Source organism: Urocitellus parryii, chromosome 11 (genome assembly GCF_045843805.1).
Source record: "Urocitellus parryii isolate mUroPar1 chromosome 11, mUroPar1.hap1, whole genome shotgun sequence".
NCBI classification, from domain to species: domain Eukaryota; kingdom Metazoa; phylum Chordata; class Mammalia; order Rodentia; family Sciuridae; genus Urocitellus; species Urocitellus parryii.
In genome coordinates, this window is record NC_135541.1 from 28,065,643 (window position 1) to 28,351,399 (window position 285,757).

At 44.3% G+C, this 285,757-nt stretch overlaps 2 protein-coding genes across 3 annotated transcripts; both read left to right on the forward strand.

Annotated features, from left to right (window-relative positions):
- Window positions 1-48,220: 48,220 nt before the first annotated feature.
- On the forward strand, window positions 48,221-131,708 carry Ptprf (protein tyrosine phosphatase receptor type F). The gene is made up of 33 exons (XM_026397720.2): window positions 48,221-48,316; window positions 55,027-55,106; window positions 61,890-62,025; window positions 69,257-69,402; window positions 69,585-69,726; window positions 81,767-81,955; window positions 90,623-90,733; window positions 100,300-100,569; window positions 102,163-102,744; window positions 102,967-103,103; window positions 103,553-103,697; window positions 106,898-107,203; window positions 107,836-108,029; window positions 112,598-112,715; window positions 112,794-113,372; window positions 114,062-114,159; window positions 114,347-114,600; window positions 114,684-114,777; window positions 115,354-115,572; window positions 115,922-116,076; window positions 118,545-118,660; window positions 122,178-122,275; window positions 125,273-125,396; window positions 125,563-125,738; window positions 127,030-127,149; window positions 127,403-127,557; window positions 127,637-127,922; window positions 128,013-128,191; window positions 128,427-128,553; window positions 128,781-128,906; window positions 129,171-129,325; window positions 129,424-129,559; window positions 130,054-131,708. The coding sequence occupies exons 3-33, from the start codon at window positions 61,935-61,937 to the stop codon at window positions 130,120-130,122; spliced, it is 5,697 nt and encodes a 1,898-aa protein (XP_026253505.2). The 5' UTR covers window positions 48,221-48,316; window positions 55,027-55,106; window positions 61,890-61,934; the 3' UTR covers window positions 130,123-131,708.
- Window positions 131,709-150,138: 18,430 nt separating this feature from the next.
- Kdm4a (lysine demethylase 4A) lies at window positions 150,139-203,107 on the forward strand. 2 transcript variants are annotated; one of them, XM_077803642.1, is made up of 22 exons: window positions 150,139-150,250; window positions 153,293-153,469; window positions 157,046-157,221; window positions 160,478-160,592; window positions 162,543-162,736; window positions 164,976-165,025; window positions 165,664-165,767; window positions 166,286-166,423; window positions 167,427-167,674; window positions 168,449-168,648; window positions 171,245-171,615; window positions 182,232-182,352; window positions 186,861-187,042; window positions 188,951-189,155; window positions 189,680-189,756; window positions 190,431-190,486; window positions 192,530-192,638; window positions 192,947-193,132; window positions 196,242-196,412; window positions 201,407-201,526; window positions 201,823-201,915; window positions 202,048-203,107. In XM_077803642.1, exons 2-22 carry the CDS (start codon window positions 153,332-153,334, stop codon window positions 202,186-202,188), a joined length of 3,195 nt encoding a protein of 1,064 aa, XP_077659768.1. In that variant the 5' UTR covers window positions 150,139-150,250; window positions 153,293-153,331; the 3' UTR covers window positions 202,189-203,107. The 2 variants fall into 2 exon arrangements, with proteins under 2 accessions (XP_077659768.1, XP_077659769.1); XM_077803643.1 differs by lacking the exon at window positions 150,139-150,250 and adding an exon at window positions 150,502-150,547.
- The last annotated feature ends 82,650 nt before the right edge of the window (window positions 203,108-285,757 follow it).

Consider the following 285,757-nt stretch of genomic DNA (forward strand, 5'->3'; position numbering starts at 1 on the left):
AGATTGAAACACTCTGATTGCCACTCTGTAGCTGTGGCTTACTGTCACAGGGCTTACCTCATCAAGTCAGTCAGTCACCTAGCTGCTTTTTCCCATTATTCCCTTTGAAATCAAAGAACCCAACTCCTTTGCATTATCCTCAACTGTCATCTCCAGTCTATGATGACAATCTCCCTAGAGCTCTTCAAGGATTTCTTAATGCCTTAGTGAGGGATTCCTCCAGGCCTTCCTGTGGGCTATCATTAGGCAGAGATGAGCAGGTTTGCACAGTACAGTGGTTCTCAAAGTGTGGCAATTCTAATACAAGGTGAAATTTGAGAACCACTGCAGCAGAACACGGCTTTTCTAGCTTCAACATGCATGTCAATCACATAAGGATCTTTTTAAATGCAGAATCTGCCTTGGTAAGTCTGGGGCAGGGTCCAAGATTCTGCATTTTCTAACAAGATCTTAGGTAATGCCAGTGCTTCTCATCTGGGATCACAGCTGTCAGAAGCAATGCTATATAGGAAGTTTCTGAAGACTCAGAAAAAGGGGGAAACCATGGATCTATTACATCTGTGGTTCTCAAACTTTAGGATGAATCAAAATCACTTGAAGGGCTTAGGAAACCCCAAATTCCTGGGCCCAACTCCACAAGTTTGAATTGTATAGATCTAAGTTTTCAGGTGATACTGATACTGTTGGTCCAGGGACCATATTGGGAGAATACCTGTCTAATACCCTGCAATCTATTCGTCGACTCATTTTCCCTAGATTCTTGACTATGCACCTTGTCAGGGATTTAGGACTCCTTAAGTCTATCACCCATCTCCTTCTGGAGCCTGAGAGTGATCAGAGCAAAGCAGATAGGATCTGAGGAGCATTAACCTCAGCTTGTGAGCCAACTTCCCTGGGTACAAATATTCTAAGACTCCATATGAAGAGGAGAGAGAGAATTCCATCAGAATAAGAAGTTCAGAGAAGCATGAGGTTCAAAGTTCTCAGCCCCATCTCATCATTTCTGGAGGTATCATGTATCCCCTTCCTATAGCTTAGAGTCCCACTTCTCCCAATAGCCTTGTCTCAGCCTAAGAGATTTGTTGGTGTTAAGCATTTAATTGGTGCTGCAAATTTATAGCCCTAAAATCAGGCCCTGGTCTTGCTTCTTAGCATGGTTATTTTGCAATTACTGGAAAATAAGGGCCTCCTTCAATGCCACCATAGTGTTCTGGTTTTCCATTGTCTTTTTAATTGTATTTTCATAGCTTTTATTTTTTCTTTTCCCCTATATAAACATTTTGGGATGGTAAAAAGAATCCATTTGGTTTTGTTGTTTTATAATCACTGTTGTCGCCATAGCAAGTAAGTTCCAGAGCCACCTGATCTTGTCATGTCTTGCTCTTCACCTGCATTTCATCACATGCTCCCACCGTGGATAATCTGAGCAACAGTGATGTCACTCGTGCCATGGATTGCCCATTTCCTAACTCATTCCCAGCAAGATTATCACTGTGTTCCTCACATTATGAACTTCTGAATTCCAGAATCCCATTTCAAGGGATTATTTCCTGATTCCATCATTACGATATCATTCCAAGTTCAAATAGGAAACAGATGGTACATTGAAATTATTATAATTCAAGAAAGATTTTATGCAGGCACTATTTATGAAGACCTGGACAGATAGAGGGGACCCACATGGGATAAAGTCATGATCCAGAACTAATAACCTCAGAGTTACTGAAAGAATGAAGAATTTAGATGGTTTCTTGAATCCAAAATGAAATTTCTGTACAGTGGGACAATTGGAGAGAAAGAACAACTGTTGGTCAGAGGACACAGCCAGCCCACGTAGAGCTCTAAGGAAGATCTCCCTCTGGGGATCTGCATTGCTGAGCTCAACAAGAAGCCAGAAGCAAGGAACCTATTGGCACAGTCCTTGCAGGCTAGCACCCTTAGCTGCAAGGAGCAAGGGCAGACAGTGAATGTGGAGGGGCAACTGTCGCTCTAAATTTTTTCTGACTCCCTACATTTAAGTCTACCATCTTGCTCTTTGTTTTTCTATTTGTTTTACCTAGTTTTTATTCCTTTATCTCTCTGTCCTTGCCTTCTTTGGAACCAATTATTTTTATGATTTTTTTTTTTTTTTTTTTTTACCCAGGGGTGCTTAACCACTAAGCCACATCCTCAGCCCTTTTTATTTTTTATTTTGAGACAGGGTCTCACTAAGTTGTTTAGGGCCTTGCTAAATTACTGTTGCTGGCTTCAAACTTGTGAGTCTCCTGTCTCAGCCTCCTGAACCTCTGGGATTACAGGTGTGCGCTACCATGCCTGGCTATGATTCTATTTTTTTCTTCCATCATCTTGTCAATTTTACAACCTCTTCTTACTCATTTAGTGATAACAATACACACAGTTACAAATAAAAATACATATGTTTACATATATCACACACACACAGAAGCACACACATTTATATATATACACACACATGTGTATGTATTCACACAGGTATACACGTTTTCTTACTCTCTCAGCTAAGGGGACCTAGAAGAAATGACAGAGAGAGCACATTTAGCACCCAGATCAATGCCTTTCTCCAGTAAAAGAAATCAAATCTCTATAGAGAAATAGATGACTAAAGATGAGTCTGATTATCTTGTAGGGCTATAAAGTAAAGATGTGCTTAGGGCTGGGGTTGTGGCTCAGGGGTAGAGAGCTCGCCTAGCATTTGTGAGGCCCTGGGTTGGATCCTCAGCACCACATGAAAATAAATAAATAAAATTAAGGTATTGTGTTCAACTACAATTAAAATTTTTTTTAAATGTGCTTAAAAAGTGATGAGGATATATCAAAAGGACACAGGAATCAAATGAAAGAGCTCTTAAAGGCTAAGGTTAGAAAAGCTTGAGCAAAAATATAAGAAAGATGGTATTGGATTATAACCCAAATAAAAATAAATATACATGAACCCATCCTGATAGAAATGAATGACTAAACATATTTACAAATGGATTCAGGTGCTATGGTACACGGCGTGGTCTCAACAATGCAGGTGACTGAGACAGGAGGATCACAAGTTTGAGGCCAGCCTCCTCAGGTTAGAGAGACCCTTCCTTATTAATATTTTCCCCATCATCTCCTTGTGCCTAAATAATGAACAAAATAGTAAGTCAGACTCTGATTTGTAGTGTTTGCAAAATTACTCCCATTATGGTGCCTTACAAACTACCAATGTAACATTACTGAACAGGCAGTTTGGAAAGACTGAGCAGTAGCACGCGATTATAAAGTATTCCCACCTGACAATGTAAATAACCTCAAGAGCCCAGATAATACTTAAGAAATTATGAAGTGGTAAGTTTTGAGTATTTATTACCATTGCTTTTAATATATTTGATTTATTTAATTTTAAGGTATCTCTTTTAATTTCCAATGGTGGCTATGTAACAACTGGTTCACAAAATTCCTGAAAATTTAACAAGGGTTTAATTTTTTTTTTCTTTCAGGAGCAAGTAAAAGATGGCTCCATCACAGCACTTTTTGCCTCATTTTGGATTTAGTTAAAAGTTTTCTCTCATTGCATTTTTCCTCTACTAGTTTTGAAACTATACACTTGAATTGTATACTTTTAGTTATTTTGGTAAACATTTTAGCATTCAGATTTAATTTTAAAGAACCTAAAGTCAGCTGAGCACAGTGATACGTGCCTGTAATCAGAGACTCAAGATACTGGGCAGGAGTATTATAAGTTTAAGGCCAGCTTTAGTGACTTAGCTAGGCATAAGCAACTTAGTGAGACCCTGTCTCAAAATAAAAAATAAAGGGGTCGGGGTTGTGGCTCAGTGGTAGAGCACTTGCCTAGCATGCATGAGGCACTGGGTTCGATCTCTGGCACCATATAAAAATAAATAAATAAAATAAAGGTATTGTGTCCATCTCCAACTAAAAAAAATATTTTTTAATTTTTTTAGAGAATTTTAATATTTATTTTCTTTTAGTTTTCGATGGATACAACATCTTTCTTTGTATGTGGTGCTGAGGATCGAACCTGGGCTGCACGCATGCCAGGCGAGCGCGCTACCGCTTGAGCCACATCCCCAGCCCCTAAAAAAATATTTAAAAAAATAAACTAAAAATGGGGCGGACATTGTGGCTCAGTGGTAGAGCGCTTGCCTCGAATGCATGGGTTCCATCCTCAGCACCACATTAAAAAATAAATAAAAATGAAGATATTGTGTCCATCTACAACTAAAAATATATATAGGCTGGGGATGTAGTTCAGTGGTAAAGCACCCCCATCTAAAGTCATATCTAAATCTTCCTCCCAGTCAATTCATGAACCTCAAGATGTTTTAACTTCAATTGCCCTACTTCATCATATATGCTACATTTTTTTAAACTTTTTTTTTTAGTTGTTGATAGACCTTTATCTATTTATTTTATTTATTCATATGTGATGCTGAGAACCAAACCAGGGCCTCACACATACCAGGCAAGTGAGCTACTGCTGAGCCACAGCCCCAGCCTGCTACATTTTTTAATATTTATTTTTAATTGTAGTTGGATGCAATACCTTTATTTTATTTTTATTTTTATTTAATTTTAAGGTATCTCTCGCACATGCTAGGCGAGCGCTCTACCGCCGAGCCGCAACCCCAGCCCCATATATGTCACTTTGTCCTGTGTGTTATATCCATCTCAAAGTTTTTAATATCACAAATTTGACATTAACCAATATTATAGTTTTATTTTTAGATTTATTCATATGTTTTTCCTGTTCTGGGTTCAGAATTTTTTCTTTCATTTAAGATGCTGCTTCTGGGATTGATCTCCTTCTGTCTGATGTACATGCAGTCACGTGCAATAAATGGCTCTCTGGGTTAGCTCTGAATTGTAGCCAATTCCTGTGGTGTAAATATATTCCACTGATGGCTTATTTCAAGCTGTCAATGTAGTACCACTGAATGTAAAGGGGAGAAGAGATGCTCACATTGATGGGCTTCAGGACCCCACTGAATTCACTCTGCTTTCTTTTCTTTTTTCCTTTTCTTTTTCCCTTCCCTCCCCCTCCCCATTATCTTTCTGTTTTTATAATTTTGTTAAAGTATAATTGATAAACAATAAACTATATACAATGGGTATAATTTTATAAGTTCTGATATTATTATTACCACAATCAAGATTAATGAATATATCCATCACCCAAAAAAGTTTCCTTGTTTCCCTTAGTAATCACTTCTTCCCCATCCCTGCTCCCATCTTCTCTTCAGGAAACCACAAGTCTACTTTTCTAAAACCGAAGATTATTTGCATCTTCTAGTATAATTATTATATAATCATTCAGAATATATGATACAGAATGTACTTTTTTAAAATTTGGCTTCCTCCAGCATACTTATTTTGAGGTGCATTCATTTTGTGTGAATCAATAATTCATTGCCTTTTTCTTTTTTAGTTGTAGTTGGACACAACACCTTTATTTTATTTATTTATTTTATGTAGTGCTGAAGATCGAACCCAGGGCCTCGCACGTGCACTCTACCGCTGAACCACAACCCCAGCCCCTCTATTCCTTTTTATTGCTAGATAATATTTACATCACATGACTATACACAATTTATTTATCCAGCACCACCTGTTGATGGACTTTTGAGTTGTTTTCAGTTTTTGTTTGTTTATTTTGTTTCTTTACTATTACAAACTAAACTGCTAGAATCTGCTTCTCTTTTTGGAAGATATCAAGAGGTGGAATGGCTGGATTGTATACTATATTTTCTTAAGAAAATGCCAAATGGTTCTCCCAAGTGATTGTATCACTTTACACTTTCCATCAGCGTGAAAGTTCCAGTTGCTCCACTTTCTCATAAACACTGGATATTGTCAGTCTTCTTTAATTTTAGCCATCCCAGTGGGTGTATAGATGTATCATTGTGGCTTCAATTTGTGTCTCCCTAATGACTACTGAAGATTAATATTTCATACATTTAACCTTTAGCAATTTCTTTACAAAATTAAAACTAAAATATTGTTTTCATTTGCCCAGAAGTGCCTTTACTTTGCCCTCATTTGGGAGCTTGCAACTGAACCACAGCTATTCTTCCCAGCACTGTGTGGATAATATTCTCCCATCTTTTAACTTCCATCTGACTAATGAAATCCAGCTTCAGTCAAATTAGTGTCTCCTTACAATAATCTGTCTTTTCTCTCTTCTCTTGATCTTTGATGATCTGTGAATTTCCTAACATATGTGCAGGATTTTTATTTATCCTGTTTGAGAATTATTTGATTTTTCTTAATCTGATGCTGACCAATGGCATCTTTCTTCTATTTTGGAAAATCTCAGCTATAATTTCTGAGTATTACACAGCTCCTATTCAGAACTTCTATTAGTTTTATGTTAGATCTCATTTGCTTCTCCGTGTTTCTTAACCTTTCATATTTTCACTATCTTTGCCTATTCTGGCCATACTGAGAATTAAACCCATGGCCTTGTGCATATTAGCACTGAGCAATAACCCCAGTCCTTTTTATTTTTTATTTTGAGACAAGGTCTCACTAAGTTGATGAGACTTGAACTTGTCATCCTCCTGCCTCAGCCTCCTGAGTGTCTGGGATCACAGGCATGCACCATCATGTCCTGTCTGTAATTTCCCAGATATATCTTCTCTTTTCACCCTTGTATAAACTATGCTTTAAGCTCTCTATTTTTTCCCATTTAGTTTTAATTTCCAGAAGTTCTACATGGTTTCTTTTCAACTCCACCTAATCCCTCTTGATGTTCTGTTGCTCCTTTGTCAGCTTCTGATGTCTTTTGTAGTACATTAAGCATAGTTAAGTACTTATTTTGTATCCTATGTCTGGTAGTTCTAGTAGCTATCCTACCTACAGGTCTGATTCTGCTGTGTATTGTTTCTGTTGATTTTCACACGCATAGTGCTTACTACCTCCTGTGTTTGAAGACTTTCTCATGGTGTGTGTCAATTCATATTCTTTGGAAATTGATCTGTGGGAATTAAGGCCTGGGTGAAAATGTGTTCCTCCATGGAAAATCTGTGTTTGATTCCACCAGGCAGTTTGGGGCACTGCAAACTCAGAATCACTTTAATTGCATTTTAGGCTTGAAGATTTTTTTTTTTTTTCAAAGCATACAGTTATCAGGCATCAGCTGTCTTCACTCTCTTTTTGTTGGATCTAATTTCTCTAGTTCCCTCAGTTTTCTGGTTTATCTTTAGGAAATCTCAGCTTTGTGGAGGAGGATGGGGTTCCAATCCACTCTCCCTACCCTTTAGGGCTCAAATTTCAACTCCTATCCTCTGTGCTTGTTTGGTCACCAAGGATTGGCAAATGTCACCAGGCAAGCACTAACTTCAGCTGGAATTTTCCTGCAATGGAGCTTTCTCCTTGTTTTTGATCATTTCCCTTCCTTTCCTGACAACATTGCCATGCCTTTAAAAAGAAAGATGCTTTTTGTATTTCATCCAGCATTTTAAGTACTCTATACTGGGAGAGTTTCTCCAGACAGCAATTGCTGGAAATAGACAACAGTTATCCCTTGGTATCTGTGTGGGATTGGCTCTAGGACCACCCCAGGATGCCAAAATCCATGGATGCTCAAATCTCTTATGTAAAATGGCATAGTATTTGCATATAACCTACACATATCCTCCTGTGTACTTTAATGCATCTCTAGATTACTTATAATACCTAATGCAATGTAAATGCTATGCAAATAGTTGCTATACTGTATTATTTAGGGAATAATGATGAGGAAAAAAAAGTCTTCATATGTTCAGGACAGACATATTTTTTCCCAAATATTTTTGATCCAAAGTTAGTTGGATCTACAAATGTGAAACCCACAGTTGTAGAGGGCTAACTGTATTTGTGGTTTTTTTACCCGTATGAACTTTGCTTTCAAATGTGGTATGGGAGGCAGGAGTCTAACAGTCCTGCTACCATGTTTATTTTTCCTTCTTTTGCCTCCGAAGTGATATCTTTAAATCAGCTTTTAAAACAACATCTCGCCCGCCATATTCTTTCTCTCATTGCCAGCTGGATATCTAAAAAGAATTATAAACCTGCTTGGAAATGAAATATCTCAAAGATAAAATTGTAATACTATTGGCCATTTTGGTGGCTCTTGGTTTCTTATTCCTGTGCATTGCTTTATAAATAAATCAACAATCTCTCAAAATCCGTTATAACAAAGTTTTTTTAACAATCTAATGTTAGCATTTGATCAGAAAGAGAAAGGAACTAGATCTTCTGATCTACAAATGATGCAAACAGAGGTCAACAGCATTTTGCATTAAAAAATTCACACTGTTGGAAGAAGAAAGAATTTATAACTTTGGATTCTCAAAACCAAACGTCATCCTGGAAAGGAGCTTAATATCAGTTTAAAGACCAAGTCGACTTTCTATCAGCCAAATTCATATCAAAGGAGAGAAAATAGAACATGTTGCAAAACAATTTACCATGAGTTTTTCATAAATTTTAGTATAAATAGAGTGAATTATACACTGCTCATCCCCATTCACATATAGACAGACAGATATTTAAAAGAAAATATCTGTTACAGTTTTCATAACATAAATTTATATTTTCAATCATGTTAAATTGTTACTTGGGAAGCACAATCCCAAGGAAACAATTTCTGAAGCCCTATAAACACTGATTTTTATTTGATTAGCTCTCAATCAAGCTAAAAATATCAAACAAGGCTTCTAGAATCAAGCTCTTTATTCAAAAGATCATTTCCACTTAGGAGGAAAGATGTGGGGGAAAGTTAAACATATTCTTTAAAGGTGTTTTTTGCTTTAATCAGTGAATGCAACCCAGCTGGGAGGAAAGACCTCCTGGTTCTTCTATTAAGAGAAATTTTATATACAATAAAATACTCAGATTTTAATGAGTGGTGATAAGAACATACATCCTAATCGTCATAATCAAAATATTAAACATTTCCATCACACCAAAAATTCCCTTATGCCCTGTTCCAGACATCTCCCACCCTCACCTCCAGAGGTAACTAACCACTGTCCTCTTTTCTGTCACCACAACTTAGCTTTGTCTACATCAAGCACTGGAAAACTTTTCTGTAAAGGAACAGCTAGTAAATATTTTAGGTTTTTCAGGGTACATATAGTTTCTATCACTCCTCACCCTCATCCTTCTCTTTTACAGCCTTAAAAACAGTAAAATATATTCTTACCTAACTCAAAGCTCTACCAAAAAACAGGCACCAGGACAGATTTGGCCAAAGGACCACGGTCTAGAACCTTCTAAAAATGGAGTTATACAGTAAGTAACCTTTTGCTCTGGGTTGACTTTAACATGCTTTTTAGATTTAACCCATGTTATTGTAAGTATCAGTAATTTGTTCTTTTTATTGATTTTGATTTCATTATTTTTTTCTCTATTTGTTTCTTCAATTCAATGGTTTTTAGTATATTCATAGTGTTGTGCAATCATTACCACAATCAATTTTAGAATCTTTTCATCACTTCTCTAATCCTCCAAAAACCTTACCTTTTAGAAGTCATTCCCTTCTGCCTGCTGCCAACCCTTTCCCAGCCACAGGCAACCATGAGTCTACTTTCTATCAGTATAGCATTATTTATTGAGGACATTTTATATAAATGGAATCCTACAATATGTGGCTTTTGTTTCTGACTTCTTTGACTTACAATGCTTTCAAAATTCATCTACATTGTAGCATTTATCAATATTTCATTCCTTTCTATTGCCTAATAAGATTCCATTGTATTAATAGACCAATTTTTATTTATCCATTGTTCAGTTGATGGACACTGGGTTGTTTCTATTTCTTGGCAATTAATGGATAACGCCACCATGAATATCTGTGTATAAGTTTTTGTGTGAACATGCTTTTATTTTTCTTGGGCACACACATAAGGGTCTAATTACTGGGTCATATGGTAACTCCTGTGTTTAAACTTTTGAAGGACTGCTAGACTGTTTCTGAAGCCACTGTACCATTTGACAACCTACCAGCAATGTGCAAGAGAGTTCCAATTTTCCACATCCTCACCAATCATTGTTATTATCTTCCCTTTTCATTATAACCATCTGGTGATCTAAAATGATACCTTATCCTGCTTTTGATTTGCATTTCCCTGGTGGTGAATGACGTTGAGCATCTTTTCATGTATTTAGTGACATTCATATATCTTCTTTGGACTCTACTAGCTTTTTATGTATACCATTTTTATTATTATTTATGAGCTTTATAGGGATTATGGCATTCATCTTTATCAACATAGTCTATTCTGAATTACTATACTACATATATTTATCTATATTATATATCTATATCAATCTAGAAAGATATAGATATACAATATAGATAGATAGATAGGTATAGATATATAGGTATCTAGATAGATACAGATACATAGATTTATCTTGCTCTTCATTTCCCCCTGTGCAATTACCAGATGTATTTCCACCTAATCATTATTCTCTACCACCTTAAAAACTTCCTTTGGTACTTCTTGTAAGACAGTTTATAGGCAATGGATTTTCTCAGCTTCTGCTTATCTGAAAATGTCTATATTACACTTTCATTTTTAAAATATATTTTTGCTCTGTGGATTTCTAGGTTTACAATCTTTTTCTTTCAGCACTTTAAAGATGCCATTCCATTGTCTTCTGGACTCTGTTGTTTCTAATGAGAAGTGGGCTGACATTCTTATCATTATCCTCTACTTACAATGTATTCTTTTTCTCTGGCTACTTTTAAGATTCATTTCTTTATTTTTAGTTTTCAGCAGTTTAACTCTGATGTGTGTAAATGTGATTATCTTTGTATTTATTCAGGCTGGGACTTTATGAGTTTCTTGGATCTGGAGTTGCTATATATTTTTAATCAAATTTAGAACATTTTTCAGGCAAAACTTCTCTAAATAGAATTCAAATATGCTTTCTGCTTCATTCTATTTATTTTTTCCTGTTAGATTCCAGTTAAGTGGGTGTTACCTCTTGATGTTAACTCACATGTCACTGATGAGCTGTTATCTCTATTCCTTCTCCTCCTCCTTCTTTTTCCCTCACTCTGCTTCAATTTAGATTATTTATATTTGCCTATCTTCAAGTTCCCTAATCTTTTATTTTAATGTATTCAACCTTCTTATTTTAAAATAGTTTTGTCTTTTATTTATTGTGGTACTGGGAATTGGGCCTTGTACATGATGGGAAAGAACTCTACCACTGAGCTACATCCCCAACCCACTTTTTTATTATTTTATTTTTAAGACAGAGTCTTGCTAAATTGCTGGACTAGTTTTGAACTTGTAATCTTCCTACCTCAGTCTCTCCTGAGTCACTGTAACTATAGGTGTGCACCACCACCTACCTAATGTATTTTTTTTTTCATTTTAAATGACACATAGTAATTGTGCATATTTGTGGGGTACAGTGTGACATTTGAATACATGTAGGTAATGTGCAATGATCAGATCAGGGTAGTTGGCATAGCTATCCCCTCAAATATATATCATTTATTTGTTAGAATCATTCAAAATCTTCTCTATATCATTTTTGGAGGTGGCAGGGAATACCAGGGATTGAACTCAAAGGCACTCAACCACTGAGCCACATCCCCAGCCTTATTTTGTATTTTATTTAGAGACAAGGTCTCACTGAGCTGCTTAGTGCTTCACCATTGCTGAGGCTGGCTTTGAACTCATGATCGTCTAGCCTCAGCCTCCCAAGCCACTGGGATAACAGGCGTGCACCACTGCACCCAGCCAACATCATTTTGATATATACACTAGTTGTCAATCACAGTTACTCTACTGTGCTTTAGAACATTAGAAGTTATTCCCTTTATCCAAATGTACCCCTCTACTCATTAACCATTGTTCTCTATTCACCTTCCACCACACCCTTACACTATTCTATTCTCTAATTTCAACCTGCCTATTTTTAATTCAGCTATAATTTATATATCATAAAATTTGCCATTTTAAATTATACAATCCAGTAGTTCAAAGTGTATTTGGAAAGTTCTGAAACCACCATCACTATATAATTCCAGAACAATTTTTTTTTAACCTTAAAAAGAAGCCCTATAGCCATTAGCAGTCACTTTTTATTTCCCCTTTTTCCATTTATGAGCAACTGATCTACTCTCTATCTCTATGGATTTGGACATTTTATACAAATGGAATCATAAAATACTTAACATTGTGTCTGGCTTCTTTTACTTACCATATATTTAACAGTTTATCTGTGTTGTAATATGAATCAATACTTCATTCCTTTTTATGCCTAAATAATATTTCATTATATGGATATATTAATATGTTTATTCATTCATTAGTTGGGAATCATTTGGCTTCTTTCCACCTTTTCTCTATTATGATTATGCTGCTATTAATGTTCATATTGAGTAAATCTTATGAGTGGTCATATAGTGCTATAGTTTGGGTGTGTCCTCTGGAATTCATGTGCTCAAAACTTAATCTCCAAAGTCATAACTTATTGATATTTGGAGGTGGGGCCTTTGGTAGATAATTAAGATTACCTGTTATCAGAGTGCAGCACCCATGATGCATTGGCATTTTTTTTCCCACAGGGCTAGGGGTTGAATCCAGGATCTCTCTTGCATGCGAGGCAAGCGCTTTACCACTGAGCTACATTCCCAGACCATATTAATGGCTTAAGAAGAGAAAGAAGGCACTGAGCTACTCTGCTTGCTCTAACTCACCATGTGATGTTCTCTGCCACGTTATGATGCAGCAAGAAGGCCATCGCCAGATGCAGTGCCATGCTCTTGGACTTCCCAGCTTCCAGAATCATGATTCAAATAAACCTCTATCTTTCATGAAGTACTCAGTCTTAGGCACTTTGTTAAAGCAACAGAAAAGGGACTAAGGCATATGGTAACCTTGTGTTTGATTATTATATAAACTGCCAAACTGTCACAGAAGCTACACCACTGCACATTTGCACCAGTATTGTATAACTGCTACAATCTCTTCATAGCTGCACCAATGTTTGTTATTGTCCTCTTAAATATATTGTTGTAGTCATTCTAGTGGGTATGAAATCATATCTCATTATGGTCTTGACTTACATTTGTCCTAATAACTATTCATGTCAAGTATCTTTTTTAAAAAAAATATTCATTTTTTAGTTTTAGGTGGACAAAATTTCTTTTAAAAAAAATTTTTTTTCGTTGCATTTGGACACAATACCTTTATTTATTTTTACGTGGTGCTGAGGATTGAACCCACCATCTCGAATGTACTAGATGAGCGCTCTTCCCCTGAGCCACAACTCCAGCCCAACAATTTCTTTATTTTACATTTATGTGGTTCTGAGGATCGAACCCAATAACCCACTCATGCTTTACCACTGAGCCACAACCCCAGCCCCCACAAAAAAAAGCATCTTTTAATGTTGGCCATTTATAGAACTTATTTGGAGAAAATTCTGTTCAGGTCTTTTATCTATTTCCAACTTGGTGTATCTATTTTTTATTACTGATTTGTAACAGTTCTTTATATATTGTTTATATATTCTATATGTAAGTCCCTTGTCAAGTGTGTGATGGGCAGATATTTTCTCCTATTCTGTGAGCTATCTTTTCACATTCTTTTTTTTTTAAGAGAGAGAGAGAGAGAGAGAGAGAAGAGAAAGAGAGAGAAAATTTTTTAACACTTATTTTTCAGTTTTCGGTGGACACAACATCTTTATTTATTTTTATGTAGTGCTGAGGATCGAACCCAGCGCCCTGCACATGCCAGGGGAGTGCGTTACTGCTTGAGCCACATCCCCAGCCCTCTTTTCACATTCTTGATGTGTCCTTTTGTGCACAAAACTTTTTCATTTTGATGAAGTACAGTTTAACTATTTTTTCCTTTGGTTGTTTTTGCTTTAGATTTTATATCTAGTAAACTCTTGTCTAATTAAGGTCATGAAAAGTTAGTCCTATTTTTTCTAAGAATTTATAGTTTTAGCTCTTACATTAAAATCTTTGATCTATTTTGAGTTAGTTTTTGTACAAGGTATCTATGAGAAGTCACTATTCATTCTTTTGCATGTAGATAGCCAGTTGTCTCACTATCATTTGTTGAAAAATGATTTACTCATCTGATGGTCTTAATATCCTTGTCGAGAATTAATTGACCATAAACTCTCAATTGTATTGCACTAATACATATGACTATATCCTTATGCCAGTATCACACTGTCTTAATTTTTGTAACTTTGCAGTATATTTTGAAAATAAGAGTCCTCCAACTTGGTTCTTTCCCAAGATTGTTTTGGCTATTCATATCCTTTGAATTTCATATGAATTTTCAAATCATCTTGTAATTTCTTCAAAAGAAGTAGTTGGAATTTTGATAAGCATTATATTGAATCTATAGATCAATTGATTGATCTTAACAATATTAAGTCTCTCAAACAATGAAAACAGGAATTTTTTTTTCATACTCAGGATTGAACCCAGGGTCTTACACATGCTAGGGAAGCTCTTTACCACTGAACTACATGCCCAGCCCCAAAACAGGATATTTTTCTATCTATTTAAATCTTTTAAATTTCTTTTGACAGTGTATTGTGATCTTCAGTATAGAAGTCTTGCACATCTTCATTAAGTTTACATGTATTTTATTCATTTTGATATTATGATAAATAGAATTCTTTCTTAATTTTGTTTTCAGAGTTCATTGCTAATGTATAGAAATAAGTTGATCTTGAATCCTGTCACCTTACTTAATTTTTTATTAATTTTAAGCTTTTTGATTCCTTAGAATTTTCTATTTACCATATTATGCCATTTACAAATATAGTTTACTTTCTTTTTGAACATTTCTTTTACAATTTTGATGCTTATTATTTTTTTCTTTCCTTTTTTTTCCCCACTGTCCAAGGGAGAACCTCTAGTACAATGGTGAATAGAAATGACAAGAATAGGTATACTTATCTTGTTTCTTATCCAAAGCATCCAGTCTTTCCCCATTAAGGATGAAGTTACCTATGGGGTTTCCATAGATGTCCCTTATTATATTGAAGACATTCCCTTCCATTTCTAGTTTGTTGAGTGTTTTAACATGAAAAGGAGTTGGATTTTGTCAAATATTTTTTTGTGCACCTATAGAGATAAGTATATTCTTTTGGGTTCTCACTCTCTTGATATGGTGTATTACATTAATTGATTATCAGATGGAAAACTAAAATTATATTCTTGGTATAAATCCCACATGGCCAAGGTGTATAATTCTTTATGTTCCTAGATTCAGTTTGCTACTATTTTTCTGAGGATTTTTGTATCATATTCATAAGAGACATTGAACTGTAGTTTTGTGATGGCTTTCTCTGGTTTTGATAGCAGGGTAGTACTGGCCTTGTAGAATGAATTAGAAAGTGTTCACTTTTATTCTATTTTTTTAAATCCTTTTTTTTTTAGTTGTAGATGGATACAATACCTTTATTTTATTTATTTATTTTTAATGTGGTGCTGAGGATCGAATTCAGCACCTCACACATGCCAGACGAGTGCTCTACCACTGAGCCACAACCCCAGTCCCACTTTTCTTCTATTTTTTTTTTGGAAGATTTTGTGAAGAACTGTGCTGGGCACAGTGGCGCACACCTGTAATCCCAGCAGTTTAGGAGGCTGAAGGAGGAGGATCATGAGTTCAAAAGCCAGGTACTAAGCAACTCAGTGAGACCCTGTCTCTAAATAAAATACAAAATAGGGCTGGGGATGTGACTCAGTGGTCAAGTGCCCCTGAGTTCAATCCCTGGTACCCCCCACCCCCCCAAAAAAAAAAAAAGAATTGGTATTCATTCTTTTTTAAATGACAGAATTCACCAGTGAAGTCATCTGTATCTGGATTTTTCTTTGTAGATGTTTTTTTGATTTATTTTTGTTGTTGTTGTTGTCTTAGTTGTAGATGGACACAGTACTTTTATTTTATTTATTTATTCTTATGTGGTGTCGAGGATTGAACCCAGGGCCTCACACATGCTAGGCACTGAGCTTCAACTCCTGTCCTGTAGATAGTTTTTTAAAAATTATTCCTGGAGATGGGGTTGTGGCTCAGCAGTAGAGCACTTGCCTAGCAAGTGCGAGGCCTTGGGTTCAATCCTCAGCACCACATAAAAATAAATGAAATAAATAAAGGTATTGTGTCCAACTACAACCAAAAAATAAATATTTTTTTAGAAAATTATTTTTTTACTAGTTCAGTCTCTTTGTTACGCTTTTTGTCTCTATGACCAAAATATCTGATAAGAACAACTTAGAGGAGGAAAGGTTTATTTGGGGCTTATGGTTCCAGAGGTTCAATCGATGTTCAGACAGCTCCATTGCTTTGGGCCCAGGATGTGGCTGAGGAAAACTACTCCACTCATAGTGGCTAGAAGCAGTAAAAGGAAGGGGAAGGGCTTCTGGGAAGAGGATTCCTTACAGGACACACTATCAGTGACTCATGTCCTCCAGCCAAACGCCACCTGCCTTCAATTGCCACCCAGTTAGTTTATTCAAACTAGATGGACTGGTAAGGTTGCAGCTCTCATAATCCAATCATTTCAACTCTGAACATTCCTGCATTAAACAGGAGCTTTTGGGGACTCCTGATACCCGAACCATAACATGGTTATTGAGATTATTTCTTGAGTCAGTTTCAGTAGTTTAAATCCTTCTATGAATTTGTCTATTTCATCTAGATTGTCTAATTTTTTTAGACACAGTATTTGTTGTATTCCCTTATAATCCTTTTTATTGCTGTTAAGTGAGTAGTAATATCCTCACTTTTGTACCTGATTTTAGTAATTTGAATCTTATCCCTTTTTTCTCGGGTTGCCTAGCAAGTTTTGTCAACTTCATTGACCTTTTTAAAGAGCCAACTTTTAATTTTGTTGATTTTTTTCTATTGCTTTTATATCTTGTCTCTTGCTTATTTCTACTTTAACCTATATTATTTTCTTTCTTGTATTGAGTTTGGATTTAATTTCATCTTCTTTTTTATAGGTTTTTAGGTGGAAGTTAGGGTTGTTGATCTTTCTTCTTATTAAATGTATTCCTGTGAATTATCCTCTGAGCATTGTTTGCTTTGCATCTGTAAGTTCTGTTTCCTTTTCTTTCCTCTCAAAGTAATTTCTAATTACCCTTGTAATTTCTTCTTTAACTCATCAGTTTATTGTATTTAAGACTCTGTTGTTTAATATCCACACATTTGTGAATACCCATATTCTTTTTCTTATTGATTTCTAATTCCATTCCATTGTGATCAAAGGACATACATTGTATGGGTTCAATCCTTGTGGATTTACTTCGACTTGTTGTATGGCCTCACATATGGTCTATCCTGAGGAGTTGTTCATGTGCACTTGAGAAAACCATGCTCTTGAGTGGAGTGTTCTATAGATATCTGTTAGGTAATTTGTTTATTGCATTGTTTACTTCTTCTGTTTCTTTCCTGATCTGTATAATTGTCAGTTTTTTGTGTCTGAGTTTGGAGCTATCTTCAAGATCAGTATTTCCTCTGCTGTCTTTGCTGCTTTTCCACTCTAGTTATTGTATTTTTCAACTCCAGAATTTCCATTTGGTTATTTTTATCATTTCTATCTCTTTATTGATATTCTGAATATAATTTATCATTTCTATACCTTCCTTTAGTTCTTTAGAAACATGGCCCTTCAGTGTTTGAGCATATTTAAAATAGATAAGGGGCTGGGAGTGTTTCTCAGTGGTAGAGCACTTGCCTAGCATGTGTGAGGCCCTGCGTTCAATCCCCACTGCTGCAATAATAATAAAAACAGCAGCAACAAAATAAATAAAATACATAGATGCTTTTAGGTCTTTTCCTAGAAAATCCAACACCTGGTTTTCTTCAGAGAGAGTTTCTATTTATTCTTTTCTTTTCCTGTGAAAACATTCTTTTTTTAAATTTTTTTTTTTTAGTTGTGGATGGACACAATGCCTTTATTTATTTATTTATTTGTTTTATGTGGTGCTGAGGACCAAACCCAGCGCCTTGTACCTGCTAGACAAGCGCTGTACCGCTGAGCCACAACCCCAGCCCAAAACATTCTTGTTTCTCATAATTTTTAGCTGAAGAGAGGATTTTTGATACTGGAGGCTTAGCTCAATGGTATAATGTTTGCCTAATGTATGCAAGGTCCTGGGTTTGAGCTCCAGCACCACAAAAAGAAAGAAAAAGGAAAGAAAGAGAAAGAAAATGGAAAAAAGGTGGATTTTAAAAATACTATAATGTGGTAACCTAGAAATCAAATTCTCCTCCTTCTCCAGTGTTTATTGTAATTACTGATTTATTTTTATTTTTTTTTTCCTGTGTGTGTTGTGCTGGGGATTAAACCCAGGGCCTTGTGCATACAAGGCAAGCACTTTACCAACTGAGCTATATCCCCAGCCCTGTAGTTACTGATTGTTGTAGTTGTTTATTTATTTAGTGACATTACCAAACTAATTCTATACAATCTATATTCATTGTATGTATGTGTCCAGTGAAATCTTTATTCGGTTATCTTAGTGGTCAGCAAATGTTTGAACAGAAATTTCCTTAAATAACTAGAAAAAATAAGTCTTTGCTGAAGGTTCTCTGTGTATATTGCAACATACCTTCAGCACTCAGGCAGTTTGTAACTCTTAGTCTTCATTTCCTACTTGCATAGAACCTCAAGGAAAAACACAGGTGAAAGCTTAGCACTTTCTCCACTCTTCCTGAGAATGCACACAGTCCTACACATGTGTGTGGGCTTGTAGAGTTCTAGGAACATAATGGAAATTTTCAAGGTGATTTTTCTTCCCCAGTTTTTTAAAATCCCTTTAAAAAGCTTTTTTGTTGTTGTTGTTCTTATTAGTTATACATAAAAATAGAATTTATTTTGACATATTACACATGTATGGAGTATAACTTGTCATTCTTCTGGTTGTACAAGATATAGAATTACATTGGTCATGTAATAATATATGCACAGAGGAAAGTAATGTCTGTTTTTTTCTACTATTTCTCCCTTCCCTTATTTCCCGTCTAATCCAAAGTACTTCTATTCTTCCCTACTCCCTCCTTATTGTGAGTTAGCATCCCCATATCAGAGAGAATATTCCGCCTTTGGTTTTTTGGGATTGGCTTATTTCACTTAGTATGATGGTCTCCAGTTCCATCCATTTACCAGAAAATTCCATAATTTCATTTATCTTTATAACTGAATAGTATTTCATTGTGTATATATACCACATTTTCTTTATTCATTCATCTATTGAAGAGCACCTAGGCTGGTTTCCATAGTTTAGCTATTGTGAATTGACCTACTATAAACATTGATGTGGCTGTATCACTGTGGTATGCTGATTTTAAGTCCTTTGGGTATAAACCAAGGGGTGGGATAACTGGGTCAAATGGTGGTTCCATTCCAAGTTTTCTGAGGAAATTCCATACTGCTTTTCAGAGTGGTTGTACCAATTTGCAGTCCCACCATCAATGTATGAGCATATCTTTTCCCCCACATCCTTGCTATCATTTATTGTTATTTGAATTCTTGATACTTGCCATTCTGACTGGAGTGAGATGAAATCTCAGTGTCTTCCCCAACCATTGCTTCAAGCAGCCATGAAGTTAAGACATTTGCCTGTGATTGTTTCCAGCAAACATTCCTCCCTCAACTAGGAAGAAAGTTACCTACACAGGGTTAGCTTCAAGCCAACCTTATGATTGGGGACTTCCAGGGAAACACCAGATAGGTCCAATAGACTTGGGAACAAGTCTTTGGAAGAGCTGAGCTTTGTTTTTCTCCCTCAAGTAATCGCAAAGTGCTTTGCAAGAGGGAATACAGGCTAGCATTTTTGAAGGGTGCTTGTGAACAGACAGTGGAGGATGAGACTAGAGCAAGTTAAAATGTTACCAGGATTACTGTTCTTACCAAGGAAGCCTTTGGTTAATTTTCAGAGCTCTTAAAAAGTTGATCCCCACCTCCCACCTTTATTTTTAACCAATTTGGTGGTGGTAGTGGTGTGGTTTTAAGAAATGGTGAAGTCTTGGAGGGTCTTTTGAAGGCTATTTTCAAAATTTACTTTTAACCCTATTTAATAAATGTTTTAATTTCAGTTAGTACCTATTTCAGTTCAAGTATTTCCATTAGCTTTTTTAATATAGCAGCTTTATTCGGATATGCCATACAACCAACTCAGTTAAAATGTACAATTCAATTCACATTCACAGAGTTATGGTATAATCGTAGAGTTGTAGTTCTTTTATAGTTTTTAATATCTCTACTTAAATTAACCATCCCAACACATTATTTTTATCTTTTCCTATGTATTTGATAACATGTATATATAATTTATCTTGTCCGCTAACTCCAATATTGGGTTATAGGAACATTTGTTTCCATTATCTTATTTTTCTTAATTAAGGGTAACATTTTACTGTTTCTTCACATGTCTAACAATTGTATAATGCACTCAGGACACTTGGAACACTGGAGATTCTGGATTCTGTTATCTCCCTTTGACCAGAGTTGAGTTTTGTTCTGGCAGGTAGTTAAATTACTGGTGTATCACCTCCAACTTTATGAAGATTTGGTTTTATGTTTTATTAGAACACATTTACTTTAGTTTTGTCATTACTACTAAGGAGAATCTCTTGGTCCTAACCATGGTTGCTCTAAGAAAGCCTAAGATGTTTACTGATCTTCCCTAACAAAATGAGACTCAAACCCCAAGCGCTGTTCCCCCTGAAGTGGGCAGGTACTAAAGTCTCCTCTCAGTGCTTTCCTGCTCCCAGCTGTTATTTTCCCTTAATCTCTTTGGAGTCTCTTCACTCATAGTTTAGGAGTCAGCCAAGGATTTGAGGGAAATTTGCATATAGATTTAGTGCTCAGCCTTCAGCAACTTCCTCCTTTCTGGTTTTCCTTCCCCACTTTCCTGCAGCTCTGACAGCCCCAAACCCCGTCCTCTGACTCTTCAGGCTGCAGCTTTCTATTTGTTCTCTATCCCCATGTTCCCCAAGAACTAGGAAGTACTCTAAGGAGAAGCCCTAGAAATGTGCATCTCACCCAGCATGGTTCCCTTCTTGTAGGAATTTAATCCCCTTCAAGTTTCTGCCTGCTTTTTTTTTTTTTTTTGTCATTCTCCAGTAGCTTCAAGCCATGTTAAAAAATATTTAAGCCAGAATTTATAATTTTTATATTAAAGATCTCAAGTCTGATAGATGCTACTTTGCTAATACCAAAAGTCAGTATCTTGTTCCAAAATTGTTGTTTTTAATACTAGTTACTAAGATTTATTCATGCATTAGTTTATAGTACAAGTAATAAACACACATGTGTTTTAAAAATTGACAAATGCTATAGAACTATACAAAAGAAAAATTAATCACTTTATTTACTTCATCCACCCCCCTATGATAGTTTGGTATTTATCCTTACACTCATAAACAAATACATATAGCTTTAATATGAGTGGTATGATACATATAATTTGGTAACCTACTCCTTTTTTTCCACCAATATATTTTTAGAATTTTCGTAAGTGTATATGTTTATTCTTTCTTCAGTTTATTCTTTCATTCATACAGTATTTGCTTAGGTCAGGCACAGTTCTAGGTCTTAGGAGTAAATTAACAAACCAAACACATATACACAAACCCACACAAATTGTCTTCATGGAGATTATAGTCTACTGAGGAGAGGAAGAGGTGAATTGGAAATAAACATTGATTAAATAGGAGTGATGTTATGTTTTGTGGAGAAAAATTAAGTGGGAAAGCCAATAGGAAGTGGTAGTCATCTAGGAGGGGAAGGGGTTTTCAATTTTTGAAAGATTGAACAAGGAAGGCCTCACTCAAAGGGTAATATCTGAGCGGACTTGGAAGAAGTGAGGGAATAGGAAAAAAAAGTTTTCCGGTAGTAGGAAGAGCAAAAGCAAAGACTTGGCAGAGCACACAGGTTGTCTGGGGAATAATAAAGAGGTCAAGATGCCTGAAGCAGAGTGAGTTGAGCCGGGTATGGTGGCGTATGCCTGTAATGCCAGTGGCTCAGGAGGCTGAGACAGGAGGATGGCAAGTTCAAAGCCAGCCTCAGCAAAAACAAGGCACTAGGCAACTCAGTGAGACCCTGTCTCTAAATAAAATACAAAACAGAGCTGGGATGTGGCTCCATGGTTGAGTGCTCCTGAGTTCAATCCCCGGTACTTCCCCTGCCCCCCCCCCCAAAAAAAGAGTGAGTGAGAAGACAGTCAGGGGAGACAAGGCCAGATTGCTTAGAGGACCAGATAGCACCCAACTTTGGTGGCCATTGGAGCCATCTACCTTTACGTGTCTTCCCATGGAAGTGGGTTTGTTGGACCTGCTTGAGCCGCAAAGCTTTTCTCCTTTGATTGAAACCCCATGGTGCTCCTGTAGAACCCTGTCCTCCACAAGTCAAAGAATACTTTTTTCAACTCTGGTTTTGACCTTGTTGGCCCAAGTCTTAGTGGAACTGCAAGTCATACATGGTTCCCAAAGCACAATACCCTGCTGGGTCATCTGCCTCAAAGACACTGCTTTGCCTGTGGTTTCTTGAAGAAGAATTGTTCTGATTCCAGACTTCACCTTCCTTCATGGTGACCTCTCCGCTGGGAATTATGGTGTTCTTCCTGACTGCACACCTGCATCAGGTTCAGGCCCCACCTGACTTCCAAAATTAAAGAGGGAGGCTGAGATCACCATCTTGCCCTCTTAGGAGGCCTTGAATCAGTTCACCTTTTTCTCAATGACGAAGCCTCCCCACCAAAGACAAGCAAGAATCCTGCTTTTATGACGCCACAGAAAGCTCCATTTCACCCTTCTTTGAGAGCAAGAATGCCTCACCTAATGTCCACTACTATAAATAATGGATCCCACTGCCATTATCCTTCCCCGAATGGGGAAGACTTGTTTCAAGGTGAAATATTAAGTCCACCTAAGCAAAGAAGAGAGGCAGCTCCTTGGCATTCCCTTACATATGGATGTACTATAATTTAATTGATCATTCCTCGACTTTGGGGTATTCATTTCCCTCCTTTTTATTATTATAAATAATTCTACAGTGAATGTCTTGGCATGGGTACAAGGCATTTCTATAGAATAGATTCTTGAAAGCAGAATTCTTGGGTCAAAAGACATACACATTTAAATTTAAAACATTCCCAAATTGCCTTACAAAAATGCTTTACCAATTTTTATTCCTGGGAGACTATCTGTTTTCCCACTCCATCACCATCACTAACCATTAAGAACCATTTTTCACCTTTGATATTAATATTGTTTCAATTTCTGTGTCTCTGATTACTAGTGAGGTTGAACATATTTTTATGTTTATTGGCCACTTTTATTTTTTCTGTGAGCTGACTATTCATAACTTTTGTTTATTTTTTCTATTGGATAGTTTGTCATTTCCTTATCTTGCGCATGTTGTTTTAAGTTTATTCCTAAGTATTTTGAAGTTGTGGTTGTAAATTGATTACTACAGGCGAATAGAAAAACTATTGATTTTAGTAAGTTGTTCTTATTGCTGGCATCCTTCCTGAACATTTGTCTTGATTTTAATAGTTTTACAGTTGATTATCTTTCTTTCCTAGGGAAACCATCATATCATTTGCAAATAATCGTTTATTGTGATTGCTGATGTATTTGGACATATGTTACTTTTTTTTTCCTATATTTTCTATTGACCAGACTCTCTGGTTTTTTTTTTTTTTTTCACTCCCTGATTTTTGAGACTTGTTGGCATTTCTTTGTTCCTTTTCTTTCTCCCTCTCTTCCCCCTACCCCAGCCTTGGGGATGGTACCCAAGGCTTTCCTTGCACGAGCCAGGGAGCCTGGATCCCTGAGCTATGCCCAGCCCCTCTTTGTTCCTCTAAGGCCTGGAAGGACCTCATTCTGTTTCTATTCTGGTGGTTGTCCTTGAATACTGTGTTAAATATTGAAACAATTTTTTTTCTGTCAATGTCAAGAATCAGGGTTGGGGCTGTAGTTCAGGGACGCTTTGACTAGCATGTGTGAGGCACTGGGTCTGATCCTTAGCACCACATAAAAATAAACAAATAAAATAAAGGCATGCTGCCCATCTACAACTACAAAGTTGTTTTGTTTTGTTTGATTTATAATCTGTATTTTAAGAACAAGTCATTAAAACCTGTATCTTAGTTATCTTATATGTAAATACAAAGGTTTTTTTTAAATGTCAAGAATGAAGTCAGTTCATAACCTCCCCCCAAAATAAGAAAAGATCCTTAATACACTTGAACCCTACTCCACATGTCTCATTTTCCTTGTTCAATTCAAATCACTTGAGATCTTAGCATCAGATTTTTTGAAAATCTCTTTTTCTTACAGTACATCTTTCTTACCTAAGACTCCTTTATTTTCTTTTTTGCTCTATAGAACATTCTGGGTTTTTTTGTCACCTCCTGTGATTTAAAAGGTAGTAATACTGTTTTTAATTTTACTAGTGATCGACTTTTGTATTTACCAAACATTCTTAAACCTCTATTTCTCTTGTAATGAGAGTTAAGAACAATCAATATCTCCTAACTCTCTTACTTCACATCTAATGAAAATTTTAGTGTACCTTTACCTGCCTTGCCCTCTTCTCACTCATTTCTAGCCTTTTAAAATTTACTGTGGGTTTATAAATCCAGCTTGCATTTCAATCATATGCCCCTTTTTAAAGAATAGATTTTTTTTGTTCAATTCTTATGGTATATTTAGTTGGTTTTTAATGCTTGCAACCAGTCTTTTATATAATGTTCCCATTTCCAAATTCTTAATTTGAATTAATCTCTTGAGCAGTTGAAGTACGTCTTCAAGTTGTTTACTTAGGGAGAACACATGGGTGGTACATTTTTTATACCCTTCTCTGTAAATATGGAATATATTTCTGTTGTTTTCTCATGTGAATGACAACTGCTTGGGTACAGAATTCTCATATTGCCATCTTTTTCTCTCAAAACTATAACCATTGCTCCCTACCTCTTGGTGTTTAGACACATCAAGACTAATCCTAAGACCAGCCTAAATTTCCTTCTTTGGAACCCAATTTCATGTGTAAATCCATGTATTATTTTTTCCTTCATCTTAGGAAAATATTTTTTTCATTGCCAGGATATATCCTTACACACAATTCTTTATTAATTTTCTCTGGAACTCATTGATCTCTCTCAACCATTTTTTCAGCTCAGGAAAGAATTTTCTACTTGGTATATGAGCTTGACTTTTATTCATTTGATGTAATGATTATAAATATCTGTTGGCCACTACTCTCCTCTTCATCATCCCTCACCAGGGTAACCACAATAACCTTTGAACTAGTCTCTCTCTGTCACTCAGACCCCCTTCTCTTTTTCCATTCTCTATTTCCATTCATGACTCCTGAGGGCAAGAACCTTGACTGCTTTGTTCACACTTGTGAGCACTGCCTTCCCACTGCTCTTGGTTTATAATCCAAACTCTTTAGCATGACCATTGTAGCCTCAGGCAAGTGTCCCCCACTATAGGTCTCATCTCCCTCTGCCACCCTTCACTTCCTATGATCCAGTCACAATGACCTCCTCTTGGGCCTTCACTTTCTATTCCCTTCTGCTTTGATGACCTGGCCAACTCCTCAGTTCTTTCCATCTCAGCTTAAATGTTGCTTCCTCAAGAAAACACTCCTAATCCCACACTGTTATGTCCTATGTCCTTTTTTTTTTTTTTAGTACTGGAGATTGAACTCAGGGGCACCCGACTACTGAGCCACATCCTCAGTCCTACTTTGTAGGGTCTCACTGAGTTGCTTAGCACCTTGCTTTGGCTGAGGCTGGCTTTGAACTCATGATCCTCCTGCCTCAGCCTCCCCAGCCGCTGGCATTACAGGCATGCAACACTGATACATCAGTGAATAAAAGAGATAAAGTGTCCTGCCCTCGTTGGAGCTTAATTGTACAGATATTCCCTCATAGTGTTCCTTAGAATTTTTATTAAACTAATTGATTGTGGAATTGTTTTTATTCTATCTCTCCCACAAAACAGCTCTGTAAGGAAAGGGATCGAATCCACTTGTTTACTCTTGTAGCTCTAAAAGGTAAGGCAATGCCTGGTAGACAATAGATACTCAATAAATGTTTGATAGATGAATTAATGCTTTTTGTGGAAGTCAGAACTCCTTCTCAACCAGCTACAGGAATAAAAAAAAAGAAAAAGAAAAAGAAGAAGATGGAGAAGAAAAAGAAGTGGGGTGGATTTATCAGCTCACTAACTGGGAAGCCTGTGGGCAGTTCTAACATCATGCACAGCTGGATCCAGAGTCTTATGCGATGCCAACAGGGCTCCCTCTGCTCCCCTCTGAGTGTTGATCTTATTCTTTCCAGCTCTAGATGGATTTCCTCCATGTTGCCAGGGGAGATAGGTACTGACAGTTCCAAATGCACATATTCTCAGCTTAGCAACACCAGGGGGAAAAAAAATCACTTGCTTCTCTCAGCATCTGTATGTAAGCAGGGCCCAGACAATGGGGGAACAGTCCAGCTTAGGTCCCCTGGCCTGATCACTGTGTCCAAGAGATGGGGCATTCTGATTGGTCAAGACATAGATGTTCCAGTTGTCCCTGAGAATCTGAAGGAGTCAGGTGGGGAGAGCACCATAGTTGACCTCTGCATCAGGATGCCTCAGAGTTCAGGAAGAATTCACCAAAGGAACAGCAGGTGCTACCAACAGGAAGAAAGAAACGCACACATGTCTAGACAAATGTTCCACAGTGGATTTTCTTGCATTCTGCACTTTCTGAAATCAGTAGTTTTGCATCTTTTTCCTTTCCAGCCTGGGCCTCTTGCCTCATTCTGAGCAGACTTTTCCTGGAAGTACTATTGCTAAAGGTGGGCAATAGAGGAGTACAGGGTACCTGGCATCTGCTCTACAGGGCAATAGCCCCAGATGACTTTTTCACACTTTGGGAAGCTCTGCTTCATGGTAAGATTCATTGGAGAAGTGCTCTGCAGACACAATTAAATCATTTTGTCCCTGTCATCCCAAAGAGTAGGTTAGTAGGCCTTCCCATCTGATTTTGGGGGTTGAGGAGTGAGCACATAGTCTCAAGTGGGGCTGCCCATGGGCCTGGTTCCCCTGCTGTGTTCCAGGGCCAGGCACAGACTAGAGCTCCTCTGTGTGAGCACAATGCCTTCAGCATGTGTTGCATCAATGTAGAGGTTACAACTCCCAAGGCCACACTATTTTGAGGGTGCTGCACTCTGTTTGCATAATGCAGAGTTAGCATCTAGCTTTAGATCATTATGAACAGCTTTATTCACTAGCAAGAAAGTCCAGTGGGATATTCCTGAGCCAGGCAGGATGCAGGACAGTTCTCCATTGTGTAGGACTGTCTTGAGTACACAGAGCATGTAGCATTTCTAGCACCTGACTAAATGCTAAAGGCACCCCTTCATCAATGGGACAACCAAAAAATTCCTCTATACATTTTCTAAGCACCTTATGAGGGATTGTCTACACATAGCTTCTCATCTTTTGAAGACTTTGAACCTAGATTTATTGCTCCTCATACCCCAAGTTCTTCTGATATCATGAAATTTCCTCCCTGACTTCAAGGATAATCCCTCCAGGAATGTAACAATTACAGGGTACATCAAGGGAAGATTGACCCTGTTTTTTCTTAGGACATTTTCCATAGTTGCTTACCATTTTGGGAAAACCACTGAAAGCAAAGCCCATTGAGCTCAGGCTGACATATCACAGCACCTCCACTTGATTGGTCACTGGGGTGTTCAGTGACTACATTCAAGTTGCAATTGACTTCTACAAAAAGCATTAGTTCATCTATCAAGCATTTATTGTCTATGTGACCCTTTCACTGTCTTCACAACCTAAGCCTTTACATATGGATACACAGATCTATTATCATATACCATTTCCCCTTTATTACTCCCCTATATTATTCTCAGTCCCTTATTTGGACATTTTGACATTTGAACATTTGGGGTATTTAAAACTATGTATGCATAATAGGTAATATTATTTATGCATTTATTTCAGAATAGTAAAGGGTAAGTTATAAAAAAAAACATTTGTCATGAACACGTTGGGTGTGATAGAGTTGAGGACAATACGTTTAAGAGTTTGGCAGATGATCAGAAATGTTTTTCTGCTCAGAACTAACTTATTCTCCCTAATAACGGACCCACAGTAAAGACATATGAGCTACCTTTCACCAGCCTCGTCAGCTGTTGATATTGGGGTCCCAAAAGCAGCTTTAATTTTGACTTCTCTCCTCTTGCCCTCACAAGCATCACACCTAAACATTTCTGCTCCCCAGTCAGCCAACCCTGGAAATGGAGAGCCCTGACAGTGACAGATTCACATGGGCTTTAAGAGGTCCCCTCCTCCCTCAGTAATGGCTTTATACTTGCTGAAGGCGACTGCTTCTCCCAAGATCTCACCAAGTCCTTCCATTTTTTTCTTTCCTTAAAACCCTTACAACTCTGAAGGACTCACACACGCTTCATGAACCTAGGATCAAATTCAAGTCAGGCACGATGTGGTTCCCTAATCACCTTTTCCCCAGACCCATGTCTCCTGAAATATCCCTGTGGCCAGGGGAGGTCTGATTTCAGCGGGGTTTTCACCAGAAGGTGGTCTCCAAAGTAACCAAATCCTCCATCTCAACCCTGCTGGACAAGAGCAGGGTGCCTTCTCTGAGCCCCAGCGCCATTTTTCCATGCTAACCACCTCTATCCTCTCTCAGGCTGCCTGGAGTCACGTTTGTTCTGGAAAACAGAGGTGGTCTTCATTTGGATTCCGAGCACAGGGCCTCCCTCACATCCCCACTTGAACCTTCTCTGGATTTCACCGGCTTATCATTTTGTCTCCAAGTGGGGCGCACTGGTCTGTGCCTGCTCCCCCTCCAACAGCCTTGAGGCCAACTCTCGCATGTCGCTGCCTCCCAAAGAAACCAAACTCTAGCTCCAGAGACAGTCACAGATAAGGAGGATTTTCCTGACGGTTTTGTCAGAGGAGTCATAACGCTCCTCCCAACCTCCTCCTTCCAAGTTCTTCTCCCATTGCAGATGCACATCCCTCCCCTGGACCTTTAGCCTTTCTTCCTCACTCCCTCTTTCTGCGGAGGCTCCAGGTACCTCCCTCATCCTTCCTCTCAAATTGAATGTGTAAAACGTCATCGACACTAGCCAGACGGAGGCCACCAGCAGTTAACCCTGCATTTCCTGGGAGGCCTTGGTTCCTCTCCCCAACCTCTCCTGTTTGAGGAATACTCAAGGTCCTTAGCAAAGAGGAGTGGGAGTGCTATTTGATTGTGTCCTGGAGTCTCCTCCTGGCTCAAGCCCAGCCTGGTTGCAGCTTCATTCCATCCCAGTCCATTTCTGCCTTTGTCTCTGCAGCTCTGTTGAGGGATGTCCTTGTCAGCTCCAGCCTGACTCTCCAGCTACTCTCTCCTGCAGTATCTCTCCTCGGACCCCAGCCTGGCCCTCAGTGACTACCAAAACTTTTGGTAAAGCATGTGTGAGTGCTGTCGAGACAAACTCACAAGTCCTGAGATTTGCCAACAAGCTCAACCTTCTGTGTGGGAAATTCTGGCTTCTCTGCAAGTTCTATCCCCATCCCCAGGAGACAGAGAATGTTGGCCAAGATCTTTTCTCACCTCACAGTCTGCCATAAGATGCCTTCATTGCCATCATCTGTTTGGGGGACAGGAGAAGGTAGAGAGTGTTATGTCACAGGCCCTGGCCTGTTCTGGGTTGTTCCCAAGTCTGTATGACCTTTGCTGGGATCCAGTGGGGTGCCAGGAGTCCCAGCAATCCTAATGGAGAAAACTTGCCACCTCAGAGATAAACCAAGGAATAGTATTTAGCCAGGTCCAGGCTGACCAAGGGCCTTCGGATGAGGACCTTGTCCATTGAGAATTTGACTTGCTTCACCTCCCACTCTCCACATCGGTCCCTCCTCGGATCCCAACCCTGCTTCAGTTTACCTCGCTAAGCTGGAATGCAGGAAGCCCTCCAGGTTCTGGAAGGTCTAACATTGTTCAAGGAAAGCTGACTAAGTTGTTCCTGCACCAACTGGCTGCAGTCATTCCAGATTCTCAAAGTTGTGCCACATACACATGACAGAGTGCCTCCCCACTCCACTGATCTCTGGTTGCCAAGTCAATGTCAAGACTAGGCTACGCCTCGCCTCCTTCCTCTTCTTGTTTCAGAGTTTGGAGTTCCTAGCTCCCAGAGCCACAGAAATAATGGCTTTGGCAACTAGGAGTCTGACTTGGTTTGGTGTTCCAGAAGCAAACACTGCAAAGAAGATTCATATGCAGGAGATTTAAGAAGAGTTCCCAGGAGGAACCAGGAGGGAGAGGGGGACAGGAACCAGGAAGAGAAGGAGGTTAAGAAAGAATGGGCTACCAAGCAATGCTACTCAGAGAGTGACTTTGGCTCAATGTCACGAGGGGACTTTTCACGTGGCCCAGGCTACATATCAGAATTGTTCTAATCAAGGATCAGGGGAGCTGCAGTATTAATGTCCTAAGACCCTTAGTTTCTGCTCCGGCTTCATGAAAATTCCCAGGCACTTATACTCACCAACCATGACCTATAGTGGGTTTCAGGAGTCTGAGTTCAGTATCTGGCAAAGATGGAGTACAGGCAGCTGGAGGTAAAAGCACTGGAGTTGACGGTGTGCAAAATGATTCTGATGTGTATGGGCAGAGCAACAACAGTGGCAGCTCCAGACTCCCTCTGTCTGTCGCGATTTCTTTATGACAGCTCACTCTCTGAGACCTGCCTGAGACATTTCTGGCACATTCTAGCCAGCACTCTAAGTTTTCTCCCCTCCCAGGAGCAGAGTCCCTTGCTAGTCCCATTGTCTGTCCCCCGCATCTGCTCTACCTGCAGGTGAAGCTGGACCCCAAACCAGTCCAAGTGTATCTGCTTCCAACTCCTCTCTCCTCCAGAAAGGAATTTGACATCTTCTGAAATTATCATTCTTTTGAGACTGGGATTTTTTTCATAAAAGGGGAAGCCAAAGCCTTGGACATACCACATGCCCCATCAAGTGGACACTTCTGGCAGAGAGGGGTTTTGCTATCCTCAGCAAAACTATCCTCTAAGCCATCAATAGAATGATTGGTGGGGTTCCCTGTGCTGAAGTTTACCTCTCTGCATCCCCTTTGGGGTAGGGGTGATTTACCTCTCCCTTGACAATAGTCTTTGCTGTCTCCAAACTAAGTGTGGTGGAGAGGGCTTCCCACAGACCCGAGGACGTGTGAGTATCTCACCCCAGACTTTGGTCTTGTTGGGGGCATTTTCTGTTCAGCTTGTCATCAGGGTTGTATTGGTGTCCTCAGGCAAGAGGATCCCTTTCCCAGAGTGCTCCCTTGGGTGCAAGGGTGTTTGGGATGGGCAGTTACTCAGCTGGTGCTTCTGGCTAGGTGTTAAAAGCTGTCAGGCATCCTGGTTGGCCTCTTCACAGGTAGGGTTTCCTTATTGCTAAGCTATCTCCTGCCTCTCTGGGATCACCAAATCCATTTTGAAACCCAAGTTTCTGGTCTACAATCTTGGTTCTGCATCTGGGTAAGCTATAAGGGATCTCTTGGTTGTGTTGACAAGAACTCCAACGCAAATAAGTAAAAAGGGGAATTGACGAGTTCATTAAATGAAAAGTCACAAGATCCATGAGCTTCAGGCTTAGCTGGATCCAGGTGTTTAAATCAAAAGATTGGTAAAAACTACAGTTTGTGAGGCAAATCTGGTCTGCCACCCGTTTTGTAAAGAACTTTTAATTGGAATACAGCCAGGCTTATCTGCTTACGTTTTATCTATGACTGTTTTTACCTATGATCACAGAGCTGAGGAGTTTCAACACAAACCTCAAGTCCCATAAATCTAAAAAACACTTACTGTGGGTTCTTTCTGGAAAATCCTTGCCCCACCTGGGCTCAAACAATACCATCAGGAATCTACCTTTATCTCTTCTTGACTGAAGGTTGCTGTCAGCATCCCTCACTCCTGCCCTCTAAACTAGAACGACACCAGCAAGGGCTGCAGTGGGGTTCCCAGGTGAGAACTGGACTGTGGTCACTGGGAGAAGGAGAAATGGCTTCTGAGCAGGCCAAAACAACAGATGCCTGCTCTACAGGCTCTGGTCTGGTTTTCTGTGCCGTGGACACTGAGCCGTCACGGTGACAAACCATAAGCCACTTGGAGTTTAGCCTTTGGCTTGGTGGCATACTGTGTTGAGACTGTCCCTGTGCGTCTCCAGGTTGTCAAGGCCAGAACAAGATCAATAAGTGACTGTGACTCTAGCCCAACTCTCCAGATAGAGAGGGCACCTTCAGCAGCAGCATCCCCAGGGACCTACAAGAATGAGAGCATCTCCCTGTCACCCCTCTGCCCTTTCGGATCTGGATAGTGCATTCCAAGCACATTGAATAAAGTTCTGTGAAATCCCTCAGGTTGGAGTCCCCCCTTGGGGGAGTGATCCTAGCCTGGACCGTTGAAATTCTGCTAGGAAAATAAAAGGATCCTTAAAATCCCACGATTTCTCAGTGAGAAGATCCAAAACCAGGAAATCCATAACCTGAAAAGGATCCTTCCTGACACACCTCCAACTCAGAGGATGCTTCTTGGTTACTGGTGAGGTACCTGGGCATGGAAAGAAGAGTGCCACCTGGTTCTGCCTATCTGGTTTCAGAAAACAAAGACCAAGGCACTCTATTTCTAAAAGAGTCTCACTCTGAATCATCCCGGGTAGGCTGGTTGGTGAGCAATGCTTTCCATGTAACGCACTGGGCTCAGGTGTCAAGTTTTATTTGGATGTCCTCTGCCATCTTGGGCCAGAAGAACCATGCCCTAATTAGCCCCAGCATCTGTTCCCTCCCCAAGGTCTGAAATCATCATGTGTGAACCTCTATGCTGTGGGGCAGCCTTTTGAAACAATACCAACTGCTTCCACAGTCCATTCATCAGGCACACAGAATCGTGTACAATATCTAATAACTAGGGCAATCTCTAGCATCCCTAGAGTGGGGAGTTCTATGGCTGTAAAAGGAGCTTTGTGCTCTCCCCACCAGAAGGACCTTCTTCCTTCAGCATCAACCACAGCTCCATATCTTCCTGAGCAATCTTTTTTTTTTTTTTCTGATTCATCTGGGGCAGGAAGGTAGATCTGGGTGACATAATTCAAGGTGGTAAGTACAGTTTCTGAGGGTTCCCCAGGCTGTCAGCCAAGTCTCTTTTCCAGACCCTTTTTTTCTATTACTAATGGCCTGTGTTCCCTCTATAAAGATAGTGTCAGTGACCTGAGGAATTGATCTTTATAACATCGCAGCTGCACCATTGGAGCATGTGATAACAATGCTGGAATTACAGGCCACTGGAGTTTCTACCCTGAACATCTCCTAATGCCCAGTTCAGGTATGAGAGGTATAAGAGGCACATCATGTTCATATTCCTTATCTGCACTCTTGATAATCCACATCAGCCTTAACAACTCTAGTTTGTTAAGAGGGCATTGGGCCTCATTGTGAGATAACTTTGATGAGCAAATGTCACAAGTTTATTATCCCCATTGACCATTTGTCCCACCTCAAGACTTTTTGCCTGTATCCCCTATTTAGGAAACTATTCTTTCCTTTGTTCCATGTGGTTTAGGTGGCACTAATTCCCCGCTCAGTCCCCACCCCCAGGGCCCAAAGGTAAGTCTATGATACAGGCCTGAAAATCAGCCTGTTCCCTTTCTCTAGCCAGTCTCCAAGAGGCCAGTGATGAGCACATGACTGGGCTGGGCCATGACCCAAACTTTCCTGGAAGTTTCTGTCAAAACCATCAAGGAAATGCTCATTCTCTGAGAGTACAAGCTGGAGATGCCTGTGGCCATTTCACCATCTACCTGGAAGAATAATTCTACAATAGAAGAGAATAAGGCCGCACTGGGGAAGTAACTCAGTGGCAGAGCACATGCCTAGCATGTGTGAGGCACTGGGTTGGATCCTCAGCACCACATAAAAATAAACAAATAAAATAAAGGCATTCTGTCCATCTACAACTATAAAAAAAATTGAAAGAAGAAAAAGAAAAGAATGAAGCCAACAAGCACCATGATCCAGAGACTAAGCATAGATGGAGACAAAGACAGGGAGAAACTTAATGACTATTATTGAAGCCCATGGACCCAGCCATTTCTGTATACCTACATTTTTAGGAAATTAAATATTATAAGTCCTGAGTCTATCATTTTACCAATGTTTATAACTATAGTTGAAGCCAGGTGCAGTGGCACATGCTTGCAATCCCAGTTACTGGGGCAGGTGAAGCAAGATGATCACAAGTCTGAGGCCAGTCTGGGCAACTTAGCAAGAATTTGCCTCAAAAATAAAAAGAGTTGGGAATGTAGCTCAGTGTTAGAGAACCCTTGGATTCAGCCCCCAGTACTTAAAAAAAAAAAAAGGAAGAAAACTGAAAACTATAGTTGAAATCAGAGATTTCAATAGCAATAATTATGGAAACTTGAGAGTGAGAAGCTGTTGACTGAGTGCTTTCGAGAGAATGCAAAGCCTCAGACTGGACATAATTATTTCTGTGTGGCAGAGGTTAGGAATAAGCTGAAAGATACAAGGAGATAGAGATAGTGTGTGTGTGTGTGTGTGTGTGTGTGTGTGTTTGTGTGAGAGAGAGAGAGAGAGAGAGAGAGAGAGAGAGAGAGAGAGAGAGAGAGAGAATTAGCCATATGGAGTTAAGATCTTTTTTCAAGTCACATTTATTCTTATATCATGTCATCGTGATATTGAGTAGTTTGTATGCAAGAAGCTCTCCTATAATATTCTACTCTAACTAACTACAATGTTTTATTGTTTTATAACCCTTAACCTTAAGACTATGATGCCTGTTTATTGTAGAAAATTGTATTTACTCACTGTAAGTTTGTTATAGGAAATTGAACTTTCCATCAACCTTGTAATATTTAACCCACTGAAAATGACTGCAGGGCTCTTGCTTTATTTAAAGCAGTATAAGAGTGGTACAGTTTCTTGGCATTAGGAAAAAGTATTGGTAAGTTTTTTCCCCTTACATAAGTTATGCAAGAAAAACAAATGCCGATTATAACAGACCCCTATTAAAAACACAATGTGGAATTTTAACTTTCTCTTCTACACTCTGAACTTTTCAGTTGCATAAACCAATACATGGTTCCCTTTCTTCCAAGTATCATGGAAAGAGCCCTGGTTAATATACCTACCAAGGGGGTGTGGTGAGGGAGGCAAAGTCCAGGTGAGTCTGCAAGGCCAGCAAAAGAGCACAGATCCCTGATGTTGTAAATACCTACACTGTTTCAGGGACTGTGGCCAACCCCAACACTTTAGAGATCTTTGAACACTGGCTCTGAGCTAACACCAACTTCTAGAGCTCTAGGTTGCCCCGTGGCCCACTGGTTAGAGTGAGACTAAATGGATCAGAGTCAATGAAAACCTTAGCCTGGGTTCACCTCCTAGAAGCTGGGTGAGATCCCACTTCTACCTGGAGTCATTCTCCTAGTTCCTGAAGGTATAGCTGGAATCCACAGCACCAGCAGCTCTGGATCTCCACACCAGATCACTGACCGAAGAGGATTCAGAACTTTTCTAGGACCTAGTATGAGTTCCTGGATTTACCCTTGCTATCCAAACAAAATAAAACCTATCTTACATCCTTGGGATAATTACAGATGTTAGTAAAACCACTAATTTGGAATATACAGAATTAGTGATTCCTATCACCTACCAACTAATTCTTCAGTGTGGCCATAGCCAAAGGACAGGGTGGGTCATCATATGCCTCTTTAGTGAGGACCATTTATAGCTCTTGCCCCAGGTTTGGTCAGATCCACTATGCCACACAGGTGCTCCACTAGATACCTCCACTTTGAGGTTGTCTGTAGCTCTCTGGTTGGACCATCCATTCTCAACAATTCCACTCCCAGTAACTCAAGGGCCAAGTATAGCTACAGCCACAACCACATCCGGCTTCTCATTTCCTCTCGTGCCAGATGTTCTTTTGCTCCTCAGTGAATTCCTTACCACACCTCAGATGCCACAATGGAGCATGTCGGCAGTTGTCTCAGTTCACTGATGTGATGGCATTGGGTCAGAGCCAACACCGGTCTTGGTCAACATTTCTGGGCAATTTCACTCCAAGACTATACTCCAACCATGGAAGGAAGGAAAAGGTTTACTATAAACAACTCTACTACTAAGCAGAAAAAATGTACCCCTAAAGCAAAGAAAAATGTAGAGTGGTTGTTGACTTCCCACTTGAGTTTTAATGCTAATCTCTATGGAGAGTACCCTGAGAACTGTTTTCAACAGGGCCTCAGCCTGAGCAGTACCTCAGTAAGCAAGTACCTGTTCATGAAGCTTCCCACTACACCCCAAATGACCACTCTCTCAAGATCAGCAGGAACACCCTCTTCTTTCAACCCACTAGCTCTCTTTCCTGGCTTTAGCTGCCTGTCCCCTTCCCCTCAGCTGCTGGAGCCTGCCTCAACCTCTTGGACTCTCGAATAAGCTATAGAGGTTGTTCAACTCCATCTGGTTTCACTTCAGACAGGCGGGGTGGGGGTGGGGCTGAGGGCCACTTGTTAGTAGAGTATCAACAGGGCTTTTCCTACTACCAATGTCCATCTCCTCTTGACACATGCCCATGTGTTAATACACAGAAAGTGCTGTCATCTCTGGTCAGGAGCCCTATGGCCACCTGACCCTTATTCCATGCTTTAGAAGGTCAGATATGGGATGGAGGGGCACTACACCATCCCAGTAGTCATGTCCACCTCAGAGACCTTTCCGCAAATTCCCCTTGACTCGGTGAGATGCTCTTTCAAATTCCATCACATCTCGGGCCTGATCCATCTTCATTTCTTTATGCCATAAATCTGCAAGCTTGGCAGTCCTAGTGAGGTTATACTCTGGAGTTTGAAGAGAATGATTTATTCCGAGATGCAGCTAGGTACCACTCCTCAGGTAAAAATAACTCTAGACAAGGCCCAGCCTTTAACCCACACATGACTGGGTCCCCTTGAGCCATTGCTTCTGCTATCTTGAGCTGGACTTGAAGTCCTTCCCTATGCACCTTGAAATCTTCCCACTACCAACCCAACTCCCAAAGCCACTGAAAATCGCTTGGAAGTTTCTAAGAGAAGGTTACATGGTCCTCACACAGCAGAATCCCCTGAGAATCCCTTCCAAAATGCATGTTCCCTCAGCACTCCCCTTCCCACCCCGCAGGTGGTGGTCACACTCTTCCGGTTCCCACCACCCACTCCCCAGTCTCCCTCTCTGCACTGGCTCCACAGCTGCTCTCTGCCAAGCTGGCTCAGGCCCTCCTCTGTTTTGTATATCAAAATCCTGCCAGACAGAATACACCACTCAGCAGCAGAGAAGCCAGCCAAAGGGCGATTTGCACAACAAAAGCCCAGTCATTAGCTAAACAGCTAAACTAACCAAATATTGTTCCTGGAGGTGTCTCCCACAACTCCACATGCAAAAGTTGGAAAAAGCCAAAATGTATCTATGCATATAATCTTGCCCCTTCCTTTTTGCTTTGTTCTGTTGGTACCGGGGATGGAACCCAAGGCCTCATATATGTTAAGCAAGTGCTTTACCATTGAGCTACATCCCCAGCTCTTTTTACTTTTTTAAAATTTTGAGACTGAGTTTTGCTAAGTTCCTGAGGCTGGCTTTCAATTTGTGATCCTCTTGCCTCAGTCTCCTGAGTTTCTAGGATTGCAGGCATGAACCGTTGTGCTCACTCTCCATTATTTCTAATAAAATGTCTCCTCCTTCCCCTAACCCAAGTTTCTACTCTTGTTCTCAGTGTGCAAAGTTATGAAAGTAGTTTAAAAAGCTCTGCCTTGCCCAAGGTTGAGACCACATCACTCTTTCACCAACATTTGGAACACCAAACTTTTTTACTTGTTTTCAGAAACTAGTCTCTAACCAATGCTGACCATAGAACTTTCTGCAATAATGGAAATGTTCTCTAAATGCTTTGTCCAATATGGTAGCCACCAGTCCACGTGGCTCTTGAGCACTTGGAATGTAACTAGGATAACCAAGGAATTACATTTCTATTTTTTTTCTTTTTCTGTGGTGCTGGGGATCAAACATAGGGCATAACACGTGCTAGGCAAGTGTTCTACCACAGAGCTACAGAACCTAGCCACTAAAACAAACATACATTGTCCTCTCACTAGGAAAATTTTCTCTCAAGTCTCAGAACCTGAAAAAGTTATGCTGCTTCTAAACAACTAATTAGTTTAGTTCTGTTCTATTTGTTGAGGACACCTATGAATCTTAAAATCCGTCATGTTTCCTTTTTCCCTTTGACTGCAGGAAGCTTGGGCATATTCAGAACCCCCCCCTCTATCATGTGTATCTTTGTAGAATTTTGTTCTGTTTTGTTTTTTATGTGGTGCTGGGGAAACCACATGCTAAAACCACAAGCTAAGCACATGTTTTACTACTGAACTACATCCCCAGCTCCCACGACTACTTTTGGATATTGATACCACCTTCAGTTCCATTTATCTTTTACCCTTTTTCTATTGCCTTTTTTTTTTTTGGCAAGTGTATATTTCTGTGGTTTTTGATAAGTTTGTATAGTTATGCAATAATCATCACGATTTAATTTAAAACATTTCCATCACCCCCCAAAAATGTGCTCATTTCCAATCACTTGCCATTCTCCCAGTCAACTGCTCATCTACTCTTTCTCTGCAGATTTCCTTTTTCAGGAGATTTTATAAATGAAATCATATATGTTATTTGAGTCACCTCCTTCCATGAGCATAATGTTTTTCAGGTTCATCTGTAGCACCAATCAGAACTTCATTCCTTTGTCTTGCCTAAGAGTGTTCTACCCTATTGTACATTACATTTTGTTTATCTCTTCACCAAATACCAAGCACTTGCGTTGTTTCTACTTTTGTGCTATTATGAATAATCCTGCTATGAACATTCTCATATTAATCCTTTTATGGACATATTTTCATTTCTCTTGAGCAAATACCTAGAAAAGAAATTGCAAGGTCACATAGTAAGTTTATGTTAAGAATCTGACAAACCATTTTCCAAAGTGCTTCACCATTTCACATCTCCAATAAGCAATGTATATATGAAGATTCTAGCTTTAGGTCTGTGGGTGTAGCTCAGAGGTAGAGAGCACTTGCCTAGCATGCATGAGGCCCTGGGTTTCATGGAAAAATAAAATTCTATCTCTGAAGGTTCTAATTTCTCCACGTTCTCAACAACTCTTGTTATTGCCTGTCATATTGATTTTAGCCATTCCAATGCATTCAAAGTGGTGTCTAGTTTTGTTTTTGGTACTGGGGATTGAACCCAGTGGCGCTTAACCACTGAGCTACATCCCCAGCCTTTTAAAACATATTTTATTTAAAAACAGGGTCTTGCTGAGTTGCTGAGGCTGGCTTTGAACTCGAATCATCCTGCTTCAGCCTCCTGAGCTGCTGGGATTACAGGCATGCACCACCACCACCACCCCCCTCCAGCTAGTTTTGGTTTTGAATTGGATTTTTCAATTACTAACAGTGTTGACCATCTTTTCATGTGCTTGTCGACCATTTGTATATCTTATTTGGTGAAATGCCTATTCAATTATTTTGCCCATTTTTAAATTTGGTTATTTGCATTGTTATTGAATTTATAAGAGTTTTTTTTATATGTTCTGGACACAGCTTCTTTTGTAAGGTACATGACTTGACTTACAAATATTTTCTTCCAGCCTGTGGCTTTTCATTTTAACATTTTTTTAGTTTTTTTTTTTTTAAGTTGGACCTTATTTTATTTATTTTTATGTGGTGCCGAGGATCAAACCCAGTGCCCCACACATGCCAGGCAAGCGTACTACCACTGTGCTACAACCCTATCCAAGTTTTTATTCTCTGTGAAGTCAAATTTATCATTTTTTCTTTTATTACTTGTGCTTTTGTATCATATCTAAGAAGTTTTTGCCAAATCCAAAGTCATATAAATTTTCTTCTAAGAGTTTTACGGTTTTAGCTCTTACACTTATATCTAACTCCAAGTTAATTTTTGCATACGGCAAAAAATAAGAGACCCACATTCATATTTTTCAAAGTGAATATCAATTGTTCACAGCAATTTGTTGTAAACAGTACCCTTTTCTCACTGAATTGCTTTGGTACCTTTGTCAAAAATCAATTGACCATAAAGGTAAGGGTTTATTCCTGGACTTTCAATTCTGTTCCATTGATTTGTATGACTCTCCTTATGACCACAGTCTTGATTATTGTCCTTGTTTTCATTTTTTTTTCTATATCTCCGTACACTTATCTTTAATTTATTTAACTGGGAGAATATTTCATCCACAAATTGATATTAGCCCTTGGCAAGAATATAATTGAGGCTTCCTAAAATCAAACCATCAAGACCTCTCTTGTGAAAATCATTGCAAAGCCATTAAAGGGACTACAACTATATTTGTATTCAGACAAACCCCAAAGGGGATCAAGAAAGAAACAGACATCTACCCTTGCCACAATAATCGGATTTACTGATTCTCAGAGAACAGGGAAGACACATTGCTAATTAGGAGGCAGTTAAGGACTTATTTCCTTTCTCATTATGGCTTTAAAAATGTACTAGACCTAAGAAGTAATGTCTGTCTTTAAGCTATGGATATGAAAGTATTTTATTTTAGCAGGTGTGACTTTTTTTTTTCCTGGTACTGGGGATTAAACCCAGAGGCACCTTACCACTGAACTACATTTCCAGCCTTTTTATTTTTTATTTTAAGACAAGGTCTCTCAGTAAGTCGCCCAGGCTGTCTTTGAACTGCAATCATCCTGCCTCATCCTTCTGCGTTGCTGGGATGACAGATGTGCGTCGTCACACCTGGCTAGCAGGTTTGATGTTTAAAGAAATGAGTAGGAATATTGTATATTGGAAAGAAAGCCCTACTTAACCTTCACCCTTCTTGAAGGAAGGGGTGTGGAATGCCAGGACTCTTCCCCATAAGACTGATGATCTTTGAGAGGAGATATATGGACATATTTTCATTTCTCTTCAGCAAATACCTAGAAAAGAAATTGCAAGGTCACATAGTAAGTTTATAATTGCTCCAATGAAAGCAATTACTGACCAGCTTGATGAAGCTTGTAGGTGTGACTCCAGAAGACTCATCCAGACTTGGAGAAGAGAATAGGGGATAGGAAGTGCTCCAGGGATATAGGCCACATCCTGATGGAGAAGGAAAGGGTTTTCTTTCTTTCTTTCAATTTTTTTTTCTTAGTTTTGGATGGACAAAATACCTTTATTTTATTTATTTATTTTTATGTGGCTTCTATTTTCAAGAACCTACACTGTGCCAGGCTCTGAGTCCATGTCATTCTTACAATCCTGCAAAATAACGATTATCTCCTTTTACAGAAGAGGAAACTAAGGCAAAAGGAAGTAATTTGCCCAAGACTGCACAGATAATAAGTGCCATGGGTATTATTCAGAACCAGGTCCATTTTTCTCCCAATACTGGGCCATCCCCTATAGCCTGCTCTGACTCCAGGTGTTGGGTGGTGTGGGCAGCATGTTGGAACCCTGGACAACCTGGAGGTGTCCATGATATGCACCCAGGAATACTGAATATTAGAAAGAAAGCCCTACTTAACCTTCACCCATCTTGAAGGAAGGGATGTTTTCTCCACTTCTCCATCTCACTGCTTGCATTGCCTGGAACTCCCTGAGCTTCACCCCCACTTCCCAGAGTCCCCAGAGCCATAAACAATCTCAAGGTATTGTTTGCTGCCTCCAAAGGAAGCTGACCCTCTATGGCCTGACTCTTACCAAGTGGGTGTTGCCTCTTACACGTGTATCTGGAGTTCCTGCCTCCCCCCAAGCCAGGTGCTTGCTCTGTGCATGTGCTTAATTCACAGATTCATTGCTTCCAAAAAGATCAGTAGAGTCACTTGGTTGTTTGAGCAGAGGTATGGGAAGGCAGACAGGAGGGCTCATTCTGAGTTGGGTTTTTGCCAAACAGATATGATTAAAAAAAAAAAAGTGAGAAGGCAAAGGGACTTAGGATAGTAACAAGAATGTTATTAAAGTGAATTAAAGTGTTGAGCCTTGGGGGCTGGGGCTATAGCTCAGTGGTAGAGCATTTGCCCAGCATGTATGAGGCACTGGGTTTAATCCTCAGCACCAAATACAAATAAATAAATGTCCATCTACAAATATATATATATATATATATATATATATATGTATATTTTTTTTTTTTTGAGCCTTGGGGCTGGGAGTATAACTGGTGGAGCATTTGCCTGGCATGTATGAGTCCCAGTTCAAGCCCCAGCACTGGAAAAAAAAAAATGTGTTGAGGCTTTCTACTTAAGTTGGCCATGGAGGAAAGTGAAGGAAGGAGAGAGAGCTGATGCTTTAGGAGAGGTCCCCAACAGAGAGGGCTGATAAGAGAACAGTTCTCAGGGGGTAGAGTGTACAAAGTGCAGCAGGAGAGATGCAGCTGGGGATGAGGATGAGGCTCCGTGTGCAACAGTAAGAAAGAGGGGCTCAGGTGCCTGTAGGAGATGGTCATTGCGATGAGGAGGTCAAGAAGCTGGTCTGTCTTCATGGGCATTGCAGGCCGATGGCAGGAAGTAGCCAAGGCCACTGGGAAGTGCATTAGGCTGAACACAGAGGCACAGCAATTGGATTTGGCAAAATGGAGGTAAACAATCATTATGTCAAGAGCAATTTAGTGGAGTGTTGGTCCAAAAGCTGGAATGTAGGGGGCTGAGGAGTGAGCAAGAGACGGACAAATGAAGGCATCATGCAGGAACAGCTTTGGGGGTTGTTGGGAAGGAGAACAGAGAAGTGCTCAAGTCTCTCCCACTCTGGAGGGCGTGTGGGCTCCAGGGAGGGAATTTTTGTTTAGGGTAGGAGAGGCTTGAGCATGACTGTGAACAGATGGGAATGATGTAGCAAAGAGGATGCAGTGGATGGGGGATAGGTGCAAAGTCCTGGATGACCCAGAGCATCCTCAGCACAGGGGCATCAGCCTCTGCTAGATGGTGTGGTCCATCCTCCTTGCAACCAGGATGGAGCCAGGGAGGAAGGAGCAGGTGTGGGTGGCTTTGCAGATTTGGTAGTGAGGATATAAGGGAATCCTGCTGTGGAGGCTTCTGTTTTCTCAGAGAAACCCAAGGTGGGTGAGGTCATCATCGGCAAGTTAGCAAATTCTTTTGAGAAACTAGCTTCAACCCTCCTGTCCCCCCCACCCCGCCCCATAGTGATTCATCAGGAGGGAATAAAAGGCTTTAGCCAGACTTTTGTGTTCCAAGGCCTTGGCCTTTTTGCTTCCGCCCCATAGCTAGGAAGGTAAATTGTCTGTGTGGTCTGGTGTGTTTGAGCTCTTTCTGACAGCTGAAGGAGGACATCTCTGGGTTCTAAGGAGTTGACTGTCTAGATGGAGAAGGGGGACAAGTGAACAGCCAGGAAAATGGCTGTGTGTGGATCAAAAGTGCCAAGGGATAAGGGCTATGACTTTGGGGGTCTATGGAAGAGGCTCCCTTAAAAAAGCCTGAGATGAGCCCAGTACAGTGGCACACACCTGTAATCCCAGCGACTGGGGAGACTGAGGCAGGAGGATCACAAATTCTACTGGAGAGCAAGTGAGTGAGAGAGAGAGCATGCGCCTGGGATGGAGAGGGTAGAGGGTCCCTTTTCCAATGAACAGGCTGGACAAGGGAGGTCCATCTCGGGGACAAGTGATAGAAACCCCATGGCAGGGATGACTGATGTCTACAAAAGCAGCAGTGACTTGAACAATACTTGTCCCTCCTTCCAGCAAGGAACCCACAGTCTATAGGAAGAGGAGACAATCACGGATACATACAGTGGTGCTCCCAGGGTTTAGAGCCAGGGTGGGTAAGTTCCTAGCTCAAAGCAGGGGTTAAAGATGGCTTGTCTGCAAGGTCATGGAACACAGAGTGACCCTCCTTGAGGCTATGAAAACCCCTCAAGCTCTTAGAGTTTTTGAGGGAGGGGAAGGGGGAGCTGTGAGTGATGTGGAAATCTTGCTGATCTGATGGGTGGGGAATCAAGCTGAAATTAATTTGATTTAGGCCAACTAAAGACGGTCAGGAAATGTACTGACGTCATGAGTTTGAGAAGAGTGTCCAGTGGGCCCAGACCCTGGACAAAGGGTGAACAGCGAGTGGGAACTGACATCTGGCTCCCCCCTCACCCTGCACCCTGCGGCTGGAACACAGCAGACACAGAGCTACCACATGGCACAGCTTGGCCTTCACAGATGAGCACAAGGACATCCCTCCCCGCCAGGCCCATGAGCAGGGCAGCAGGGCAGCCCCACATGGACCCTGTGAGCAGAGTCTGGCAATCTGGACGGAGCACTGGCTCCACTGCTTCATGAGCTATCAAGCTTTCCTAGGCTTAGCCACCCGAGGTTCTCATGTGGCCTCAGGGCCTGAGTCTCTGGTCTCGGTCCCTTGAGTTTGTCTAGTTCCACATCGAGTACAGGCTGAGATCTGAGCAGGAAACTCAGAAGCGTTCTTCTGCCCTGCTTTTACATACACCTTGCCACATGGGGACTGAAAGATAGGTCAGCAGGGGGCTAGGGAACAATGGCTTGAGATTCTGAGAACCCCTGTGGGGCTCAAAGCAAGAGTTGGTTAGAACAGCAGTGAGTGGGGCTGCCCACTCAAGCCACAGGATTGCAGGGGTCCCACCCACCTACCTGCCAAGTGCTGTGCTCACTTGGGCCAGTAGCGTTGGGCAGAGTGACAGGGTTGTCAGAGCTTCAGACCTAGGGAGGCCCAGGCTAGCAAGCACATGGATCAGAAGATCAAACCCCTCTTCCAGGCCTAAAAAAGACGGAGTGTGGATGCTCTCTAAGGCTTAGTCACAGTGCTCTTTCCTCATCTTGATGGTTCCTTGAGCACAGAAGGGGGGAATCTATCTTTTCATTCCCTTAACAAATATGTATCATGCACCTATTTCGTGTCAAGCCCCTGTCCTGGCTGCTGGGATATGGCAGCGATGAGGCCGACTTGTCCCTCCTGCCAGCAAGGAACCCACAGTCTATAGGAAGAGGAGACAGTCACAGATACATACGGTGATGCTTCCCAGGGTTTAGAGCTGTGTTGGGAAAGTCCCTAACCCAACCCAGGGGTTAAAGATGGCTTCCTGAAGGAGGAAGTAATGGTTCTAAACAGTTAGAGTTGGTCCCAAGGTACCAAAACCCATTCGAAGTAGAATAAGTTTCAAGAAGCATCATTGTATAATTATGTTCAAGAGAGTTTCTGACCGGTTTAGTTTTGCATGAACTCAAATACAAAAGTCAGAAACTCTATCTTGGGGCTGAGGTTGTGGCTTAGTGGCAGAGCACTTGCCTAGCATGTGTGAGGCACTGGGTTCAATTCTCAGCACCGCATATAAATAAGTGAATAAAACAAAGGTTCATCAACATCTAAAAAAAATTAAAAAAAAAAAAAGAAACTCTATCTCTGTTTACATGTGTACCTCTTGGAGCCACATGGTCTATCGTCTTTCTATTTCTCAAAGTTTGCAAGACTGTTGACTGACTGGATAGGGTTACTTGAGAGAAGGTTTCTTTCTAGCCTGATGACTGAGTGACTGCCCTTGCCTGAGATGAAGGGGAGTAGAACCTGGGGAGGGAGACACGTAAATTCTGTTACCTGACAGACATCCAGGCAGTGGTATTGAGAAAGCTTTTGTTATATGGATCTGGAACCCAAAAGAGAGGCCCACCTGGAGGTAGAGATTTGGGAGTCATCAGTGGGTAGTTATAGTGGTTGAGGTCCAGGAAAAGGAGGCTGAGTGGGAGAAGGAGAGGCATAGGATACAGCAGCAGTGCAGAAAAGGAGATGGTAATGGAATTGGAGAAAGGAATCAGTGAGGAGAGTGTGGGCCAGTGAAGCCAGGGAGAAGTCAGCCATGAACAAGCATAATTATCTGAAATGTACACTTTTTTAAAACTGGGTGGTGGGGTGACAGAACCCTCAAAGTTCTGAAAACACGCCAAAAAAAGCATAAATATGAATAAAAGTTGCAACAGTTCCCCCACAGCACACCAAAATTATCAGTGGGTGAAAAACCACAGTCTGGGAGTATTCATTTTTGACCTGTTTGTCATCTGGGCCAAATTGTTTGCCCAGAATTACTGGAGCCGGTCCCATCCCCTTCTCACACACCAGGGGGCGCACAAACACTGTTTCTGAATCCAAGACCAGGACAAAAGCAGCCAGTGAATTTAGGTAAAAATTAAAACTTATTCCTCAGCCCAGACCCCTAAATACTTATTTTGCATATTAACACTGGAATCCCAGAATCCAGATGCCTCAAAAATCTATAAACTTTGTCTTATTTTTAATCTGATTCCAAACTCACAGGGGTATCAGAGAGATCCTACAGAAGATCAGAAACCTCACAGAGGGTTTCACCTGACTCCAGAGTGGAGGTATCTCCCCCAGCCTTCCTGGTGAAGCTTAACTGGTGCAGGGTTGGGGTTAGTGGGGGACAGGAAAGAGATGCTGTGGCTTTGTCTAACTCAAGTATGAACTCACAGACTGGGATAGAGGTCTGAAGGCAGGGGCTTCGGTGCCAAGGCTGGCTCTTGGTTTGAAGTTTACAAAGTCCCTATGTGCATTAGGACTTGGACTAATCTTCAATTAGGTTACTTGTATAGCCCAGAAATTTACGGGTTAGCATTAGAGTTTGGAATGAGGAATCAGAAACTTCCACCAATGTCTATATCATCTTTTAGGGTATTATTGTCTTAAATACAGAGACCAATTTCCAGTTAGATTTTTTTTTTTTTTTTTTGGAAATATCTGGGATGTTGGCCAGCCTCCAGTTAGTGCTCACATCACATCAGAGAAGAGAGGGTGAATGTGGGGATAAAAGGTCATGTGTAGTTTCCTTTCTTGGTTTCCAAGACTATTATGGGAAGAGGGTAAGGTTAGGGTTCTAAACGTTTGCAAAAATGGGTAAGGTGTGAGGTCAAATCTCAATTTGGGAATTGAAATTAAGAATCCCAATTTAGAAAGTATGTTGGTGAGTTGGGGTTGTGGCTCAGTGGTAGAGTGCTTACCTAGCATGTGTGAGCACTGGGTTCAATCCTCAGCACCACATAAAAAACAAATAAATAAAATAAACATTAAAAAAAAGAATGCTTAGAAAAAAGAAAAAAAGTATATTGGTGTTAACCTAGGAGTGGAATAGAGTTTCATTTAAGTCTTGGGGTTCAGAAAAGAGTATTGGGGTCTAGAGCAAGGTAGCTATGGGACGTTAGTGTTCTTTTGGGGACAGCAGGCTCAGTGTTGGTACTGGAGTCCATTTAGGTCCAGGGTTGGTACCAGCATCACTTTTAAGTTTAGGGCAAGTAATAAATTTAAAGTAATAAGAAATAAAGGAATTCAGAGTCAGACTCAGTATTTGAGAGTCCCCTACAGTGGTGCATACCTATAATCCCAGCTACTTCAGGAGGCTGAGACAGGAGGATAGGAAGTTTCTTGGGCAGCTTGGGCAATTTATTGAGAACCCCTCTCAATAAATACATAGGGGAGGGGAAGTACCTCAGTTGTGGTATGCTCCTGTGTTCAATCCCAGTCACCCCCCCCATTGATATTTGGGGTCAATACAGTATGGGGGCTCAGACCATATCTGTGCCAATTTTAGGGCAGATTTAGGAGTCTGGACTCAATAATGGGTTTTAAGGGTGGGTCTGAGTTCAGTATTATGTTCAGATCTGGGAAGAAATGGGGTGCCAGAGTAGTATTAGGTTCATATTAGGATTTGATAGCCAGTAGAAGCATCTGGATTTAGTATCTGAGTTTTGGCTTGTTCATGCTCATTTGGGGGGTTTTGGGGGGTTCAGGTTCAATATTGGTGTTGGGTCGATTTAGACTTGGGGTTGGGTTGTGGCCTCGCCCGGGCCTACACCGCTCCTCCGCGGCTCTTCGAGCTGGAGTGCACGAGGGGAGGGGCGGTGCCGGGAGCGCGCACGGCAGGGGCGCGGGCGCGGGCGCGAGCAGGGGCGCGCGACTGGAGCTGGCGCGGGAGCGGCGGGAGCGGCGGGAGCGGTGGTGTTGGCGGCGGCGGCAGAGGCGGCGGCTCCGGCTCCAGCTCCGGCTCCGGCTCGGGCTCCGGCTCCAGCTCAGGCGGCGGTGGCGGGAGTAGAACCAGGTGGTGGCGGCGGCGGCAGCAGCAGAGGAGCGGGAGCGGCGGCCTCAGCGGCTTGGGGGGGACATGCGGACCGACGGCCCCTGGATAGGCGGTGAGTGACCCCCGGGGGCCCCCCTCCAGTCCCCTCCGCGCCCATTCCTTGCCCACTAACCCACCCTCCCTCCACGTCCACCCAGCGGAGCTGGAGGCAGTCCCGGGGGGCTGGGGGGCGCCGCTGAGGCCGGGCCGCGCCCCCACCTGCCGCGCCCGCAGTCTCGGCTAAGCCCCCCCAAGCCTGGCGGCTCCTCCCCGCGTTTACCCCGCGGCAGACGCGCCCCCCACCGCGGCTGCTGGCGAGCTCTCCGCCCTCCCCCTCCCTCCCGCCGCACCTGAGCCGCAGCCCGCGCCCCCCCCCCCCCCCGGTGCAAAGTTTCCCTTTTGCGTTTGGCTCCCCCTCCTTGGTCCCGCCTGGTCCCCCACCCTCCAGCGCGGACGCGCTCCGGGGGCGGCCCTCAGCCTCCCACCAGCCCCAGCTCCGGGCGGGTCCAGGCCGCGCCCCCGCCCCCGCCGCACCGGCGCCCCCTCCCAGTCGGCGGGGGATCCGCAGCCAACGCGTCCGAGTCTCGCTTGCCGCCCCGGCGCACGTGCGGTCCCGGGATGCGCCGGGCGCGAGTTTGAAGCTCCCACCCCCCTTGGTCGCGAGCGCGGGCTGGGGAGGGGCCGCAGCTGGTGGTACCCACCCCCACCCCATGCACCGCCCCGGAGGCCCTGAGCGACCTGTCCCGTGAGGACGTGTCCACTCGGACCTGCTCCGAAAGTTCACTCAGTCGCCGCCCCGCGTCCTGTCCCGTCCCGGTGTGCCTGGTCCCCAGTCGCTGTGTCCACCGTCCTAGTCTCAGTTACTGTGTCACTGCCTCTCAGTCTCACCCCCTGCAGTCCCAGGGTCTCCAGCCATCTCCCTTCTCCCTTCCTGGGTCTCTCCCTTTGCGGGTGTCCGTTCTCTTTCCCGGTTCTCTCTGCCTGGGTCTCTGTTCTCCCTCGCTGTGTCTTCCTCTTCTTTCCCCTGGATCTGCCTTTCACTCTGGGTCTCCCTGTTCTCTCTGCCCGGGTCTTCCTGTTCTTTTTCTGTTCTCTCTGCCATGGTCTCCCTGTTCCCTCTGCCGGGATCCCTGTGTTCTCTCTCTCTGGGCCTCTTTCTCTCTGCCAGGGTCTGTCCGTACCCCCCCCTTCTCACCCCGCCTCCCTCCCCGGGTCTCTGCCTGATGTCTCTCACTGGTCTCTTGGTGTCTCTGTACCCCTCTGCTAGACCCTCCCCCACTTCTCTGGAATGCTGCCCCTCTGGTTCTTCCACCCCTGGGAGGGGGAGGGGCAAGCCCTTCTCCCCATTTCAATCCCCCCAGCGCTGGGCCCCTGAGTTGGAGCTGGTGGGGGCTGGGACCAGTACCTGCCTGAGCTGTGAAATGTGAAGGAGGCTGCAGGTGCTAGGGGATTCTCTGGGTTCCCTCTTGGGGACAACAGGACAGGATGGTAGAGACTGGATTGCTGAATGATGGTGACAAAAGCTCCACTTTGGCTTCTGAAGGGAAAAGGGTAGGATCCTTGAGTGACCTGGTGCTGGATCTGGCATGAGAATACAGGCAAGTGCAGGGGTGGGAGGCCTGGAAAAGAATGTGGGTGGTGGTTCTAGTTGGAGGGATCTGGACAGGGATCCTTTGGGAGGCATTAGGAATCTGATGGGATACGGAGGAGAGTTCTGATAGAATTCTAAGGAAATTTCATGTTTGGCTTTTTATTAACTTTTGCTTTAGAGAGTGTGAAAATCCTTGTTTTTAACTGAATATATGAATGAGTGTAGGGTTCCAAAAAGGAGCAGGTATAACTCCCTTATAAGCCCCTACATTCTCTGCCTGGGCTTAGACCACACACCCCAGGCGATTCTCCATCCAACCTCTGCTTCCACTCTTAGCCCTGCCCCCACCCTCATGCACACTTCACATTCACTTGCCTTCTTGCCCTCACTCTTGCAGGCTTGGGCCCTCATGCCAGCCAGTGCTCAGAATTCTGCTGTGCTTGCATACTCAGTCCACCTGTACCTGTGTACACAGTGTTGTGCCTTTTAGTACATGCACTTTTTGCACATTTTTGCTTGTTCATTTTCCACCTCATATGAAATGTCTTTATAGTTTTATATCCTTTTCCAATTTATCTTCCTTTTCCTTCTTTTAAAAAGGAAATCGTTTTAATGTAATTCCTTATTCCTTTCCTTCCTTTGTAGCTTCTGGCCCCCCTCCTTCTCTCTAGCCTTGTGTACACTGATGGCTGGTGCTTCCAAAGGGAGGAGGAGGGTGGATATGGGTGCTGGTGAAGCAGACTACAGCAAGGGTAAACTAGTTAAAAGTCTTTTCTTGGAATTTGCATTGATGTGCAGCAAAATGCTGACCCTGGTGATTTGTGAGCCTTCCAGTCTTATTCCCAACAGTCCCAACTGTGGGAGTCCAGTTTTGAGAGTACCCAAGGAGAGGTGGGACCCAGACCTCTTGCACTAGAGGTTGTGACACATACTACATCCCTTCCACCTTCCAGCTTGAGACCTGTTTCTCAGTTTAAAACCCCTCTAAAATGGAACAGCTTATCCAGCCCAAACTGGTCCCCATCCATGGGTGCTGCAGGAAGCCAAGGGAACTGTGTGTCATTGTGTCATCAGCAGTGGCAATCACTTTCTGGGAATGCAAAAGCATTTCAGTAACCTGTTATTGATTGCAGACCATGTGCCAGGCATTGGACTAGGAAATTTCAGCAAGGTTGTCTTGCTTCCTGCGGGACTAACAGCTGTGTAGGAAAGACAGCCTGCCCCTTAGGAGCCTCTGAGGTTGAGGCATCTGCTCACCTACAGCAACTGCAATTCTGAGCAGAGGTTAGAAGGTTGGCGGAATTCAGCATGAGGTGGGGAAGAGGTCAGAGTGAGTTGTGACCCAGAGGAGACAGGGAAGAGGCAATCTGAATTGGGTTTAAAGGGATGAATAGGAGTTTGCCAGTTGAAGAAGGGAGAAGGGGAACCTCTAGGTAGGAGGAAAAAAAAACTATGAATTAAGACCAAGAGATGTCACTTGTGGGTTATTCAGAGATACAACTGATCACAGAGGGTCTTGAATGCCCTGTGAGCTATGTGTGACTTTATTCTGAAAATAGAGGGAAGACACCAAAGGTTTAAAGCTTAGGTGGGCAGTGTAGAACATGCTGTGTCAGATTAATTTTTCTGAAAGATGTTGCTGTGACCACAGAAAGTGGATGGGAGACAGGATGCCCAATGAGAAAGATGTTGTAGTAAGGTCAATGAGACAGTGGCCTGGATAGGGTGGTAGCATGGGGCTTCATTTGTCAGAAAAGAATGATTTATGGGTGTGGGGGTGAAGGAAAGGAGGGAGTCCAGGTTCCGGGGAGTAGCTGGGTGGGGCTTTTCTGAAGGCTCTGGAACTTCTGAACCTCCGAGCTAGGAACCTGAGGAGGAAAGGCTGATTCCAGGGATGGATGACGAGCTCAGGGTTGGAATGTTGCCTTGGGTACTTGGGGTTCATTGGAGGTGGGGAGACTCAAACGGGGGTTGAGTATGAGAGTACAGTTTGGGAGAATAATCTGGGCCAGTGGAGGAGAACCAAGAGTGACATGAGAGTATGAGGAGGCATGCTCAGCAAGCAAAGACAGCCACAAACAGTGGCTTAGTGCTCTGACTTTGGTTTTGAACTGCTGGAGTTTGATGTGACCTTGAGCAAGTTGCTTAACGTCTTTGACCCAGTTTCCTCATTTGTCAAATGGGTATAATAAGATTCCATGCCTCATAGGGTTGATGGGAAGATTAAAGTTAATATGCATCAAGTGCTTAAAACAAGGCCTGGCATCTAGTGAGTAGAGGTGCGCAGTGATAGCAGTTGTTATTGTGGTACAGACCCCCTTCCCATCAGCATCAGCCAGGCTTGCCATGAAAAACATGCACTGCAAAGGTTAGGGCACCTGCCCACCTAACAACTTCCCTTCTGAACTGGGATCAGCAAGGGGGTTGCCCATGTCTCTCGTCTTCATTACCATTGATGTGTTTCTCAAGTGTGTCTGACCTTCAGGTGGGCAGCTGTGAGAAGGCTAAAGGTGCAGCCCTGCAGAAAAGATCTCACATTGGGGTGGGTGGGTGGCAGGGAATTCTGAGAAGAGGCAGCCTCTGGATGTTTAGTTCCCCATTTCCTCCCACCTTTCCTGGGCATCTCCTGATGTTCTTTCTTCCTCACTTTGCCTCCAAGATCCAGATGCGCCAGATCTCTGTATTCTCAACCTCTGAGTCTGAGAACTCTGCTTTTAGCTTCTTGGCTGTGTTTTAGCTGCTGTTTCTGGGGACTTTCCTGGTGCAGCCCCAGGGGCTGCCTGGGGTCTGCTCCAAGCAACATCTTTGTTCTAGATTTCAACGTGCTCCTGGTCCCCCTGCTGGGCCAGGTCTCATGCCTCACAAATGGCTGAGTTGGTGCCCAGGGCCATCTTACCTGATTTTGGTCATGGCTACCAGTTAAACCCTAGCTCTGGGTGCCAGCATGTGTGATCCTAACTTGGGTCCTGTAGAAATTAGGCCCCTTTGTAGTAGCTTTCTAGTTGGCCTTCTAGTCCATATAGGCGCTCTTCTGAATGTGCTTGTCCTTATTTCAGGGTTCTGACCCAGTGTGGGTCTAAAGCTTTTCTGGGAGCTGCTGTTGGTGATTATGAGGTGCAAATTGATTGCCCATTTAGGTTGTTTCAGAGCTGTTTGATCTTAGGTTGATGTTTCAAGATACTGGGTTGTCTAGAGTCCTTCCCTGGTGCTATTCTGTGTACCTGAGGGGTTTTACAAGGTCAGGATCCTGTATACATTTAGTCTGTTCTGAGACTCACCTCCTGGCCATTTGGGGTGCATGCCTCTTTCCTCCACGCAGGGCCTTTCTCAGTCTCTAAGCCCAAATCCCAGTGTTCCTGATGTGGCAGAGGGTGTGGCAGCAGTCTTGGGTAGCTTGGGAGACTTCCATGTTCTCTGCCTTGGACACTGCCCCTCTGCCCAGGTTTCCTGAGAAATGGCAAAGCCAACAAGTTCACATCAGGCATCATGAGGCCTGGCAGGCATCTCCAGACAAACGGGCCTTTGAGTTTGGGACATGGAAGCTGGTTTGTCTGGCTAGACCCGCCTGGCAGCCTGTGTGCTGGGAACAGCAGCCACTGGAAATGTGGAGAAATACAATGGGCTGGGGGAGGGCAGCATGAGGGCATCCAGGAGTGCAGGGCCATTGGTCTTTGGAGGCTGGGTTGGTGAGGCCTGTTTTGAGTCAGTCAGGATGGCCTTTGGCCAAAGAAGACTCCCCTGTTTTGCCAGAGGTGGGGACAATTTCCATGTGAGGAGGTCCTTGGGTGGGTAGTGAGGGTTAGTCTGGAGTTAGGAGGTTGTCCCTGGCCCCCATGACCACTGTGTTTCCTGTATATTCATTTTGGGAGGAGCCGAGGTGGATGGCAGGGTTGTGTGAGTAGAGGTGTGAGGCTGAGAAGCCTGCTACAAGGTGCAGCCTGTGTGGAGTGCATACCTAAGGAACCCAATAGCTGAACTGTGGTGAGGTGGCAATGAGAAGATGTGGGCGTGACCCACCCCTGCCCATCCCCAGGATGGTGCCCATGCTGGTGAGAGCTCAGTAATGGTTCTAGAAGGAAGAGGCTGGGCTCTGTTGCTGTGTGTGTGCCAGCGGAGGAGGCATCCAGGGGCACACCTTCATTTTAAAAATTATAGAGAAGCAGAAAGTCAAAAATAAATATTGCTCCTGAAGCTTCTTTGAAGACTGGCATGTAAGCTGGGGTGTGTTCCTCCAGGCTGGGCTATTTTCTCTGAACTCATTCATGCAATCATCTACTCATTCAACATGTGTTGACTAAGCACCTACTATGTGCCAGGCTCCCTGCTGCATGCTGGGGATGTGGAGCCAAGCCAGGCACCATGGCTCATGCTCTTACAGAGCTTAGGATATTGACTCAGTAATTGTATAAGTAGTTAAATAATCATATTTGTGGTCATTGTTCCAAGGCAAAGCCTAGGCACATAGTCTAGGACATCATGGAAGGCTTCTCTGAGGAGGTACCATTGGATTTATTTACTTATTTATTTATTTTTAGAGAGAGGTGAGAGAGAGAGAGAGAGAATTTTTTAATATTTATTTTTTAGTTCTCGGCGGACACAACATCTTTGTTTGAATGTGGTGCTGAGGATCGAACCCGGGCCGCACACATGCCAGGCGAGCGCGCTACTGCTTGAGCCACATCCCCATTCCTGGTATCATTGGATTTAAAACCCAAGGGGTAACTGGCCAGAAGAACCATGGGTGGCTCACTTCAGGCAGTGGCATGTAGCTGGGCAAGCCTGTGAGACAGGAAAAAATATGGTATATTTGAGGATCAGAAGAGAAAGTTTGTGGCTAGCTGGTGGGAGGTGAGCACTGGTAGGTGAGACTGCAGAAGTCAGCCGGTGACTATGCAGCCCTAGGATCATGTTGAAGAATTTGGACACAATTCTGTCAAGGCCAGGGACTTATCTGTGTCGCTTACAGACATGTAGAAGAATGCCTGGCACATAGTAGATGCTCAGGGAGTATCAAGTGAACGAGAGACAGTGAAGTGAAAAGATGAGCACTTTTTACTACATGGGATGGTCCTACACCAGTGGTTCTGTAACCTACTCTTCCCCCTGCATAAAAAAGCAAATTTTGAATGTCTGTGTCAATACATGCTCTGCTGTGATGAAATTCTTGATGTTTTCTTATCCTTTCTGTCCAGGAAGGTGCGGAGGCCCCTGTGCCCTGCCCTCAGTGCTGATTGTCCAGCAAGAGTGACTGGTGTGAGCAAGCAAAGACCTGGTGAGTGTACCCTAAGATGGGTCCAGAAGCAGGGGTACAGAGGGGTCCTGTGGGCCAATTTAGCAGCTTGGAATTTGATGCAAGGCCATGGAAAGATGTTCAGAGAGACATAATGTGATCCATTGTGCATGTGTCTGAGAAATATGGAGACCTGGACCAGGAAGAAGGGATTTGTATGTTCTTTAGGTAGACAGGACATGATGAAGTACTGAATGTGGGGCATGAGGGAGGGGAGGTGTCAAGGAGCTTCTGGCTAGAGTAGATGATGGAGGTGGGTGGAGAATGATATATAACTCATCACCTGCTGTAGGTGTGAAATAGACTTCTGGGTATCGTCCTGGGACTTAACACTAGTATCTATCTGCTGCTTTGTTCACCGTGTTTCTGTAGAGAAGACTGTCTGTCACCTGGAGGTTGTATCCGAAGGAGCAGGGCACCCAGTGTAAGATCTGGGGCATGTCTCTCCTTGTGTCTTTCTTTCATTCTACTTCTTTCATTCTGTGAGAAACAGAGAGGGTGGGCTGGAGTTGTAGGGAATGAGGTTGGACAGTTAGTCTGGAGTCAGATGATGGGCCTTGGATATCAGGCTAAAGACTAGACTTTTTCTGGAGGGTGGCATGGAGGCATTGAAAGTTCTTAAGCAGAGATGCAATATCCATACATTCATCTATCTATTTGACAACCCATTCATTCATTCATTCATGGAACAATGAGTGCCTGCCAGAAGATAAAGCATAAAACAAAGTACACATGATGGACATCATCAAATTTGCATTTATGTGAGCTAAAAGGTAGCATTGGTTTGTGTGTTGATTGGGTTGGAAAGGAGTGACCAGAGGCCAGAGGCTTGAAGCCCACTGAAGAGGTGGGAGGTAATTGGGATAGAGCAGGGCAGATTCAGACTTATTGGCAAGTTGAATATGTAGGTTGAAGAAAAGGAGCATTTGGGAAGGACTCACTGGCCTGGGTGACCAGGTAGATGAAAGTGTTGCTGTGATATTGGGGGCCTTGGAGGAGGAAGAGGATTGAGGGAGGGTGAGTTCTGGTTGACTCTCCTGAACCCAGGGCTTGGTGGGCTAGTTCACCCTCCAACAGTTCTCTGAAGGCAGAGCCTATGCCTCTTGATCATGACCCTGCCCAACAAACAGTTCTAGATGGATGGCTGAACAAAAAGGGCATGGAAGAGATGGGTCTGGCCCAGGTAGGGGAAGAAATGAGCACTTCTTGGGTATACTTGCTTGGTGAGATGGGCATGGTCAAATGGGGAGAGTAGAAATAGGGGTACTGTACCTGCCCATCCTTAAATGATGAGATCTGCCTAGAAAATCCAACCTGACTGAAAGCACAGTGTCACCAGAAGAAGTATTTGAAAGGGGAGCCATCTGTCCTTTAGAGAGGACACTTGCTGGTGGCATATCTGGGAAAAGAGGAGATGGGTGAGCTGGAGGGCTTGAATTTTAGAGGTCTTAGCTCTTTTGGTAGTAAGGAAAGCTGATTTGAGATCCTGGGGCCCAAGAATCAGCTAATACAAGAGTTAAGCCAGGTTAGGGCTGCCTTGGGTCTACAGCTTGGTGGGGGATATTCTTAGGGAACTGGGTTCTGAGACAGGGGCCAGTCAGGCCCTAGGCTGAATCAGCAAAGGAGTTTGCCATCCATATCAGGATTTCTCAACCCTCAGCATTGTTGACATTTTGAACCAAATAATTCTTAGTTGTGGGGCTAGCCTGCCATTGTAGGATGTCTAGCAGCACACTGGTTTTTTCCTGTTAAATGCAAGTAACATACCACATACCCCCACTCTGAGTGTGTTTTTTTTTTTTTTTTTTTTTTTTTTTTAATGCAGGGATTGAACCCAAGGGCACTTAACCTCTGAGTCACATCCCCAGCCCTTTTAAAAAAAATATTTCATCTAGAGACAGGGGCTCACTGAGTTGTTGAGGGCCTTGCTGAGTTGCTGGGGCTGGCTTTGAACTCTTAATCCTCCTGCTTCAATCTCCCTGTTAGGATTATAGGCGTGAGCCACGGTGCCCAGCCCACCCTTAGTCTTCTTTTTTTTTTTTTTTTAATATTTTTTTTAGTTGTAGATGGACACAATATCTTTATTTTATTTATTTTTATGTGATGCTGAGGATTGAACCCAGTTCCTCACACGTGCAAGGCAAGTACTCTACCAAATAAGCCACAACCCCATCACCCCCACACCCTTAGTCTTGACAATAAAAATATCTCCAGACATTGCCTAATGTCTTGTGGGGCCAGAGTCACCCTGGATTGAGAACCACTGGTCTAGACTTCTTGGTGTATTCACTATGTTTACAAACCTGGAAAACCGGGGGGATCAGTTGGGGAGAATGTACAATGATGGTTCACTTGAGCTGAGTTCTGGAGGGTGAGTGAGTGGCTAGGGCAGAAGGGCGTCTTTTCCAATAAAGAACAGTAAGCACAGAGGCCTGGAGGCAGCAGAGTTGGTGAGCATTAATCCAGGGGTTCCCCAGAGGAAAGGAGCAGTAACTGTAGGAAGGTGCCTCTGTTGGACCCCTTTGCCACCTCAGAGATTCAGCTCCTCCTCCTAATCACTCCCTTCACTCCCCAGAGTAGCTGAGGGCTGCAGGAGACAAGCTGAGGGCCTCAAGAAGACAGGAGTCTTCAGTGAAGCCAGGGGAGCCCCAGTTCTAACAGGGCAGGGACTGTTCCTGGCTATACTCAAAGACTCTGGCCACCATTGACTATAGGAGTGAAGGCAGTCCTGGCCTCCACCTGCTGTTCACCTCCTTCCGTGGGGCAGGGGTCGGGTCATGACTAAGGCAGAGATTTATTCCTGTCATAATCCAGTGGTTGGTTTGGTAAGAGTTGGAAACATGTTGGTTTTCCTTTCCCAAGTGTAACAGGCCTGTTTCCGCCTCCGTGGCCACTGCTGCAGTGCCACGCGGTGAACTGTCCAGGACATGACAAAAGGGCTCGGTTAGCTGCCCGTCACTGGTTAGAAGATGAACGGCTCCCAGCTCTCCCTGCCCAATGAGTATGCCTCATTGCCCACGTGCTGGCCTCTCCCCTTGGCTGGCCACTGTGTGAGGCCCTGGATACCCCTTCTTTGCCCCAGCTTCCTGGAACCCAGGGTCCCGGCCTGGGAAGGAGGGGTGGGAGAGGACTTACGAACAGGTGGTATTTGGAGACTAATTAATATTTGTGAATAATAACACGTGCCCAAGGGAAGCAAATCAATCTGTATGTGCATATTCATGAGGGGGCCTCAGGAATGATCCCAGCTGTTCTCCAGCCAGGAACCCCTCCATCTTGGCATCACATGGTCCCTCAGGCCCCCTCAGGGGCTGGCAGGGTGGGATGTTAGGGTGGACCACATGGAAGTGACATGGCCTCTGTGTAACATGCATTTTCCGTGACGTTTGTCTGAGTCTGTGGTTTGGCATAGTATCTCCTTCCTCCTTTTCCCTCAGAGCTGCAATTCCCAGGTTCTTTGGTTTCATAAACCAGTATAGTTTCCAAAAGTACTTGAGGGCCAGACAACCAAATTGGTTAGCAATTTTTTATTTTGCTAAGTAAGGACATTACAAAAAAAAAAAAAACAACAATTGCTATCTGCTATCCCCATCATTTCATATAAGAAAGGACATTTTAGCACCAAGGACAAAATTTGAGAATAAAGGACAGTTCTTCCTAAGAAAGGGCAGTTGGCAGCTTTACACTGATGTAGCAAAGAAAAAAGATATATTAAAACCATTCTGAATGTAGAAAAATTGCATCCAATTATATTCTATAATATCACAGGGCATGTAATTGTTTTCCTGCCCAAGTATGTCAGTGTGGTAGAACTGATGGTCCACAGTGCAGTTCACAGATGAGCTTGAGTGCCCAAGGGTTTGGGCCTCGTTTTTATCTGAGTCGTTGAAAGCTGTGCTGGTGAAGTAGACACCCTGCTCTGAGCACATGAGGTTCTCGATGACCCAGCAAAGCTACCAGCAGTCCTGCCTACCCACTCTCCCACCTTCTCCCTGCAGGTAACCCTGAGACTGGTGTAGAGGCAGAGTCAAGCCCAAGGCCAGGCCTGGGGGTGTAGGGCTGCTCTGCTCTGATGAAGGAGGTCCTAGAGCTGGGAGCAGCCTGAGTTGCTTCACACTGGGTTCAGGCTCTCGGTCAGAGTCTGGGGGCAGAAGCAGTTTGCTCATGCTGGGAACTGCTGACCGGGAGGCCTTAGTTCTGACAACTCTGAGAATGTGTACATGTTTTGTGTGTCCCTTGGGTCTCGCCATCTCTCTGGGTGTTCATGGACCCCTGGGAGAAGCTCTCTGGGGAGGAAACATCTTTGATTTCAATTTCCCCACCTTTGCCAATTCCACTTTGGGGATTTGAACAAAGTGTTCTGAGCACCCAGTTTAGATACACAGAGGGTCTCTGAGACCCCAAGTGAGGGCCACTTGTCTTTTCACATTGGGGATGGAGCTACCAGAGGCTCAGGTTCTCTAACACCCATGGCCTGACTCTCACCCAAGATTATACCACATCAGTGTCTGTTCTGTGAATAGTACTCCATGATGGCTGCACTGGTGGAGCCTCATGCCCCTCTAATATAGGTGCTAGGGGATGACCCACCACCATGGTGTCTTTAACAGGGAGTCACACCCCTGCAATGCCCGTATCTGGCAGTTACATCTTAACGTGTCTGTACTCTCTGCATGTACCCACATGATGTCTCTACCAGATGGCTACTTCCATGATGTCTGCATCTGGGAATACAGTGCTGTGAGTGCTCCACTAAGGCAGCTCCAGCTAGCTACAGGGGATTAAACTTTTCTGATCATTGTACTAGGGAGTTGCATCCCATGATAACTGATGTGCGTTAGTACCTTGTAGTGTGTGTCATGTTCAGCTTCATATTTGTACCAGGGAGATGCCCCAGTACTTGTGTTGGAAGTTATGTTATGTTCCTTTGGTGTCTCCTGGGGGGTTCCATGCCTGGAATGCTTGTGCCTGGGAGTTAGCCTCTGACTTTTGCATTGTCACACCCCATGATGACTATCCTAGACCCCTCTACACCTGCCCTTTGGTGTGATAACCTGTTAAGTTGTAAATCCATGATATCTGTACCATAACCAGGGGTTGGCCTGTGCCCCATGTTGACCTGGCTGGGCAGTTTACCACCTGATGTCTTCTGGGAATTTGGATTCTATTTGGCTATACCATGGCATCACAGTGCTGTGATGACCACGCCCAGCCAGGACCTTGGTGAGGTGTTACCTCCATCCCAACACAGTTCTGCAGGGCATCATAGTGGTTTCAGCCACCTGGGCTCTGTGATCTCTGAAAACAGGGCTGGACACTCATGATGCCCCCTTCAACTTTATTGCTTTTGCTGCTTAGTTTCTATCTCAGAGTTTTGGTGAGATTCTGGGTCAGGGCTCATCTCTCCCCTTCCTTCCCCTTTGTGTTATCCCCTGCTTTCACAGTCTCACCGGCTTTGTTAAGTACCTGCCTTCTGACCTTTTGACTGTCCCAGTTGAGAGAAGGGCTCAAGTTCTAGGAAGAGTTCAAGTTCTTTGAGCCCTGTCCTTCCTGTTCACTTGTCACCTTGCCAGTTTTATTACCATTGTAAGTCACAGGCATGGGTCTGATCATGACCCCCCCACCAGAGTCCATGGGTGCCACTATGAGTTCCCAAGATGTGTTCACTGCCACTCACTCCCCCATTATACCCTGTTGGATTTTCAGAGCATTAATGAGGGACTGACCACATACCAGCCCCTGCCCAGGGCGAGGTGTGAGCAGAACCAGGGGCACTGCTACACATTTCCAGGCAGGGGATGTGGGAGAGAGACCCTTGGGACCTCTCAACCAGGGCTGAGGAATGAAAGCAGGGTGTCTTCCAAGATGGTATGACCACAAGGAAGCCTTTACACAGGTTCCTACAGAGTGGGGAGGGCACCCAGGCAGGGAGCTGGTGAGCAAAGCCCTGGGGGCAGTCAGCGGCCCAACACAGTCCCTCAGCCTCCCCACTCTCATCTGCTTTGAGCTTCTGGGGCAAAAGAAGAGGAGGCATGGGGGTTAGATTATAGGGTCTCACACACCCATTCCTGGCCACTAAAGCTGCCCTGTGATTTCTCTTTGGGGTGGGAAGGTGCCATGGGAATTAGGTAGGATGAGGGTGGCCAGGCGGGGCAGCTGCAGCTTGTGAAGAGCAGTCCTGGCGAGCCCTGGCAGGTTGTGGCTTTGGCTAAGAGCCTCTGGTACCTGGAGCCATCTGCTGCTAACAAGTCTGTGTTCTGGAGCCTGTGCCCAGCATGTGGGTGTCCGGCCTCTTGCCTCTGCCTCCCTCCCTGCTGGGGAGAGGATAGACAACAGGATATCCCCAGGCCTGTGGGTCTGCCTAGCTCTTCACCACTCCCTCTTGTACTGCCTTGTCTTTGTCCAGTCTGTGTGCCTACCAGTATGTCTTTCTGATCTCTTTTCCCTGTCCCCTTATTGGGTTGAGTTGGAAGTTCAAAATCCCTGTACATCCTCCAGTCTCAGGATCTCCTCTTCCTCCTACTTGGGTTTAGAAAATGCCCTAATAGCCTTCTGCACTCCCTCTACAGCATGACTGGTGGGTTATCCTTGTCAGCACTGGGGTTTCAGGAAGGAGCCTGGGTGATCATTGCCCAGTCCGAGGTAGGTCTGTGAACTAGGCTTTGGTGGGCAGTGAGGATGAGTAGGGACCAGGAGGCAGCATGGGTAGACAGTAGGGACATTGATGAATACCAGCTAAGTGGCTTTGCTTTTCTTTTCATATAGGTGGATTCTTCTGGATCGCAGCTGGCTGTGGAGCTAGAGCCCTGGATGGCCCTTGAGCCAACCCCAGGGAGGACGATGGTGCCCCTTGTACCCGCGCTGGTGATGCTTGGTTTGGTGGCAGGTGCCCATGGCGACAGTAAGTCTGACCCCTCAAGATTCATATCTCCAGGGTGAAAGGTGACGTACCTCCTAGCAGGTCTCTGGAATGAGACAGGACCAGCTTCTAGGAGAACAGGATGGCCAGATACCTCTCTAGACCCTCTGTCCTAGAGAGAGACCCCTGCTTGGAGAACCTCTAAGATGTACCTGGCTCCTGCTGCTTCCTGGGAGCACCCTGTAGAGTGCCCATGTATCCCCTAGGCACCATGGGGTGGGGCGTGTCTAAGCGTGATTCTGTTTTATGGGGCCAGGGTGAGACATGTCCTGGATTCATGTGGTCTTTTTGTGATGTGCTCAGGCATGCGCTATGTCCACCACAGCAGATATGTGTAGAAGGTGCAGTATGAGCCATGTCTGGGATCAGTGTAGAAGGTGGGGACAGCCAGGGAGTGTGAATGGATGTGTGAATGGGATGCCAAGTGTCTCTTCAGGTCCCAGGGAGGACTTAGAAGCCAGAGCCACCCAAAGTTTTTCCCCTGGGCTAGGCCCTCAGGATCCAAATGTGGAAGTGCTGAGCTCCTCCTCCCCTTTGTACTAGGGACCTTCCAGGCAAAGGGCATCTCTCTCCCCCAAGCCCCTCAGCCCTGGAAACTGGGGGAGGATTTGCTACTTGGCCAGCAGGAAGCTGAGCTCCACCATCCTTCTGTGTGTGTGTGTGTCTGTGTGTGTGTCTGTGTGTCTGTGGGGGGTTGGGGGGGGAATTTGTCCCTTATTACCCAGGTCCAGCTCTGAACTTTGGTCCCTTTCTTGCTGCTGCCCTTCCCCCTGCCTGGCACTACAGACTGGCCGCAGCCCGCCCCGTCACCATGGTTACCACTGCTTGGTTACTGGTGGGAGGCGGAGCACAGGGCAAGCTTATCCAATCTGCAGGCTGGGGGGAGGGGCGAGGTCGGAGCCAAGGTCCCTGGGGAAAGAGGCCGCTCCCAGCCTGTCCTGAGCCCAGAGGCAGTCCAGGGCCAAATCATGGGTCAGCGGGCCATAGGGTTCCCCCACCAGCTCCAAGTCTTTGGTCACAGATCTTGCCCCTTGTCTCACCAGGGCTCTTTCTCCTAATGGCTCATTAATTATTCAGTAACTGATCCTGGAGGGGGGTGACACTGGAGCACCCCGTCCTTTGTCCTCAGAGGCAGGGCCCTAGGTGGAAGCTAGAAGGGAAAGAGGAAGGGGCAGGCATTCTTCCTGAGAGGTGAGGGTAAGGGGTAACAGGAGTTCTGAGTTGCTGGCCAGGAAAGGGCTGGGCAAGGAGAGAAGGGTTAAGGTCTAGACCGGAAGAAGTCAAGTGGGAAATCAGCTGGCAGTGGAGGCATCTACAGGCTTGGCTGGGACGGGTGGGAAAGAGCTCGAGCCTGCAGGGGCAGGTTGGGGTAGAAGACCTCATCAGGTATGACTCCACTGTTGGCAGGGAAGTGAAGGCTTGTCCAGGTGTGGTCAGCAGCCCTTGGACGTTGATGGACTGTGCTTGTTCTCCGACCCCACCCCAGACTCTCACCATCAGAGAGGGCAGGAGGGCAGGGGTCAAGGGGTGGATACCCAGGTGGACTCTAAGAAACAAATGGGTCTTGAGAACAACTGCCTCCCCGCTCTTGCCTCAGACTCAACACGCTCCAGCCTGCACCCCTCACTCCTACTCCCCACCTGCTTCCCATCTTTACTCTCCCTGTGAATGGCATTACCACCCACCCGGTCACCAAGTCGGAAACCTGGGCCTCCTCCCAGCTTCCTCCCTCTCTCATATCCCACATGTAATCCATCACCAAGTTCTTTCTACCTTCTGAATATCTTTGGAATGCATCCACTTCTCTCTCTCCACCGCCTTCATCCAAGCCACCCTCGGCTCTTGCTTGGGCTTCAGCAGGCAACAGCCTCCTGATGATTTTTCTACCTCTGGTCTCTTTCCTAGTAATCATTCTCCATTCCAAAGTCAGTTATGTTGTAAAAGGAGACATGCATCAATCATTCCTCAGTTTAAACTCCTTCGTTCCCCTCCCCAATTGTCTAGGGTCTTAAACTTTTTAAAATAGGCCTCATCCATATCCCTACCATGCTGACTTCTCTCTGTTCCTTACATAGTCTCTGTGTCTGGGCTGGGGATGTGGCTCAAGCGGTAGCGCGCTCGTCTGGCATGCGTGCGGCCCGGGTTCGATCCTCAGCACCACATACCAACAAAGATGTTGTGTCCGCCGAGAACTAAAAAATAAATATTAAAAACTCACTCTCTCTCTCTCTCTCTCTCTCTCTCTCCTCTCTCAAAAAAAATAAAAAATAAAGAGAGAGAGAGAGAGAGAGAGAGAGAGAGAGTTAGTTTTTAATATTTATTTTTTAGTTCTCGGCGGACACAACATCTTTGTTGGTATGTGGTGCTGAGGATCGAACCCGGGCCGCACTCATGCCAGACGAGCGCGCTACCGCTTGAGCCACATCCCCAGCCCCTCACTCTCTCTTTAAAAAAAAAAAAAAAAAAAAACATAGTCTCTGTGTCCAGGCCTGCTTCCTTCCTTCTGCTTCCTCTGCTTGGATCACTTTCTCCCTGACCTTTATCTGACCAGTTACAACTCAGCCTGGAGCCATCACTTCTTTCAGGAACCTGGGTGGAGTGCTGCTTCTCTGTACTCTCCTCTTAGCGCGCAGTAATGGCGATCTGCTTCAGATCTGTCTATCCCACCAGACTGTGAGTCCTGGGAGTTCAGGCCATTGTCCAGCTCTGGTCCTTGCATGTGGAGAGTGGATACGAGAAGGACTAGAGCAGTTCTGAACCCCCAATAGGAATTGGTAGAGGGGCGAATGGAACAGTTTTTCACAGACTTCCAGGAATCTCTTTTCTGGTTCCTTAGCGACCAGAACCCAGAGACCGGGGTATTGAATGTAGGAATCAGCTGAGGAAACTGAAATCCTGCTTTGCCAAGTGGGGAGGGGGTGGTTCAGGTGACAAGATCTGAGTTCTCTTCCTAGGCAGAGTGCCTTGGGGCAGAAGCCTGGGCTGGGGACTGTGATAACCCAGCCTGGGAGTCAGGGTCTGGCCTACTGGCCTGCCTTAAACTGCACACACTCTTGGATCTCTCCCCTTACAGTGGCCAGGCTCGGGCTGAGGTTGAAAGATTTCAACTAGGGGCAAGTAGCCAGACACAGACAGGGCTGCTGCAGAAGGTAGAGCGGGTGCCCCAGAGAATTGACGACCAGAGCAGTGAAGCGCAGAGCGGACAAATGTGTTTCTATAGGCCTCTTAACGAGACAAATGAATGGGGGCCCTGGCCTCGGCGAGGAGAGGAGGGAAGTGGGGTGGAGAAGCAGCTGCCAAGAGTTAGCCTCGAAGCCCGGCATCGATGCTGAGTCAGCTCCAATGGGGATATGGGCATGGGAGGCAGGATCCCCGCTCAGGGCAGCTTCCCCAGCCCAGGACTTGGTGGCTTCTAGGGAGAGGAAGCCTTTGGGGCCAGAAGTAGTCCTGACTGAGAGCAGAAGCCCTTATGTGTGTGCCAGGGGCCAGGATGGGAAGAATCCACAGTCTTGCCCTTGGACAAGACCCACAGTGTCGGGGCACAGGCTTGTGAGCAAACCGTTCACCACAGGCGCAGGTGGGAGCAGTGCTGTTACAGATGATGACTTAAGTATCTTGGGAGAGGTGATGGGAGGCTTCCTGGAAAGGGGTTAGTGGGCATTTGCTCAGAGCAGGTATTGCATAATGAAGTGAAAAGAGGGGTGTGTGGAACAGGTGAGCCCCTGGGCTTCTCTGAGGAGCTCATGGCAGCCAGAGTGAGAACTGCAGACAGCAAGGGACAGAGGCAGGGTCCTCAGGACCAGGTGTGAGTAGGGCCCTAGAATCACTGGAGCTCAGAACAGGATGCCTCATGGCTGGAGGGGCGTGTGATATGCGGGATTTGCAGATACAGATGGGCAAGCAGCTAAGGGTATGTGTCTATTTTGTGATTTCCCCTCCCCCAGAGCCTGCAAAGCTGGAAATGGCAGGGTGCTACACACAGTTCTGCAGTGCCTTCCCCTTTGTGCTTATGGGTGGCCTGTCTAGACTCTGCCCTCTGCAACTTCCAGCAAAATGCTTTCTCTCTCTGGGCCTGTTTTCCTATTGCACAATAGGGATAATCACTCCTACCTGGAAGGGTTAACTGAGGTCACTTAGCATCTAGTAAGTGCTCCCCCTGTTGAAGGCCATGACCTGGGGCTCAAGGAGTGGCTCCTAGAACCAGGAGTGGGCTTCCCCCAGAGGGCATCAGGAGCAGTCACAGGAGCTCATTATGAGTCCTCAGCCCATTAAGTAGTTCAGGGCCTTGGAAATCACCTCTCCAGGAACTCTCCCTGCCCTTGCTGCCCTTTGCTGCTGCTGTGTCTGCCCTCTCCTTCCGCATGCTGTGTGTTTGTGCTCCCCAGGGAAGGCACAAAATAGCAGTCAGTCTCCCAGTGGAGGAACCTTGGAGGTGGCCCAGTTTGGCTATCCCTGGAACTGGACTCCTGCGGCTTCCCTGGGGGCTGTGCCTTCCCCATCCGGGGCCAGTTTCTTTCTTAGGTCACTTTCTTCCACCTTGCACCTAAGCATATCTCTGAGAGCTGCTACTCAAAGAGCTGTGCTGTTCATGACCCTGTGTGGTAGAGGGGAACCACACTCTGATTGGGTGTCAGACTGGGTGGCAGTGGGTAACTGGCAGAAAATCTCTCCTGGTGTGTCCATACAACACCCTGTTGACCCAGTCTCAAAACTTTCAGACCATCACTGAACACTGGGGCAGAGCCTCGTTTTATCTGCCTGCCTGGGGAGCTGACCAGTTACTGCAGTGAGATCCATGGCAGGATGGGAAATCTCACTGTGGGACTCCCAGAGCCTCTGGGAGGGAGAATAGGATGGGACTCCACTAAGGGGCAAGGCACACCAAAGGCAAGGAGGTGCCTGTGGGCTTGGCAGGTCAGGGCAAGCCTGGTTGGTGGGTGGTAAGACAGGAGAGTTCTAGCTGTGTTCTCAGCATAGTGCAGTGCACGGCCTGCCGTAGGTGCTCGAGATACTGTTGAAGACAAAAAGGCTGCAGAGGGTCACGTGAACAAGCGTGGGGAAGGGTGTGAGGAGACAGTGTTGTAGCTGAGAGCTGTGGGCTGACTGTGCTCCCCAAAGGTCCTGTAGGGAACAAAAAGGGCAAGGTCTTAATGGGGCTCTGGGACCGGAGGGTCCTGTGGGTGGGGAGGGGGATTGGCAGGGAGAGTCCTAGACAAAGGGAGGGACCTGCCTGCCAGCCCCAGGGCGGCACTGGGTTGGGGCTGCCCTGCCAGTCTGGCCTTGGCGCCCGGGGAGGGCGCTGGCTCCCCTCCAGCCTCCAAGGGAGGGGAGTAGTTCTGCCTCTTGCATGGCCGCAGGCCTTAGGCACAGTCCAGCCTCCACACAGCTCGAAGGCCTTTCCCTCCTGGCTGCTAGTGACCCTACCTGGCTCACCTCTTCAGTGCCTCAGCTCTTTGTTTGGTGAGGAGGCTCCGCCCCCACAGTCCTAGCCGGCACTGGCCCTTCTGGTTTAGCAGGTTCCACACTTGGTTTCGTTGGAGACACGTTGAGGCAGGAGCTGGGATGGGAGTTCCTCTCCCTTGCCAGAGAGGGCAGGTGTGCGTGAGGGGCCACAGTGTCTCCTCTCCTCTCGAGTTATTCCTTCCTGCCCCATTCTGCGCTCCTGTGTGCCAGGAACTGGGTCAGACAGACACTGGGATAGGGTAGGAAACAGGACAGGCATGGGATCTGCCCAGCCCAGGCTATGTTCCAGGGGAAGCAGCTATTAAACACCAAAAATGTCAAAAAAAATAATAGCCCCATACATAAGCAGTAGTAAACCATGAGCAGAAGTCAGGACCTCACACACGTGCACAAACCGGGCAGTGCTGTGGGGGACAGTGGAGCCTAGGACCAGGGGCTGAGATAATTGGGCACAGCTAGGGCTGTTCTTTGGCTGCCGAACAGAGATTAGAGGAGCTGGGTGCCAAGGAGGGTTGCCAGCTTGAAGCCAGTGGGGTCTCTGGTCAAAGGAAGATGACAGCTGCACCAAGGCAGTGGCAGTGCAGGTGGAGAGCTGTGGGGAGGGGTCAACAAACAGTCCAGTGGAGCCTAAGGGGATCCTAGCCCAGAGAGGACCCATCTGAGAGGAGCAGTGAACAGTGACTGTGTGACCTTGGGCAAGTAACTTGACTTCTCTGAGCCTGTGAACTGGTAATAATGATAAAAGATTTTTAAAAGAAATAAAGTACCTGGTGCAAAGTAAGTGCTTAGTGAAAGACTGGTACTCCCCCAGGGTCCAAGCCTGAGTTCATGAGCACTGAGCAGGTGGTCTTGAAAGGTCATTTCTCATGGCATTAGCCCTTCCTAGAGGTATTCATTGGCCTGATTAATAGGAAATGGATCTGCCTTCAGGATTAACGGGGCATTGCAACATCTTAATAAGCCAGGTTTCTCTGGGCTTGTGATGCTGGGCAGTGGGATTCATAGGGATAGGGGCTGTAGATTGGCCGTGGTGTGTGTGCCTGGGTGACATGGGTGTGGTAGTATGGTGTCTGATCCCCTTCCTTTCTCCCCCTTCCCTGCCTCCTATGGAGGAGGACCTCAGGGAGCTGCCCAGGCTATTGGAAGGCATTACACAAGCCAGTGGGGGTGGGGTGGGGAGGGGCAGGTTTACAGGAAGCATTCACCTGGGAAGACATCCAGAGACACTTAGGAGCTGGAATGTCTGGGCCTTTGGGGCTGCTGGTATGTGAGGGCCAGGATGGGGGAGTCACGGTTCCTGGCCCAGGCCTGGGGTGGATAGAGGTGCCATCATCGAGATGGAGAGCAAGCAGGGTAGGACAGTGTTGGGGAAGGCTGGGGCTCATCCTGAGGACAGCTCTCTGACATGCCTTGTCCCTGAGCTTGGAGATATGAGGGTGGAGACGGAAGCAGGAACCCAGATGCCGGGGTTCAGATCGCCTACCAGCTGTGTCATGTTGGACAAATCCTTTAACCTGTCTGTGCCTCGATTTTCTTTTCTATAAACAGTAATTATAGCACCCACCTCACAGGCTTCAAAGGGTTAATAAGCGTTCAGCTCTCTGAACAGTGCCTGGCACATATTAAGCACTACATAAAGGTTAGGTGTCATTACTCTTTTCTCTTTTTTGCCCTCTTACCCCCCACAACTGCCACCTGCAGTGTTTAAACTATGCCACCCATGATCACTTGCTATCTCCATCTCTTCCAGGCAAACCTATCTTTGTTAAGGTCCCTGAGGACCAGACTGGGCTATCGGGAGGGGTGGCCTCCTTCGTGTGCCAAGCCGCAGGAGAACCCAAGCCTCGCATCACTTGGATGAAGAAGGGGAAGAAAGTTAGCTCCCAGCGCTTCGAGGTGCGTCCTCTGGGGTGAGGTGCAGGCAGGACTCAGCGTCTGTCTACACCTTTCAGTTTGGTCCTACACCTACTCTTCTTAGTCTCCCTCCCTATGGGTCTTCCGGAGGTGTGAGCAAGATCAACCCTGAGCAGGCCTCCATGTCCCCAGCAGGCTGTGACCACTTGTCTGTTCTCTGACAGGTAATTGAGTTTGATGATGGGGCAGGGTCAGTGCTGCGGATCCAGCCATTAAGGGTGCAGCGGGATGAGGCCATCTATGAATGCACCGCCACCAACAGTGTGGGCGAGATCAACACCAGTGCCAAGCTCTCAGTACTTGAAGGTATGTGCTGGGAGGGATGTGGCATGGTGGGTGGGTGGGCTGGGGTGTGAGGAAAGCCAGCCCTCCCTGGCCCTGCCATGCGTCCATGGGCATTTGGCAGAAAGGAGTGCTGGCCACCTTGGGTGGGTGAACAGGCCTGGGTCACTGGCTTAAGCTGGAGCCAACTGTGTGCGTGGTACATTGTATCCTCCTGCTGAACCACGTCAGTGGAGTGGGGTTCTGATTGAGGTGTGGAATTGTAGTTATGGGTTTTGTGGCTATGGCCACAGATGCGATTTTCATTTGGAGCCTGGCTGTACGTGTCAGGTATGTTCCTATTATCCCTGTGAGCAAGGTCCCAGGCTGGGGACTGGGGCTCTGTATGTGCATTTCAGTGTCTTCTCTTACTTGGTGGCTCCTCCATTCATTCACAAACTCCCCAGACTGCCTTGAAGTCCAGAAGCCCGCCCTACTGAGGGCTTCCTTTGAGTTGCTCAGTGTCCAATGAGTTCTGTAGGGACAGCCCAGAGGGCTGACTGGAGTGAGGAAGAGGGACTCTGAGCCGAATCTCAGAGCAAAATTGGGGGAGCAGTTGGCAGCAAGGCCTGTGCCAAGGCCCAGTGGTGAAAGAGAATAGAGCTCTCAGATAACTCTGAGAGGTTGAGGTTCAGATTGGGTTTTGGGGGAGGTTTTTTAAGGGGGACAGGGATCGGAAGCTGGAGAGCACAGGAAGATGGGGGAAAGCCACGAGTCGAGATTGGCGGGAAGATCACACTGGGTCAGGCTAAGAAATGAACACTTTCTTGGGAACATAGGAAGCCACACTGGAGTAGGCAGTGACATGATTAGACCTTAACCACGTGATTTTATCAGTCTGAATATGTCTGTATGTATATTTGCAAAAGACAGCATTGTTTTCTTTTTTAAATGCAATACTTGTTTACTTTTAAAAAATTGAAAACTATAGAATAGTACACAGGAAGAAATAAAAGTCACTCATTATCCTACCTCTGCAATTATTGGTTATTTCCTTGAGGCTCATTTTCTGTATGTGCATATATGTTTTATGTGTATAAATAGAAAAGGGATCATATGCTGCCCAATGATTTGTAAGTTTGTAGACTTCTTTGTTCCTTTTTCATTCATTCTTTCTTTTCTCTTCTTTCTTCTTTTCTTTTTGTTATGGGTTTGAACCCAGGTGTCACACATGCTAAGCAAGTGCTCTGACACTAAACTAAATCCCCAGCCCTTCCTTTAAAAAAATTATAAATACTTTCCTTGTCATTGAGTATTCTTCTGTGTCATTATTTTTAATGACTGTGGTAAGCTGTCACACAGAAGTACCCTAATTTATTTAGTTGTTCTTTTATTGTTAACACATATGTTGTTCCCACCTCTTTTCTTTTATAAATAAGGTGTCATAGATGGGGGCAGGGATAAAGGTGTTCACTCTCCTGATGACTTCCTTATTCCAGGTGAGGTCAAGGGACACATGCATTTTTAAGCTTTTAATATTTCTAGAAGATTTTATCAGTTTATACTCCTGCCAAGCAGGGCATAAGAGGGCCTCTTTTTTTTTTTTTTTTTTTTTTTTCCACATCTTCACCAGCATTGGGAATTACCATTAAAAAAAAAAATCTTTGCCAAGTTAATAGGCAAAAAATAGCATCTCAATTTAATTTGCATTTCTTTGATTACAAGAGCAGTTAAACATCTTTTCACATTGGCCATTTTTACACTGTGGCTTTATGTATTCACACGTGCATCCATTCAGCAAGTTTTGTATATGTGTGTCTTGTGTGAATCAGTGTTTTCTACAGCCCTTCAGTAGGCCCTCCAGCTTAGAGGGACCATACAAGACAATGGACCATCTACTTATTGAGTGACCTTGGACCAGTGACTGTGGCCCTGAGCCTCATTTGCTCTACCTGTAAGCAAGGCTCTAATACCCACTGTCCAGGCAGGTTTGAAGGATTAAATAGAATGTGGTTAAATACTTCCCAGGACTCCAGTGTGAATGGTAACTGCTATTGGGCTGGAAGTCGCAAGTTCTGAGGCCTAGGCACATAGGCTGATGGCATTTGGTTTCTGTGCTTCCTGGCATCATCTGGATGGTGCTGTCCCTAACATTCCTTCCATCCAGAAGTCTTGTGGGGCAGGGGCTCAGAGGACGGGCCCTAGGCCAAGACCACTGATTGCCTAGCCACTCCTGACCTCAGTTTCCCAACTTGTGACCTGGGGTAAGTATTTCAGTACTGCCTCCTCTCTCCCTCCTATTGGAATCTGTCCCATCAGGGAACCATCTGCCCTTCCTTGGCATTTGGGTGGTAGCTAAAAGGCCAGAACTCCTTTCCTGGAGGTTGTGTTCTCAGTCTTTCAGGTTGGAGAGCAGCAGGTCTCCTTGTTGGTATTGAAAGAGAACCATCCCCGGAGCCCCAAGGCTCCAGGTTTTCTACCTCAGGAGCTCTCCTACCTCCACCACTGCCCCGGCAGCTTTATCTTTTATTGAAGGATTCAAGAGGATGAGGGTATCTTGTCAGGACCTGGAGGAGGAGAACTCAAGCTTGCAGTGGGTCTGCTTTAGGAATGGCCTTCCTGGACACTGGTTTCTCTCTCAGGGGTTGGGGTATGTTTCTTTATTCTTATGTGCTGGGAATGGAATCTAGGTTCTTGTACATGCCAATAAGCACACATTTTACCACTGAGCCTACATCCCCAGCCCAGCCCAGGGTTATATTTGTACCTCTGGAACTTGGGAAGTGTCTGAGGAGGCTGGGAGAGTGGGACAACAGGTCCCTACCCTTGGAGCAGGTGGAGCTATGCGACTGAGTAAGCCCCTCCCACTCCTGAAACATAGCACCCGGAAGACAAAATGCTGACCTAGAGTGTTGGTCTGTGTAACCTTGACCAGCTTTGGGCTTGGGAGAAGGGATTGCCAGGAGGTGGGGCCAGAGTGAAGCAGCCCAGACTGACTATCCCCATCCGCCCCTCCTCCTAGGAAAGCCAGGAAAATTGGGGTGCATGCAGGGACTGGATGAAAGGATGACTAGAGTTCTTGGGGTGGGCTTAGCAGGAGAGTCAGGGCCATTCTTGGGAGGCTACCACAAGGTCTAAGGAGGGGTGGGGAGAAGCTGAAGCTGGGGCTGAAGAATAAGGGTTGAGTCCCTGAGCCATGTCATACACTCTGCACATAGCCTGTAAACACAGAGGGTGTGTGCATCTGCTCACCATGAGTCGGGTGCCTAGGGAAAGTGGCTCTGGGCTGCCTGGGACCACATACCATTCAGTGCCCTCTGCCCTTGCCTCAATTCACACCTCACTCCCAGCTCCCCTCACACAGCTCCCTGCTCTGGAGTCACTCCCGCTGGGGGCACCGGCACACCACTCCTGGCCACCTCACCCTGCTTCCAGAGCAGGACTGCCGTTCCTGGTGTGGCTCAGCAAGTCCCAGGCAGCTGTCCTGGGTGGCCAGCCCTCTGCTTCACCACCCCACTGGGACTGGGGTACCGGGTGGGGGGGCCCAGCTCAAGCTGGCTCAGGGTGAGCCTGTCCTGGGCTGTGACGAGTGCAGGGGCCCAGCCGCCCAGCGTTCCTGTCTGAGTGGTAATTGAAGCCATTAGCGCGCCAGCCTCTCCCTCGCCGGGTAATGGCAGGAAAAGCTCTTCTCGCTCCGCACTCTTGAGGCGGCGGCTGAATCACTCCCCCTCCAACCCGCCCGCTGCTGCCACTGAGACAGGGAATCTGACATTTTCCCTCATGAGGGAGGGGGAGTGGTGGGGGAAGGGAAGCAGGCCTTGATTCTGGGCCTTCCCACCTCCAGGAGGTGGGGGATAGTGAGGGTCTTGAGCTTAGTCCGGAGGTCATGTATTCATCCGGACAGCAGGGTCCAGGCCAGACAGAACTGTGGTCAGGAAAGCCTTAAGAGGCGGCCAGGGTGTGGGCCCAGTCCTGGTGGCTAGGTAGGTTCTGGAGGGGTCACAGAGCTCAGGGAGGAGGAGGAAAAGAGGCTGTGGAGCAGGGTGAACTGTTTCTGATTTGTCCTGGGGGCCAGGCTCCAGGGCCCCTAGTGCAGGCAGCAGTGTTGGTCTTGTCATGGATTTGGCAGATAATGTGCTCTGAGTGTGGCGTGGGGGACCTTGTGCTGTGTGTAAAGCAGTGAGGCGTGTGGTCTGGTGTGTACAGCAGGGCTGTGCCCGACAGGCCGTGTACAGGCTGGGATTGTGCAGCAGGCTATGTGTGTGTGCACATGCCTGTATCAGGCAGTGGGGGAGGAGGATGGTGTGTACAGCAGGTGGTGTATACCTTATGGGCGATGTATACAGCAGGCAGTGTGAGTGTATGCACAACAGGCAGCGTGTAGAGTGGAGTGTCTAGCAGATGGTGTGTGCTTCAGGCATTGTTGAGGGGGTGATACATAGCAGGTGGTGTTCACCTTACAAGTTAGGTGGCAGCAAGAGGGCAAGCAGCCTGAGCTGAATGTGTGGGGTCAGTCTGGTGCTGGTGGGAGGTCAGAGGTGCTATGCCTGGCCTCATTGTCTCTGGGATCCCATTGGATTTCCACTTGGATCTGTTGGTCAGCCAGGACAGCTGGACAGAGGTGGATAGAGCCTGGCATGGTTGGGCAGAATGTTTCTCAGCATCTGCAGTGTTGACTAGGCCATGCTGTCTAGCTAGACCAGGGGGGGAGGATGCACCAGAGAGGGACCCTGCTCAGACCTGCCTTTGGGAAGTCTTGGGACCTTCCTGTCTCCTTCCCCTTTCCTCACCAAGCCCAGTTCCCCTCTGCCTCTGCCTACCTGGTCTTGATGTCTCCCACCTGGCCAGGACCATAGCATTTATGCCATGTGGCTCAGAAATGGAGCTGTCTCCATGGAATGCCTGGTGTTTCCTGTCTGGGGGCAGGTTCCGGGAGGGGATGACTGCCAGGCATTGAACCAGTGGCCAGGGTAGAGGCCTGTAAGTGTAGTGCTGGGCCTGTACCTCTGGGTTCTGCTGTGCCTTTTAGCCTGGCAGGCTCTGGGACCTGTGGGGTAATGAAGGGCCTCTTGAGATACCTCATACCCTCAGTCCCTTTGGAAACAATCCCAGTAACAAAGGGCTGATGAGCAATATATGACCCTTTCCTGAGGTGTCCTGGGCTGGGCTGGGTGTTTTCCCAGGGTGTCTTCCTCCCTGCTCTGCCCACTCCCTACCTCAGCCTATCTGTTCCCTTCACCTATGACTTGGCCCAGGCCTGATTGTGAGGGGTGGGGAGTTTGGGTAAAGGGCTGCTACAGCCAGAAGATGGCTTTCCAAGTGGCAAGATATGCCCCCTTTCTGTGGCCTGCATATGTGTGTCTGGCTAACAGGCTAGTTTTGTGGAAGCCAGGCCTGTCGCCCACCAGATTTGCAGCCACAGAAGACAAAAAAGGCTCCAGAACCTGGAACCCAGGGCAGCCTCCGCCCACCCCTGACAGGTGAGGCATGTGCATAACTCAGGTCCAGCAGGTTGTGGCCTCTGTGACCTGTCCTTCGCTCCCGTGACTACAGTGGATTTCAGGACCATGCAGACATGAGGTTCTATAGCCTGTTCCCAGAGGTTCTGGACTCCAGGCCTGGGTTTGGGAGAAAGCACAGGGAGTCCTTAAAGATTAGACCCTGAGTTTCTTGGTCCCTGAAAGTCTACTTTTTTTCTGTCTTCAAGACCTGAGTGGACTCCATTCCGAATGGGTCCTCCTGTGACATGGCGCCCACGGACACAGGACACCTCCCCTGTAGTCACAGGTGCTCCAGGCCTGCCATGTGCAGAGAGGTCTTGTTTACTCCTCTTTTTCCCAGTGTCGTGAAGACAGTGGGGCAACAACTCAGGGAATAGCTCTCCGTGCTGGGGATTTTAAGTGCCCCTGCCTGTACACATACTCGGTCCTTGGGAAGGTGCACTCTCCCCTCTTTGCCAGGGAAGAGAGAATTTTATGAAGGAAAGTGACATGACCAAATTATGCTTCGGAAAGATCCCTATGGGTACTGAGTGGGGTAGAAGGAGACCAACACGTGACACCACTGAAAGGTGGATGCAAGCCATGCAAGAGCTGCCATTGGCTTCAACCTGGGCATGTGTAGGGTCATGTAGGCGTGTGTAAGGTTATGTTCATGTGTAGGATTGTGAGGTTAGGAAGAGTAGTGTCCTGCCTGTGGGGTCAGAAAAGCAGGAGACTCTGGCGCTGGGGCTAGGTGGATGGTGAGACCATTTTCTACAGTTCAGATCAAGGAGGAGGACCAGGTTTGAGGGGTGTGTTGATGAGTCTAGGTAGTAATCTGTTGAGTCAGGTGTGTGCAGGCATCCAGGGGAGTTTGTCAGGGAGGCCTTGTACAGATTGACGCAGCACTCTAGGGGACATTTGGAGAAGGAGACGGCCGAGAAATGGCAAGTCTCAGGAAGCCGGAGCCAAGACAGGAGAAGAAGCCCAGGGAACTGACTCCTCATGTTGGAAGGAGGTTCCTGAGAGATAGGAGGGAAGCCAGGAGTATGTCAGGCCAAAAGAAAAGAATGTGCAAAGGAGGAGGAGAGACTAGCCAAGATGAATGTTGGGAAGTATCTTTTGGATTTTGCTCTGTGAAGTTGTTGACCTTGGCGAGCAGAGGGGGTGGCAGCTAGGCTGCAGGGGCCTGAGAAGTGAGTGGGAGGCTGTCAGTGGTCTGGAGTGACTAGGAGCAGGGCCTGAACTTGGAGGGGGGTAAATGGATGAACAGAATATCCCTGCAGTGGGAATGAGCGGGGGGAACCCTGGAAGGGTCCAGTGTAGGCCAAAGCCTGGAACCTGAGTGTGAGCTGGGTGTATGACCAGGGGATATCCCCTGGGTTCCCTGGGTCTGTGTGGTGGGGAGGCCTCACCAACCAGGTTGAGTAGGGCAATGTGGAACGCCAGGGAAGCCCAAGGGAGGGGGGATTACTGAGAGAGGGAGGCCGTGGCTGCCGACAAGCCCCAAACAGCTCAGATTCAAAACAAAACAGGCTTTTAAGATGCCAAGTTTGATGAAATCTGAGTGCTGGAAGAGGTGGGAGTTTTCTCTTGGAAAAACAGCTGAAAATCGAGACTGAAAGCTGCGAAGGGAGATGGGCTCAGGGCTCCCTGGGCCCCCTTTGCAGCCTGGGAACCTAGGAGTGGGTATGAGAACCTGAAGGTGTGGAGAGGCCTTCTGATTTGCTGGGAGGTGTCTTGGTCCTGCCCCTGTTGAGCCTAGCGGTGCCTCAGGGACAGGACTGAGGTGGCCTTGGCTTCTTCCTTGGGTGCCTGAAGGGCAGGGGGAGCTGGCAGCCCCATCACTCTAGAGGTTCCTTCATTTTTTTCAGGCCTTGCATGTGTCTCCAGGTGCCTATGTTTGCACAGGGCTGTCTCTGGCTCTGCATGTTCCTACATGTGTGTTCCCTGTCTCCGTGAGCACAGCCTCTGGCTCTACTTGTGGGAGTCTGTTTCCACAGGTGCTTGTCACTGCAGAGGCCCCTCCATATGCACATGTAGGTTTCTATTTTTGCACCTGTCTCTTTCTCCATGTGTATCTTTGGGTCCCTGGCTGTGCATGTTTCTAAGGTGATTGTGTGTGCAGAGACAGGGTGAGGCCAGGCTCAACACTCACACACAGGAGTGGGGGTCAGGCTCACAGACGGTGCCACCCCAGGGAGCCTGTGTATGTGTGTGCCTGCCTGCATAGAGACACCATGAGTCTGGGTAAACAGGGTGAGGAGGTCGTGCTGACAGACGGTGCTGCCTGCCCTGGGACCCTGTAAGGCATCTCCATCTGTTAGCTTCCCTGGTGCAGCCCCCTCCCTCTGGTCCAGACTCGCCTTAGGCATCTTAGACTGAGCTGGACAAAGAGACATGTGTGTGCTTTCCAGGGATCCTCAGCAGCCTGCCCCCTCCAAGTCATTACAGCCTGCCTAAACTAATCACCCACCTCTACTCTGTCTTCATCTGTTAGGACCCCAGCACATGCTTCAGCTCCCACCAGACTTTACCCTCCTCTTGGCCTTGACTCAGTCAGTCCTTCCCAACCTGGCCCCTCAAAGCGTTCTGCCTCCTATGTTCAAGGGGTTCCTATTCTTGAATTCTCCCTCTTCCAGGAAGCCACCAAGGTAGCAGATAAGTAGTAGGGTCAGATTGATCAACTCCACCACTTGGGAACTTAGCTAAGCTCCCTCCACCCCCACCCCACCCTATCCTTAAACTCCCCAAAATGCTGCCTCCTCCCATGCACATATGCCCTGTCATCTACCTCTGCCCATGGGGCAACAGGACCTCCCCAAAGAAGGGAACAGGTACCCCTGCTGCATTGGTATCTATAGGCCATCACAGTTGGATGTGGGGCCATTCATGCACACGTGGGCACCCAGCACAGACGCACATGGATGTGTGCAGGTATGTCAGACCCTCAGGGTGTGTGCTCTGCTATAACTATGTATGGAGGCAGAATCTACAAACAGATGTGGAGACTGGGCTCCTGGGTGCCTCTGAAGTGTCCTGAAGTCCTGGTGTGCCTCTCTTTCCAGCCAGGATACCCTCTTGTCAGAGGATGGAGAGCCTAGCCCAAAACAGATGCTGCAGGGTGCTGCATCTTCAGAGGCAGCTGTGGGCCCTCTCACACTGTACCAGTCGCTGCAGCACCTTGTTGGTGGAACCAGAAACCTAAGTGCCTTGAGGGCTCCCTGGGGTTGGGGAGTGGGGTCCCTGGTGGGGACACAGCTAAGCTGGGGCTGAAGGGCGGTGCCCAGTTGGACCTTGGAGACGCTCACCCGCACAGACACGAACACGTGCAGCCCTTTCACAGTGGCACCGCCTCTCTGCTGTCACCATGGTTACAGGATGGCCTGGAGGGGGGAGGGGCCCTCCCATGTCGGCAGCACTGCACTGTCAGGATGGATGCATTTGGAATGGCCTCAGTGTGACCCAAGCGTCCCACTGTTGGAACGTGGGTCTGTGCTGGGGTGTCCACGTGTGGGAGACACCGGGGTTTGCTTTTCAATATATGGAAACACTGCAGCTTGTGTGCAGGGGTCCATGGTGAGTGGAGCCACTGAGCCAGGAGCAGGCTGAAGGAGTGGTACTGGAGAGGTTCTCTCCCCAGGGGTACCCTTCATCTCTCTCCCCCTGCCCTGCTGGTTGAGAACACTGGGGCTGGGGTTCTACCACCTGCTTTCATCCAAGCCCACTTCTGATTTAAATGAATGACCTTGGGCAGGTTTCTAGATCTCTCTAAGCCCAGTTGCTCTTGCACCTCCTAAGGTTTTGGTAAAGATTGTTATTTTGTAAAGCATTTTAATGCATAATCTACGTCGGAGTAAATGCTCCATACATGTAATCTAACCTTTTATCCCTTGTGTCTGGGTCTGTTTTCCCAGTTATCTATGAGTTTGGAGTGACTGTATGGCATCAGCCTGAGGAATTTGTCCTGGTTCTTAACCTGAGTTGTTCAGGCCAGTGTGGACCTAGCTCTAGTGGGTACTTGGGCGGCAGGGGCAGGGGGTTTCAGTGTGCTGGTCTGATGGATGTGTCAGTTAACACCAAGGTAGGATGAGGCATGTGGCAGCCATCAGGAAACACTGCCCTCCTTGGCTATTTGTGCTGGAGACTGGAGTGGAAGAGAAGGAAGAGGCAGCAGCTGGTCACCCTGTAGGGCTGAAGTCCTCCTGTGAGAAGACTTCCTTCTTCTCCCAGAGGTGGCAGAAGAGCAGTCTTCCCAGTGCTGCCTAGAAGTCTAGATGGCACAAGGGACTGGCTTTTGGGTTTCTGCTGTTTTATGGACAGCTCTTCACACTTGCTGGTTTTAGGCTCTGGCAGCAGTGCCTGAGGGATGATCTGAGCCAAGGACGGAGCCATTGAGGGTGTGATAATTGAGGAAAGAAAATTAATTGTCCTTAATTTGGCACAAATCCCAAAGACTTTCCCCGTGTCAGGAATTCAGAGTAGACTCCCAGGACATGGCCTCAGATGTTCATTCTTCTTTCCTTCTCCTTGATCTTTACTTTGCAGGTAGAAATGAAGGCCAGCTAACTCTTGGGTCTGACTGTGGCAGACCCTGGCTACCCCCTACCCCCTCCATTTGCTGAGCAGGTAGGAATGAGGTCTAGGAAAAGCTGACCTGGTGCCCTGGTAGGTAGGATGGCTCTGGCATCCCCCAGTGTCCTCCAGCTGCTGGAGGAGAATGGGGAGGGAACCCTGGGCCTCAGGTCTTGCTTAGACTTACCTGTGAAAACAAGTGATGGAAGGACTAAAGGAAGCTATTCCTTTGCTAGGTGCATCCCACATCCTCCTCATTTCCATTCTACCTTCATTCTTTTGCTACTGTCCTTTCAAAACTCAGAGCTGAAAGTCAGGGCACCGTGGGATCATATTTACAGCCAAGGAGATGCTGGGTTTATATCCGGAATTTATAGGACTGCAAGTGAGGAAGCACAAGCCAACTCTTGGGGAAGGCTGGGGAGGAGAAGCCATCCTGGGAGTCCTCCTGCTCCCCAACCCAAGACCCTTTCTCCTGATGATCCCCAGCCCCTTTGGGATGCCCCTGACATTTGCAGTTCCCCAGAGGTCTGGCAGAAGATAGAGCCATGTCTTACCCTGCCTATTGGGGCTCCTCCAATTTCCTTTCCTCCCTATCCCCCTAATCCTTCCCCTGGGGACTCCCAAGAGTCTCCAGGGAGGGTTGGCTCTTCCAGTTTTTACTTTGTTCCCTTCCGAGGATGTTACATGCTTTTCCCCTGGTATAGGAGCCTGATCTCAGCAAGTGTCCCACTCACCCGTCTTGGGCTGGGCCTGTGGGAGAAAGGTACAGAGTGGTCTCCCTACCACAGAACCCAGCTTCTTGCCAGGAGGTGGACAAACAGCAAATATTCCTTTGCCCCATTGGGTGTGTCTGGCATCCTTGTGGCAGAGAGGCACTGATACACTTGATGGTTGTCCCAATGGGGAGGGCCTCTTGCCAGCTGAGGACAGGAAAGGGTACCACAGGCCCTGTCCTCAGTACCTATCTGCCCCAGAAATTCAGCCCTTGCTAGTTAAAATAATGTCCTCTAGTATGAATGTGGATTGTATCATATACCTCTCTGACACCTTGCATGCATTTCCAGGTGTCCTTTAGGTGGCTTTACAAGGCATATGGGGTGGCCACTTGAACCCCATGGACAGATAAAAGTAGACGCACAGAAAGACTAGAGAATGTACCTAGGTCTTAAAGTTAGTTACAGGTGGAAATGGAAATTCCACTTGGTCTATTCTAGTCCAGGACCTGACCTCCTACCTCCTCATTCTATCAAAGGGTGGGGAACAGGCTGCTGCTATCAATTCCTGTTGGTCCCACAGAAGTTAACTCCTCTGTGCGCTGCCAACTCCTGGAAAGCTGGGAGAAGGGGCAGGGAGTTTTTCCTCCTTCCACCAGTGTTTGATGTCTCCATAGAGCTTTTTTGTCATCATGCTCAGGCATGATCCCCAGGTCTGAACATAGTTCCCAGGGGCCAGACTGAGAGAGAGGGGAGGGGGAGGGAGGAGAGGGAGGTGGCTCAGGGTCAAGGCTGCTATAGAGAAGGGGTCAGGGATGGGACCAGAAGTAGAAGAGGATCAGTGATAGGGCAGGGTGCCCAGGGTCATGGCATTCTGCCGTATGTGGAGCTGAAGGGGATGCAGGTAGAAGAGGAGCACCTTGCATGCTGACTTGGTGCTGTGGGAGCTGCCCCTGCCCCTCTTTTGCAGCCTGGTGTCCATGCAGCACTTTCTGCTACAGCCAGTAGAGCATTGATCTCATTCTTCCCAGGGCCTAGAGAGAGAACTGCTGACAACTTCAGTCTGAGGCATTATTTCTGAGACCTGGAAACTCACCAAAGGGATAGGGGTGGGCCCTGCTGCAGCCCCCAGCCCTGCCAAAAGTGAGTTAGGACCCTGGTTCCTCACATCAGGGTAGGCCTCATGCTTAGAAATCAGAGGTAGGGGAAAGAGGGTTTTGTGTATCCCAGCTAACCTGGGAGTCAGGGGACACAGAGAGGTCCTGGGGGCAGGCAGGGCCAGCTCTAACATGCACATCACTGTCTTGTCTACAGAGGAACAGCTGCCATCTGGGTTCCCCACCATCGACATGGGGCCTCAGCTGAAGGTGGTGGAGAAGGCGCGCACGGCCACCATGCTGTGTGCAGCTGGTGGGAATCCAGACCCTGAGATCTCTTGGTTCAAAGACTTCCTTCCTGTGGACCCTGCCACCAGCAATGGGCGCATCAAACAGCTGCGTTCAGGTGAGCTGAGGGCAGGGATAAAGGGGTCACAAAGACCTTGGGAAAGGCATCTTGCCAGAACCCCACACAGTCTTCCCTTTTGGGCCTAGGTGTCTGGGGCAGACCCTTCGGGCTGAGCAGAGCGCTGCCATTGGGGGAGGCTAGAACTTGTTGCAGAACTGCCTGGTCCAGGGAAGATGACTTGGTGGAGAGATCTTCTTAGCTCTGCCTATATCTTCCTGGGATTGTCAGACTCCAGACTGGACCAGTTCTGCGCCTCCCAACACATGTGACATACTATCATGTGTGGCACACTCTGCGAATGTGTCTGTGGGTATTCATCCTCCACTTTCCCTGTAGCCTTGCCTGAGACACGGCTGGGATGATTCTTCTTTAGACAGCAGGACTTGACTGGGAAAGAGACCAAAGATGTTTGATTCATTAGGTTTCAAAAGGCTGGACCTCAGGGGCCTGGAAACAGGGGGACTTGCTGCCATCCCTTGGCCACCAGGGCCACCTATCTCCTCTGGATTTCTCAGTCGAGCCAAGTTGGAGTCCTGGGAGCAAGGATGCCATTGTGACCAGGCAGGAGGTGTCGCCCCGTTGATCGATCTGCCTACAAGACTCCCGCCAAGAAAATTGATTCAGTTTTTGTGGGAACTGAGCGGGCGGGAAAGGAGGCTCTGAATCAGCTTGGCTGCATTCTGTATCTGCTGCCAGCTCAAGCTGGACCCATAGACCTTACTCCAGAAACCCTACCAGCTGCGGGATGGTGGTTCTTAGGCAGGATGGCCAGGAGTGGCCAGAGCCCCGCCACCTGTCTGCTGTGCTGCCAACCCTTAGAAGAACACGACTGTACCCCTCTGGGGGCCTCTGCTGGCTTTAGAAATGCCCCACCACTCCCAGGGGTGCTAGTCCCTCCCTACCAACTCCCAACAGGCACACATCCTCTTGGTGCCCAGGGAAAGGAGGGAGAGATGAGCCACCCAGTGGGGCAGGATTCTGGCCCTAGCCACGGCCGCCTGAGACAGCCCACGAAGTGTTAGCTCATTTAATTTAATTAAAACTCAACAAGATGGAGGCAGCTGTAGCGCAGTTAATTAAAACAGCCATAATCAAGGCAGGAAACGGTCCGGCGGTGTTTGTGGCCGCTGCCCAGCCCTGCACAGCAGCCGGCATGGCCCAGCTCCTCTGCATTTCCTCTCAGGTCCCCCAGGCAGGCTCCCCAAGCAGCCAGACAGTTCTCCCCACAGACTTGACTCCTCCCCGGAATGGCATTGACTGACTGGCAGCAGTAGTTCTGGGAAGCCCTGCCATCTCAAGCGTTTGTTCATCAAGTATTTATGTGCTACTCGCTGTGTGCCAGGCCTTGTGCCACCCCTTCCCTGCCCGTCATTTCACTGGGTGCTATTCAGACCTCATCTCCTTGTCCTGTCAGCAGTGGCTGACACCCTTTCCTCCACCTTGACCACTTTTTCTCACTTCTCCTGGGCTGTGCCTCTCCTGACCCCTGTCTGAGTCCCCAAGTGCCCCTCCCTTACAGCAGCATCTTTGTCTGCAGGTTCCTCCAACCCAAGAGCCTGGGAATCCAGTCCTTGCCCCATAGACACAGCCTTTCCCCAGACAGGTGAACTCACTACTCCTAGAGCTTCAGATGCTGTCCTTATCTGTAGTTCCTACCTCTGTCTTTCCAGCCCAAATAACTTAACCAGAGCTCTAGGTCACAAAATCTGTTTGCTTCCCTATATCACCCTGACTGGAACAAGTGATGACCCTCTCCCCAGTTAGTTAGGCTCTTCTCCTGTTGACCCTCTCCAGGAGTGGCATCCCCCAATCTGAAATCTGGAGGACACCCAACTCCTACTCCAGTAAAGAACAAAGTTCTCTTGGTTTATCACCCACATGGCTCTCAAATTGGTCCCCTTCTTTCCTTTCACTGCCTTTATCCTATTCTAGGGCACCAAACCCCACTCTCCCTATCTGCAGGCTTTCCTGAGAATCCATCTTCCAGCAGCTGTCAGAGATCTGCTTGTGTTCCTCCTGTGCTCTGACAACCTCAGGGGTGGACCCTGGGCCCATGACCCTTGACCAGGCCTACGTGGTCAAATACGTGCTCCTGGACAAGGCTAGCAGAACCCTTGATCTTCCCCTGCCCCTGTCTCCAGCTTTATCTCATTGGGTCCCAGCTGCACCCTTCCTAGCTCTGTGGCCCCAATTAAATGAACTTTGTCAGTTTTTTCATCTTTGAAAGAAGCTATGTTAAGTAGTGAGACAATGACTATCCGTTTACTGGCTAGCCTTTGGTAAGGGCCCTGTGAATAGAGCTCTCCCTGCCTCCTGCCACTCCCCGACTCATATTGAGCCACACTCTACCCTTGCTCACCTCTTGGCCCTCTGTTCACCTGGTTCTTCCACTTGAAGGCCTCCAACCTTCTTGGCCTCAGCCTACTCATGCAGGATTAATCCTGCTTCATGTTGTTACCATCTGGCCCCAGCTAGGCTAGGCATTCCTTCAGGGAGAACCTGCAAGGGACTAACTCTGTTTAGAGAAATGCCCCCAAGCCCAGCTATAAGTCAGGTCTCTCTGAGCCCTTGGTGAATGAATGATTTTATGAACTTGATCTTTGGTACTTGTCTCTGAAAACTAATATTCAGTCCTTGTTTGGTCATTCCTACTATCTGGAGCTGAGATTTATGGGTCATAGGGTCTAGCTTAAGGCTTAGGACAGAGCTATGTGGTACCCGAGGGGCCTCAGCATCCCATCTTTGCAGGTACAACAGGATCTCTCCCCATCCCTGCCTGACTCTTGCCTGTGACCCTGGACCCCAGTTGCTGCTGTCCTGCCTGTTACCATTTGGAAGGGTGCTGAGGCTATTTCATGCAAATTTTACAGTAACATCCCTTCATGGAGTGGAGTCAGGCCCCTGAGCACTTGGCTATTTACAAGGATCTTGATGGTTTACGCTTCACCAACAGTTTACAAAGTGCTTTCCTGCCCTTTGTTGCAGCTGACTGCTGCAACTCTGTGAAGTAGGACAGGCCGGATTAACATGCCCATTCACAGCTGAGTTAAGGAAGTCACCTGGGGTTACACATGGAGATTGGGACTCAGGTCTGAGAGCTCCCCTGGGAGGTCAACCTGGGGTCTCTGGAGTAGCTGGGGCCTCTGGAGTAGCTGGACTTTACTAGGGCTCTAGATCTGCACAGTCCCATCTTCAGGCCTCAGGCCCCCACTGGCCAGTACCAAGAAGTCCTCCATTTTCTGTTATCTGATCCCCATAGTACATCCAACTAGGATGTGGCCCCTAGAGCATGAGCTAGTCAGGGTGACTGGCAGCACATGCTGCTGAGGTGTGGATGCTGTTCTATAGCCTCTTTCTTTACTGCAGCAATGTGACTCCTGAACACTAAAATCTATGGACCACTGGAACTTGAGACCTGGCGTGGGCCCAGGGAAACAAGGATAAGTTCAGAGCATATGGAAATAGAGTCAAAAGCAGGAAGTGTTAAGCAGGCTGACTTCCAAGTGGGGCTCAAGACCACTACTGTGTTATGAGAGGTACTGTTAGCCCACAAGTTCTGCCAAGCCTGGACAGCACTTTGAGGCTTCCTGTGTTCCCATATGGCCTGAGTGAGTAAGCCTCTGTCCCTGCCATTGTAGAATGACAGTCTTACCATGTCCACAGAACCTGAACGAGACCTATAGCCTCAAGAAGAGATGGCAGCATTTGGCTGCAGGAAGAGGCCTGCTGACCCCAGCAGGAAGAATATCTACTGCCCCTTATTCTGCTAGTTAGCCCTAGTTCTTGACTGGAAGAGCCCTTCTACCTTTCTCTGCTCTGCCTGGCTGGGTCTTCCAGAAAATCACATTGTCATTGTGTGGTCATGGTTTCCCTTTGGCCCTGAGCTCACTGGTGCCTCTTGAGCCTGAGCACACTCCTGGGGTGACTGACTAATGGGTCCCCTTTAGTTCCTTACACCTATCTTGTGAAATGGAAAAGGCAAATTCTCTCAGTTTGGTAGGGAAATTGCAGTTCTGAAAGGTCAGCAGGTTAGGTTTTGGAAGAACTGAAGCCAGGGGATGGGGGGTTCCCAGACCTGGATTGTACACACATCCACCCCAACCTGAGCTCTGGCCCAGACCATAGGAGCATGTCTGTCAGCAGCTGTCAACTTGCAGGATCTCTACTTGTAACTATCAGATGACCTTAGGGAGCTTTGGTTTGTGTGAATTTTATCTATCAATGATTAAAACTAAAAAGATTAAAATATTTACTAATCTATTTTAAAATAAAAACCTATTATATTTTAATATAAATAACATTTTAGGTAAAAAATAATTTTCTAAAACAAAATTTAGTGAGAAGAACCTCATTGTTTTACACTTTAACAAATCTGTTTAATTTGGGGCTTGATGGAAGGCAGCTAGACTCCCATATATGCTCCTGCATTCAGCCTGTTATGCTATCACATATGGCTTGTCCTCTAAAAAACTCTGCTGTATGTTCGTGAGAGAAAGAGGGTGAATATGACAAACTATTTCCTAGTATGATAGAAATAGTTTGAATGTTGTGGACTCCTGAAAGATTCTCCGGGATCCCTGCTCAGTCACGGTGATGATTCTTTCCACTTCTCAGTGCACCCCTCAGACATACCCCTGTCCCAGCAGCTGCCTTTGCCTTCTCCCAGGTTTTGTCTGCAGGAGGCGGTCTTGTCCAGTGGGAAGGCTGTGAGCAGGATGGACTGATCAAATCCTGCCACCTCACTTACAGACTGTGTCCTTGGGCTTTGGGCAAGCTGCTTAATATTTCTCAGCCTCTCTTTTCTCCTGTATGTATAGAGTGGGTTTTCCTCCAGGTGGACATTGTCAGTTTCGGGGAGACCATGAATGGTGTGTGTCTCTCTGCACACTTCCATCCCCCAGAAGCTGGCAGGAAAGGACAGGGTAGATGGAGTTAGTCCTGCTCTACCCCTAAGTTCCCCACTCCTGAATAAGGCAGTGGTTGAACAGGGGGCCTGAGCCTCAGAGGAGGGACCCGTCAAAAGGAACCTGCTTGGATGTCGTAAGAGTCATGGATTTGGAGGGCAAGTGCCTGGTCCTTTTTTTGCTGTCAGTTCCCAGGGTTATGAGGCATTAGGCAAGGAGTGGGCACTGGCCTCTACCTCTCACCAGTCAGGCTAAGGGGTCTTGGCAGTCCTTCCATCTTTAGCAAGGTCGGGTGGACTTCCTAGGGAGACTGCTGTGGGATATGAGTTGATTGCCATTTCCAATGCCAGCTGTGGGCTGGTCTGTTTGTGAGACATGGTCTGGTGCTGACCTGTGGGAACACCCCGACCCCACACCTAACCCTACCTTCTTGCTGCTCAAACTCCCCAGGTTTGGTCTTGGTAAGTCCTGTGTTTGCAAACTTATTTCCCTATGGTATTTGGGTGGAATGCAGAGGGCGGTTGCTGCCTCTTTTCTTTCCTTTCCCCTCCATTTGCCCAACTAGCAGGAGCTGCAGGAACCCTGACAAACCTTCTTGACTCCTGTCACCCCCAGCCCTGCTAACTCCTGCCTCACCTCCTCAGAGCAGTGCCAGTGACCTGGGGAACACGCTTCACCTTCACTCAGCATAGCCCAACCTGGTGCTTGCTCACACATCTGTGTGGGCTGAACTCAGGCCTCAAGTTCTCCATATATTTAAGGCCCTTTCTTGTGTTTTATTTTATCTGATTTGGCTTTGTGTGGCTTTCCTTTCTTTTGTACTAATGCTTCTCTCTGATCTTATTTGCATTCAAATTACCTCGCCAGGTGGTTCACCAATCAGAGGTAAGAATGCTGTCCGTGCATCTCTCCACACCACACCTCCGCCACTGCTGTCACCTCCACTCCATCCCGTCCAGTCCGTCACCTCCCCATCCCCATCCCGACCTCTCCAGCCTCTTCATTTCCAGCTCCAGCCCCACAACACCACCAGCCACCACACACCTCCACTCAGTCATTCCCTCCTGTGGACTCATTCATTGCAAGTCTGAGTTGTGGAGAAAGTAGCGGAGCCCTGCCTTGGATGGCAAGCCCTGCTGCCCACACCTTCCAGGCAGCCCCACAGAAGGGACCCAGCTGTCTCCCACAGTGAAACCCAGCTTGCCCCTAAGGCTGGCCATAAATGGAGATGCTTCCTATAGATTAGAGAGCATAGCTAAACCTTGCCTGTCCCTTTGAACATCTTTTTCTTGGGGAATCTCAATTATTACTTGACTTCCCCTTTAGTGTCTTGGTCCTGTAGTTAAATAAGAATCATCCCTTAAGTTCCTTCAGCCTTGCATTGACTAGAAGAAATATTCATTGCTTAAGACTTGAGATACTGGGATGACAACAGGGAAATAAACAGGCTCAGACATAACTAGGTCCCCTGACCTGTCAGCTTAGAGTCCTGCCAAGCTACATTCATGTAACAGGTCCCTGCAAACTAGTGGTTAGAAAGCAGATTCTGGATTCATTGGATCTAGGTGCAAGTCTAACTCGCCACCTGTGTGATCTTTAAAAAAAATTGACCATCTCTCATTTACTCCTCTTTGAATTAGGGCCAAGGCCACCTACACACAGGTCCATCCAAATTAGAGGAGAGAATGATAATGTGAATGGCATCTTGTAAAACTGTGGCTTTTGTTTTTAATCCTGTTATTTTTCTCCCAACATTCCTCAGTGTTTGTGGGTGTATCTTGGCCTTCAGAGTTCAAGGCCAGGGTACTCAAGGCAGAAGTTCAGGGTAGGAAGGGAAGTTGCCTTATTGCCATCACCTGAGGACAGGACTCACTTCACCTGCATCCCTCCAGATCTCCCTATGCCCCTCAGGTTCTCCCCACACATCCACTCAGCACATTCTGACTCTGTACACTCCCTACTGCTGGGTCTTGGTGTTGGTATCAGATTTGGGGGTTTCCATGTTCAGGTAGTCACAGGGTCTGTGTTGGGGCTCCTGACTAATCTTAGGCTTGCGTTAAAAGGCAGCTTCCCCCTCCCATGGGCTGGAATCCTACCCAGGCAGCACTTCCTGCCCCCAGCCTGTGTTACTAGCCACTCAGTCTCCCTTGAACCCCTGCTAAGCTGACCTTACGGCAGCCCCCACCAGTCAGGGGCCTGGCCCTCACCTGCTTGAATGAACATTTTCTGTAACAGTGTCCATCCATCCCATAAACATGACCTGTTGGGGGTGCATCAGGGCCGTTCTTGCAGGAGATGGTATTTGGCGTGTGCACTAGGCTCTGATACTCCTGATGCCAGTGGGAGGTCTGAATTCAGGACCACAGAAACAGGCCAGTCCTTTGTCCTTCATTGGTGGCACTCCCTCTCCCTCCAACTCCCAGCCCCTTGGTTGTTCATAGTCCCTCTTGCTGCCCAGGGAGTAGATGAAAGAGGGATGCTTGATCATAAAGGGGCTATAGCTTGCACCCACTGTGGTGCTCCCCTTGGGCCTGGGCTGTGAGAACATGGCTTGGAACTCTTCCTGTGGCTCCTATTCAGTCCACTTATGTGGGGCCTAGCAAGTTCTGTTTGTCCTGTGTAGGTGTGATCATCAGTCACTCCAGGTTCTGGGGTGGGGGTGGGGACTATTAGGGTCATTCTGGTTGTTCTGTACAGGAGGTGGTTTTCTGTCAGACTGTGTCCTGTGGGGATTATTAACTATCTGTTGGACTGTCCTGTGTGGGTGTAATTGTCTGTCGGACTGTTCCAGGGAGGGGCATGTTGCTTCTGTGCCCCATGGGTTTTTCTGTCTGGCAATAGCTTGCCCAGAGTATTCTCATAGTTTTTTTAAAGTGTTAGTTACTAGGGCTGGGAGCTGGCCAAGGCAAGTGGTTTCACCCCTATTCTGGCCCTCTACCTTGACTCCCCTACCTGGACCAGCCAGGACTGGCCCGAAGCCCAGTTCCCTCCATCCTCTGGGAAGGTTTTTTTCCAGCTGCGCTCCCTGCCCCCCGCCCCCCACAGTCCTGGCTCCTGTCTGTCCGTCTGTGGCCAGAGCAGCCCCTCAGGGTGCTGGCCAGAGTGGGAGCTGCAGCCTCCATTAGCCTCCTGAATTATGCAGGAGCCATGGTGGGTCGAAGCACTTTAGCAGGACCAGGCTGAGGAAAGGAGCCGGAATGGGTGGGGCCAGCAGCATGGGGTGAAGTGGGAGGGGAGGATGGGGGCCAGAGCAAAGGCTGTTGGACAGCAGGCCCCTCAGGCAAGCCCTTTCCTTCCTGGTGGGCACCAGAGCCTCAGGTTCTTACCTGATGAGGGCATTGCATGCTTAGGAATCCCAGGTGGGCAGGTCTACAAGGCCACTCTTGCACCTGGCTCCAAGTTGCCCGGCAGGCCTTGTGTTCAGAAGCACTAAAGGCTTGATCACTGGTAACAGGCTCCAGGACTGGCAGGAGTGTGATGGGTACCTAGTGGAATTGGGAATAGGGTGCATCCCCTGCTGGAGCAGAGTTTGGCCTGCAGAGTGGGTGGGATTGTGCTCCAAAGCACAATCCTTGGTTGTAGCCTGGAGGTTAACTGGCTTTTCAGGGAGAGTTTCCTGGAAGCAGCACAGGTGCCAAAGGGTGTGGCCCAGGAGAGCTGCAACATCTGGTCGACACAAACCACAGACGCTGTTAAGACCTCATGTTCCAGGTCACACTCAACTTGGCCATGGCTGACCACTCTATTTGTGTTCCTACAGGTGCCTTGCAGATTGAGAGCAGCGAAGAGTCAGACCAAGGCAAGTACGAGTGTGTGGCAACCAACTCAGCAGGCACACGCTACTCGGCCCCTGCGAACCTGTATGTGCGAGGTAAGAACTTGGCAGTGCCTGGCCTCTATCACCATGGAGCTGAGCTGCACCTGCCAGACATGCCGCCTGGAGCCCTTGGTGCAGACACTCAAGGGACTGCCATGGGCCCAGACTCTCCTTTCCTTCTCTTTTAGCAGCAGCGGCAGCGGCAGCAGCTCCCATTGGGTAGGCTCATAGTGTCTGCCACAACTTGCCTTCTTTCCCTGCAGGCCCTTGAGGAAGCGGCCCCTCTTGGGAGCATTTGTATTTCTTGTAGGTCCTTGCTATATGGGCCCAGAGCCCTATGGGAGTCTGGAGCATTCCAAGTGGACTTCTTGGTGTGTGTATTGTGTGTGTACCATGTATCTGCAGGCCAGTGTAATTTGCGTGTGCACACCTGGCCTGGCTTTCCTCCAGTCTGTCCTCCTGCCTACTCTAGCAGGGTGGGCTCTTGGCCCACTCTGGATTTTGAGGCAGTCAGTCTTCAAATGGACCAGGTGAGCCTGACCCTTGGGGTCTTCCTGGAGGAGGCTGCTATTCTGTTTCATCAGCCAGACCCTTTGTGAAGGGGGGCAGACTGAGGCAGCTGTGAGTGCCTGCAGGTACATTGCTTTGGGTGAGCACCTAGTGTGTTTGTGTGTTCCTTATTGGGATTGAGTGAATTGTGTGTTCTTCAAAGTCTAGGTACTTGAAAGAGGGGAGCTGGAGACTTGTTTTGGGGTGTCAGTTCTCTGATATGCTCACAGCCTAGAGGCAACCAAAGCCAACTATCTTTCCCCTTCTTGAGAACACATTGGGTCTTGTGTGACAGGTGCCCTGGAAGGACCCCTAGAAGGCCTTCCTACCCACCACTGTCCCTTACTTAGCCCTCTTACACAGAGGGATGTCACTAGAAGTTAAACTGTCTCTTCTCAGGGGGCTTGTAAAGGAAAGCGAGGCAACATCGCCTCAGTGAGAGCAAGTGCTCAGTGCCATCTTAGAGGCCATCTGACTGCCCCCTTTCCTCTCCCCAGTGCATGGGGCAGGGGTGATGACAGTTGGCCTGTGCTATTCTTCGGGGCCATTTGATCAGACTTTGGTGAATTCAGAGAGGCCAGAGAGAATTAGCCCATCAGCTAACAAGTACTTATTAAGGGTCTGCTATATATCAGGGCAGGGGGTGGTTATGGAAAGGTCACATGCTGCCTGCCCATTTGGTGACCAGTCAAGCTGTGTAAGAGCTGTTTGTGATAGGCAAATTGTGCTCCCAAGACAAGTGAAGATGCTTCATGGGAGTTGGGATGGGAAGTTGCCATCTCCCTGCTCGTTGTTAGGTGTCTCAGCTCAGCAAGGCTCAGTTGAGCTGACCTAGTGCCTGTCTTCAGGATCAGGAGCCCAAGAACCTCTCAAATGGCTGAGAGGAATGGAACCTTCACCCCATGCTGATCCCTCTAAGAGATTAGCAGCTGGAAAGACCCTTCTCAGTGCCCAGTCTCCTCCCACTCCACCATATCATGAATGTGTGTGCTCTCAACTGTGTGCTTTTCCTAAAGACTGTAGTAGGGCTGGGATTTCAGAGGTCCCAGGCCTTAACAAGGAAAGCCCTGTCTGCATGTGGCTATGTGAGGCAGAGGAGAGGCCCAGAAGAGCCACTGTAAACAATAAGCAAGCTGTGCAGTGTGGCCCTGTGGACACATTTTTGGGAATAGAACTGCAGAGGCACTACTAAAGCAGAAGGCTCAAACTGGAGAAGGATGGACTCTTCTTGTCCTTTTAGTTGGGAAGTCACTGTGACTCACTGTCATCCTGGTCTCCACCCTGGAAGTGACACAGTGGTTCTCCTTGGAGGTGGGCTAAGCGGGCAGCTCAGGCCCTCAGTGACTCCTTCTTGGAGCATCCCTGTTTACAGTGCCCCTGCTGTCCACATGTGGTAGGTTCAGGCAGGACCCTGACTGGCTCCTGCCGTGGCCTATACCCCCCACCAGGTGTTCTTAAATTCACCTTCCTGGCTCCATTCTCAAGACTTTTTTTGCCAGGGAATGTGGGGGTTCCTTTAGTTTCAGCTTATTTTTCCAGGGATACTAAAACAGCCAGCCTTGCTTCTGCTGTTCCCCATGCCCCATGGGCCCTAATTAAATATAAGGACAACCCCAAATCCTCTCTTCCCAGGGTCTACCTCATATCAAGGCCCCAGCTAATCAACACCTTCCCTCCTTTGCCAAGCGTAACAGGCCCAGGACAGGTTACACCTTTCTGATAAGTCTTCTGCTTACTTGAAAAGTCTTGCTCCCTAAGACCCTCTCCTCTTGTTCCTGGCAAAGCCCCCTTGCCTTCCACCCCTGCTCCTCTGGGACAAGCCTGTATTGTGTTGGCCCTCAGTTCTATATTCTAAACCCTAGTTGTAAGCAGGCAGCCATGGCAGAACCCCTCTCAGTGCCAGCCTACCTTGGCCTGTGCCCCACCTGTCCCCCAGCACAGTGGCTTCCAGGCTTCTTTCCACTGCAGACTCGTGTTACCCTCCAGAGGGGAAGGCCACCTCTGGGCTTCAACTCTGTCTAGGCATGAGCCTCTGTCCAGGTGGGTATGGACTCTAGCTGCAAGGTTCCTCAACCCCAGCACTGTTGACATTTTGGACTGGATAATTCATGGTTGAGGATAATTCTTGGTACCGTACATAGTTGGATATTTAGTAGCATTCGTGGCCAGCTAAATACCAGTAGTCAAATCAACCCGGATAACCAAAACTCTTGCCAGACATCACCAAGTGTAACCTGAGGAGAATTGCCCCAGTTGAGCCCCCCTGTTCTGGATCAATAGTCTCATGCTGACATTGTCTCCATCAACTCTGACTCTCCGTTCCTCTGCATCCATTGAGCCCTGGGCCTTGTCTCTTCCTCAGACTTGGCTTTAATGTCTGTCTCATATTCCTCCTCTGTTCCCCAAACTCTCAGGGCTCCTACTGCCTCTCTGAGTTCTTGTGGCTGCTACACTGGATGGGACAGGACGTGTAAAGCTCCCAGCATGCCGGCAGGCCTGTAGGAAGCATCTGAGAGCCAGTTGCCCTGCTGCCGTGAGGAGGCACCAGGCAGCGGGGGGGTGGGGGTGAGGGCCTCACACAGTTACATCTGACTTTGTTCACAGTTGGCCACAGTTCCACCCACAGTCTTGCAGGCCCAGGCACGCTGGGTGAACCAGCCTCTTTCTCCGTCACCATCTGACTCCCTCCTTGAGTGACTCATTCTCTCCTTCCATCCACAGTGTCTCTTTCTTCCAGCTCTCAGGCGCACAGCTGCCAGGGCCAGAGTGGGACCCCACCCTCCACAAAGCCTGGCCTACCTACACCACGTCCAACAAACTTCCCATTCTCTGCAGGGACCTGGCTGCTGGGCTGCAGCTGTCTAAAATGGACTGGAGCTGATGCCTCCTGACCTTCCTCCCCACAGGCGCCCAGATGTGCTCCTCACACTGGTGGGGTGCAGCGTGAGGCTTTCTCAAGGCGGCTGGGTTCTAGTGGCTCATATGCCTTGGTGGGTTTGTGGGCTGGGTGGGCCCTGACCCCAGAGCCCAGTTCACCGGGTCTGTCTGAGCCTTGGGGTGTGCGAAGCATGGGGACTGGCCCGTGCTCCATTTCCACCCCTCCTGGTTCTGCCTTTGGTGTCCCTGGCATCTGCCATTGGGCCCCAGCCCTGTCCACCATGTCCTCCATGAGTCCTGAGTCTTTTGTGAGCGGCGTGGTCCGTGTGCACCTGTGTGCACGTGTGTGTGTGCGAGGGGGCACAGGAGTCTTGTCTCGTCTCCGTGCTGTGTGGGCAGATGAAGGTTGGCCTGTTTTTACTCTCTCTGTGTTTCTCCTTGTCTTTTTTTTATTCCCTCCTCATCCTCATCGCACTCTGCCATCAACCCAAACTCTCATCTCTCAGATCAGCGAGAAGGTTGGTCCTTTTCACTTCTTATCCATCTACAGTTCGCCCGTCGACGGGATGTTCCCGTCAGTTGGGACCAGCGGGCTTGGTCAGCTCCCTCAGACTCACTCCAGCTGTGCCTGCCCGCCAGTCGGCTCTGCTTGTCATTGGGTCGGCAGGCAGGCAGGACCAGGGATGGGTGGGTAGGTCCCCGGCCCTGCATGTTTCTGCTGCTTGAGTTCCTGATGCACCATGTGTCTGCATGTTCCCTTAGCGGGCTCCTCTGCTGGAGTGGTAGGGCAGGCATGGCGCATGGCATGAAACTATGCCATCTTTGCACTTGAGCCAGGCCAACTATCTTCCAGGTGGTTGTGGGGGAGCTGTGTTTAGAGGAAGCTGTAAAGGCAGTAGTGTTTGACATGTACTGGGGGTGGTGAGACTTTCTACAACCTCCTCACTTATATACAGGCCACGTTTGCCTGTGCAAAGCCGGAACTACTGGTAGACAGAATGGGCTGTCCCTTGGAGATCTTGCAGCACCAAACAAAAGTCCCATAATGTCTGCCTTGCCCTTGAGGACCCCAAAGCCCTTACCAAGGCTCAGTGAGGTAGACCAGGACTGGCTAGTCTGAAACAGAAGCCAGCACATCTCTGCCTCTGGAACAGGGCAAGTGGCATCATCTTGGCTCACTGAGGAAGTCTCCTTCATTGTTGTCTTTCTTCTCTCCAGCTAGATCGATTTTAAGGTCATGCCTTCCACCCAAGCCTCCCGGCACCCTTGTGTCTGTCTGAGGGTGGAATGTAGTTAGTTCAGCTAATGGTCCTTAGCCCTTGGTACAGGATGTTCAGACCCAAGTTGCTTACACCTAAAGTGACTGAGCAGTCAACTACAACTTAGCAAGGCCATGTGGGAGTCTAGAAATGGCCCCCAAGTTGGCCTCGTGTTGGGAAGGGCCTTCTGCAGACAACCCAAGCTCTTTCCAGAGCAGTTCCTTTGGGGCTCAGTTTCAGCTCCACCCTTTGAGCCAGTGCTGGGCCGGCAGTCATTCACATGTCACGTGGTCTTACAGGGTCGGTGGAGTCTCTCCTGTTCACTAGGCTTTGGGGGTTCAGGGCAGAAACATAGGACAGGCTGAGTGAGCCCCAGAGAGCAGACGTAAGTCACCTGTCCCCCCTGCATCATGCTCTGTGGCTTGAGTTTCCCCCGTGAGGGAGAGGGAGCCAGTCAAGAGGAGGACTGCAGCCTGGGCTCAGATATCAGCCCTAAGCATCCATCCATATGCACTCCCGAGCTCTGGGGCATTTCGGTTACACCATTTCGCTGACCATGCGGATCTGCCAGGGCGTTCAGAAAACAATTGTCGACAGACAGCCCAGCCTGCAGCCACTCTGGCCCCCACACCCCTTCACCCACTCTCTGGGTCCTTTATCCCTTCCCTTCCCCCATCCCACTCCCCACCCTGTGGTCCCACCAAAAATAAGCATAGACACAAATATTTAATGGGAAGGAGAAATGAGTTTCTAAATATTCCGGGGGGATTTGCCGGGCTGGTAATTTGTTTGGTGCTGATAATTGCATCTTACATTTTTCCAGCTTTACTTAAAACTGTGTGCCGGGTGCGCCAGCATTTAATTACTGCTCTGCGGCAGCCACAAGGTTATTTATTAAAGAGTTATTTTATCTTGATACAGTGGATCCTGCCCCTTATCCCCTCCTTAATGTTGTGTTATTTTCATCAGAGAAATTTCCGCGAGTGAATGCAGATTGCGGGGCTGCCTCCCCCTGCGATTAGGCTGTCACTCCACTGAATGCTGATGCCTCTGGGTGCCGCACCGCCCTATTATAGGGGGTTGTCAGTGCAAATAATTAGACTTAAAAGTTACATCTGAAATATAATCCAGAAATGGCAGGGCCCTGTTTTGGAAATTGTCTATAAAATGTCAGCACTAAGGATGCACGGGGAACAGTAATAGACCAGCATTGTTGGAGCCTGAGATTAGACCCTAAGTGCATTTTTCCCAGCTCCAGTTTTTCCTTCCCTGCTGTTGCTTCTGTCAATAGACTGAGTCCAGGGTGAGTCCTGCCTCTTTGGAGGCCTTGTGCTTGTGACAGCAGGAGGAGAATGGTGGGGTTGCTGCAGTGAGGCATCAGCCTCTCCTGGCTGTTGGCACGGGGGTGGCTATCTGGGCAGGTCTAGGACCCAGGGCCCCGTTGCCACTTGGGATACCAGGAGGTTGTCTCTTGCCCCTCTTTTCCCTACCCTTACCTCTGTGGACATGCTGACCTCTCCCAACACATGGGATGAGATGTCTGAGCTCCAGGAAACCCCACTCCAGGATTCCTTGTATGTGACTAGAACCTGGTGCCCCTATGAGAGTGGAGGTGGTACTCCTAGGGGCCTCTTGCTTGGTGCTAGGAATCACCTAAGGGTCACATCCAACCTCACCCTCATCTTGAAGTTTTTCCTATTACCTGCATCCAGGAGGGGGAAAATAAAAACAAAACCATTTGTAGAGTTGTTTCCTTCAGGGAATCAATTTTCTGACAGTGGATGGAGTTGGAGGCTTTTGAAGGAGTGGCCCAGGAGGTTGACACAATGTCCAGGGCCAGTTTACAAGGTCTGCATTTGGCCTGAAGACCTCATCCTCCAGGGACTAATTGGGGGTAAAGTCCATTCAAGTGTCCGGGCTGTTTAGGTTCCCGCCCAAGGTTTATTGGCCAAGGCCCTACTTTCTTTTTTTGGAGCTTTTGGTTTCAGCATCCAAGGACCCAATCTGGCTTCAGGATTCTACCACTGACCAGAGTCGAACTTTCAGCCATGACCTCTCCCCTGGCACAGGCTGTAGAAGCCCCACTCTCATGCCAGCTAGAGGCACCTCTTGCCAGCCTTGGCTAATCCTGAAGCTTCTCCCCATAACCTTCTGGGCGTCTTTTCAGGCCTGCCAGCCAGGGCTCTAAAGGGTGTGAGCTTTTCACAACAAAAACCTACTCTTACTACATATATAGAGGTAGGCATGCCCCTTCAAGTGTTAGTATTATCTATCCTCTTGTGCATAATCAGAACGTGGCAACATGGGATCCTCTCCGAACACTAGTGCTCAAGTAGCTTCTCAAACCTGTTTTCATGCCCCTCAGCAGGAGATGGGACAGATACTGGCCAGGAGGACAGAGACCTGGTCAGCCTTAGCTACTCCTCTGGGCTGGACCCCTCCCTTCCTTGGCAGGCCTGGGCCTGGCCTGCACACAATCCTCCCTGTCTGTGCCTCACCTTCCAGCACCCGCCCCTGGGGCTGGCTCTGGAGCCCAGGGAGTGCCTGCACCCCAGGCTGGCGACAGTTCTGTCTGTCTTCTGGCCTCACCTTGTGCCAGTTGAAGGACATGCTGAAAGGAGACTGTGTGTTGCTGTGAGGCACTTGCCAGCCACGCCCCAGACCCACCTGTTTGCCCTGAGAACTACTGTGTCTGTAACATGGTGTCGTCGTTGTCGTCAGTGTGGACTCCCAGCATTAGAACAGATGACAAAAACCAACTTATACCAAAAGAAGAACATGGAGTCTCTTGTGTTGAAAAACTAAAAAAAAAAAAAAAAAAAAAATGGAGTAGATTTGATGTTGGACAGGGCTGGAGCCAGGTGTTCATGAACAGTTTGGTCAGGCCTTTCTCTTAGCTTTATTCTTGCTGCTGACTTCTTTGTTCTCCAATAAATACTCCTGTGTGTTGAGAAAGGTGATCCTGGCCTCTCCAAGCTTAGCTACCCTTGTAGAGAGAGAGTCTGCTGACAATTTGTACAAATGTCCAAACACTTATTAGGCAGATCTGGGCCATACACTTTGTGTGCCACAGATAGGAGCTGAGATGGCTCACCTGTGGAAAATGAGAGTGGGGCTAGGGGTGGAGCTCAGTGGTAGAGTGCTTGTCTAGCACACGTGAAGCCCTGGGTTTGAATCTCAGCACCCGAAACAGGAATATAATATTGCTGATTCTGGGAGAAGGAAGAACTCTGGATATCTGCAAGACACCCAGAAACTCCACGTGAGCCTGGAGACAGACTCAGCCCATGAACTGATCATCAGGGCCTGCTCAGGGAACCGCTGGTGTTGTGGTTCTGTCTGGAGGACTCCGATTGAGGCATGCTATGGGAGGAGTTGAACCAGGTGCCGAGCAAGATCTTCTTGTCCCCTGGTAGAGGAACATTGAGGAACCATGCAGGAACTTGGCAGGGGAGTGGACAATTCATGCTTTCCTGTCTGTGAAGGGCCAGTTGAGGGCAGGCAGAAAATGACATGGCAGGTGGATCAGTGAAGACTCCACTACAGTTACCCAGAGGGGAGAGAGTAGTGGCTTGGATTTGGTGGTGGCAGTTACCCATGTATTTGGACAGAAATAGATAGATTTGAAAGATATTTTAAGCAGCAGCATTAGCAGGACCTGGTGACTTGCTGAACATCTTGGTTCTGGGTTTCAGTTTTGAACCCTGTGAGGTCAGAGGTGGGATCTGGTGATCTCTGCAGTAGCTTTCAGCTCGGATTCTGTGGTCTGGGGCTGGGTGAGGTGTTCCTGATGTGGTACCCCGGGTCCTCTGCATGCCTGGGATCTCCACAAGGATCCTCAGAGGCCAGCACTCTTAAGTAGTACCCTTGAGTCCCTTAGCCTCACTGCCTGCCTTCTCCAACCCTGTGTGTAAGGGTGCCCATATAGGACACACCCAAGCCTCTGCCCACCAGCTGCACGACCTGTCTGCATGCCAAGCATGCCGTGCATGGCTAAGTCTTGTCTGCCTTCCCTCTCTCTGCATGCTCTGAATGTCTGCCAAGCTTGCGACTTCGGGGGTGGTTCCAGGATGCATCCTGGACTCAGAAGCTCAAAACAGCTTCTGGCCAGGGGAGTCCAAGGCTGGAGGTGGTGGCCAGGCACAGTCACCCTCCCCCTTGAGACCCTTGTTCACTGGCGCAGAGAGCCATCTGTTTGGCGCCTTCATCATGTTACTGCCATCGTCATGCCCATCCTGCCCGCGGACCACGTCCCTGGCCCGCCCCAGCCCCTTGCCCTGGCCTAGCCCTACTGAGAGGCAGCCCTTCTTCTTGGGTCCCAGGCTGTACCTTAAGCACAGCCAAGGCCTGGCAGGTGGTCATTCACTTCCTCTTCTCTTCCTCTTGGGCCACAGCCTGGAGGTGGAGGCAGTGACTACATAGAAGGAGGCCATGTTACTCCCAGACTGACCCTCTGCCCTCCCCCAGCCATGCTCCAAGGACCCTCATCCCAGGGCCTGCATTTCTCTCACTGGTGTCCCAGCCACTCCCCCTGGAGACACATGGGGAGGTGGGTCAGGAGCAAGCAGGGGCAGCCACTGAGGAACAGCCTGAGTCATGGCCCTGGCCAGGTCTGGACCTTGTGCTAAACCTATGTGTGACCCTGGGCAGACAAGACTTTTCTGGGCCTCGGTTTCCCAGGCTGTAAAACAGGAGCTTGGTTGTGAGAGCTCTCATGAGGATATTGTGTTCCAGACGGTCCCTGAGAGCAGGGCTACCTCTAACCCCAATGCACTGTGGGAGATGGCGAGCCAGGGCCCAGTGATGGCACCCCTCCTGTTTCTGAGTGTGGGCTTGGCTCTGACAAGGGGGACTTCCTGGATGAGGGGCCCCTGCCCTTTCATCCACCCTCGTGTCCTGCCTGGCCTGTGAGTGCCTCTCTCCCTCCTCCCGCAGTGCGCCGTGTGGCTCCTCGTTTCTCCATCCCTCCTAGCAGCCAGGAGGTGATGCCAGGTGGCAGTGTGAACCTGACTTGTGTTGCGGTGGGTGCACCCATGCCTTATGTGAAGTGGATGATGGGGGCCGAAGAGCTCACCAAGGAGGATGAGATGCCTGTCGGCCGCAACGTGCTGGAGCTCAGCAATGTTGTGCGCTCTGCCAACTACACCTGTGTGGCCATCTCCTCGCTGGGCATGATTGAAGCCACAGCCCAGGTCACAGTGAAAGGTGAGTGTAATGGATGCTCTGGTGGCTAGTGCCCTGCTTTGTTGCAGAGGACTCTAGGAGACCCTGGTGTCTGTGACAGGTGAGTATGAGCTGGCTTCTGGGGAAACATCCAGGGCTTTAGATGGCATTACCATTTCCTGAGTGCCCTAGCCATGGGGTCTTCTGGGTTCTGGGAAGTAGGAGGGATTTCTGTTATCTATAATCTGAATGAGAATAGCTAGCATGCCTGAGTACCTGGGTGGCAGGATCATGCTAGTAAGCATTTTATTTTGCTTTGTTTTTTAATTGCTCTGAGAGATAGATGCTCTTATTATCCTAGTTTTATAAGTGAGAAAATTGAAGCACAGAGAGGCTATGTCATTTGCCTAGGGTCAAACAGGAGGAGCAGACAGCGCAGGAATGTCAGTTGTGGTGGTCTAAATCTACAGCCCACCTCCATAACCACTACATACCCTGGAATCAAACATTCCCAGCAAGAAGGTTATAGAAATGGTAGCTAAGCAGCAAGGAGTGGGTTCACTCTGCCTGAGGCATTGGGCACAGACACATGTATGTAACATGTATATAACACTTATGTAAGGGATTCCTGCTTGGTCTATTATTTGCTTCTTCTCTGAACCATTCTCTATTCTGTGACTTGTTTTTTTTTTTTTAGTTGTCGATGGACCTTTATTTTATTTGTTTTTATGTGGTACTGAGGATCTAACCCAGTGCCTCACTCATGCAAGGCAAGCACTCTACCTCGGTACCATAACCCCAGCTCTTGTGTGTGTTTTTTAAAGATATAAACCAGTATCTTATTATCCTCCCTCTTTTGGAGTCAGGACACTGTGCATGCTAGGCAAGTGCTTTACCACCAAGCTGTACCCCTAGCTCCATGTCGTTTGCTTTTAAAAAAAGAGAGAGAGCTTTCAGTGGCTTCCATTGCTCTCAGGATATATAGATCAGGATCCTCACTGTGGTCCCCCAGGGCCTATTGGCTGCCAGCTTGTTAGTTCTCTCACTGGAATGTAAGCTCCATGAGAGCAAGGCTGCAGCAGCATGGCATTGTGGCTCCAGGGCAATGCTGGCCCTTGGTGGGTACCATCTATTCGTTGAAAGTGTGGACCTGGGACATATTTAAACTAGGGCATGGGGTCTGTTAGGGCTAGTGGCTCCATCACTCAGGATAATCTCCCCTGCCCTCCTTCTGTCACACATACTTGCCACTGGTGTGTGCAGGTGAGCTCAGAGGCAAAGCTCTGCTACCTGGTCTGGATGCTTTTCATCCACGGGCAACTTCAGAGTCCCCTTGTCACCTCTGGGTCTGTTTGTTAGGTGAATTGGGGGGGCCTATGTGGGACTGCAGTGAGTATGAGTCTCAGGCATGACATGTTACATACTAAATGACCCCAAGCCCTGGGAGCACTAACAGGCCTAGCTATGGTCCCTCACTAGGTGCCCTCAGAGGTCATTGTGAGCTTTTCAGGCCATTATTCAAAGTGGGATATACTCTGGTGTCCATACTAGGTGGTCTTAGATGATGCCCAAGGTTATGATTGGTTCCTGGGGTCACGACCTTAGGCAGCCCTGAGTCATCTGCTTTGTCCCCAGCTTTGCCGAAGCCTCCGATTGATCTTATGGTCACAGAGACAACTGCCACCAGTGTCACCCTGACCTGGGACTCTGGGAACTCAGAGCCTGTATCATACTACGGCATCCAGTACCGTGCCACTGGCACAGAAGGCCCCTTCCAGGAGGTGGATGGTGTAGCCACCACCCGCTACAGCATTGGTGGCCTCAGCCCTTTCTCAGAATATGCCTTTCGTGTGTTGGCGGTGAACAGCATCGGGCGAGGGCCACCGAGTGAGGCCGTGCGGGCACGCACGGGTGAGCAGGCACCCTCCAGTCCTCCGCGTCGCGTGCAGGCCCGCATGCTGAGCGCCAGCACCATGCTGGTGCAGTGGGAGCCACCTGAGGAGCCGAATGGCCTGGTGCGCGGATACCGTGTCTATTATACTCCAGACTCCCGCCGCCCCCTGAGTGCCTGGCACAAGCACAATACTGATGCAGGGCTCCTCACCACTGTGGGCAGCCTGCTGCCTGGCATCACCTACAGCCTGCGTGTGCTCGCCTTTACTGCCGTGGGTGATGGCCCACCCAGCCCCACCATCCAGGTCAAGACGCAACAGGGAGGTAGGTTGGGGTGTCTGCTGACTGGACAGCCCACTGCAGAGGTGGGGTGAGCTGGGACTGTGACAGGCTGTGCGGCTGGGAGTGGGTAAAGGTGCCCTATTCCATAGATATGTGGTCACTTGGGATGCAGGACAAGAGTGTGAGAGTGAAGCTTGCTTTCCTGGGCGCCCCTGCTGTTGGGGGTGTGGCGAGGCTGACAGTGCCTGGGGTGGGGTGTTGCAGTGCCTGCACAGCCCGCGGACTTCCAGGCTGAGGCTGAGTCGGACACCAGGATCCAGCTTTCATGGCTGCTGCCCCCGCAGGAGCGGATCATCAAATATGAGCTGGTATACTGGGCAGCAGAGAATGAAGGCCAGCAGGTGAGCCACAAGGCTGGGAAGGGCACAGGGTGGAGGGGGCTCCTCCTGGTCAGGGAGTCTAATTGGCTCACCCAGGCAAGATTTTTGGGGTTCTGTGGCTCACATGGGCATATCCTCTAGGGTTTCTCCTTGGAGTTTTGATTCACACTGCCTGTGTGGTTCTGTAGGCTTTGCCATCCCTGTGCTTCAAGTCTGCCATTGGATCTCCTAGGCTCTGTGACTCAAGTGACCTTGACACAGCTCAGACGTTTCCTTGGGGTTACGTGGCCCATGTCTGTGAGGCACCGGTGGCATGGGCCAGCCATGCTTTTCTTGTAGGGTCCACGTGACCTGTGTGGAGCCAGTCCTGAAGCCACAGTGTGTCCCTGGGTGCAGGTTGCAGCCTGCGTGGGGAGCAGCATCTGGCCTTGGAGGTCAGAACAGTCAGTGAGTGCTCCCTGCTCTTCCAGCACAAGGTGACCTTCGACCCCACCTCCTCCTACACTTTAGAGGACCTGAAGCCCGACACGCTGTACCGCTTCCAGCTGGCTGCCCGCTCAGATGTGGGTGTGGGCGTCTTCACCCCCATCATAGAGGCCCGCACAGCGCAGTCCAGTAAGTGTCTTCTGAGACTACTGCCTGTCACCTCTTGCTGGGGGCACACAACACACATACCCTTCCCTCTTGATCAGGTGGGTGGTCTACTCTGATGGGTCTAGCACATAACTCTGGTCTGGGCTCTTAAGTCTGGACCCCAAGAATGAGACAGGTAAGTGCCCCTAGTCTGTATACAGGTGGTGGCTGTTCCCCCTGCTCCCTGCCCAGCCTTTTGACCCTCACCTGCCCCTGTACCCCCTCACCCAACCCAGGTAAGTTCTATGTCTGTGACTCACTCCATCCTCCATCCCGCTCACACTGGGTCACACTAGTGACTTGGTGGGCCAGCCATGTCCCAGACTTGTTTTGGTGGCTGTCTTCCCTCCCTATGTCCCCACATCTCATCCACCCCATCCCCTTCCTCATAACCGCACCGTGAGAGTTACCATGAGCTTTATAATACCTCTGAGCCTACTGCACTTGGGGACAGGTCTGCGACAATGTGTTTTAGAGACAGAATGTGCCCCCATGTCTGTGTGTGGGACCACAACATTCACATGACAACTGATTGGCATTATGTTTTACTGTATTCTGCCTGTGTGAGACTCTGACAGTGTGACTGCATGTGAGATACCACCTGACCATCTGGCTGTGCAGCCCCTTTATGCATGTCAGTGTATCCTGGGTGTGGCTCCCTGTGGCTCCGTGGTGACCCTGTGACCATGTCTGAGGGTCTCTGGAGCTCTCTAGATGACAGACTGAGAGAGCATGTGTGTAACTCTGTCTGTGATCACCCAACAAGAATGGGCCACTGTGTCAAGGCTTTCTATTTGATAAAATGGCAGTGGGTGTGACTGGCTGGGCACCATGGGACTTAGTGACCACATGTAATGACCATAAATACGCAGTGTCTGTGAAGTCTTTATGATGTAGGACTGTGCGTAACAACCAGTGATGTCCAGAGGCTGACTGTGACCTTGTGTTCGTGGATTCATACTAGAAGCGTCTAAGTGCTGCTGGGGGCCAGGCCCCATGCATAGTGCAGACAAAGGTGGGAGCCAGCTGGGGAGCAGGAGCAGTGAGCATGGCAGCCAACAGGCTGGGAAATCGGGAGGGCAAATCAAGGGTGAGCAGGAGACCATTGTAGCCAGAGTGGCTGCTAGAGCCATAGCAGTCCAGCCCTAAGGACAGAGGACTGGCTCTGGCTCTGTGAGAATGGACAAGACAGATTGAGATGAAGCAGAAGACCACTTAGGAGGTTTTGCAGTGTTCTAGGCAGAAGGTAAAGGGGCTCAGATGAGGTGGTGTGGCAGATTAGAGAGATCTCTGGGGTGTCAGCTGGCCCGGATTTGATAATGAATAACATGATGGGGGGTTGAGGGAAAGGGAAGCAGAGGTTCATCTTATTACTGATTTGTGAGTCCTACAAGAAGAGTGCCACCACCAGAATAGCAAACGGACAGACCAGGTTTGAAGAGTATGTCTGGTTTCAGACATCCAAGTTCAAGATGCCACATGCTAGCCAAGTTGGGGTACATGGCCGGTCCTGGGATGGAAGAGGACCTGAAAGACGGAAGTGGGAGGAAATCTAGAGAGAAGTGGTTTGGAGGTTACAAGAAAAGGAAGTTTCAAGCGGTAAACCAGAGGCTGCTATGGAGTGGCCAGGAAAAGGAACGCAGGCCTTCCTGCTGGATCTGGTGGTGTGGAAGAGTGGGCCTGGATGAAAGTTGTGGCATTGTGAGGACTGTGTGGGAGGTGAGGAAGTAGGACAGCAAGCTCAGATGCTGTCAGGAAACTCAGCAATGAGGGGGACCGTGGTAGCCAGAGGAGGCTGTGCACTGAGGATGATGTTTTCTTTTAAGATGGGAAAATTTCAAGCATATTTAAATATTATTGGGAGAGAATCAATAGAACAAAATAGGAAGCTTAGTTAAAGAAGGGTAACTGGTGGAGTCTCAGGAGATGGAGAGAAAGTAAGGGCAGACATGGGTGATGGGAGACCATGGCCTCAGTGTGGCGTGAAAGAATAGGTGCAAATGCACATAGGTGGGTGGCTCTGGTAGCAAGAAATGACAGGAGCTGCTTGTGGAAGGCATGGTCACATGCTGGCAGGCAAAGGGGGCTAAAGGTTTGGGGGGTGTGGAGAATGTTGATTGGGTCCCATGGCAAGTAGCAGAGTGAGCCCGTAGAGAACAGACACCAGCAAGCAGCACAGAGGTCCTCAGGGAGACCACTAGGGACAGGCTCCTGGGCAGCAGCCTCCATGGAGAGGTGGCGTTTTTGTTTGTTTTATCTGCTCTGGTGCTGCCTCAGAGAAGGCAAAGAGTTGTCCTCTTACAGCTTGGTGTGGGCCAGGTCGAGATGGAAAGATGAGGAAGTGAGAGAGTTTGGGATATTGGTGAGAGTGGTGAGCTGGTGACCTTGGAGTTGAAGCTGGATAATAAGGGCAGCAAGGATGGCAGTGGATGGATGGTGGTCTGAGGGCTGAAGAGTCATAGTGCTGGGGGCCTGGGGACAGCTAAGCTGGAACAAGAGGTGGGGTCTGCAGGGGAAGATAGAAGTTTTGGAGGTAGGGTCCTTCCCAGCAGTGGCGATGTACAAGGCAGGGCCATAGCCGTGCAGGGGAGAGGAAAGCCCTAGAGATAAGGGGCTCTGGAGCCAGTGAGTCAAGGAGCTGCTAAAGTCACCCAGACACAGGGGTGGTGACAGAACTTGAGATGGAGAGGAAGCCTCTGCATTGGCAGCAGTTTCCTCAGTGGACATACGAGTCTGGAAATGTAACTGGGCATGTCATGGACACATCTGCCTCCTGAACCCCAAGGAACCTGTCGGGTGACAGCACCTCCACTAGGTACTTTTTCTCTAAACCCCAGGGGCTGCTGGCCTTCTGCAAGACCGGAGCTGTATTCTCCGTATTCTGATGCACACTGTGCATGTGTTGTGCAGACAGCATATGTATGGGACAGACGCTGTTAGAACTCCATATGCATGTGTGAGACACTGTGTGAGTGAGACAGGAGAGAGCCCATCATAGTTCAAAGAGAGTCAGGCTGTCCTCTTGACAATGTGGCAGCCTGTCTAGAGGGACCCCCATGATGTCCCTTTCAGCACTTGAAGTAGCCTGTCAGGGTGAGTCTCCCGTCCACTATGACTTGGTCACCATGCCTGTGATTCCCCACCCTCCATCTGCCTGCTTTCCCCCCATTTGTCTTCCCCAGCCCCCTCCGCCCCTCCCCAGAAGGTGACATGTGTGAGCACGGGTTCCACCACGGTCCGGGTAAGTTGGGTCCCACCGCCAGCGAACAGCCGCAACGGCATTATCACGCAGTACTCCGTGGCTTATGAGGCGGTGGACGGCGAGGACCGCGGGCGACATGTGGTGGATGGCATCAGCCGTGAGCATTTCAGCTGGGACCTGGTGGGCCTGGAGAAGTGGACCGAGTACCGGGTGTGGGTGCGGGCACACACAGATGTGGGCCCTGGCCCGGAGAGCAGCCCGGTGCTGGTGCGCACCGACGAGGACGGTAGGTGGTGGTGGCAGGAGGAAGGGCGGGGGAGGGGAGGCACACTGCCTCAGACATCACCCACCAAGCACCCAGGGCCTTTCCTTTTCAAGCCCCTGCAGATTCTTATCTCCTGGTACAAACTTTGTGGCCCACACTGGGGAAATGTAGCTGATGAGACAACCCATGCCTAAGTCCCAGGTTTTGGGCTTTCTCCAGAGCATCTGAAGTCTTTAAAAGACTATGGTAGGAGAAGCAGGCCCACTTAAGATTCAAGAGGTCAAAACTAGGAAAATTGCTGCAAAAGACTCTCAAAGTAGAGTCAGCATAACTCAAGCTTGGCTGGACATTGGCATACCAGGAAGAGTTGGTACAGGTCGTGCTGACTTTGAGATAGCTAAAGGCCTGGTGCCTCACCTCCACCTGTTCCCTCACATCTTCTCTCCTCCCAAATGAGGTATCCCTGCCAGAGGGGTTGGCTCCTCCCTGTGGCAGGGAGTGGATTCTTCACCAGGATAGACGCCCTAAGGAAATGACATTAGGTCTTTTCCTGGGAGAGAGGGGTGCAGAGGCAAGGCCCTGGAGTTTGCTGTGCCCACCTGAGCCAAGATCAGTACAACCAGGTCTGACTTCCTTTTCTACTTGGCCCCCAGTGCCCAGTGGGCCACCAAGGAAGGTGGAGGTGGAGCCGCTGAACTCCACTGCCGTGCATGTCTCCTGGAAGCTGCCTATCCCCAGCAAGCAGCATGGCCAGATTCGAGGCTACCAGGTCACCTATGTGCGTCTAGAGAATGGCGAGCCCCGAGGTCCACCCATCATCCAAGATGTCATGCTGTCTGAGGCCCAGGTGCGCCATTGTGTGGTGGTGGGTGGAAGGGTGAACAGCGACCAGCATACACTGCTTTCCATTTGGAGCCCAGATGTGCTTCCCACCCCTGCCTGTCCTCAGGGGTGCTATGTCTGCCTTTTCTGGTCATGACACCAGAAATATACTGCTGCAGCAGGGGTGAGGGCACTGGCACTGGGAGGTGAGGGCCAGATTCCACCTTCTCTCTCTGTCTTAGGGCTGCCCAGACTGTGCCAACCTCAGTCCTGGTAGGAGTCTCAGTGGTTTAGCCACAGCCCTCACAGTGAGGGGCTCCGTCTCCACAGACCCCAGGCCTTTGTGGTTTGCAGGAAGCAAATGCAGTGTGGTGGTTGGACTGGACCTTGCAGATTCAATTTCCTTCCAGGCGGTGCTGTGCAAGGTATCCACTCTGCCACAACCAGAGGTAGATAGCGGCTTTTGAGGCTGTGTTATTCCTACCCCCTTTGGCCATAGGCCAGTGGCCAATGCCAATCTCTGAATGGCCAAGCTGGGTGTTACTGTGCTCCCGACCCCCATGAGGAAGACCCAGACCCTGATGTTTCTCTCAGGGGCAGGGCCTGCCAGCTAACCTGCCTCACACTAACCTATGTGAGTGTCTGTTCTCTTGCGAGTGATGGTGATTTTTCCGCCCATGAGCTTGGGGTGAGGTCCCTGGGGTATTCTGAGCACTAGTTTGCTATTACGATGAAGAATATACAGCACCAAGAAGCTATGTGAGTAGCCAGAATTACCAAGCAAGTGGGTAGCTGAACTTGAATAAAAAGCCAAGTCTCTGGACTACTGGAAAAAGACTGCAATTGTCCTGAAATAGTGGCACATGCCTGTAATCCCAGCAGCTTGGGAGGCTGAGGCAGGGAGATCCCAAGTTCAAAGCCAGCCTCAGCAACTTGGTGAGGCCCTAAGCTCCTTAGCAAGACCCTGTCTCAAAATTACAAAAATTAAAAGGGCTGGGGATGTGGCCCAGGGATTAATCTCTGGTAGGAAAAACAAAAGAGTTATAACTACTGGTGTGGTCTGCTGTCAAGATGTTTCCATCCAGAATCAGGACCTGGGCCAGTGCTAAGCCAGACCTAGCAGGAGGAGCTTGGAGTCCCTCCCTGTGCAGCTTCTCACCTCTCCCTGGGATTACAGCAGGGATATGAGCATGTACTCCACGCTGTGTGGGTTTCACTGAAGTGTAGGCTCACCCACTACAACCTCCAGTTGGGCTTATCCCTCTGAGGCAAAATTCCTTTCTTCCCTGAGTGTCCTTTCCTCCTCTTAGCATGTCCCATGCTGAGGGACCAAAGGGGTGGAGGGTGGGGTGTGTGTACCCCCTGCATTCCTAGGGCAGGTTAAGGGCTCCTCAGGAAGCCTCAGCAGACACACCCACCTAGAAACATCCCAGGAATGGTCTCCCTCAAGCCCCTCCCATCCTAGAGGGCCACCATCACAGCTGGGGCCAGCACCGCAACTGAAGCCAGTAGGGTTTCAGAGCAGTCATTTAGGGTGCCCCCTTCTGGTCCCAAGCTGTTTGGAAGGGAGCTGGACCAGAAGATCAGGAGCACTATCCTCTTAACCATATGTCCTTGATGGGGAGTACACCCGGGCAAGGGAGATCACTAAAGACAGGTCCTGCCCTTGCCACCCCCTGGGTATGGTCATTTTGCTCCAAGCCAGTAGGAGAGCAGATGGGGCCTGGTCCGCAGCCTGGCCACAGGACCCAGCTGTCCTTTCTGCTTCCCTGTCAAGGACACAGCAGCCTGTTCTTCTCTACCCAGCAGCACCATCTGCTCAGCCCAGGGCCCCCATCAGTACAGAAAGAACCGTTTGATACATATGCCCCTGACCCCTGAGTGTACAGCCAGATCTGTCTCCTGTGTTGATTCTGTGTCAGGCTTGTCACTATTTTGGTTTTTGTTGTTTTTTTGTTTGTTTGTTTCTTCTTCTTCTGGGGATTAAGCCCAGAGCCTTACAAATGCTAGGCTAGTGCTCTACCACTGAACTGCAGTCCCCAGCCCCAGGCTTGTTGCTATTTCTGTTGGTTTCTGACTCCATCTCATTGTCTTCTTTTGTCCCTTTTTCATGGTCTCTGTCCTCACTGCTCTGGTTTTTCCAGCTCAGCCTCTTCCCTCTCCTCTCTCCCTTTCTCCTCCTGCCACTTCTCTGTTCCCTGCCTTGTCTCTGATTCCATTTTATTTGACCCTCTCCTTCCCTTTTCCCTCACTCTGCCTCTAACATGTGAGAACGCCATGTGCAGGCCTGGCCTAGACAGCTCAGGCCTCCCTGCAACAAGGAAATGGGAACAGAGCCCAGCCCCACCCTGCAGAGTGGCCTTAACTGTTAGGAACCTATCAAGCATCTTCCCATACTGTGTTCCAAAGACTTTGCAGTAGAGCTTGCCAGCACAGGAGGAGTGTAGGTCAGCTCTGTGAGGGTGGCCAGGCTGGGGGGCCCCATGGCTTCTATAGCCTGGAGGTACTGTAAATCATCTTCCTGTGCCATGCTTTATTGGCCCGCCTGGGCCCTCCAGAACCATAGACTGTCAAAACAGAGGCCTCAGTACCCCTCCAACCACCTACGTGCACCAACGGACTAAAGGATTTACTAAGAAATCGCAACACTGCCAGCCCTAGAAACTGGCTGGCCTTCCTAGCTCAATGCTCAGGCACCCACAGAAGGGAGCAGGTGTGTCAGGGGCTCTGGTGCCTGTGGGCAGTGCCCAGGCTCTAAGCTGAACACTCATGACCTTCATAATCTTGCTAGCTAATCGGCCCCTTGACCCACCCCAGCCACCATGCATCTCTTATATTCTGGGATGCTCCTTATACTCAGGTGGCTATAATTTGTTGTTCCAACTTTGAGAGTGAAAAGAGGCCTTGATTAATCATACCAAGACACATGTAGACTGGAACTACCAAGCTGTGTGGTCATCCCACTCACCCCTCAGTCTTTTCTCTGTTCTCTGCCTGTGCTCTCAAACCCACTCCACACCCGTAGCCTCTGTTGCAGAGGGTCTCTACCTAGAGTTCTCTGACCCTCAGTTTCAGCTCCTCCACCGCTTCAGGCTGTCTGCCCTCCAGGATTCCCAGCCCTTGTCTGTGTTCAGTGAGGCAGGGACTTGAATCTTTGGATGGGAATTTGTCCTGGGCTGCTACCCCTATGGGCACTTCAGAGGTCCAAGGCCTCTATCTGTCCTCCATGGGCCAGGACCTCTCCAGGCCAGAATCCTTCACCATCCTGTCTCCCTTTTTCTCCCTCTCCCACGGTCAGTGGCGGCCAGAGGAGTCCGAGGACTATGTAAGTAAAGGTGTGCGAGCGTGGGCAAGACTGGGTCAGGCTGGGCTCATGGGACACTCCCCCTCTCCCTTCTCTCCTCCCAGCCTGTGTTGCCAAGATCCACAGGGCACCAACCACATCTGGAGAAAATTGGCGTTTAGACAGGAGCACCAAGCTGAGCAGCGATTGGCGTTTCCTCTAATCCTTACTTCTCGCCTGTCGAGCAGCAATTTGAAGCCAATGTTCATGATCGACCAGGGCCTGGCCCCTGCTCCGGCCAGACAGGGATGGAGTTAAATCCAATCCTGATCGTTAGGCCTTATTGATCCTGAGTGAAAAATCACCTGCTTAGGGCGCAGGCTGGGACAAGAGTCTAGGGAGCTGGGTCGGGCATTGGTGCTGCTGGAGCCCCAGCCCTGGGAGACCCTCCAGCTGGGGCAGGAAGAGGCCTGTGAGGGGCTGTTGGTAGCTGCCATGACTCCACCTGAGGCTCAGAGCTGGAGGGACACCAGGGTTGGTGGTGGCAGCCCTGTTCCCACTGCACGGTGGTCCCCTCTCTTCTTCCCACTCTTCTCCCTGTGTGGCGTGGCTTGGTCCCCCTGTGCTATTTCTCCGCATGTCCAGAAACGATGCCTTTGCTGGAAATGGGTGGGAAGACATGCCCTGGCTGACTTCTTAGGAATCAGTGGGAACATGGGAAGCGAGTCCCCCAGGTGTAGGGGAGCTCCTTGTCTTCTTCCTGTCTTTCCTTACTCCCTCAGGTGTAGGGTGTTGCAGGGAATGGTTGTTCACAGAGTCAGTGGCCCAGGGGTGGTGAGCTGTGATCCTGACTAGTAGGGTGGGGCCCCTCCACCCTGGTGTGTGTGTGTGTGTGTGTGTGTTAATGTCCGCAGGTGTGTGCAGGCAGAGCTGTAGTCTCTGTGCATGTGAGTGCCGGTAGCCATGCAGGTGCTGGGTATGTGTGAGGTTCTGCCCTGTGAGAATGTGTGCAGGGCCCTCTTGAGGTGCCATTTACAGCCCGACAGAGTTGAGGAAACAGCATGGCCCTTTGTTCTTGTCTGAAAGGAAGAATGATCAGTCTGTCCCAGGCCTGTGGCTCCTGGAATGGGTGGGATCCTCTCGGCCCTCATTCTACCTGGCTGCCCTACCTCGGCAGTCCAGCATTTCACAGCCTAACCTCCCAGGACCTCTGGCCCTGTGTGCCTGGGGCCTCCCTGCAGGCTAGGGTCCTGAGGTAGCTGACACAGTCTGACCTCTTCTGATGGGAACGGCCCCTCCTCCTCCCTCAGGAAACCACCATCAGCAGCCTCACCCCAGAGACTACCTACTCCATTACTGTCGCTGCCTACACCACCAAGGGGGATGGTGCCCGAAGCAAGCCCAAAATTGTTACAACAACTGGGGCAGGTGAGTGAGGGGTCAGGGGCAGAGCTGAGGGTGGGCATTGGAGAGGGCAGCACCAGAGTCCAGTGCGTGGTTGTTTAGTCCCAGGCCGACCCACCATGATGGTCAGCACCACAGCCATGAACACGGCGCTACTTCAGTGGCACCCACCCAAGGAGCTGCCTGGTGAGCTGCTGGGCTACCGGTTGCAATACCGCCGGGCCGATGAGGCGCGGCCTAACACCATAGATTTTGGCAAAGATGATCAGCACTTTACAGTCACCGGTCTGCACAAGGGGGCCACCTACATCTTCCGGCTTGCTGCCAAGAACCGGGCCGGCCCAGGCGAGGAGTTCGAGAAGGAGATTACAACCCCTGAGGACGTGCCTAGTGGCTTTCCCCAAAACCTGCGAGTGACAGGACTGACCACGACTACCACAGAATTGGCCTGGGACCCACCAGTGCTAGCAGAGAGGAATGGGCGCATCACCAACTACACTGTGGTGTACCGTGACATCAATAGCCAGCAGGAGCTGCAGAACATCTCTGCTGACACACACCTTACTCTGTCTGGCCTCAAGCCGGACACCACTTACGACATCAAGGTCCGTGCACGTACCAGCAAAGGCGCCGGTCCACTCAGCCCCAGTATCCAGTCCCGGACCATGCCTGTGGAGCAAGGTGTGTGCTGTGGGCATGGCAATGCCTGCCCAAATGTGGCTACGCCTGGGGACCTCTGCTCTCTTGACCCACTGACCTCTGGCAACTGTGATCCACCAGCCTCTGCTGTGTGACCCCTCAATTTCTCATGACTGTGACTACTAATCTCTAGTGAACAGGCACCATGTTTTTGGGTGTGAGACCCCTGACTTCTGCTGTCCTTGACCTACTGACCTGCTGCGTGACCTTTCAATTTCTTGTGACTTTGACCCACTGATCTCTTTGATTCCATCACCATTCTTGGGTGTACAGCCTACTGATCTTTGGTTTATAGCACTAATCTCTAAAACCCACTGACCTCTAGTGAACATGCTCCACCGTGCCCTGGTATGGCCATGTGCTTCTCACAACCATTATCCACTGACACCTGGCCTCTAACTTGGTGTCTGTGAGTTCAAGCTTTTACCCATGCTCTTCTGGAGATTTCTGGCAATTGGTGCTGTAGCATCCGCTACCCTGTTCAGTGCTCACTGTGGAAGAGCTTGGGCTGGGAGTTGAACTGTGCCATTTGAAGCTGGCTGGGAATGGGGGTGCTTGGTTCTCTGAAGCTGTTCCTAAACCCCTATTTCCCAATAATGTCTCATTCTCTGGCTCATTCACCCCACTCCAGATAGCCAGCAAAAGCTGACTTCCTCCTTGTGCCTCCACAGTGTTTGCTAAGAACTTCCGTGTGGCAGCTGCAATGAAGACATCTGTGCTGCTCAGCTGGGAGGTCCCTGACTCCTACAAGTCTGCTGTGCCCTTCAAGGTGGGTAAGGGCCACAATCAGTCAGACCACTCCACACAGGCCTTCTGTGTGCTGTCATTCATTCCAATTCCCAGTCCACATGTGCATGTGTCTGTGAACTGGGTCCTGGTTCACATCCTGTGCCTTGTAGGCGCACGGTAGGAACTTCACTCAGGCACTGCCAAGCTCCCCCTCTCATCTCCTGCAGATTCTGTACAATGGACAAAGTGTGGAGGTGGATGGGCACTCGATGCGGAAGCTGATCGCAGACCTGCAGCCTAACACAGAGTACTCATTTGTGCTGATGAACCGTGGCAGCAGTGCGGGAGGCCTGCAGCACCTGGTGTCCATCCGCACGGCTCCTGATCTCCTGCCACACAAGCCACTGCCTGCTTCTGCCTACATAGAGGATGGCCGCTTTGCCCTCTCTATGCCTCAAGTGGAGGACCCCTCACTGGTCAAGTATGCAGGGGCTGGTGGCAGGAGTAGGGCATGGATGCAGGCTGCTGTTGATGGCTGTACTGATTCCTGCTCTGCCCACGCAGGTGGTTCTACATCGTGGTGGTGCCCATTGACCGTGTGGGTGGAAACATGCTCACACCAAGATGGAACACACCTGAGGAGCTGGAGCTGGATGAGGTGCCTGGGGGAGGGGACTGGCACTAATGATACCCCACGCAGTTTGGCAGTAGCCACCTTGCCCTGAGTGTATCCTAGTGGACTCTTTTGGGTCCCCTACCCCAATTGAAATCACTCTTATGTCTGCCCTGGCTGGCAGCCTGTCTCCTCCCTAGAGAGAGGGACTCTAGGGGAAAGCCTCTGAGAGTATTCAGAGACTCCTGAAAGACTGTGGAGAATGCCTGGGAAGTGTTTGGGGAGAATCCCCTGTGGTGGGTAACAGCGGGGATGTTTCCATAGCTATAGTCTGAGCTCTGTAGACTTTCGAGAATCCTACGTATATGGAGACCATGGAGAGGCTGGAATGAGCCTTAAGCTTGTTTTCCTGGGACACGTGAAGTCTTCTATTCTCTCCTTACAGCTTATTTGGAAACTGTCTCTCTGGTTAGGATAAGATTCCCATAAGGCTTCTCATGGGCTGGCGGGAGGGGTACCATTGTGGTATCTGGCATTATTATGTACCTGCAGTGGCCAGGCCATGGCCCCAGGAACAGCATGCTTAAAGACCCTGTGTGACTCTGTGCTCTGTTTTGCCAGCTTCTGGAAGCTATTGAGCAGGGTGGTGAGGAGCGGCGGCGGCGGCGGCGACAGACAGAACGGTTAAAGCCGTATGTAGCTGCTCAGGTGGATGTGCTCCCCGAGACTTTTACCCTAGGGGACAAGAAGAGCTACCGAGGCTTCTACAACCGACCCCTGTCTCCAGACCTGAGTTACCAGTGCTTCGTGCTTGCCTCCCTGAAGGAACCTGTGGATCAGGTCTGCCTGAGCCAGCTTGGCTCTCAGCACCCAAGACCCCAGACCTGACCTAAGACTAGGCCAGTCTCAAACATGAGGAGACCCCAGGTCTAGGTGGCCCCTGAGACCTAAGATGTGTACTAAGTTTCCCAGGACACTAGGTGGCAAGACCCAAAAGGCCAGACCCGATTTGGCCCAGGAACCCAATCCTGCTGCCCAGCCTTAGGTCAACCTCTTAGGCTTTAGAAAACCAGGCCAGGGCCAGCCCAGTGTAACCCAGCCCCAGCACCTTCTCTGCAGGTTTGATGGGCAGAGGGTGGGTTTGATGGGCTGAGCTCACCGCCTGTGCTGTTCCTCTGCTGCGCCACAGAAGCGCTATGCCTCCAGCCCCTACTCGGATGAGATCGTGGTACAGGTGACACCAGCCCAGCAGCAGGAGGAGCCCGAGATGCTGTGGGTGACAGGCCCCGTCCTGGCAGTCATCCTCATCATACTCATTGTCATCGCCATCCTCCTGTTCAAGAGGTGAGTGCTGCGCTCAGGGACCCTGGGGACAGTGCCTGCCCCTCACCTCAAAGGCCCTTTCTGAGTACAGTGCATTGGAGTAAGTGCAGCCATCCCAACCTGGCCTCTGGCCCCCCAGGCACAGTGGGAAACCAGGATGGGCAGCAGCATCTGTTTGTGTGTGCACCTGCGTCTGCTTGTATGCACCTGTCTGGTGGGGAGCCTCTGTGTGCCTGTCAGCCTGAGTGTGAAGAGGGGCTGAGGATCTCAAGAGAGCTGTTTCGTGTACATCCCTGGGCATCTGTCTGTCTGTCTCTGTCTGAGTGTGAGTGAGTCTGTCTCCTCTTCCAGACACCAAGATTTCCTGGTCCCCTAGTTTCAGCACTTCCTGCCACTCTTCCTACATGGTTTACCAGCCATGCTCTCCTATTTAGGCCCAGAGAGGTCAAGACCGAGGCGCAGGAACACATCCCCACAGATTTTCCCTTAGCAAATATTAACTGAAGGCCCACTGTGCCAAAACTATATTGGTCTCTGTCTTTAACATTCAGTCCTCTCTTCTGGATAGTTGCAGCCACCTGCCCCTGAAGTTTTCCCTTCTGTCTACTTCCAAGTCTCCGAGGTTTTTCCAGAGATTTAACTTCACAATTTTTTTTTGCTGTGCTGGGGATGGAATCCAGGGTCTCAGACATGCTAGGCAATCGCTCTACCACTGAGCTGCACGCACAGAGATTTAATGTTGTCACTCTCCGTTTAAAACCTTTTGGTGGCTTCAAAGATAAAGCCCAGCGTCTTCCATCTAACAGTTGAATACCTGGCTAATCTGGTCCCTGCCTCCACTCTTGACATCATCACACCTAACTAATGCAGTTCCCAGGACAGTGGAGTCTGAGCCCTTCTCCACTCTGCAGCTCTCCCTTCTGCACCCCGCTGCTTCCTCGTCCTTGAAGACTCACTTCAAGGTGCTGGTACCCAGGGGGCCTTCTCTGGCACCCCATCCTTTCCCTACACAGCCATGCCTCTGCTCCAGAATGCTCCATTGGACACATTCTAGGCCTGTGGTACAGTGTGTTGAGCCTCCAATCCTTGGCCCTGGGCAGAGCACATAAGCATGTCTGAGAGCACCTGGCAGAAGGATGTGTGCTGGTCTGTGTGTCTGGCGCATCTCCATGGAGGAGTGCCTGTCTCCTGCCCCATCTCTCCCCTGCCTGGACCAGTGCCCCTTCTGGAGAGCTCACACCTAGGGGTGGGCCTTGAGGAGTACCTCCTATACCCACTCATCCTTCCCACTCCCATTTGGATCATGGTGTCTATGCAAAAGAGAGCCCCCTCCCTGTGAATGTCACATGGGATAAGGATCCCACAGCGTCCCCCGGTCGTGTAAGGGCTGAGTGCTTGGCAGAAACAATGATCATTCCTTTCTTCTGTCCTTGCCTGTCTTTCGGGACCTAGTAAACAAGAAAGGTAGGAGTTGTTCCTTCTCCCTTCACACGCCTCCCTTCTACTTCTTATCCCTGTGTACATGTCAGGCCAGCAGGGAGGGACGGTGTTCTGACCAGAAGCCTCTTGACCTGTTGCTTTAAGCAGCAAACTGTCCAGTCAACACAACAGGCTCCCCGGTTCAGAACGAATCCTCATTGGCATAAGGGGCAGGCCTTGTTGCTGTCTTGCCCTTTCGACTCCATACACTCCACAGAGGATGCTCCTCCCCGCAGGGCACATGCACGATGCAGCTTCATTGCTTCCCCTGAGTCCTCAGAGCTCACCAGAACCTTCCCCAGGCTCCCAGTTCTCGGAGAAGTTACCTCAGTGCTGCAAGAGACTGTCTTGCTCCACTGTGCAGAGCAGCAGGGAACGGTGTCCGGATGCACACACACCGCAGTACACTCGGCAGCTCCCCCAGTACACATGTGCAGACTGCAAGGGGCCCCAGGGTGTTTCTCAGCAGCTGGATCCTATAGTCTGACCCTGTCCTTGTGGATGGGAAAGTGGAAGCCAGTGGGACAGGACTCTACCTGGCTAGATGACACCTTTCCCGTCCCTCCCCTGCTGCTCTGGGCATTTACCCTGATACCTGGAGAGCCAGACAGCTGGGGCCCAGTCCCCTGTGATGTTTGTGTATTTTATATGTCATTTGCATGTTTCTTCCTGGTGGCTTCTGCTGCCTCAGCTGTGGTCATCTTGGGGATAGCAGCCACTGCCCAGCAGTGACCTGCCTTCTGTCCAAAGGAGCCAACAGCCTCTGTGACCCTTTCCTTCCTTGCTGCACTACCTGCTCTGTCTACTCCACACTCCTGCTGTCTCCCTACCCCATCCCTACTCTGTGTTCCTTCATGTTGAGGCTGCTCTGCCCTTGGTTCCTCCATGCTCAGAGGACCGTAGTATGAGGTGGGGCAGTGGGCGGGTAGAACTGTGAACATGGGGCTCCATTGCAGCTGGCTGGCCTTGACCTGGACCTTGACATGGTTGACATCCCTCTGCCTTTTTAGGAAAAGGACCCACTCCCCATCATCAAAGGATGAGCAATCAATTGGGCTGAAGGACTCCCTCCTGGCCCACTCCTCTGACCCTGTGGAGATGCGAAGACTCAACTACCAGACCCCAGGTAGGGCAGCTTCCCCAGGCTGCTTGCCTGCCAGCCTAGATTAAGCAGGCTGCAGGTTTTGTTCCTTAGGTCACTGAAGGACCCCAGTTTTGTTCTCTTTGGACTGAAGTGACAGAAAAGTCCCATATCCAATATCTGGAAAGGTGCTCAGGGCCCAGGATCCTCCTCAGGGCAGCAAAGCTGCTCATCAGTCCCAGTGGGTCTTTGGTCAAGGCCTCTGAATGTGGGCTAAGGAGCTCCCTGGAGCCCACATCCCAGTCACAGGGTGGCCAGTCTCTGCACCCATCCTCTGACCCTCCACACAGAGGGACATGTTAGCAGTGAGCAGTGCCCCATAAGAAACTGGAAGAGAAATGAGGTGTCACACCTGACCTTTCCTACAGGCCAGCTCCAGATCTACTGTACAAGGACAGGGACTGCAGCTCAAGGCTCACTGCCTGCCCTTCCTCCCCAGCCACTCTCATGCTATCTGGCTGATTCTTCTACCTGAAATGTCACTGCTTTTTCTCTGAGCCACACAGCACAGACCTCACCTCTTGGGAGGGTGCCCCACTCATGGCTGGGGATCTCCTCTGCTGGAATTCCCTCAGCCACAACCTTTGAGTTCTGCGGCACCAGATACCATGTCTTGTTCATCCCCCATCCTTGCATTCAGTATACAATGGGTTCTTGTTGAATGCCTGTGAAATGAGCACACAACAACAGAACAAATGAGTGAACTAATGCACACACAGAGGGTTTGTGTATATATGAGCCAGTTATTACTGCATATCAAATTAACCCAGAACTTAGTGGCTTAAAACAACAATAATTATGTATTATCTCTCACAGTTTCTATGAGTCAGGAATTCAGACAGGGCACAGCAGGGGCAGCGTCTGTATTCTAGAATGTTTGGGCCCTCAGCCGGAAGACTTTGAAGGCTGGGAGCTTGAATCATTTAAAGCAGGGGTTGGCAAATTATGGCCCATGGCCAAATTCGGCCCACTACCTGGTCTTATAAATAAAGTTTTCCTGGAATGCAGTCTCACCCATTCATTTCTGGGTCTGTCTGCACTTGAAAGACAGACATCAGTAGATGTAGTAGATATTGGAAGCAAAACCTAAAATATTTGCTGTCTGGCCTCTTAAGGGAAAAGTTTCCTAGCTGTTGGATTGTAAAGATGGCTCATTGAGATGTCAAGTGATTGACAAATCAGCTGTGAGCCTAGCTGGGACTATCAGCTGGACATCCAGGCATGGCCTCTTCATGTGACCTGGGCTTCCTTACAACATGGTGACTGAGTTCAAGGGCATGTGTTCTGACATTGAGCAAGCCAGGCAACCCTAGCAGGCCAGCAAGATTTGATCTGTGAGGAATACAAGTACCAGGACAGTAGTACTGCAGGGCAGAGGACTTGCTTGGCAAGAGGTGCCAAGCCATGAGGGCATTGTTTAGGGGAAAGGGTGGGAGGAGCTCCTTTGAGTGGAGACATTGCACACATGAGCTACTTGAGTGTTTCTCCAATATGGAGTTGACCAACAGGTGAATAGAAGTTCAGGCCAGGGGTCCCCTTGCAGAGGGACTTGGACAGCAGGCTGAGGAACTTGGGACTTCATCTTGAGGGTCCCAGGGAAGCACTAAAGGTTTTTAACAGGGTCAGAATTGTGCTGTAGAAATAGCACTGTGACTGCTATGTGAGAAGGGATTAAAGGGGGAGAAAGTGGAGCAGAGAGACTAGGCTGCTGAGTGGGTAGAAGGCATCAGTGGGGATGGAGGGAAGGGACGGACTCAGGAAGAATGAAGGAGATGAGGGCAGCAGGACTCGGGCTTGAGTGCACATGGGGGATATAAGGATGGCTCTGTGACTGCGGGTAGCAGTGGGCCTGCAGGGTTTGGACTTCTGCTCTAGCCTCAGGGCTGAAACTACCAGTGTGGCAGGTGCTGAGGAGCATGCAGCAGCCAAAGCCCTCAAACAGAAGGCTCTTCCCGGGAGCAGGCAGGAAGGAGAGGGAGCCAGGGAGGGAGGGTGGCACAGTGTCAAGGAGGATGGTTGAAGAGTAGTCAGGAGGAGGGCAGGGGTCACATGAGGAGCAGGTATCTCTCAAGTGCCACAGAGAACTGTGCATGGCAGGAAGGGACCAAGCAATTTATTTAGCAGAGTGGGAGACTCAAGGGAGGACCAATGCCTTGGCAGGTAGGACGTTGGCGGGAGTGTGGCAATCCAGCACTGGGGCAGAAATTTCCACAGATTGAGGAGAAGTGGGGGGGGGGGTGCAGAGAAACTCATTAGAGGCCGCTGCACGTGAAGGAGACATGGGCAGGCACTCGAAAAGACACACTCCTGTTGAGATACACCCTCTACCCCAAAGGCCAAATTTTGATACCTGAAGGAATACGGTTGGTTTGAACTTAATAGTTGGTCATAAAAAGAACCCTGAAAGGCCACCAACCCATGAGGTTTGTGAACACTCACATCTAGAGGTGGGACATCTGTCTGCGTTACTGGGAGACCAGAGGCCTGTGATGGGTTTTATCCCATGGCCCCCTGCTCCTCACTGCTCTGACCTTCCTGCCCCACCCACACTGTGTCTGAGCTCATAGCCATGTGACCAGAAAAGGTTAACAGGTTAACGGGCTCTCTTCTCTCGCCCCATTGTGTTTTTTTCTTTTGGTTTGTTTTCTCTGCAGGTTCCAGTGCCCCCAGTTGCCCGAATATTTCAAGTTAGTTTCCAAAGTTCCCACGCTTCGGGAAACTTTGGCTTTGGTGTCGTTTCCATTTCTCTACTTTTCTCACCCCATCGCCTCCTACCTTCCTTGTTCATTTCTCTCCTTTCCTCTCTTCTCTCCCCTCCTGGGCGTCTCCTCATCTCTCTCCTTCGCCCCCTTCCTCTCTTCCCACCTCGTGACCTCCACTTCTCTTTTCTGCCTTCTTTCTCAGTCTGATAGCTCTCAGGGTGCCTCTCCCTCCTGTATCCTTGTCTCTCTCTCTCCATCTTCCTCCTCATCTCAGTTTCTCTCTGTGTATTCCTTCTGGGTCTCTCTGCCATTGTCTGTACTTCACAAACACTCCATCCACACACTCTGTGTCTGGGACAACAGTGTCACCCAGTCTCTTGTAGTGACCGGCGCCAGTGAGGGGCAGGAGGGCAGTCCCCAGGCAGGTGTGGTGGGAACCCAGCTTCCACCTATCAGCTGCCGCCAACCTGGGCTTCTAATATGAGCCCAGGAGGGAGGAAGCCTCCCGTTCCTCTTAAGCAGACCTGCCAGGCAGAGCCCTGGTGCCCCCACTCAGCACAGTGTCACCTGACATGCTTCCACGTGTTCACAGCATATGTACTTCCCCCTCTGTCCTCTCCACCCTCTGGCCACTGTGTGCTCCTCCATCCCTGTTGCCGCATGTGCTGCCGTCTCCATGCCACCAGTGCCAAGTGCTCCATGGTCCCAGTGTTCACGTGTGCACATACATGCATCAGGGCTGTCTCCACCATCCTGCTCAAGCCTCATGTTAACTGCCTGTGTGTGCCCTGCCTCTCCAGGTATGCGAGACCACCCACCCATCCCCATCACCGATCTGGCAGACAACATTGAACGCCTCAAAGCCAATGATGGCCTCAAGTTCTCCCAGGAGTATGAGGTGAGACATAACCCTGTCCCATGTGGCTGGGCGGGGGCCTACCCCATAACAGCTCCTATCTTGTCCCAGGTCAAAGCAGTGGTTAGGGTTCCAGGTTTTCCTGGTATACAGAGAGGAATGACAGCTGGGAAACTGGCCTCAGGTGCTGAGTCTAGCCAAGGCCCTGCCCAGACCTTCTGGTGGTTACCTAGGAGATGCTTTAGCAATATGCTGGGTGCTCACACACGTACCCTGATGCTAACAGAGGCAGACACAGGGTACAGACCCAGATCAGTAACAAGAGCCACAATAGCTGGCTTTTGTCAAGAGCTTACTGCAGGCCAACATTGGCTGAGCACCAAGCATCATCATCTCACTCCCCGCATAACCTTCTGAGGTGGTACTATATTACTGTCCCCTCAGGTGAGGAAGTGGGCCTCAGAGAGGGAAAGTGACTTGCCCACAGTAAAACAGCTGATGAGTAGTGGAGCTGGGATTCCAACTCAGGCCTACCTGACAGCCTGTGCCTGCACTGCATGACCATTCTACCCACACACTTGATGCCTGGGACAGCAGAGTGCTGAGCCTCCCATGGTGACTGCACCCACGAGGGTTAAGAGAGCTGTCCCCAGGCAGGTGTGGTGGAAGCCCAGCTTTTATCCCGTCAGCTGTCACCCACCTGTGCTCACATGTGCACTCGCAGTGCACAGCTCGCAGATGAAGAGCCAGGGGCTCAGGCCCTGCTCTTCAGACCCTCCTTGTGCTCACCTCACTCTGGCCTGTTGGTGGCTCAGATTTCAGGGTCTGAGGGCTTCTACCTGACTCGCAGCTGGTGGCAGGAGATGACTCTGAATGTTTCTAGGCCGTCCAGCTTGGGAGGGACTTTGTTAAAGAAGGCAATAATAAAGGAGAGGCCCATCTCCTGTAGTAAGCATGGAGAGGTCTTTTCTGCCTTGTCCATCACTCTTTCCCAGCATCTGACATGGACCTCAAAACACTATTGACATATAAGTGTTGGGTGAGTTGGTTCAGCCTAACCTGAGAGTTTGCTCCCCTTTCAGTCAGATGTTCACCCTCAGTTGTGTTTGGGGAAGTGTCCCAGGATACCAAGGTTGCATTTCTAAGGGCCATGAGGCCAGGCAGATTTCCAGCGTGTTAAGCCAGGTTTCCAAAGAGAAAATCAAGCTTGGCAGGCAGACATATGAACACTCCTTCTTCAAAGGAACCATGCTGCCTCTATGGTAGGGCACCCACTGCGGCCTGCTTTCTAGGTGGCCTCACTGCAAGTAACAAGCTCATAATTGGGGCTTGTCTGCTCATTATCTGTCTGTCTGACCAGAAGTGGTCTTCCACCTGGACTCATCTATGCCATGTCCCATCCCTGCCCTTCTTCTGATGAGGATGGGCCTCACTGTGTAAGCTCACAAGACCTCTGATCACAGCAATCCCCCTGCCACCTACTACCTGTTCTGTCCTCTTCTCTGGGTTATCCTGTAAAACCTTCTTCTACCCAGAAGTCCACTCTGGCCACTCAAGGCTGCTTAGGGCTCTCCCTCAGCCAGGATCCCAGAGCTCTCTCATCCTTAACATTCTGTTAGTCTTTTATCACATTTGCAAGCACTAAAGTGTATGCCACTCCCTGTGCTGGGTGCTGGGGATATGGAGACAAATGCTCTTAGGACCCAATCAGTTGGGAAACACGCAGGCAGGTAATTAGCATTGAATGTGTGACCAAATCCATATGTCTTTGTATTAAGTATGACCAACATGCACAGAGAAGGGAGGTTGAAAGCACTGAGGTAGTCCAAGCGTCGGGCTGTGCTTGGAGGTCTCTTGTAGCACTGGCACTGTCCCCTGGAGTGTGTCAAGGCTGGGACCAAAATATGAAAGATGCTGCATGCAATGCAGAGTACTATGGAATGTATTCATCTGTAAAATGAGGCTTATGACAGAACCCATCTCATATAGAATTAGATGAGAAAATACGGAGTACTCACGACAGTGCCAGGCACACCAGAAGCTCCCATTGACAGTTAGCTATTACCATTACTGCTGAGGCAATAGAGAGCATGGAGCCTTTTAAGCAGAAAATTGATATTCAGATCTGCATTTTTGAAATGTCTGAAGGGTCATTAAGAGTGGGTCAGAATGGAGGAAGAGGGAGGGTGATGGCAACAGGTTGGAGAGCTGAGGAGGGGAGGAGCACCAGAATGCTGGTCAATAGGAGGGGCTGTGAGGAGGTTTTCAGGTAGACTTGGCAGGTGCTGGCCTGGGCTTCTGGGATATGGATGATAGTGCCATCCACTAAGGTGGAGTCCCACCAGCAGAGCAGATTTGGCAGGGAAGCTAATGAATGTGGCTTTGAATTAAGACTGAAGGGCCAATGAGTTCCTTGTCCAGGAGGCTGCCAGGTACTCAGGAAAGAGCTCCTGGGCAGCAGCCAGGGTCTTGGACAGCTCCAGCATACAAGTGCAAGAATCCTGCCAGCAGTAGGGGTCATTCAGGAAAGGGGACAGAGTGAGGAGAGGGCCTGGGAGAATCCCTGGAGGAAGCTGTATCCAACCTGCAGATGGGCAAGCACTGGGGAGCAGATGGAGAAGAAACAGCTGAAGAGGCAGAAGAGAGCCAGGCAAGGTGGTGCACAGTGTCCAGGGCACTCAATAGTTTTCAGTCTGGCCAAGGGTGCTGCTATTGCTTCCATCTGTCTGTGCCCATTTCATTCATAGAATGCACAGTCCTCTCCCCTGGCCACCCCAGTGTACTCTACCAAACAAGGAGATCTGGTGCCATGGTTAAAGGACTCCTCGGTGCATCACTTTCCTGATTAGGAGATTTGGCAACTCCGTGGCTGTGGCTAGGGGTGCTGCTCAGCTTTACCAGCAACATTGGTAGAGGGCTAGTGCAGCTTTCAAAGTGAAGACAGGATGTAAGCACAGCTTGGAAGGCAGGGTCTCCTAGCAGGGGGTAAGTGTCCCTCTGCTCACCCCTCACTCCACCTGCTTTTTCTGTCCCCCGCAGTCCATTGACCCTGGACAGCAGTTCACATGGGAGAATTCCAACCTGGAGGTGAACAAGCCCAAAAACCGCTACGCAAATGTCATTGCCTACGACCACTCTCGAGTCATCCTTACCTCCATCGATGGTGAGCCAAGGGCAGAGCCTCCTCCCAGCCCTTGTTCACCTCCCCCTTGCTATCTGGGCTGACTCATGCTATGGAGGCCATCCCTGAGTCTCGAGTGCACTGAGGCATGGTACTCTTGTCTAGGGGCACTTAGTAAATGCTCTGCCATATCCCCTTCCTTCTGTAGGTGTCCCGGGGAGTGACTACATCAATGCCAATTACATCGATGGCTATCGCAAGCAGAACGCCTACATTGCCACACAGGGCCCACTACCTGAGACCATGGGTGATTTCTGGCGGATGGTGTGGGAACAGCGTACAGCCACTGTGGTCATGATGACGCGGCTGGAGGAGAAGTCCCGGGTGAGACTGAAGGGCCCTGCTAGGAGGTGGACAGGAAATAACTCAGCCAGCAGGTGACATCGGACACCTTATTCTGTCCCTGTGGGTAGACGTTCCTCAAGGGATTCCCCAAGCACTGTTGCTTTCCTGGAGTACTGTCATGTTCCCTAGGTATTGGGGTGTTCCTGGGATGTATGTAGCATGTTCCCCAGATGCTAGTGGGTTCCTAGGATATTAATGTGTTTCACCAAATGCTGTCATTTACTGGAATGCTAATATGTTCCCCAGTTGCTGGCTAGTTCCCAGGGTGTTCACATGTTCCCCAGATGCTGGAGTGTTCCTGGGGCATTAACACATCTCCTCAGTTAATTAGTGGAAGGAGCTGCTGTTATCTGCTTTTGCACTGCAAACCATTGAATGGAACATAAAATTTACAGAGCTTGAAAATGGGGCATAAACGTTATGGGTAAATTTGGCAGAAAATGTGCCTGGTGCGATCTGGTCTTGAATAAATAATTTTCAATTATGGCCTTCATTCCACCAGTGAGGGCAAGGGTAGTGACATAGTGTGATGAGGCTTGATGAGGGAGAGAGGAAATGATTTGTGTGTATGTGTGTGCACACGCATGTCTCTGTGTGGGACGGCAGGACACCAGGAATTGAACCCAGGGGCACTTTATCATTATATCCTCAACCTTTAAAAATTTTTTTTAATATTTTTTTAGTTGTAGATGGACACAATACCTTTATTTTATTTGTTTATTTATATATGGTGCCAGGGATCAAACTCAGTGCCTCACGCATGCTAGGCAAGCGCTCCACCACTGAGCCACAATTCCAGCCGTTAATTTATTTTTATTTTTTTATTTTAAGACAGGTTGTGGGCTGGGGATGTGGCTCAAGCGGTAGCGCGCTCGCGTAGCATGCGTGCGGCCCGGGTTCGATCCTCAGCACCACATACCAACAAAGATGTTGTGTCCGCCGAGAACTAAAAAATAAAAAAATATTAAAAATTCTCTCTCTCTCTCTCTCTCTCTCTCCTCACTCTCTCTCTTTAAAAAAAAAAAAGACAGGTTGTTACTAAGTTGCTAAGGCTGTTCTCAAACTTGCAATCCTTCTACATCAGCCTCCTCCCATGTCACTGGGATATGCCACTGTGCCCAGCAGGACAGTGGATTTGAGAATTCAGGGCTGGAGGATCTTTTAACCAATAGGCTGGGCCTTCCTCTCTGCTTCTGCCTGCCTGGGCCTTTGTGTACTCTCTGACATCATCACCTGTGCCCTACTCCCTGCTTTATATTTCCCTCTGCAGGTGAAGTGTGATCAGTACTGGCCAGCTCGTGGCACTGAGACTTACGGCCTCATTCAGGTGACTCTGCTGGACACTGTGGAGCTGGCCACATATACTATGCGCACCTTTGCTCTCCACAAGGTATGACTCTGCCATGGTACTTGTCCATATAAGGACAGAGGCCTGAGTATGGTGGGTTAGAGTTGGGGACCAGTGTAGGTATCAGAGGGTCAAGGACTGGGGTGGGGGTTGTGGGGGGTGATACAAGAACTTCCTCAACTTCTTCAGGGCGCCTTGTATGGTTTCTGAATCTATCCAAGAGTGTTGAGTCTGGCCCTGGGTGTGTGGCAGGCAGACTCCTAGTCACTGCATCTCTCCTGACTTTGCTCCCCAGAGTGGCTCTAGTGAGAAGCGTGAGCTACGTCAGTTCCAGTTTATGGCCTGGCCAGACCATGGGGTTCCCGAGTACCCAACTCCCATCCTAGCCTTCCTGAGACGGGTCAAAGCCTGCAACCCGCTAGATGCAGGGCCTATGGTGGTACACTGCAGGTGAGAGGGTATGGTGCCACCAGAGGGAGTGGGGTGGGAGGCAGGGACCTCCAACCCAAGCTGAGCCCATGTCCTGCAGTGCTGGTGTGGGCCGTACTGGCTGCTTCATCGTTATCGATGCCATGCTGGAACGAATGAAGCATGAAAAGACAGTTGACATCTATGGCCATGTGACATGCATGAGATCGCAGAGAAACTATATGGTGCAGACAGAGGACCAGTATGTGTTCATCCATGAGGCGCTGTTGGAGGCTGCCACATGTGGACACACAGAGGTGCCTGCCCGCAACCTCTACGCCCATATCCAGAAGCTGGGCCAAGTGCCTCCAGGGGAGAGTGTGACTGCCATGGAGCTCGAATTCAAGGTAGGGCTCCAGTGGGCCTGAACTGGGTTATACAGAACCCCCGTGGCTCCCCAAGGACGCCATACCTGATCAGACCCTTCCTGTCAATAGTTGCTGGCCAGCTCCAAGGCCCACACATCTCGCTTCATCAGTGCCAACCTGCCCTGCAACAAGTTCAAGAACCGCCTGGTGAACATCATGCCCTATGAACTGACCCGGGTGTGTCTGCAGCCCATCCGTGGTGTGGAAGGCTCTGACTATATCAATGCCAGCTTCCTGGATGGCTATAGGTCAGCAGGCTTGTCCCTGCCACACCATGCACTTTAGTGCCCAGGCCTGAGCCTGGCTGGTGGGGATGAGGGGAAACATGGTAGGGCCAACCCAGAAGACCAGAGTGGGCCGAGTAAAGCAGGGAGGGCTTCCTAGAGGAGGGGTGCTCTGTGCAGGGCCCCAAGGGACCAGGCAATCTCAGGGGAGACTGGGGGCAGCAGCACCTCCAGCATGTTCAGTGTTATGTCCACCCAGACAGCAGAAGGCCTACATAGCTACACAGGGGCCTCTGGCAGAGAGCACCGAGGACTTCTGGCGCATGCTATGGGAGCACAATTCCACCATCATCGTCATGCTGACCAAACTTCGGGAGATGGGCAGGGTGAGCCCACCCCTTCCCCTAAGGACCCAGCCACCCTTGGGAGAGACACCCCTTTTGTTACTCTCCATGTAACAAGGAGATTTTCATACCCCAACCTCCATCAGCATTAGCCTCAGACCCCACCTTCTCACCACCTGAGGCATCCTGTCCTACAGTCCTCTGAAACCTGGTGCTGCCTTCCTCCTTCCTCCCCACCTGATCATGGGGGCTGGGCCCTGTGTCCACAGGAGAAGTGCCACCAGTACTGGCCAGCAGAGCGTTCTGCTCGCTACCAGTACTTTGTTGTCGACCCGATGGCTGAGTACAACATGCCCCAATACATCCTGCGTGAGTTCAAAGTCACAGATGCTCGGGTGAGTATTGGTTAGAGACTATTATTCACACAAAAGGACCACACTGCCTGAGCAGATGTGGGCAGGGGCTGCCCTCACAGTACCTTAACTACAGGAATCAAAAGAGAGTGTAGGTTTGGGAGTGTGCACCTATCTTCCTGGGTGGCTTCATGGGTAATGACTTCAAGAGTGCATGCCTGTGTTATTGTACTCCCCCAACCTGGCCCAGAGGGACTGTAGCCTAAGACACAAATTTAAACCCTGTACCTTGCCCACCTCTCCCAGGATGGGCAGTCGAGGACAATCCGGCAGTTCCAGTTCACAGACTGGCCAGAGCAGGGTGTTCCCAAGACAGGAGAGGGCTTCATAGACTTCATCGGGCAAGTGCACAAGACCAAGGAGCAGTTTGGGCAGGACGGTCCCATCACAGTACACTGCAGGTGGGGCTGTCCCCATCAGGGCTGGGGGTGGGCCTGAAAGCCTGGCATACCACTGCCAGAGGTGAGCAGAATTTCTGACCTGGCTCTTCTCTGAGTAGTGCCGGTGTGGGCCGCACGGGAGTATTCATCACTCTGAGTATTGTCCTGGAACGCATGCGCTACGAGGGTGTGGTTGACATGTTCCAGACTGTGAAGACCCTGCGCACACAGCGTCCTGCAATGGTGCAGACAGAGGTATGTAGACCAATGTGCAGGGCTAAAGTCTCCCTGACAGCCCTCCCTGCAACCCTAGGCTGTGGCTGCAGTTGGACATACACGGGCACAAGGGTTGGTTCGTGCTACAGATGTGTACCAATGCCTGTTCTGATTAAGGTGCAGGGGAGAAATGAGTGAGATGTGTTCCTTTATTCAGTAGCTCTGAACTCGTAGTGTGTCTCTGGTTAGGGTTGGACACTGCACGGTATAGAAGCAGATAAACATGATTGGAGTGGCAGGTAAAACAGGTAGATACAGGGGCCTGGGAGAGGGAAGGGAGAGAGAACAGCCTTGAGAGGCTCTTTTAGGCCCCTGGATAGTGCCTAGGGCAACTCTCAGGGTATAGCGCCTGCTCTTGGCCAGAAGACACTGATTCCCTAGGCCATGGGCTGCAGCGTGAGTGCCCTCTCAACAGTGTGGTTTGGGATATCCGTTGGCACTGCCTACACTGACCAGTCACTCTGTCCCGGCAGGACCAGTACCAGCTGTGCTACCGTGCGGCCCTGGAGTACCTCGGCAGCTTTGACCACTATGCAACGTAACTACTGCTCCCCTCTCCTCCGCTGTCCCCACTAGGGGGCTATGGAGGGGACCCAGCTCCTCTGAGCCATACCGACCATCGTCCAGCCCTCCTGCACGGATGCTGTTGCCGGCAAAGCACAGTCCACTGGGATCACAGCGTTTAAGGAACATTGCCACACCAATCAGAGTCCAGAACACCCCTGGGCTAGTGGGCGGACCGGCAGGCAGGCTCTCTGTCCACCAGGCCCAACTGGAGCCTGCTTCAAGCTCTCTGTTCAGTTCCGCGTTTCTCATGCTTCTCATGGGGTGGGGATGGGGGCAAAGCCTCCTTTTTATACATTAGGTGGGGTAGACTGAGGGATCCTAGCCTCTTCCCTCTGATTTTTCCTTTTGCAAATCCTTAACTGCAGAATGGGCCATTTTAGGGTTTGGGGCTCATTTTTTTTCCTTTTTGAGTTCACTTTGGACCCTTTTTTTTTTTTTTTGGTCTTATAATGCTGAAGGACAGAACTTGCCTTGCCTTCCTCATGTGGAGCTGGACCACTAGCCTGAGCAAGGCTTGACTATGGACCCGGGAGTGGCACAGGTCAGGCTGCTCCTCCAGCCCTTCAGAGGAGATCCTGTTCCAGCCAAATGCAGGGAAACACAGTTTTGCTTTTTTGCTTTTTGTTTTTTGTTTTCTGGGTTTTTTTTCCTTTTTTTCTTTTCTTCTAGGTTTTGTTTTGTTTTTCTTTTAAGAGTCTTTTTTAGGCCCCACAGACAGTGGTGGGCGGGGAGGCGATAGGAAACACATCCCCAGTCGTCTGTTCCAGTGTGTGTTTAACATTCACAGCCCACAACCACAGACGTGTCTGAGGGAGCCTAGCAAGGCATTCCTCATCACCATCGTGTTTGCAAAGGTTAAAAAGAAACAAACAAAAAAACATTTAAAAAAAAAAAAGGAAGAAGAAGGAATGAAAGAGAAAACCAGAGAGTCATCCCCTGGCCTCTGCTTCAAACCCCCAAGAGGGAAGTGACTCTGTGCATCTGAGGCTACCCAGGGGCTCGCAGAGCCTTGCTGTTGTCCCCAGCATTGCGGTAGGGCTGGCATTTGTAGGCTGTGGAGTCTGGCCACATGGCCAAGCAAATGGCACAGGTCAGGGTCTGTGTCACGCCCCACACACCTCAGGGCCCAGCGGGGGCGTGGCTGGCCCTTCAGGTCCAGGCCAGTGGGCCTGGTAGCACATATCTGTCCTCAGCAGGGGCCAGATGATTTTCCTTCCTGGTTTGCAGCTGTTTTCAAAGCCCCTAAGAATTGCTCTTTTCCACTCCTTCAAGATGCCCTCATAAACCAATGTGGCAAGACTACTGGACTTCTATCAATGGTACTATAATCAAACTTATTATCTCAGCTTGCTGAGGGGCAGGGAGAGGGCCTCTTCCTCTGGGCAGCACTATCTAGATAGGTAAGTGGGGGCGGGGAAGGGTGCATAGCTGTTTTAGCCAAGGGACATGATGCCGAGGTCCCCAGGTCTAGCTAGGCTAAGTCAAGATCAACAATCCAGGGTTGGTAATGTTGGATGAAACATTCATTTTTACCTTGTGGATGCTAGTGCTGTAGAGTTCACTGTTGTACACAGTCTGTTTTCTATTTGTTAAGAAAAACTACAGCATCATTGCATAATTCTTGATGGTAATAAATTTGAATAATCAGATTTCTTACAAACTGGGCTTCCCATCTCACCTCTTTTGGGATCCAAAGAATCTGGACTCTAAGTCAGTAGCATGGGTTCTGGAGATTGCCTGCTCTTGAGAGGACAGTGAGGCTATCCTGAGTATTTGTGACAGGGCTGGCTCCTGTCATGGCTGTCTCTTCAGCCCTGAAAATGGAGCCACCAAGAGTCAGGCCTGAACCACCCTGGAATTGGGAGTACACTCTTCAACTCTCTTCCTCTTGGGATGCTATAGGTTGTCATATTGGGGATACTGGGCTTCCCCTTCTAGAAGCCATATTCCCCCTCTACAATCACCTCCTTCCTTTCTTTCTCCCCTAAAGGGCAGGATGGCCCTATGGCATAAAAACCTGTGACCATGCTGGGTGTGGTGGCACATGCCTATAATCCCAGCAGCTGGGGAGGCTGAGGCAGAAGGGTTGCAAGTTTGAGGCCAATATCAGCAACTTGGCGAGACCCTGTCTCAAAATTTAAAAAAATAAAAAGGACTACAATGTAGCTCAATGTTAAAGCACCCCTGGGTTCAATCCCCAATACAATAATAACAACCACTTTCATGGGTAAACTGGTTAATGAGGACTCTTCTAATTTTTGCAGTGTGGATACTGGATGCCAAAAACTATAAGTTGATGTGGCCCCTAAATACACAGCAACATCTACTGATTGAGCCCTATGGCCTCCCCACTGGTGATCAGACAAGTCCTTCCTGGCTATAAAATTATGGAACTTCTAGGGATTCAGGGATAGAAACCCAGAACAAGTGAGGAAGAGAAATTCCTAAGTCAGCAGTAACACTTAAAAGAGAACATCGTGACGTAGTCCATTGGCCTGTCGCAGAGATGCCGTGAGTATACTAAGGCAGTACCTGACCCAGGGCAAGGCTTCCTGGAGAAAGTGACATTAGCTGGATTCAGGCTGCTTCATAGGGTGAGTAGTGCTTAGATTTAAACGATGGGTAAAACATTCCCAACAGAGGACATAACCTGTGCAAAGGCTCAGAAGCATGGAAGAAATCAAACACCAAACTCAGGAAGTACAATGTGACTGAGGTAGAGACACTGGCCTAGAAAGTGAGCTGGGTGGAGTCGAGGGGTCCTCTAAGGGGACTGCTTTGACTTAAAGGGATGCAGGTCCCCCAGACAAGTGAAGTACCTCTCTAACATCTAAGTTCCTCGCCACATTCTGGTATTGGCAGCTGTCTCCTGGGGGCTGTGAGTGATGGAGGCTTGACACCAGGTCCCTTCTTAGTATCCGTAGCACCTAGTTCAGTGCCTGGCATATTTCTATTCATTCAAGGAAAAGACACCACCATTACATGATTCATTAAATTTGATACATAAAAGTGTGAAAACTTTAGGTTTGGTTCAATGATAGAGTGCTTTACCCAGCATGCATGAAGCCTTGGGTTCAATCCCCAGCACTCCCCCAACACCACCAAAAAAAAAAAAAAAAAAAAAGACATTAAACATCTTCAGGTAAAGGATAAACATGAAATTTTCACTTGAGAGACATCAGTATTCAGAACACCCCAGGCAGGCTCTGGGCTAAGTGCTTTATGGACTGATTGCTAACCCAAGGGTAGAATAGACTCCTCTTTCCCCTTCACAGGTGAGGCAACAGGCTCAAGTGGAGTTACTGTCAAGAGACCACAGCAGAGGAACACCAGAGTTGGGACCATTACCCACTGATACCTGCTCCAGAGACCCTTTTCCATCACCCAGTGTCAGCCCTCCTTCCCCTGCCCTCTTAGACCATCCCTATCTCCAGACCACTCCCCTCACCAGGGCCCCCATCACAGAGTTGGGCATCCCAGCCAGTCAGCTTTCCTATCAGACATCTCTTCCTTACCTTTACATTCAACTCAGGTCAAACTCTGTCATTTGGCCTCCACTTGGCACCTCTTCAACTGTCAATATTTCTCTTCTTTCTGTCTCAAGCCACCCTCTTACCTGGACTGCTGTCATGTCACCTCCCTGGTCTGCCTGCCCACAGTCCTGCCGGGCCAACCCATTCTCAACATAGCAGCTATGGCAATACTTCTCTCAGGGCAGTCATGACCAAGACAATGTCCTGAGGAGAAGAAAATATTTTAATAGAAAGGAAAAATTTGTTTCATCAACTCATTCAACAAATAATAGCTAATGAGCATTTGCCATGTGGCAGTTACCCTCTGGGTACTTGAAACAAATAACATCGGTGAACTGAACAGACTGCTGTTCTTGGGGCATGCATAGTCTAAAATTAGGAAACATGACACATAGGAAAAATAGCAAATAGGAATGGGGATATAGCTCAGTTGGTAGAGGACTTGCCTCACATGCACAAGGCCCTAGGTTCAGTCCCCAGTGCCACAAGAAAAAAAAAGGGTTGGGGATATAGCTCAGTTGGTAGAGTGCTTGCTTCGCATTCACAAGGCCCTGAGTTCAATCACCAGCACCACCAAAAAGAAAGGGGAAAAAAATATTTATATATATGTATTTATAGTTTGTTAAATGGTGATAAGTGCCATGGTATTGGGGAGTGGGGCAGGGTACAATAAGAAGGACCAGGCACGTGGGGTAATAAGGGGAAGCCTCATTGAAAAGATGGGATTTGAGGGGCTGGGGTATAGCTCAGTGGCAGAATGCCTAGCATGCATGAGGCACTAGGTTCGATCCTCAGCACCACATAAAAATAAACAAAGGCATTCTGGACTGCTGTCATGTCACCTCCCTTGTCTGCCTGCCCACAGCCCTGCCCAGGCCAACCCATTCTTAACGTCCTAGCAGCTGTGGCAATACTCCTCTCAAGGCAGTCATGACCAAGACAATGTCCTGAGGAGAAGAAAATATTTTAATAGAAAGGAAAAATTTGTTTCATCAACTCATTCAACAAATAATAGCTAGTGAGCATTAGCATTACAACTACAAAAAAAATTTTTTTAAAGATAGGATATGGGCTGGGCCCAGTGGAGCACATCTATAATCCCAGCAGCTCAGAAAGCTGAGGCAGGAGGATGATGAGTTCAAAGCTAGCCTTAGTAACACACACACACACACATATCCAGACAGAAGGGTCAACTAAAGCAAAGGCACTGGGCAGGAATGTGCCTGATAAAGCTGGTGTGGCTGTGACACTGAGCAAGGGAATGAGTAGCAAGGGAGAGGTTCCAGAGTATAGAAGTCCAGGTGTGAGAGGCCAGATTTTATTATCTTGAAGGCAAAGCTGAGAGGAATAACTGATGGATTGGATGAGAAAAAGGAATCAGGGTTGACCCCACAGTTTAGACCTGAGCAGCTAGAAGGATAAAGTCAGCATTGATTGGTGGGGAGGCTTTACATATGGGTTAGAAAGCTACTCAGTGGTTCCAACCAGAATTTGGTGGAGTTGGTATCACTTTTCCTTTGGTACTAGGGATTGAACCCAGGGATGCTTTACCACTGTGCCATATCCCCAGCCCTTTTTATTTTTTTATTTTGAGACGGTCTCAGTAAGTTGCTTAGGGCCTTGCAAAATTGCTGAGGCTGGCCTTGATCTTGCAATCCTCCTGCCTCAACCTCCCAAGTCACTGGGATTATAGATATGCCCAGCAGGACCAGGTATTACTCTTAGTCTGCCTAACTCTAAGGTTCTCTGCCTAGTGAAAGAGTTTTAAGGACAGGTTTTTTTGTTTTGTTTTCTGAATTCTCTGTAAATAGTTAATATTACTTTAATTTCAAATTAATCAAATTTTTATAATCATACAATTAATATTAACTGCTTTTAAAGCAAGAAATACTTGAATAGAATAAGGGGATAAGTGTTAAAGTCTCCATTCTCTTCCTACCCCCCAACTTCCTGGTGAGAAAAACTATTCACCATTTAGTCCATGCCTTTATGAGCCTTTTCTATGAATATGCAAACATGCACATAACCTTTACATCATTAGAATCATTGTTCATATCTTTCTGCAAATAGCCTTTTCATTTAAATATACCATGACAAGCTGGGGATATAGCTCAATGGTAGAGCACTGGCCTAGCATGCACAAGGTCCTAGATTTGATCCTGACTACAAAAAGAGGGCTGGGGATGTGGCTCAAGCGGTAGCGCGCTCACCTGGCATGCGTGCGGCCCGGGTTCAATCCTCAGCACCACATACAAACAAAGATGTTGTGTCCGCCGAGAAATAAAAAATAAATATTAAAATTTCTCTCTCTCTCTCTCTCTCTCTCTCTCTCTCTCTCTCTCTCTCTCTCTCTCTCTAAAAAAAAAAAGAAAGAAAAGAAAAAAAACACTTTAAATATTCTGTGAGAAGCCCATTGCAGTGGCAGTGGTGCATATTTGTAATCCCAGCTACTTGGGAGGGTGAGTTAGGAAGATTGTTAACTTTGAGGCCATTCTGGGCAACTTAGTGAGAACCTGTCTCAAAATAATAATAAGTTCTGAGGATGGAGCTCAGTGGTAGAGTACCCCTGCATTCAATCCCCAGTACAAAATAAATACATAAATACATAAATACATAAAATAAACAATAAAAAACTAATAAATAAACAAATTAAAAAATCACATATGAAGTTATTATATGTACAGAGTATACTCCTAGGCTGTGGAGTCTGTTTCACTCATCTGCATCTTCAGTCTAAGCCAGAACTGCTAATTTAACTTCTTTGGCTTTGTTTTATTACCTGACACAGCTAGTCTTCATCATTATCTTTTTTTTTTTTTTTGGGGGGGGGCGGGTTTCAGTGGTTCCAGGGATTGGATTTAGGGGCCCTCAGCCACTGAGCCACATCTCCAGCCTATTTTTTGTATTTTATTTAGAGACAGGGTCTCTCAGAGTTACTTAGTGCCTTGCTTTTGCTGAGGCCGACTTTAAACTCACAAGCCTCCTGCCTCAACCTCCCAAGCCACTGGGATCACAGACATGCGCCACTGCACCTGGCTCCCTTCCCTCGATTTTTTTTTTTTTAATTTTTTTTTTTATTTATTGTTTAGTTTTCGGAGGACACAACATCTTTGTTTGTATGTGCTGCTGAGGATCGAACCCGGGCCGCACGCATGCCAGGCGAGCGCGCTACCGCTTGAGCCACATCCCCAGCCCCCTTCCCTCAATTTTGATTGCAGTTTTTTTTTTGGGGGGGGTTTGGTTTGTTTGTTTTTGGTGGTGCTGGTATTCAAACTCAGGCAAACACTCTACACCCCCAGCTCCTTGATTGCAGATTCTTACTGTATCTCAAAAAAGTTGAGTAACATATCTGAAGAATATGTGTTGAAATAAAAGAAGAGCCTTTTGGAGTCTAAAAATGTTTAAATTTTGTGGTCAAAAGTAAACTGCCCTTGCCAAGAATGGTGTTACACACCTGTAATCCCAGCAGCTCAGGAGGCAGAGGCAGGAAGATTACAAATTCCAGGCCAGTCTGGGCTGGAGAGACCCTTTCTCAAAATAACAAGGGCTGAGAATGTGACTTAGTAGTAGACCACGTGCCTGGCAGGCAAAGGCATTGGGTTCAATCCCCAGTTCTGCAAAACGAAAAAAAAAAAAAAAATTAAAGGCAAAAGTTATATATCAGCATTGGTGTAGGGAATTAGGTATTCATATATTACTAGTGGGAAGAAGCAAAACTGATTCTATCTTTTTTGGAAGAAAATTTGCAATTTCTTTTTATGTATGCGAGGGTACTGGTCACTGAACCATATCTCCAGCCCTACATTGTATTCTATTTAGAGACAGGGTCTCACTGAGTTGCTTAGCAACTCGCCATTGCTGAGGCTGGCTTCAAACTCCCAATTCTCCTGTCTCAGCCTTCCAGCTGGGATTACTGGTGTGTGGGCTGAAAATTTGCAATTCTATCAAAAGCCTTAAGGTAGCAGGGCTTGGTGGCAAACACCTGTAATTCCTGTGGCTTGGAAGGCCAAGGCAGGAGGCTTGGGAGTTCAAAGCCAGCCTTAGCCAAAGCAAGACACTAAGCAACTCAGTGAGACCTTGTCTTTAAATAAAATTTAAAATAATAATAATAATAATAAGGCTGGGGATATGGTTGAGTGGTCAAATGCCCCTGAGATCAATCCCCAATACTTACCCGCCCCACAAAAAAGCCTTAGAATATGTTTTTATTATTGACCCAGCAATACACTTTAGGAATTTACATGAGGGAAACAGTTGGACAAATATTTTAAAAATCTATTAGCAAAAATTCACTGCAGTGTCATTCATAATACTGAAAAACTAACAACCTAAATTAGACCTATCCAAACATTTAGTGTCTGTGTTCCCAGGGAGCTCTAAAGTGCAGAATCTCAAACCCCAATCCAGACTTGCCGAACCAGACTTGCAGTCTATGCTTTCTTTCTTTTTTTTTTTTTATTTTTTTATTTTTTATTTTATTTTTTTAAAGAGAGAGAGAGAGAGAGAGAGAGAGAATTTTTAATATTTATTTTTTAGTTCTCGGCGGACACAACATCTTTGTTGGTATGTGGTGCTGAGGATCGAACCTGGGCCGCACGCATGCCAGGCGAGCGCGCTACCGCTGAGCCACATCTCCAGCCCGTCTTTTTTTTTTTTAAAGAGAGAGAGAGAATGAATTTTAATATTTATTTTTTTAGTTTTCGGCGGACACAACATCTTTGTATGTGGTGCTGAGGATCGAACCCCGGGCCGCACGCATGCCAGGCGAACACGCTACCGCTTGAGCCACATCCCCAGCCCCAATCTATGCTTTCTTGTATGAGCTTTAAAATTAGAGGAGCACTGGCAGGGACATACACCAAAAGGTTAGCAGTGATTTTTCCAGGTGGTGATGTTCCCTATTTTAACCATAGTTTTTAGTTCTTTTGTCTCTGAAATATACTTTTTTCATAAATAGTTATCAGAGGTAGGAAACACCTCATTCCACAGTTGCGTTTCTTAGTCTCTCTACCAGAACACCCTTCCTGGAACACCTCATCCAAGTCCTTTAGGGGTCCCTTCTTAGCCCTTTCCTCCCCCACCTTCCACCAGTCTCACATCCAGCTGTGTTGTTGGTCCAGTAACCATAGCACTGTGCTGAAATTATTCTTGCTTCTTCAGCTGTTCAAGTAGGAATATGGGAAAAATACCAAGAAAATCATCCAGGTTGCAGTGGAGAAATGAAATGCAAATTGACATCATAATTATGGTGTGGTTCCTCTTCTGCCTTCTCCACCCGACTGTGATCTTTTTTTTTTTTTTTTTTTTTTTGGTGGAGAGAGTAACAAGGATTAAACCCAAGGACACTCGACCACTGAGCCACACATCCCCAGCCCTATTTTGTGTTTTTGAACTCATGATCCTCCTGCCTCAGCTGCTGGGATTACAAGCATGCACCAACATGCTTGACCCAAAGCAGGGACTCCGAAGTAAAATCTGACCATCATAAACAGTTATGGATGGGGCTCGGTCTCAAAATCTCCACTGCCTGCTCCTCGGTCTTTCCTTTTGCTCCTAGCCAGCTTCCAGAAGGACTTCCCATCCCGCAACCACTTGAACTAAGAAGAGAGGGACTTGCATCACCATACCAATTCTACTTCTTCATGATAAGCTGCTTTTTATTTTTTTTGGGGGGGGGCCTCTCCCAGTCCCCCACACAATGAGTAGGAATGGCTCAAATGGAGATTTAACAAGTCACAGCATGTTTTTTTGTTTTTGTTTTTGTTTTTAAAGAGAGAGAGCATTTTTTAATATTTATTTTTTAGTTTTCGGCGGACACAACATCTTTGTTTGTATGTGGTGCTGAGGATTGAACCCGGGCCACACGCATGCCAGGGGAGCGCACTACCGCTTGAGCCACATCCCCAGCCCAAGTCACAGCATGTTTAAAACAAACAAATAAAAAGATAATGAGTCATTCATTCGGGACCTGAACTGTACTTTAAACTGAGGTACTCCTCAGTCTTCCACAAAGACCTTCTGTCCCAGACCTTTCTTCAGACTTTGCCCTCTACGGCCTCCTCTCTCTGGCACATTTTCAGGGCCTTCTCTGCAGTTCCTCCCACCCCATTTGAGCTTCTATGTAGTCCTAAAGATTTACAATCAACAAACGCATGGTATGTACCTATTACTGCTCTAATACACTAGCATTAATAAGTATATACTACCTTACAGCATTACTAAGCACTTAAATGCAACAAGAATTGTATGTGCATTGTTAAAATTCAATTCCCCTACAAACCCTGTACAGTAGCTTGTATTATTATCTCCTTTTATAAATGAAGACTAAGGTTCAGGGCTGGGGATGTGGCTCAAGCGGTAGCGCGCTCGCCTGGCGTGCGTGCGGCCCGGTTCGATCCTCAGCACCACATACAAACAACGATGTTGTGTCCGCCGAGAACTAAAAAATAAATATTAAAATTCTCTCTCAAAAAAAAAAATTCTCTCTCTCTCTCTCTCTTTCTCTCTCTCATCTCTCTTTAAAAAAATAAAAAAGACTAAGGTTCAGAGAGGCCAACCAACTCACTGTAAGAAGTGACACAGCTAGGAAGAGAACAACCTAGATTTAAATTTAGATTTGTATGACTCCAGAGCCTAACTGCTTAACTACTACATAAACTGCAACCCATCAAGCTTCATTGTTCATTACTTTCACAGATAATATTTCAGGAATATTTACTGAGGACTTATCATGAATCAGGCATTGTACAAGGTGCTGGATTCAATGGTGAAACAACAAAGTCCCTACTCATAGAGTGCTTAATCTGGTGGGAAAACACACTTGGTCCAGGAAATCTTAAACACATATGTAATTACAATTCCCACAGAGACTTTACAGGAAAACTGTAGAGTGTGGTGAGAACAGCACAGGACTGCCTGCAGGACCCAGATTAGGATGGGGAGTCAGAGAGGCTTCTGTGAGAAAGTGGCTTGACTGGTGTAAAGGTCCTGAGGCAGGAGAAAGCATAGCTTTTTTCAAGAACTGTTTTAGAAAAACAGAACAAGGACTGTGGATATAGTTCTGTGGGAGAGCACTTGCCTAGGATAGATCCCTGGCACCTCCCAAAAAGGAAGAAAGAAAACAGAATGAATCAACATGGCTTCAGCCAGAGAGCAAAGGAAAATTGGAGCAGGAGGGGGTGGAGATTGGGCAGGGGCCAAATCACTAAAGGCCTTAGAGGCTAAGACAAGGGACTTGGAATTCCCGGTGAAGGCACAGGAAGCTTTTTAAGTGTTTTCAATGGAGCAGGGAATTCATTAGATTAGTCTTTCAGAGAGAGAGCTCTGGCAGCAACTTTGCGAACTGACTGGGAAAGGCCAGAGCAGACAGCAGCGGGGGGATACTGTTAGAGGAATGTTGTTAGGGGTCCAGGTGGGAGGTGATGGTGGCTTAGAGTGGAACAGTGGTGATGGTGGAGGTAAAATAAGGCTTCAGGACATAGTTCTGAAAGTGAAACTGATAAGATTGGATGTGTTGCCCCAAGGGGCAGTGGTGCATACCTATAATTCCAGCAGCTCAGGAGGCTGAGACAGGAGGATCAAGAGTTCAAAGCCAGCCTCAGCAAAAGTAAGGCGCTAAGCAACTCAGTGAGACGCTGTCTCTAAATAAAATACAAAATATGGCTGCGGATGTGGCTCAGTGCTCTAGTGCCCCTGAGTTCAATCCCCAGTAGGTAACAAAAAGAAAAAGAAAAGAAAAGAAAGAAAGAAGGGGGGCTGGGCTTGTGGCTCAGCGGTGGAGCGCTCACCTAACATGTGCAAGGCACTGGGTTCGATTCTCAGCACCACATAAAAAATAAAATAAAGGTATTGTGTCTGACTACAACTAAAAAAAATTAAAATAAGTAAGTAAATTAATTTTTTAAGAAAAGATTGGATGTAGGCTGCAAGGGAAAAGAATCCAGAAAGACTGGGTGGTTGGATGGACTCTGGTGATTTTACTGAGAATGGGGAACACTGAGGTGGATGAGATTGGGGAAGAACCAAGGAGTTTGTTTTTTTGGAGTTTGAGGTATCTGTAATTGTTCAAGTGGAGAGAGAGAATTGTCTCTGTATTTCCAGGGCCAGTGTAAAATAGGTGCTTATTAAAAGTCTTTAGGGCTGGGGATGTGGCTCAAGCGGTAGCGCGCTCGCCTGGCATGCGTGCGGCCCGGGTTCGATCCTCAGCACCACATACAAACAAAGATGTTGTGTCGGCCGAAAACCAAAAAATAAATATTAAAATTCTCTCTCTCAAAAAAAAAATTTAAAAATCGGGCTGGGGATGTGGCTCAAGCGGTAGCGCGCTCGCCTGGCATTCGTGAGGCCCGGGTATGATCCTCAGCACCACATACAAAGATGTGTCCGCTGATAACTAAAAATAAATAAATAAATGAATAAATAAAAAATAAAAGTCTTTAAATAAAAATGCATGAATGGGTAAATTTGAATCCAATGTTAAATAATGGATAAGAGTTGGCCTTGAGAGGAAGATATTTTAGAGATAAAAAAATAAACAATACAGATAGAACAGCTGGTGGAAGCAAAGGATAAAGGAATGAATGTGATGTAGCAATAGTCCTTAGGGCACCTTGTTGTTTCTGCTCACCAAGGTTTTTTGAGCTCTTGGCTGTAACATTGAGTCATCCTCTGCGAAGCAGGGAGAACACATCAGAGCTAGAAGTGAAATGATATTTTGTTAATGCTTGGAATTCAGAGAATTTGTGGGTATGTGTATGCCTGCCTCTAAGTATTTTTATATTTGCACTTATATTTCATCTTGTCTGAATTGTCTTAATTTACAGAAATTGAACTGGCTGCTGAAGACTCCTCCCCATTGAACCAGGCTGAGCAGATCAGGGTGTATCAGTGAGTTCCTGGGGCTTATTATCACGACTTCCTTTCTGGCAGCTGGAGCCTTCCAAAGCACCTGGGAAGATGTTTACTTCTAGCAGCTAGTGCCACAGTGAGGGTTGGGTGTGACTGACTCCTGAGGGGAAGGTCAAAAGGCATCATTACAATGCAAGCACGTCCTTCCTGTTGCTATTCAGTTCATCCAGTTTATCCTTCACCCTTTTTTTTTTTTTTTTTTGGTAGGAGGGATTGAACACAGAGATGCTTAACCACTGGGCCACTTCCCCATCCCTTTTTTATATTTTTTGAGACAAGTTCTCGCTAAATTGCTTAAGGCCTTGCTAAGTTGCTGAGGCTGGCTTTGAACTCTCAATCCTCCTGTCTCAGCCTCCCAAGTGGCTGGGATCACAGGCATATGACACCATGCCCGGCTTCATTCTTCACTCTTTTATTCAACATATATCCTCAGGTCCACTATTCATTCCAAGTTTTCTGACATCCTTTCACCTTGACTTTCTCAATTATAAAATGGGGACAGCAATAATGTCAATTGCAGAAGTTCATTAAGTGGTTGAAACTAAGTAATGCTGATTCATTCAGGTATTAGAGTTGGGACTGTCCTAAGCGCTAAGGATAGTGGTGAACACAACCCCTGCACTCAGGAAGCCAATGTGCTAATTGGGAGACTTGAACCACAGAATGATAAAGCAAAAACACATTGGTGATCAGGGAGGACTTCAATGAGGAAGCAACCTTACAGCAAGTCCCTGAAGGAGCTGAGGCAGCAAGCCAGTCAGACAGGGGAGAACAGAGAACTGGAGGAGAGAGCTGTGGGAGGAAATACTCAGGGGTGGGAGTAGATGGGGGGATCGTCTGTAGGCTGTTAAAAGGACTTGGCTTCTCTCCAAAATGAGCTGGGAAGTCTTTTGATGGTTTGAAGAAGAGGAGTAACATGATCTGGCTTCTAATATTAAAGAATCATTCTGCTGTGTTGAGGAGACTGCAGAGGGCAAAGGCAGAAGCAGACAATTAGGAGACTATGGCAATTATCCTATTCAGGCTACAGATGGCTGGGACCAGGGTGGAAGCATGGAGGTGGAGGTAAATGCTGAGTTCTGGATAAACTTTGGAGGCAGATTAGAAATATGACCATATTAAGTCAAAGTACAAAAGCACAATTCATAAAATAAATTGACAAATTGAATTTCATCAATTCATAAATTAAAAACTCTCATGCTTCAAAAGACACTATAAAGAAAGTAAAAAGATAAACCACAGAACAAAAATATTTATAAAGCGTATATCTAGTAAAGCACTTGTACCCAGAATTATATAAAGAACTCTTAAAACTGAATAATAATAATTCAAACAACCCAATTAAAGACTGGACAAAAGATTTGAATAGACATTTCCCCAAAGAGGATATATGAATGGCTAATAAGAACATAAAAGATGCTCAACATCATTAGTCATTAGGGAAAGGCAAATTAAGAACACAATGAGATACTACTTCACACCCACTAGAATGGTTATAATCAGAAAGATAGACAATAACAAATGTTGGCAAGTTTGTGGAGAAATGTAAATACTCATATATTAATGGGAATGTAAAATTGTACGGTCACTTTAGAAAACAGTTTGGTAGTTTTTTGTTTGTTTGTTTGTTTTATTTTTTTGGTACCAGGTATTGAACTCAGGGGTACTGAACCACTGAGCCACATCCCCAACCCTATTTTGTATTTTATTTAGAGACAGGGTCTCACTGAGTTGCTTAGAACCTGGCTTTTGCTGAGGCTGGCTTTGAACTCTTGATCCTCCTGTCTCAGCCTCCTGAGCCGCTGGGATTACAAACATGCGCCACTGTGCCTGACAGTTTTTTAAAAAGATAAACATAAATTTACTATACAACCAAGCAATTATTCCACTCTAAGTTATCTATCCAAGAAAAAGGCAAACATAGGTTCACTTGTACATAAATGTTCATACAGCTCCTTTCATAATGGCCAAAAGGTAGAAATAACCCAAACGTCAATCAATACCATAATGGGACATTATTCAACAATAAAAAGGAAGGAAATACTTACGCATGCTACAACATGAATGAATCTTAAAAATATATATATGCTTAGTGAAAGAAGTCAGACACAAAAGACCACATATTGTATGGCTCTATTTACATGAAATATATCCAGAAAAGGCAAATCTACGCAAAAAAGTAAATTAATGGTTGCCTTGGGTTTGGGTAGAAATAGAGGTTGTTTGTAACTAATCCCAAGTGATTTTAACTAGCAAAAGGTGGTGTATCTTATTGATGTGATGGAAGTGTTCCAAAACAGTATTGGAACTGGGTGCAGTAGCTCATCCCTATAATCTCAGTGACCTAGGACACTATGGCAGGAGATGACCTAGGATACTAAGTCTAAAGAATGGAAAGTTTAAGGACAGCATGGGCAACTTAGCAAGACCCTGTCTCAGATTAAAAAATGAAAAGGGCTGGGCACGGTGGCACCCCCCTGTAATCCCAACATTTTGGGAGGCTGAGGCAGGAGGATCGTAAGTTTAAAGCCAGCCTCAGCAAAAGAGAGGCACTAAGCAACTCAGTAAGACCCTGGTCTGGGAATGTGGCTCAGTGGTTGAGTGCCCCTGAGTTCAATCCCTAGTACCCTACCCCCTCAAAAAAAAAAGAAAAAAAGAAAAGGGCTGAGGATGTATGTAATTCAGCGCATCAGGCCCAGAGTTCAATCCCAGTACTGGGGGGAAAATGTCAATGAGAACATACATAACTGTAAATAATTTCTGTGTATATAAAGCATTTAGTACAGCATTTGGAATATAAAAACAACTCAATACCTGCAGTTAACTTTTGTTTGTTTGTTCTTGATTCTGGGGATTAAACACAGGGGATCTTTACCACTGAGTAATATCCCTAGCATCCGCTCTCATTTTTTGTTTTGGTATGAGGGATTGAACCCAGGGGCACTTAACCACTGAGGCACATCCTCTGCCTTTTTTTTTTTTTTTTGGGTATTTTATTTAAAGGCAAGGTCTCACTGAGTTTCTTAGTTGCTGAGGCTGGCTTTGAATTTTCTATCCTCCTGCCTCAGCTTCCTAAGCCATCTGCGCCATGGTGCCCCTTTTCATTTTTTATTTTGAGACAAGGTCTTGCTGAGTTTCTGAGGTCTGGCTAAATTGTTAAGGCAGGCCTTGAATTTGTGATCCTCCGGCTTCAGCATCCTGAGTTGGAGTTGCTGGGATTACCAGTGTGGTGTGAGCCACCATATCCAGCTATAGTTAATTTTTTTTAAATATTTCTTTTTAGTTGTAGTTGGACACAATACCTTTATTTTATTTATTTACATGTGGTGCTGAGGATAGAACCCAAGGCCTCGAATGTGCTAGGTGAACTCTCTACCGCTGAGCCACAACCCTAACCCTATAGTTAACTTTTTAAAAATCTGTTTTTTAATTAATTAATTTCGTGTTTGTGTGTGTGCTGGGGATTGAACCCAGGACCCTGAACATTCTAATGCTAAGCATGTACTCTTATCGCTGAGATACATACACCTCTAGCCCAAATATTTATATATACATATATATATATATACATATATATATATGTATATATATATATATATATATATATATATATATATATATAGAGAGAGAGAGAGAGAGAGAGAGAGAGAGAGAGAGAGAGAGAGAGGGAGGATGGACACAATTCCTTTATTTTACTGATTTATTTTTATGTGGTCTGAGGATTGAACCCAGTGCCTCATGCGTGCGAGGCAGGCACTCTACCACTAAGCTACACCCCAGAGGAAATTTTTTTTTTTTTGAGATGGGTTATTGCTGTGTTATCTAGGCTGGCCTAGAACTCCTAGGCTCAAGTGATTTTCCTGTCTCAGTCTCCTGAGTAGCTAGAATTATGTGTGCATAACCTTGCCAAGGTTCAAGTAAACTCCTTCCTTTTTTTCACTCCTGGTTCTGGGTATTGAGTACAGGGACTTTTTAACCACTGAGCTATATCCCCAGCCCTTTTTATTTTTTATTTTGAGACAGGGCTTCACTAAGTTGCCAAACTGTCCTCAAATTTTCACTCTTCTTGCCTCAGCCTCCAAAGAACCTATAGCTTTTATATATATATATATATTTTTTAGTTGTAGATGGACACAATATATTTATTTATTTATTAAAAATATATTTATTTTATTTATTTATTTTTATGTGGTGTTGAGGATCGAACCCAGCGAATCCAGCGCCTCATACATGTCAGGCTAGTGCTCCACCACTGAGCCCCAGCCCCAGCCGGCACCTTTAATTTTGGTGACTTTGTAGCACCAAACCAAGACTCATCCCTCTCTAGATCTCTTATTGCATAGAAAAATAACTTTGTATTTGTTTAAACCATGGTTGCTAGGGTTTTCTATGTCTGGCAATAAAACGCAATGCTAAATGATACTACCAATGAATAAGACCAAAGTAATTTTTTTTTTTTGGTAGTGGTACTGGGGATTGAACCCAAGGGCATTCTATAACTCTGTAATTGAGCTACACCCCTGGCTCTTTTTATTTTGAGACAAGTGTTGCTAAATCGCTCAGGTTGGCTTCAAACTTTTGATCCTCCTGCCTCTTCCTCCACTTGCTGCATAGTTGTGATTACAGGCACAAAGTGGTATTCTTGAGAGATTTTTGCCTAGTAGAGGAAGGAGGACATGTAAATGATCTGTGTATTTCTTTCTTTTTTTAAAATATTTATTTTTTAGTTTTCGGCGGACACAACATCTTTGTTTGTATGTGGTGCTGAGGATCGAACCCGGGCTGCACACATGCCAGGCGAGCATGCTACCACTTGAGCCACATCCCCAGCCCCAAGCAGAATCTTTTTTTTTTTTTTGGGGGGGGTGGGAGGTTCCAGGGGTTGAACTCAGGGGCACTCAACCACTGAGCCACATCCCTAGCCCTATTTTGTATTTTATTTAGAGACAGGGTCTCTCCGAGTTGCTTAGTGCCTCACTTTTGCTGAGGCTGGCTTTGAATTTTCGATCCTCCTAAATCAGCCTCCCAAGCCACTGGGATTACAGGCATGCGCCACCGCGCCCGGCTTTCTGTGTATTTCTAAAACACTTGCTTTTTCGTTATCTGCACAGGGTGAGGTGACTTTATCATGGAGTCCCTAGTTGCCTACTGGTTTCTGACAGAGGCAATTAATTGGGTAGATGGCTGTCTGGCCTGGATAAGAAACCTAAGACGTAGAACTTATTTGTGGGAAAAGATTTTAGTTCTTTATTGAGCAGGTGGATTTTAGATATCTGTGAGACATTCAGAGAAGGGTCTAGAGATAGCATGGATTTGAGTTCAGGGGAGAGGACTGGGTTGGGGTATAGAATGTAGTGTACACATGTGAGCAAAGCCTAAAAATGAGTATACTGATCTCTTGTTTTAGGCTTTGTGCTAAATTCTTTGTATAATGACCATCATCATTCACCACTGGAGCTAACATGTACTACCTGCCAATTAGACTTTTAACTAATTTTCACTTATTTTCTCATTCATTTATTTGGGGAGGGGGTATGGGGAATTGAACCCAGGATTAGGATTGCTCCATCACTGAGCTACATTCCCAATCCTTTATTTTGCAGGGGTGGGGGATGGTTACTGAAGATTTAACCAATGGGCAATCTACCATTGAACTACATCTCCAGCCCTTTTTATTTTTTTAAGACGGGGTCTCACAAAGTTACTTAGGGCCTCCCTAAATTGCTGACGCTGGCGTTAAATCTTTCATAAAAAAATAAAAAGGTCTGAGAATGTAGCTCAATGGTAAAGTGTGCTGGGTTAAATCCAGGAAGGAAGGAAGGAAGGAAGGAAGGAAGGAAGGGAGGGAGGGAGGGAGGGAGAGAGAGAGAAGAAAGAAAGGAGAAAGAAAGGAAAAAGGAAGGAAGGAAGGGAGAAACAAAGGAAGAAAGGAAGGAAAGAAAAAGGAAGGAAGGAAGAAAGGAAGAAAATGAAAGAAAGAGAGAGGGCTGGGGTTGTGGATCAGATGTAGAGTGCTCTCCTAGCATGCATAAGCCACTGGGTTCGATCCTCAGCAGCACATAAAAATAAAATAGAGGTATTGTGTCCACCTACAACTAAAAAATAAATGTTGAAAGAAATAAAGAATTATTGGTTGTCTACTAATGATCATTTGTTCAATAATCATTTATACTTTTTTTTTTTTTTTTTTTTGCGGTGAGGAGGCAATGGGGATTGAACTCATGGGCACTAGAGCACTGAGCCACATCTCCAGGCTTCTTTTTGTATTCTATTTAGAGACAGGGTCTCACTGAGTTGCTTAGCGCCTCACCATTTCTCAGGCTGGCTTTGAACTCGCGATCCTCCTGCCTTAGCTTTCTGGGCTAAGATTACAGGCATGCGCCACCAAGACCTCGACACCGGCTCCTTTTATTTATTTATTTGCTATTTTTAAACATTTGCTTGTGTTGTTTGGAAGTATGTGCATACTCTAACTCCATACCATTCTCCCTAGAATTTCCTTTTGTCTGACATTCATTCACTCTCATCTTCACAACCATCTGCAAAGTAGTTTTTTTTTTTTTTTTTTGTCTATTTTACTGATATGAAAACCCAGGTTCAAAGGAGAGTCTGGTTTTGAACACAGGTCTAACTCCATAGAGCTTTTCCCAGTGCACCAAAAATTACTCATTCATTGGTAATTTTGTACATTTTTTATACCTCTGTTGTGGGTATTTTCCTTTCATATTTAGCCTATAAGGATATCATGTAATGCCTTCTTCCCCATCACCCTTGACAATCTGGTAACTTCTTAAGGCGACTCTATCCCTCAGGAATTGCTTCTATTGACTTCTAGGAACCCCCTCGCCCTCCAAAAGTGCTTCTAATGATTCCCAGAATCCCCTCTCCACCCCCGGAGGAGCTGCTTCTAATGATCCCCAAATCACCATTCATGGAGGAAATCCTTTTTAATGACCCAGAGGATACCCTCCCTCAGGATCTGTCCTAATGACCCCCAGGACTTCTTCTCCTTCAGGACCGGTCTTGACTCTCCTGTTAGCAAGGGGGTTCGAGGGACATAGGGCTTTGTTTTTAAAACCAAGACAGTCCGGATAAGCCAGGACAAATTGGTCACCTTCTCAGGACTTCTTGACTTTGCAAGCTGTCCCTAAAGGCCCCCTCACCTTTTCACCGTAGGTTGAGGGGCTGCTCACCCCAAGGAAACTTTGACCCACTGTTGCATTAGAAACATCCTATAATACCCTTGTCGCCTTACCCACCTTCCCCATTTCTGGGTACTCGATTCTTTCAACCCTGATTAGTTATGGGGGGGACCTAAAGCCGCCTGTGATTGGCCAGCTCCACAATTCAGCTGAGATGCTCAGTGGCCGCGGTCCCGAGTGGCATGGCGTTTCCTCCTGGCAACAGCCGGAGTCAGCGCTCATAGGCTGAGCAGCTTAATATTCCCGGACTCTGAGGAGCCTACAGCGTGTGCTCATTGGTTGTTTGAAGACTTGTGGCCCCCCCCCTCGGATTGGTTGACTCTGTGGGTGCTGTGCGGCTGCGCAGAAGCCGACTTTTGAGGAGGCGGAGCTTCGTGTTTCGTCCGCTGGCAAAGCGGTAGGATTGGCTAGTGGCGACAGCAGAAAACGAGCCTGAGCCCTGTCGGGGCTTTGGGCTTCAGGTGAGAACCATGGGGTTTTGGATTCCTTTAGTTTTGTTGCTGCTGTTGCCGTGACCGTGATCTCTAGTGGGGGAGGGGCAGTGGGGTGGTTCTTTCTGTGGCGCGTGATCGGCACGTTTTTAGGCCAATAGGAGAGGGAGCTTCTAAAATCAGTCCTGAGATTGGCTCTTTCTAATCTCTTGTGGCCAATAGATATCGGGAGAGGGGGGCGGACCCACTGGCCCTTATTTTCTTCTTCCTGCCGCCCGGCCTCACTAACCTAGGCGGCGGGGCCGGGAGGGGCCGTACCTTTAAGCGGTGAGGTTCGGGGACTTTGCGAACGGGGGTTGTCTTTGGAGGGATACCCACGGGAGGGGGTGCGAGGAGAGGGTGTGGAAGTTCGAAGTTGTTAGCAACCGCAGCCTTCGTGGAGTGGTTAAGTACCAGGCCTAGTGCTTAGCGTTTCGCTTGCATCATCTGAGTTAATCATAGTAACCCTGCAGGGCAGGGCGTTGGGATCCCCATTTTACAGGTGGAGAAACTGAGAACAAGTCAGTCAACTCACACAGCCAAGGTCACTCAGCTAATGGCAGAGATCGGATCTGTAATCATAGTTTTGACTCTGGAGCCAGTGTTCTTGAATCACCAGGCTTTGTTGCTGGATGCGAGGTGTCAGGGACCCGGAGTTTTCCCTAGGGAATAGACTGGGAAAAGGAATCCCTAGGATTAAAGAAAGGGGATGAACAATTGAGGTGCAGATAAGGATTCAGTTATTTAACAGTTACTAAGTGCCCACTCTGTGCAGTGCATTGTTCTGCCTTCCAGACACACAAAGATGAACGGCCAGAGGCAGATGAATTCCCATTATGATCCCTTTAAGCCCCAGGGGAGGAGCGGCAATCCTGTATTCACATGCTTATGTGCTTTTGTATGATTTTCAAAAGTAAAAAAATTGTGGTATTTTTATATATACATATACGTGTGTATTTGTATGTATACGTATGTGTATGTATATGTATGTGTGTATATCTATATATATATGAGAGATTGTGTGTATGTGTGTATATATATTTTACTTATATAAATAAAATAAATAAAGAAAGGAAGGCCCCCAAATTTATTTGAATTAAGCCTAAGGTTCCTCCACACTTGGATCCACATTTGCCAGTGACAGTCCAGATGGAGATTATGATGTAGGCAGCACAAAGTAATGGAAAGTGCACTGGGAATGGACTGTGGGTAAATTTCCTGGTATGTGAAACAGGGATAACAGTATGCCTGCCATGCAGAGTTTATAGGAAATTCATGAAAAGTGCCTGGCCAGAAATGTCTTATTGGGTGGAATGGAAGGAAGCCTTTCAGTTGAAGATAGTAGGGTTCATCTTCTCTCCCACCTTAAAAGTTTTGTTCCATGCCCTCCTCTCAATCTGTTGCTAGCTTGCTGGTAGGTTGGAGGCAGTTTCTTCCTATGTAGTTGAACTGTCATTCCTTTATTTATTTATTTATTTTAAAGAGAGAGAGAGAGAGAGAGAGAGAGAGAGAGAGAGAGAGAGAGAATTTTTTTAATATTTATTTTTTAGTTCTCGGCGGACACAACATCTTTGTTGGTATGTGGTACTGAGGATCAAACCCGGGCTGCATGCATGCCAGGCGAGCGCACTACCGCTTGAGCCACATCCCCAGCCCCTGCCATTCCTTTAGACCCCCGATTGGAGGGCAGAACTATGGGGTCTTGTGAGGAGGTTCAATTTTACTTCTAAATCGGCTCCTTTTGGCTGGTATGTTTTGTCCCTTTTCAGTTGAGGTCTATTGTGTTACTGAGCAGTGGGGATATAACCACTGAGCTGAACTCCTCATCTAAAAACAAAATATGTATTTTGCTTTTTCCAGTTATGAAGTTTGCTCTGTATTGTTAGTTTATTGCCTGCTTAAATGTTGTCCTTTGAGTTTTGTGTGTATAGCAATTGAACTTGTCTCTAGCTTGACTTCATTATGTATTGCTGAAACTGCTTTTTGATTTAGATATGAGACCAACTTTACTATAAGGTTTAAAAATTATAAATGATGCTACTAATACTGTTTAACCCTTAAGATTTGTAATCTTATAGCCAAGTTCACTTTTAGGAATCTAGGATCCTGTTCTAAAGCTGTGCCCTATAAAAGATCCAATAAGTGGCTTTTTAAAATCAGATTGTAGGTGTGGTGGCACACTCCTGTAATCCCAGTTACTCAGGAGACTGAGGCAGGAGAATGAGAATCTAGGTTTAAGGCTAATCTGGACAATTTGGCAGTTTTATCTCAAAAAAAAAAAAGGAAGTCAAAATAAAGGCTGGTGGTGCTAGGGTTGTGGCTTAGCCATAGAGTGATCGCCTAGTTTGTTTGAGGACTATATAAAAAATAAAAGAAAGGTATTATGTCCAACTGCAACAACAATAACAAAAAAAAATAAAGACTGGGGATGTAGCTCAGTGATAGAGTGCTTGTGTACTATATGCAAGGCCCTGTGTTCAATCCCTAGTATTGCAGAAAAAAATCAGATTATATTATATTATGTTTTACTATCTTGAGAAAACAGTAAGGTATAAATAAGGGAGTAACTTGACAACCAACACCCCCCCCCCCCCCAAAAAAAATGTGGGCAGGTCAATTGAATTATGTTGTTAGATTGGACCAAGAACCAAATAATTTCCCTTTTAGTTGTAACAATGTCTCTATTTAAGTGAGATTTGAATATATGCAGTTTTGATACATCAGGTTCTTTTAATTTTTTTCTTTTGTGGTTCTGGGGATTGAACCCAGAGCCTTGTGCATGTGAGGTAAGCACTGTACCATCCAAGCTATATCCATAGCTCCCTTTAGCCTTCGACCCCCTCCCCCTCAGATTCTTTTTAAGCAAAAGCTTTCTATTTGTTCAAGTTCATTTAAATAATTCCTACTTCCAGGTGTGTGGTCTTAAAGATCTTTCAGAATTTCTGCATTATCAGTTAGTATTTTCAGTACTGTCATTCTGAGCATTTAATTTTTACATTTTGAATAATTTTATGCCTTTATAATGTACTTCAGATTCCTGACTGACCAAAGTGACTTCAAAAAGGAGGGAAAATGGCTTCTGAATCTGAAACCCCGAATCCAAGTGCTCGGATAATGACCTTTTATCCAACCATGGAAGAATTCCGGAACTTCAGTCGATACATTGCCTACATTGAATCCCAAGGAGCTCATCGTGCTGGACTAGCTAAGGTAAGGAGTAAGATTGTTCAGTGTACCTTTTGTGACATGGTAGCAGTAAAAGTTTTCCTAAAGGAAGGCCAGGACTGGATCTTACTGAAAGTAAGTAAGTGCCAGGCAGTGACTTCAGTTTAAGCTGTTTCATTTGCAAGTTAATTTCTGTTGTTAACATTTGAAACACCTTTGTTGTTAGGGGGAGGAATTGCTTGGAATCTTCACAAAGGGCAGGTAAAGAGCCAGCATCTGGGGCTGGGGATGTGGCTCAAGCGGTAGCGCGCTTGCCTGGCATGCATGCGGCCGGGTTGGATCCTCAGCACCACATACAAAGATGTTGTGTCCGCCGAAAAATAAAGAATAAATATTTAAAAAAAATTCTCTCTCTCTCTCTCTCAAAAAAAAAAAAAAAATCTAGAGCTATAGATCAAACACCTAAAACTAAGCTGGGCGTGGTAGTACATACGCGTAATCCCAGCAACTAGGGAGGCAGAGGCTGGAGGACTGCCAAATTCAAGGCCAGCCTCCATAACTTAGTAAAGACCCTGCCTCAAAATAAAAAGAGCTGGGGATGTAGCTCAGTGGTAGATACTCCTGCAATCAATCTCCAGTATTATAGGAGGAAAACAAAACAAAACAAACAAAACAACTCCCCCCAAAACCATAGAACACTTAGAAGAAAACACGGGGAAAACTTCATGACATTGAATTTGGCAAAAATGACTTCTTGAATATGACATCAAAAGCACAGTCAAAAAAGAAAAAATAAATTGGATTACATCAAAATTAAAAATTTCTGTGTATCAAGCAATACAATCAACAGTGAAAAGGCAATCTGTGGCATGGGAGAAAATCTTTGTAAATTAAATCTGAGAAAAGGGTAAATATTCAAGAATATATACATAACTCCCAGGATATAACAAAAAAAAAAAAAAAAAAGAGAGAGAGCCAGCGTCTGCTGACCTGGCTTCTCTGCTTCTGTGCTCAAAATGGAGCTGGGTGCTTTAGTGGTTTTTAATATATGACTGTTTATGCTACATTTAATTTCAGTTTCATCCAGAACTCTGATAGTAATTTGGACTTTCATCCAGAGGAGAGAATGTACTTGGCCAGCCAACATGAGTATTCTGTTTCTGGTCTTTGCAATTTGAAATTTTTCTGGTTTGTACTTTTCCCTCTGTGAATTGAATCAGTTATTCTTCCCCAGTCAAATCAGCCTTTTATAAATTTGTCAAAATCAAATTTCTAAGTCTGTGAAGATTATATTTCTAGAAGGATCTTCAAGAAACTGAGAGGGACTCAGTCTCAGGTAGAAATTTTATGCTGTTTGAATTTCCAATTATACATATATGTTACTTTTTCAATATGAAAAAAAGAAAGCAAGGATATTGATTAGAAAGCAGAGGACCAGTCTTAGACCCTGCTGCCTCCATAGAGGCTCAAGATAGCTCCATCTTTACTCTTACATGCAGACATGGCTGTTGTTGGATTTGAATAACGGATAGGAACCACATGACCTGCAGTACAGCTTTCCAGCATATTAACTTTTTTGGTTATACTTTCTTAGATTTCAAAAAATTACCCCAAAATGCTTGTTATTACAAGTTAAGTAATTAAAAAATACATAAAGAAAAGGTTAATCTCATCTGTCTTCTACAGGACCATCTCCTTAAAGCGATTAGTGTTTTTAGTTCCTTCCACATCTTTATCTGCTTACACAAATAAACTCACATACAGTATTGCATTTTTTGTTTTTAAAAGAGAATGGGCAGGGCGAGGTGGCACATGCCGGGCCTGTAATCTCAACAGCTCAGGAGGCTGAGGCAGGAAAATCTCAAGTTCAAAGCCAGCCTCAGCAATGGTGAGGCACTAAGCAACTGAGTGCCCCTGAGTTCAATCCCCAGTTCCCCTCTCAAAAAAAGACCAAAAAAAAAAAAAAAAAAGAATGGGATCATGCCTTACATATTTCTCTGTTGGTTCATTTTTTTTTAATATTTATTTTTTAGTTTTAGGTGGACACAATATCTTTATTTTATTTTTAAGTGGTGTTGAGGACCAAACCCTGTGCCTCGTGCATGCCAGGCGAGTGCGCTACCACTTGAGCCACATCCCCAGCCCCTCATTTTTTTTTAAATATTTATTTTTTAGTTGTAGTTGGACACAATACCTTTCTTTCCTTTTCTTTTCTTTTCTTTTCTTTTCTTTTTCTTTCTTTCTTTCCTTCCTTCCTTCCTTCCTTCCTTCCTTCTTTCTTTCTTTCCACTGAAGATTGAACCCAGGGCTTTGCATGTGCTAGGTGAGTGCTCTACTGCTGAGTCACAATCCCAGTCCCTCTTTTTTGTTTTTTAACAACATATTCCTCACTTATGGATGAGACTTATTTGTCTTTTTTTCTCATTTTTTAAAAAATATTTTTATTTTTTAGTTATAGGTGGATATAGTGTCTTTATTTTGCTTTACATGGTGCTGGGAATCGAACCCAGTGCCTGGCACATGCTAGGTGTGTGCTCTACCTCTGAGCCACGACCCCAGCCCCTCATCTTAATTTATTATTTTTTGGAATAGATAATTCATGGGTGAAAAAAAATGCTAGCAGATAATGTAAATTCTTATGCCGTTTCTTTCTCCATGCTTTTATGTATATCTTCCTGTGTTGTTGTATGCATATTATGGCACACATATATACATATGTTTGCTCATTTTGTCACTTCTTACGTAAAACATAACATGCCATACAGTGTTCCATACCTTAGTTTCTAATTTAACTATTCAAGATTAGCTTGTTTTTTTTTTGTTTTGTTTTGGGGTGGTACTGGACATTGAACCCAGGGACACATTACCTCTGAAGTATTCCCAGCACTCCCCCACCTGCTTTAAAAAATTTTCTCCCTTAAATAGCTGGGACTGTAGGCATGTACCACAGTGTATGGCTTCAAGATTGAATATTTAGGGGCTGGGGATGTGGCTCAAGCGGTAGCGCGCTCGCCTGGCATGCGTGCGGCCCGGGTTCGATCCTCAGCACCACAAACAAACAAAGATGTTGTGTCCGCCAAGAACTAAAAATAAATAAATATTAAAAAAAAAATTAAAAAAAAAAAAAAAGATTGAATATTTAAGAATGTAAGTTTTCTGGGCCTGAGAATGAAGCTCATTGATGAAGTGCTTGCCTAGCATGTGTGAGGCCTTAGGTTTGGGCCCAGAACTGCCAAAAAAGAAAAAAAAAAAAAGACTTTAGGCTTCGTAAATAGACTGCAATCTGGTGTGCAAGAGAAGGAAACTCTATATGAGCATAGAGTTACCCAAATCAAGTAAAAATAATTTTTTTTAAGAGCCCTGAGCTGTTATATTGAGAAAGGACCAATTTTTCAACCTGATAAGACACCTAGTCTGAGAATAAGAGTCATTGCAACTAGGCAGCTAGTTGATGGCAGAGCTGGGTCAGGGTTAGCATGACAGTGTGTCTTCCTGTGTTTGGGTTACTGTTGGTAATTCAGAATCACTGTCCAGTGAAATTGACTGTTTGTGTAGCAGACTAAACACCTGCCAAACTTTTCAGTTTCTTATCTGTCTCCTTTTTTCTTATGTTTCCTGTAGGTTGTTCCTCCAAAAGAGTGGAAGCCACGAGCATCCTATGATGACATTGATGATCTGGTCATCCCTGCACCTATCCAGCAACTGGTAACAGGGCAGTCTGGCCTCTTTACTCAGTACAACATACAGAAGAAAGCCATGACTGTTCGAGAGTTCCGCAAGATTGCCAATAGTGATAAGTGAGTAGAAACACTTTCTCTGTTTTAACATCTAAAACCTATTGTCTCATCCTTATAGTTGTCTCCAAGACTGCTACTGTCATACTGAGGAATAGCTTCCTCAGTTCTAGCTTCTCTCTCCCTTTTTTTGCAGTTTCTGTGGAAGCATTTCCTGTGTTGTAGTCTAAATCTTTCTACATTCTTGCCTAAGGTGGTCCCATTCCCATTGTTTTTCCCATTTGAAGTAGAGTAATTTTTTTGGAGGGGGGGTGCTACCGGGGATTGAGCCATATCCCCAGCCCCATTTTGTATTTTATTTAGAGACAGGGTCTCACTGAGTTGTTTGGCATCTCACCTTTGCTGAGGCTGACTTTGAACTCACAATTCTCCTGGCTCGGCCTCCTGAGCTGGAATTACTGGCATGGCTACCATGCCCAGCTGAAGCAGAATAATTTAAAGATTAAATTTATTTTTTGTGATGCTGAGGATGAAACCCAGTCCTTGAACATGCCAGGCAAGAGCTCTGCTACTGAGCTATAACCCCTACCCTAGAATTATAATAATATTTTGGATGATACTAAATTGCACAGTTGCAAAAGAAAGTTGGAGGTGATTTGAAAGGTTTTTTTTTTTTTTTTTTTTTTGAGAGGTATATTGATGCCACCTTTTATCAAAAAGTGGCTTTAGTCATTTCAGTTCATTGTGGTATCTTCTGTCTTTAGATATGGGCAGGCTCTTCACTACCTGTTAGCTGCTATCTGATTTCTGTTTTGACAGTAACAGAATGTGAATAAATAATTACTAACCTTATTTTCTGTCATGTAACTTTCTTCATCTGCTCATTCTTGTCTGAAAACGTGTTTGTTTAGTCCTATTGTTTTTAGTTGCTTTTCTCTCTGTTTTTAACATTTAGCTGTCATCTTGTGTCATAATCACAGAAAATATACTTTGTGTTTCCCTCAATTGGCTGTGACTATTTCTTAATCCTTCTTCTGGTATCTTCTCACTTTGCTCTCCAACCTTGGATTTCCACAAGAGATTCCTTTTCCTTCCTCTTGCTTTATTTCCTGAGCCTTTCTGATTTACTCATGTCTTAATTTCAGCTTGAGTGACAATTGCCTTTGCTGAGATTAAGCCCAGAGCTAAGTTTTTGTTTTATAGTCCTCACTTCTGGAGGCAGCCTTTCATGTTTTTTTTAAGTCTTCTCTTTCTCTCATAGCAGGTCTTGCTCTTTCTATTTCTATACTTTGCTTTCTTTTCATTTGGCTTGTCAATACCTTTTTTTTTTTTTTTTTTTGGTACTGGGGATTGAACCCAGGGCCTCCTGCATGCAAGGCAAGCTCTCTACTGGCTTGTGGATTCTAATTGAGGTCTTTTTTTTTTTTTTTTTTTTTTTTAAAGAGAGAGTGAGGGGGGGGGGGAGAGAGAGAGAGAGAGAGAGAGAGAATTTTTAATATTTATTTTTTAGTTCTCGGCGGACACAACATCTTTGTTGGTATGTGGTGCTGAGGATCGAACCCGGGCCGCACGCATGCCAGGCGAGCGCGCTACCGCTTGAGCCACATCCCCAGCCCCTAATTGAGGTCTTAACAGTTTTATTGACAAAGCTTAAAACATCTACATTGCCAGCCAGCCTGTTGGCCAATGAGAGAACTTATGTAAAAGCATATTGAAGAAGTATGATAAGCTTTGCAGATGCAAGTCTGTGTCATAGTTGATCCTGATTTTAGCTGTGTTTGTGGGGCCAAACTTAGCCGCTTTCTGTTTCTTATGCAGGGTTCTACCAGTGTCTTTAGCGTCCTATGTCTTCTTGTCAATATATGCTAGGCTTTTTTCTTTCAATATACTTCTTTTCCTTTGCTTTTTTTTTTCTTCAGTACTAGGGATTGAATCTAGAATTTCTTTACCGTTGAAGTACATCCTCAGCCCTTTATATTTTTATTTAGAGATATGGTCTTGATAAATTACCCAGGCGAGTTTGGAACATGTAATCCTCCTGCCTAAAGTTCTTCCGTTGCTGAGATTACAAACATAGATCACTGTGTTCAGCATTTCTTTTCCTTATAAACAACTCTGTTTCTACTCTGCAGTGCTGGGAATTGAACTCAGGGCCTCACTAGCCAAGTGCTCTATTAGCATGCTAGACTGCCAGCCCCTACCCTTATATATGACAAGAAGATTAAAAAATATATATATTTTTAGTTGTAGATGGACACAATACCTTTATTTTATTTATTTTTATGTGGTGCTGAGGATCAAAGGCAGTGTGTTATACATGCTAGGCAAGTACTTTACCACTGAGCCACAACCCCAGCCTTATGAGACAAGATTTTTTACCCCTAATTTCTATTTTTATGTCCAGCCAGCTTTAAGAAAACATCTTACGTAAAAACCTAAATTTATAAAAACAGATCATTAGAAGGCAAAGGAGTTGTTAAACACATGAATTTTCTAAAATGTATTATTCATTAGGTTAACATTGAAATGAAAGGCAGTAAAGTAAGATTTGTTTTCACTCATTCCTTTTATGCCCCATAAAATTTCATTTTGGGCTTCAGGTCTAATCTTTATACAATTATAATATCTTACTAATATTTTTTCCATTTTAGTACATTACTTTTCCCACTTGTTTGTGTTTGTAAGGCTGGTGTATTATTCTTTTTAAATTGCCACTTAATAACTTTTTCATTATTATTATTATTTTTTTACAGTACTGGGAATTGAATCCAGGGCCTCGTGCATGCTAAGCAAGTGCTCTGTCACTGAGCTATATCCCCAGTTCTTTCTATTTTTAATTTTGTGACAAGATCTTGCTAGGTTGCTTATAACCTCCCTCAGTTGCTGAGGCTGGCCTCAAACTTGAGAGCCTCTTGCCTCAGCCTCCCAAGTTGCTGAGATTAATGGGTGTGTGTTCTGTGGTTCTTTATAGTTTTTAAGTCCTTTTTCCTCATTGGCTAAGCTACTTCTGAATCAAGCAGGGTGTAGTTTAAGTAGCCTCTCTTCAGTGGAAGTTATTATGTTGTAAAAAAAGATGGATTCAAGTCACTGCTTTAGTGACCTTCTTTTCCCAGTTTCCTTGGGCCCAGTTCATGGAAGGGATATTGAGGGGAGTTACTGTACATAACCTTGAATGCCAAGATTGTGTCTTGTTCATTTGAAATGTCTTGCTGTTCTGGAAATAGGGAATTCAGGGAATTGTGTCTTACACTGTTCATAATGCCTAATAAATTTAGTGACAGTAAGTGGCTAACAAATTTTTTTTTTTAAACTTTGGAAGGTACTGTACCCCACGCTATAGTGAGTTTGAAGAGCTTGAGCGGAAATACTGGAAAAATCTCACATTCAACCCTCCAATTTATGGCGCAGATGTGAATGGTACTCTCTATGAAAAGGTGAGGCTCCTTGGAAGCCCTTTGTGCAGAATATTTGAAATTTTGTAACATAATACCTTTTTTTTTTTTTCCTGCCCAGCACTTAGTAGGTTTCTAAAAGTGAGTTGGTGAATGGGTGGAAGAACAAATGAATGATGTACCACCAACTGATATGCTGAGTTCCCTTAGTTGTTAGCATTTTTTGCATGTGACTGAACTTTATTTCTCCCACTCTGCATGTGAATTAGATGATGTGGTGTTCTTTTCAAGGGCTGTTAGCATAGTCTGTGGGTGGTAGATGATGAGTTCTTGAAAGGGTGGGATGGTTCAGAGAAAATGAAATGATGGGGGAGGAGCTGTGTGGTTTCTGCAGAAAGAAGATCACTGAAAGGCGTATATATTTAAGAAGAGAAACCTATTTAGATTTTAAAAACCCTTAAACAGGATTCTGTAGCAAAAGCTATTTTAACTAGTTGCATTGGCTTGAAGTATAGTTTTTGGGTTTTTTTTTGCATGAAGAACTGCTTTGGTGCCAGGCACCTTGGTGCATGTCTATAGTCCCAGTGACTTTAGAGGCTGAGTCAGGGGGATCCCAATTTTCAAACAAGAATTGCTTTGATATGGTAGAAGAGGGGCTATTTGAACCTGCCTTTGGATGATTAGAAAAAAAATTAGGTGTTTTAGGTATTATTGCTTAGATTTTAACATTTTTGTAAATTATCAGAAGGAAAATATTTAAAAAGTGAATTATAAGTTTGTTGACAGTAATATTGTGGGGTGATGGGGAGTCAAGCCTGTAGGCATGAATGGCGGATTGATGCCTGCAGATTTTGGGAAGTACAAAAGCAGGGCACAAAAATTGGGAACTTGGTTTTAGGAGGGGGGCTTCTGGCTGAGTACAACTCGGGGAAAGGACAATGTAGACATTTTATGAAGACTCTGCCCAGTGGAAATTGAAGCTAAAAGAAGCATGAGTTACTATAGTTAATTCCCATTTTTCTTTGTTTTTCCCAATTTGACCTAAGTTTCTTTATCTTTTGTTAAAACTCTTCTTCCTGGGATTTAGATCAGGTAACTGTCACCTCCTTAAACATCTTTCCTATATTATATTGCTTAAATCTCTTTGGAGGCATGATGGTGTCAGTTCCAGTAGTAACTGTGAAAGTGAGGGGGGCTGGGATTGTGGCTCAACAGTAGAGTACTTGGCTTGCATGTGCGAGATCCTGGGTTTGAACCTCAGCACCACATAAAAATAAGTAAAATAAAGGTATTGTGTCCAACTACAACTAAAAAGTATATATTAAAAAAAAAAAGTGAGGAATTCAGTTTTGTTGTTTTGTTTTGGTACTGGGGATTGAACCCACAGGCACTTAATGACTGAGCCACATCCCCAGCCCTTTTTGTTTGTTTATTTATTTATTTATTTATTAATATTTATTTTATTTTTTTAGTTTTTGGCAGACACAACATCTTTGTTTGTATGTGGTGCTGAGGATCGAACCCGGGCCGCACACATGCCAGGCGAGCGCGCTACCGCTTGAGCCACATCCCCAGCCCCCCCTTTTTATTTTTATTTTTTATTTTGAGATAAGGTCTCATTAAGATCTCCGGACCTAGCTAAGTTACTGAAGTTAGCTTTGAACTTGCGGTCCTCCTGCCTCAGCCTCCCAATCTGCTGGAATTACAAGTGTGTACCACTACACCCGGGCCCAGTCCTTTTTATTTTTTATTTCGAGATACAGTCTCTCTAAGTTGCCCAGGCTGGCCTCTATTTATAACCCTCCTATCTCAGTCTCCCAAGTCACTAGAATTACACATATACACCCCTGTGACTGGCCTGTGGTTTTGACATTATTTTATGTGTTGATCAGAGATGATAGGCTCTCCTGAAGCCTTCTCTGTGGTTTGTAGATTCATAACTTCATTTTATATTCAAGTATAATTTACTGTGGACTGTCATTTCTTTGACAGCATGTTGATGAGTGGAACATTGGCCGGCTGAAGACCATTCTGGATTTGGTTGAAAAGGAGAGTGGGATCACCATTGAGGGTGTGAACACCCCATACCTGTACTTTGGCATGTGGAAGACTTCCTTTGCCTGGCATACAGAAGACATGGACCTATACAGCATCAATTACCTGCACTTCGGAGAGCCAAAGTCCTGGTAAAGTCAGCCCATAGTTGGTACAGGTTTTCTCACCTTTAATGTACACTGGAAGCCTCTGGACCAGGTTGAAATGTGGATTCTGGTGCTGCAGGCTTGGGGTGGAGATGACATTCTACATTGAGACACATTTTGAGGTGATCAGATACTGTTGGAGCCAGACTATCTGTTGAGAAATGAATCTTTAGGGAACACATGACTCAACACCATCTTAGGAAAGCATAGTTTAATCTGTTACTGAAAGTCATGGAACTGTTCCAGGCAGTCCCACTCTTTATAACTTCTGAATGGGCCTGTGACATTTCTTTGTTTCTGTTTATTTATTTTTTGTGGTACTGGGCATTGAACCCAGGGGTGTTCTACCACTGAGCTATACCACTGAGATATATTCCTAGACTCTTTTTAAAAATTTGGAGACAAGGTTTTGCTGTGTTGTCCAAGCTGAACTCAAACTTGAGATCCTCCTGCTTCAGCCTCCTGAGTAGCTGAGATTATAGGGTACCTCTGTGCCTGACCTTCTGAGAGACAGACTTCAAAACTGGTATTATTCCTTCAGATGATAGAAAGAATTCTTTTTTTTTTTTTTTAAGAGAGAGTGAGAGAAGAGAGAGAATTTTAATATTTATTTTTTAGTTATCGGCGGACACAACATCTTTGTATGTGGTGCTGAGGATCGAACCCGGGCCGCACGCATGCCAGGCGAGCACGCTACCGCTTGAGCCACATCCCCAGCCCACTTTTTTTTTTTTTAAATGGAGTACAGTTACTGTGATATTTAGACACCCTACCAGGTGGAGGAGTAATTAATTATTGGGTAATCAGTATAGCTTTTATGCAGATGAAGGGAAAATGGAATCATCAGCAGATCCCAGACCAAGTTTCTAGGTTTCTAATCCATCTCTACCCTGCTTCCCATTTTTTCTCTAACCTCTTCTAATTAGGCCTTTTAAACTCTCCTGGGAGCATTTTAAAAAACACTGAGATTATGTAATGCCACCTTTTTTTCCTCTTTTAAAAAATTTTATTACATGAATAACATAACTTTTTGTACCATAAATCCTAGTTCATGGTGCATATTCAATAGATTTTTTATTTTTTAAATATCTATCTTTTTTTTGTAGCTGGACATAAAACCTTTATTTTATTTATCTATATGTGGTGCTGAGGATCGAACCCAGGGCCTTACATGTGTTAGGCGAGCACTTTACTGCTGAGCTACAACCCCATCTCCAATAGATGTTTTATTAAGTGGGTGAATATAGAAGAAATAAATTCAGTCACATTCCTGTGTAGGCTCTGCATTCTTCTGCTCCAGGAGTCAAATACTTAGCTTCTCCAGATTTTTTGTAGTGCTTAGCAACTTTAAAAAGTGTTTTTTGTGGGGGCTGGGGATGTGGCTCAAGCGGTAGCACGCTCGCCTGGCATATGTGTGGCCCGGGTTCGATCCTCAGCACCACATACAAAGATGTTGTGTCTGCCGAAAACTAAAAAATAAATATTAAAAAATTCTCTCTCTCAAAAAAAAAAAAAAAGGTTTTTTTTTTTTTTTTTTTTTTTTTTTTGGTGGTGCTGGGGATTAGACCCAGGGATGCTCTATCACTAAGCTATATCCTCAGCCCTTTTTATTTTTATCTTGAGACAGGGTCTCACTAAGTTGCCCAGTCTGGCCTCCAACTTGCAATCCTGCCTCAGTCTCCTGAGTCACTGGGATTACAAGTGTGTGCCATTGCACCTGGTTTATATTGTTAATTTCATTTTTAAAGTTATTTATTTTTTGGGTACTGGGGATTGAACCCAGGGACCCTTTACCACTGAACCCTTTTAATATCCAAGCTCTTTTGATTTTTATTTTGAGACAGGGTTTCACTAAGTTGCTAAATGTCTCTCTAAATTGCTGAGGCTGGCTTTGAACTTGTGATCCTCCTGCTTCAGTCTCCTAAATTGCTAGGATTGTGGGTGTGAGCCACCACTCCCAGCTTGTATTATTATTTTTAGTCAATACATAATTGTACATTTTTTTATGGGCTACAGTGTGCTGCTATTCCAGTCCATGTATGCAATGTGTTAAAATCAGATCAGTGAACTGGCATATTCATCACCTCAAACATTTGTCATTTTTTTGTGCTGGGAAACTTCAGCGTTCTCTCTACTAGCTTCAGTGTGTTTTTCTAGTGGGACAAGCCCTTTGGCTCCTGTTCCTGTCCTTTGCTCCATGTCTGATGCTCTCATATGTTTGCAGGTACTCTGTTCCACCTGAACATGGAAAACGATTGGAGCGCCTCGCCAAAGGTATTGTCTCCTCCCTTCTGTGAGCTGTGTCTAGCTCTCAAATGTTCATTTTCTATGATAAGATCTTGTGTGGCCTTTCAGAGATTTACAGGGAGGGAATGGGCTCAACTGTATCCAAAAAGGTAACCTTTAGTTCTTCCTTTGATGGTCTTTGTCTCAGTTCCTCCAAGCACTGGTTTCTATAACCAGGAAAGTATACAAATCATTTTGATTCTGGTTCTTCTGCCAAAACCCAAACTGTTAAAGTAAAAATCAAGTTATTTCATAGTTTGATCTTTATGTGGATTAGATTTGTACCTCTAGAGAATCTTATTTCAAGAAAGCCAGGGTAGATTATGCTATAGATTTGTTACTTTTGACAAAAGAGTGCAGTCTCAATCTTTCAGTATTGGAGAAAGTTCTAAAAAGTTTCAAAGTGCTGTTAAGAACAGAGGCAGCTTGGGTGTTGTCAGTCACCCAAACAAGTTTGATTACCCATGTAATACTCTATCTGGAGAGGTGCACTGTAGAATCTTAGGAGTCTGCCCAGAGATAGATAGATTTCGTTCAGATGAGATTTACAGGTATGAAGTGACTCCAGGATTATACAGCTAGTGTGGAGTATGGAATAAACTCAGACCCCTTGTGCATTTAAACAGGCTTTTTCCCAGGAAGTGCTCAAAGCTGTGAGGCTTTTCTCCGCCATAAGATGACCCTGATTTCCCCATTAATGCTGAAGAAATATGGCATTCCCTTTGACAAGGTGAGCTGACATTACATACGGAAGTCCTTAGGCTTACATAGAGACAGCCCTTTTTGGTCTTTGTTTCATAGAATTTTATTCTAGTTTGTCACCATCACTTTGATTTAGGGTGGGAGTTTGATCCCAAAGGGGGGACTAGTGGGCCATGGGAGGAGCAGGTCATCTACACAGCACTGAACTTGGAGGAAGTGTTAATTATTGTCATGATATGCATCTAGTATCTTAAGGCTTTTCATTTTATACAAGCCAGAAGACCCCAGTAGTATATGACTTATCTGCGGTTGCTCAGCTAATTGGTGGCTGAACCAGAGCCCAGGAGTCCCATTTTATAGTCTCTGCCATATGTGCCAGCTGCTTTAAGTCTTCTCTCTCTTTTTTTTTTTTTTTTTTAGTTTGAGGTGGACACAATATCTTTATTTTTATGTGGTGTTGAGGATTGAACTCAGCACCCTGTGCATGACAGGTGAGCGCGCTACCGCTTGAGTAACATCCCCAGCCCTAAGTCTTCTCTTCTTTAGGTGACTCAAGAAGCTGGAGAGTTCATGATTACTTTCCCTTATGGTTACCATGCCGGCTTTAATCATGGCTTCAACTGTGCAGAGTCTACCAATTTTGCTACCCGGCGTTGGATTGAGTATGGCAAACAGGCCGTGCTGGTGAGCCCTCTTGATGTCTATTATACTGACTAAAAATATCTGGTTGAGTAAATTGTTGTTAGTGTCAGAATATTTCTTTCTTTCTTTCTTTTTTTTTTTTATATTTTAAATAGTTTTTTAAGTTGTTGATGGACTTTATTCATTTATTTATATGTGGTACTGAGGATTGAACCCAGTGCCTTACACATTTGAGGTAAGTGCTCTACCACTGAGCCACAACCCTAGACCCAGAACATTTCTTTAAAGTGCTGAAATTCAGAAAGACTGGCTGGAAATGTGTAAAAATGACAGCTTTTTGTGTTCATAAAGAATTTTTAAAAATATATTTAGCTTTGGGAAGTAAAAAGTGAGATTTTGCACTTAAGTCCATTTAGAATTAAAACTATACCCCACATTATCAATATTTCTTGCTGTGACCATTCTGAGATTTCTCTTTTGAAAAAGTCTTAGACATTTACTTTTTTTTTTTTTTTTTAAGAGAGAGAATCTTAATATTTATTTTTTAGTTTTCGGCGGACACAACATCTTTGTTTGTATGTGGTGCTGAGGATCAAACCCAGGCTGCATGCATGCCAGGCGAGTGCGCTACCGTTTGAGCCACATCCCCAGCCCTAGGCATTTACTTTTGTTATAGGCAAGCAACAAGGTGTGCCGTGGCTCAGAGTGCTAGGCTTGTTTGTGTAGTCTTGATTTGGATAGATATCCAAAGGCATGTGGCTGTTGACCATCTCAGGACCTAGGTGCAGAGCCACGTCACTGCCCATCCTCTATGCACTCTCATTAGTGCCCAGGTAGACTCACTACTGAGCCAGCACTCTCTGACCTTTTTTTGCTTCCCTTGTGTTTGAAGTTTCTGTAAGGGCAATGTGCCCTTGTCCTGCGAACTAGAATAGTTTGGTTTTAAAATGTCTCATGCTTTTTTCCACATGGAGGGAGGAGATGGGATGTGGAGGTGAGGCAGAAACAGATAAGGTGTGCTTCACCTGCTGGCTACTTGTGACAGTGCTCCTGCAGAAAAGATATGGTGAAGATCTCCATGGATGTGTTTGTGAGGAAGTTCCAGCCAGAAAGATACAAACTTTGGAAAGCTGGGAAGGACAGCACAATTATTGACCATACCGTGCCTACACCAGAAGCAGCAGAATTTCTCAAGGAGAGTGAACTTCCCCCAGGAGCTGGGAATGAGGAGGAATGCCCAGAGGAGGACATGGAAGGAGCTGAAGATGGAGAGGAGGGAGACCTAAAGAGAAGGTAACTGGTAGCCATTTTGACCTGACTGTTGAGGATGGGATTCTGGGCAGCTCTCAAAACCTGTGGAAAGGCTATGACTAAGTGGGGTGTTTGAGCCACAGCTCTTCTTAGTAAAGTTCCAAAACCCTCAGAGCTGGAGCATTCAGCACTTCCTTGTGGCTCTTACCCAGCAATGAAGATAATAAACCTGTAGTTGGCTGGAGCAAGGGGTAGGGCTCCCCTCTGCCAAAAGTTAGTTTTCCTATCAGAGTGTTTTCTGTTTTTTATTCTGTTTTATTTTTGTGATACTGGGGGCTGAACCCATGGGTGCTTTATCACTGAGCTGCATCCCCCAGAATATTTGTTGAAAAGGAGAATGTGATGGTGGGATCAAGACTTTCTGGGGCAGTGGCAGTAGGAAGATAAGTTTGCTGGTGTTGTCAGGATCTGAGCCAGTGCTCTGAGAAGAGTTTTTCCCATTTCATGTGGGAAAGACCAGAGGGACATTTATGGGGTACTTAATAAAGGCTAGGCACTCTGCTGCGGTGCTCCATGTACCTTTTCTCAATCTTCACCCCAAATCTGTGAGGTGGGTTGGGATACTTTCCAGATGATGGACTAAATTCAGAGAGATCAAGTCTTTTGGTTCAGATCACACAAACAAGAGGTGGCCCCCAGTTTTGAACCAGTACTGACAGGCCCTGGGCATTTATTTTGGGTTGTATTTGCACAAGGTTGAATGTATTTGGTAAGTGATTTCATATGTGGACTCTAGAAGGTTTGTTCTCTTTACAGTCTGGCCAAGCACCGTATAGGGACAAAGAGGCACCGGGTTTGTCTTGAATTACCACAGGAAGTAAGTCAGAGTGAGCTCTTCCCCAAGGAGGAACTAAGTTCAGGACAGTATGAAATGACAGAATGTCAGGCCACCCTTGCTCCTGTGAGGCCCACCCACAGCTCTGTGCGGCAAGTTGAGGATAGCCTGCCTTTCCCAGGTGAGTAGAACATGGTGCATTTTTCGTAGCCCTTGTCTGTCCTGTATGCTGTGCATATTGAGTGCAGGATCAGAAATAAAAAAGGAGAGAGTGCAATCTGTGAGAAGATCTGTAGTTGGGGCTGGGGATGTGGCTCAAGCGGTAGCGCGCTCACCTAGCGTGCGTGCGGCCCGGGTTCGATCCTCAGCACCACATACAAACGAAGATGTTGTGTCCGCCGAGAACTAAGAAAAAATAAATAAATACTAAAATTCTCTCTCTCTGTCCCCCTCTCTCTCTCTCACTCTCTCTTTAAAAAAAAAAAAAAAAAAAAAGAGAAGACCTGTAGTTGGACTATGAGAAGTGCTTTAGGGATATGCAGGGTGGAACAGGCATGGAGGGGAAAGGCCTGTTTCCCACCTGATGAGGAGTGAGAGAAACTCAAACATTTGATGAAGGTGACTGATGAAGTAAGATGGGCAGGTATGACAAGGCGCCCAAAGATGCTGGGCAAGCCATGAAGACAGGAAGCAATGCCTTGTCTTGGGAAGCTGGTGGGGTTTTCCTCTAAATAGACTATTAGGAGTGGTCTATTTAGAGGAAGACAGTTATGTGACCAGGAAAAGAGGCTGGAGAAGAGGGATGAGATGATGTAAACATGGACTGCCATTTTATTTTACCTTTTCATTTTTTATTTTTTGGTATTGGGGATTAAACCCAGGGGTGATCAACCACTGAGCCACGTACCTAGTCCTTCCTATTTTTTATTTTGTGCTTAGGGCTTTGCTTAGTGACTGAGGCTCACCTTGAACTTGGAATGCTCTTGCCTCAGCCTTGGAAGTAGCTGGGATTACAGGCATGTGCCACTATACCCTGCTCGTTACTTTTATTTATTTAGTTTGTTTACAGTGCTGGGGATTGAACCCAGGGGTACTCTATCACTAAGCTGTGTACTTAGCTCTTTTATTTTATTTATTTATTTTTTAAAAATATTTATTTTTAGGTGTAGATGGACACAACACAATGTCTTTATTTTTTTATGTGGTGCTGAGGATCGAACCCAGGTCCTGCCTGTGCTCCGCAAGCACTGTCCTGCTGAGCCACCATCCCAGCCCTATTTTTGTTCTTTTATTTTTATTTTTTGGTGGTGCTAGGGATTGAACCCAGGGCCTTATCTGTGCTAGGCAAATATTCTACCAACTGAGCTATATCCCAGCCCCATTTTTTGTGTAGTTTTTGATCCTACTCATTGAAACTGGGACACTTTACTTCTGAGCTAAATCCCCTGTCCTTATTTATTTATTTATTTAAAATATTTATTTATTTATTTAGTTTTCGGCAGACACAACATCTTTCTTTGTATGTGGTGCTGAGGATCGAACCCGGGCCGCACGCATGCCAGGCGAGCGCGCTACCGATTGAGCCACATCCCCAGCCCCTTATTTATTTATTTTTAGGAGTACCAGGGATTGAACTCAGGTACACTTGACCACTGAGCCACATCCCCAGCCCTATTTTGTATTTTATTTAGAGACAAAGTCTTACTGAGTTGTTTAGTGCCTCGCTTTTGCTGAGGCTGGCTTTGAACTTGCTATCCTCCTGCCTCAGCCTCCCGAGCCGCTGGGAGTACAGGTGTGTGCGACTGTGCCTGGCCCAGTCCTTATTTTTTACTTTGAGACAGGGCTTTGTTAAGTTGCTCAAGGGTTTTGCAGTGTTTTTGAGGTTGGTCTCAACCTTGCAATCCTCCTGCCTCAGACTCCTGAGCTGCTGGGATTATAGGTGTGTACCATTATATCCAGCATCTTTTTTTTAATTTTTTAAGGTCTTGCCAAGTTGCCCAGGCTGGTCTCAAATTTAGGATCCCCCTGTCTTAGCCTTGCAAGTAGCTGGGATTAATAGGTATGTGTCATCATGCCTGGCTTATTTTTAAAAATATTTAATTGACATATAGTTGTACGTGTTTATGGGATACAGTGTGGTGATTTAATTTGTGTGTATGTAATGATCAAGTTCAGGGTGCCTCCCATTTTAGAGTTTGTTTACTTGGGGGCTTGAGGGTCCATTTGTATGAGAATGGTGTGGTCAGTAGTGCTTCAGAGCAGTCAGCAGGTGTTCGTGAGGTTAGAATTGTTAGTGAGAGGCTTGTGTCAGTCTTGGTCAGGCTTGAACAAATCTGTTCATGATGCCATGGTGTGTTTGCTGACAGTCAGATAGTCCTGTATACTCAAACCTGAGGCTGGGTTGGCTTCTCTTCAGCAATTCTTCTGGCTGGGGTATCTGGGTCCTCTGCTGAGCTTAGGCTTTCATCTCTTGCAGGACTGTGAGGAAGAGGCACAGCTGCTTGCTGAGTGCTCTCTGTGAAGGCTGTTACCAGCAGTTACAGTTAGGAGGTCTGAAGATAAGTGGTAGTGTCCTCACATGATAAATTAGAGGAAGAAATGGAGGCCTGTGTGGCTGAGGTGTTAGCCCAGATCACACAAGGACCCTGTAATTGACAGCCAGAATTTGAAGCCAGGTCTTACTTCTAGCCCATGCTCCTTGTGTTTTGTCTTTATCTTTATGAAGTTCACATGTTCAGGAGGAACCTGGCTTTTCTAATGTCTTATGTATGTTTCAGATTACTCTGACTCCACTGATGTTAAATTTGAAGAGCTCAAAAACGTCAAGCTAGAAGAGGAGGATGATGAGGAGGAACAAGAGGCAGCTGCTCTGGATCTTTCTGTGAACCCTGCTTCTATGGGAGGACGCCTTATCTTCTCTGGTTCCAAAAAGAAATCATTTTCTAGCCTGGGATCCAGTTCTTCTCGGGATTCTCTTTCTTCTGATTCAGAAACCAGTGAGCCACTCCCCTGTCAAGCTCAAGGGCAAACAGGAGTTCTCACTGTGCATAGCTATGCCAAAGGGGATGGCAGAGTCACCATGGGAGAGCCATGCATCAGGAAGAAAGGCAGTGCCCCCAGAAGTATCAGTGAACGGGAGCTGGCAGAGGTATGTCTCCGGACAGTGGTTTGGGCGTCAGCTACCCTGGAAGACATCCTGTGGAGGGGATGTGGGCCTGTGGGGTGGAGGTGCTGCAGGAGTCCAGGAGAGCAGGAGAAACCCCCTGTCAATGCCTCCAGCATGCATTATTGTGTCAGATAAAAAGCCAGGTGACATGTGACATTCATTCTTTTTTAGCTTGTTCTTTACTGGGAATTAATAATTTTCTACTGTTGATCCAGAGCATTGTATCTTAGCTTCAGTGACTGGCAGATCCTTAGCCCAGTTGAATGTACTCTAGTGTGGGGTGACACTCCTTGCCTTAGAAGCACAGGGTTAGATTGGTAGCCATTATAGCCCAGATGCTTGGGGGTTTGGGATTAGATGGCCCTTTTATTCTAAAATTCAAGGGTATTTTTTCTCAGCCTGATTTTCCTGGGGAGGCCCAGCAAATCATTGATAGGGGATCATTTTAGATATCAGGATACTTTCCCAAAACTGTAAATGTGAACATGTTTGTTCACCCTTCATCCTAGATCACACTGTCAATAGCAGCTTTTTCTTGTCAGTTTTGTGCAAAATGGTTCCCTGCTGAGAGGGATTCAGAGCTGTGTTAGGTGCAACTGGACTCCTGCCACCCAAGTGACCTGTTCTTACTGCATGGCTTCACAGTTTGTGTGGACCAAGCTGCTGCTTGTGTGGAGTGGCACATAGTAGTAGCTCATGCAGAAGGTCCTTGTAATTCCTTGTTCTTGTACCTTTATTTTTTTTTTCTTAGGTGCTTGGTATCAAACCCAGAGCCTTATGTACTTTTAAGTACATATCCTATCGCTGAGCTATACCTCTGGTCCCTTTTTTACTTCTTAAAAATTTATCTCCTAAAAGTGTTTTATTTTGGGTACCATGGTGCATGCCTGTAATCCCAGCTACTTGAGAGGCTGAGGCAGGAGGATCTCAAGTTTGAGGCCAGCCTCAGCAATTTAGGCCCTAAGCAAATTAGCAAGATCCTCTCTTAAAAAAGGGCTGGGGATGTGGCTCAGTGGTAAAGTGCCCCTGGGTTTAAAAACAAAACAAAACAGTTTTATTGAAAAATTTCTAAAGTACACGGAAATAGAATGCCATCATGAGTTCCCATGCTCACTCATCATTCATGTATAATTATTAACATTTGAAGTATTTGTTTTGTATCTGTTTTGAATGAACTAGTAACACTCATTTCGTATCCATATTTTCTTAGTATTGCCTATAGTCCCTTTTTATGGTTATTTTTTCCCCTTGTCTTTAATTTTTATTTATTTTTTGGTACTGGGGATTGAATTCAGGGGTACTCAACCACTGAGCCACATCTCCAGCCCTATTTTGTATTTTATTTAAAGACTAGGTCTCACTGAGTTGCTTAGCACCTCTTTTTTTGATGAGGCTGGCTTTGAACTCTCGATCCTCCTGCCTCAGCCTCCTGAGCTGCTGGGATTACAGATGTGCACTACTCTGCCCAGCTCCCCTTGTCTTTAATTCTCAAATTCTTCTCTTTGAGTTCTCTGAGTCTCAGGGCTGTTTCTGTAGTCTTCCTTTTACCATTTGAATGTTCCACCATCCATCTCATGGTGGTTGCAGGCTAATGAGCGAATAACCACTGTGTTTCCTTCTCATTGCCTCTGGTTGCTGCTCTCACTGCCTCTTATGAGAGCATCTGTGAGAGAGGGATTTTAGCTTTTCCAAGCTGGAGTTCTTAGACTTGTATTGCCATCTGGCCATTCTTGGTCACAAGCCCTCAAGCCTCTATGTTCTTCTGTGGTGCCACAATTCACCCTGTCCTGCTTTTCTAGCATTCTCTGGTTTCCATCGTGATCAGAAAGCAACTAAGAAGTAGCAAAGACTTATTATATACTAAATACTTCATATGCATTGTTTAGTCTATGCTTTACTGTTAAATTAATTTAAAAAAATATTTAATTTTTAGTTGTAGTTGGACACAATACCTTTCTTTCTTTCTTTATTTATTTTCATGTGGTGCTAAGGATCAAACCCAGGGCCTTGCATGTGCTAGGCAAGCACTCTACTGCTAAGCCACAACCCCAGCCCCCTTAATTTAATTTTTTTAGCGTCACATTTTTCTGTATTTTTTTTTTAAAGCATGCAAAGAAGGAATACAAAATACCACGATGTCCATCTCTTTTCCTCCCAAATTTTAAATCAGTTAAGTGATAGAAGAATCAGGCATATGGAGCTTTGTATGTTATCATATTAACAATTAACATGATTGAACAAAATGACTTTTAACCCATGGCCAAATGACCCTTCTACTCATTTAATCTCAATTTGATGGATGATCTACCTAGTCATAGGCAGTCCTGATAACCACAGGCTCCTCCTGGGGAAAAGTATTTTCCAGTCAGCGTCCACATTATAAGAGTAAGACTAGAACACTCTTTTCTGCAAAAGGCAGATCCTGGCTAAGTGGTGGTGCATACTTAACACATTCAAGGCAGTGAGAGAAACCAGGAATCCTTCCACATGGAAATCTGCAGGCAAAGGATGTTTCCAACAAGCCTCTCTTCAGTCCTCTGCTCACAAGCCTTTCTGGTTCCTTTTCCTTTCTGTGTGAACTTCTCAGTTTTAGCCTGATGGCGAAGTCATCCATCTACTCCAGCATGTGCTGGCTGGCTTAAACAACTTAAATTCTCCAAAAATACTGTGACTGCACTGCCTCATTGCTCTCCTTTTTAATCACTTATGGCCTGTCTACTGTGGCCAGGACTGTGCCTTTAAGGAACTCAAGTTCCTCAAGAACTAGAGGAATAGACAGGAGTACATAATTCCAGCACTTAATGATAGGTGATTTAGGATCAGCTGAAGATTTGGCAGCTTAGCCTCTGGTTGGGAGAGGAGCTCAGGATGGCTGTAGAGAAGGAGGCATTTTGCCTGAGCCAAGAGGTTATGAAGAGTATGCCAGGTAGACAGAATGAAATTGAAGCAAGAATCTAGGAGAGGAAGATGTTCTACATGGTGATGATAGCACATTGGGGTCAGAGGTTGACTTTGTCTCAGTCATATAGGATTGTAAAAGACCCTGGATACAATTAGCGGGCACCAAGCACTGGTAATCCCAGCTACTTTGGAGGCTGAGGCAGAAGGATTTCAAGTTCCAGGGCAGTCTCAGTAACTTGACCCTATCTCAAAATGAAAAATAGAAAGAACTAGGAATATAGCTCAGTGGTAAAGTTCCCAAAATAAAAGAAAAAGAAAAAGCCTAAACATGGTGAGAGGCTTGAGGGGGAACGGTGAGCTGGCAGAAGAAGGCCCCTTACTCCGAATCTGAGTTTGGAGACCAAGAGCTTCCATCGTGTGTGTGATTTTATTTATTTATCTATCTATCTATCTATCTATCTATCTATCTATCTATCTATTTATTTATTCATTCATTCATTCATTCATTCATTTTTTTAGTTGTAGTTGGACACAGTACCTTTATTTATTTTTATGTGGTGCTGAGGACCGAACTCAGGGCCTTGCACAGTGAGGCGAGCACTCTACTGCTGAGCCATAACCCTAGCCCCCCATTTTTTTTTAATTGAAAAAAAAAAAGTTATTTTGTTGTACCTCTTTAACCCCAGCCCCAATTTTTTTTTTTTTAAAGAGAGAGAGAAAGAGAGAGAGAGAGAGAGAATTTTTTAATCTTTATTTTTTTTTTTACTTTTCGGCGGACACAACATCTTTGTTTGTATGTGGTGCTGAGGATCGAACCCCGGCCGCACGCATGCCAGGCGAGCGCGCTACCGCTTGAGCCACATCCCCAGCCCCCCCAATTTTTTTTTTAATTGAAAAAAATGTTATTGTATTTTGTTATACCTCTTTAAAATTTATTTTATGTGGTGCTGAGGATTGGACCCAGTGCCTCACACATGCTAGGCAAGAGCTCTATCCCTGAGATACAACTGCAGCCCATATTTTAAAAATTAATATTAATATGATACCAATAATATTAGCATATTATATAATATTATATATTATATGAGTATATTATTATTAATATTAATTTGTTCTAATTATACATGATAGTAGAATGCATTTTGATATATCACATATAAATGGAGTATAACTTCCCATTCTTCTGGTTGTACATGATATAGTTACACAGATCATGTAAACATATGCACATAGTGTAATAATGTCTGATTCATTCTACTATCTCCATATTCTTTTAAATGCAGGCAAAAAATGTAAAGTCAATAATGCAGGGAGCCTGCACATACTACTTATATCTTAATAGTTGTTAGGCTCTCGTCACATTTTCTTTACCCATTGTTTTTATTTGTTGATTTTTTTTTTTTAAACATTTCAATTTTTTTTTTTAAAGAGAGAGTGAGAGTGGAGAGAGAGAGAGAATTTTTAATATTTATTTTTTAGTTCTCGGCGGACACAACATCTTTGTTGGTATGTGGTGCTGAGGATCGAACCCGGGCCGCACGCATGCCAGGCGAGCGCGCTACCGCTTGAGCCACATCCCCAGGCCCGATTTTTTTTTTTTGAAAGCAAAGCCCATATACTATGCCATTTCTTCCCTATTTTAGATGTATTTTTATTTTTAAATCTTTATTTATTTTTGGTATTAGGGATTGAACCCAGAGGTACTTGACCACTCAGCCACATCTTCAGCCCTTCTTATTTTTTATTTTGAGAATTAGGTCTGGGGAACAAGGAGAGAATTTGTCCAGAGCCAGGGGAGAAGTACTCAAGTACTCAAGATGTGACTATGGGTGCCTTGTATTAAAGGGCAGGAACCTGCCAGGCGAGGGAAGTTGAAGGAAATGGGGAAGAGGGGAGTGATTGGATCCTGGTGGGTCTAACAAGATGGGTAGGAATAGGATGCCAGTGCATGTGGAAGGAAAGGAAGGGATGACTGCAGACCGGCTTTTCCTCACCATCCCCACCAACATTGTGATAAAATACACATGACATAAACTTTGCCATTTTAACCATTCTTTAATGTACTGTTCAGTGGCAATAGTATATTTCACATTGTTGTGCGACCTTCACCAGGATGCAGATGTTTTTGAGGTAGAAGGAGGCAGGTTGTCTCCTCAGGTCTCCTGGGATCTGTCATACCCAACCTTTATTGAAAGCCACTATTTCTAGAAATTTCCTTGCTTCCTGAATGGTTCCCTTTCTCCTTTGAAATCCTGTAGTACTTGCTCCTCAAAGTAATTGCCATAGGTTGGTGAAGAAGATAAACTTCTAAAAGCTAGGCTCTATGCCACATTCATCCTCACTTCTGGAGACCATGCTTGACCCATGAGCCCTCTGTAATCATGGAATGAGTGACTATAAAGAAGGTCAAGGTCAGGTTTGTTCTTTTTGGGTGGGGGGCACTAGGGATTGAATCCAGGGTCGCTTAACCACTGAGCTACATCCCCAGCCCTTTTTATTTTTTATTTTGAGACAGGGTCTCGCTAAGTTGCTGAGGTTGGCTTTGAACTTGTGATCTTCCTGCCTCAGCCTCCAGAGCCACTGGGATTACGGGTGTGCGCCACTGCACCCAGCTCAGGTTTGTTTTCCTAAGAAATTGACATCAGGACTGATTGATTAGGTGGAATGGGAGACTTGATAGGTGTGGGGCCTAAAGTCAAATAGCTTTACCCATCCCTAGAGAGGTTTGATTGCATTAAGTCTATACTTGGAAACAGCTCTGTTTTGAGAGTGCCCTTTGTTCTCCCACACAACTTCAGGATCCCCCAAGCTGCTTTTGTTACTGTTTGCTATTCAGTTATGTTAGTTTACATTAAGGGTCTTTTATAAGGCATTCTGGTAAACTGTACTTTTGGTGAAAGTGCCCTGGTTTGCTCATTGCTGAAGTATCAGAATTTCATTTAACTACAGAATGAACCGTAGCAGCATTCAATCTCTAGAAGGTTTAGTTAGTTCAAGCTGCTTTGAAAAAATGAGTTTCTAAAACAAGAACTGGAAAACATTTGCTGCTTCTCTGTACAGAACAAGTCTTTATCATTTACCTTGTCACTTGTGCCTGATGTTAGAAGAAGGAACAGAATTCTAGAGGCTTGAGCTCTCCTGTAGGCAGGGACCTGGAATACTCTACCTGCTGCCCCATCTATCCTCAAAAAGAGGCCTTAAGGGAAGAGTTTATTACCCCTTTTTTGTAGTTGTGTTTCTTCTTACCCAGGCCCACAGCTAGATGGCTGAACTGGAATTTGTACCATCATGTTGTATGCTGAAGGGATTTAGGAAATGGAGCACATTTCAGGAAGTGCAGCCCTGTGAGGAGGTTGTGGATGCCTTGTAGCAGAAGCAATGTTTAATTAGGAGATAAGGAAGTGTGAAAAGATAACCACATTTTTTGGGGGGTGGGTGGTACCGGGGATTGAACTCAGGAGCACTCAGCTGCTGAGCCACATCCCCAGCCCTATTATGTATTTTATTTAGAGACAGGGTCTCACTCAGTTGTTTAGCATCTCACCTTTCCTGCAGCTGATTTTGAACTCGCCATCCTCCTGCCTCAGTGCTGGGATTATAGGCGTGCACCATTGCAATGCCAGACAATTTCCACATATTTGAATAGATTTGTTTGGTCAGCATGATGTCAGTGGAAAGGGACAGTCTCCATACTGTGACATCAGGTCTTTCTCTGACTGGGTTATAAGTTCTTCAAGGTTATAGGTCATGTTTCCTTCCTCTGTGCATTACCAGGGCATCACATGCTGGGATGTAGGAAGCACTTTGGACCAACAGGACAATAAAGACATCTTCTTCCTTTCCCATAGCCACAGTCTGCTTGCTGTTCTTGATCTTGACTCCTATTTTCTCTAATACTTGGATCTGTAAAAGGTTCTCTGTCTATCTTCTACGTTGTATTAGTTTTCTGTTGTTGAGACAAGTTATCATAAATTTTGAAACTGAAAACCACACAAATTTTTTATTTTATAGTTCTTGTATTTAGAAGTCGGCAATGAATCTGTTAAAATGAAAATAATAATAGGGCTGTGTTCCTTCTTCAGAGCTGTAGAAGAACTCATTTCCTTGCTCTTTCCAGCTTCTGTAGACCACCCTCATTCCTTGGCTCATGACTCCTCTTCCATCTTCAAAGGCAGCAACATGTAGCTAAATCTTTCTCACATCATGTCACTAGTTGGCTCCGTTTGCTTTCCTTGCCTGTTATTGGCATCATTGTGATTACATGGGGCCTGCCAGGTAACCCAGGATAATACCCACTTTACAGCCATCTGATTAGCAACCTTAATTCTCCTTTGTTATATAATATTAACAGGGATTGGAATGTAGGCATCCTTTGGGAACATAATTTTTTCTACTATGTATCTTTTTTTTTTTAAGTTTTTTTAAGATGTTGATGTACCTTTACTTTATTCATTTATTTATATGTGGTGCCGAGAATCTTACACATGTGAGACAAGTGCTTTACTACTGAGCCACAACCCAAGCCCCTTTCTACTTAATGTGTCTTTTTTTTTTTTCTCAGCAGACACAACATCTTTGTTTGTATGTGGTGCTGAGGATTGAACCCGGGCCGCACGCATGCCAGGCGAGCGCGCTACCGCTTGAGCCACATCCCTAGCCCCTCTACTATGTGTCTTAACATCTCCCTTTTATAACCTTTTTTTAAAAAAATATTTTGGGTATAAAACCATACTCATATAACCCCTATTGTAAAATTTGGTTTTGGAGAATGTTTCTTTCTCAAACTATGATCTGATTCTGTCTTAAATAGAAATATTCCTTCTTTTGCTCTATAATATGTTCATGTCTTAGTTCCTTATTGTCTGTCTGCTGGAATTAATCTCAAAAATAAGTCCTGACAACTCCCAGTTGCCCAGTTCTTCTGGTGACTCCTTCTTGAAGCTGCCCCTTCTTTAGCTTTCTGAAATTTTTCTTAACCTGTTTGCCTCTGAATCATCTTTTTCTTACCTGTCTGCCTCTTCTCTACATCCCCATAGCCACAGAAGACCTGATCTTCAAACTTCTCTTTTACTGGTAATCTCATCCACTCCAATTTTAATTCTGTATTTTTTGATTTTCTAATTGTTTTGGTTTTAGATAGGGCCTTACTATAATGCCCAGGCTAGTCTTACCTTGTAGGCTCCAGTGGACTGTAAGCAGGTATATGCTGTCTGGCAAAATTTTTATTACTGAACCTGATGGTGAGGATTCCCATATTTACAGCTTTTGCTCTGACCTCTTTTCTCAACCCCGGTCTGACTTTCTTACTGCCTCCTTGAGATTTCAAAATGGGAGAACCATGGATCTATAGCATGTGTCCCACACACAGCATGTTTAATTTGGTTTGTTGTTATCCCCTACTTCTTCCATACACAAGGTCTTAAGCATCTTTTACCTCTCTTACCTTGGTGATCTAAGCTAGAAATCACCACTGTTTCTGGTTCCTTTATTCTCATCCTTTTTCTTTCTAGTCTCTGCCACATGGCAAGTTAAGCCTATTATATAGGCATCTTCAAAGTGGGGAGTGCAAGAAGATTGTTGGGGTATAGGAATAAAATGAACTTTATTTTTATCTTATCCTTTTACAGGATATTTTTATTTTAAAACACATAAGAGCCTGGGCATGATGGCACAGGCCTGTAACTCCAGCTATTCTGGAAGTTGAGGCGGGAGGATTACAAGTGTGAGGCTAGCCTTGGCAAATAAGCAAAGATACTCAGCAAGTTAGCAAGTCCCCTGTCTCCAAATAAAGAATAAAAATAAAAAGAGCTGGGGCTGTAGCTCAGTGGTAAAGTACCCCTGGGTTCAGTCCCCAGTACAAAAGAAATACATACATACGTGTGTGTGTGTGTGTATGTATGTGTGTGTGTGTGTGTGTGTGTGTGTGTGTATATATATATATATATATGTTTTGGAGTGGATGCTCCAAAATTCATTCACATGCAAACACTACCAAAAAATTTTTGGCAAGTATGGGGATTCCAGTTTGTTGTAGCCAAAAAACCTTTTCTTTTTTTGGTACCAGGTATTGAACCCAGGGGCATTTAACCTCTGAGCTACATCCCCAGTTCTTTTTTATTTTTTATTTTGAGACAGGGTCTTGCTAAATTCCTGAAGCTGGCTTTGAATTTGTGATCCTCCTGCCTCAGCCTCCCAAGTTGCTGGGATTACAGGCATGCGCCACTGTGTGTGGCCAAAGAACCTTTCCTTAAGTGAAATCTTACTCATTTGAAAATGTAAATCAAAAGCAAAGCTGTTACGGCCAGAAATGAGGTGGGGCCCAGTTCATTCTGATGGAGGTTCTTGAGGATTATTGCTAAAATACATATTTTTTATTGTTGTTATAATGCTGGGGTTTGAAACTGGGGTCTTATGCATACTAGAGGTACATGCTGTATCACTAAGACACCCCTAGTTTTCTGATGTAGTTTCCTGCCACTTTAGACTGTGTAGTGTAGGTCTAATTGAAAGTTTATGATTGTGTTAGTCTTTGTGGAGATCAGGAGTCACAGTTCCTAAGGTTTTCAGTCTTTCACCTTTTCCTGTATTCTGACATTCTTACTTGCTCATGTGAACTAGGATCACAATACTTTCAGTCCATTTCTCCACACTTCCTTTTTTTCCTGTGTAGATCTTTCTTTGTACAGAATAGGTTCTCAGTGAATATGTGTTGAATGAATGAACAAGTGGACACTGAAACCTATTAATAATATTAACTTCTGGAGGAGCAGGCTCTATTCTGTACCTGGCTGGTGCACAATTTGTTTTGTCTTGGGATCCCAATTGTGGTCCTTAGACTCTGAGGTTCTGTGTAGTTGCACGTAGAGTTCATGAGCTCCAGCATCTTTTCTGAAGTGGCACTGCAGTGCTGCCACTTCTCTTTAGAACTCTAAGGCATTAGTTTTTTTTCACGGTTGCAAAGTGGCCCTCTTCCAGGCTTCATTTCCTTGCTTAATCGGTTTTGCCAACCCTGAATCTCCTAATGTCAGTAGGACCAAATTTTAAGTGTGTTGATTAAAAAGAAACTCTTATGTAGTATTACTGAGTCAATCCTGTACATCTTAAACCTAATTACATCTGCTCTTGCATTCTGTAAATGTAGTGTTAAATCAATCTTCCCATTGTAGCTAAGGCAGAGTTTTAGATGCACTCTGCCCTGGCTGATATTCTCCCCTAGAGAAGAAACTAACAGGAATTAACAGTCTCCATGAGAGCTGAGGGCTCAACAGTTTATAAGGAAAATCTTGTCTGTTTTCCTTGTAATGTTTCAGGTGCCCTCACCCCTTTGAGTGTTCTCCAGACTTTCAACCTGGATGGCCCTGCTACCTGGAAAATTATAACTGGTGCTATACTGACTTCCTAGTCCCAAGAATGGGGCAGCTGGGCTCCTGTGGGGCTCACAGACTTGTCTCATAACAGTCAGCTTAAGCGGGGAGGTGCATGGTTTTTTGACCTGGAGAAGGATTGGTTTTTGGTATATTTGTTTTAGGTTGCTGGGAATTGAATCCAGGGCCATGCACATGCTAGGCAAGTGTTATACCACTGAGTGACATCCCCAGCCCTCCCCCTCACTCTCCAGTTGGTTTTCATTGTAAGTCAAACCTCTGCTGTGTGTCAAGTTGAGGCAAGACTAATTGGATTCCCTTTGGTATGCTCAGGTTGCAGATGAATACATGTTTTCCCTGGAAGAGAATAAGAAGTCAAAGGGTCGCCGACAGCCCTTAAGCAAGCTTCCACGCCATCACCCACTGGTGTTACAGGATTGTGTCAGTGATGATGGTAAGTTTAGTCTCCTCTCTTCACTAGGGAGAAAGAGGCTCATCACATTGGGACTTGCTCTGATAAGATGTCAGAAGGTCATGCTCAGAAACAAGAATGGACCTATGGCTTAAGTGTTTTTCCCAATACTCCATACAGATGATGGGATTTCTTTTTGTATCTAATTTGCTAATTGAATTTCATTATCAGTTTGAGTCCTAGGAGTCCTTTCTTAGGAGATACAAGGCTAATTTTTTTTTTTCAGAATAGCAAATTTTGTCAATGATACCAAGCCCTGTGCTGGATGTGTGGATACAAAGGTAAATAAGATAGGTCTGTTTCCTCCAGATGCTCACAGGGTAGTGGGGCAAACAGATTAAAGAAAGAAGAGGCTCCAATCCAGGCAGAGGAGACTGCATGAGTAATCATGGAGAAGAGAAACAGGAGTGGATATGCAGGGAACTGTTCTTGGCTCAGTGTGGCTCAAGTTCAAGGGTAAAGCTAGGGAGTGACAGGTGGGATAGGAGGAGGCTCCAATCCAGGCAGAGGAGTCCTAATGAGTAATCATGGAGAAGAGAAACAGGAGTGGATATGCAGGGAACTGTTCTTGGCTCAGTGTGGCTCAAGTTCAAGGGTAAAGCTAGGGAGTGACAGGTGGGGTAGGAGGAGCAAAGTAGACATGAGGTCAAGTCATAGACAGCGTTATTGTGAGCCCAGAGTGAGAACCTTTTCTCACAGACATTCTGGAGCTCTTGAAATATTTTAAGCAGAAGAATAGCATGGTCAGATAGACATTAGAAAGACTGTTCCTCGTGATGATAGCTTCTTGAGAATGACTTTGAATGTACCAATTGAGCTTCTCAGATATAAGATCTAAGGATGGCAGTGGGAGGGGTGCACGAAGGAAATATAGAGAAGATCAGGCCAGCTGAATTTGGTGACTGGTATAGAGCTGTGAGGGTACTCAGTAAGGGAGAAAGATGAATTGATGGCCTCCCTGGTTTATAGCTTTGGTTGGGTTTGGAGACCTGCATTCAGTGTCTAGAGGATGTAGACTTGGTCAGCTATAGAGAAAGCACGGAAATAAGTGAGCAGAGGTTGAGAATAGGTGCACAGAGGAAGGAAGGAGGAAGCCTGTGAAGGAGACAGAGAAGAGGATGAGGAGACATATGCAAGGAAAACCAGGAACTGTGGCACTAAAGCTCAGGGAATGAGGACAGTAGTGGAGACTGGTTTCCTATGCTGCTTGGAGCTTAGGACTCAATAGGAAGAGTGCTGAAGAGCCTCAGCACACTTGGGAGAATGGAGTCACTTGACTTGTTGCTTTGACTAGAGCTGGGCCTTTTCCCACCTTGTCCTCTCCATATGATCTGATGTCAGAGCCCCATCTCTGCAGTTTTCCTTGGTACAAAGCCTATGATAAGCTAGGTGGGGAACAGTCAGAATAGTGGCCAGATCTGGAGTTGGGTCTCAAGGTGTCCCCTGAGCTTATGCTCTGGTCCAGTTCCAAGAAGAGTTCCAGCCTACTTTTGTGGTTGTCCACTTCATGCTTTAAAGGAACAGAGACTGTAGAAAACTGAAAAAGCAGAAAAGTTATAGAGGAAAAGAAAATTTCCCATATGCCTATTCTCCAGAGATGAGCACAGTAAATATATAATGTATCATCTTTCTGATTTTTCCATACATACATATATGTCCATGTATGTCTTTTTAAAAATAATCTGATAAACTCCCCCAGGTTTTTGTGATGAAAAATGCTCAAATGTGGTAAGCTGAAGAGATGGAATCATTGCATGCTTTCCATGTGTGTTTTAACGATTCTTAACCAGAACAGTGTCACTTAGTTTTGCCTTATTGCTTTCTTTCTCTCAGTAACTTAGTTTATGTACATATATATACACACCTGTCTTTCACATTCTTTGAAAGTAAGTTGTAATCATCAGATTACTTCATTTTAATATAGCAATAGGCACATTTCCTAAGAAGGATTCTCCCTTAAATACTAGACTGCTGTCATACCTAGGACAGTAGCTCCATAACATTTTCTTATCCTCCAACCAGATCTTTCTTTTCCTGCTCACCCCAATAATGTGTTTTAGGGTTATACATTATACTTGTAAGTTGGCTTTCTTTAGTCTCTTTAGTCTGGTATATCGTTACCCCATTTTTAAAACAATTTAAATTTTTTTGTGTGCTAGGAATTGAACCCAGGGGTGCTTTACCACTGAGCTACATCATTAATTCTTTCTATTTTTTTTTTAAATTTTTTTTAATTTTAATATTTATTTTTTAGTTTTCGGCAGACACAACATCTTTGTTTGTATGTGGTGCTGAGGATCGAACCCAGGCCGCACGCATGCCAGGCGAGCGCGCTACCGCTTGAGCCACATCCCCAGCCCTATTTTTTATTTTAAGACAGGGTCTTGCTAAGTTACTAAGGCTGGCCTTGAACTTGGGATTCTCCTGCCTCAAAACATTTACTTGCTGGAATTACGGACATGCATTGGGATTGAGGCATGCCTGGCCCTTGCCCCACATTTTTAAAAAATATATATTTGTAGTTGAGGCATAACATTTTTAGTGAAATGTTAAGAATTAACTATAAGTCTCTGTGAAGTTACACATATGTGAACTGTTAAAATTTCGATTCTTGCAATTTTCACTTAACACAGCGAACATTTTCCCTCATCATTCAGTATTTACATATGGAATGATTTTGGCCGCTTTTGACTTTGTAAAGTAGAACAGACGTCAGTGTTTTACGTTTTTAGTTATTATTATGAGCCTGTCTGTTTTTATTTCTTTCATCACATCTCAGTCACTCTTTTTTAGGCCAAGGTTATGAGACAAATCTGTGGGCACCATGGCTCCTGACTGGATTCGAACAGTGAGGCTCTGAGGGGTTACTTTTACTTGCCTGTACTGGTCTCCTTTTGCTACAGTGGCCTTCACTGAGTCTCCACACAATGGCAGTTGCCAGATCCCTTCATATTGAACATGACTGTGAGGCAGATTAGAAAATGATTTGTCTTTACTGCCAGAAGATACCTAATACAACTCTTAAAAATATAAATTTAATTCTTAGCTTCCTGAGACACTGGATTCAGTACACAGGCTGTTATTGGCCAGCCTCTGGTCAGACTTAGCATTACATTGTAGGGCTAAGATAAGGATTCACTGTGGACATGTGGCACTGCTCTCTTCTTAGGCAGAGCCAGGAGGAATTGGGGATTTCCTGCTCATAATAGGCAGATACTCACTGACCTTTCCAGGGGAAGCTGGCAAGTCTTCACCAAGGACATCATGTGACAAACTTTAAAGTTTGCCAGTTCCCTTTTATTTTTCCTTCCTTGTTTCCCTTTAATACAACTGAAGGGAAAATTCATGAAGGGAAAGGACTTATGGTGCTGACATTTTAGAGGCAACTAATAGCAGAGGGAAGGAAGATGGAGCCTCACTTTGCTATCCTTGGAGAGGGCAGAGGGTTGAATGTGGCAGCTCTTAAGGGGAGCAGAACAAGCTGAGCTCCTGGGTAAATTAATTATTCTTGCCAGAGAAACGGTACAGGCAAGACCCACTGCTGCGACCAGTGTGGCCAAACTAGCAGGTTCTGGTGAGGGCGATAGGAGATTAGAAAAAATAAAGAGTCACACATGCAGATCTTGAAGGTAAAGCTGGGATCTGGTGGAGCACCGCTCTCTGATGAAGAAACAGGTCTAAAGAATTACACCAGCAATCTTTATTATATATGTCTCATTAATCAGATTAAAGACTGTGCAAACATTATTCTTTGTATTCATGAAAGTTAAAGGAGTTAGCCACAGTATGCAGCTATTTCCTCAGTTACATTCTGCAGTTGTAGTATGCAATGTTGGAAATGCTCAAGAAAGTCCATTGTTTAAAGTTAATTTGTGGCAGATTCAGGAGCAGTGGAACTGGTTATCTTAGCAAGGAAGTTCCTTCATTCCCAGTAGCTGTGTGCCTGAGAGCAAGGTTGAAGCTGATAAGACTAGCAACAGGGTCTCCCTGTGGAGAGCATTACCATAGCAATTGGGCATTCTACACCTTTGCATAGAAACTTTCCCAGTTATCATGCATGCCACAGCCATGAAGTCATCAGGGACAACAGTCTCTGATACTGGTCTCCCAATCACTGTCATCGCTCTCCACAACCCACAACATCATCTAGGTACCAAAGGGGTCTGTTTTTTTTTTTTTTTTTTTAAATTTTGTTTTAATTAGATACACATGACAGTACAATGATCTTGACATATCATACATTTGAATCAGATGGGGTATAATTTCTCATTTTTCTGAGTGTACAGGTTGCAGAATCACATTGGTCATGTATATACATAGAGTAAAGGGGTCTGTTGATAATCATTTTACCCTTGGCCTTTGCAACCCTTAGGAGTCTTTGGTTCAGTCCAAACCAAGGTCTAGGAGTCCTGACTGAGCTTATCTGCTCTTCAGGCCATACCACTTGTGTGCATGGCTGGTGCTGATTTATGTTTCTTTTTCTCTCCTAGAGACCTCTGAACAGCTGTCCCCTGAGGAGGAGGCTGAGGAGACAGAGGCCTGGGCCAAGCCCCTAAGCCAGCTGTGGCAGAACCGACCTCCGAACTTTGAGGCTGAAAAAGAATTCAATGAGACCATGGCCCAGCAGGCCCCTCACTGTGCTGTCTGTATGATCTTTCAAACGTACCATCAGGTAGGACCACTCCACATTCTCTGTGTACCTAGGACCAGTAATCACAGGAAGCTAGATTTAATTGTGGGTACTTTTTGTTTGTCTTAAGAGGGGCTTTTTTTCTCCCCTATTTTCCTCTTTTGCCCCACTCATGTGAAATAGGAATTTGGGGATAGAAGGGGAAAAAAAGTACTGAGTTAAAGAGAAGTGCTCACAAACTGTTGGAATGCAAAGCAACCTAGCACATACATCCCTGTGACCATGTCCTTGCCTGCAGAAAATAGCATGATGTGAGGGCAATGCACAAGTACAAGGATATTTGCCCCTAAATTGTGTAACTCTGATTGCTAATTTATGAATATTAACACCCTACACAAGGGTTACTTCTCTCTCAAGATAGCCTATATTCTTTCTTCCACCTTTGGTATGTAATCCTTGCTTTCCTAAATAAATCTCTGCTTGCTCCTCAATGTCTGACATATGGTGAAATTTTTTTCCATCACGTATGTCATGGACCCCATTGTCCTGAGTTGAAGTCCTGGTCTTTTATACCTTCTCCAGTCCTCCTCTGGTGACACTTTTATTGGTCAGGTTTCACAGGGCAGATGAACCAGCACTGTGGATTTTTACTTGAGAATGCTTTGGAGATGATGTGGCTCAGGCTCCCCTTGAACTTGCACTCATCACAACTGTTTGCAGAGAATTTTGCTTTTTTATCATCCCATCTAAGACTCTTCCTCCCAGATGTTGTGTAGTTGTGGTCAGTCAGGGTACAGGGCTATTATTTATCAAAGCCTGAACTTCAGGTAAAAACCAGATCCTCTGATGTTGTCACCTTTTTTTCTTTCCCATTGTCACAGTTGGTGTTACCAGTGACCAGAAGTAACTAGGGCAGGGCAGAAGCAGAGGGCCTGATTGAAACAAGGGGGTGGGAAAAGCACAGCTGCTGACCTCCTCTGTGCCTGTCCCATGCTGGTGCATTGATGGCTTCACCATCATGAATCCCTCAGGGACTGGCTCTGGAAGGCCAGGAGGCATTAATAGCAGCAGGTGCCATGTGGCCAGCTCAGGCCCAGCTGGAACCTTCACAGGGTGACATGCAGTTGAGCAGTCTTCTTTGGTGGTTAAAGGGGCATTTGCTGTCCTGAGCCTGGCAGGACCCCGGGTTCACTCATGATAAAGAGTGAAACCTCAGACCAGCACATTTTGGACTAGTAACTCTCTACTTTCCATTGACAGAAACCAAAATGAAGAACTATATGTGCCATTGTGTTGGGGGGAAGTGATTGACCTGGTGGTGGTTACTGTGAGTGAATCTACCAATTGTAGCTCTACTAAGAGTTATATAAATGGCATATATTCAGAGGGTGATGTGTTTTGGAGTGAGTTTAACAGTGCCATCCAGCATCAGAGTCAGTATAGCTTGCCAAGGGAAGTATGTGGATGTAATGTTCTTCCTGAAGGGGCCTGAAGCCTGGAATCATAGATGGGACTCCAGCTATGTAACAGCTCAGGTGACCTGCTGACTTAGACCATCAGAGGCAATCTGTGCTGGCCCATTGGGAGCATCTGCGCTGGGTGCTGTCCCTGAGTGGGACCAAAAGGCGCCCTCAGTGGCAGCCTTGTTGCCAATATCTTGGTGCATTTTATTACCACTCAGTTTGGGAAGATTGAAATCCCAGTTGCCTCTTACCTCGCTCCCTCCTCTCAGTTGTCCCCTAGGGGCCTTTGTTTGATGCTGCTGTGAGAAATTGAATTTGAGTCATTAGAGGTAACTTCAATTAGTAGCTCTGGGATAATGGCTGTGCACCCGGGAGCTGTAGCCATAGTCATATCGATAAGAGAGGCAGCTTTCTGCTGATGGAGCAGGTGGGAAGCTGAGAGCATAAGTGCAGCTCACTGTGTTGTACGCTTGTTTTTTCCCCTTAGGTCGAGTTTGGAGGTCTTAGTCAGAACTGTGGAAACACTTCAGAATTAGCCCCCCAGAAACAGAGGACCAAGCCATTGATTCCAGAAATGTGCTTCACCTCAACTGGCTGCAGCACAGACATCAACCTTTCTACTCCTTACCTTGAGGAGGATGGCACCAGCATTCTAGTTTCCTGCAAGAAGTGTAGTGTCCGGGTCCATGCCAGTGAGTGCCTCTTGCCTTCCTTTGCATCCTCTGCCAGGAGCATGTTCCAGTTAATTGGAAGTCCTTGTCACATGTGGCCCTCCCTACCCCCAGTGCAAAGGCTGCTTATGTGTTCTTGGAGAATTTGTTGCCAATCAATGAGTTTGTTTGCACCAGTCAGCAATGTGCTGTCCTCTTGGTTGCACATGTCCAGAGGGGATTAGTTATGCCACTTAATAGGTGTTTGTACCAGTGAATAAAGTGGTTTTTTTTTTTTTTTTTTTTGATGGTGCTGGGGATTGAACCCGGGCTTTGTGCATGTGAGGCAAACACTCTACCAAATGAGCTATATCCCCAGCACATGAATACAATTTTTATGGCCTTGGGCCATACTGTGTATTTGAGCCCAGGGATCTCTGACCAAGAATTCAGGTGTTTTTGTAGCATTTGGTATCTTTGGGAGGTGATCTATGGAAAAAAATTGAAAATCCATATTCTCACTCTGACTTCTGGGTTTAATTTGCTTTTCTCCATGTCCCTATTAGGTTGCTATGGGGTTCCCCCAGCCAAAGCTTCTGAAGAGTGGATGTGTTCTCGGTGTTCAGCCAATGCCCTGGAGGAAGTGAGTACTCCCACACTCTTCCTGTCTTCCCCATGAGATTTGGAATATGTTTGGGGCCGGGCTATTTCATGCTGGACTTTATGTCTACTGCAGTCCATGAAGGGCATGGTAGTGATGTCAGAGAGTATATACTATGTAAACAATTCCTATGACAGAGTAGTTGCTGCCCACTTGTGATAAGGCCTGAATGGATCTGGAAGATGTTTGCTCCTTTAATTGAAAACCAGGTTGAGGCCTTTATGTGGAATATTTATATACAACCCCCTTTAAATAATTCACCTCTGAAGTTAGAGCCTTAGGATGGGGACTTAGGTGATTCATTTTGCAACCATCTCTTCATCATTGCCCCTGGAGTGTGGCACCACCCTGCCCAGGAAGCAGACTAGGCCTTATGGTGCTTCCAGTTTTGCAACTTTGCTCAGAGTTGCTATGAACATTAACAGCAAAGAGGATTATGTTAAGTCAAGTGAATACTAGGTATCTTCTGCTCCACATGGCATCTGTCTTCTACAGGGGAGTCCTGGGTATAAGGTGTATGTTTGAAGCCCTACCTATCATTACACTACTTTCTAAGCCCAAGGTTAGAGTTGCCCACAAAAGGTGGAGGGGAGAGCAGATTGGATGTTAATGACTTGGTGGTGACCAATTTCTTCTTCCCTCTCCCTTCTGGGCAGGATTGCTGTTTATGCTCCTTACGAGGAGGGGCCCTGCAGAGAGCAAATGATGACAGGTAAGTGTTTTGAGCAGTCTCAGAATGCCCAAGCTCAGTGCTGAGGCAGTGTGTAGGGGCACTGTCTACGTAAGCTCTTGCAAGTGACCCATGAGGATTTGGGAAGCACACTCTGAGGAGCTCTTAGAATATCAAGACTAATTTTAACAAAGACGCCAAGGGGAGTTAAGTAGTCTCAGATCTTTTCACTCCTTTCCTCTCTGATGCAGAGATGTAAGTAACATCCTCCTTTTGGAGGAGATAAGAATGTACTTAGGAGAGTATGAAAACCCGGAGAAGTCTGTGCAAGAGCTTTGTGGGCTGGAGGTGTGAACATTTACCTGTTGATATGCAGAGATGGCCATGGCCATAGTCTAGTGAGCACTTTTCAACAGAGAAAACTTTGGTTCAGACTCGTTATTTGGAGAGGGCAAGTGTCCTCAAGAAGGACACTGAGTAGAACTCAGGCAGTCTGCCCACTGTTAAATAGTGGAAAATAATGTGGAAGTTTCTGGGTTTTCCACATTAGGCAACTCATTTTCACAGAGTTGCATTTTTGTCTCTTGTTTACTTGCTCTGAGGTTTTTACCTTGAAGAGCTGGCTTTCTAAGGGGCAGTGTACACAGGTAGGTGGCAGCCAATGGTCGACATCTTGCTTCCAAGTAAAACCCTGTGGGAATGCAGCTCCTGCCTCACAGGATCTCTGTCATGCTGCTTCTGATGCATGGCTGTTCTGCTGCCAGTTCAGTCCTTTAAAGCTACTTGCTCCCATTACTAGAGGAATTTTATTCTTCACAGTTTCAGGATAGGGCTGGTAATGTTCTTCCTTCTTTGAAGTGGAAATGGTTCTACTTGAGCTTTTCACCTTTGCCTTTTTTTTTTTTTGTTACCAGGGATTGAACTCAGGGCCACTAGACCAGTGAGCCACATCTGCAGCCCTATTTCATATTTTATTTAGAGACAGGGTCTCACTGAGTTGCTTAGTGCCTCGCAGTTGCTGAGGCTGGCTTTTAACTCACTATCCTCCTGTCTCAGCCTCCCGAGCTGCTGGGATTATAGGCATCTGCCACCACACATGCCTCACCTTTGCCTTTTAATCCCTTTTATACCTTTTAGATGTACACAGAACAAATCTGTTACTGCTCCCACATAACAGTCCTGCCAGGTTTTTTTTTCTGCTTTTTTTGGTACTAGGGGTTGACCTAGGAATGTTTAACCACTTTCCCTATGTTCAGCCCTTTCTCTCTATTTTTTAAATTTAGAGACAGGGTCTTGCTAGGTTGCTGAGGCTACTTTGAACTTGCGATCCTCCTGCCTCAGCCTCTAAACCACTGGGATTATAGGCACGTGCCACCGCACCTGACCTTGTAGAAGGTTTTCAATGACTTTTTGTGTGTGTGTGTGGTGTTGGAGGTTGAACCCAGGGCATCACACATGCTAGGAAAGTGTGCTGTACCCCTGAGCTAAAATTAAGAGCTTTTGTCATCTTAGTTTTTCTCATCTTGGCACATTCTGGTTTCCCCAAATGCCTATAACTTACTTTAATTTTCTGTGGATGTCCATTGTGTATTCCTCTCAGTGAGGCCTGGGCCAAACCTTAAAGACTGAGTCTTTCATGGATAAAGAGAGCAAGAAGAGAGAGGTTATTTCAGCCCAGGGAAGAGGTTTGGCAGAAGCCTAGGGAAGATTATTGGCAGATTGGTGAATAGTGGAGATGTTTTCAAGAAGCACCTGGGTTCTGTGGTAAAGAGCTCAGTGTAGAGCTCCCTAGTTTATTCTCACTCCTGAAACCCACCACACCCAATTAACTGTGGCTCTGCTTATTTTGCCCCAGACTGAGGGAGTGGTATAAGAAGTATGATCTGGCCTAACCTCGGGTAGGGTGTCCACAGTACTCAGTATGATGGCAGTATGGCTCTAACTTTCTTGAGTCCCTGGAACTGGTTGGTGGGAGTTAGGGGCCACACTGGGTGAGGGAAGAAGCACTGTTGAGAGGCCTACTTTAGAAGGGAAGGCCACAGGACCTTAGATCCAGAGGTGACTGGGGCCTTTGCCTTTTGGCAGATGGGTTCATGTTTCATGTGCTGTGGCGATCCTGGAAGCAAGATTTGTCAATATTGCAGAAAGAAGTCCTGTGGATGTGAGCAAAATCCCCCTGCCCCGCTTCAAACTGGTAAGGAATAAGTGATGGTTTTATAGGCCCCACATAATTACCCTAGTTATAAGTCTCTGGGTGGAGGGCAACAGTACCTTTCTGCTTGGCCCAGTGGCTACCTTTATCCCTTGGTTTTGGTCAGTTTGTGATTCTTGCTTTCTGTTAAATAACTTAACATCATATATGATTAGACATGGGATTAGAGTAGGCTGTGTGTACCTCATGTTTCTGGGAGGAGGGTGGCTCTGTGCATTTGGATGTAGTAACACTAGGGGAAGCTGGACTGTCAATTCCTAGAATCATTGGCTTTCTTCCTTTGGATGCAGAAATGTGTCTTCTGTAAGAAGCGGAGGAAAAGAAATGCTGGCTGCTGTGTGCAGTGTTCTCACGGCCGTTGCCCAACTGCATTCCATGTAAGCTGTGCCCAGGCTGCTGGAGTGATGATGCAGCCGGATGACTGGCCCTTTGTTGTCTTCATTACCTGCTTTCGGCACAAGATTCCCAACTTGGAGGTGAGGAAGGGTGGAGCTCAGAAGTCCTTGATAGTCTTCAGGGCCATTTTCTCTGCATGTTATGTGCATTTATTGGGTTGGCAAGTGTTTCCTCAAGTGTTGTGTTTGATGGAGAGTGCTCCTACAGGAGCCCCTTCTTAATTCATTAAGAAGGGGCTCCTGTAGGTCTCTGCCAAGCTGATTGTGGTTGATTCTTTTGGGTTATCTGCTAACTTGGTTGTCTGTCCACTAGGATAAGCTCTTTGAAGGTCCACCTCTTATTAATCTTGAGAACTGATGGGGAGAGCTCCTGACAGTTCACCATTAACTGCTACGCAGTAGGGATTTCCGTAGTCCTCTAAATGGTGACATGCAGAGAAAGATAAGTGAAAAGTTAGCTAGAGGAGTTATGAAATGGTCTGGGTAGAAGGTGGCATTCAAAGAGGTCTTGAATGTAAGAAGGAATTATGAGCAGGAAGGCATTCAGGGCTTCAGAAATAGAAGAAACAAATTTTGGAAGAATGAACATTCAAGCTGATCTTGGGCCTGTGTTGGGGGATGATACTTGAGAAGTAAGCAGCAAGGAAGATGAAGTCCCTAGGTTGCTACATTTAGGAGTTTGACCTCTCTTCCAGTGCAGGAGAACTTTGAACACTGCAATTTTGAACTATATTTTCTAACAGTCACTCTTGTGGTTTGAGGAGAGAATTCAACGAATCAGAATTTAAGGCAGGGAAACAAGTTAACATAGGAGACAGTGAGGTCTTAAGTAGGACACATAGAGTTTTAAGGTCATGTCTAACCCTGAGATCCTTAACAGGTCCCGTTGACAGGGTTTGTGGACTGCTATGGGGAGAGGGATAGGGGAGAGAGAGGAGAAGAGGAATGGGAAAGGAAAGTGAACATAACTGAATTTAGGAGACAGGAAGGATGCTATTACTAACTTATGATGATGTTACTAACTGCAGTCAGGATTGATATGGAGAAGGACTGGTTTGTCAGGGGAAGGGACAAGGATGAAAAAGACGAAAGGATATGTAGATTTCGAGGTCTCTGAAGTATTCACATTTGAGCAACAGGAAGGCCAGCTAGGTTAAGGATGAGAGGGAAGGTTTGGAGATTATCAGTTTCTGGAAGGATACTTGAACCTAGTTCCTATTGGAAATCAGGCTGTGGATAGTCCCAATGTAAGGAACAGATAGCAAAGCATGAACAAGTGAAAGCAGCCAGCAGAAAGATTAATCGGGCCATATGCTACTGTAGAGAAGGCATGTCTGGTATGGTGGTTCTTGAGTACTCTAATTTGGGAGATCCATGGGACAGTCATATCAGATGCCAGTCTCTAGTGGGGGAAGTCTTTGCCATCAGCAAGTTATGGTTATGGTCTAATGGAATAGGTGACCATGCAGACTTTCAGCATTATGGTGAGTACAGTAATCAGAGATAGAGCATGGGAGAACCAGTCTAGGGGAATGAACTTTTAACTCTGCTTGGGATCCCAGAAAAGTCCTCCATTGACTGGATCCTTTTCTTTCACAAAGGCATTTTAATGAGCATGAGAGGTGGTGAGCGGTATGGGTGGAACCTTGGGGAGATGGGAAAATATGCAATGTGGGAATGAGGCTTTGGAGGAGTAAAAGCCTGATGTAGCATCAATTCCCAGGTCTGGTAGGGAAGTCCGAGTTTGGTCATGAAACAGTAGTACTCCATATGCTTAGGTTGATAGCTGTAGACTGCTGATGCTGAGAGGAAGTTGGGGTACTGTTGAGTATTTATCTTACGATTTAATTCTATTTGGTAAGCTTCTGCTATGTGCTAGGCACTATGTTAGATGCTAGGAAAAGTCCCTGTTCTAGCTGGGCGTGGTAGCGCACGCCTGTAATCCCAGCGGCTCATAAGTTCAAAGCCAGCTTCAGCAACTGTGAGGCACTAAGCAACTCAGTGAGACCTTGTCTCTAAATAAAATACTAAATAGAGCTGGGGATCTGGCTCACTGGTCGAATTCCCGTGAGTTCAATCCCTGGTACCAAAACAAAAAGTCCCTGTCTTCAAGGACTTTTATATATGAAGTATGTATCTTCTAGTTGAAAGATATATAGGAAACTGGTAAGAAACTACACAGGAAATAGCATTTTGGATGGTGAGAAGTATAGTAGACAAAAACCAGGATGAGGTGAGTAGAAGAGTGGATAGTAAGGAGGGCAGCAGTGGGTGGTCCTCAGAATGTGAGGGAGTTATATGCAGACTACTGGGGAATGGCATTTCAGATAGTGGGATCCTTAGGTAAGAGCGTGTATATTCAGAGAACAGGAGAGGGTGACATGGCTAGAGTGGAGTGGGCAGGTGGTGGGGTAGTAGGGGTGGAGGCTTGCTGGACATGAGCCTGCACCTTACTTTGTTATCCTGTTTGCATCAAGGACTAGTTTAGAATGAGAAGGGTAAGGAGAGGGCACCAGAGATGATAGGTCTCTCTCTCTTTTTTCTTTTTTGGTACTGGGGATTGGACTTGGGCACTTGACCACTGAACAACATCCTCAGCCCTGTTTTCAATTTTATTTAGAGACAGGGTCTCACTGAGTTGCTTAGCACCTTGCTGTTGCTGAGGCTGGTTTTGAACTCATAATCCTCCTGTCTCAGCCTCCCATGCCGCTAGGATTACAGGCGTGCACCACCGCATCTGGTGATAGGTCTCTTATAGTGGGGGCAACTTGTTATATGCAGCTGAGGAAATAAAGGAAATCTCAATCTTTGTGCCCTCACCCTGGAGGTATAGCTTAGTGCACAGATCAGTGTGGAGCATTGCCTGGTGCCCAGAGTCTCCAGTCACTGTTGATTTTTCTACCCAAATATGTGGTGTGTGTGCATTAGTAGGTGCTGTTTGGTCAGTTCTAGTTTGGTCAGTTGTGCACTGGGAACTCAGGAGAACCGAATTTGTAGAGGAAAACAGAACCCTGGTTGGGATATGGGTTATCTGGAATGGTCTGTTTCCACACCCATTTCTTCTCCTTTTTTACTTTTCCATTTCCATGATTATATTTCTCTGATAAAGGGGGACAGATTGATGTTGGTATCCATTTGCAATTCCTATCGGCCCCATATGTGAGTTACCCAAGCTTCTTCTTTTTTCTAGCGTGCCAAGGGTGCCTTGCAGAGCATCACTGCAGGCCAGAAGGTCATTAGCAAGCACAAGAATGGGCGCTTCTACCAGTGTGAGGTGGTCAGACTCACCACTGAGACCTTCTATGAAGTCAACTTTGATGATGGCTCCTTCAGTGACAATCTGTATCCTGAGGACATAGTGGTAATGTCTGCAAGCAGCTTCTGGGACGGTTTGAGACTGGGGTCCTTCTAGGTCTGGCTAGCTGACAGGTTGTGGGGTGCCTTTTCTAGCCTGGTTCTGTGGTCCCATCAGTAGGTTCCCAAAAAGAAAGAAGCATTTGTACCGTTCTTTCCTTGCAAGGAAAATTGTGTACTACTAGGGTACTGATTCTAGAAGTTGGTGGGAATCATTGTTTTTTGCAATTCTTTAAAAAGCATGCATATTTTTCAATCTCAACTATCGCTGAAGGCATCTAGTGTGGTAGAAAAGCTCAGGGTTTGGCAAAAAACCAATGTGCTGGGCCGGGGTTGTAGCTCAGCGGTAGAGCGCTTGCCTAGCATGTGTGAGACACGGGTTTGATCCTCAGCACCAAATAAAAAATAATAAAAGGTGTGGTGTCCCATCTACAACTAAAAAAAAAAATTTAAAAAAAACAAAAAACACCGATGTGTTAATATCACCATCATTGCTTAGAAGTTGTGTGACCTCAAGAAATTTTTCCAACCCTGTTTTCTTTCTTTCTTTTTTTTTTTTTGTTTTATTTTGAGACGTGGTCTTATAAGTCCTTACGGCCTCCCTTAGTTGCTGAGGTGGGTCTCGAATTTGCAATCCTCCTACCTTAGCTCCTGAGTTGCTCAGATTACAGGCATGTTCCTCTGTGCCTGGCTCCAACTCTATTTTCTATCATGTTTTTTTAGTATGTGCATACTGTTTTTGGTACTTTACAGGTTACTTTTTGGTAGAGAGCTTTAGGGGTAGGGGCTGGGGTTGTGGCTCAGTGACAGAGCACTTGCTTAGCATGCGTGAGGCACTGGGTTCAATCCCCAGCACCACATAAACAAATTAAATAAACAAAGTAAAGGTATTGTGTCCATCTACAACTAAAAAAAAAATAAAAAGAGAGAGAGCTTTAGAGGTAAGTAGCAATGACTTGAAGTCAGCCCTGGCTTGCTTATGATATAATACCTGAGACATTAGAGGTCCTACCTCCTTGGACCCAATCTTTAGTTTCCTGACATAATATTCAGGACTTAGTCCAGGTTTCTCTTGACCCTACTCTGCCTTTTCATTTCAGTTAGTCTAAGCACAAGTTACAATAGTGTTGCAGCTTTTTCCTTTAACAAATTGGATATTTCCATTGTTTATACTGCATTAACAACTTAATTTGTAAAAGTGAACAAATTACTTATAAGGGTGGTCTAATGTCATTGTAAAGATATTAGTATTCATAGCAGCGTTTTTTAAGTCCTTACAGTATGCCAGGCACTGTGCTAAGTATTTAAGACAAATGTGTTTCCCTTTTCATACCATGTCTGAGAAGTAGGTGTTATTATCTCTAACAATACAGTAATCTCAGAACTCATTTTTCTAAAAGTTATTGAGGACCCCAAAAAGCATATATTTTTGTGGGGTTATCTCTAGTAATATTTACCCTGTTCAATATTAAAACAGATTACTATTCCTTTTTTAATGAAAAATATCTTTTCTAAAACAAAAACCACTAGTGAGAAGAATGCCATTTTTCACCAATTTTGCAAATCTCTTTAATGACACTTCTTTATTCTGTCTGTTCTGTGGTACATTATTTTGGTTAAAGTAGAGGAAGAAAATTCAGCTTCATACAGTTATGTACTTGGAAAGGGGAAGATCATTTGAATAGCTTTCAGATCATATAATTATTCTTCTCTGATATTCCACCAGGGGTAGGGTAGGTAAGAAGGATTGAATCCAGAAGCACTTAATCACTGAGCCACATCCTCAGGCAAACACCCTCCCTCCCTTTTAAATTTTGAGACAAGGTCTTGCTGAGTTGCTTAGGGCCTCGCTAAGATGCTGTGAGGCTGGCTTTGAACTTGCAATCTTCCTGTAACAAGTGGCATTTTTAAAAGGTTAATTGTAGTGTGGGATCTGAAAGCAGATCAGTAAACTTGTACTCTATTACATTAAAATCCATCGGTCTGCCTTGCACTTAGAATGGATCTTTTACCCATGCCTAATTTCATAATCCATATATTGGTCATATAGAAAATACTGGTGTAGTCAGGCATCGTGGTGCACGCCTATAATCCCAGTAGCTCGGTAGGCTGAGGCAGGAGGATCTCGAAGTCAAAGCCAGTCTCAGTAAAAAGCAAGGTGCTAAGCAAATCAGTGAGACCCTGTCTCTAAATCAAATACAAAATAGGGCTGGGGATGTTGCTCAGTGGTCTAGTGCCCCTGAGTTCAATCCCTGGTACTCCCCCTTGCCAAAAAAAAGAAAAAAAAAAAGTGCACTGAGCTATGGAAATCTTCCAAATGTTAAATTTTCTTATAAATATCAAAACATTGGACTTGGGATGTGATGCATTGGTAAAGTACTTGCCTGGCACATATGAGGCCCTGGATTCAGTTACCAGACCCACAAAAAGAAAAAAAAAATCACATTTATTAGTGTCCCTCATCTTGTCAGAAGACTAAATACTGGGATGCTACAAATTGACAGTGGTGATCCCACTTTTTTGAAATTCTAATTTTTACTTGAAAGTTTGAATTTTAATTAATTATTTTTGCTGTGTTGGGAATTGAACATAGGGCTTCATGTATTCAAGGCAGGCACTCTTTCACTGAGGTACAGCTACAGCCCTTTTAATTTTATTGTAGTGTGCTAAATTGCCCAAATTGGTCTCTAATTTGAAATCTTCCTGCCTCTGCTTCCTAAGTAGCTGAGATTATAGGTGTCCATTATATATTTGTTTAATTAATTTATTTATTTTTGATTCTGGGCATTGAACCCAATGCCTCATGCACAATAGGCACTACCACTGAACTTCATCCCTAGCCTGAAAGCTTAAATTTTATTTAATTCCTCTTCCTCAGTTGTTTTCCTTCCCTCCCTCCCTTCCTTCCTTCCTTTCTTTTTTGTCACATTGCCGGGGGTTGAACCCAGAGCCTTGTGCGTGCTAGGCAAGTGTTTTGCCAACCTGAATACAGGCACTCTCTCATTGAGGTACAGCTACAGCCTGAATATAGATGATTTTTTTTTTCCTAGATAATCATCATACTGCCATATGTAGCCTGGTGTGTCTTATGAGACTTACTCATGCATTCAAGATTAAGATTTAACAAAAAGCTGGGTGCAGTGGCACACACCTGTAATCTTAGCGACCAGGAGGCTGAATCAGGAAGATTGCAATTTTGAGGCCAGCCTCAGCAATTTAGCAAGACACTAAGCAACTCAGCAAGACCCTGTCTCAAAATAAAAAAGTAAAAAGGGCTGGGAATATAGCTCAGTGATTAAGTGTCCCTGTGTTTAATCCCCATACCAAAAAAAAAGTGTAATAAAATTGTTATTGTTTCGGGGCTGGGGATGTGGCTCAAGTGATAGTGTGCTCTCCTGGCATGCGTGCCACCCGGGTTCGATCCTCAGCACCACATACAAACAAAGATATTGTGTCCGTTGACAACTAAAAAATAAATATTAAAAAAAATTGTTATTGTTTCATCAAGGACATTGTTATGTGAAATGATACGTTTTCTTTTTTTCTTTAAATTTTGTATGCATAGCAATAACAACTTGTAGTTTGGGGCCCCCTACTTTGATTTATGCACATGGCAAGTGGTTGTACCCATCATTGATTTTACACCATCTCTGCAAATGTCAACAAGGTGCAAAAGACTAGTGGTTTTTTTTAATACTTTTTTTAATAATTAATTTTTTATGTGGTACTGAGGCTCCAACCCAGTTCCTCACATGTGTTAGCCGAGTGCTCTACCACTGAGCCACAACCCCAGCCCAAGACTAGTGTTTTAACATGAAATTAGTCATGATGTCACATGTTCCCTGCACAGGGTTGTGGACCAAGCTTTGAAAACTACTGTTATTGAATTGCATAGATCTTTAGTGGTTTATCAAGAAGTACATGTTGGACTACTTAAAACTTCCACTCAGATATTTGTTTTGGGGTGAAGGCACAATAGTTTCTGCTTAATTCTTAGATTCATATAAAACATGATTATTGATTACCTAATCCATAAATGAATTGGCAATATAATATACAGCCATTTCTACTCAGTTAATGAACTAGCAAGGCAGGACATACAGTCGTATATGTCTAACTCTTGTCATATAATATGATGTTTGTCAGAGCAACTGTAAACATGCACATCCTTTTAGACTCAGTACCCTGCCCCTCTCTGATGTGTACTTTTTAGGCGTTGTCCTGTGGAACTTCTCTGAGGTCTACCAATCATAAATTCATAAACTATTGTGCTTGTACATTGTCCATCCACTGTGTACCAGGTCCCGTGCTAGGATATGGTAATGATTCATTTTAGTGTACACCCTTTTATGAGAAGTAAAAGTTCTAATGTACTTTGCTAATTCTGTGGAAGGTGATCCTTTTTTCTCACCTTGCCTGTATTTTTTTTTTTAAAGAAAGAGTGAGAGAGAGGGAGAGAGAGAGAGAGAGAGAGAGAAAGAGAGAATTTTAATATTTATTTTTTAGTATTTGGCGGACACAACATCTTTGTCTGTATGTGGTGCTGAGGATCGAACCTGGGCCGCATGCATGCCAGGCGAGCGCGCTACTGCTTGAGCCACATCCCCAGCCCCACCTTGCCTGTATTTTAATAACACATTTCTTAAAAACATAGCTGAGTATTGTTCTAGTGTTTGCTTATGACAGAGCCCTGAAGAATCCTTTAAGGGACAATTGAAGGGATGTAAAGAGGACTGTTGATTCTCCTATGCTAATTATAATCTTCTAACTTTATTAAAAAGCTATTATTTCTTGTCATCTGTTGGCAGCAGGGAACAGAGATATGGGGCATACTTTGACTCAGCAAGCTGGTCTTTGTATCTTTCAGTCCAGAGCAAGCTACCTTGCTTGAAGTATCTCAGCCAAGTATTTGTTTTGGTTCATTCTTTCCTAAGTAGGTGTTCATTACTATTGTATTTAAGTGGACCTTCCTTTCATTCTCCTTCCTTCTTCTTTCCTCAGAGCCAGGACTGCCTACAGTTGGGTCCTCCTGCTGAAGGAGAAGTGGTTCAAGTGAGATGGACGGATGGCCAAGTCTATGGAGCTAAATTTGTGGCCTCCCACCCCATCCAGATGTACCAGGTATCCGGGGGTTCTTGCTAGGGAGTTGGGAGTTGGTGGGTATTTGATTACTTCAGTGCTTTCTTTTGGGTGAGAGATGAGTCTATACTCTTGAGAGAATTAGTGGATCCAGTAACAACCTTTTCAGACTTTAGGGGTCTGTCCTGGGTCAGGTCTGCCAGTAGGGTTTCAGACATGGCATTCCTTACTCCAGTGTTGTAACACTTTCCTTTGGCTGCAGGAAATTGCTACTCTGCATGGTAGACCAGGGGAGTCTCAGGGGTATTTTAGCCCAAAGGACTCTGTTTCCTTGGCAGGTGGAGTTTGAGGATGGCTCGCAGCTTGTGGTTAAGAGAGATGATGTATACACGCTGGATGAAGAGCTTCCCAAGAGAGTCAAGTCTAGATTGGTGAGTGTGTTTTCTGTGTACCCTGGGCTCCTGTCTGGGAGGGGAGGGAAGATGGCAGGAGTATGTCCTTTTGTTTTTTTCTTGGGATAGTTGGCCACAAAGTGATTATTTGGCTTGCCTGTCCTACTGTAGTCAGTAGCCTCAGACATGCGCTTCAACGAGATTTTCACGGAGAAAGAGGTTAAGCAGGAAAAGAAACGGCAGCGGGTAATCAACTCGAGGTACCGAGAAGACTACATCGAGCCTGCACTGTACCGGGCCATCATGGAGTAGGCATTTCCAAGGTCCAAGAGGTTCCCAGCCATCAAGGCGAGAGCACTCGGGTTCCACAGCACAGCAGACACTCGGAACTCTGAAGTCTTTAAAAGTGAAGTTGTAAAAAGAAAAGGAATGAAATAACCAACCCCATCACCTTCTCACCCCAGCTGAATTGCATTCCGCTGTAGAGAAATGACAAGCTGTTTTTGGACATGTGGCAGCAGCCGTTGATCTCCCAGCTGAGGGGCTGAGCACTGGAATGCTGTGGCTGCATTAGCCCCCAGTCTGAAAAGGGGTCAGCTGTGCTGGCTGGGCGGGTTCCCCTGTTCCTGGCCTAGGACTTAGCTTCCTGCCAAGCACCTGCACCGACCAGGCAGAGGTGCTGGTGCTTGACCCAACTCTCCTTTTGTATTTATGTGTATATGTGTGTGTGTGTGTGTGTGTGTGTGTGTGTGTGTGTGTGTGTGTGTTTGGGTGTTTGGTCTGGACCAGCTTCTGTCAGCCCCTGGCCTTTACTTTTTTCTTGCCTCTTTAGGGCAAACAAAATGTGAAATTCCGCCCTCAGCTGAGCTGAGTAAGGGCCCCTGTGGGTTGGCTGAAGATGGGTGTAGCCATCTATTCAGGCTTGGAAAGGCCTCAGGAGTGCTGGCAAAGCTGCAGTGTTGAGAGGCTAAGGAGTTGATGCCACCTTTGTCCTCCCTTGAGGAGAATACAAGGGTAACATGGATATGTGCCCGCAATTTTCTAGGCACAGAACCCCTGTGGCACAGTATTACTTGGTGTGGGTAGGGAATACCCCAAAGGGAGGATTTTAATGATGGAAGCAGGCAGAGCCTGGTAGGTGATTCTGTCAACAGAAAATTGCAATCATGCAGGGGCTGGGAGGGTTAGAATGAATTGGGGCCACTGGAGGCTAGGGGCAAGTATAGATATGCCCTTGGTCTTGGGGTGGGAGGGTGCTGATTTGAGGGTGGGGGGTGGGAATAGAGGGCAACACTGAAGGGGTTAAACAGGTTTTTGCTCCTCTTGAATTTGTTTGCCTGGGCCCAGGATTGTAGGGCTTCATACTTAACTCTGTGTATACAAGAATCAAATTTATAAACTTCCCCATTTTTTGTTACATATGAACGCTATAAACCAAATTATTTTGAAAACTGGTGCATCACCTTGTCCTTAGCAATAAAAAGTGTGTTGAGCAGATTGGCTGTGTCTGCCCCAAGGAGCCCAAGTGGCCAAGGGTCAGGCTGGGGTTTATCAAGAGTCATATGCTCTGGAACAGGGCTGTGTATTTAAAGAGTCCATGAGGCAGAGTTTGGAAAGTGGTTCCAGGAGAGGGCTCCCTTCCTTGTTAGGCTCCATATTAAGCCTCATGGTGGGCCATGGGGAGCAGGGACATTTCTGGCTATGAGCACCTCTTTTTGCTTACTCTGCCCTAGAGAGGGCCAAGAGGAGGTAAGGGTGGAAGGACCAGACTACTGAGTCTTCTCAACATAGTTTGATTTCTTATTTCCACCCCATTTGATAAATCCTAAACTGGGCTAAGTCCATGCCAGCATCTGTGTTTCATACATGTTGTGGAACCAATTTGAGTGTTTACATTCTAGGTACTTGGAGAGCAAGTGACTTATACCCAGTAGGGTTCTGAAGTTGCTCTCCAAGCTACCTATAGTTGGTGAAAACTTCCCAGAAGGAATATCCTCTTGCCTTAAGGTTGATGGGGACAAAGGGGAGCCTCAAGGCAGGAAGGGGACAGTAAATAGGTGTCAGACTCTGGTGCAACATAGCTGTCTAGCTGGCCTTCAGAGGTGCTTCCAGTGGCGTGTCCCTGTCCAGGTACAGGAGATAAGAGTCAGCTCAGCTACCCAGTGCTTCGTGTCCCTGGGACTTGGGAGGTGGCTGCTACTTGGTACTGATTGTAGGTGAAGGGAAGAGCAAAAGGTTTCAAAGATGCTTTTCTATACCAACTCCTGGTGTCAAGGCAAGGTTGACCCTTTGCCCTTTACTCAGGGAGTCCCAGAGGATGTGCCAGGAGAGGCTGGCCAGAACCTGGACTTAATGGAATGTTCAGTGGACCCTGGGAGCACACATGTTTGCAGGGGAAAAAACACTAACCTATCTTTCTCCACAGGGTCTAGGCCTCCCCAATGCTCTCTGACCCTGCTGTCCCTAGTCATGCTGAAGGACCTGCAGGCCAAGGTGTCTGATTTAATATCAGTAGAATTCTTAATTAGAAGATTAGAAGCCAACCTTTTTCTTTCCTTCTTTTTTTTTTTTTTACTTTGGTTACTTTGGTTTTTTTTTTTTTTTTTTAATTTACTTTGTCCTTGAGGAACCCAAGTTCAAAGAGGTGATGAACTGGCCTGTTTTGTTTTTTTAAGTGATCCAACCCAGGCCCTTGAGCATGCTAAGTATTTGCCCTACCCCTGATCTACACCTCAACCCTGGCTTGTGCCTTTTTCCTTCACTGGCTAGTTAGTCAGGTCTGAGTTTCAAGCCAGACTGACCCAAATTAAAAGCCAGACCAGTTTCCCCCTGCCGGCTTGCATCCCCTCAAGCCCTTTTTATAAGAAACTGCTTTCCTTTAGTAATGTAGGGTCCTTGGGTCGGTATATAAAAAATGACAGTTCAAGTCCCTTAAGGCCAGAGCTTGGCTAAGGGAAAGAGGACGCAGGATGGGAGAGGGGGACTTCCTGGAGCTGCAGTATAGTGGGTGGGGTAGTCGTGTGTCCCGACTAAACATCTTCTACCAGCTCTTAAGTTAGTAATGTCCGAGGGCAATCTGTACCTCCGTGCCTTCTTACCCCACAGAATTAAGCAGGGCTTAAAGGGTCCAAAGCCTTGGGCCTCAGGAGGGAACTGCTGCTCGCAGCCTGGAGGATGAGATGAGGCATCCTTTGGCGTGAAGTGACCGCGACCACCCTGTACTTTGGGACACACTCCCCAGCAAGGAAATAGGCTCTCAATGGGCTGGGTCTTAGGAGATGTCCGCGAGGAAAGTGTGTCCTCTGGGCCTAGGAGAGGACGAGGCGAGGTCGTCCGCGCTGCACCTGCGGCAAACCCGAGCACTGCATCTTCCACAGTCTGGGTACCCCTGGCTGGCGGGATGGGTGGGGCGCCCGCTGCGAGCTCCGGGCTCCGGTGCCTATTGGGCCGCCCTGTCCTGCGCCCGCCCGCCCTGCGGCGCAGCCCCGCATTGGTCAGCCCGGCGCCCCGCCCGGCTCTCGCGCGCCCATTGGCCATGGATGCCCGACCCCCGGCGAGGGCGCTAAGGCGAAGAGCGGGATTGGTGGTCCAGCCATCCCGGCTTGCGGCCACGCGCTCCGCCCGCCGCTGCGTCCTCACTATGGCGGCGCCCATGGAGCCCACCGTGTCGTGGGCGCCCGCCGGGGTCCCCCGCGGCTGCCGCCGCCGCCTGCGCCGTCGCCTCCGCCTTCCCGCCCCGCGTGGGGTAGGGCGCCGCCTCCCCACTGTCTCCCTCTCCGCTGCGGTAAGGGCCTGCCCTGCGCTCTTCGGGGCGCGACAGCTACTGCAGCTAACGGTCGCCTCCCCGCCCCTCCCCCACGCCCGCGTCCCGGGCCCGGCGCCGAGTCCCAGAGCTCGTGCTGGGGAAGGAGGGATCTGGCACAACCCGGTGGACGCTCGGGCTGAAATCTGGAATCTCCCTTGGGTGGGGCTGCTGGGGCTGAGGGGAAGGCCCGCCTGAAACGGGCCAAGGGGCCTGAGGTCACCTGCGTGAGACCCCGAAACGCTGCGACGCTTAGCGCAGAGGAAGGACACGGTCTTTCTGGCCCAGCTTTAGGAAGAGAAAGAAGTCCAGAGAAAGGGATTCAGCATCTTAAGGGTACTGGCTGTTATTGCTTACTGCTCTACCAGAAGCTAGATCCTCAGAGGCACCGGGGTCAATATGATTGGCAAAGTATGTGTCTTGATTCCTTTCCTTCTGGCACTTTTCCCCATTGTCTTCTCTATGAGCACGTTTGCAAGAGAAAATGTCTTAGGAGAGGAGGTTTGGTTAGGAAAATGTTCCATAAATATGTTGGACTCCTTTTCATCATGGTATCTGTTTTTATGATTCCTTATAAACCTCATTTTTGTTTGACATGTGAAGGAGTGAAATGTTTAAACTGAATCATTGTAATTAACCGAGGGCAGGACCAGTTAAGGCAGCTGTTATTTCCAGAAAGCAAAGAATACTTAAAAACTTTTCTGTGATGTACTTTAAATTATTTGTACTACCGATAGTTGAACTCGACTTATGTTACTGAAAGTAAAATAGTCATGACAACTTAGGCTGTTTCTAAGTCAGACTCATCTTGGAGTTTTGATTACCCAACTGTTTACTGCACCTAGAAGTCAATAGAGGATTAAAAGGAAGCTGGCACAAAAATTTATGACCAAATGGTAGTTTCAAGTAACTTCTTAAGGCAACAGTAACTCAAAGACATTTTGAAATATCAAGTGGAAAATTTCTCAATTTCACAAGTCTGAATGTCTAACTATGGTTTAATAAAAGTAAATTATTATTGATGAAATGACATGCATGTTCTTAGAGAATAACTGACTTGTTCAGTCAATCAATCAAGTGTTTATTAAGTACACGTTTTGTCCAATGCATTGATTGAAGGAAACTCAAAGACAATGAAGATATGAAAGTTGTGAATGGGCCAGTAATGTAGTTGTGGGAATAAAGAACGTAAAGGAAAGTAACTAATGATGTGGTCACTGGAGTTCCAAGACAGCATGCACTATGAGAAGTCAAGAAAACGAAAAGCACATGTGTTTCTCAGGGTTTCACAGGGGAGCTGAGGCTTTAGTTGGGCCACAAATAGCCAGTAGCCTGGATGGAGGAAGAATGAGCTGATGGGAAGCAAGGAAGGTAAAGTTGACCGAATGAACTTGAAATACACAAAGGTGGTCCCAGAGGTTCATTACTGGAAAAAGTGGGAGATGAGGTTGTACGAAAAACAAGTTGATGGCCTCAAACTGAGGAAGTACCTTTGCCCTGGGTGGAGCAAAGGATAAACAAATAGCAGTAGTAAGTACTTCCTTCAAATGAAGTGGGGAGCCAATCTTTAGGAAAGATACACAGTAACACTTTACCTGCCATTGTTTTACACACACTCCTCTTTGCTGGTACTGGAGACTGAACCCAGAGGCACTTGATCACTGAGCTACATGCCAAGCCCTTGTAATTTTTTATTTTGAGACTGGTTCTCACTAAGTTGCTCAGGCTGGCCTCAAACTTGTCATCCTCTTGCCTTAGTCTCCTGAGTAGCTGGGATTATAGCCATGTGCCATTGTACCTATTTTACTTTTCATTGTTACTTTTCTGATTAACTGTAGTTATTTGGAATAATAATTCTCAGCTACCACAGATCTGTACCTCAGGTCCCTTTTTGCCTTGTTTTCTACCCCTGTGTTGCCAGTTCTTGTCGATCCTGCCTCCATAGCATTCTGGCATTTGCTACATTTCCACCCTTACTGTCATCACACTGATTTGAGGCCATCTACATCAATCCCGTGAATTTCCCCAGAACCTCCCTCTCTTGAAAAACCTTCCTTTCCTTCCATCACTTTTCTTTCTTACCATCACTTCCAAGTGTGTCACTTCCCTGGCTAGGATTTTCATTGCCTCTGCCCTGTCTGTTGCGTTAGGCACAGACCAGCCTGGCATGGGCAGTGTGGGCAGATGCATTTGTTGTCATGCCCTTACTTTTATTCTATTTTTCAAGTCAGTGGTTTGCTGTTTATACTCCATGCTTTGCTTATATTGACTTTTTCTATCTTAAATGATGCCCTTAAATCTTTCATTACTGTTTCTACTCATGTTTTAGACCCATTAAATATTGGAACTTCCTTTTTTTTTTTTTTTTTTGTTACTGGGGAGTGAATCCAGGAGTGCTTAACCACTGAACCACATTCCCAGCCCTTTTATGTATTTTATTTAGAGACAGGGTCTCACTGAGTTACTTAGGGCCTTGCTAAGTTGCTGAGGCTAGCTTTGAACTTGTGATCCTCTTGCCTCAAGCTTCCTGAGCCACTGGAATTTCAGGCGTGTTCCACCACGCCTGGCTGGAACTTCCTTTTGAAGTGTTTCTGTACTTGTAGCCCCATGTAATGAGAGTTTTTCTCCTTTAAACCACTTTAACTTTAGTGTTTGCCTTTTTGCCATAATTGCCACTAAGTATTTTCCACCCACAACATAAGACTGAAGCTTTTTCAAGACATGGACTTTCTTCTTTGTTTCTAGCACAGTATTTTTACATAGTAGGTGCTTTGCAAGTATACTTTTATGTTGAAAAATAGCTTTGAAACAGAATGGATGCAAAAAAATCTTTTGTGTAAACAAAATGTTTATCATCAAGTATGGAAATAAAATTACTTATGAAAGAATCCTTACTGAGGGATCTGGTCTGGAGAGCTTGGAATAGGCTTCACTCAGAACAACTTCAAGATTTCAGTGCTTAACAGAACTGCATTGACTTGTCATTCATACTACATGTCTGTCATGAGTACACATTGGAACTCTGCTCCTCATAGCCACTCAGGGATCAGGGCAGATGGAAACTAAGTTGGGCGCTGGCTTTTTTAAGTTTTTGTCCCAGTGTGGGACATGTCACTTTCATTCATATTCCATTGGTCAAAGCATGTCACATGGTATTATGGTTTAAGTCTGGAATGTCCCCTAAAGGTTCAGGTGTTGAAGGCTTGGTCCCCAGTGCAACCGTGTTCCAAGGTAGACTTTGGGAGAGTGAGTGAATCCTGAGGGCTGCAGTGGATTCATTCACTGATAGATTCATAAATTTGGTGGCATAATTGGGAGATGGTAGAAACTGTAGACGGTAGGGCCTAGTTGGAGGGAATGGGTCACTGGGTGCATGCCCTAGGAGGCTATATCTTGTCCCTGGCCCCTTCCTTGCTCACTCCCTGCTTCCCAGCTGCCATGAGCCAAGCAGCTTTCCTCTGCCATGATGTTCTCCCTCACCTCAAGCCCAGAGCAATGGAGCAGGCAACTCTGGACTAAAACTGAGCCAAATAAATCATTCCTCCTTTAAGTTGATTTTTTCGGGTATCTCATCACATTGATGAAAAGCTGACTAACCCACATGACCATGCCTAAAAGTGGGGTAGGCAATTGTAGTCTTAGCATATGCCTGGTAGTCAAAGAGTCAAAAATATTTGGTGAACAGCACTACTGAGTAGCAGATCTTCTGTGGGTATCATGGCCTATTAAAGATTAGTGTTAGAGAGTCATTTGGGTTACTAGAGACAAGCATATCGGCAGTAGCTGGAAATAGTAGCTCTAACAAGACATGGTATAATGGTGAATTCAGAGTCAAAACTTCATTATAAGCACTTACAAATGCTTTTAGAACTGGGTGCAGTGATGCATACCTGTAAACACCTCAGGAGTCTGAGACAGGAGGATCACAGGTTTGAAGCCATCCTCAGCAACTTAACGCGACTGTAACAAGACCCTGTTTTCTTTTTTTTTTTTTTAAATATTTATTTATTTATTTGTTATTGGCAGACACAACATCTTTGTTTGTATGTGGTGCTGGAGGATCGAACCCGGGCCGCACGCATGCCAGGCGAGCGCGCTACCGCTTGAGCCACATCCCCAGCCCCTTCTTTTTTTTTTTAAGAGAGAGGGAGAGAGAGAGAGAATTTTAATATTTTATTTTTTAGTTCTCGGCGGACACAACATCTTTGTTGGTATGTGGTGCTGGGGATCGAACCCAGGCCGCACGCATGCCAGGCGAGCGCGCTACTGCTTGAGCCACATCCCCAGCCCCAAGACCCTGTTTAAAAAAAAAAAAAAAAGTAGGGATGTGGCTCAGTGGTTAAGCACCTTTAGGTTCAACCCTGATACCAATAAAATAAAATAACAAATGTTTTAAGGCCAATGATGTAAGGCAATCTATCTCAGTTATAACAATCATTCATGAACATTACTATCCTAAAGCATTCTTAGTAATGAACACATTCAGAAATGAAAAAGTTAAATTATATTCAAGATAACTAAATTTGAGAAGTTTATAATAATTTGAGGTACATTTTCACTCAGTGGTTAAAATAAAAATGAATCTTAATTTAACCTTATTAGTTTAGTTGGGGCTAACAAACTTGATACTTGGGGAGGAGACTTTACTTTTGACAAAGCATAAAAGCTCAGAGTGCTAATTTTAGCTCTGACTCAAGAGACAAGAGGATCTGGTTTCAGAGTTTGGCTCTGCCACTGAATAGTTTTCTATTTTGTGTATGTGTGTGGTGCTGGGGATTGAACCCAGGGCCTTGTGCATATGAAGCAAGCAGTCTCCCAACTGAGCTATATTCCTAGCCCCTGAGTAGTTCCCTTAAAAAAAAAAATTATTGAGCAATTGTCTTATTCTTGATCCTGAGTTTACTTCTTAGTGAAATGTGCAGGTTAATTATAAGAATTGAATGAGTTCATAAAGTGCTTTGCATAGTACTTGGTTCAAAATGAGCACTCAGGATTATCTGAGCAGCAGCAGAGTTTGGAAAAAACTTAGAGAGGGTCAGGCAAGGAAACCCCAGAGATTGAAGGGTTTCTCCAGATTTTCCAGCCTTTTTTTCCTTCTAGGATAGCATTCTGGACACACCTTTTTTTGTTTTGGAGGGTACTGGGAATTGAACTTGGTAATTCTTTCTACTGAACTACATCTCTAGCCCTTTATGTTATTTTTAAAAAATTTGAGACAGGGTCTGGCTAAGTTGCTGAGGCTGGCCTTGAACTTGTGATCCTCCTGTCTCAGCCTCCAAATTTGTTGGAATTAACCGGCATGTGTCACTGTGCTCAGCCAGACATACCCTTCTTATTTTAACATGTATGTTTTATTTTCATGTGTAAATGTTCCTCTGTCCTACTACCTTGAGCACTCTATTCATTTCTTATGTTTATTGAATATAACTTGTTTGTCAGGCTCTGTGTGCTGTGGTATTGTGGATAGTAAGGTTATGTCCTTGACCTCAAACAGCCTACAGTCTAGCAGGACCAGAGGAAAGTAAACAAATGGTTACAATGCCTCAGTATTCAGTATTCAGGGAGGATTTACTCCAGGACTCCTGGGAAACCAAAATCCAATAATGTTCAAGTCCATTTTATAAAACAGTATATTTGCATACAACTTGTACACATCTTCCTGTATCCTTTAAATCGTCTCTGGATTACTTGTAGTACCTAATACACTCAAGGTGTTACATAAATGGTTGTTTTACAGAATTGTTGAAGGAATGATAAAAAGAAAAGTCTGTACGTGTTCAGTTTTAGATGAATTTGTTTTTCTAATATTTTCCGTCTGTGGTTGGTTGAACTTATAGATATGAAACCTAGAGTAGGCAGGGTTGACTACCTCATAACAAGGGCTGTGGTTGAAGGTCCCATGGAATGTCTCGAAAGGGGCCTGATGTCTCTTTGGGATTATAAGTAGTTTTCCAGAGAAGTGCCTAACTTAAGTCTTGAAGGATCGGTTGTCATTAGCTGGGTGGATGTGGGTTTAAAGTCTTTTCACACAGGGAACAATATGAACCAGGGCCTAGATACACAAGCAACATCCTGAGGCCGCCGTGAGGTAGGGGTGCAGAGTATGTTTGGTGAGTATGTGGGAAATGAGGCAGCACAAGCCGACCAGGATCAGAATGAGAAGGGCTTTGTGAGTTCTGGAATTAAGCCTTTATCCAGAAGGTGATTAGGAGCCACTGAAGGATTTGAAGGTATGAAATGACTTTATCAGCTTTGCCAAAGAAGAAGGATCACTGTGTGGAGAGGAGGCAGTGATGAATATCCTGTTTCCCGGACATGGGAAGTCCTGAGGTTTGTAACCTTAGTACTCTTGCAACACAAGAGTCATGAAATATTTATGTATGAGGACAGATTAGAATGAAGTGAGACTGGAGGGAAGGATACATTCAGGTTGGTGCAGTACGATGAGAGGCATGTCTGTCCTGCCTAGGGATAGGCAAGGGTCACCAGACCAGGATTTCAGTCAGCTTCACTAGTTTCTTCTGTATGATCTTGGGAAGGCCCCAGAACTTTTTCTGTCTTCTTGGTTTTCAAATTTGGAAAATGGGGATAAAAATGCTTTCCTTACAAGGATGTTCTGAGGATTGTAGGGCATAGATGTAAAAAGAAAGGCTTTGTGGTATTTGATACATAAAGGACCTCTTACAATAAAAATAATAGTTTTTGTATTCCTAATGTTTAGTATATCACCTGGCCCATGATCATTAGCTTTAAATCCCACCACCTAAAGAAAAAAACTTGTCAGTTTTGTGGTTTTATTTATGCATTTTAAATGATTGATGATGCTGGTCTGCTGTTAGGTGTAAGGGTATTATTCTGAGATCAAGAAGGGAGAATTAATGTGAATATAATATCAATTTGAAAAGTGTTTAAGAATAAATAAATTAAAAAACAGTGTGTAAATGCCAACAGATTATATGTGGCCATTCATCTGTTCCCACCCTCATTTGGAAGTGATGCAAGTATGTGTGCACACACTTTCTGGCCACTGATGTAACTATTATGTGTTCACACCTCGAGGTGCTAAAATATGTATCCTCTCTTTGATCTGTCCTTCTTGACTACTTTCCTGGGAAATTTTACCACCTGCCACCCGTGTGTGTGTGTGTGTATGTGTGTGTGTGTGTGTGTGTGTGTGTGTCCATGTGAACATGTCTTCTGATAATTTTTTTAAATTTAATTTTTAGTTGTACTTGGATACAATCCCTTTATTTTATTTATTTATTCATATATGTGCTGAGGATCGAACCCAAGACCTCACATGTGCTAGGCGAGTGCTCTACTGCTGAGCCATAACCCCAGCCCCCTGAATTTTTTTTTAAAGATGGTATTTATGGGTTTAATTCAGGTTTGTTCTCTCTTAGGCTCTTCCCTGTCATCCTGGCTCTACATGAGTTTCTTTCTGATATTCTGTTTAAATGCCATCTATTGCCTTGTCATGTCATTATTTTCCCTATGTCCATGCACATTCCCTTTTTCCTGATGTCACTTTTTCTCACAAAATATGGAAAGATTGCCATCTTATATGTGCAATGTTTATATGCTTTTAATACAACTTAAAAATCCATTGAGCCTGATGCATGCCCCCCAGCCACTCAGGAGGTTGAAGCAGGAGGATCACAAGTTTGAGGCCAGCTTGAGAACTTAGCAAGACCCTCCCTCAAAAAATAAGAAAGGGCTGAGGTTGTGGTGCAGTGGTAGAATGCTAGCCTAGCATTTGTGAGGCACTGTGTTTGATCCTCAGCACCATATAAAAATAAATATCTACGACCAAAAAAAAAAAAATTTAAGTGCTTGTTTAAAAAAATAAGAAGGACTGGGAATGTAGTTTAGTGGTAGAGTATCCCTTGTTTCTTTCCCCAGTACAGCAAAACAAAACCAATAGCAACAATAACCTCATTGAAACATTTTGTTTGGAGTATATCAAATAAATTATAAAATTCTGTAAATGACTGTTTTTTTCTTGTGGTTTTTTTTTTTTTTCCTTCTTTCTTTCTTTCTTTTTTACAGTGCTGGGGATTGAATCCAGGGCCTCATGCATGCTAGGCAAGCACGCTACCAATGAGCTACACACATCTCCAGCCCTCTTTAACTAGTTTTTAAAATAGCAGTGTGTCTCAGACTTTTGGCCTCAGGATCTCTTTGAAGTTTAAAAATTATTGAGTACCCCTATAGAACTTTCATCTTTATGAGTTTTGTCTATTCATATTTAGTTTATTAAGTATATTTAATGCATTAGAATTATTTTTTTCCATTCAAAATTATTAAATACTGAAAAAGTTTTAAATCACAAGATTACACAAGCATGTATTCCATTGGCTGTGAGAACAGTCATGTCATCACAGGTCATCATGTGCTGTGTATCCTCTAGAAAACTCTACTGGACCCTTAAGAGAGAATGAGTGTGTCAGGCACAGTGGTGCATGCCTGTAATCCCAGCAGCTGGGGAGACTGAGGTAGGAGGATCACAAGTTCAAAGCCAACCTCAGCAAATTTGTGAGGCCTCAGGTAACTTTTGAGATCCTGTCTCAAAATAATAATAATAAAAAAATCCCTGGGTTCAATGCCCTGCACCAAAAAAGAAAAAGAAAAAGAAAAAAAAGAGGGAGAGAATGAATAGGCAAATAATAACTTAGAATTATTGTGAAAACAGTTTTAACTCATGGATCCCATGAAAGGGTCTTTTGGATCCTGGTGGTTACTTGGACTACACTTTGAGAACTGCTGGTATGTAGATGCTGTTTTAGAGATTTTATGTGACACTTTTATGTATTTTTAGTAACAAAATAACATAAGAATGGAAACATTTACAAACATTTTCTATTTCAAAATGTACTCAACATAGTTATTTCTAAAACAGCTAGTTTCTAGCCTTTGCTATAACATCTCCTTTATCCTGGAAGGGCAGATGTGTGCACTTTTGGGAGATCAGGTAGGTCTCATGCTGCTGGCAGACACTTGCCTTCTCAAGAAGGTCAGCAAGGGGCTGGGGATGTGGCTCAAGCGGTAGCGCGCTCGCCTGGCATGCGTGTGGCCTGGGTTCGATCCTCAGCACCACATACCAATAAAGATGTTGTGTCCGCCAAGAACTAAAAAATAAATATTAAAAAATTCTCCCCCCCTCTCCTCTCTCACTCTCTCTTTAAAAAAAAAAAATTTCAGCAAATTGGGAATATTAGTATTTCTGTAAAAGAAAAATGTACAACCACTCTTTAAGATCTAGAAATCTTAGGAACACTTGGGCTGGATGATAACAGGAGAACTTCTATGATCCAGGTTTCATGGTTTCTCAGTATCTTGTCAAGTGTAGTAGTGGTCCTATTTGAAGGATGCAATTTTTAGACACTTAATCACATCAACGTCGTTTTGTTCTCTTTAGCAAGTGAAGGAGTGTCCTCTGCTGCAAACTTCTGCTCTTCTCATCTTCTGCTCTTCTCACCCACAATTCTGACGCAGGGACTGTGTCAGTGAGGTTAAAGATTAGATAGGTTTATAAGTGGGAGCTCTGGTATTTCTTTCAATACTCTGCTGAATCTCTTGGAGCATATCATGCCTCTTTGGAGGCAGATGGCCAGGGCTACTAAAATGGCCTCATCTGCTCTTGGCACAGTCCTCTTCCATCTGTCTTTTATGTTGCCTTTGAGCAATCTTTCTGAAATACAGATCTCCATTATTTCTTTACTTAATCCCTTATATGTTGTCAGTGGAATAAATTTTAGACTTAGCGAGGCTAAAGCGTTTCCTGCCGTCTGACTGCTCCAGCCTCCCACAGTCAGTTTAGTTTGGGTACTACCCTTCTAAAGCTTTCCTAAACCTCCCAATTAATCTCCACCATCCAATAATGTCTGCACCTCATCTGTCTGTTCCTGCTACTTTACTAGGTGGGTAATAATGACTCTTGCCTATACTAATAAGGTAGCATAGCTTCTAGCATAGTTTCAGCATAGTTCCTTTTTGGTAATGGGGCGTAGTCTTTCTATATATGTCCCTCCCCCAAGATATGGTTAGATAAACCTTATAGAACTTGCTATATAAGCTTAAGATGTAAAGTCTCAAGAAAGAATAGCAATGAAGGGAAGAACTTTTATCTTACATTTTCTAATGTATTATTGTTTTACACATGTAAGAACAGAACACGCCAAGTGCAGTGACACATACCTGTAATCCCAGTGGCTCAGGAGACTGAGGCAGGAGGATCACTGGTTCAAAGCCAGCCTCAGCAAAAAGTGAGGTGCTAAGCAACTCACTGAGACCCAAAATAGGGTATGGCTCAGTGGTTGAGTGCCCCTGAGTTCAATCCCCAGCACTGTAAACAAATAAACAATATAATGATATCCATCATTAAATCTTGATATGCATAGTGCTTCAATTTTTTTTTGAAAGAACATTACATTTTCTTTAAAGGCCTCCTGTATTTTGTGTTTCCCACCCCAGTCTTCTCCCTTCTTCACCAGGACCACTAGCTTTGATTTAAAGTTCCTTTATTCCTCCACATATTTTTATGCATTCACTAAGTGTGTTCACACACGGTACAGAGCAGAGACTTGCAAACTGGCCTGCAAATTTTATTGGACACAGCCATGCTCATTCCTTTACATGTTGGTGGTTGATGCTTTTGAGCTACAATTCATTGTCTCCAGTTTTCTGGGCATATTGCCACCTCCCAAACTCACCTTTAACACCAGTCCCCACCCCTTCATCTTATCTGGCCTGTGCAGAAGAAGGCCATCTTCCAAATACTGCAGTGGAATTTTCTAAAGACCAGTTTCATTCAGCATTTTTAATCTTCCACATAGCAGTCACCTTTCCAAATGGTGGCGGGGGAATATGTCTGGAACCTTGTCCTCTGTATACCAGTAAAGCCAAATCTTAAAACCACTCCTATTCAGAAAGATTTTTTTTTTCCCATAAAACCAAAGATGAACTCCCACATATGCAAAAAGTGCAAATGTGGGCTGGGGATGTAGCTCAGTGGTACAGTGCTTTCCTAGCACGTGCAAAAACCCTGGGTTCAATTTCTAGTGTTACAGAAGAACAAAATAAAACTTTTATTCCTTTGGGTTTTACTCCCCTGACCCTTTCAGGCTTTTCTTTAGCTATTTCTAAAAGGAACATCTGACCAATGGAATATCAGCTTTATTCTTCTGTTTCTTATTTTTAAGACCCTGGTGGGTATTTAATTTCTGTTTTGAAAGTCACTGACTTTCCATGTTGTGGGAGTTTGAGTCCAACCGGGAGAGAGAAACCACAATAACAATTAAAAATTTTTTTTTTCGTAATTGTGGATGGACAGAAAGCCTTTATTTCTTTTTAAAAAATTTTAAGACATTGATGGACTTTTATTCATTATATTTGTATGTGTGCTAAGAATCGAACCCATTAGGCAAGTGCTCTACCACTGAGCCACAACCCCAGCCCGAAAGCCTTTATTTTATTTGTTAATTTTTATGTGGTGCTGAGGATCAATCCCAGTGCCTCATGCATGCCTGGCAAGCACTTTGCCACTGAGCTACAGCCCCAGCCCCACAATGGCAATTTGAACAGTCAAAGTTTAATATGGAAACTATTGGGCTGGGATTCTGGCTCAGGGTAGAGTGCTTGCCTGGCAAGGGCGGGACCCGGATTCGATCCTCAGCACCACATAAAAATAAAGGCATTGTGTTGTGTCCATCTACACCTAAAAAATAAATATTAAAAAAAAGTTTAAAAAAAGAAAACTGTTAACTAAAGGAATTAGAGTAACATGGGATTGACCAGTAAGAAGTAAAGAAATAGCATATGGAAAAATAGAATCAAATAAAAACTACAGTGAGAGGCCACTTCCTGCTTACTAGAATCAAAAAGACATAACAGAGTGTTGGAGCAGGGGGGGAGAAATTAGAATTCTCACACATTGCTAGTGGAAATGTGAAATGGAGCAGCTGTTTTGGAAAAGATGCATTTCCTCAAATAATTAAACAGAGTTACCAATATGACCCAACTCATTCCTAATATCTATACCAATAGTACCATGAGGCATATATCCAAAGAAGTTAAAACATTATGACTGAATGAAAGCTTTTACATAAATGTTCACGGCAGCATTATTCATCCAAAAAGTGGAAAAATGCAAATGCCTATCAACTGATGAGTAGATAAATAAAATATGGTCTGTCTGTACAATGGAATATTATTTGACAATAAAAGCATTGATGTGAGTGTGCTACATGAGGGGCAAGTTTTTCACTAAAGCTCCATTCTGATCCAATGACTGGAATCTGATAGCAATCCTTGCTAGAAGTAAAAAAGGAAAAGAAAAAACATTGATGGAGCTGGTGTTGTTGTTTAGTAGTGGAGTGCTTATCTTAGCATGTGAGATATTGGGTTCCATCCTCAGCACCACATAAAAGTAAATGAACAATAAAAGCATTGTGTCCATCTACAACCAAAAAAAAAAAAAAAAAGCATTGAAGTACTCATACGTGCTACAACATGGCATGAACCTCAGAAATAGTAAGTGTGCTAATTGAAAGGAAAAAAAAAGCCAATAATAAAATCAATAAAAAAAAGAAAAAAAGCCAGTTGTAAATCACACACACACACACACACACACACTTTCTTTCTTTCTTTCTTTTTTTTTTTTTTTAAAGCACTGGGGATTTAACCCAGGGGTATTTTACCACTGAGTTACATCCTCAGCTTTTTTCAATTTTTTCATTTTTTGACAGGGTCTCATTAAGTTGTTGACATTGACCTTGAACTTGTGATCCTCCTGCCTCAGACTCCATAGTTGCTTGGGTTACAGGCGTGCACCACTGCACCTGCTACAAATGACCATATACTGTGTAATTTCATTTATATAAAGTATCCAAAATAAGCCAATCTGTAGAGACTGAAAATAGATTTGGGTTTGGAGAGCAGGATATTTGGCAAGGTGGTAATAACTGAGGGATGTGTAATATCTTTTCTGGATCACTGAAAACATTCTAAAATTGATTGTGGTGACATTTGTACAACTGTGAATATTCTAATAGCCATCAAATTGTATGTTGTGAATTGTGTGGCACATAGGATATTTCAAGTAAAGTTGTTAAAAAGAAAGAGAGCTCAAAAAAAGAAATAGAAATAGCAGATAAAAGAGGCAGGCACCACTCCAGGGCTGAAATAGAGCGACAGATGAAGAGCCCCTTCCTCTACTGCCTGCCCCCCACTTCCACCCTGCCCCAGCCAAGATCCCTGGTGCTGTGGGAAGATAGAGAAGTGATTGATGGTGCCTGGCAGAACTTGCTGGAAATCTGCCTTCTGGGGTGCTAGAGATCACTAGAGCCATTCTCCTATAAAACCTGCCAGAGAAGAGGTGCTCAGGAAGACTGCTGACTGCTGGACACCAGAAAAGCCATGGGGGCCGCAGCAGAGCACACTGGACCCTGGAAACCATCCCTTTCCCTCCTGAGTGTCTTTCTCCCTGCCCTCTCCTAGCAAAGTCTGACATTAGGCCAGCTGGCAAAAGAAAATCTTCTAAAGGATTCATTTTTGCAGGGTAGGCAAGAAGGGGTGCATTTGGATCTGAAAGGCAAAAAATCAATAACTGGCACAGTGGGTAATGATGACCTTAATATACCCTTAGCTTTCTAATTCCTTTTGGGATCTTCAGGTTATTCTTGCACCTTTGCTGTTGTGATTTCAGAGAAGCAAGGAAACTTATCTTTGGGCTAATTTGCCCTAAGCCCAGCTCTCTAATTATCCATTTTTTGCATCTTTTCCTATTTCATTTGTTTGACTTTCTCTTTCAGATACCAGTTATGCTTATGCTTTATCTCTGTGACTTCCATTGGTTTTATTCTGTTCTGGAAATCCTTTTAAATTTTTCTTTTTTATTTTACCCTGCTCATTTTTTTTTTTTTTAAATCAGTCATGGCCTTCAAGATTCTTATTGAATTTTTGTCAGTGTTCACTTTGTTCTCTTCCTTTGAGACTTTCAGTGCTTGGGTGCTAAATTTTACTTTATTTTAACATTGATGTTGTTTTACTATTTTTCCTTGGAGATCTTCCTTAGTTCTTTCCCCTAGTTCTTGTTTTAAAACAAAGCCATTTGTGGTGTGGGACTGGGACTAGGAGAATCTTTGTCAAGGATTTTGTTTTATATGTTTGTTTATTTATTTATTTGTTTGTTTTTCTTGAAGTGCTGGGGATCAAACCCAGGGCCTTAGCCTGCCAGGCCAGCACTCTGCTACTGAATTACACCCTAATCCCGGTTAATAATCTGTATGTGTTCTCTGGTAAACATTGGTGTGTGAGATCTTCCCTGCTTCCTCTCCCCTACTCTTCCTTTACTTTTTTTCTACTTTTATTGCAACCCCTGCCGCACCCCCACCCCAGGGATTGAACTCAGGAGCATTTTACCACTGAGCTACATCCCCAACCTTTTCAATTTTTAATTTTGATAGGGTCTTGCTAAATTCCTGAGATTGGCCTCAAACTTGGGATCATCCTGTCTCAGCCTCTGAAGCTGCAGGGATTACAGGAGTATGCCACCACACTTGACTTATTATTTTGTTATAACCTTTTTTTTTTTTTTTTGGTATTGGAGATTGAACCCAGGGCGTTACACACAGTGCTAGGCAAGTGCTGTACCAGTGAGCCACATGCCTGGCCTTGTATACCTTTTATTATTGTCGTGGTGGTTCTGGGGATTGAACCTAGGGCCTCATGCATGCTAAATATGTCCTGCCCCACTGATTTACACCCTGAGCACTGTCATGGAGAAAGGCAATATAGTATATGACTGAAGCCAGATCATCTGAATTTGAATCCTGGCTCTGCCACTTGCTAACACTATGATCTTGGACAAGATATTTTAACTTCTTTTTGTCTGTTTCTTCACTATAAAGTGGGAATGATAATTTTGTAAGATTGACAAGAAGGCTTAATGAGTTGAATCACGTAAAACTTTTTAGAACTGTGGACAATCTATAGTAAGTGCTATATGAATATTAGCAATATTAATTTTTTATTCTTCACATTGACCTGTAATTAGAAGTGCACAATCCTTCTGAGTCAGATAATCTCATAGAGTTCATGTTAATTAACTGCTTAAGTCTGCTTGGTTATGCATAAAGTCTGACGAGTAAGGGTGCATTCAGCAAAAACATTTTTGAAAAATTGATAAGCTTTTCAGTAACTGGTTTGGGAAGCTGGATAATAAGTAGTGTGCAATAATTTCTAATTAGTTTTCCTCAAAAATATTCACAGGAGACATTCTCTGGAAGTACTTTGTGGATTTGGCTTTTCTTTTTTTGGTAGTGCTGGAGATCAAACCCTGGGCCTCCCACATGTTCAGTGCATGCTCTGCCACTGAGCTATACTACCAGCCTCCTTTGTGGTTTTTTTGCTCTGCATGATTTTATCATAATTGAGTTTATATCCATTATAGCTGACATTTGAAGATCAGCAAAACTCTGGTATTTCAGGCCAACCTAAAAATTGTTTCTAGGTATAGTTGAAAACAACCATATTGTAGGATGTTTTAGGAATGGCAAGAGTTTGGGTGCATGTTGTTTCAGTGAGTCAGATTTTTATACAGTTTTCTTTTTGTGACTACTTAAGATAATCTAGCTTTCAGTAGCTTATGTGCCTTTTTAAAAGTGTACTATAATTCACTGAATCATCAGTTAGTGACCAGATAGTTTTTGAGGAGCTACCATGGGCACAGTGGTAAATAAAACAGACATGTTCCCTGCCTGGATGAGCCACAATATAAATGTTAAACTATCATAAATACTTACCAAATTATAAGTGTGGGACAGAGACATAGAGGTGCTGAGGGAGTAACTGACAAGAAGCCCTAACATAGCATGGAGACATGTTTTGTTATGAAATGAATTAAGCTTTGAATTGAGACTTAAAGGTGAGTAGAAGCTGGGTAGAGGAAGTGGTCTTGTCAAGAGGGCTTCAGCCTGACCTTGGGAGAGCATGGTAAGCTCGAACTAGAGAAAGAAGTTCCTTGTTCCAAACAGGTGAGGTGAAGGTTTTGATAGCACTTTGAAGGTGTTGTTTTTGCTTGAGAGAGTGAAAACTGGAGAAACAGGTTGGTTGGGGGAGGTCAGAGACACCTATGTAACACCTGGATGATCCATTAGAGTGGAAAGTTAATAAATGGACGTGGGTCTCAGTGGGATCTCTAGGCTGAACATGCGGAGTTTGGGATAGTCAACATGATGGTAAATCAAGTCAGGGAGGTGGATGACATCACCTTCAAAATATCTGCCATGGACTGGTGTTGTAGCTCAGTGGTAGGGCACTTGCCTAGTGTGTGAGAGGCACTGGGTTTGCTCATCAGCACCATATAAAAATAATAAATAAAGTAAGTAAAGGTATTGTATCCTTCTGCAACCAAAAAATTTTAAAAAAAGATGTAGTATTGTATCCTTCTGCAACCAAAAAATTATTAAAAAAAAGGTATCTGCAGAATCAGAATGTAAGAAAGTCTAAGATAGTGCCTGAATGTCTCTACATTTTAAATTGCTGTGTATTTCATATATGCACAAATTCTAAACTTAGTATTTATTAATTTTTGGGATGTGAACAATTATATTGTGTCTAGAATTGGGGCATGTAATTAGAAATATATAATTTAATCTTTAAACAGTGTCACTAGTAGGAGGCACTATATATTAAGTACTGGCTATTCACAGATCTAAGTTCTGGTTCTGCTTTTAAATTGTATTCTTATTCTTTGCAGAGGCAGAGATGATGAAATTTTTTCTAAATGCCATGGTAGAGGTAAACCTGGAATGCTTGGGAGCACAAACATCATGGTATAGGGCTGTGATATGAAACTTCCTGAAGATACTCAGACTTGAATATTGTCCTGAAAATGATCAGGTCATGGTGAGCTGAGGAGTGAAGGAGAAGACAGTAGTCAGTCTCCCTTTTCTAGGGCAGGGTCTGAATTTTCTCATTTTGGTATCTTTGATGCTTTGTCAGTGCCTGTCACTTGGTGTTAGTTACATTAGCTTTGGACAGGGGATCTTTCCTTCTCTGAGACGAAATGCACACATGAGGAGATGAGTCCAGATTGTCAGACTCCATCTGCATTCTCAAGGGTTTTTGCCATGAGCATCTGCAGCCCTTTGCCTGCGTGCCTTCTTCTGACTGTGCAAGGAGGCCAAGTGCATTCCTGTGGCCAGAATGCTCTGCCTTCATCTACCATTAGTGTTTTTATTTATTCTGTTTTTTTTTTTTTTTTTTTTTTTGTACTGGGTATTGAACCCAGGGGCACTTAACCACCGAGCCACATCCCCAGCCCTTGTTATTTTTTATTTTGAGACAGGTCTTGCTAAGTTTGCTGAGGCCAGTTTTGAACTCTCGAACCTTCTATCTCAGCCTCCTGAGCTGCTAGGATTATAGCTGTGTGCCATTGTGCCTGGCTGTTCTAGTCTTTTTCTGGCTTCATGGTTGAGTATATGATACTTGGTTCATTTTGTCATTCAATATTAGATTATAGCATTTCCCCATATTATTAAAAATTTTCATAAACAACATTTTAAGTGGCTGCATAAACTCTCAAACTTGGATGCTAAATAAGCATAAATAACACTTAAGTTAAATTTTTTTTAACTTTTCATTTTGAGATAATTTCAGGCTTAAAAAAGAGTTGCAGAAATAGTGTAAGGAATTCCCATATATCCCTTGGCTAGTCTGTGGTGGTGTCTGTACATTTTCCATTGTAAAGTTACTCTTTTCTTTTGTGAAATTAGTGTTTTCTGAGTAGATACTTAAAAACTATATGATATGCCCTTTTTCATAAAATGTTTACCCATTATTTTTAGCATCCTTTTTTTTTTTTTTAAAGAGAGAGGATTTTTTTTTTTTTTTTTGTAGATGGATATAACGCCTTTATTTTTATGTGGTGCTGAGAATTGAACCTGGGTCCCGCCCGTGCTAGGTGAGCACTCTACCGCTGAGCCACAATCCCAGCCTCAATTTTTAGCATCCTTTGATGTTTCTTAGCTGAAAGGGTTAGGGATTAGGGATGTGGCTTAGTGGTAGATCCCTGGTACAAAAACAAACAACCAACTCCTGTCCCTAAAACAAACAAAACCCAATGTCTAGGGTCGAGGATGTAGCTCAGTGGTAGGGTGCTTGGTTAGCATGCCAAGGCCTGGATTCAATTCCTAGTACCACACATCCACCCACACACACATCTAGATACTGGATGTACCTACTACTCTTGTAATATGACTGTTTTTAGGTCTGTTAAATGGATAAGTTAGGGGATATATGTGGGTGAACCCACAAATGTACACACACAGTACCTGTGTCTATATTTATTTTTATATCTTTATGTTTTTGGAAACCATCACTTCACACTGATTAAATGCTAGTGAAAATCAGAAGATTAATTCTCGTTTTTCCCTTTCCATATTTGTAACTTCCATCTCCATTATTGAGAAATCTTACTGCCATTAGTGTCAGTGTATTTACTTATGTGGTCAATCCCAAATTCCTGTTGACTCTCTCCTTGACCCTCACACAAACTTATGCCTTTTCCTGCCCCTTTACCCCAAGCATGTATACCCACTTTACTCAGTTCCTAATGTCTTATGGTTTTTACATTAAATTATCTAGAAAGGAAGGGAGCCCATTCTTTTTTATGGATGTATGATATTCAATTTTTGTGGATATATCATTGTTTATTCAACTCTTGATGAAGGACATTTGAAGGACTTTCAGTCCTATTAAGTTTCAAATGGCTGTGTGCATAAGACTTTTTGTATTTTTGTCAATGTATCTTTGGGATTAGTTGTTGATGAATCTTTATTTATTTATATGTGGTGCTGATAATTGAACCCAGAGCCTCACACATGTTAAGCAAACGTTCTACCACTGAGCCGCAACCCCAGCCCTGGGATAATATTTTAGCCAGGAGATTTATTGGCTTAAAGAGTACGATTTTAAGCATGTGTGATTTTGTTAGTTATTACCAAATCCTTTCCACCATATCAGTGTATACAAATGCCTGTCTCCCCACTCCCCGCAGTCCCACCCCTGGAGTATATTGTCAAACTTTTGTCCTAGCAGTGAATTTGAAATTATGTTTCTTTGGGGATCATGGGATGTTCTGTGTGTGTGTGTGTGTATGTGTGTGTGTGGTGCTGGGGATTGAACCCAGGGCCTTGTGCATAGCTCCACCAACTGAGCTGCCCTCCCAGCCCACATGGGATGTTCTTGTCCTGGAGGTCTTAGCTTCTTCTAAGCTCCTGTTTGCTCCTTTGTATGTCATCTGCTTTTGGAAATCTGTTTCTTCTGGGTGTTTTTTCTGCTGTCTTCATTTGAAGCTCATTTGTCTTAATGGAAAAGACTGAAATAAAATAGGTGATTGGTTCAGGCTTCTCACTGTCACAGTTGTTGAATGAGTGGATGAGTCTGTTGACTCACTGTCACATCTCTCCATACCCTTAGGTTGTGGTCACTGCCTGGCTGTGCCACTTCAGACATCACATCTGCATTTAGGACAGAAATTATGTGGCACTAGCCACATCAGTTCCCTTTTAAAAAGAAAGGAAAGCTTTCCAACAACCACTTGGGTTTTGTAGGCAGCTGGTTACACCTTAAATTTTTAGTTGCTTAGGGGAGTATTAGACAAGATACAGACCTTTTTGCTGCTGGAAATGCAAGTCTCTGGTTTCTATCTCATTTTGAAAACTTTGTACATTTACCTTTATAAATATAAAATTAAAATAAACATATGCATAGATTATAACGAAACACCCTGTCCAGACCCATTTTCCAGAGGTAATTATTGTCAGTATTTTGGTCCATATTCTTTTAGGTATATAATTAATACTTAATTTTTTTTTTTTTTTTAACTGAGGGTAAAACCCAGGGGCTCTCAGCTGCCGGGCGACATCCTCAGCCCTTTTTATTTTGAGACAAAGCCTTGCTGAGTTGCTGAGAGTCTTGATAAATTGCTGAGGCTAACCTGGAACTTATGATCCTCCTGCCTCAGCCTCCCCAGCCTCTGGGATTATAAACATGGGCTACTGCTCATGTTTATATACTTAATGTCGTTGTTGTCCTGTTTGTTGCTAGTGTGAGGCCACATATGTTTATACTGTTCCTGCTTTTCCATTCAGCAGTATGTTCTAGGCATTTTCCCATATGGGTATGTGTAGATATGTCCATTCTTTCTGACTGGTACCTCGCATTCTTCATTTCTTCTGCCATTCCAGATCCATTTTCACCTTCTTCCCTCTCTGAACTGATGGTGGACCTTTGAACTGCATCATCTGGGTTTCTTTGTCCTTTGGTTTCCATTTAGGATCAGTTGATACAAGGCACCAACAGAAGACAAAGGAGTGTGGTAGGAGAGGTTGGGGCACACCACCCTAACTCTACTGCCCCTTGCACCTTGCTGAAGTGCTACACGGCCTGCTCCTCTGTGTCCACTGCCCCCACCAGGTGGCCTCTCTCCCCACCCAGCTCTTGCTGAGCTATCATCCTACTTTGAGGCAGAAGGGCATATCTAACTTCCTGCCCTTGCTGGTCTCTGGATCCGTTCTCACTCCTTGTTGGTTCCTTTAAACCCTCCTCACACAGCTCTCAAACATCCTGTCCTGAAACCTCCTTCAGCTTATTCTTTTGCGTGTGTTGTTTCCATCAACTTCCCACGGGTACCATACCACGGTGGAGACATTTGAGCTGTTTCTGTTATTTGCTGGTATAATCAGCATTGCTAGTGCACGTTCCTGTACACACCCTTAATGCTTTTTGTTGCAGTGTTCCTTGAGGAAAAAGTCACAGAAATAGCAATGCTGTGTCAAGGTATATGAATGCTATAAATTTCAATAGATATTTCTAAGTTGCTCCCCAGAGTCCACCAAATTCACGTTTCCAACCTATGTTCTTTGATATTAAAAAATTATGGAGGTAATACTTGTGAATTATAACAAGTTTAGTTTAGGAGTGTATAAAGGGAAAAGGAAAGTCCTCCCAGTGAAACGCTTCTCATATTCCCATCCCATTCCCTACAGGTAACTGTGCTAATAACATTTAGCTATGTATCCTATTGGGCCTTTGCCCCCTCTTTTTATACTTACATATTTATTAAAGAATAAATTCATATGTATGTACATGTAAACATTCATATATGTAGATAAATGTATACCTCTAGCTGTGAGAACTCATTTCTAGAATCTTCTGTTCCATTATCTTTGTTTTTTTCCCTGTGCCAGTACCTGTCTTGTCTTAATTATTTCAACCTTGAGTTGGTTTTGATATCTGGAAAGGCAAATTCTAATCTGTGATATTGTAAAATATATATTTGGTCTTTATCCGCATTTTCTGGCATACCATTCCTAAACTCTGTGGAATCTCCACAGTGACCTCTTTTTGTATGCTAATGAGTTGGCTCATGGCTGGCAGACCCTACCTGACTGCCACATGTTGGGCTGGAGGTTTGGGACTTACCAGCCCTGCTTCCCACTCTTTCCTAAGGTTAAGTTGGTCATTGTGGCCAGTGGTGAAATCAATCACCTCTGTAATGAGGCCTCCATAAAACCCGAGAGGACAGAGTTTGGAGAGTTTCCAGATGGCTTGACAGGTGAAGGATCCTGGGGTGGCATACCCAAAGAAGACCCAGAAGATCTTGGTCCCTTCTCCCATACCTCACCCTCTGTATTTCTTCATCTGTATCCTTCGTAATATCATTTATCATAAATTGGTGTTCCCCTGAATTTGTGAGCCACTTTAGCAAATTAATTGAACCTAAGGAAGGGGTTGGGGAAACTCAGGTTTGTAGCCAGTGGGTCAGAAGAACAGGTAAAACAACTTGGGGTGTATGGTTGGTTTCTGAAGTGGTGGGAGACAGTTTTAGGGGACTGAGCTTTCAACCTCTGGGATCTTTCAAACAGCACAGTGTGGGAGTGTGAATTGGTGGACTCTGGGGAGCAGTTTTAGCAATAGCTATTGAAATTTACAGAATTCATATACCTTGACACAGCACTTCTATTTCTGGTATCATCTCCAGGTAGACAGTGTCATAACAAAATGGGATTGGAAGATGTCCTCTGCTGCAGTTTTGCTTTCTTGGCCAGAAGAGGACCCCCACCCACACCCCACCCACACCTGGTGTCAAAAACATGTTGCAAAAATGAGTTTGGCTTTTCTCTCCCTGTATGTTCAGCTCATTTTCATTTAAAATTTTCTTGGCTCGTCTTGGGTATGAACTCCTTAGATAATCTTTAGATCTAAGTGTAAAAACAATCATGGATTTTGACTGGAATTAAACTTATAGAGAACTGACATTTCAGGAGAACTGATGTATTTCCAATATTGAATATTCTCACTTAAGAACTTGTTGTCTCTTACTCAGACCTTCTGTATCCTTTGGTGAAAATTCTTGCCCATTTCTTCTCAGGTTTAATTTTAAGTATTTTACAGATTCATTTCCTTCACTTTATATTTCACTTTATATTTCCTAATTAGATATTACTGGTGTAATTTTTTTTTTTTTTGGTCGTTATTGAGGACTGAACCCAGGGGTGCTCTATCACTGAGCTACACCCCAGCCCACCTTTTTTTTTTTTTTTTTTTTTAAGAGAGAGTGAGAGAGGGGGGGGAGAGAGAGAGAGAGAGAGAGAGAGAGAGAGAGAGAGATTTTTTTTTTTTAATATTTATTTTTTAGTTCTTGGCAGACACAACATCTTTGTTGGTATGTGGTGCTGAGGATTGAACCCGGGCCGCACGCATGCCAGGCGAGCGCGCTACCGCTTGAGCCACATCCCCAGCCCCCCAGCTCACCTTTTGTAATAGGGTCCTGCTAAGTTGCTGAGGCTGCCTTGAATCTTGTGAACCTCCTGCCTCAACCTTGTGCACCTGGCTGCTGGGATTACACTCGTGCACCTGGCTGCTGGTGTAATTTTTTAAGAAGCTGTTGATTTTTGTAAGTTAACCTTATAATTGCCTACTTTAGTGATCCTATTCTTAATGAGTTTTCAGTTTATTTTCTTGGCTTTTCAAGGTGCCCTATTATATAGTATGCAGATTTTCACTTTTTATTCTGAGTTTGTATCTTTCTCATATTATTTGTGGCTGGAGTATCTGGTTGTAGGTGGAGGGTCTGATCAAGGAAGTCTTCTTGGCCCATGTTGCATGCAAGGTGAGTATCAAAGGATGTAGAGCAGGTGTGGCAGCAGGGTGGGTAGAGACTGGATTCCAGACAGACCTCTAGGACAGAAACAACAGGTAGGGCTTAGTGAAACAGAAAGAATGACTAGTTCGTGGGCACAGGTGAGGTTGCAGAGCAGTGGATGGATTGGGGAGTAAATCAGGGATTGGTCAGAAACTGCTTGGCTTTACTAAGCAGTTCCTTTCAGATGAATTGAATGGCCCCCTAAAGATGTCCATACTCTCGTCTCTGGTACCTGTAGTAGTATCAGCTGACATGGCTAAAGGTATTTTCCAGATGTTATGAAGGTTATGGCTCTTTAAGAAAATGTTCTCAGTGTTTCAGGTGGACCCAGTATAATCACAGGAGATTGGAAGCAGAAGTAAGATGCTGTAGAAGGGAAAACGGGAGAGATTTAGAGTGTGGGACTTAGCCCACCTTGGCTGAAGTGGGACTATATGGAAAGTTGGAGGAGACAATAAGAGCAGAGATTGGCTCCTGTCTGTTGACTAGTAGGAAACTGGCCCAACAGCCATCTGCATGGACTCTACTTAACCAGTAGCTGGGCGGGTACAGAAGTAGATTTTGCCTCATATGTGCATACCCACGTTTATGGCAGCACAGTAGCCAAACCACAGAATCAGCCTCCGGATCCATCCGCTGATGAATGGGTAAAGAATATATGGTATGTATGTACAATGGAGTTTTATTGAACCATATAGAAAAACAAAATTGTCATTTGCAAGAAAATAGATGGAAGTTGAGGCCATTATTTTAAGTGAAATAAGCCAAATTCAGAAGGTCAAGGGTTGTGTATTTTCTCTCATGTGGGAAGTAGAAAGGAAAAAGAAAGATGTGGGAGGTGTCTCATGAATTTCCAAGGGAGAACAGTAGAATCAAGTAAAGGGATCAAAGGTCGGGGGAGGGGGAGGAGGAGAGAAAGGAAAGGGAAAGTACTGGGGAATAATGATACTGGTTAAATTATATTGTTATATTGTGTTTATGTATGGATATATAACAACAAACCCATTGTGTATCACTATAATGCACTGGTAAAAAAAAATGGGGAAAAAAGGAAATTCTGTTTTAGAAAAGAAAGCAGCCCCTCTGATACTGATTTTAGACTTGTGGGATTCTAAATAAAGGACCCTGCTGAGCCTGGACTTTATGTTTCTTCCTTTTTTTGGTGTGTGAGGGGGTGCCACATCTGCAGCCCTTCTTTATATTTCATTTAGAGATAGGGTCTTACTGAGTTGCTTAGCATCTCACTGTTGCTGAGGCTGGCTTTGAACTTGGGATCCTCCTGCCTTAGCTTCCCGAGCTGCTGGGATTACAGGCGTGTACCACCTCACTTGGCTTGAGCCCGGACTTTGACCTTCAGAACTCTTGAGATAATAAATTTGTGTTGTTTTAAACTGTTTAGTTTGCAGTACCTTGTTTCAGCAGTGGTAGATAATACAAAGGGGTTTTGGCAGGGAAGTAACAAACCCCTTTGTTTTGTTATTAAAAGACAACTGTGTGTGCTGGGTATAAAATGGATCTGGAGAGTGTAGGTTTCAAGGCAAGGGAGCGGTGGTGGGAGCACAGTGGTGGCATGAACTAGGATGGTGATAGTGGGAAGGGCGTATGATTTGAGATGTATTTGGGAGGTTAGAATTGCAGAATGTGGTCATGGTGCTGGGGGTGGATGACTGATGATTTCTGGCCTGGGTGCTGAGGGGTTCTGAGGCTGTTGCTTGAGATGGAGATGAGCATGTTGGGAGATGCCATGTTATGAATGCTGAGGTTATTCTTCATTTGGAAATTCTCTTTACAGGTTCTTTATCTTAAGGGAGAGCATAATCAGTATGATGATTACTTTATCTCTTAAGACCTAATTTTTGTTTTTGTTTTTATTTTATTATTATGTTTTAGGTCATGTAGGAAATTGTAAATCATGCGAAGATGGGACTCTTGGTCTTTGTGCGCAATCTGCTGCTAGCCCTCTGCCTCTTTCTGGTCCTGGGATTTTTGTACTATTCCGCATGGAAGCTGCACTTACTCCAATGGGAAGACTCTAGTAAGTATAGTCACTCTGACCCCCTGGGAAAAGCCTGGAGCAGGTCAGTTATGGCTTGTCACATGGCTGCAGTATTCTCATAGTCTTCAGAGAAGGGCAGTGAGCGTAAACTGAACATTTCTGGGACTTAGGCTTAGAGATTACCTACTGTTTTAGCTGCTGTAAGCTGAGAACTTTATTTCTTTATTTTTTTAAACTGCATGCCATGGCCAGCCTCAGTTCCTCTTATGAACCCAGTGAGAATGTTCTGTTCTTCAATTAAAAATCTACACTATGTCCATACTTCTACTTCTGAATGCTTTTGTTCTTTTTAATTACTATCGTGTGTTACTACTCTTATTCCCTATTTATTGCCTTAGAGTTTGGTATTGAAGTAGGTTTTCTTTTGCCCTCAAAACATTCATCTTTACTTTTCCTTGAATTTTCAATTTAATGTTGTCCTTGTTTCATTTTCCCTAAAGAAGCTCTACCTCTTTACTCTTTTTAGTCCTTTGGTATTGAACTTGCACTTCCTGGAATATTGGCTTCTTTTCCTTACTTAGTAACTCCTCTCCCTTTCTTCTATTTGTGAATTTGGTCTCATGTGTTATGCAGTGTTTTCCACATATCCCAGTGCCCTCTTATTTGGTTTCTGTTCACCCGCTGTGTCCCCACTCATGTCACCCAATGTCACTTTGTTACAACTTGCAATCGAAGGGCTCACGCTTAATCTTTCCACATTCTGTTCTTGCCTATAGCTTGAAACATCACATAGTAATCATAAAGTGGTTTCCTTTTGTCTATTTTGTCTAATCTGAGCTTGGTTCAGGAAATATGGGGTAGTCTATTTTGATCCTAGGGACTTATCTTCTCTAAAGTAGTTTTATTTTTACAAATGTCTACCCGATACTAGCATACAACTCACTGGAGAGTAGAGTTAGTTTCTAGATATGAGGTTAAAATGAATTGGAAGAGGCAGGTGGCCTGCTGTTGTACTGAGACCTTGCGTGGAAGCCTTTCCTGTATAGCTCATTTAGTTCTTACATGACCCGAACTACTGAGCCGGCCTCAAGCCAAATTTTAAAATATAGTGTGTGTCTTTAATTTATTGTTTTATACAAAATGTTTAAGTGCTCTTAAATGCTTAACTTGTAATCATCACTAATTACTTTGTGATTTAAGAGTTTATTCAAATTTCTCTGTACTGACTTATTTTTTAAAATCGGGGAGACTACTCAAGACAAGGGGTGTTTCCACCAGTATGATGCAGAAGTCTGTAGTTAGAGGCACTCTTTTATATTCAGGATGTTGACTTCATCTGTATTCATAACATAGATGGAAAATGTGTGTAAGAAACAGGTCTCCTTTTCTGTGGAAAACATAACTAAGAATCAGATAATATTTTCCTATTCTAGAAGTGAGAAAGAGAATTAACATTCTAGAAGACCATTGGGTGTCAGGTTTTTTTTATTTCATCTAATTATCTTACTCAAATTCTGTGAAGATGCCCATATTGTTCCCATTTTCCAGTTGAGCAGACAGCAGCACTTTGTGTAAGTAATTTACCAAGGTTATGTAGCTAATTATTGGAAGCGAAATTGAACTCTGTTTTCTATCTTTAAAACTCATGTTTAAGCTAGACATGGTGGCATATACCTATAATCTCACATACTCAGGAGGCTGAAGCTGGGGAATCATGTGATCCCAGGCATTCAAGACCAGCCTGGGCAAAATAGCAAGATCCTATCTCAAAACAAAAAAAAGCCCCATGTTCAGTATTTTATTGAAAAGTATGATAAATATTGAAGAGGATTTTAATTCTGTATTCTACCTGGGAAAAAGAAAGGACAGGGGCTCAGAGAAGAAGTGGTATTATCAGGAGTGGGGTGGAGAAAGAAAAAGAAAAAGGAGAATATAAGAGAAGCAAAAAAGAGAAAGAGTGTCCTAAAAAAAAATGACAGAGGGATCCGTTAGGTTTGGATGTGACAAAGTACTGTTAACACGTGCCGTAGGCTTCCTTGGTGTACTTTAGTTATTTGGGTATACTCTAGTTATTTTCTTTTTTTTTACGTTGCTAGTTGACTATGCAGTATTCACAGCTTTTCCATTATTCTAACCTTCAAATTTCTTAGACTCTTGACTTTGAATAGGCCATTTAGGCCATCTCACTGTAGCATCATTTTCAGTGCTGTAATATCAGAGGATTGAGTGTCTATTGTCTGTCTGTACAATAGCAGGAGTTTTATATTCATAATCTCATGTGATCCTCATCATTTTTTTTTAAACATTTTTCAGTTGTCAGTGGATCTTTTATTTATTTATATGTGGTGCTGAGGATCGAACCCAGGGCCTCACACATGCCAGGCAAGTGCTGTACCACTGAGCCACATCCCCAGCCCAATCCTCATCATTTTTATCAGTTATTAGTGCTCTCTCATTTTTAAAAATATTTTTTACATTGTAGATGGACACAATGCCCTTATTTTATATGTTTATATATTTTTATGTGGTGCTGAGGATCAAACCCAGTGCCTTACACATGCCAGATGAGTGCAGTATCTCTGAGCCACAACCCCAGCTAGTAGTGCACTCATTTTACAGATGTAGAATCTAAGGCTTGGAAGAGTCTCGCTCCATAATCAAAAGTTGGTATGTGTCGGCTGCAGTGGTACATTGCCCATAATGCTGAGGCAGGAGGATCACAAGTTCCAGGGCAGCCTCAGCAGCTCAGTAAGACCTTGTCTCATAAGAAAAAATAAAAAGAGCTGGGCATGTAGCTTAGTGATGGAGCACCCCTGGGTTTAATTCCTAGTACCAAAAAAGAAAAAAAAAAGTTTGTATGCCTTTCTTCTGAGGATCTTGGAGGACAATGTCAAGTGTCAAAAATAAATGTCTTTAGCATTACTTCCTCTTCATTTTTATAATATTAATAGAATTAAGATTACCAGTTGGCATTTCTTCATGATGAGGGGGCAGGCTGGAGTTTTTAATTAATAAATTATTAATTCAATAAACAGTTATGTTCATTATGGTTCCTGTACTGTCCTGGGTAAACTGGATATTAAACGAACATAGGCCTTCATGCTGTTAGCCTGTAGCACGAAAAGGAATCAAAGGAACTTGTGTTAAGTTCCAAAGGAGAAATCTGTGTACATTGCTGTTGGGGCATAAAATCCCTTCCAGATAGAAAATTCATTGTTTCATTAATTCCAGGGACATTGTTGAGGAATACAAACTACTTTGTTCTGTGTAGCTTGTAGATTCATATAACAAAGTCTTAGTCAGATTACCAAGGTTTGGACCAAATGATTAACCTGGAAGGCTTCAAGTATGAAATTAGTCAGATTATCAACCTGTCTTTAAAAGTACTATAGCTGGTACAATACCAGCAACTGAGGAGGCTGAGGCAGGATGATCTCAAGTTCAAGGCTAGCCTCAGCAGCTTAGAGAGGTCCTAAGCAACTTAGTGAGGTCCTAAGCAACATAGCGAGGCCTGTCTCATAATGAAAATAAAAGGGCTCGGGATGTGCTCAATGATTAAGCAACCCTGGGCTCAGTCCCCAGCACCAAAAATACATAAATAAATAAAAGTACCTTAGACTTCTCTATAATATAATAGAGAATACATACATACACAAAGATGAATTTTATATTATATATTCTAAAATTAATAAACAAGTCAACATAGTCCTTGGGGTTAGAAAGAGGTATGCTTCAGTTTCTTCCTCTCCAAAGTGAAGATAAAATAATTCTTTTTGCCCTGATACTGTATTCAGGTTAGTACCTTGGATAAGAGTTAAGTAGTTGCCTCTTATCAATAGATCTGATTCCAATTTTCCATTTCATAGAAGCTGTGCATATTTTTTTTTTTTTAAAGAAAGAGTGGAGAGAGAGAGAGAGAGAGAGAGAGCGAGCGAGCGAGAGCGAGAGCATTTTTTAGTATTTATTTTTTAGTTCTCGGCGGACACAACATCTTTGTTGGTATGTGGTACTGAGGATCGAACCCGGGCCGCACGCATGTCAGGCGAGCGCGCGACCGCTTGAGCCACATCCCCAGCCCTGCTGTGCATATTTTAATTTATTGATTTAAAATTTTATTTCTAATTAATGAATTAAAGTGACTGTTTCAAAGAATTTATTTCCTAAGTTGTGGGATCTTTAAAAATTCATGCCACAGCATTTATAGCAACTCCCTTTGTGTTTGTGCCCATCTTTATAAAAGATCATAGCCAGAGAGATTATAAACTATGCATTATTGATCTGATTGGGTGAATACCATCTGGTAAGTAAGTTGAAAGTTGGATCTGATATTAGGAGAAGGACAGGTAGAACTGACCTTAATAGACATAGGACATTATATTAATTAATTCTTAGTTTTCCCGCATACAAATGAAAAAGAGGCTGTTATTTCTGGCCTATAAGAGGCACTCTGCTTTGTATGGTAATGGAGTAGCTCATATCAAAACTAGCTCTCCCTCTATAAAAAGCTATACAATAGGACAAAATAAATGAAACAACTGTGTCAAGCAGTGAACAGTAGGCAGCAGAAAATTTCAATCTCTAAAGAGAAGGAAAACCAACGAGGCAAATCCCACAAATATGCAGCTTTCTGGGCCCAATTTCCTACCTGTTCAGAGAGCGAAGTTTGAACAGATTGTAGTGGTTTCCACTTAGCTCACGAAGAAAAGACAGCTGAAGCAGTGGGAATCTGGGATGGACCATCTGAGAGGGCATCAGAAGTCTGTGGGGGAGTCTCTGAGAGTCTGAGCTACGTATTACACAGGGCAAAACCAAGTGAGGCTTTCTATACAGATAGCGGCTGCTACAGGATGAGATTAGAAAAGGATACTAAAGGAATATCAGTGCTAGAAGGGAAGCATTGCCAGGGACATTTAAGTTCTAGCCCTATTCTACCAGTGTTTAACCCGGCCATCCAGCTGAGACACTGGAAAGACCATGTAACCCAGAGCCTGGTTCTTAATGAAAAGTTACCAAGACATGCAAAGAAATAAACATGATCCATATGCAAGGAAAAATATAAAAAGAACAACCTTATAGATAAGGTGACCCCCCAGGGTTGTTGTAGACACAAAAACAATTATGAATACACTTGAAGAATTAAAGGAAAATAGAGTGAATAATAAATAGTTTCAGAAATTGAATCTATAGAAAAGAACCAAATGCAGATTCTAGAACTGAAAAGTTTACAGAAAAAAAAAGATTATAGTAAATGAAATTAAAATTTACTCAACAGCAGATTGGAAATAATGGAAGTCAGTGAATTTAAAGAGAACAATAGAAATTTTCTAACTTGAATCACAGGGAGAGCGGGGAGGGGAAGAACAAAGCCTCAAGGATCTATGGGATAATAGTAAATGGTCTATATATGACAGCTGGGATAGGGGAAAAAAGAATTATGACTGAAAATTTTCTGAATTGATGAACAACATTGATTTAGAGATTCAAGAACCTAATTTATATATTAAGTGAACCCTAATATTGATAACTATTGGGTAAGGAAATCTAGGTACATCACAGTTAAACTTCTGAAATATAGAAAGAAAAAATTTTGAAAGCAGAGAAAACAAAATATTAGCTGAGTGTGGTGGCCTACATCTGTAATCAGCTGGGGAGGCTGAAATAGGAGGATCACAAACTCAAGGTCAGCCTCAGCAACTTAGCTTGGCCCTGTCTTAAAATAAAAAATCTAAAGGACAAAATATTTCATACATATAGCTCAGTAATAAAGCACCCCAGATTCAATCCCTGATACCCGCCCCCAAAGAAAAAGGAAGACGAAGAAAGGAGACAGTGTATAAGGGTAAAAGTTGTTGCTGCGGTCGGGGGCTGGGGTTGTGGCTTAGTGGTAGAGTGCTTGTCTAGCATGTACGAGGCCCTGTATTCGATTCTCAGCACTGCATAAAAATAAAACAATAAATAAAGGTCCATCAACAACTAAAAAATGTTTTTTAAAAAATAGAGGTCAGAAGACAATGAAAGATTTTTAAAAGTATTCAAAAAAAAAAAAACCCAAATGTGTCATTCATAAAATGAAAATATCCTTTAAAAGTGAAGATAAAATATTTTCAAATCAACAAAAGTTAAAAAAACGTGTTGCCAACAGGACTGTTTTACAGCAAATGCTAAAGAATTTCGTTCAGGCCAAGGGAAAGTGATACCAGAGAGGGTATATGGGAAGAGTGAAGATCTCTGGGAATGGAAAATATAAAAAAATACTTTCTTATAATTTGCTTGAAAGACAGAAATAACCTTGTGAAGTTAGGGTTTCATTTTTTATTGTTTTTCTTTTTAGATGTAGATGGAACTAACACCTTTCTTTTTTATTTATTTAATTTTGTGTGTTACTGAGGATCGGACCCAGTAACTCACACATGCTAGATAAGCACTCTACCACTGAGCTGCAACCCTAGCCCCTAAAATTAGGTTTAGTTTTGAGGGGGGTACTGGGGATTGAACTCTGGGGCACTCACCCACTGAGCCACATCCCCAGCCCTACTTTTTGTATTTGATTTAGAAACAGGGTCTCACTGAGTTGCCTAGCTCCTTGATTTTGCTGAGGCTGGCTTTGAACTCTTTTTTTTTTTTTTTTTTTAAGAGAGAGAGAGAGAGAGAGAGAGAGAATTTTTTTTTTAAGAGAGAGTGAGAGAGGAGAGAGAGAGAGAGAGAGAGAGAGAGAGAATTTTTTTTTTTAATATTTATTTTTTAGTTCTCGGCTTACACAACATCTTTGTTGGTATGTGGTGCTGAGGATCGAACCCGGGCCGCACGCATGCTAGACGGGCGCGCTACCGCTTGAGCCACATCCCCAGCCCAGAATTTTTTAATATTTATTTTTCAGTTCTCGGTGGACACAACATCTTTGTTGGTATGTGGTGCTGAGGATCGAACCCGGGCCACACGCATGCCAGGCGAGCGCGCTACCGCCTGAGCCACATCCCCAGCCCTGGCTTTGAACTCTTGATCCTCCTGCCTCAGCCTCCCAAGCTGCTGGGATTACAGGCGTGTGCCCCGGGGCCAGGCTAAAGTTAGGTTTTGAACATACGTAGACATTAAGAAATTAAAGGGCTGGACACAGTGTACACTTGTAATTCCAGAGACTTGGGAGGCTGAGGCAGAAGGATCATAAATTCAAGAGCAGCCTCAGCAACTTAGTGAGACCCTGTCTCAAAATAAAAAACTATAAAGAACTGAGGCTGTGTCTCGGGTTGATAAGCACCCCTGGGTTCAGTTCCCAGTACCAAAAAACAATAATAATAAAAAAAAGTATTAAAGGAAACTACAGTGAACATTAAGTAGTCTTAGCAGAGAAAGAGACTTACAAGACACACAAGGATGGGGATGGGCAAATGAACGTTTGTTGTTGTAAGATTGTTACATTTGTGCAAAAGGCAGTAAATGGGAAGTATAAGTGTTGTGTATAAAGTGAGAAGAGGGAAGAGTGATATAAGAAGTATGAAAAGGCATTATATTGACTGTAATAGGCTCTGGTAAGTTAAGGGTGAATATTGTTAGCCCTAGAGCAACTACTACAACAACTTAACAAAAAGAGAGATATCTGAGAAGCCAGCAGAAGAGAACATTAGAAACAGTTAACCTGAAAGAAAGGAATTTTTATTTTATTTTATTTTTTACAGTACTGGGAATTGAATCCAGGGATGTTCTACCACTGAGCTGCAGTCTCAGCCCTATTGATTTTTTAAATTTACACACAGGGTCTTGCCAAGTTGTTGAGGCTGACCTTGAATTTACAATCCTGCCTCAGCCTCCTGAGTTGCTAGGACCATAGGGGTGTGCCATCATGCATGGCTAGAAGAAAGGAAATTTTGATATATGCTACAACATCAATGAACCTTGAAGACATTAGTTCGAGAGAATATGACAGCCGGGCGTGGTGGTGCATGCCTGTAATCCCAGCTGCTCGGAAGGCTGAGGCAGGAGGATGGTGAGTTCAAAGCCAGCCTCATCAAAAGGGAGGCACTAAGCAACTCAGTGAGATCCTGTGTCTAAATAAAATAAAAAATAAGTCTGGAGATGTGGCTGAGTGGTCAAGTGCCCCTGAGTTCAATCCCCAGTCCCCCCCCCCCCCACCACCAAAAAAAGAATAAGCCAGGAACAATAGGACAAATGTTATATTACTCTGTTTACATGAGGTGCCTAGAGTATTCAAATTCATAGAGAAGTAGAATGGTGGTTGCCGGGAGCTGGGAACAAAGGGGAGTGGAGAGTTGGTGTTATTGGGTATGGAATTTCACGTTTGCAAGACAAAATGACTTCCAAGACAGATGATGGTGATAAATGTATAGTGTTGGTGTGGATGTATTTAATGCTGCAGAATTGTACATTTAAGAATGATTAAAATGTTAAATTTTATATTACTTATATTTTACCACAATAACAAAATGTTTTAAAAAAGAATAGGCAAGGCTGGGCATGATGGCGCACGCCTGTAACCCTAATGACTCCAGGAGACTGAGGCAGGAGGATCTTCTCAGGTTCCAGGCCAGTCTGGGCAACTTAGCAAGACCCTGTCTCAAAAAGTAAAGGCTGGGGCTGTAACTCAGTGACAGAGCGCTTGCCTAGCATGTATGAGGTACGGGGTTCCATCATTAGCACCACATAAAAATAAACAAAGTCATGCTGTCCATCTACAACTGCCAAAAAAATAAATAAAATAAAAGGACTGGGGATGTAGCTCAATGGTAGAGTGCCCCTGTACTAGTACTCTAGTACTACCAAAAATAAAAATAAATAATTAATTTAAAAAAATAATAATCAAGGATATAAGAGAATACACAGTTTATCAGTATTAGGAAGATAAGTGGATATATTACTACAAATTCTACCTGCATTAAAAGGGCAGTAGGGTAGCCAGGCATGGTGGTGAACACCTATAATCCTAGTGACTTGAGAGGATAAGGTAGAAGGATTGCAAGTTCCAGGCAGCCTGGCAATTTAGTGAGACCCTATTTTTAAAAAGGTGGGTGGGTGGTGCTGGGGATATAGTTTAGTGGTAGAGCCTCGCTGAGTTCAATCCCAGGTACCATAGAAAGGGGGCAATAGAGGAATATTGTGACCAATTTTATGTTTAAAAAATTGACAATTTGGATGTAAAAGACAAAATCCTCAGAAAACACAGCTAACTGAAAACTGAATCAAGAAGAAATTGAAGTCTGAATACCCTATAACATACTAAAGAACATGAGTTCATAATCATAAAGCTTCAGACTCAGATGATTTCACTGATGAGTTCTATACACATTTATTTAATGTCTTCACTTTTTAGTGAAGTAATATGGATGTAGTGTATCTCTACAAGCAAATGTAAGGGGATTATGTATAAATTTGCTTCAAGAGACTATTCACATTTGAACAGAAATTCACAAATGCCTAGAGGTCTTGTTATTATAAAATTATGTCAGAATCTTACTGATATAAATATGCATCAGTACTAATTATAGAGTTAATAACTAAATCATCCACAGCAAACTGAACTTAAGGCTAAGCTAGCTTAAATTTATTATTTAAAATCCAGAATTACAGTGATTGCACACTATGTCCAAGACAGCCGTGGTGAAGCACTGCTAACAGAGTGCATTTCAGAGAGTCATAGGGATTCTGTGTGGCTTTGGGCATGCGTGATAGTCATATAGCTGGACATTGCATGCTATGCAGTCTTCTTAATGCAATAGTGATTTAGAATTCACACAAGTAAAATGCTAATTTGGTTTTACTTCTACCACATTTCTTGTAATTCAGTAATTTATTTTACAGGTTTGTAATAAGTAGGTGAGGTCTAATTATAAACACAAATAAAGTTTGTGGAATTCCATAAGTTACAAAGAATGGACTTGCATTTTTGGATGAGTTTGCAGACTATTAGAAAAACCCATCAGTAGGCCATGGACCATACTCTGAGAAACAGTATTGTTCTGAGCAGATGTGTCTGGGGGGAGGGACGCAGAGAGCTCTCTGTTGGCTTTCTTTTGCTGTCTATTGTTTTGCCACCTTGCTGATCTCAGGGTCTAAACTTCATTTTAAGCAGTCTCTTCTCAACTGCTACCTTTATCAATATCTTGCTTGATGAAAGTTCTCCCTGCTTCGAATGAGCTCTTCTTTCTGTAAGGATTCCCCTTGCTGGGCCTCTGATAACCCAAGTTTTCATATCACAGAATTCATATGCTCCTTGAGAGCTAGGAGAGCTGCTGCTAAGTGTGGGGGTGCTCACGCATAGCCTGTTGCTGTACCTGGAAGCTCTGCATCCCTTCCACCCAAACCCTGCTCCTGGCACGGTTGACCCTTAGGATCCATGTTATCTCTCATCTCTTTCCAGTCCAGACACCTTCAGAGAATGACAATTCATTAGAGAAATCTGGACCCATATACACATTCGATTGATTTCTCTCTTTAAAGAGAAGAGGGAGTTGCCTCTTAGCTATTAAAATATTCTTAATGCCATACTGTGAAAACTGCTAAGACAGGGGGAAAAAAAAAGAAGTTTTAAAAATAGAGTACTCAGACATAAAACCCATGTACTTAGGAATTTACCAGAGCATGAGATAGTACCCCAAATCAAAGGAGAAAGGGCATCCTGTGTTATAGATAATTCAGACAGAACCCGTCCACACCAACTCTAATAAGTACAAAGGTGACTTTAGATGGATTAAGGATTTAAAGGAAAATGGCAAAATCAGAAAGTAGTAAAGAAGGATAAAAAATTATCATTGTGATTTAGGTGTCTAAGGGAGGGACTAAACAAAACCTTAAATGCAAAAAAACATATGCAAAAATTGATGAATTGGGGCTGGGGATGTGGCTCAAGCGGTAGCGAGCTCGCCTGGCATGCGTGCGGCCCGGGTTCGATCCTCAGCACCACATACAAAGATGTTGTGTCCGCCGATAACTAAAAAATAAATATTAAAATTCTCTCTCCCTCCCTCCCTCCCTCCCTCCCTCCCTCCCTCCCTCCCTCCCTCCTCCCTCCCTCCCTCCCTCTCTCTCTCCCCCCCTCCCTCCCTCCCTCCCTCTCTCCCTCCCTCCCTCCCTCCCTCCCTCCCTCTCTCCCTCTCTCAAAAAAACAAAAAACTAAAACTGACAAATTTGTTTTAAACAAATTCAAGGATTTTGTGCTGATAATATAGACAATATACAGAGAATATACCAGGAGAAGAAAAATTCAAGTATTTAAAATTCACAAGGGTTGGTGTCTAGAATGAACAAGGGACTTCTGTAGTCAAGAAGAAAAAGGCAGCAATCTCAGTAGAAAATGGGCAATTTACAGAATTGAGAAATACATAAGGCTAAGCATATGAAGAGATAACCAAACTCTTGGACTGTAAGAAATATCCACATTAGAACAAAATTGTCAACGTTCCTCGTAAAACACTCAAGGTCACTCCAGGGGAACAGGGCTGCATGAATAACCACACAAGAGACAGAGATACCTTTTCTTTGGCGGCTGTGGTGGCTCCTTTGACCTTAGGGGTCCATGAAAAGAGAGAAAGAGAGAGAGCCCCTTGCTGAACCCTTTTATTGAGGAGAAGCCATTCAAATGAGGCAAGGGGTCAGGTTTCAGGGGGTTGAGTCTAGCTTCCTGATGTCTGATGTCAGCAGGTAGACTGACATCTAGGAAGGCTACACCCAAAGGCAGACCAAGAGAAGGGGACACACAAAGGGCGTTTCCATGGAACTGTCTATCCCAAACAGGGCAAAGGAATAGATAAATGTAGCTTAATGGGTGGGCGAAATACCTATGTCTGAAGATGCGACCTCAAACTTCTGGGACCGGGGCAATGTCCAGGTCACTACAAAATGTAGTGATGGTCAAAAGCCTCTCTGCTCTAGGACAGAAGACGTGACTCATTCAGAATGACTCCCCACACAAAATACCATTTTGTACCTTTTATAAGACAAAAATTATTAAAATGGATAATGACACATATTGGCAGAAGGTGAAAATATTGTAATCTGTGTCCTTTGCTGTTGGGAAGATAGTCTGGTATAGCTATTTTGGAGAGCCATCTAATGATAATTAAAGGCCAAGTATATGCATATGCTTTTCCTAGCAAATCTCCTTTGTTTATTTTCTACATAATTTATCATAGATATGCATTATTTGTTGACTGAAGGAGTTGGAAATGAATACATTTCCATCCTGGGATGGGGGTTATAGGCAAGAAGTGGGGTGTTTATATCATAAAATGTTATATAGCAATTAAAAGATAAAAAAATTCAGACATAAGATAACATGAATGGAACTTAAAACAGCCTGAGTAAAAAACGGAAACAATAAAACAATTTCATTTCTATGAATTATAAAGAGATATATGATGAGATTCTTAAATAGGATGTAATAAGTGTAAATCTTAAGATTAAAAATTGAGGGCTAGGGATGTGGCTCAAGCAGTAGTGTGCTTGCCTGGCGTACGCAGGGCGCTGGGTTCGATCCTTAACACCACATATAAATAGAATAAAGATATTGTATCCACGTAAAACTAAAAAATAAATATTTTTTTAAAAGATTAAAAATTGATAAATTAAACTTTGCCCAAGGGCTGGGGTTGTGGCTCAGTGGTAGAGTCTTTGCTTAGTATGCATGAGGCACTAGGTTCGATCCCCAGCACCTCATAAAAATAAATAAATAAACAAAATAAAGGTATTAAAAAAAAAGACACCATGTTTAAAAAAAAATTACTTTGCCCAAACTAAAATTTCTACTTTTCAAAGATACTCCTAAGAAAAAGATAAGTCACAGAATGAAAAAAATTCATATTTATACATATTTATTTTAGAATATTCAGTAGTTGTATATATTTGTAAAATACATATAAATTTTTTAAATTTATATGTATTATAGAAATACATATAACTAAGCAAAACAGTAAAAGATTTAAAGATAATAATAAGCAAATAATAAGCAAACAGTAAAAGATTTGAAGAGACACTTTACAAAAGAGGATATAAGAATGACTCATAAAAACACAAAAATATTCTCTATTAGTCATCAGGGAAATACAAAACCACAGTAACATTAGATATTGATCAGTATGGTTGAAGTTTAAAGAAACATGATAACAAATTGTTAGCAAGGAGGTACAGGCCACAGAACTCTTATGTATTGCTGTTGCAAATGTAAAACGTATAACCACTTTGGAAACCAGTTTGGCAGTTTCTTAGAAAGAAAAACATATACTTGCCAAATGACACAAGTCATTCCATTAAGAATTTGTGCAAGAAAAATGTAAACATATGTTCACATAAAGACCTGTACCTGAATTCTGGTAACAGTTTTATTCCTAACATGCCCAAACTGGAAAATAGCACAGTTGCCATGCAACAGATGAATGGACAAACAGATGAGGTGTGTCTGCACGACGGGGTACTATTTGGCAGTGAAAAGGAACAAACTTGATATAGGCAACACAGCAACATAGTGTAGAATATCAAATTCATTATTCTGAGCAAAAGACCCCAGATAGAAAAGAACACATATTGTATGGTTCCATTTGTATAACATGGAAACTTATCATTAATAATTTAAAAGCAGATCAGTAGTTGCCTGGGGTGAAGAGTGAAGAGGGAGGAAGGGATTGCAAAGTTACGTGATTAATACATACATGCATTAAGAGAAGATGAACTGTACACACACGTCCATTAGATACAATAGAATGATTGCTTTTGAAAGAGAAGGGAATGAAGAGGGGAAATAAAAATGATGACTTGATTTACATTATTTTCTGGAGGGTTCCTTACAACCCAATATGGTTGATTGGATAATTGTTTCTGTATACCTATTCATTGTGTGATAATTAGGAGGATGACCCATCTAAGCACTAGGAAGAAGGCCCTTAGGAAGCAGAAAGGCCAACATGTACACTAAACATTGCCATGAGAAAGGAGGGAATACTGAAATAGGTATACCATGTTCATAGGTTAGAAGACATGTTATTGTTAAGATATTGAATCTCCCCAATTAAAAAAAAATAATCGACGTATTCTCAGTCAAAAGAAGGCTTGGGGTCTCTCTCTCTCAAAGTTGACAACCGATTATTTATTTATTTATTTGTTGTAGTTGGGCACAATATTCTTATTTTATTTATTTATTTTTATGTGGTGCTGAGGATCGAACCCCACACGTGCTAGGCGAGTGCTCTACCACTGAGCCCCAGCCCATGATTTTTAAATTTCTATGGAAATACAGACAGTCTAGAGTGGTTAGAACCATTTTGAAGAAGAGCCAAGTTGAGGGGTTTACATTGCCTGCTTTTAAAATTTACTATGAAGCTATATAGTAACCAAGATACAGTTGTGCTGGTGTAAAGTTAGACATGAAAATCAATGGATCAGAAAATAGAATTCGGAAATGGACCCACACATGTATTGCCAATTGATCTGTGTGTGGAGGGGTACTAGGATTGAATCATGGCTGCTTGCCCACTGAATTACATTCCCAGCCCTTTTTTATAAATTTGAGATAGGGTCTCATTAAGTTGCTGAGGTTGGCCTCAAACTTGTTATCCTCCTGCCTGAGCCTCCCAGGTTAACTGGGATTACATGTATACCTGCTGTTATTTAAGTGAGAAGAGAGAATTTCTGTGATATGGGAGGGGGCCAAGTAGCAGAAAAACCCCACCAATTGACTTTTGACAAATACACGAGAAATCAATCCAAAGGAGGAGATAGTGTAATCTGTTCAATTTGCACACAGAAAAAGAATGAACTTTGTCTCTTACTACTCACCATATACAAAATTAACTTGGAATGGACCATATACCTATTTATTTTTTACAATACCTTTATTTCACTGCTTTACTTTTATGTGGTGCTGAGGATCGAACCCAGGGTCTCACACGTGTGAGGCGAGCATTCTACCACTGAGCCACAACCCCAGCCCTTGTTTGTTTGTTGTTTTTTTTTTAAAGAGAGAGTGAGAGACAGTGAGAGAGAGGGAGAGAGAATTTTAATATTTATTTTTTAGTATTTGGCGGACACAACATCTTTGTATGTGGTGCTGAGGATCGAACCCAGGCCGCATGCATGTCAGGCGAGCGTGCTACCGCTTGAGCCACATCCCCAGCCCCCAGCCCTTGGTAACAATTTTTTAAAGAAGACATTAAAAGCCTTCATCAAAGGCTTCATCAAAAGTAAAAATGTTACTTCACCAAAAATGACTTCATCAAAAGTGAAAACTCAGCTGGGTGTGGTGGCTACTCAGGAGCAACTTAGCCTTGGACAACTTAGTGAGACCCTGTCTCAAAAAAAGTTTTTTTTAAATAAGGGCGCTGGTGCTCAATGGCATAGTGCTTGCCTAGCATCTGTGAAACCCTGGGTCCAGTTCCCAGTAACACCATCATCAACAACAATAACAGAAGTGAAACCTAGGTTTTCAAAACAATACTGTTACAAAAATTAAAATTAGGGGTTGGGGTTGTGGCTCCGTCGTAGAGTGCTCACCTAGCATGCCCAAGACACTGGGTTTGATCCTCAGCACCATATAAATGTAAATTAAAGATATTGTGTCCGCCTAAAACTTAAAAATAAATATTTAAGAAAAATTAAAATTAAAGGCAATTCTCCCACAGACAGGGAGAAAATGTGCAAAACATATACAACAGAAGACTTGTATTTTGAATATACAAAGAACTCTTAAAACTTATAATAAGAAGACAAAACAACAACAAAAACAGTTAAAAATGGGCAAAGAGCTGGGCATTGTGGCACATGCCTGTAATCCCAGCAGCTCGAAAGGCTGAGGCAGGAGGATTGAGAGTTCAAACCTAGCCTCAGCAAAAGAGAGGCACTATCAGTGAGACCCTGACTCTGAAATACAAAATAGGGCTGGAGATGTGACTCAGTAGTCCAGTACCCCTGAGTTCAATCCCTGGTCACCCCGCCCCTCAAAAAAAAAAATGAGGCAAAGAAGGGATGGGAATGTAGCTCAGTGGTAGAACATTTGTTCAGCATGCATGAATGAGGTCCTGGGTTCAGTCCCCAGCACCCCACAAAAGGGGGGACAAAGGTATAAATAGCCACTTCATTAAAATAGATATACAGATGGCAAAGAAGCACAATTAGTAATTAGGAAATCAGCATAATTAGTAATTAGGAAACAGTGTAAATTAAAATCATAGTCAGATGTTACTTTTAACCTTTGAAGGACTAAAAAGAGAAACTATATTAGGTATTGGCAATGATGGAAAGTACCTATTATACTTTGCACTGCTGGTGGGAATGTACATGGTACAAACACTCTGAGAAAGCTTGATAAATGTTTGAAAATTAAACACTTCCCACCATATCTCCAGCCATTCCTCCCTGAGAGAAGTGGCGTACACAGTGGAATACTACTCAGGATTAAAGGCAGGAGGGAACAATGGGGCTGGATGGCACTTGTTCACTAGCTTCATTGTTGTGATGGTTTCACAGAGACGTGTGAATACGTCAAAACTGATCAAGTTCTACACGTTGTGTAGGAGCAGCTTTCCGCCCCTATGTCCTTCTGCCACGATGTTCTGCCTCTCCTCAGTCCAAAGCCATGGAACCAGCTGATTGTGGACTAAAACCTCAGAAAACATGAGCCGTAATAAATCTTTGCTCCTATCAGTTGTTTTTCTCAGGTATTTGTCATAACAATGAAAAGCTAACACATACGTTAATTATAACTCCGTAATGCTTCTAAAAAATAGCCAGGGACAAAAAGATTACAATCAAAGGAACAAAAGTTCAGCTGACAGTTGGCTTCTCAAGAGCAGCAATAAAAGCCAGAAGATGGTTAACTGTTTATCATTTTTAAAGAAAACAACTGTCAACCTAGAGTCTCTGTATGCCATGAAACCATCTTTCAAGAATGAGACAAACACTGAAGAAAATTTACTACGAGTAGAGTTTAAACTTCCAGAAAGGAGATCAGGAAGGAGTGATAAGTAAAGAAAATGGTAAACATGTGGGAAACCCGAATAAGCATTGCCTATGTACCCCTCTCAAAAGACAGTATGCCCAGTCAGCATTTGGCTTTGCTAAATGTAAAGGGATGAACTAAACTACTGGTTAGTGATATAATTTGAGAAAGGGTGTTAAGAGTTAAAGCATTTTTCTTGTATTATTTAGCAATATGATTAGATATGTTGATAAACTTGGACTTTTATGTGAGGGGGGGCGCAGTACTAGGTATTGAACCCAGGGGCACTTAACCCCTGAACCACATCTCCACCTCATTTTATTTTTTGTTTTGAGACGGGGTCTTGATAAGTTGCTTAGGGCCTTGCTAAGTTGCTGAGGCTGGCTTTGAACTTGTTGTAGTCCTCACCCCTCAGCCTCCTAAACTGTTGGGATTATAGATATGTGCCATTGCACCCAGCACACTTGGTCTTTCTCAAGTTAAACATGCAGGTGAGATCTCTAGGCTAACTACTACAAGTAAAGAAAGTTATAAAGTATGTAATTTAGAAACTAGGGCTGGGGTGTAGCTTAGTGGCAAAGCACTTGCCTAATAGGCAGGAGGCCCTGGGTTTAATCCCTAGTACCTCAAAAAGAAAAAAAAAAAAGAAGAAGAAGAAAAATGTAACGAGGGAAAAAAGAAAATAATGTTGAAGGAAGAAGCCAGTATTTAACACAGGAACTAAAAGCTAAATGTGTCTGTAGTTTGCATCCTGAGAGACAGTTTCTTCAAACACAGTAAAGAGCTATCTTTTATAGAATAGTCATTCTTAAAGTTGGACCAAAGGTATTTTCATATTAATAAAAAGATGGTAATTGGGACTAGGATTGTGGCTCAGCAATAGAGTGCTCACCTAGCATGAGCAAGGCCCTGGGTTCTATCCTCAGCACCACATAAAAAAATACATAAATTAAAGAAAAAAAAAGATGCCAATTGCCTGTGGCACTGTGTCAACATCTGCACTGATACTACAATAGTGAATACGACTTATCACACCGTAGCATGAATCTAGCAGGGGAATCAAACTGTGCACTCCTTGTTTTTGTATGTGTAACTGCCACACAGTTTTTTTTTTAATATTTATTTTTTAGCTGTAATTGGACACAGTACCTTTATTTATTTTTTATTTATATGTGGTGCTGAGGATCGAACCCAGGGCCTCACATGTACTAGACGAGTGCTCTACCACTGAGCCACAACCCCAGTCCAGTTTGTTTTTTTTTTAAGCCAGTTTTACTTAAGAGTGTTATTGATGAACCAGGTTTAATTTCATTAGATCTTGACTTATTTTTTTAAATTTATTTGTTATAATTAGTTATACATGACAGAAGAATGCATTTAACTTTGATATACATAGATGGGATATAATTTCTCATTTTTCTGAGTGTACATGTTGCAGAATCATATTGCTTATGCAGTCACATATATACATACAGTAATAATGTCTGTTTCATTCTACCATCTTTCCTATCCCCATATCCCCTCCCCTTCCCTCTACCTAAACTAAGGTAACACTATTCATCCCTAGTGCCCCCTGCCTTATTGTGAATTAGCATCCGTATATTAGAGAAAACATTCAGCTTTTGGTTTTTGGGATTGGTTTATTTGCTTAGCATGGTATTCTCCAACTCCAACTATTTGCTGGCAAATGCCATAATTTTACTCTTCTTTAGAGCTGAGTAATATTCCATTGAGTATATATACCACATTTTCTTTATCCATTCATCTATTGAGGGATACCTAGGTTGGTTCCATAATCTAGCTGTTGTGAATTGAGCTGCTATAAACATTGATGTGGCTGCATCAGTAGTATGCTGATTTTAAGTCTTTTTTAAAAAATATTTATTTTATTAGGTGTAGATGGACACAACACAATGCCTTTATTTTTATGTGGTGCTGAGGATCAAACCCGGGTCCCGCCCATGCTAGGCGAGTTCTCTACCGCTGAACCACAATCCCAGCCCCTGATTTTAAGTCTTTTGGGTATAAGTCAAGGAGTGGAATGGCTGGGTCAAATTAGTTTCATTCCCAATTTTCTGAGGATAGATCTTGACTTTTGAGTATGATAATTTCACTCAAGTGTGATGTAAAAGAAAGTATGCATAAAGCACTTCTACTGTGCACTGAAATTTTATTGTTGTCTCAAGGAAAAGTACTTGTGTGATAAACTGCTGCTGAGCTAGCTACTCTTCTGAAAACATCATTTTTTTTTTTTACTTGAAAAAATGATAGGTAAACTATGCTAGGCTCAGGTATTTGGCAGACCTTTTCTCACATATGAAGTGAGCCTGCCTTTTCAAAGGAAAGCAACTTTTTTTTGCAGTGATAAAACTCAAGCTTTCAAGTAAAAATTAGAGTTCTGAAAAACTTGTATCTGCTGCCATGGGCTCGCAACCTCAGTGTTTAAACACTTTCCTGAGAAGATGGGCAGTGGTATTAACAAGTATGATGTTTTGGTATTGTATAATGTAGAACTTAGGAAGACATGCATAGCTCAGTGGACCAATGATGCCCAAATGGCCATGATGCTGTGAAGTCAGGCATGGATAAAAGCTCTGTTTAAAGGGTAAGGTTGACCGATGGATTTTAATGTTATAGGGTCTGAAAATGTTTATTGTTGTGGTTCTAGATTCCATGTTGTGACTTTTAGGAAATGATCACTTTTTGTGGTAACAAAGTTTTATAACTCATTAGAGGAATACCCATGATCATTTGAAAAAGTTATTACAGTATTTCTCTCTTTTCTATTTATCTGTAAGAGGCCATATTTTAAAAAATATATTTTATTTAAAACAATAGTTTTTTTTGTTTGTTTGTTTGTTTTGGCACTGAGATTGAACCCAGGGGCACTCACTGAGCCACATCTTTACATCCTCTGCTCTTTTTAGTCTTTTTGTTTTGAGACAGGGTCTTGCTAAGTTTCTTAGGGTCTGACTAAGTTTCTGAGGCTGGCTGTGAACTTGCAATCCTTCTGCCTCAGCCTCCTGAGCTGCTGGGATTATAGGCATGTGCCACTGCACTCTGGCTAAAACAATTTATAATAAATTGAATGCAGAAATAAGTGAGAACCCAGATTTTTTTAAAGTTGGAAATTAAAGAGATTTGTAAATATGTAAGACAATGCCACTTTTTTCTTACTATTTTTTTGTTTTAGAAAATATATTTTTCATAAAATTATGTTGTTTATGGTAATATTTAATGGATTATTAATTTTAAATGAATTATTAAATATTTAAAAAATTTATTAGTTTTAATTTACAATATAATAAATGTTAACGTAACTATTTACATACACACATATACACTACTGGGAGTCCTCCGGAAGTTTTGAGACTGTAAAGGGGTCCTGATACTTAAAATTTAAGAACCACTGTTTTCTAGAGTCTTCAAAAAGTGGAGAACTTTTAGAACAAGGAGTGTTTAGGGGTAGGTGACCTTTAGTTGGAGTGAAGCTGTTGTCAATTGGCTAGCTTTCATAATATGGTGTAAAACTGTCATTAATTAATTTGGATGGGTTTAAAATTACAGATAGTTCTTGACTTATGATAGTTCAATTTACCATTGCTTTGACTTTACAATGGTATGAAAATGTGCCCATCCAACCATTATGTTATTCTCTTTCATTATACAGTAAATCGCATGAGACGTTCAACCCTTTATTATTATTATTTTTAGTGTTTTTAGTTGTAGATGGACATAATACCTTTATTTTATTATTTTTTATGTGGTGGTGAGTATTGAACCCAGGGCCTCATGTGTGTTAGGTAAGTGCTCTACCACTGAGCCATAGTCCCAGCTCTAAACACTTTATTATTAAATGGGCTTTGTGATCCATGATTTTACCCAACCAGAGTGGGCAATGTACGCATTCTGAACATGTTTAATAAGGTAGGCTAGGCTAAGCTGTGATATGTGGTGTGTTAGGTAGGTTAGGTGTATTAAATTTAACTGTAGACTTATCAGGACATAACCTTCCTCTAACTTGAGGACCATCTGTACTTCTAGTCATTACTTCTTGCTATAGAAAAAGAACAATCAGAACTAGGGACGTAGCTCGGTAGTAGAGCACTTGCTGGGCATGTGTGAAGCCATGGGTTTCATCCACAAAACAACAGGGGCAAAAAAATAAAGAAAAAAAGAAAAGGAACAATCAGTATTTTCCTAGGTAGTTAGAAATCTCCTGTTCTCAATAGAAAAATATGAACATAGGAAAGTTGTGTCTGATTCATTCTACTGTCCTTTTTATTCCCACCCCTCCTCCTTTCCCTTCATTCCCCTTTGTCTATTCCAGTGAACTTCTCCACCCTCCCCTCCAACATTGCATAATTTTAAAACCAGGTTAAACATCTATTTTCTTTATCATTTTTTTTCTTTTCTTTTTTGGTATCATGGATTGAACCCCGGGTGCTTAACCACTGAGCCACATTCCCCCATCCATTTTATTTTTTATTACATGACAGGGTCTCACTAAGTTGCTTAGAGCCTTGCTAAATTGCTGAGGCTGGCTTCAAACCTGTGATCTTCCTGCCTCAGCCTCCCAGTCTCTGGGATTATAGGTATGTGCCACTATACCCATCTTATTTCTTTTTTTTTTTTTTTTTTTTTTAGAATTTTTAATATTTATTTTTTTGTTCTCGGCGGACACAACATCTTTGTTGGTATGTGGTGCTGAGGATCGAACCCGGGCCGCACGCATGCCAGGCGAGCGCGCTACCGCTTGAGCCACATCCCCAGCCCCCCATCTTATTTCTTATAAAAACTTTCAAAATCCTTTTTTTTTCTAGATTCTAGAAACATACAGTTGTTGTCTGTAGTTGTCCCACCATATAATAGCATACCAGAACTTCTTGCTTTTAGCTAATTATAACTTAGTAACCATTGATCAACCTTTCCTCCTCTGTCCCTCGATGCTAGTCTCCAAGCCTCTGGTAACTACCATTCTATTTTCACTCTCTATTGGATCGACTGTTTTAGATTCCAGATGAGTGAGATTGTGCAGTACTTGTCTTTCTGTGCCTGGCTTATTTCACTTAACATAATGATTTCCAGTTCTACCCGTGTTGTTGCAAAGAACAAGATTTCATTCTTCTGGATAAATAGTATTGCACTATATATGTAACCCCCCCTTTTTTTAAATCCTTGTGTCACTTGATCAGCCTTTAGATTATTTCTGTTTCTTGCCTTCTGTGAATTGTGGTGTAGTGAACGTGAGAGTGAGTGCAGGTACCTCTTCAGTGTACAGATTTCCTTTCCTTTGGCTATATACCCAGGAGTGGGATTGCCAGGTCATATGGTGGTTCTAGTTTAGATTTTTTGAGAAGCTGCCTTACAGTTTTCCATAGAGTCTGTACTAATTTACATTCCCACCAAACAGTAAGTTAACATTTTTTCTACTCCTTGCCAGTGCTTGTTCTCTTGTTTTAATAATATCCATTCTTCCTCAAGTGAGGTAATATCTTCATTGTAGCTTGATTTGCATTTCCCTGATGATTAGTGATGTCACATATCTTTTCATACACCTGTACCTGATTGCTGTTGGTAAAATAATGCAGCCAAGAAAGAGAGGGGGGAAGAAGGGGAGGGGCAAAGGAAGGAATAAAGGAAAAAAAAATGGCCAGCAGCAAAGTGTTTTGTTGAATCTGTGGAATGGGGTTCATTAACCATTTTCTCTACTTTTGTGTAGTTAGTTTAAAAGTTTCATTAATGGGTTGGGGTTGTGGCTCAGTGGTAGAGTGCTTGCCTGCATGTGTGAGGCACTGGGTTCAATCCTCAGCATCACATATAAATAAATAAAGTTCTATCAACAACCAAAATATAAAATTAAATTTTAAAAAGTTTCATTAAAAAATATCAAGCTAGGGAGCAGGATGTGCAGCTTCTGAGTGGGAACCTTGGTCGCTCTAGCAATGAGAGTGAATTTAAAATGGGTGATGTTGAGAAAGGCAAGAAGGTGTTTGTTCAGCGCGTGCCCAGTGCCACAGTGTGGGAAAGAGGGGCAGCACGAGATGGGCCAGATCTCCATGGACTATCAGGAGGACAGGTCAGCCTGCTGGATGCTCTTAGACACCAGCAAGAACAAAGGCTCCACCTGGTGGGAGGACACACTGATGGGGCATCTGGAGAATCCCAGAAGTCCATCCCTGGAACACAGGAGTTTTCGCTGGCCATAGGAAGAAGACGAAGGAGCACACTTCACGGTTACTTCAGAAAAGTTACTAAGAAATAACCACAGCCTTATTTACTACAAAACAGAAACGTCTCATGGCTTTTTCTGGGTGCAACATAATTTAATTGATGTCATATACCAGAATTTAGATCACGAATGGCTGACAGGATATTTTTGTTGGATAGTCCTGATTTAAGTGAAATTGGCTTGTAGTTAAATAGATATATTTAAAACAATTTTGATAGTAATCCCAGTTTAGTAAATGCTATCACTATTTATAATAGTAAATACTATTAGAAAGGTTTTCCCTTTCTAAAGATATTGTTATACTTGATTAGTAATGTTTAACCTTTCACAAATATGGTGAATGCCATCTCAAAACTGGTTTTATGTTCTGGTTTCTATGTCTGGTTATGTGAGCTGTATTTTAATATTGAGGAAAACCCCACAGTGTCTCAGAGCTGAGTGAGATTCACTGTATTTGTCTGTGTTCATTAATCTACTAAAGGCAATGGGTGAGGATAGGGAAGCAGTGTCTATTCTGTTTTTGTTAATCATGCCATTTGATTAGAATTTCCTGTATCTAAAATGCTGCCTTTTCCTTTGGAAAGGCACTTAGTGTGGTTTATATTTAATGTTAAATAAAGAATATTTAACACTTCTCAAAAAAAAAAAAAGTAAGTAACCATATTTGTAAGTAACCACAGCTGCCAAAAATCTTGTTTAGGATCTGACCTTTTACTATTGTCCTTTGTGCTCTGTCTTCCTTCTGGTCTTTGAATTAATTTGTGGTTACTTTGCAAGACCCTATGAAACAGTCTAGAGCAGGAGACAGTATTTTTAACCTCATCTTCCCCTACAAGTTTACTCAACTACAATTGAGAAAACTCAATTGTAGTTGAAAATGTTTGGGGCCATAGTTTTATCTCCCGTGAATTTTCCTGCCTTGCAGCATCCCTTTAAAACTCCTTTAATGGCCGGGTGTGATGGTGCACAGCTGTAGTCCCACCTACTCAGGAGGTGAGACAGGAGGATCACAAACTGAAGGCCAGCCTGGGTGATGTAGCAAGACTTTATCTTACAATAAAATTAAAAAGTCTGGGATGTAGCTCAGTGGTAGAGCACCCCTGGATTCAACCCCCAGTACTGCAAAATATAAATCAATAAGTGAATATTTTTAAAATGCTTCAGTTTAGGCTATAGATACTACCATTTAAATAGAAGGGTATGGGCAATTATGTGTATGTTCTTATTTATACATCCATTAACATGTATATCTAGATTTGCATACACATGTAAGGTAACTCTAGAAGCATGAAACCTGTAAATAGTAACTTTGATTTCTTTCCAGGAAGAAAACTGATAGCTGGGAGATAGAGTGAGCGAGATTGCTAGGGAGAGGCTCTGGATATAGGATGAAAGGAACCAAAAGAAACCAACGACTAAGGAGCGGCAGGACAGTGGGGAAGAATCCTGAGAAGCTGGAGGGATGGGAGAAAAGTTTGAAAGGGCAAATTGTGCAGAGGCACCTACATGCGTTTCACCCAGCGTTTCCACTCCTAGGTATTTATCTATGGGATTCTTGCACACTTGGAAAAAGACCTGTGCACAGGATTACCCACTGCAGCATCTCTGTTCATCTGTTTGCAGCATTATTTTATGTATTTATTTTTGCTGTGCTGGGGATTGCTCTACCATCAGAGGCGATCTACCACTGACCTACATTCCCAGCCCTTTTTAGAATTAAAAAAAATTTTGAGACAGGTCTCCCTAAATCGCTTGGACTGACTTCAAATTGGCAGTCTTTCTAACTCATCCTCCCCAGTTGCTGGGACAACAGGCTGTACCACTGTGTGCAGCTACAGCATTGTTTTTAATCACAAATGCTTGGAAACAACTCAAATGTTCACTAGTAGGGGACAAAGTAAATAAATTATGATTTCCCCATCCAGTGAGTGCTCCACCTCCAACCAGTCAGGGCTGCCTCCTCCTGTTTTGTGCCCAGCCACCAACTGCCTTTATATGGTAGTTCAGCTTTTTAATGGAGCTGTGATATGTAGCAGTCATCCTTAGCCACAAGAGGGCACAAGAACCTTTTGATTGCCATGGCATAGGCTGGTGCTGGATGTCACGTCTGGCAAAATCCTGCATGGAACAGTTTTTTAACTCACTCCAGACTGTGTGCACCTGGAAGGCAGGGCCAGTGTCTTTAGAGGAGGCTGTAAAGAGGTGGGAGGAGAGAACGCAGATTTTTGGAATCACTTTTACCTGCCATTTGGATTTCCTACCCTCCTGCAAATTAGGTAAAGAACTGGTTACAGTATTTAACCACTTTCGGAGCTTAAGCTCTGAAAATAATGTAAGACATTAGAGGCATTATTGCATAATAGAGTTTGTAAGCATTGAGGCTTTGGAGTTCCCACCCTACTTAACATCAAGTCCTGGTTTTGTGGCTTTGGGTCACTTACTGTCTGTGTCTGTTTTATTCAATGAGATAATCCAAATAAAGCTCTTAGCACTATGTTATGGTCAGCACTCAAAAAGAGTTGCTGTAAGTATAATACCATGTATCAGAGATGGATACTAGGTCTTCAATAATTCTTGATATGTGGTTCTTAATTATACATTTAATATTTCCTTGATTATAAGCAAGGTGATAATGTTGGTTTTAGGACAATTTCAAAGCTCCATTTCTTGGAGGGGCTTACAAAATATTTGTGACCGTTCATTTATTTTCTTGCAAATAATTTGTCTTTTATTAGTATGGTACATCCTGAATTTTTGCAGAGAGTCTTAATTTTAAAGATTCCATATGTGATGATTTTGTGCATTTTTTAAGAGAAAATTTGGTATTTGTGCCATATGCTGAGGCTGGGTTGGGCAACATGATATTGCTTGTTTCAGGTTGAGATCCAGGGAAAGCAAACTGAGATAAAGATCAATGTGTGAAAAGCATACTAGGGAATGGCTTATGGGATCACGCCCCTGGAAGGAAAAGAAATGAAGGAGATGAGGAAGGAAGAGAGAATCTTTTTTTTTTTTTTTTTTTGAAAGAGAGAGAATTTTCTTTAATGTTTATTTTTTAGTTTTCGGTGGACACAACTTCTTTATTTTTATGTGGTGTTGAGGATCGAACCTAGCACCCTACGCATGCCAGGCGAGCACGCTACCACTTGAGCCACATCCCCAGCCCGGGAGAGAATCTTATACAGAGGGAGATGTTGAGCTATGATTCAGTGTCTGTAAAGGCTTTAATCTACATTGTGGAGAATATGGATTTAGGATGGCCCTTCTGAGTTGGAGGAAAGGGGTTGTGTCTTTATAGTTTTTCCTGACTAGTTACTAGATGTCAGTCGTCATTTCATGAGGGCTGCCCCAGAAAGGGCATGACCCTATGCTAAGCAGGGCTCTTAACCAAGACATTTCCAGAAGAGAGCTGATGGATGAGGGCTTTTGGTCTACCATGATTCCAGCATCTGGGGAAAATTCCTTCATTTTTCTAGAGGGGAATGTCAGCAGCACATTGCAACTTCTACCGCAGTGCCCAAGTTGCCTGAAATGAAAATGATAACATGGTGTCTTGGTCCATTTGTGTTGCTATGACAAAATACCTGATTCTGGGTAATATATAATGAAAAGAGGTTTATTTGACTATTTTGGTGTCTGGAAGGTTCAAATAGCATGGTGCCAGTGTCTGTTGAGGACCCCTGTTATGATTAAGGTTCAAGAGTTATAAGAGTCTTGGGCTGGGGATGTGGCTCAAGCGGTAGCGCGCTCGCCTGGCATGCGTGCGGCCCGGGTTCGATCCTCAGCACCACATACCAACAAAGATGTTGTGTCCGCCGAGAACTAAAAAAAAAAAAAAACAAAAAAAAAAACAAACAAACAAACAAAAAAAAGAGTTATAAGAGTCTTAACCCAATTAGTGAATTAATCCCCTGATAGGGATTAACTGAGTGGTAACTGAAGTGGTGGGGTGTGGCTGGAGGGAATTGATGTGTGGCTTTGGGATATATATTTGTATGTGGCAAATGGAGACATCTCTCTTTGCTTTCTGATCGCCATGTGAGCTGCTTTTCTTCGCCACACTCTTCTGCCATGATGTTCTGCCTCACCTGGAGTCCCAGGGAATGGAGCTGGTCTATGGACTAAGACCTCTGAAACCGAGAGCCCTCCAATAAACTTCTCCTCCCCTAAAATGGTTTGGGTTAGATCTTTTAGCCACAGCAGTGAGAAAGCTGACTAAAACAGCCCCACGTTGTAGTGTAGTGGATAGTATCACATGGTGGGAGAGGACGCGAGAGAGCGAGCCAAGCGCCTTAGAAGAACCTGCTCCCACAGTAATGAATCCAGTTCCTTGAGATGGGCATGAAGCCCTTCTGAGGGCAGTGCCTCATGGCCTGATGATCTTCCCCAGTGCCCTGCCTCTGAGAGGTCTCCCCACCTGTGAATTCCATTACGTTGGGAGCCAAGCTTCCAGCATGTGAATCTTTGGGGAACAAACCACATCCACACTATAGTACATGGGTACATGCTGGCGTGGATGGAATTGTTTGCAAGTAATACTTTGGAATAATTGTTATTTTTAACTTTAAGGATTCAGGATAACATTTGAGGGTGGATTCTACTAAAACAAACTACTACAGATTTTCAGTGGTTTAACAAAATAGAGGCTTATTTCTCTTCTTTCATAATCTGGTGCACGTCTATGGGGCTGGGGGAAGATTCTGTTCTATCTACCTAATTTATTTAGGGACACAGACTCCTTCCGTCTAATGACCCTGCCAGTACCTAGGTCCTAGAGTCCTCCATTGGATCTTCTGATCCAGCTCTCAGAGGGGAGAGGGCGGGAGCATGGGAAGTTGTGCAGAAGGTCTGAGCCAGGCCCACATGGCATGTGCTTCATGCAGTTCCTGGGTGGGAACTCAGCCACGTGGTCCTGCCTACCTGAGGGAGGGAGGGAGGGAAGGACACAAAGGCCCTCACTGCCATGATGTCGCATAACTCAAAGCTCTTGATTGGCTCAGTTTTATATTGGTGAACCAAAGATTCTTCGAAAACTTCACATTTTAGGTTCCCCAGAATTACAGAACTTAAATTGCTGCCATCACAATATCATAATTTTATTTACTTGAGGAGATTTAAAAAGGAGAGAAAAACTAAATTCTACCAGAGAAAGATAGAAGGGAAGAATATGAGGCTTAGAATTTAAGGATTCCTTGCTCTGGAACCTCAAAAAGGCAAAATAATTTTGTGTGTGCACAAGCGTGCGCCTGTGCATGCACTTGTAGATTTATTTTTAGATTGAGAAGCCCTGATCCTGTCACAGAGCTATGGAAACAGCCTCCTCTCATCCTCTCAGCTTATAGCAGGAATGTCTTCAGCTGGTGACATGGAAATAGTTGAGGGATCTTGGATTACAAGGAAATATTCATGCAGATAGCACTGACAGCTCCTTGCTGGATTCCCGTGAATACCACCCAAGTAGCCCTGGGGTTGGAGGAAGAGAGGTGGAGAAGAGGTGTCAATTACTTTTTTTGTCAGTCAAGGAGGATTACTGCTGAGGGATGGCTTCTTCCTTAGGCAGCCTTGCTCTAGGCGGTTTGGGGTGTACAGGAAGAGAGGCATCTGGGCTGGAGAAGCTTGGAGACTGAAAGCCGAGACTCCAGAAAGTAACCGAGGATAAGGCCGGGTGAGATGGAGTGTTTCAGAGAGGGAGAAGCGAGAGCACGAGGTCGCCTTTGAGAAACCCGTGTACTCTGACAGCGGGTGGGTCATTAGGGGCCTGGGGGAGTGCTTCAGGTGAGTGGAATATTGGAAATATTTCTGCAGCCCCAGTGAGACATGAGAGCCACCTATGAGGAATGGTGGTGGGCAGGGAGAAGTGGGACCAAAGAGGGGGGGTAGGGCAGAGCAGGGTATGAGGCTCCAGGGTCGGGTCTGGAGTCGAGGTTTAACAAGGCAGGAGCATAGAAGGTTCTTACCTTAATGGAAAGACCTATGAAAATGTGGTGTTCTGGACTTTGTGTAAAGGAACATTCACAGAACACAGAGGTTTCTTCTGGAATTTTTATTTGACTACTGAGAATTTAAGACTGGTGGTTGTGTTCCCTCACTCCTTCAGCAAAGTTCATTTCACATGCTTTTAATCATACTGATTAAACAAATTACTGTGGTTTCCATAAGTGATGCAGTAATTTTTAAGGTTGAAATTAATTTGATCCAGTTTTTAAAATAAAAATTAGAGATGCCTCTACTTTTAAGGAAATTATGGTCTGACTTAAAATAAGTAAGATGCTAAGATGGTGGGGGAGTGCATAACAGTACTTACAGTACTTACCGACCTTGGAAAAAGCCCACAGTCATCCATATTTGATATTTTAAAATAAAATAAAGACCATGATTTAAAAAGCAATGAGGAGGCTGGATACAGTGGCTCTCACCTATAATCCCAGTGACTCCAGAGACTTAGGTAGAAAGATTACAAGTTCAAGGCCATCAGGCCATTTATTTAGCAAGACTCTATCTCAGAATAAAATATAAAAATGGCTGGGGATGTGGCTCAGTGGTAGAGCACCCCTGGGTTTAACCCCCAGTACCCCACCCCCCAAAAAAATTAAGGAAAAACTTAACGAGGAAGCCATTCCACCCCTCAGTCCCCTTGAGTACTGCAGGAATCCAGGGAATGTTAATTTGACCTGGAAACTCAGCATTGGGGGAGGGTGTAGGAAAGGCCTCACAGACACAGACCATACCTAAGGTTTCAGGGAGCAGCTGATGGAGGGGTATTAAGCACGGAAGAAATATGGTCAGATTTGCACCTGGCAGTGTGGAGGATAGGCTGAATGAGCAGGTTGGGAGTAAGGATACCAACTGCCCCAGCACCACAGACTGAGGAAGCTTAGAGATGGAGAGAAAGCCTGAAAGGCTTCCTGGTGGAAGGGAAGCTGAGAAGGGAAGGACAGGAGCAGAGAACAGCAAGGAGCATTTCTCATAGAGAGAAGGTGTGGGCAGAAGCACAGAGTGAAAGAGCAGGGCCCGTGAAGCCTCTGGGAAGCCTGGCGTGGCTAGCATGCAGAGGACTGATAGGGACTGGCACTCACTGACTGGTTGGGTAGCAGCTCAGGTCACCAAGGGCTTTATATGTAACACAGAGAGTTCAGACTTTACCCAGTGATGAAGGGAAGACCACAGACCACGCTAAGGCTAGTCTCAACATGTTTCACAGGGTTAATAGGACCTAGGATTAAAGTTTTCTAACCACAGGTGGAATTAAGTAAGGAATCAATAACAGAAAGATAACTAGACTATCCCTGTGTGTTTAGCGATTAACCAATAAACATGTATAAGTCATCACTGAACCAAAGAAAAAAGCTTATGGGAATTAGAAAGTGTTTTGAACTAAATGATATCAAGAGTACTGTATGTCAAAATATGTGTAAAGCTACCAAAACCAAGCTTAGAGGAAAATGTGTAGACTAAAGTGCATATATTAGGGACAGAAAGGCTGAAAATCAATCATTCAAATGTCGAATTTAAGAAGTTAGAAGATATATAGCCATTAAACCCAAAGAAAGAAAACAAAATGATAAAGAGCAGAGTTTGGTGAAAAGAAAGCAAAATACAATGTAGAGGATCAACAAAGTCAAAATTTTTTCTTTCAAAAGATTAAGCCAGGCATGGTAGTGCATGCCTATAATCACAGCGACTTGGGATACTGAGGCAGGAAGATCACAAGTTCGAGGCCAGCCTCTGCAACTTTGTGAGACCCTGTCTCAAAAAATAAAAATAGAAAAGATTGAGGATATAGCTCAGTGGTAATGGGCACCTGGGTTTGATCCGTGGTACCCCCGCGTCCACCTTCCCAAAAAAGAAAGATGAATAAAACTGAGAGATGTCTGGGAAGACAGATGAAGGTAAAGTCAAGAAGAGAAAAAGCAGTTGGATAACAGGTGCCAAATGATCAGGCCCAGGAAGAAACATTGGGAAACCATAGAAGCTGCAGATTGGTTTTTCTTCTTTTGTGTGTGTGTGTGTGTGTGTGTGTGTGTGTGTGTGTAGTACTGTGCATTAACCTGGGGATGCTCTACCAATAAATTATATCTCTAGTCTTTTTTTTTTTAATTTGAATTTTTTATTTTTTGGGACAAGGTCTTCACTAAATTGCTGAGGCTGGCCTCAAATGTGATCTTCCTGCTTCAGCCTCCCAAATTCCTGGAATTACAGGCTTATACCATCATGCCCAGACTTTTAAAAGATTGAGAATATTATAAACAGTTTTACATCCAAAGTTCTGTGATTTTTGTGAAAAGTGGTCAATTTCTAGAATCATGTTAACCGAGCAAAACTGACTCATAAAATGTCTTGGAAGACCTTAAATCCTATAAACTTTAACCAATAGAATTAATAATGAAATATCTTTACACAAAATGAGTGAAAAAATAAACTAACAAAACCACATTCCAAGCCCAGATGGATTCACTGAAGCTTTTTTGTTCAACAGATTAAAAAGAATAAATAATTCCTGCCTCTTACAGACTCTTCCAGAGAACAGGAAAAAAGGTCACTCCTTACTCAGTTTTTAAAGCTAGCTAGCATGAACTTGATTCCAAACCCCAGCAAAGACAATTCAAAAAGGAAAATTTCAGGCCCAGCTATTAAAAATAAAAAGCAGGTACCGAAGTCCTGAATAAAATTTGAGCAAATCATATAATATATAAAAAAGATAACGCATCACAATTTAGTTGGGCTTATGCCAAGAATATACACGGTCGATTTAACATGAGAGAAAGCCATCAATGCCATTAATCACAATAATAGGTTGTAATAGGTTAAGTAGATTTTAGTATATTAAAAACAAATCATTTTAGTAAATACAGAAAAAACATTTAATAAAAGTCAGCATTTGCTCATGCTGGAACTGCTTAGCAAACTAGGAATAATAGAGAAGTTTAATCTGAAAAAGGATATCTGTTTATAAAAACTCAAGCAAACAAGAGCCAGGTCCAGTGGCACATACCTGTAATCCCAGGTCTCTGCAGGTTAAAGCGGGAGGATTGCAAGTTCAAGACCAGTCCAGATTACATAGCAAGACCCTGTCACAAAGCAAAATAAAACTGAAGCAAACATCCAAAGAATGAAATTTAGAAGTTTTTTTTTCCAAGATCAGGACCAAGACAAGGATGTTCTGAATATCATTCTTTTCTCAGTATTGAGCTGGATGCCTAGTTTGGTGCATTGAGGGCAAAATAAATAAGCAAATATATTTGAAAATATAAGTAAACCAAGGAGGCAATAATTCAGATAAAGAGGAGGGCATAGGTTTGAGAGACATTTAGGAAGAGTTCATGCTTTGGATGTTTGTGTTCATTTCTTTTGTTCAACAAACATTAATTAACTACATTGGCAATAAATAAGATAGGAAGAGCAAGAAAAGGAGAGGCCTAATATTTATTCATTTTCTGCCATGAAGGTTCTGGACTCAGGTTTTCACATATTTTACTCTATTTCATTTAGGCATTCTCTTTACTATTTTGAAACCTCTTGTAATGAGTTATTAAGGAAAGTACATGAGAAAAAGGTAATAAACTATTTGCATAAATTCATTCTCATTGTTAAATACGGGTTCAAACTTGTATTTAGGTATTAGGAGTATGTTGTACTTTATATAGCATTTCTCTTTAACTCTTCTCTCATTTGTATCCATATAGCAGATCTTTGAAGTAGGATGAAGTCTGGTAAATGGTGTTTTTCTAATTCTCTTGGCAAAGAAGCAAGTACAATGTTTACACCGATTAGCTCACTGTCTATATGGAACTGAGGAGTTCCCATTCTAGCGAGTAAATAATTTAAACCATTCCTTGAATATACATAATCAAAAGATTTTTGAAGTGGAAATATATTGAGGTCCTAGATGCATAGTTTAGAGAATCACTCAGAATACTCCCCATTAAGAGTCTGTAAGCTCAGGGGTGTGTGTGTGGGGGTGCACACCCATAATTCCATTTAATCAGGAGGATCACAAGTTCAAAATAAGCCTCGACAATTTAGCAAGACTCTGGCTAAAAATCTAAAACAACTTTAAAAGGCTAGGGGTATAGTTCAGTGTTAGAGCAACCCCAGTTCAATCCCCTACCATAAAAACAAAACAAAATAAAATAAAAATCCTAAAAAATAAAACTTCAAAAACAAAAAGAGTTTACTCTGTAACCTGAAAGCAGAAGAGGAACTATAGGGAAAGGGGCTGGGGTGGGGAGAGTATCAGAGAGGGCAGATGTCATCAAAACAGTGGACAGGCTCAGGCCCTTAGGTATGCATAAATGGACTAATATAGGACAAATATAAAAAGGGTTGACATAGAAGGGAGATGCCACCCATGACTTGCTGATGGGGACTGGTGACAAAAGCATTATAATGGGAGGGTATGTCCTATTCATAGAACACGTGTAATGGAGAGAAAACAGCACGGTCTCCTGGAGATGAGAACAGACTGAAAATTACTTGGGCAGTTGCTGACTGACTGTTAATACTAGAAACAAACCATCTGACAAAATCTTGCCTTGCTTCTCATTGCTTTGAAGAGAGAAGAAATTATCCAGTTTTACAAACATTTCTGAATTCCTACTGCTTCCCAGGCACTTTGCCAAGTACATGGGATGTTAAGTCCAATGAAGCTTAGACTCTAAGCTGGAAGAAAGCCCTGAGCCCTGCTCTCTGGCAGGAAGAATCCAAAACTTCCTTTCTTCTCTTTTTCTTGTTTTTATGATATTAGGAATTGAATCCAAGGGTGCTGTACCACTGAGTTATACCCTCAGTCCTTTTATTTTTTATTTTGAGACAGGGTCTTGCTGAGTGGCCTAGGCTGGCTTTGAACTTGGGATTCTCTGCTTCGGTCTCCCAAGTTGGTGGGATGGCAGGCGTGTGCCATCACATCCTGCAAGAACTTCCTCTTGTGACATACAGAGCCCTTCCTCTCCCAATCTCTGACTGCCTTTGCCTTACTGGGTCTTCATTCTTCCAACTATAGTTGCCAGATTTGTGGAATTCTTTGTCCCTCCCTCATCATTTATCCTCTTCTCTCTGACATCTGCATTCCTCCTCTTTTTCCCTGACTCCTTCTAGACAATAAACATGTTCACTTATTGACATATAAATAAAATCTGTGGATATGTTGCATTTTATATTCAAAATGCCTGAGGGCTGGGATTGTGGCTCAGTGGTAGAGCAGTAGCCTAGCATGTGTGAGGCCTTGGATTTGATTCTCAGCACCACATATAAATAAATGAATGAAATAAAGGTCCATCAACAGCTAAAATAATATATAAACAAAAAATGAATGCCTAAACATGTCTACTATTAATAGATTGACTGGTTTAGAAAACATGAGTTAAGAGACTTATTGCTCTGTGCTATGCAATCAGTTCTTAAAATCATTATATTTAAATAAATGAGACTTTGGGTGACATCTTTTTGGAAACTCACTTTGACACAGGACCTAGAGATTAGTCCAGAATTGAAGTTATAATTTTTTAATAAAGTTATGTGTGATGTAGCTTAGTAACAGTGCCTAATACATGGGAATCCCTGGCTTTGATCCTAGCATCTCAAAGGAAAAAAAAAAAAAATCTGGGCTGGGGTTGTGGCTCAGTTGGTAGAGTGCTTGCCTAGCGTGTGTGAAGTTCGATCCTCAGCACCATGTAAATAAAATAAATAAGTTATTAAAAAAAAAAGGAGTGAAAATTAAAAAAAAAATCAGTGTCTGTGTGGGCAGTACCTGTGCCATCTAGAACATGGCCATGGTTATTAAAGTTGTGATGATTATACTATTAATTTCAAGAAAATTAATTGTTAGGCAAATGGACATTTCTCCTTCTTTGCAGAAGATTGTTTCAAAGGTATGTGATCCGGATGTTGGGACATCATTTTTCTCCCCTCTAGGACAGTGGAAGTTAAAAGGAAAAATAAGAGCAGTGGCTGGCTTGAAACCGAATGCATCTCGTAGAGGTCTTTTTCAGACCTGTTTGTGTAAATAATTTCTGTAATGAGGTGCAGATGTTCTGAATTTAGAGCTCTTGTGACAGACCTGACCTTCATGAACTTATTGCTTAAGTCTTATTCTTTTTATCTGTTCTTTCTGATGCTCTTTCCTAGCTCAGTAATTTTAAAAAGAAAGGTTTATTTTCATGTAGTGTAGTTGTTTAATAAAATGGGAAGTTTTTTTTCCCCCTCTTGGAATATGGCCTTCATTTTCAAGTCTTTTTTGAAAAATCACTCTATTCATGAATTTCTTAATTAAGTTCTGAAAGCTCTGATAAGTAGAAGCATGGGAGTGAGAAGGGAAGAAGATGTTTTGAGTATTGTGACTGGAGGTTCATTAATGCCGTCTCAGTTACCTCGGTGTGTGGATCCACATCTGATCTTACTCCAATGAGTGTAGTTTTGGCGCCTGACTGACTTCCTACCTGTGCTTGTTTCTGTAATTTTTCTAAGAATTGTAGAGCTTTGTGACTCAGGCCATTCCTCACACATGCTAGGCAAGCACTCTGCCACTGATGTGCTACTGAGGTTACTGTGCTCTGGTCCCGGGGCTCCCAGTTTTGACACACTGTTAAACCTTTTTGTTGTTGTTGTTGAAGTGCTAGGGATCAGACCCAGGGCCTTGCACACACTACACCAATGCTCTACTGCCAATGTCTCGGCTGGGCACTGAATCACGAGCCACTCACAGCTTTGTAGATTCAAACAGCAATTCTTTATTCCCGAATTCACACCGGCCTCCACACACGTTCAGGGGAAATCCCAGTTCTCCCGCCGCCCAATTCACCTACTCCACAAGGCTTTTTTCCAAATCCCATTTGAATCTCACGAGAACTCAACGGGAACAAGCAGCAGGAACACCCTAATCCCAGCAGCAATAATCTTCAACCTCCAACTTCCCTAAAACCCATATTGTCTTAAACCGGGAACGCCTTAAACTCAAATTATCTTAAACCCGGATACTTCCTAAAACCTGCAGGATACACCCTAATCCTGGATCCACCCTGGTCCTTGAGCAGTGTCACCTTTCTCAAAGACACATGCAATGTCCAAGGCAAGTCCATTTAACATGGGGTACGCTGGCAAGGAAATTTCAATGTGTCATTCCTACTTGGCAATGGCCCTCAGCACTCTACCACTCAGCCATACCCCCAGCCCTGTTAATCTGGTTTATATGTTTGTTTTAGTTGTTTGTTTTTAAGAAATTAAAAATCAGTGGAAATTGTAAAAACAATAGGATGAGCAATAGCATCTTTTCTCCTAAAGTCTTAGTTTGAGGCAATTTTGAGGCAATTTTGCTACATACCAGGCAGGGTGGCATAGCCCCTAACACTAGGGAGGCCTCGGCAGGAGGGTTACAGCACTTGAGCCCGTGTTGGAGACCAGCCTGGAAAACGTAGCCAGACCCTGCCTCAGAAAAGCAAATACAGTCTGCCATATTTGTTCTATCTCGATAGGTGGATATTTAAATCTATCTATTAGAAACTAAGAAGTTGTTGAGTTTTTGACACTTATTCAAATATCTCAGCTTGCATCTCCTAAATAAAAAGATTATTCTACATAGCTGTATACCATTATCACACTAAGAAAATTATCTTATTCTTACAGTATTGTCTTCCTAATTCTTACACTAATTACTTAATAATTAACTTACTTAACACAGGAAAAAGTGTTCTGAGTCATTACCTACCTTAATCAGATGATCAAATTTAACATTCCCAGTAGTGCAATGGTCTGCCATTATGTATCTTCCAAGGTGATGCAATAAGAAATACACATCACCTTCATAGCCTGGTGCCAAAAATGTTTAACCTGAATGTAATCATGAAGACATAATCAGATAAATCCAACATGTAGGACATGCTGCAGCTGGCTTTGAACCGTTCCCCAAAAGGCAGTGACATGAGAAAATAAAACTGGGGGGGGGGGGCTGTTCCTTACTAGAAGTTAAAGAAGCAGAGTAGCAGGATGGGTGGAGGCTTAGCACTGGAGCACTTGCCTAGCATGTGTTGACACTGGGTTCAATTCTCAGTACCACATAGAAAAATAAATAAATAAAAGTCATTATGTTCAATACAGCTAAAAATATTTTTAAAAATGAAGCAAGTAGTCATATGCAATGGGTAAAATTTGATTAGAACCCAGATATGAGGTAAGAAAGCTTATAAAGGACATTGAGGGGCAGTTGGATACATTTTGATGTGGACTGTATACAATGGCATTGATTCCTTGATGTTTTTCTTTTGTTCTTGTTTCATTGAGCACATGGAACTATATTCCTCAGAATATATTAAATAATTTTTAAAAGAATGATTTTCTGTCCATTCTTTTGTGGGAAGTTTTGCAATGTTTCCAAAAGGACACACCCTTGCTGAATGTGCAGGTGTTGGATGGGCCAGAGTGGGCTCCCTTCTCTGGGATAGTCAGGACCTGTGTATTGCTTATTATGAACTGCAGTTTTTAGGATAGCCAGAGGAAGGAGTAGAGGAGTAAAGACTGGGTAAGGGCGAGCTCCATATGAAGGAATAAATGATTCTTCTATGTGGAAGATAGAATCAAGCATCTCCAGGAATGTGGATATTCTAAAATACATACTTAAAAGTTTTGGTAACTCCATTCAGAATTTGGCCCTTTCATTTACAGTGAAGAAGTAAGTTGTAGGATTTTTGTTTTCTAAAAATTACCTGGTTCCAGACCCTATTTCACATCATTTGTTCATCTTTCATTCATTCATTTGTTAATTCATCATTCAGCAAATCATCATTGAGAATCTGCTATATGACAGGTACTGTGCTCAGTGAAGAGTTCAGTAGCCCCAACCCCTTCATCTGTGGGGAATATGTTCCAGGACCCCAAGTGGATGCCTGAAACTGCAGAGAATATTGAACCTTATATATCTTATGCTTTTTTCCCTATGCAAATATACCTATAAATTAGACACAGTTAGAGATTAACAACAACAATAGAGTTTCCCATTTATATTTACACATTACAGTTGACTGTGGGTGATTGAAACAGCAGAAAATGAAACCACAGATAAGGGGGACTACTGTCTTGTGAGAAAACCATTGTGTCACCCAGAATTTTTAATCTAGACAGGGAAACCAACATTAAACACAAGTAAAGACTCTGTTGCATTCATGGTAAATACTCCAAAGAAGAGATAGAGGTGCTGCAAAAGAGAATAATGGAAAGACTTTACCAACCTGAAATGTTACTGCAAAATGTAGCTCCGAAGATGTTTACCCTCCAGCTTCATCCTCTCATTCCACCAGTCACTTTCTGCCGGATTCTGGTACATTCTCTTCCTTCATTTTAGAATGGGAACAAACTGACTTATTCCATGAGTACCTTGGATATCAATTTGTAAAGATAATTTGCTACCCTGGCTGAATAAAAGAAGGCATTTTCCTTATTGCCAGGACCTCCTTATTTTTCCAGAGAAGTTAGAAATCTTAATTTTTATGTGAAATCGCCTGACATATTAATGTTAGCAAATAAAAAAAAAATTTCAAAAGGTGGCCTTAACCTGATACACTTGTGAGCTTCTAGTTTGCAGCTTCTGCTTAAAGGAACACAGAAGTCTAGTTATATGAGACCCAATTCAGACATCGGCCCTAACTAAAAATTTCTTTTACATAAATTACTAAATGAAAGATGCAGAATACCAAGGATACAAACCAAAAGATAGGCAGGCAGATAGATAGATAGGTAGCTAGATAGATAGATACAGGTAGATATTTTGTGGCACTGGGGATTGAACCCAGGAACATTTTACCTCTGAGTTTATATCCCTATCCCTTTCATTAAAATTCGACTTCAAGGCAGGCCCCAAACTTTTGATCCTCCTGCCTCAGCCTCCCAAGTAGCTGGGATTACAGGTGTGTGCCACTACACCTGGCCAAAAGATTTTTCCTAAAACAAAGCCTCTTTTATTTTCTCCTTAACATAATGTTAAGCAATAAGTAATTATTACCTTCGCTGGTTTCTCACCTTTCCTCCCTTCTTTAATCCAAACAGTAAAGATCCCTCTATAAGGGCAGACAAAGGAGATTTGTCCGTGATCAGCCTCCATGACCACAATCTGATCAGTGTTTCCTTGGCCTGCCTTCTTCTCTTTTTTTTTATTCTTCTTTTTAAAGGTAATAGCTTTCCTGAAATACATTTTATATACTTTACAGTTCATTTAAAGTTCAAAATTCTGTTGTCAGATATTCAGAGTTGTACAGATCTCACCACAATTTTATTAATTTATGCTGCCCCCATAAGAAAGCATATAGTAATTTTAGTCATGCTGTTTTTCCGCAGCCAGAGGCAGTGACTAATCTTTACCTATTCTGGATATTCTGTGTACAGTAAATGGACTCATACAACATGTAGTCCTTGTGATGGTTTCTTTCACTTAGCATAATGTTTCAAGGTTCATCCATATTATAATATGAATCATTATACCCAAAGAATCATTACTTCATTCTTTTTTTGTGGCCAAATAATATTCCATTGCAGGATAATGCACATTTTATTTACTTATTCATCATTTGATGGACATTTAGGTTCCTTCCACTTTTTTTGAGGGGAGGTACCAGGGATTGAACTCAGGAATGCTCAACCACTGAGCCACATCCCCAGCCCTATTTTGTATTTATTTAGAGACAGGGTCTCATTGAGTTTCTTAGTATCTTGCTTTTTGCTGAGGCAGGCTTTGAACATGTGATCCTCCTGTCTCAGCCTCCTGAGCCACTAGGATTACAGGTGTATGCCACCACGCCCAGCATCCTTCCATTTTTTGACTATTAAAAATAATGCCATGTAATTAGAGAAATACAAATCAAAACAACACTAAGATTTCATCTCACTCCGGTCAGAATGGCAATTATCTAGAATACAGGCAACAATAAATGTTGGTGAGGATGTGGGGAAAAAGGTACACTCATGCACTGTTGGTGGGACTGCAAATTGTTACAACCACTATGAAAAGCAGTATGGGAGATTCCTCAGAAAACTTGGAGTGGAACCACCATTTGACTGAGCTGTCTTACTCTTCAGTTTATACCCAAAGAACTTAAAATCAGCATACTACAGTAATGTAGCCATGTCAATGTTTATAGCAGCTCAGTTCACAATAGCTAAACTATGGACCAACCTAGGTGTCCTTCGATAGATGAATGGATAAAGAAAATGTGGTCTATATATTCAATGAAATATTACTCAGCTTTAAAGAAGAATGAAATTATGGTATTTGCCAGTAAATGGATGGAGTTGGAGAATATCTTGCTAAGCGAAATAAACCAATCCCAAAAAACCAAAGGCTGAAGTTTTCTCTAATAAGTGGGTGCTAATTCACAATAAGGGGGGTGGGGCAATAGAGAATAGTTACCTTAGATGTAGAGAGAAGTGAAGGGAGGAGAGGAGAGGGGATATGGGGATAGGAAGGATAGTAGAACAGAACAGACATTACTTTATATATGTGACTGCATGACCAATGTGATTCTTCAACTTGTATACTCAGAAAACTGAGAAATTATATCCCATCTATCTGTGGTATATCAAAGTGCATAAATGCATTCTACTGTCATGTGTAACTAATTAAAACAAATAAAAAATTTTTAAAAAAGAAGTATAAATAGTAATAACGAATTATCAACAAAACAAAACAAACAAACAAAAAACCCACCATGAAGCAGCTCTGGAAGCTGAGGCAGGAGGATCACAAGTTCAAAAACCAGTTCCAGCACCTTAGTGAGTCCCTAAGCAAGTTAGTGAGACCCTGTCTCAATAAAAAGGGCTGGGGATGTAGTTCAGTGGTTAAGTGCCCTTGGGTTCAATCCCTGGTACCAAAAACAAAAAACAAAAACCCTGCTGAGAACATTTGTGTACAAGTTTTTGTGTAGACACTGTGTTTTCATTGCTCTTGGGCATATACCTGGCAGTGGACTTGCCCAGTCATGATGACTCTGTATGTAACTAGTGGAAGAAACTACCAGAGTGTTCCAAAGCTGCTGCTGCATCATGCTCCCCACCAGCTGCATGGGAGGTTCCTTTTCTCTCTCCTTCCGCTGGATGTTTAGATGATCGACACTGATGACCACCTATTACAAATTTTCATTTCTCAATTTGGGCACCGAGAGCTGTGTTTTGTTTTCTTTTTCAAAAGAATATTATAAATTAATAAGCACACAAAATCTTTCATGATAAAATTTGAAAGCATTCTTGAGCAGCTTTCAAGTTTTCTTTCTTCTCTATGTTAACTAAGTTGTTCCTTGAGAAAGCAGTGTACCGTGCTTTTTGTTCCCTTTTCTTTCTTTTTTGTTTTTGGTAGTTCTAGGCATTTAAACTAGGGGTTTTCTACCACTGAACCACATTCCCAGCCCTTCTTATTTTCAGATGGGATCTCTAAATTTCAGAGGTTGGACTTGAATTTGATATGCACCCACCTCAGCCCCTCAAGTCACTGGGATTACAGGCGGGTGCCACCTCACCAAGTGGATACCGTTCTCTTTTAATGTCTGTCAAGTGCATCTTTTTCCCAGATGGAGAAAGAAATATCATATGGCAAAAGACTTAGAGAGTCTCATCTGTGCGTGGTCTCTGACACATGTGTATCTGTTCTCACAGAGGTTCATATTATTTGGATTTGTAGAGCAAATCCCAGACATCATGGCATTTTGCTCACAAATCCTTTAATATTCATCTCTAACACAGAACTTTTTTTTAAATAAAGGTATTATGTTCTTATATTAACAATAATTCTTCCAATACGCAGTTACATTCAAACAATCCTGTTCGTTTGTTCATTCTTTTTTTTTTTTTTTTTTTTTTTTTACTCAGTACTGGAATTAAACCCAGGGTGCCGTACCACAGAGCTACATTCCCACTCCTTTTTATTTTTTAATTTGAGACAAGGTCTTGCTAAATTCCTCAGGCTGGTCTCTAGCTTATGATTCTCCTGCTTTAGCCTCCTGGGTCATTGGGATTACAGGTGTGTGCTACCTCACCTGACTCTAATTATCTTAAAAATGCCTTTTCTTAGCACTTTGGGTCTGAGTCCAAACAAGGTCTACTATGTGTTTGGTTGTTTCATCTTTTTCCTTTCCTTTTTTTTTTTTTTTTTTGTATCAGAGATTGAACTCAAGGGTACTCAACCACATCCACATACTTTTTTAAATTTTGAGACAGAATTTTGCTAAGTTGTTTAGGGCCTTGCTAAGTTGCTGAGGCTGGCTTTGAACTTGTAGTCCTCCTGCCTCAGCCTCCAAAGCCTCTGGGATTACAGGTGAATACCATTTATCTTTTTATCCTGGATTAATTCTTTTAGAAAGATCAATTTTTTTTTAGCTGCAGATGGACACAATACATTTATTTCATTTATTTATTTTTACGCAGTGCTGAGAATCAAACCCAGTGACTCATGTGCTAGACAAATGTTTAGCAACTGAGCTACAACTCCAGCCTCTAGACAGATCATATTTGGATAAGTAAAACAATCACAAAATAGTTTGAAACAGAATTTAGTAAGACATTCAGTAGGATTCGATCAATTATGAGGCATCTAAGTTTCTAATAGAATCTTTGTTGGCCCATTGGTAGGTATGTGGTGTATGTTAGGGAACCAGATTAACTTGATTTGAAACATCTGCCCTTTCACTGTAGGCTGTGCGATATCATGCAGATACTTTAGTGTTTGTTTTTTATTTAAATTTTACATGTGCATAGTTTGAAAAGGCAGTTGACATAAAAAGCTCTTCCCAATTACTATCACTACTTGATTTTTTTTTTTACCTCCAAGAGGCATCCATTTTTAACTCTTTAACTAATTTGCTTTTAACTTTTTAATTCCAAATATCTAGGTAATTAATAAGCGTATGTTGATATTTCTTGATTTTTCTATTTTGAGTTTTATCTACTGACTTTCTGCAGTGGAAAATGAAGATTCAGTGTTCCATCATGCTCACAGCTCCTCTACCACAGACATGCAGTCCGGCCTCCCATTCTCCCGGCACAGAACACTCTATATATTATGACTGTGAAAATGCTACTCTTAGACACCATGATTATTGATGTTCACTGCATATTTTGTTTTTCCTGAAGTCAGTAAAAGTTTTGCTTTTTGCCTTGCTTGTTACCTTTTTATGTATTTATCACTAATGAAACCTTAAATTCTCCCTAGTTGTATAAATCTCCTCTCTGTATGTTCAGGCACATTAGGTAGTTGATTACTTTCCTATTTTTGAAAAAAAAAATATCTCTAGAAGTCTCCTGACACACCCTGCCCTGGATGTTTGCCATCTCTGCCAGCGCACTGCTGTAGTCTTCCTTCACCATCATCCTCTTGTGGTAGATCTCATTTCTTTGCTGTCCCCCTTTTTTCCTTTACTTCTTCACTTCATGGAACACATTTGTACTAATTTCCTGAGAAAGGCTACATGAGAAACAAATTTTGGAGACCTTTCCTATATGAAAATGTCTTTCTTCTTTTTTTTTTTAAATGGTGTTGGGGATTGAACTCAGGGCCTTGTTCATGTGAAGCAAGCACTCTACCAACTGAGCTATATCCCCAGCCCAAAATGTCTTTATTCTAATCTCACACTTAATTGACAGTCTGGCTAGGTATAGAATTCCAGGTTGCAAATCTCAGTATTTTCAGCATTTTATTCTAGGCTTTTATTGTTTTTGTTGAGGAGTCTTCTGCTATTCTGATTTTTTCATTTGTCTTTATAAAAGTTGTTTGTGTTCTGAAATTTCAGATGGTGTACCTTGGTGGAGAACTGTCTGCATATTATGCTAGACACTCAGAAGGCCCTTTCAGGCTCAAAAAATTTGTAATTCTAGGGAAGTTTTGTTGAATTATTTATTTCAAAAATTTCTCTTCTTTTTAATTATTTTTTTCTTTCTAGAATTATCAGGTGTCATGTTTTCTAGACTTGTCCTCTAATCTTTCTTTAAAAACCTTTCTCTCCCATTTCCCATCTCTGGATTTTTGCTGTATGTTCTGAGAAATTTCCTCAACTTAGTTTTCAATCCTTTCTGTTTCTGATATTGTATTTTTAAGTGTGTTGTCTTTCACGAAACCCACCTTTTTAATGATATCTTCTACTGTTTCATGAGTAAAATGTCTTCTTTTTGAGAATTTTAATGTTTTTTCCTAAGTTTTTAATCCCTCCTGTGTATTTTCAGTTGTTCCACATTGCATTTATTTTTCATTTGTTTTGGTCCCTTTCTTTACATGGGATATTTTCCTATAATGCCTTGTAATCTTGGCAGTTGGCTCATATTTAAGAGCACGGTGTCTTGTTTTTAGTGTCATCCTTGTTCCTACCTCCAGCAGTCTTCGAGAGTTATGAGGAGTTCTGTGGCATATCACATGTTGAATTCAGCATGTGCACTGTTGTATTTGTGCAGGATTCAGATTTCTTGGGTTTGCTGAGTTCCACTTGTTTTTTGCTTCTCAACTTCCAAACTTTGTTGCTGGTGTCTCTTCTATTCTCTTTGACTGGTACTTCTGCTTTCCAACAAAAGTGTAGGTTTAGGAGGGAGAAGAGGTGTTTATGTAAACTGAATTAGGGTCAGCAAACCATGGCTTCTGTGCCAAATTTAGTCAACAGCCTGCTTTTGTGTGGCTTGAATTAAAAATGGCTTTTATACTTTTAAAAGGTGTTTTATTAAAACAACCCAAAATACGTTACAGACATTCTGTGTGGCCTACAGAGCCTAAAATATTTACTGGCCATTTACAGAAAATGGTTCCAACTCCTGACTGAAATCTACTGTTTTCAACTGGAAGACTAATCTCTTCCCTTTCGATTTCCATAGCCAATGGCCATATTCCGCTTCACTGAGAAATCAAATCTTTCAGGCAGTCTACCTCTTACTTTCCTGGCCCTATACTTAAACCATTGCAGTCTGTGGGTTACCCATAGCACTTCATTAAATCCAGCCTGAATGAATGGCAAAGCTCACTGAAGAACTCCTTATTACTAAACTCTGTAGCTGTGTTTTCACTCTGTTTCACCTGACTGCCTGGTTGATGGCATTGGATGTTGTGTGGCTTCCATCCTCACTACCTTATTGAATTTGCTCTTCCTGAGATCACCAGAAACAGCCAAATGCCAAATCCAGATATTCAGTTTTGTTTTCTGTTGCTACCAACACATACTTCAGATTGGGTATTATCAAGGGTCCACATCTGAAATGAATGACCTTCTTGCTGGTACAGTCTTGAGGTGGTGCAGAGCATCACATGGTGAGAGGCTGGGAGCATGTGTGTGTGATATTCTGGTTTCTTCTCCTTTTCTTAAAAAGTCAACAGTTTTCAATCATAGGGCCTCCATCCTGAGGACCTAATCCAGTCTTAATCACCTCCCACAGGCTCTACCAATATAGTCAGATTCACTTTCTTCTTAGTACCTACTTCACAAGGGGAATTAAACTCTAACACATAGGAGAAAAACCATATGCAGACCATAGCACTAGAGGATACTTTTCAAACCTTATCTTGACCTTTCTTTTGTGATACTTAGCATTATCGTTGCCCATCTATTTCTGGAATATTTCTCTTCCCTTTATTTTGTAATGCCATATTCTCATAGTCCTTGCCACCTCACCTCCAGTTTCCATATCCTTCCATCCTTCCTCTGACATCTCATCTCTCCTTCTATCCCTTCCACCATAGCCTCATGTTAGACCTGCATCATTTCCTCGAAAGCTCTTACACTTCCTGGCATCTGTACTTTTCCATCTTTCACACGCTACTAGACTGGTTTTCCTGAAACAACAATCTGTTTATATCATTTGCATTCTGAAAAATCTTTAGGGCCTTTCTCTGCCCTGTTTCCACTCAATAAAATCCAAACTTGCCATTTGTGGTGGCACACACCTATAATCCCAGAGACTCTGCAGGCTGAGGCAGGAGGATCAGAGGCTTAAAGGCAGCCCCAGCAACTTAGCAAGACCCTGTATCAAAAAATAAGAAGGGCTGGGTTCAATCACCAGTACCAAAAAAAAAAAAAAAAAGAAAAGAAAAATCCACACTCCACATGATATTCAGAGCCACATCTGGCCTACTTTCCTGCCTTACTTTTACTGTGTCTCCCCTTCTCTTTTCTTCTTACTTTATTTAGCCCAACCACCACCAGTGATAAGGATCACTCCCCCTTCCACTACCGCTCAGTCACCATCAATACTGATGGTGATGAAGGTGATAATAAAAACATTAACAGCAGTGTGTACTCAGGTCTTCCACTGTGCCAGCCATTGTGCCAAGTGCTTGATTTAAAACAAGTCCATTAATCCCCATGACAGCCTTATGGGGTGGATTCTATTACAGGTCCCTGTCACTGCAAACTTGAACTCTGTAAGTTTTTTCTAAATTTTTTTTTTACATAAGATTGGTGTCCAGTCTCATTTGGCTGCAAAATCTTACGTAAAATGATGTGAATTTATTTATAGTCCCATTTAGTATAAAAATTCATTTCATGGCAGAAATATGAATACTTAATTATAGGATGCTGCTCAAGCCTCATGGGGGCTGGATATTAGGTAATAGATGGTTTCTGCAACATATAGTTTTTCTAAAATTTGAACAATTTTGAATTTTAATGCTATCTATTTTCAGGGGTTTCAGAAAAGAGACTTTAGGTTTGTATGACCCTTTTTAAAGATGAAGAAATAAGACCCAAAGACACATAGTGGAAAAGTGGCAGAGCTCAGATAGCACCTTGGTGGCCTGACTCAAAGCTCACAACTTGCCTGCCATTCCATGCCTTCAGCCACCTGTAGGACTCTGCCCTTGACCTCATCCCTACTCCCTATTCAATAGCAGTCTTAGGTTCTTCACCCCTAGGGCCTTCTAAAAATGTCCTACTAATAATCCCCAGCCCTGGCTGAGTGTACCCATCCACCTCTCAGATCGTGCTCTTCATTTGAGTCCCAGCATAATGACTACTCACGCTGACCCGTTACTCCCCCTGCGCCCTGGTCAGAACTTAGCAATATTGCCTCTCAAGTTCCCTCCCTCAGCTTCCTCCCTCTTCCTGTGCAGCCGTACTAAACCTTTCCCAGGCCCTTGAAGTTGCACACCTCTCTCCTGGGTGTCTCTTGGTTTCAGCAGGTGCCTAATTCTGTCTTCATTCCAGCTGCTTCCAATGCAGCAGTGCGGCCCCCTCTCTCCCCACCCCCTGGAGGGCTGCAGCTGGTAGAGTGCCGGCTCTCCAGACTTCCTGGTCTCCCCTGGGTGGGTGCGGTGCTCCAGGGGGCTGTTCTGCCCTGGTCCTCAGCCAAGTGCCTTTTGTCTCCTGGTATGACATAGCAATTTTTTTCCTCAATTTCATGGTGACTCACTTTGTAAAAATAGTCTTTGATGTGTCAAAGCCTCTTTTGAAAAGTCTGCACAGGTTGTATTGACTGGTTCCTTTTAGTCACATGCATTTTTACCTCCTGAAAGAAACCCTAATATATTAATTAGGTATGATTTTACCTTCCTGAAACCACACACCCCTCACTTTCCATGCTTCAGTGCCTTTCCTTACTTTCCCACCATACCCATAGGCCTGGCCTACAAGGTTACCTTAGACCGGCTCATACTTTCTGCTCCACATCTTCCTTGTTTCTCCTGGCAAAACTCCCCTTGATCCAAACACCTGCAGTGACTCTAGAGGCTTGTGATACCGTTATTTGCCTCTCTCTACCAACCACAGATAGTTCAGACACTCTTTGATGCCAGGGACCATGTCTGATCTTTTCATATACCTTCACAAGCTTAGCAAGGCCTCTGTAGAATATGTTTGGCAAGTTAAATTAAAGGAGAAACTCCATGAAACAAGTTGTTTACAACAGCCTCCTCGTGCTCATTCACTGCAGAGTCCTGGCAGCTAGACCATTGTGTAGAAATCATTTCCATTAAAGTTACCCCCAAAAGTTGAGGGCACTTTCTAAAAGCTAGATTAGAGAACACAGCTTGGGTCCGTGGTCCAAGTGGTCCTCCCCTTGTTCTAAGATGCGGATTCTGTGGCGAGTTGTGACGGGTGACAGGACTGCCCAGCCATCAGTGGGCAGAGAATATACCCCAGGGTGATAAAGTGAGAGGCCTGGGAGGAGAAGGTGAGCCCACTGCAGTGATGAAGAGCTCCAGAAGCAAGAGAAGAAAAAGAAGAATCTCAATTTTAGGCCAGGCCTCATGGGAACTGAGGAAAAGCCGAACCCTGAGGCCTCATGGAAAGTTGTGGCTGGTTGCCTGGTGACTGAAGCTGGGAGAGCATTCTGAATCTTAGGCAACTTTGTGTCTTATTGCCCTCAGGAGCAGGGCAGACTCTTCACTCTCATGCTCTCCCATTGTGGGCCCAGGGCTCAGCATCTAGCCCAACCCGTGGCCCTGTGCTCTCTCCTCTGTGTCTGCTCTATCTCCCACCAGCGCCGCCAGTGCTCTGTACTTCCCCTCGCAGATCTCAAAAGGCAGGCCCCGTCCACCCCACAGATGGAAGGTCAGTGTTGCCTTCCATGGCCAAGCAGCCTCCCATGGTCCAGTGGTCAGAGGAGAGGCAGGGTCACATGGTTCAGCTGCAGGACACTCTGGGTCACAGAGCAGTGGTCCTCCTTCCGTGTCTCCCACTCATGTCCCTTTAGTCATGAGTCCTGAGGTTTTGCTTTTCAACCTTTCTAGCCCCCTTCCTTTTTTCTTCATTCTGTCCTCACAACTTCTGTCTGGGCTACTAGCCCTTCTTGTCTGGGTGCTGCATTCTCCTGAATAGCCAGCTTCCTGCCTGCAGTCTTCTGTGACCTACCCTCTAGTCTTGCCTGAAGAGTCAGTTTAGTTCCTACATAGCAGTTGAAGTTTATATTTAAAAATATAAATCAGATCCTGTTACTCCTTGTTTGGTTTGGTTTTGGTAGTGTTGGGATTGAACCTAGGGCCTAGTGCATATGAGGCAAGTGCTCTACTACTAAGCTGCATTCCCACTCATTCCCTTGATTTTAAACTACAGCAGACATCCTCCATGGCCTCCTGCAGGTTGGGCTCATCTTCCTCTGACTGCATTTCCCACCTTTCTGCTTTTCCTGCTCTCTGCTCCAGCAACACTGGCCTCCTCTCACTTCCTTAAGCACAGCGAGGTTGCTGCACTTGCTTTTCCTTCTGCCTGGAACTCTCGATCTTTTCTTAATGGGCTCCTGTCTTCAGGACTCAGTCCACATGTCACGAAATGCCCTAACTATCTAATAGTGCCTACACTTCTACCTTTGGTGTATATTAACATTGTTCAATGTTCTTCATATTGCTCTCACTGTGAAATTACTTTATTCATTTTTTACTTGCTTTTTAAAAAAATCTAAAATGTGAATTCCTTTAGAATAGGAACATTCTTATTTTACTCACCGTTGTATCCCCTAAGTCTGGTGTGCAGTAGTTGCTCAATTAATACCAATTATATTAATGAACAGTGAAATTTCCCTCATGACTCTTTTTTTTTTTAATCCTTATTTGTTATAAGGATAGTTTAGATTTATATAAGTTTGTATTTCATCTATTATCCTGTGATCTTCATGAGGAAACCGTCTGGGTTTTTATTCCTGTTGGATTTCTAAGCTTGCACATGGCAAACAGCGGATATGTGTTGCCTGTGTACCATGAAAGGCAGCACTCAAAATGCAGCCATTCACTGTTCACTTGGTGCTTTGGAAACCTCAGAATGGCAGGAAGACTGAGCCACATTCTCCTTTTTATTTCTTACATTCTGCTTCAGAAACCAGACACAGGAAACATCTGACCATAATAAAAGATTTCCAGTAAGTTCCAGATTTCCTCATTGAACAATCATGTGTGGCATAGCTCTGTTATACCTTGGCCTGGGATTCGGTTCAGTCACTTGTGCAACACCCCACGGGCTGCCTCTGGCCTGGGAGCCAGAAACAACTGGAGCTGGGATGCTTGAAATGAAAACTGACCTCTTTGTTCGCTGGAAAGAGAGAAGTCTGAGTATTCTTGCTCTGTTTCTTACAAAGCAAACTTGTCAATTTGTTGAATACTAAGTTTTCCTGTTAGCTGTCAGAGTGGTTTACAACTAAAATAATCTTAGATCCTTTTGAATAAGCACAAATTATAAATAGTCAAACTGTTTCTGAAGTCTGTGCCTTTAATGCTCAAAGCAAAATTCATCTCCAATTACACAAAACATGAATATGTCACCAGCTTCCTCTAGAAATGTGTAACCTCTTGCTTGTATCATCTGAACCTTGAAGACACATGCTCTTAGGAGCCTTGTACCCACCACTGGGAAGAATGTTTGCTAGGACCTTGACTTTTCTTTCTAGTAAGACAATGGCTTGTCGGCTTTCCTCCTCACACCAACATCACTTCATTGTATCTTAAGTGTCTACTAACTTGTCTCTCTTGACTGGAAAGCAAAGATACAACCTTTCTTTCTCACACCATCATTCTCTTTTTGAGATGGGTTCTCTCTGGGTTGCCCAGTCTGGTCTCAAACCCTTGGGCTCTACCAGTCTTCCTACCTCAGCTTCCTGAATAGCTGGGACTACAGGCGCCTGCCAAAGACTGTCTTTGGCTGGGCTCTATGTCTCTAGTATCTGGCCCAGGGCTTAGCACATAATAGGCTCTTAATAATATTTGTGGGAAGGAAGGAAGAACAGAAGAGGGGAGAAAGCCCAGCCATGCTGGACATGGTGGTGCACACCTATAATCTCATTGACTTTGGAGACTGAAGCTGGAGATTCGCAAGTTTGAGGCCAGTCCTGGCAACTTGATCAAAAGGGCTGGGGATGTAGCTCAATGGCAAAGTGTCCCCAGGTTCAATCCCTAGTACTGGGGAAAAAAAAAAGGCCCAGTCTGTTGAGGGATTAGTACAGATCACCTTAGTAACTAAAGAGAAAAGCTGAGCAGCCTTTCAGCCTGTACAGTGAGTAATGGAGAGCAAGACCCTTCCATCCTTTGGCATTGGTACCAGTGAGTTAGAGGTTCAAGTCCTACAGCTGGATTAGAAAGTTCTTTTTCAACATATTTTCCCCTTGGATATAAATAATATATGATTATTGTAGACATTCAGAGAATAAATATCACTTATATATAATTCAAGCACTCAGGGACAACCACTGTTAACATTTAGCCTTTTTTAGTGTTAGGGAAGTTTTAAACTTTAAATTAACTTCTAGCCCTTTTTCTTTGCATCTAGAGTTAAAGAGTTTTTTTAAAGATTAAATTGGGGCTGCAGTTGTGGCTCAGTGGCAGAGCGCTTGCCTAGCAAGTATGAGCCACTGGGTTCGATCTTCAACATCACTTAAAAATAATAAAATAAAGGTATGAAAAATAAAATAGTTGGGGCAGGGTCTATAGCTCAACGGTAGAGTGCTTATCTCACACATGCAAGGCACTGGGTTTGATTGTCAGCTCCACATAAAAATAAAAGATATTGTGTCCATCTACAACTAAAAAGAAATACAATGGTATTATTTTAAAAAAAGATTAAATCAGGACTACTTGTGAGTACAAAGAAGGCAGATTACAATTGGAAAAGTACTCATCAACTGCAATAAAAATATGAGATTCTTTTTAAAATATTTTGCTCATCTGGGCAATCAAATCCTCAGTTATTGATGCCTGTTCTGCTGCAGGTGCATGAGAGCTGTTGGGTGCTTTCCTCACCCCCACTGCTGCCTCTCTGTGAGCACTTTTCCCTTCCCAGGATGTGGCCAGACTGGAACCCCTGCAGTGTCATCATCCAAGGATTGTTCAGGATTGACATGAACTGAATGAGAGTCAGTGCCCAGAATCAGGTTCTTCCCCAAGCTTGTGAAATGTCACTCGATAACATCACCCTTGAAAGAAAGCAAGGACAGTTACTAATGTATCCCTCAGTTAATAAACATATTGACCACTTTCTACATGCCAGTCACTGCACTAGGCATCACAGCTGCCAAGTGAAGAGACAGTCCTTGTTCCCAGGGAACTTGCAGCTTCGCAAGAGAAGAGAGAAGCCAACAAGGGTCACGTGTTAGTCAGTTTTGGATCACTGTAACCACAGTACTCAACAAGAAGAGTGTAGGAGAGGAGAAGTTTATTTTGGCTCAGGGTTCCAGAGGTTTAGTCCATGGTTGACGATTGCTCTGGGCCCCAGGTGAGGCAGGACCTTGTGGCACATGGGTGTGGCAGAGGAGCACTGCCTCATTGATGGCTGCCAGGAAGCGGAGAGAGAAGGAGAAAGGGGCATTATGGAAGATGAACCCTTCTTGGGCACAACCCACGTGACCCATCTCTTCTAGTCACGCCCCACCTGCCTACAGTTACCACTCAGTCCATTCAAACTGGGATGGACTAATTAGGTTACAGCCCTCACAGTCCAGTCATTGCACCTCTGATTTATTCCCGCATCAATACAAGAACTTTTGGGGACACTGCATATCCCAACCTTAATAGGTTATAGTGCGATATGATAATCAGTCACCACAGTAGAAGTACAGTGTTGACTTAAAGAAGAGAGTGTTGATCAGAGGAGGTGTCGAGAAGAGGGTTGAGTTGAGTCTTAAAGGAAAAGTGGGAGGGTTTTTATGTGAACAGACAGAGCAGCATATCACTGTCTGAAGGCACGAAGCTGGGTAGGGAAATGAAAGTGGTTTGGCATATCTGGAACTTGAGGCATTAGAGGTGCAAATGAGGCAAAAGGTAAAAAACCTGAATGACAGAACTTGAACTTTATCTTGAAGGCTAAGGCAAGTCATGGGAGATTGCTTCAGTTTTTGCTGTTGTGGTTTTTTATGTGTGTGGTTTTGTGGACTGAACCTAGGACCTTGTGCATGCCAAGCAAATACTCTGCTACTGAGCTACTTCTCCAGACCCCATGGAGGGTTTTAATAAGAGTGATTACACAGTCCTGCATACTTTTGGGAAAAATCAGAATAAAGGATGGATGGACGTAGGCTAAGTTGGAGGAGGGGTGTGGCTAGGGGCTTTCAGAACAAGTCAGCAAAAGAAGATAGGCAGATGTGCAAAAAAGCAAATCAGTAGAGACCAGAAGTACCTTAGTGGTAACCTAGGACTGGAAGTGGGAGCCAGGAACACCTGTAAATGGGTATGAGGGTCTTCTTGAGGTGATGCAAGTATAAACTATCTAAAAAATCAGTGAGTTGTATACTTAAAATGACTGAATTATAAGGTGTGTAAATTATACTTCAATAAAACTCTTCAAAATGGAGGGGCAGACTTCTCATTTAGAGGCAAGATGTGAGAAATGTTGATAAAGGAGAATTTATGACGTAGACATTGCTTTTGTGAAATAGGATGGTCACCTCTCTATTCGGCTAGAGGTTCTAATTGTGCATCTACATTTTTAATAAAATGATGGTAACCCTGCCTTTTTCTAGGTAGATTTCAGAGCATGGATCTGCCCTTTACTGGCAGTACAGAATATCTGCCTCTGGAATCCCTATCAGAAACCACATCTTCCAGATCACTGCCAGCACTCAGTTCTTATGAACTGAGTTGTGAGAGAAACAAAACAAAACATTTATGAAGGATTGCCTGAAGGATTTGTGGTCCTTTTATTTCTCTAGGTGCTGTGATTCAGCAATAGTTACTGAGTGTCAGGTGTTACGCTGGTAACACAGCAGTGAATAAAGCAGTGTCCACTTGGATGGAGCACATAGTCTAGCAATGGGAGCACATGTTATTCACAGTCACAATAGCTATTGTGTTGGATTGCCAAGTGCATCGAGAGACATACAAAACAAGATCTGAAGGGTAATGCTGTTGTGGGATGTGGCTGTAGACACTGGTCCTCTGTGCATGCAGCTGGCACTGCTTTGTAGTGAAGCAGGCTTTTGAATCTGATCCTTGTAAATTCCGGGTTATCTGGGCCATACCTCATGCTGGGACCCCTTATAATTGTATGATTAAACTGTACATTGGCCTTATGGTATAATTTTAGATTGGCTCATGTTATAAGAAACAGCCATATAAGATTCACATTTACTTATTCAATAAGTGTAATAGAAGATGCAAACTTCAATATCGTACAGCATCCCCTTTGTTAAGACCCGCAAAGCAAGGTCTCTCTACTCACTATGTATTTGCCTTGATGTTTTGGTCTTCTGAGTTCCTCCGAAGCACCAGGTTTCCTCTTGCCTCAAGTTTCTGCACGTGGCCTTCTGTCTTCCTGGAGTGCCCATTCCATTCTTATCTGATTTGACCTTCACTTATCCTTCAGCTGTCAGTCCAGATGTCAGCTTCTTCAGGGAAACCTCCCTCTCCAGCACCCGTTCCCAGAAGGTCTTGGTCTGGTTCCCAGTACAAACTTCCATAACATTCTCTTCTTTTCTTTTATTTATTTTTTTAAAAATTTTATCAGTTTCCAGTTAAATAATTTGGTCTTTGGTTTCTGTCCTTTCCTAGACTGATAGCAGGGGGTCCATGGGGTAGATACCATGTTTTTTTTTGTTGGCTGCTATATCTCAAAGTCATAATGTAGCATCTTGCATTCAGTAGATGCCCCAAACATATGTCCTGAATATTTGAATGAATGAAAGAATGAATGCATTGTGGGCACTGGGCCTGGGAACTGTTCGTTTTCTCCCTTTTGCTTTGGCTGTTGGGGATGTTGTCATGTCCCCCTTCCTTCTGCCTGCAGTGTTTAAAGGCCCTCATGGCATGCAATTTGTGCACTAACATTTCCCCTGTTATATAATGTTTTTTCTTTCTTTGA

What these genes read in the sequence shown, in the direction of transcription:
- Ptprf (XM_026397720.2), top strand. Translation starts at nt 61,935, where the DNA reads ATGGCCCTTGAGCCAACCCCAGGGAGGACGATGGTGCCCCTTGTACCC. An exon ending in CATCCTTACCTCCATCGATG is followed by an intron (nt 125,397 to 125,562) that starts GTGAGCCAAGGG and finishes TTCCTTCTGTAG; the next exon opens with GTGTCCCGGGGAGTGACTAC. An exon ending in GGCTGGAGGAGAAGTCCCGG is followed by an intron (nt 125,739 to 127,029) that starts GTGAGACTGAAG and finishes TTCCCTCTGCAG; the next exon opens with GTGAAGTGTGATCAGTACTG.
- Kdm4a (XM_077803642.1), top strand. Translation starts at nt 153,332, where the DNA reads ATGGCTTCTGAATCTGAAACCCCGAATCCAAGTGCTCGGATAATGACC. An exon ending in AAGATTGCCAATAGTGATAA is followed by an intron (nt 157,222 to 160,477) that starts GTGAGTAGAAAC and finishes AAACTTTGGAAG; the next exon opens with GTACTGTACCCCACGCTATA. An exon ending in GAGGGAGACCTAAAGAGAAG is followed by an intron (nt 167,675 to 168,448) that starts GTAACTGGTAGC and finishes TTCTCTTTACAG; the next exon opens with TCTGGCCAAGCACCGTATAG.